The sequence below is a fragment of the Neodiprion pinetum genome, chromosome 3 (genome assembly GCF_021155775.2).
Source record: "Neodiprion pinetum isolate iyNeoPine1 chromosome 3, iyNeoPine1.2, whole genome shotgun sequence".
Classification (NCBI taxonomy): Eukaryota; Metazoa; Arthropoda; class Insecta; order Hymenoptera; family Diprionidae; genus Neodiprion; species Neodiprion pinetum.
The window spans coordinates 508,414-789,326 of NC_060234.1; the positions used below are offsets into that span (position 1 = coordinate 508,414).

Sequence of the window (280,913 nt, forward strand, 5' to 3'; positions counted from 1 at the left end):
TGAACCATTCCCTTCAAAGTTTTCATTCATTTTATAAAGGCAAATAATGGCTATTGCGATTTACTGCACTCAAGTGCTATTCTTTAGTTTTTGCCGAATAGAAATACCGGTAAATTGTACCAACCTGCACTCTGAGTGGGCTAAAGCAGCAACTAAAACTCATGAGTATGATCACATTATAATTGTATTATACCAGCATTTTTATTTTCAATGCCCAGGTCTGATTGTTCGGAAATAATACGCTAAAATCATTAATGTTAAGTATATCATACGATATTATTTTTAATAAAAATTGCAGTTTGCAAGGCGAGATTTAAAGTGAAACGAGTTTCAAAATGTTATTTTTAACGTTTGAATATAGGTGCAACACATTTTCCCACTTTAATGAGTCAGGGATCTACCATCCAAATAGAAAGTTTTAAGTATTCGCTCGAGCATATTGAACCATCCGATTTTCAATGAACTTTTGTAAATCTGAATCAATCAATTGTGAAAATTAAAATTGGTCAATTACTTTCGAATGTTCGCTGAAACTCGTGTTTTAGGAAACATTACAAATTTAAAAAAAAAAAATTTCTAAGCAATAAGACGACGTTCCTAATAAAAATTATATACATAGGTACACACACACACACACACACACACACACACACACACACGTTTCCAAACTGTGCCATGAATGGGAAAGTAAGAAAACGTATAAGAGAAATGAATTCCAATCATATTTCTTGACATAGATTCTTGTCTAGATGGAAGTCACTTACTCTTGTCTGTCAGTGTGTATAGAATTAATTGACAACGCGACAAGATAAATTATTTATTACATAATTCATAACTAATGAAATTCAAGATTGCTACCAAGCTGTACATATTGAAAAATAGTTGAGCCATGCTTTTGACTAATCAGAGAATTGGTTTGTGAGCCAGCCTTTGAAATTTTACGTTCACGAAGAATCCAGATATTCATGAATGTCAAGCCCTGGATAAGCAGGCAAAGACGATAGGAAATCTGAAGTTGCAAGATGCGTCGTTACTATTGTGTCGAAATGTAATTTAGAAAACATACAGCTGTCTCAAAAAGGAAACGAAACGTATAATTATTCCAATCGTGATTACATATATGCATACACATACGCACGTGTATATAGTATTAATGCGTGTGTTTATGTTACATGTAATTATTCAAACATTGTACAAAATGTAACAAACAATTACCCTTGGTGACTTCGCAATTACGAGCCTAGGGTTTTGTACTATTCATATGAAATAAATAAATCGTTAAAATCTAGAGTTTGCTATTCGTAGTCATTGCAATTTATATTTATTGTAAATGTATTTATTGGCTCGTCGGCACTTCTATGTACAGCATTGCAGTCAGCTAGTTTTTATTATTACACTTTATTTGCTTCCACTTTGTTTAGGCTAAATCTACTACTGCATAAAATGGTTGATATTAAATAGTACAAAAAAAATTCTGTACCTAATCCTAAATAAAATTATTTGTATTCATGGGCGTGCAAAAATACAAAGACAGTATTGAAAGTGAATGCTGATTGACAAACCGAGTAAATAATGTGGGAGGAATAAGTTATTTTATTTTTTAAAATAACAGTTGCAAGATAGAGATCCCCTTTGGCGTATCGGTCATGAAAAAAAAAATGACCGACATCAGTTTCGGAATTTGAATAAACAAATTAGCCCAATTTTCTCCACAGCATACTTCAAATGAAAATTGCCCTAACGCTGTTTACGATTGTCAAATTAAAATGTTATTTATGTTGTCCAATACTGTAGTTTGTATTCTATTTCTGTTTTATACTATTTTATATCCTAATTTATACTGTGAATATTTCATGTAACGCACGACTCGCACGCGCGGTAAAAGCCAAGTTACAGTGATTATTAACACAACCTGTGAAGTCGCCTGAAACGGAGCAACTGACCCGGCTTCAAGTGGTATACACAGGGTGTATGTAACTAAAGTGAAATAAATAAAGGAGAGGAAAAACGGATACATTACTTCATTTATTATTTTCGTCTACAATATAAATGTAGTCTTCAGCTCTGAGAATATTGTAATATAAGGAATAAGATGAGCATTTGCATGTAAGTTCAAATATAATCTGTGTCTCTTTTAACAGATCATAAGATTAAGATTAGCTAGACTCTTGAGTTTGTACGTAGCAGTGAATCAGACTGTGAGTACTTCTTAATTACTTGATTTTATTTTATTTTTTTCTGTGTATTTTTCAACAAGAAATCAGTTAAATACGATTCTACGACATACGATAAAACTTTAAACCTGTGATAATAGATATCAATTGTACCACTGAAAGGTTCACGATTCGGAGCAATTAATAGGATATCTTTTTGTTTCTATTAACTTACATTTTTTTATTTTTTTTTTTATCAAGTAATCGTCAACGATGAGATATCGCGATGAATGAGTCATGGCAAAATTTATCCTCATCGTTTATTATCACTCTAAATTCTAGTTATTTGCCTAAATTTCATCTTACACTTCAACCAGTTCATGGTTACAACTATAATCTTCTGACGTTACTTCTGAGGGTTTGACGATCGATGGTTCAATTATAACTACGCAATAAATACGTTCAATCGCCAATACGATATCAGTTAATCCATATCTACCTAACGATAATAACATACAAGAACAGTTGCATGGCATGTATACATACGTTTTATTGGTGAAATGCCACGTGTTCACATATACATATGATTATTCTTTGTAATACATCGACAGCAGGACATATTTCCGGTAAGGTGCTCAAAAAAATAATAATGTTGGCGATATTGATAAATAAATAGTGGCAAAAATATCGTAAACATAATACGTGAACAGAGCATTTTGTACTCATGCCATTTACGGGCTCTTAGTAATAAAAAATTTCCAATCTAGGTAAGACTAACATCATTCACGCTTGTAAATAAATTTTCAATAATGCAAAATATGCAAAATAACTGTTAGAGCGTAATAATTTTTGTAGTTAATTTGAATCTCTAAAGTAGACCATAAAATACATTCATTCTAACTAGAGGTTCGCGGACTGTTGCGGGGATTGATTGCTCAAGTTGAGATAACAGGAAATATGTAGAAATTTTGAAATTTTAAAGAAGTTGTCAACGTGCTTCCAGATGAAATAGAATTAAAGTTGCAACCCATCTGACATCTTGTGACAGAGACATCGCGAAGAAACGTATTGACAAGATGTAAACAGATATGCAAAAAGTTATGTAATGCGGATAACTAGGAAGTCAACATCACACGAGAGCGAACCACTCCTTTTCCCGTAACTGCAGAGGCTTTCAAACTCCTTAATCATACGTGTACACGTGTATTAAATTTAGCAGATGAATCTGGTCAGAAAGTCAATTCAAGATAATATTGCAGTATTGCAATGAAATGGCCGATACATAGTCCTGTGGTAAAAACGTCTAAGTCAACCAAAGATATAGAGTAGTAGTATAACAAATTGTGTAGTCTGATGGAGAACCGATGAGTACACATTAGTATCGGTAATAATTGATTACTTGTGTACCTAAAAATTCTACCTAAAACACATTTAAACCTTTACTATTAAAATGGTTTCCGTTCATAGCAATAAATGTAAAGGGCGTGCTTAATGATTAAATATACAGTATATCAGAAACGCGAGTTTGGCGATATTACATGCGCATCTGTGCGCACGTTTTTTTCATTTAAATACTACAATCACCTACATTTCTATCATATATGAATTATGTTCATAATTTTCTTGCTTTCCCGATTTTTTTTGTTTTTTCAATATTTTTGTTTTTTTCTTTTTTCTTGGAACCTTTTGTTCCTCTATTCTTTTTATACAATCATAATAGTTGTTGCGGTATATGTTTATCATCGTGTACTAAGTTAGAACTTACTATGAATAAATGATACGTGTGTCAAACCTTTCTTTTGCGTAGCTTAGCCTGAGCTTCTTTCAATAAAAGATCAAACGAGTTATCCTGATCTAACTTAGAGCCACTCCTTCCTCCGCCAAACGAATTGCTCGCAATCCCATCTGTACTCAGCATTAAACAAGAGTTATTAATGATATTTTCTTAAGTTGATTTTCACCAACTGCAACATTTAGTCGAAAATTTTCTTACCAAGGTCTGCATATTTAACTTTACAAAAAGCTCTACGGCCACCAAAGCAGAGGTCATAACTAGGTTGCATCGGGTCATCATTCCCATGTTCAACAGCTTCATACGCGTCGGTTTTGTATGCAAATGTGACGAATCCATAATTATCTCTGTGAGGTGAAAAAAAAAAAATCATATTTGCATCACGTAAGTGATTGTGAAACATGACCAGCATATGTGCCATAGATAAGTCAATATTTCAAATTAATAAAATGCCTGATCAAATAGTTCATTAGAGAGGCTTACCCATGTTCCCGAAAGTGTACGCTGATATCAACAACTGGACCAAATTGTTCAAATCTTCTGCGTAGATCAGCCTTCAAAACACCCTCTTCCAATCTGCCGACATAAATGACTCGGCGTTCTTCTACTTGCCTCTGTTTCTCTCTGTCAGTCCATGTGTCATATGGTTTTCTTCGAAGAGTAGAAGACGACCTGGATGGTTGAAGAGTTTGGCGTTATAAATGGATGTGTAATGACTAGGCAATGCTTAGAAGCTGAAATTTTAAACAATTGTTCAATATACAAAATTCAAAGCAACAGCAGTAGCGGGAATATTATTGACAAGGAAATTCTTCCAACGTTACGTGCTCACTCAATTGTGAGAAAATCGAAAGCATGAATAATATAATGGTCAAACCTTCCACTACCAATTTGATGGCTTTTACGTCACATCAATTTTCCCAAGTATACTACCACACCAGTTTCGTACCTCTGAATCAGATGTACAAGATATTCATGTATGATGCAAACTTTGTGTTTCTATGAAAAATTTTGTTATGTTTTTTATGATTCTTGTTCGAAAAAGTGTGTCCACTTTCTAACCACACGTACATGTTTCAATGATATGACCTAGCTTATATGAAAAAAACCATGAAAACGTCAGTAAAGCAATAATGCATTCAGTTGTAGTGACGTTGATTGTCGTTACTCCTTTTTCCGTAACTATATTGGCATCCAACTTTTTAAACTCGATGACTATAAACATACACGTGTGCTATGCCGGTGACAATTATTTAATTCTAAGCGCATTAGACCAAGATTATATTATAAATAGGATAAAAGAACGAACAGACATGGGTATTAGAAAAACAGGTAGGAGATTTTGATTCACCACTTTGGTATTCGGAACTCTTCACAACAGAATTGAAACAATGTGTTTACCTCCTCCAGCTTCGGTAGCTGTGACTGCTATCAGAGGAGTTCCGCCTGTGTCTATAATAACTTGGACCATGATTGCGCATTGGCTGTCTTCGTTGACCTGACCTTTTACCTTTTCCAGAATTCGACGGAGTCGAAGACCTACAATCGCCATTTTACGTTCACAAGTCAGAATCCTGTTTTTCCGTGGTAAAATTATGGTACATAAAAATTTTCTTTCAGATTTGAAAACCAATACCGCAGATCCCAGTTATATTCCGTGGAATTAAAGCTAAACTGCCATGCTGGCTACTTTCTTTAGGTTCCTTTAAAAATACCTTGAGCAACTCGAATATCTTGAAGACCTTGACCTGGACCTAGATCTGGACCTAGACCTAGACCTGGATCTGGATCTGGATCTGGATGACCTGGAGCGTGACCTAGACGTGGAGAGAGATCGCGATGTTGATCTAGACCTAGATCGAGAACGAGAGGACCAGCTGCTAGTGGAGCTGACCGAGCTACGCCTGTGACTGAATCTTCTTCTTCGTGTGGCGCCTCGTCTATGCGACGTGCTTCTACTTCTGCTTTTACTTCTACTCCGCGATCTAGAACGACTTGAGCTAGAACTATTCCTTCGCCGCCTGTATTGTCGATTCTTTCTGTCTCTTACTTGACTTGTCCTGAAAATATTTGATACCACACCAGTTATAAGAGTACGGCAATGTGGATGATATCAAAATTAAATAGTATCAAAAGAATTGTCATGAATTTTCTTGACCATACCACTTACTCCTTGCAACGTGTGAGATACCGGATCTATATTAAATTTAATTAGAATTTTTTTTTAGGAGGCATATAAATTTCCAAATTCCCAAAATTAATAATTTAAAATAGACTAGGGAAGTGATTCAAATTTTTTCCGACCAACAGATAGAATAGGTACAAAGATTATTTGTCATTTGGAATGCAATCTTAATCTCAAAACTTTGGAAATACCTATCTCTTAAAAAACATTTTCATTATTTCATTTTAAACAAGTGTCTCAGACATTGAAGAGACTCAGGGTTATCATAATACTTTGAAATTACATGATAAACGTTTAAGTTCAAGCAAAATGTACCTGTTCTCGTTAATAATATTATTGGTTTTAGCTGGATTTTCAAAGACTGTCTCGTTGGTCTGTATTCCAGCATCTTCAGTAGGCATTTTAGGCCTATTTTTCGCCTCTTCAATTTCAGCTTTAGGTTTCAATATAGAGACTATCTCTCTTTCTGACCACACAGGATTTTCCGGATCGTCTTTTATTGGTTCTGTAGTCGTAGATACATGATGAATATAAATCAGAGTCATAGGTTGAATAGGTGAATTGGTCCTGCTATTGTCGCTGCGATTTTTGTCTCGCCTACTGCGATACTCGGCAAGATTAAGTTTTCTTCGCGCTGGTTTCTTCATCTCTTCCTCTCCACTTCCTTGTTGTTCCAAATCCTGAACGATAATGTTCTGCACTTCGTTGTTAGAACTGTTCGTAGTAGTGACTATACTTTCGTTCACATTACTAATCAGAGTCGAGGTTGAAACGGGTGGCTTCTTCAACACCGATACCATCTGCTTCACCTTAGGATTACCACTTTCAATTCCGAACATGTATGCACCAGCTCTCCTCCCATTTCCGATATCTAGGACAGGCTTTGTCTTTGTCAGGACACCTTTTCGCAGTTGCAGAATACTCGTCGCTAATGCGGAACGTATTTTCATCTCATGTACAGGAGATGGTTTAATCACAGACTTACTTGTACTTAGTTTATTCACAACAACATTATTGCTCTGCTTCAGGACGCTGTCTTGTGATTGCTCCTTCTGTCGTTCTACAGTTCCTTCGTTGCTCTTAGCCTTATTCGAGAGATTTGTCGTAGGTGGTGATTCTTCACTAGCATCACTCACGTCCCCTGACTCTAAGCCGCTGTCCTTTTTAGAGTTCTGATCAATCCAGCTGTCTCCACTGTGATATTTAGGTGATATTTTCTTACCCGCCACAATTCGACAAGTTTCTAAATTGTTACCGCAAACGCTTGCTTGGTTATTCGACGTTTGTTTCAGGCTTTCGTCTTTGGTTGGTAACGCACATTTATCACTTTCGCTGTTGCATTGTCCATTATACTCGGCATTACTCTCTAAACTCCTCAATGCTGAGCCCACGCTGCTACAGTAATCGTGATCCAATTGAACCGAACCATCGACTCTACCATTTCCATTTGTATTATAAGTTACCTGTGGGAGATCGAAATTTTTTCTCAGAAATATCTTTTGTACTACGCTGGCTGGGGCTGGATTTTGGAGCACTTACGATTTTCAGTAGTTTGTTACGAGAAAGCGTAGCTGCTGCATCTTGCATACGAGTGCCGCTACTTCGAGTACATTTTTTTGTTGGTATTGCAGGAATCAAAGGTATAACTCTTTTGCGTCCAGATGCCTATTGTTGAATATATTCATCTGTTAATTGACCTCTTGACCACGAAAGATAAGTCAGCAGCAGATATGCACCATTTCGTACATCTGCCAATTACGAGAGTTAGACTAATTTACCTTTATCCTATCGATCACTTCCTTAGGTAAGGAATCCATTATATTTTGATGTAGCGTCGAGTCTACGACTTCTGCCGGTTTCTTTAACGGTGACAAGAGAGACCTGCCAGCAGGTGTGATAGATTTACTTTTGGAGGGGGCCAAAGTCTCGCCTGGCAAGATCCCTCCTTTTCCATACCCGCTTACCGATGACTTCGGAGTGACAGCCTCTGATGCCTCGAATTGTTCCAGAAGACTCTTTACATCTCCAGCTTCTAGTACTGGTTAACCAAAGGACGATTATTGACCAGACTACGCGAAGCATCGAAGTGCTAAAATCTCCAAATATTCGGTACAGAGAAATTATTTTGACATGTGCAATAATTACCGGGTACTTGTTCAGACACAGTTTCCACGTCTATACAGTCTTCCATCTCAGTCTCTCCAATGTGGTTTGTTTCCTCTTTTTCGACTTTTAAGTATTTCAACACAACATCTGTCCTATCCACATTTGTTTTGAGTTTGACAGGACGACTATATTCCATAGTTGTGTTTCCCTCTATTTTCGGCTGTTTCAAGTCCGGACAGACCCAATTCTCGACCTTCGTATTCTCTGCGATATTGAATAGAAATTATTTTCATCTATCACCAAGATTCACACGGAGACCAAGTGAATTGTTATCATGGGTGGCACTTTACAGTACACTCTATACTGTAATGATAACGACCGTGGAAATACGAACCTGTTGCGTAAGAGTCTACGTTTTGCGGAGAGTCTGGTCTTTCGATTTTTACTTTAACAAAAGAGCTGGGGTTTTTTTTTCCCTTGCTTATCTTCAACACTGATGGTTCAGTTTCGAAAATGTTATCCTGAACATCAACAGCCACTATTTTAGGCACGTCTATGTCGAGCCCCACCATATCTTTCACATCCATATCTTCCTCCAGATCTGAGGCCTGAGAAAATCAAACGTATACATTTTTACTACTGAAATTTGAGATTTTGATTCAATTAATTTGAACAATAAATTCACCTGTAGTGAACCTATATGTTCCTGCCAGTCGGTTAGCATTTTGGCAAAGTCTTCCTTGATGTGTTCCATTTTTGGGTAAACTGTTGCCACCCCAGAGTCGGGCAATACAGCCATGTCGCCGTTCAATCTGAATGTGAATAGTGATACATCAGCAAATAAAGCATGACAATACAACGATTTTACAAGTATTTGAAATGGCTTGAAATTGATTCAAATGAGTATTAATCGATTAATAAGTCTTTCCGTTTAAACAATATGGCTTCAGAAATAAATGAAAAAAGTAATGACAATAAGAAAAAAAATGTTTCAGTCCTAACGGTAAGCCCCATAGGTGGAAAAGCAGAACAATGTATGATCTACTTACTCTTGCTCGGTGCCCCAAAGAACTGCGGAAGGATCGATGCGCGAGTCTAAGTTACAGTGGAAGTCATCTTGCATTAACTCCATGAGTGAGCTGTGTGATTCTTCCAGCATATCATGCTGCAAAATTATTTATATAAGTATTATTACCATCATTATAATCATCATCATGGTGATTCAGTTACTGTTCGCTAAACATATTCGGGGATGGATTAATACTGTCGATAACTATGCTAAAACGACAATCGGGTAAATACGTAAGACAAATGAGTTTGACTTGCGAAATCGTGCGACATGTTTATACAATGTCAACAAATAATGTACCAATAATGTACCATTAACGTACGAGAAATATTAATTCCCGCATGCGTTAATCTCACCTGATCAAGTGGCAAAGAGAAACCTGAGAAGTGTTCCTCGTCGCGAAAATTTAAAAATCCAGTTTCCATGACCCGTCCAGGTTTGTTGTTATAATGCAACTGCACTCTGTTTAGTAATCTACAAAAAAAAACGACCAAGGTTTTTATTGCGGTAAGAAAAAATATTTTAAAATCCTTGATCAGAATAAAATACGAGACATCTTTGCTTAAATTTAATGTTTAAGTAACCGCACCAACTGTGTAGCATTTATTTTTATCCATAAGCGTTGATTCGCATTACAAATTACAGGGTTTCTATACGATATCTCAGTTTGTATACCGCAAATAACGAGCATATGTATATCTGTAAACACGCATAGTCGTAACATAGATCGTTGTCCGCTTTGGAGAAAATATTTTCAGCGATAAGAAAATTCGGGTGAATTTCTTGCACGTGATGCGAAAGACAACACTACGAGGATAGAAAACGTGGCAACGTGGGTTAGGTTTAATTTCTTTGTTATATATTCTTTTTCATCGACTAATGACTAAACAGTCATCTTATTAATCCTAAACCTACAACAGTAAGTTAACAATTTTCCCAATGACTCGATAAGGAAAATAAAATGGTGTGTGTACGCATAGCACGCGTGGGTAAGTTAGAGGTTATGTTTAGCACCGCTTCGATTATTTATGGTATAATCCCGGTTCAGTTCCCAGGATACCTGTCCCACCTACGCGAATTTCGTCAAGAATTTGCAAACGGTTGCGGCCCTATAGATTGATTCGCAAGATCATTAATCCGTTGTAAAATCAAAGGTTCTTCGGTAAATTGGCTAGTTCAGAAATTCGCACACGTAACATGCTGACGGGCAAAGTGGTTGGTCGGTCGGTGCTAGCGCAAGTCTCCAGATGCAATACTTACGCTATAATACCGAGGCGTTTTCCGAGCATAGATAATAAAATACGTACGTTATATATCGTCGGGTAAAATCCTGCCGAATATCGAGGTGAATACTGTGTATTTTAACGGTGAATTAACAATCCTTGTGGGACGCGGCATGCCTCGGACACTGATTCACGCGGATGCCGATGCACTGGCGCAGAGCTGTTTTCTTCACACCGACGCGATGATTTATGCGTATTTACGACGCCTCTGCGTACACGTGTAAAAGAGAATCGCTCATTCACAGCTAGATTAGCGAATGTGGAATAAAGGAATCGCGTGCCGTACGAAGGTGTGTGAGTAATGACATATGTACAATATGTATGCACAATTTGTATCGTTCACCTCGCGCTAAGGCCACGAGCGAACCTTGGTACGGTGATCGGTCGAGTATTTCCACTTAACTGCAGGTACTTTACAATGGGAAGGGTGAACGACGCGAGGTATGTAGTTTAGTCAGGGCGTATTTCCCCCACAAAGTAACGCTGCCGTGATGCGAAACGTACGCGTATCAACGTATGTGTACAGTTCACACCGCGTGGAAACACACAAAAGCACGCACACACTTTGCGAAAGAGATCACCGCCCCAGCAGGCCGCAGCACCGTACTACCTCCTCCAGGCTTCACATATTTAGCCCCGCAATCTTTGGTATAAATAAACCGAGATCACGTAACACCGTTGAGCTTTGTTCACCGATCTTAGTCACGTTGAACGGTATCAATTTCGCACGTTATCAATCGTTACTTACTTGTTGATATATAATTCCCGACCGATATGCTATTTTACACCGTCACATGTGTCCGTACGTACGTATCTCCTTCTCTCTGTCTCTGTCTCTGTCTACTCTGCAAAACGGCAAGCGTCGAAGGCACGCATTTCGCACACTAAACTGAGCGAAGCATCCTTCTTGCTTATCCTAACACAGCTACACTTGCACACACACATCCGTCCGCTGATACAGTTTGGGGTTGGTTGAACTAGAGTGGCGGCCTCTGGTTACCGGAGAGACACGGCATGATCGGAATTTGGCAAGGTGTCACGTGACGCTAAAATGACACGAATGCGGTGGCGACGCTATTCTTTCATTCATCGTTTCATCCCATTTTACCAGAGACTGCGTTTGAGTGAAATGCACGCCAAGATTTCTTCTCTTTGTTAAATTTTTTTGCTGACTTGGCGCGCGGTCCAAAAAAAATTTATAGAGAAAGCAACTTAAATTTTACATCTATGTGTATATATATATATATGTATGTATGTATATATATATATAGGTATGTAACATAAGAGGAACAAGATGTATGAGATGAACCACAATAATTTTGAATATTATTGTTCCCTACTTTTTTTTACGAAAAATGAAAGCATTCTTTTAACTTGTATTTACAGATAATTTATTTTTACCCTTCGTTACACTGCGGCTCCTTAATTATTCAAATGAAAAAAGAAATAATATCGGAGCGAGTATAAAATATAATATTCAGAGGCGTACAATATTGTATCTATACCTGGGTTAGGTATGTTATTCGGCATCTAAAACAGGCAAATGTATCTATAATATCAGTCTCTGCTAATACCTGCTAATAATAATTCATAGAAAAATCTTAGACCACTAGTATTTGGCATACCCAAAGTGAAAATGCAGTTGAAGAAAGCAGAGAGTATAAAAACAGAAAATTTTGACACCGCCCATACTGTAGTATGGATATAAAATTTAACATGCAATTTAAATAGATGTCAAACTTTCAAAAGTTGACTTTTAGTTCGATAAAATTCTTACATATCTCCAATCACTCTGTGTAAAACAAACATTACTCTTGACTGTGTAATGTTTTTACACAAATGATATAAAATATAAACAAATTGAGTAATTGCTATTTTATGGAGCTAATGATTACTGTCAAAAATTGTTAACGTTAATTAGGGAATATTCTGATTAAGTAAGAACTTGGATATTAACCTAGCAATAAACAAATAAAAGGTGGCTAATTTAAAAAGAAAATACACGTAATACAATGTATCAACTAATCGATAATTATGTATTATTATTCTATATTTTGAAAATGAAATCCGCGTACATTTCACATTCTATTTTTAGTATTACACATACTAATAATAATACCATCGTGCCGATCCACATCACTCTTCCAGTTTTCCAACTTCTACAAGCACTGTAGGTAGTATAAAAAATATATATATATAAATATATATATACATATTTGTATGTATACTAGGGTGGTTAATTTTTAAACTTTTCTTTTCCAACGTTATACTCCAAAAATTTGTGACAAATACTGAAAAATAAATTATTGTACAGCCCGGAGGAGGCATGAAAATATTTAAAGCTTTAAAAAATATCAGTTAATTTTTTTCGTATCGTGGTCCAATTAATCATTGTTCACAAAAATCAGTACTGAAAACGAAATAGGGACATTAAGTTGATGTGATACTCCTCTTTCGGTAACAAAAACTGTTATCCAAATTTCTCAGAAACGCTCAATCTTTCGGGTAAAAGACGAGAACAGCCAACTGCGGAATTTTTAGGTCCAATTTGCTGTTGAATGGTGAACTATTAATTGAACCACGATACAAAAAAAATTAACTAATATATACATATATGTCCGCAAGGTACACACATAAGAGTAAATAAAAATATGTTATAATAATCGGTAACGACCTCTAAATATTTTCATACTTCTTCCAGGTTTTACGACTGTTTTTTTTTCAGTATTTGTCACAAATTTTTTGAAGGGACCTTAAAAAAAACAAAAAAAAATTTTTTTTTAAATGAACCACCCTAGTGTATACTATTAACTTACTATTACTTGATAGCAGTAATAATAACAGCATGTAAATTGCATTTTCTATACGCCCTGAATTTTCTTTAAATATCGCAGTAGTATTAAAAGGGTTCTTATAACACGCGTTGACACGCTTATGAGTTTCTTTTGGTAGGAAGACTTGACGAGCTGTGGTGCAATATGGTACTATTAATTTGTTATACCAAGGCGATGTTTAAAAAAATTTGTAACTACAAATTTCCGACTGTATAAGTGTATGATGAAGACTGTGCACGCATACAATATAGATTTGGACACATGAATGAAATAAAACAACAGCTTTCAATGAAATGAAATTATCGTCCTGCTCATTTACTGTCTTGTATTATGTCAAATTACGTGACAATGTTTTATCAAATGACATAGATTTGAAAAGAATTCCTACAGTTAGCCTCTCATTGTTTTAACTAAAATGATAATTTTTAATCAGTATCAATTGTAATAAATGTAATTATTATAATGTCATGGTGATAAAATAATAAAATGTATGTATATATGTAGATCCCAGTTATCAGATATGACTTTTAAAATAAGTAATTGCAGATGAAACGCGGGAGATGAAATATCTGTTTAGATTAATGATTATGGTTGACAAATCTTATTCCTTTAAAAAAAAAAAGAAAGTAATATTAATATTTAATATGTAAATTTCGAATTAAATCATAACTCCAAGATCATTGGCCAAATAGTATTATGTATTATACTTGCACCACATCCACATAGATGTAATTCATTTTTTATTTAGCCATCTCAAGGCATATGTAGGACTTTGGGCAGGTACGGATAAATCTCATTTTTGCATTCCAAGTACTCGAGCATGATTTTTACATTCTGTTTCGATTTTGGCAAAATAACGTGTGGTGATAAAAACTCAGTTTCCAAAAAGATATCACGGCACAAATGATTGTATGAATTGCGAAATTTGAAGTGGTTCCAAGGCCTCTCATTAAAATAAACTTGTTTTGAAACTCTGTGAAAATGATTGTATATATTTTGATTATCAGTGATACTTAAATTAAAGGTTGAAACTGACTTGTCTGAACTCTGTGTTAATTCTAAACGTACCTTAAAAAACTTCCACATTTACAGTCACGCCCAGAATTTTAGGTTTTGTTGCTTTAAATCAAAGGTGTGTATTTCACTGACAAACAAAATCCTTTTTAAATGCAAATAATGAAGTATGCAATATCAGATCTTCTTAATTCCTCGTATCATCAGTGTGTAGCAGTTTGATTTTATGTGAAAAATATTTCTACTGCATAAAGATAACAGATAATTTGACCAAGGTTCAAAAAATATCTTATCGGCTTCTTCGTGACCTTTATAAAAAAAAAAATCTCCGTTTCTACGAGATATGAAGCCCTCTACATTATACTGCACCACTGTTTCACGATTCCCGACCCTTCCTGGGTTTGGATCTTTTCATCGTTACTTCCAATTCCGCTCACATCGAGCTTATCTGATTTGAATTTGTAGCCCCCGACATTTGGCGTTGAGACCTGAATTGGCCTGCGCAATCCCTGAAGAATACCAATCGAAGTATTCAACAAGCTGCTTTCGCAATCAGTTTTAACTTTCTTAGGTTCACTGCAGACTTCCGGTTCGAGTTTACGCTTTCGATCTGAGGGCGTGCCGCCGTTGCAAGTCAAAGTGCTCTGCGTTAGTCCAGCTCGATGGCGAACTATCTTGTGATCGCGAATATCTTCATCGGGTAGGGAAACCGAAGACATGTTCACATAAAGAGAACTATTAGGCGATAGTCTGTTTCTTAGTGTGACGTGACGCATTCGATTGATTGAATGTCTTCCAGAAATATTTCTGAGAGTTCTCCCAAAAGATGAATCCTTGCACAGCGGCTCGGACATTGAACGTTCCTCATTTGTCAGTTCGTAGAGTTGGGAATTGTCCTTCAGACAATCGTTCAATCGAACTTGAACATCTTTCAGCATTATTGAGGCATCAAAGGATACAAAAGACACATCATCTTTCAGTAGCAACTGATTCTCCTTAGTCCTCGCATTCTCAGATTCCATTTGGGCTGGTTCCGATGCTTCAGACATTTCTGAAGTTGTGGACTCCACTACATCGACGGAATAATTTTCTGTCTCGGTAGGAGCTTCGCTCTGATCTTCTCTATCGTCGGCTGCAACGTGGCCATTCTCTTTCTCGGCATCTGTTGGTTCTTCATCAATCGCTGGAGGCTCTTCACATGAACTATTCAATTCCGTCTTCAAATTTGTTTTAAGAGGACTGCTATCTATCGACAAATTCATTTTTGCTTCATACTCCTCCATTTCCTCCTTAGAATCATCATTTTCTAATATCTGGCTGATTGCATCATCAGTGAGCTGCGCTTTGATCTCGCGTTCATTAATTCTGCAATTTTCTGAATAATGTTCTCCAATTTCCTCTTGAATATCATCTCCTTTTTCTTTTTCAGCTACTTTTTCAGTTTCACGTTCTCCTTCCTTCTCCATTTGGCTAATGTTCACACTTTCATTATCTTGTTTCTTTTCATTTTCTTTTTCCATTTGTTGCGCATGTGATTCGTCTATAGTGCTTTCTTCATTTGCGTCATCCTGTACTACTGAACCACTTCTTTTACCTTTTACAGTAAAACCAACTTCATCAACGATGTACTGCTCACTGACATTTTCACTCGTCTGTGACTCGCTTTCTTCCGACTTCGGCTGCATAACGATAGTTCGGCTTTTTAGGTTTTTCGATGAAATCACGGTTTTATTTGTTTCTTTTTCAATCGATATTGGCTTGTTCGTAGATTTTGGCAAACGAGACATCGAAAGTTTGACAGAAGGACTTCGAAGCTTGCTCTGTAACAAATGAAATTAAAATAGTTGCGACCGTGCGTAGAACAATCTCCTCTTATCCCTACGCCAGATCAATATCAACTTGCGGCTGGTAGGTTCAGTTAGACACTCAGCAACAAGAATATCTATTACTCAACGATATTAATCTACCTGACGGTTGTTTGCACAGCTGTACTTGTGTGGAGTTGGGAGAAACGTTTCGTATCCAAACAGAGATATCTTAATGTGTGAAGTTATTTATAAAAAGATAGATCGATAAACTATAGTAAAAAACGAGCAAGAAGAGGTCAAGTAATATCAAATTAATTAAATCATAACAATAAATGTAATGAGTCTTGCACAAGCTATACTTAGAGAAATGATCTTGTGAGATCGTTAACAGTGAATAATACATCAATCAGGAATGAAACGTTTTGGATATCACTTTAATAAAACTTGTACTACAACGTACTCCAAAGACCGGCCGAAGTGTACTGGCACATTCATACCACGTGTGGCAAGTGAAACGTATAAAAGAAATGGATATAGATAAGCATGCTCAGTTGTTAATCAGGCTTTAGATACAGTGTTCGGGTTGACCTCAAAGTGTAGGTCGTATATATTTGATAATTGCTATTGACATTGATCCATGATTAGTAGTGATCTTCTCTCCTAAAAAAATCCAAATTTTTCAATTTATCAAAAACAGCAATCACATACTCAATTAGTACCTTAAAAATCGTTACGTAGATCAGACGATTTTAAAAAAAATTAAATTCTATACACTCTGAGCTTTCCACGTTGGTAGTCAAACTGATGCTACTTGCTGTTTCACTAACATAAATTATTATCGAGGAAAGTTTGTTCACTTTGTATGTTTGGCATTCGTTGTAAGACAGAACTTTGCATTCCTTGAGCTGATTATATATTTCACTATTCGTTACAATAATAGCTTCGGTATTCCCAGCTAATTAAGAAACTTCCATCAACGCTTGGATATCGAAGAATGGGACTGTTAAATTTCAGACTAAAATTAGCATTTCTTAGGACAGTGAGAACAATGACGAAAGTAAAGACAAAATTGTCATTCACTGACATACCTTGAAAGTCTTGCTAGTGCCAGCTGCTTTGAAACTTTTCTGAACATTCGTCGATTGTTGCTTTCCTCTGAAACAGTAATTAATTCCTTTAGATGAATCTTGTCTGTAACGTATGTGGATTTCGATAAGTAATGAGGCAGAAAAAAAAAAACAGTTTTCAATAGAATGCGTGAACTACGTCATTCGATTTCAGGGGATGAGAGGTCATAGTTTAAAATTATATCTGAACCACCAAGGTTTTGTATTTCACATAGATCGAAATTGAATTTCTTTGCCTTTACCGATAATCATGGAAATCAATGTGTTGAAACATCATCAGACAGCCGCCATAAATATAAAGGCTTCCTTGTATCGACCAAACGTTCGACGCAATAATTCTATACGACGATAGATACAAGGATGGAAATGCAAAACAAACGATAGGTAATTTTACAAATAGTTAAATACGTATTCGTCTTTATCCTGGAATGAGTGCTATGGGTAACGACACTGTGGGAAAGCGATATTAAACGACGATGAGTTGTACGATGTCAGTTCAACTGGGGTGCGGAAAAGGTATATAACAAAAGTTTGGAAGTCTATTCTCATAAAAAATGGAGAAGATAAGCCTGGACAAGGTATAATCAGCAGAGAATTATGTGTACAGGTTGGGTTTTGTTGATGGCTTGGATTTTACAAACCTGTTCGTATTCTCGTATTCAGGCTGCACGGAACGCGCCGCGGGTAAATTCACAGCGATATCAACTTGTCTCGACGAAGCGGATGCCGTTTTTAATCTCCGAACGTACCTATTCCTCTCATCACCCTCGGGTACCGCCTTCTTTGGCGTTTTACCCATGGTTTATATCAATCACAAGGTGAGTTAAAACGAACGCCCTTGACCGACGCTGCCCGCAGTATAAACCGAATCTCTAACCTTTATATCTCTCTTTTCGCGTATTGCTCTCGTGTTCCCCTTTTTGAGACGATTGTTTTATTATTCAATTTTCATTCCTTTAACTATTCCCATTTGCTCGAACACGTTTGAATTCCAGACGACAGCGTTACAGTGACAGTTTATACTTGTTAGTTTTTCAAGGGGGAAGATGTACTTTCGTCGGAGGTGGCGTCTCCTTTTCTACGTTCACAAAACACACGTAAATAAACCGGCGAAGAGAGTATGGGTGGGTAGGCGACGCGTGTTGTTATTCAATTAATCGAGAGAGCGATAATATGATCAAGAACATGGAAAAACGAAAATGGAACAATCGCTTTGCGAGCAAAGTTTCACACTGTCGATATCAGAAACTAGCTCGAAGCGGACAAACCACAAAACGACGCGGACCCTTTATCAGTAAGGTTTGCTTCATACGGTAACATCGCACAAGTATTGCGTATATGTATGCATGCACGTATTATACTTCGTGGGTGTGAAAATACTTTAAAAAGTATATGTATGTACGTACGTACGTAGAGCTACGCGTGAGAGGATTTCTCCAGATATGCAATGTGGAATATGTTCTGCATCTATTTTGATGCGATTCGTATGTAAGCAATGTGTGAGCTCTCAATAATTCACATCGATTCACCCGTTTATGGAGAAATTTTTCTTACCCGCGCGTCGCCTGCTCAAGAGACAATCGAAGCTCTCCGTAACGTGGAGTGCAGCCAGTGAACAAGATGTGCGTGTAACGTATGTATGAATGAGTATTGGCAAGTGTAAATTATCTACTGATAATCAACGGAGAATGAAAACGCGATACTTCTGCGGTACCGGTCAACTGATTGTATTTTCGTTACGTAACCTTATGTTATGTAGCTAAAGGCTTGGCTTAGCTAAGTCTGTGAGGATGTAGGTATGGATGTAGGGTATATCGAGTGAAGGTGTCGACAACGAAACCCATACGACGCATGTGAGTCCGTATGTCGTTACGTACACAAACGCAAGTACGTCGTACGTATACCAAGCGTATACCTACACACTGCGAACGCCATGAAGCCGGCCGGCAAACGCCGCATTCTCCCTCAATTTTTCTTTTTGTTCGTAGTTTAAAAGTTCGTCAACATCGCGTCCCGGCATCAGACGCCGAGTAACCGGCAACGTTGCACAGAGCCGTGATTCGCTGGACGTTCGGCCACGCGCGGCGAATATTGCGGCAGCCAGTGTTGCCAGATTAGATAAATTCCTCCTAAATTTCGGAGCAATTTGAAGCTTATGGAGAAAAAATTGGCGGAAAAAGTATCCAGGAGTTTTTTCAGGAGAAATTTGAGAAATTGCCGGATTTACGCGTCGCTCGCCAACTCAAAAATTTTTGCTGCCTTTGTTTATTTTTTTGTACAAGTCTTAGGGCGTGTTCGGAAATCGACTGACCGTACCAGCCCCCTGACACACGCTGCTAAAAGTGGTTCGCAAAGTGTCCCTCGATTCTGCCACCAATTTGCACCACTCGTGGCGCTAGTAGTTACCTGACGAACTTGCGCGCGGTCAGCGAGGGCAGCGAGCGTGTCAGAAGTCTCCTGGCACCACGTAGAGGAACTAAAAAACGGGGACAAGACGCGTACAATTTTTTAGTATACGAGCAGTGGTGAGTGTCAGGGGGCTGGACCGTACTGTCAGTACTGAAAATCTATAGTATACATCACTTGGACTATACCATTTTCAGTACTGACAGTACTTTCAGTCAATTTCCGAACACGCCCTCAGAGTGTTACCGCTACAGGAGGTATGAGGCTCTGTCGGTAAAGCAAATGCCAGAATTGCTGGTAGGCTAAGGCATTTCTGATATAGGGAAAGGTTATTCTGAAAGGTGGATTTTACTTCTACATGCCAATTATATACGTCATATTGTACAAACTTGATTCAAGTTCGTTTTGACGGTTAATAATTTTAGGCGGATTTTCTTTGTGGGTTAGGAGGATCTCGAAGGATTTCAGTTACCCTAGGAGATTTGTGGGACAGTCGTCTGGCAACACTGTTCTACACACAAGGGTAGCATCCAATGCTCGCATGCGCGGCCGGGGTAAAGGCAATTCGGGTACTCTGTCTCTCTTGCTCTGGACCGTGATCGGCTGAGCGTGTTCTCCGTCCAATCACGGCGCAGACCGAGAATGACAGAAGTGTACTCCCGATTTATTATTCATTGTGCGCAGCACGAACCATCTGCCTTGTACAATATACGTATAGGATAATAATCAATCAATATTGAGATTGAAAAATTTCGATAGCCGCACTTTATTCGTTGCTTTATTATGCAAATTCGCAATTTTATTATTAATGTTGAATCTATTTCGATTGGCTATGCAACATATGATTTAAAATAAATATTTTACAGACAGAAGCATTTTACCCCGTGATTTTACCCACTCGTCCCACTCGTATAATACTCAGTTGATATAGAGTTTCTTTTTTTTATTCGTCGAACTTTTGTCTCTGCTGTAATCATCGTCAATTATATAACAAATAATATCCGGCCTCTCGTAGACTTGACTATGTTCTTGTTATTATTATCACGTCTCAATTTTTGTACTTATAACAATTAATAAGATTTGTTAAAGATTATTTCGGGAAACTTGTTTGAAAGATCGACCAATTTTCTTTTCAAATTTCACTGCAGGAAATAATCCTCGTTTCTAGTGGAAAATTTATTTTCAGTGTCGTTGACCGAAGAATAAATATACTTAACAATAAGTATAGTCAACGTTATTGTTAACATTTCCTCAGCCAGTTAACGGCATGGTAATAGTCATACAGAGAGTACAGAAAATTCTCTTAATCTTTTTTCCTTTAAATTATATTCAGCAAAAATAATTCATTCAAAAATGCATCTTGTTATAATCATAATATATGTGTAGTTGTTATGATACAAATGTCTTTTATACTTGCGTATTAAAATTAATCAATCGGCGTTATTATTATTACATGTATTACTACAGGTTCCCGTACTTTTAGCGATTTTTTTTTTTTTGGATTGTTTTCTTTTACCTTTTGCTAAATTCCATGTCTCTGTAGAAAGATTTCTTATAATTATCTTCAATTTTGACACTGCATTCATTAACTGCGTATGCCTAATATTTAATCTGCAATTATGCATACATGTATATGTTATAATCATTGTACAGGGTGTCCCAAAAATCTCGCTACCTGGAGCTCTATTTTATTTTTCAAATTTTAATTATACAGTTTTCTTTACTTTCATCTGCCTTAAATGTTTGATCGAGTAAACTGTGGCAACAACATTTTTCATCTTTCTTTTTCATCGATACATGTAACAAAATATTTGGAGCACCTAGTATAATGTTATTCAACTATTTGACTATAATCGACAATAATAATAATAATGCTAAAATTATGTATGAATATTATGATAATATGTAATTGTGTGATAGCCATGTGTAATAGTCTTTCCTTGAAATTTCCCATCGTCGAACCTTATTTCCAAGCCTATTACTACTTACATAATTTAGAAGATTAATTGAATTTAATTTATTATTATTACAATTTCTTTTTATCTTTATTGTTACGTTATTCTATTTATTTAATTATTTTTCTCCAAAAATACACTTTTTAAGCCACCTTGCCATTTGAAATAATCTAATACTGATAAATTAAGCTTTTGAAATACAAATTATTGTACAATTTACTTGAGAATGGATAACGCAAACCAAAACCGCAGACAACAAAAACGATCGACTTACAATTTTTCACTTAATTTTCTTTGCATTCGGAGTTTATCATCACGTGTGGTAATCTGGAGTATTTTACAAAAATGATGGAAACTTTATGATAAGAATATATCACTCGTTAGACATATTGTTTGTATGGCACAAGTTTATTTGTCATTTTCGCGATATGCGCCTTTCATCAATTTTCTACTTTTATCAATCACCTATACAAATCCACGTTTTACACAATATATGCGTGCATATGTAAACTTGTATCAGTGTCGTAAGAAGTCGGTGTTCAGAGTTTTCTTGTCGCAGTGTTAATCATTTCGATCAACTAAAGTAAAAGATGATACGAGAATGCACGTACACATGTGTATACGTGCACCAAAAAATAACACTAATCTTTGTGAAAAGATCGTCAAGTATTTCTAAGCAGCATGTACACAGTACTATGTTTCAATAAGCGACTGCCGACGACTGCCTTGCCGATGGCAGGAAGGGTATCAATTGTTGTTGTTGTTGTTGTTGTTACTATTATTATTATTATTATTAATATTATTCATCTTTAGTCTCCCTATATATCATTATTCACGTATAATTAAAATATGACAACACATTACCCCCGAATTAAATTTGTCGCAAAGCATATCAGAACTGAAAAGTTCGACAAAGAAACAATAATAAGAGTGAAATGAAACGTAGATGTATAAAAAAAAGTTATTTTCATTATTTTTACGAAGATTTATTGTTTTTTCTTTGTAACACCTTAGATTACATTAACATGACTGACATCTTCCAAATGATTCCAACAGCTGATTTGGGGTATCTGTTTGTCCAATTCTTTATTTACTTATTCTTTATGATTATTTCCTTTTTGTACCCATGCGTCGGTGTTGTATTAATTTTCAATTTCACGCAAAATTATAATTCATTATCGTTATCGTTTCATTTTCATTCATACATGGGTTGACTGCTGCGACTTTTTCCATGTGTTTTTATTTTCGCCTTTGTATTGAAGTCCTTGTGAAGCTAACTACAGAGCATTATTGTGACTTACAATCGATATTTGTTTCATGAAACTGTCATCGTTCCCATATTTATTAATTTTCTTACACATTTCTGGATTTTGATTTGATTAATAAAGTACACAATTATTTTGCTAAAAATATTGACCAATATTGCAACTATTGATAGTAGTAGTTACCAATAATTTATTTGCATTACTTTTGCGACCATTTATTCAATGTTTCTTTTATTACGTAAATTATCATAAGGCAAAACGATAATCGTTCTACTTGAGTCTCATTTAGCTGCATTTTCAACACTATATTTTCTCTCAATCAATCCTTATAAACTCTTGTGTATACATGTGTTATTTATTTATTTATTCGAAACTGATTTGGGGGTGGGGCCCGGAAAAAATGTGCCAATCAATATTTTCAAGACCAACCTGGCATGAGGTTACAGAATTTTTTTTTCCCCACCACCTTGATAGTAACAGTTTATATACATGAGTATGTGTGTGTGTGTGTGTGTGTGTAAAATGTTAAAACAGGCACAAGGTGCAGAAGCAAGACTTTAATTTTACACACAGTCGATATGGATGAAGTTCATCACATTACTTTCATTACTTAATAAAACTGCGACTGAGGGAAAAAGGAATAGTATCAATTTTGTACCTCATTCGTTCCATACTATATTTACACTGAAAATGAAATTGTTGCTATGGAAAAAATTCTTACAGTCAATTAAATTCAATATCTATCATCAGCGTTACCTTTTTACTTGGTTTAGTTTTTAAAAAATTTTTTTTAATCCTTTACTGCAAACGTAAATATGTTCAGAATTGATTTTCTTTAAAAAAAAAAAATAATTTTTCACAATTCTGACCTACACTGCGAATAAAAGTTTTTCCTTCTTTCACGTTAGCCCAATTTATTTAATCTACATACCTAATGAATTAATTAATTAGTTAATCAGTTACTTACATATTTTGGCTACAGACGACCAGTCAGATCATTATTACTGTAAGTAGGCCTGCTGAACAGCAGTTAACAAAATTAATAAGAGAAAAAAAGAAAAGCAAAATATAATAATAATACCTGATACAAAAATATCGCCGCACTCCACCTTCTAACAATTTCGCGAAGTAGGTGAGAGTCTTGCGATCTTGTCTTGGACATCTTAATCAATGATTATTGTTAGAAAGTAATTACCGATTTTTCACCAGTTGCTTCATTTTTTTTTCTATTTTTTTTTTTCATTTCTTTTTTTCTTCCCTACAATATTCGATTACTTATATTTTAGTACGCGACTGCCTTTTCATTGTAATCTACGTTCATCACCATTTAAGGATTTTGTTTCCTTCCACTTTCGTCGCTAAATATCACTGGGTACACCTGATTATTGTTAGTCCATATCGAGCTAATTTCATTAACCACGAGGATGTATGCGTTTGTGTTGAAACAAAAAATTCATTCAAACGCTTTACAACAAATAACAGACAGACAAATAGATCTATTGAAAAGCTGGCAGCGGTGAGCAATCTAAAAAATTTAAGTCCAAACAAGGATTTCCAAAGCAACGAATACATCTTAACAACAAGTGATTACAATAATGTAAAGCTATGTGAAATCACTGGAATACTTAAATGAATGTGAATCAATGGAGCAAAGGTTTCAAGAATGCCAGTCACATTGGTTGGTCTAAAATGAACGGTTTATTTAATTCAATAAAAAAAAAAAAATAAGAAAAAAAAGATCGCATATCAACCACTGTATGATTGAAAAAAGTTATTAATGGTGAAATTGGAAACATCTTGTAAATAATCTACAAGTGAAAATTATTCAAAAAAAAAAAAAAAAACACGTCGAATAAATTTCAATTGGTATGCTAATTCAAATTATGTCTTCTTTTCTCAGTTTGAGACATTAATTTTGATGTTATACAATTGAAACACATAGTTAATTTCAAACGCATTTTAACGTACAGGTACATCACAGTACCATTTCAAATCCTCGTACTGTATTTAATAGTTTGATGAAATCGACTTGTTCGATAAAATTTAGGACGTGATTCGCATTATCTGCACTTTTTTTTTTTTAAACTCAAGCTGCCGATCATTTCCCATTCGCCAATTTTGATGAAAAAATTGCATTGGTGTTAATTCGTTTGAAAGTATGTACTTGAATATGAATCACAATTGTGGAAACTAACAAAATTTTTGTAAAAAACTAATAAACCGCTATGAGGGTGATTGATCAAAGAAAAAGTTTCGTATTCCAGAAATTTTTGACACCCGAAATTTGACGTTCAGCGTTTTGTTTCCTTCTAAGTTGCCAAAACTCGTTTGGAGAATTTAAGTGAAGAATATTACTAGCTATCGTTCTTTCCGGTTTGCTTTTCTCAATTCTTTCTTTCTTATTCCCATCCACAGGTACTAACATTGTTTAAACTGGTGCCCCACTGATAACGCAATGAAACGCAGGACATTATGAACAACAACTAGGAACCATTCTATCATACACAATGCTCTTTTCATCATTTGCAAGTCCAGCTTACACAAGTCAAATGCATAAATTCTAGTGTCTTTACGTATTATTTATTCATTAATTTATTATTTTTCATTTGAAAGTGCGTTTCGTTTGTTTCTTTCTAGTCATCTCAATTTTTCATCTCATTTGCCTTCAATATTGGTACACATATTATATTACGAATTCGAGAATTAACCCGTTTACTTTCGCAATATATGTAATAACTAGTTACCGATCCGGAATGATGCAGGATTAGTTTTGTCTGGTTTTCATTCTCACAATCGCGTTTGGGGTAAAATATCTTTGCGGTGTATTTATAGACGAAATGGATTTTCTTTTTTTTTTTCTTTCTTTTAATAACGAATCATTCACTGTGAAATCCATCCATAGTTTGAAACTCAGCATCGTTTCAAGATCACTCACTGTTCTACTTTGTCTTTTTTCAGATTTTTCTCTCTCCCGAAAAATCATCCTAACAAAAAATATCTGCAAACGTAAAGCGTTTCTCAATATTTATGGATTTCTTTCAATTTCGCTTAGTCATATTATCTCGAGTGTCCAATCAGTTTCTTGTTCCTTTTTGTCCGAAAAAAAAGACAACACATATAATTATATATATATACATATATATATAATATATATATATACATATACATATATATAACCGACATTTGCGAGATGACGCGCAAGTTGACTGATGTCGAATGGTTAACCAATTACAACCATATATACAAGGAAAATGTTCAGTGTACACGGTATGAATTCACGACATGTTCCGGGTTGATTTACGTACGTATAAAAAAAAAAAGATGAAATGAATCGAATTTGATTGACTTGATGCAGTAGTAGTTGAAATAAAATGTTATCCTCGTTATATGTCTATATTTATAGGTACGAACGATGTAACGGGGAAAAACTGGATAACCGTATTATTTCGCCATCTCACGCTAGTAAATTATGCTTTACAATACGAAAAATTAGACTATACATATAATAGTATTTCTATTACGACGCATTAACAAATTATACATAATGTTTTTGTACCCTATATAAATCAATCTATTTAAACCTCAAGTTGATTGTTTGCATTTGTGTTGATTGATTCTTTTACGCTTTTATTTTGTGGATGTGTATGTTGTGTGTAAAGTAAACTAGACAAAGCAATACTGCAGATTCGTACCTCGTAATCATTGCCTGGGTTATTCCGACGATGAAAGAATCGAAATTAATAAAAAAATAAAAACAACAATATTAATAATAATAATGATAGTAATAATAATAATAATAATAATAATGTGCAGCTGTACGTCGAATACAGAGAGACAGTTGGTTGACAGATGAATTATATGGGGTATGTGAAAAAGTTCACGTTTTTTTTTCTCTAAATTTTATTCCTTCGTGTAAAATTTGTAATTTGAGCTGGCAGACTTGGCTGACCTGCAGGGAACTGAGCGCGCAGTACTACGTCGTTTACTGCGAATATGATAAGTGCGAGCCGCTACGAGAGGCAGGGATGGATGGATGGATGGATAGATGCTGGCTATTTACATCCGATATTTCAGTCTCGGTCAACCATCGGCAAGGCGATTCAACTTTTGTCCGCGCAAATTCGTGCTATTAAACACAAAGCACACAACACCGCGTTTTGCACGCCAAGAGAGGCACGCGCCGGGCGCACGCACACACTGCTCCTCCGTGCCACAAAATTCGACTCCGCGTGACACTTTCTCACGTCAGTATGTAGCGCTGTATTATCTAGAAAATAAGAGAGAGCAAAAAAGGAATAGTACGAAAACGAAAATTCAAAATTGTGAAAAACAATAAAATTCGAATCTAATTGGTAAATACTCCATGACAGTATCGAAAATCTAAGTACACATTCGAAGAGATCCTGGCAAATTGTTGACGATTAATGAATTCTGTCGAATAATTTTTCAATCATATTTGAAACCCGACAAATGAAAAGCTGGCACAAGAATACGAGTGCCGTTTTATAAAGAATCAGTGAACGCTACCTGTATAATGCAATATTTGTTACTCAACACTCGTTCTCAGCGGTCTTTTATACCATTTCCGTTAAAAGAAAAAAGCGATCACATTATAAACAAGGAATATTCAAGGGGGGTCTGATAAATGTATACAGTTTTGATATATACCTGCATGCAGATGTGCTAAAGCTTGTCTTGAAATAGAAAGAGATTGTTGGTGGCTGCTACTGCGACAACATTTTCAGACGGATGCCACGCCGTATGAAGAATCTTTTTATTAAAGTCCAGACAATCTACACTAATCTCATCCTTCTTACGTTTACCACCGGTGCATACCTGTAACAGATATTCCCACGTTATTAACATAATTTTCTATTGGACGATGACAAAGAACTTACCACCGTGTGACTAAACATTGAATTACAAAACGAACCTTGCGTGGCTTGAGCAGTGTCTTAGGCTTGGCTATATCTCGTGCTGCTTCCAATGTTAGGTCTCGCTTCGTAGAGCGGTCAAATACTCTGAAAAAATTATTGTAGGAGCCCGTCATGATGGCTGAGTCGTTGCCGCTCCAACAACACTCAAATTTGTCAAATATGCAGTCATTCTCGTACAACGAACACAGCTTAGACCTGAGATAGTCGTGGACCTAAACAAAAGAAGAAAAATTACGAATAAGCATAGAACTAAGCACGCAATGAATAAAGATTCAAAACGACAGAGGGTTATATTGAGATTGTTGAAGTATACAATGATAAATTAGAAAAAAGAAAATAGATAAATAAATAACCGACAATAAACGTACATAGTAACACTCTATTGGCTTCGTTTCCATGTGCAGGTCCCAGACCTTGACACTAAGGTAGTCCCTGGAGATCATATATCTACCAGAATTGCTAAGCTTGACGTCGCTGATGCTGGATATTATCTCAGAGAAAAAACTCCTGTTTGTCGGATCCTCGGGCTCTTCAAAAAGTTTGCTGTGCCGATCGCATAGCGCAGCTGCTCTCATGTCGCATAGCCTAATGGTACCTTTGCTACTGCTGTAAACTAAGAGGTTGCACTCGGCTGGATGAAATTCAGCGGCAGTTATAACTTCTGTCAGCTCTTCCATGTTGGTCGGTTTAATATCTACGATGTCTGTTTATTGTGTGGTTAGGAAAAAATACTAGAGATTGATATTGATTTGTTGCTCCTACGGTTTAAAATTTACACCTGCTGTTACGGTTATTTTTTTTTTTTTTTTCGCTTTTCTTGTGGGAAAAAAGAAAGGATACTGAAGCTCTGATCGGTGATTTCAAGATGCCAGAGATTTATTCTAAGATCATCGGCGCTGAGATATGTCTCCTGGTCACTATTAACACTGATACTGTTTATATGGTAGGTGTGCGCATTAGCAAATATCCGTCTAGGTGATGCTTCGACCATTAGCTCCATTGGTTTTATGGTAGGTACCTGGGGAAAAAAATTTATTAAATCACATGTCTCAATTATGTGCTTATGTTCTTGCATAAAATTCATCACTTCATTGATGGTTTGTAATAGAAATCTGACCTCAGGAAAAGTGTGAAATTCCTTTGTTCTATACTTATTGTCAATTACTATTTTGATAAAATAGACATGTTTATACACCAGCTTATCGTTGGACAATATCTACCTTTCTATAATTTACGATCAATTATTCTGTTAATGCGAGGATTTCGCATTATCAAACGAGCATTCCCTTCTCAATCGACATTCTGCCGATGCAGTATTTTGTCGCGTGATGATGAGTTGAGAAAGGCGAATTACATGCTAATCCGATATTACAATGTTTGAAAAGTACTATGCACGTTCTAAAAATAGGTAAAATAAAAAATAGGAGATAATTCTGCATGAAAAGAATTATTTTTAATTGGAATAAGATGATGGTGTAACGTATTTATATTATACTAATGTGATGCGCATACTTGACCTCTGCGCACGTGCCAGGCAAACGCGCTTTCCTACATCCTGATGTCTCATAATTTGTCATGCTGAGAATTTAGATGCAGGAAGACTTTGTGACAGTTATTGTTTTGTTTTTCGTACTTTGGCTTTAACATGTAAATTTCGTTACAGAAAATTAATTTAAATGCACATGACTAATAAGATTGAAATAAAATCGCATAACGTGCAAGTACTTTTTTACCAAGCTACCAGAATGTCGCTACGGAAGAGAACAGTTTTTAAAGTTTTTCAATTTTCGTCTCTGTATCAATGCTTGTGATAACGAGAAGAAAAAAACAAAACTTGCTTCAATTAACGTTCAGTCGACAAATTAAGACTATTCACTCAATTGTTCGCTGGCATGTGTATACTTTAGTTTTTTTTGGCAAGTTTACATTTCTGGCCCACGAACGGAATGCCGATTTATTTTTACAACCCCAACTGAAATTATGCGATGTGTCTGAAAGCAATTTTCGGTTGGACCGTAGAAAGTAATGAAAAGAAAATAATAGCTTGTAGAAAGAGACTAGGTTGAATTCTTACCCTGAGAGCCGTAATACAAGCTGGATCCTTAATAGCCCCATTTTCCTCCTTAGTATTATACCCTTCGACCCTCTTGTCTCTCTCGCTGACCTTCCATAATTTGATTGTTTTGTCGTTTGTTGATAGTAGAAAGTGTGCAGGATTCTTCCTCTTTAACCATCTGATTTTATTTATTTTTTCTTCTATCTCTAATGATTTTAAGTAATCGAACTCAGGTTCGTGACTTTGGAAGGTACTGTATACGTTGTACTCGCCTCTTCGAGGTATACTGTTTTTACTCTGCACATCGGAGAATGAACAAAAATAGAACAAAGACCATATTAATAAAAAAAAAAAAAAAAAAAAAAAAAAGAAAATAGTAGACAACTTTCAACGATTGATCATTTTAATTATAAAATCGTATTTATAACGAGGCTGAAGCTAGCAGCCAAACGTCTGATTTTCATTCGAATAAGCAGGTGATGTTAGAAAAACAAAATTTTTTTGCAATACCCTGAACCAATAATACTTTTATAGAATTACGGAGATAAAACCAAATTGCATTTTTCCAATTCCAATAAGTTTAACACGTTTGGCTGTTAACTCTGGCTGTTAGCTTCAGGTTCGCGCGCCTATAGTTGGATGGTAATATTAAAAAGAAGGTCACGGCTTGCCAAGGAGAAAAGGAAATATATGCAAAATGAGGGAACCTTTGTAGCAAAACTAATGTCTATATTCCGATGTCAGCTTCCTTATTATATCGATGTAGCGCAGTTCTTTGATCGTAAAAATCTATAAGTGATGATTGAACAGGTTAGTGCCACGGTAAGGATAACGGTATCTTTTACGGTCCTACTATTTCAAGAGTGTAATGAGACAATGAAGAATCGGTAATAAGGTGTTGGTATATTTTCAAACAGTTCTCTGAATGGCTTTGCTACATTAAAAGTATGTGTATAAACTTTTTAAGGAGTAGATGTTGAATGGAATTCAAGATTTCAGGTGGGCGGAATTTTGATTACTTTTATACCAAGTAAAAGATAAATTGGGGAGTTTTTTTTTTTTTCCCAGGAAAATACAATAGTGGTATTATTGCTCTGATCGTTTGGTACATTATCCTGCACACGGGACAATGAAAATATGTTAAGCCATTATTTTGTACAAATTTGAAATTAGTGGAACAGCATGTATTTACATAAGAATATGAAGAAAAAGCTTGAATACCTCATAGATTTATTTTGGATTTACATATCGATATTCTGGTTATGATGAAACACTCTGATTTTAGTACACTTTCGCGGATCACTGTTCAATTTTTTCACCTGACATCGGTCATATAAATTACGCAGTCCAATAATCGGTACAATTTACTATAGTTTTCTAAGTTGAGCTAGGTAAGTCTGATCGTTTTTTTTTATTTCGAGCTGAGAAGTGCGGATGTTAGCATGGTCAAATTTACATACAATAATAGAATCGAAATATCTTACACGGATATGAACATTTAATATTCAACTCACAATCGGATCCCTCTGAAAAATGACGACTCGTCCTCCTTTGTCACCGGTCGCAAGAAGGTCCCCATCGTGATTAAACTCGACACATGAGATTATGTCAGCTGGAAAACAACAATATCATAATGAAGGTTTTTGTGCTCTCATGGTCGTTTGCAGCAGAATTTTTTTCAGAACAAGTGAACAAGTGAAATATTATAAACCGAATCGTTGCACAAAGGACATTGCTCATCATTTTGTTTGAATTTCAAGTAATGTGCACACGTTTTAATTCTATTTTTGTATTACTCCTGATGAAGTATTGTGCAAGTTAGATAAGAGTCGCTTCGCATACCAAATTTGATAAGATAAAAGCGATAGACTGAAAAATAAAAAAAAGTAACTGCGCGATTGAAAAACATAGATACAAAATAAGAAAGCGAAGAAAACGTAATCACGATAACCTTGCACTACGTACGTGTGGACAACGTGGCACGAGAGTTAAGCAGGGAGATAAAACAATTTGTATCATAGATAGAAATACAAATTTTAGAAAACAACCGACAATGAACGTTAGTACCTACCGCGCGTAGGTACAAGCGACATCCTAACATCGGATTATTTGTATCTCTCAAATCTAACGCTCGTTACATGCAGATGTGACATTTCGTTAGATGCCAACGGAACGAACTTGCGTTCAATAGTCATTGAGTGAGTGCGACGACGAGATGCAACAAACGAGAAATGAAAAGAGAAGGAGGGATAATAATATAAGTGTGTATAAATAAACTCTAGCGACGGTATCACTCACCTTCCGTAACGTCGTCTTCGAGAGTTCCCTTGACTTGCGAGAAGCACCACTGTATATCACCGTTGCCTGTAATGGAGCATGCGCATGTATGTATCAAAGAAAACCACCTTGCATGAGTATTGAACAACTTCTGTTTACATAGCACTGTACGTGTATCTATATGCATCATTATCATTATCTCTCTGTATAGGCATTGTAATAATGATCCGGAGAATGAGTTTCTTGTATTAGCAATAAATTGTAATAGAGAATAAAATATGAAAAAAAATATATGAAAATTGCCTTCTTCAAATGTAACAATGGAATATTTACAATGCAATGGTAAGTTAGCATCAAGAGAAATTGGAACGAAAAAAAAAATCTATACATATACACACATATATATAATACGTATGAAAATGACTATAATCAAAGAAAAGAGCAACAACAATCATCCTACTTGACGGTTCTCCGCTATCCATTTTTTTTTTGTTTGTTTATTTTTGTTTGTTTCTCTACCACGTTTTCGTCTGTTTCGTAGTTTATTTTTTTGTTTTTTATTTGTTTCGTGGCGTAGCCGACGAAAACATTTAGTTTCGCGGAAGATCTGGATCGGATGCAAGCGGAGAATTATGTAGTAGTAGTAGTAGTAGCGTAGTAGAAGAAGAAGAACAAGAGGAAGGAGAAGCAGCGGCAACAGCAGCAGCAGCAACAGCAGTAGAAGCGGCACACCAGCGTCAACACACGCGAGCACAGGTGCCCGTCAAATGGTAAATTTTTTTTATTTTTCTCGGGTTACAATCAAATACCGAGTAGGGCAGGCCCGTTATGCAAAAAACGCGGTTTTTCTCGTGAGTTGCGACGGGACGATTGCATCAAGGATTTCGGCCAGTGGTTTATTACTATTTAAACAAACGCGACAGAGCAACGCACCACCTGAAAATATTTCCTGTATTATAGTTTACTATTTAAAAACAGCGTATTAAACGCGCAGCCGAGCGTTCTCTCTCGCTCTCTTTCTCTCTCTCTCTCTCTCCAACATTCGGCGATAAGGTGACGGAGGGAAAAAAACCCTGCGTGAAAGCTCCGAGAGACGGAGTGAGTCCTATCTACTTACCGGCCATTTCGGCAACCGGATTTTTTTTCACACACGCGTATTCTATTTGTTACAATTGTTGGGACAGAAGGGCGGCCTGTATACCCGATAATCACTCGATAATAACCCGATGCTCGCGGATCCCTGTCACATATTAATACGGTGCCGAATATTCAACGACGTTCAATGGCGGAACTCACGAGTGTGCATAACAACTATCGGTACGTACGATGACGTCACGCCACCTTTGATTCGTTCCTCCGTTCTATTCGTTCCTCGGCCGCCGCCGCTGCTGCTGCTGTTGCTGTTGCTGCCACGGGCCAAACCACGGTGTTCTTCGACCACTCGCGCCATCTTCTCATCCTCACTTTTTTCACACGAACTTTCACGAACTTTCACGAGGTTCCGTCAGCCCGCGCTTTTCGAACCGAATGCGCGTTATCGCCACCGTTTACCGAAGACTGTTAACCCTTTCATGCCTACATTTTTCCTTACATTCGATTCACTTGAAATTTTGCACACATGTGCTTTTGGGGTCGCTGATTACGAATATGAACTTGAAATTCGAAAATTCAATATGCCAGATCTAAGGTGGCGGGCAAACATACGACATTTTTTTCTTTACGTATATTAAGTTTGGTCTAAAATTGGCAATCGAATTCTCATGATGGATTAGCAGAAAATGCTGTTTTTCGTGAAAAAAATACAAATTTCATTCGCTTCCTTACACCTCCGATTTCTCCAATGCATAAATAAATGAATTTTATATCTTTATTTGACCTAAAAATATTTCAGGGACGATGTGGATCCAAAAAACTCTGTAGTTTTTACCAAGAAAGTAGTTTAATAGATAAAAAGATGCTTCCAGGGGTAAAAGTTTTGAAATTCTTCCGTCAACTTCGCCATGAATGCAACCTGTCCGACCTGACGAAACTAACAATATTATCAAACGAATGGTTCGAAAGCTATAATTTAAGGTTGTTGGGACAGTATCTCGTAAGTCATAATAAAATGTAGATTTTTTTTCTATTAAATAAAAAATTGGAACATGTAAGTTAATAACTTAAATATACATGTTAAATAAATGTCTTTTGACTCGATATTTTTCCGTATAAAATAAATCCGGCAACAGTGCATCTAACTGCTATACATTATTGTTGCTAGTGTGAATGAATAATGAAACAACTTAATTTCGACGCAACGGACGATTTGTAATGGTAAAAATTTATAAAATGGTACAAAACACATGATTGAATGATTGAATTTAAAAATTGGCACGTTTTTTTATCCAACGTTACCACAGTTTTACGATTCAGATATGTCATTCAAGTATGACTGATATTGTCGTGAATTTTCGATTATTTAGATTAAAATATTTACCAAAATCCACGCCAGTATACGTTTTGTATATTTTTTGCGTAATCAACGAGAGGAGATTAATATAAATTACAATTTATTGTATTGTTATATTTAGCAGTTGTGGTCAAATTGTATCAATAATGTGCATTTTAAACAAGATTCCATATTAACTTCATGGTAAATATCTAATTTTTAATAATTAATTACACAAAAACTACACGTCAGATCTTTTTCAGAAAATTATTTTATAAGTATTTACTACCAATTAATAACATATTAATTCAGTTTTTTATCGTTACATTGCTCTAATGTCCGAACAACCTTAAATTATGATAACATGTTGTTCAGTAAAATGGAACTCGATTCGTTATGGACGAACCTTATAAACCATTAATTACAGGTCATAATTTCCTTGTTTCGACTGCACTGCTCACAGCTAACTGTACAATGCTAATATTTACCAGAAATAAAATAATTCTTAGACCTGACATCTTTGATTTATATTCCTGTATTCTCACCGATCGTTTTGTCACGCAACATTTCTGAATACGCAATAATAATAACTATAGTAATGATGCAAAAGAAGCAGTTGATGAATCAGTTATACCAAGAAAACTGTAGGTATATAAGTGACAAACCTAATAACTGTGTCAATTTTTCGTGTAACTCCTCCAGGGATGAAAATAACGGACCATTTCTTGTTAGCGGAGCTTTCAGACCGTGCGGAAAACTTTCCATGACTTTTATATGTGAATAACAGTATGATACGTTTATTATCGCTGAATTATTCCAAGAAAACCAATTTTCTCTTTTCTAATTTGTTTACAAGTTTTTCACGCGTCAGCAGAACTTTTTTGAATGTGGAAAACTTTCACTTTACATTGTGATAATTTAGCACTTTTATGAAAAATTGTCTTTTAACACGTGCTACGAACATTGGCAGATGCATCATATACAACCATAAATATCTTATTTATCGTGTATTGTCCTGCGTGTATAAATATAACCAATTTTCAAGGGGATGACAATTCCATTCGTCGAATCTGTTCGAGTACAATAAAAATACGAATGCGTTTCGAACACTTTTACCTCCTACATTTGTCTATGTACTACATATAAATATCACTAGTTGAGATCGTTACCACCCACGTCAAATAACAATTATTAATATCATTATTAAATTTCTTCTATATTCATTCGACAAGTTTCTAGTTTATAATTTACGGTATATGATTTTTCTTTTACGGGCAGTTTTCGACTGATGTTCGTGAAATTATGGATCTGGTCCAGGGACCGACTGGCAACCCAGGCACGATCTGTCTCGAGTTGCGGATCGGTAGAGGCGCTTACGTTACCGAAGAAATTAGCAAATATCAGCTAATTATCAAAGCTCTAACAACAAGACTTGGCGCGACTTAGCGTCGAACCATGTTCCATGTTATTTATTTACCTTATATGTATACCTACCTACCTATGCCTCGAACCAAGCTATTCCCAGTTGGCGTATAGACGAGTAGTTAGAAAACGAAATACGAAATCACATAGGAGATCATTTATGTTATACCGATAAGGTGTCGTCGAACACGATAATTTATAAACTTTCGAACAAATTTAATGAGAAAAATTTGAAACCCTTCCAAATCGAACGCCTTCGTGTTAAGAATGTAAAAGTAGTAGGGAGGGAGAGAAAAAAAAGACAAGCATCCTGATTCGTACACTGTTATAATAGTTACAACTACTCACGAAAATTTCTCTCGGTGTCATGTGAAATCTTTGGATTTTTAATTGGTGGTCCACGGTTGAACGAAGCTCCCGCACTTACGTTGTCACAACAATTAGAATGATCTACTGAAACGGATCTTAAACGGCCTCTAGTGTTCATCTTTACCACCGAGAACACGTTCTGAAACCGCGATCAGAGTCAGCGCACGCGATTCGACCTTACGAGAGTCTCAAAGGCTATGGTTTCCGACATATTATACACATACATATACATGATAATAGCAGTAATACACGCCGCCAGGACAGACAACGTATGTGTATACATAAGTCCTGAACTTTCAGGCAAATTGAACATGACAATATCAACACAATAGTGACGATAACAACAATTTTTCGCTTTCAAGAGGGCGACTCAATCTTCATTCTTATACCAACTGAGAAATATGTACTATACGTGTGATTGCATGATGTAAGTGACACTAAGAATTTACTCCGACGAGTGGAGAAATTGCGGACCGAGTAACGTTTGCTACGCGATATTCCAAAGTATTTCCGCCTCTTCGCGGTCTACTTGAAAATTATCTTTAATTTTTTTTTATACCTACGATTGAATTATAGTATCTATACAGATGCGTGCGTACATACACACATATGCACGCGCTCGTGCACGCAATACGTTATATACGTTCGATATTTCATTTGAAACGTGTTAAAACCGGGACAAAATGTAAACACACAGTGGTCACTAGGTGCAATCGTGCTAACAGGATATCCATACAAGGTCTCCGACGTATTCGTATATCGTGCGTTTTCGTGAATGCGCACCATGAGATCGACTCTGAGCAACTCTGCTGTTCAGTTTTTAGCACGTGGCTGATGCGAAACTCGGATCTGCTCACAGAGTGGACTTGTATCCTGAATTGCCCATAATTAGGGGACCCCTGTTGCGCATCCACAAAAACTCGACTCGAAAAGTCTTAAGCTTTTGATCCGCACAAACGTAAGTTCATAAAAAAAAAAAAAAAAAACACACGCACGCACGCGTGCGTTATATGACAAACGAAACGAGCATGTAATTATAAGTATTATGTATTCGCGGTTACGTTTCATAGGTATAATTGATGCGTGACGCAGTGCCTCGCCTGCTCGTAGGCAACTTACGTTACATGATGCCGATCTGGCATCCCATATTTTAACTAACAATAATTCGACTACGCACGCCGAATTGACGATACTTATCCAAGCATTATCTGCCGGTAAATTTAATCTATGTATACGTATTAATTATCACGGATCGTACTCGCCTCACGTAATAAAACGCGTAACCGAGAGCGTAAGTGATAATAATAAATGATCTCGTGACAACGCCTAAGCAGTAGACAACCGAAGTTGACGTTGCGTACCGCGGTATAATCGTTATCGACGGAGGAAGAGAAAAAAAGAGCGAATAGAAGGTACCGAAAAAATTACGCACGATGGCTTACTTACCACTCCTTTTATTCACAGCCGTGTTAATCATCGAGCCAAGCTTCGTGAGGCTCGACTGTCTCATAATTCCCGAAGGGTTCTTCATGTTGTGTTTGGACGAAGGCGGTATCGCTGTTACCGGTGCGGTCTTCGATCTACCGATCAAGGCTCCGCTCCGACAATTCGTATTCGGCCCTGTGCTGGGGGGCCGCTGCGGCGGGGCCCCCCAAAGGCCGACAACGCCCGCGTGACGCGTCTTGAAACAATCGGATCTCTCCGTCCCTCCGTGGGAGGAATTTTCCCCTTCCGGTCGGCACTATTCTCCGCTTATATCGTGCCTGTGACAAAAATCAACGACAACGTGTATAAATTTTGTCAATATTGTACAATAATTTACCACATTACCGACAGTTTTTCGCCCACGCTTACATACACCATAGAATGGGAAGGCGAAAGCCGCCTGTGCGCAGGCAACTGCGATCGCGTGAATCGTACAAATTGCCTACGTATAGGCTAATTTGTCCATGATTCGCCTGTGCATAGGCAATCGCAATCTCAAAGATTGTATAAATAACCTACGTGTATACGTATTTGCCGATAATAATTTTCCCGTAGTACACAAAAACGTTAAAAGGGCATAAGCGCAACGTACGTGGTGCAAATATCGGGAAATGAAAATAAACGAATAAATAAAAAGAACGTAGGTCTTGTAAATGAATTTCAAAAAAAAAAAAAAATGTTCGCTGCGTAAGCGAATAAGTATAACGATATTGAGTTCAGGACAAACTGTGCGCACAGAACCTGGGCATTTTATTGCGGTTGTGGTCGATTCAGAGAGCAACGACGTAGTTGTACAGCAACAGGTTGAGGAAGAGCCAGCGGAAGTAAGCACGGAAAGAGAAGTAGGGGAAAGAAAGAGGGGAAGACTGAAAAGGTCTTGGCAAGAACTTATTGCATACATTTATACAAGTGCCGTTCGTTCGTGCTTCCGTGCAGTAGCGAAGAGGCTCGATAGACTCTCTAAAGTCTTCAAAGGATCGGGTAATGGGGCCTGCGGTGTAAGCGAAATAAAGACAAAGAAAGAAAGAGATGAAAAAAGGAGGGGGAAACGAGCTGAGTAAGAGGTTCTTTGCACGGTTTACAACGCGCGTAGGTACTTCTGGTCATTATAGTACAGGATCACGACGTACGCGGGTAAAAGGTGTATCCTTTGATTATATCTTACTTATTTCTCTGGCGTTTTACGTTTTTACTTAAATATACGGACGTTTGGAAGAAACAAATTTCCACCTGCTCACCTTGCAGTCTCTGTGTATTATCCAGGCGTCATATTTTGTACGTAACCCTTTCGAAACGGCTGTGTGATCCTCAGGGTGGCCGCGGTAGAGCCGGTAATTCCTACGAGGAACGGTAATTCCTTCAAGCTCGAAGCCTGGCTGCTCTTCAAGCTGGAAAATCTGTAACGCGATAATTAGACAACCGGTAAAAATGAATCATACACAGTAAACGGTTGTATACAACACTACATGCACGTGGATAAAAATAAAGCTTGGAAAATTATTTTTACGCTAGACGCCTATATTGTACGGACATTGTCGTGACACAATACATGTACCGGTTACAGCTGGTTTTAGGTTGGTTTAGACAATTTGACGGGAAGCATTAAGAGTAGAATTGGCCGCATCTCGTCTCTATTTTTTCATTTTCTTTACACGATGTATTTTACAATTCTTTTCTTCTCCCTCGCTTGTTTTTCTTTAATTCAGATACTAGGAGAACCCCCCCCCCCCCCCCCCCCACTTTGCACGGGCTATATGGAAGCTATTTATACTCGAATATTTCTATTGCACCACATTATATATATGTATACACATGTAATATATATACACATAAACACACACCCACACACGCTATGCTATGAAATGAAGATGCGCGTTGGAAAGAAGAGGAAAACAAACAAAATTGTATTTTTGTCGCGGTGATCACGCGAATACGAGTGGACTAAAAATATCCAGCATGTCAAGAAATGATGGCAAATTAGATTCGACATGTGAGTTAATTTTTGATAGATCGTGTGAATCGACAGAGTTGTATTACGGCACTGGTTTCGGATATACGTAATTGACGCTCGATATGGGTAAAAGAGGTCTCAAAGTTCATACAAGTCTTGACTTGCAGGAACTTTCATTTAAAAGGTTTTCCAGGAAAAGGAGATAGACAGATAGATAGATAGATAAGACAGAGAGAGAGAGAGAGAGAGAGAGAGAAAGAGAGTTATGAGTACGTAGCGATACAGGGCTGGAGGAAATACTCTGGCTGCCCTATAACATGCCTATATACAGCTGCTCGATTGATCTAAAATGCCAAAGGCTTGTGAGAGCGGAATTTAGTCTTGGAAATTGGATGAATAATTCATCCTGCATCCCTTTATACATCGGAAGAAGCGAACAGCGTGAGCTTGATTGCTGCCGCCATCGCGCCAGCGCCTTCCAATATACGTACGTACTTGCTTACACTTTTGCCCCTAGATTTGCCGATTACCACGCCGAGGTGTAAGTAAAGTTGTTTTCAACGGAGTATAACAAAGTGTTGTAAATAATGTGTAAAACGTTATTAGGCGCCATCAACCGTCCGTCCGACATATAAAATACTGATCTCGAGGAAAGATTGACTGCGTTAAATAACGAATTTACATTCTCATCGACTGGGAATTGTTCTTTCCAATTCCGTGCATAACGTCGTAACGTATTGAAAGTTAGTATATGTATAAGAACGAATTCTTGCGTGCAAGACGAAAAAAAAAAAAAAAGAAGAGGAAAGAGTGAGTGTGCAAAGCGGAAGATTTTTTCTCTCTTGTTATTGTGTCGCCAGCGGTGCGATGAAATAATGCGGAGCTAAATCCGGTTGAATTCGGATTCAATATAGTCAATTGAACGCGGCCGTACAGTTTGCGTGGCTATGGCTGTAACGACGAAGAGTGACCAACGCGTAAGAATAACGCAGCCGGTATCCGAAATCTGAATGAAATCTTACATGCGTCGACCGAAGGAGATGCTTCGATTTGGAAAGAAGCTAGCCGTATATACGGAAATATCGCCGAGCTGTATCGAGAAGATTTCAGATCCCGGATCTCGCGTCAATTACATGTAAAATTCCCTGACATTTCCCGATTTTCCAAACGAAAATAGACATATTTCCAGAACCGGTTTCAACCTAACTTCACTCACAAATTCACCTCCCTTCATGCAAATTGGTTAAAAGTTGGACGTCAGATGTTTACGTCGCAAGTTAAAATAGCCCAATTTTTCCCAGATTTACGCGACAGCGAGACACCCCGACTTACGTGACAATATCTAAATCGCGCACGGTACAATGTCGGATAGCGGATATAAGAAGAGGAACGAACGACTGTTCCTGAAACGACTTTTGACCTCTTAGCGGGTTATAAAACTGTAATAACGATTTTCTTCGGCTCTATACGCACGGTTTTCTAGTCTACGGTGTCGTGATCCGCGTTTGTCTAGACGCTTTTAAATCGATATCATTCACGGTATAAGGCTGATATTATGTACCAACTTGTACATGATCTTGTACATCCGAGTATGAGGACGCCAAGTTCTCGCTACAATCGTCGTCTTTCTATACCTGCCTGTGATCCTCGTGCATGCGCGGAGTTTAATGCACTTTCAATCACCATGGCGTGACGTAACGAACGATGGGAATACCGAATGTCACGTAATACACGTCACATATATGTATCTCTTACGCGCAGAGTTTCTTGCCGCAAAACTGCGAATAAATGCGAAAAAGAAAACACGCGCGAAGACTTACGATCATAGATATAATTTACACTTGTTCGGATTCTAAGCGTATTCTGTTATACATTTGTATACCTATATATATGTGTATATATATGTATATACACATGTAGTATTAACGCGATACGATACGCTACGCAGGACTACGCTAATCAATTTTGCATCAACGACGTGATTCAATGATTGAATTCGTTGGGAGTTAAGTTATAATTACATAAATCATGAAATCTAATTGAACAATTACGACACCCAAACAAAGGAAAAGAGATATCGAAAAATGTTACACGTTATTGTGCTCAGTCAACTTTTATAACAAGAGAGTATAAAAATTTGTGGAGTTTGGAATCAAGATTTCAATATTCAAAATGGTAGATCCAATATGATGCACTCAAATTTGAAAATTTGATCGAACCCGATCGAAGAACTCTATTCAGGGTCGCCGATTAGATTCGTCATACTGATTTTTCAAAATCCGATTTCAGATTCGTAATCAGCGAGTCCAAAAACTGGTAATTTATGTAAAACGTGCGTATGCGTAGAGATGTAACTGTCTCAGAGATGAATTATTCCTTCAATTTTCAAATTTTTTTCCATTCACTTTCTTTCCAACAGTAACAACTTACAATACTTCGAGTATTGAAAACCTGTCAGCGTACCGTCAGAAATACCAAAAAAACCGCAAAAATAAATGTTGAAATTCTCTGTAATATTCAAAAAATGAATGTAAAATAGGTGGCAAGAATACTTACCACCACGACTCAAAGGGTTAAGGTGAACGTGCCCAAACAATATGCGAAATAAAAAGGTGCGAAGGAAATTATTCGACCTAGTTTGAGCCGTTTCGAACAATACATACCATGAGGTATGTGTCTCGGGCAACTTACGAGGGTCAGTGTAAGTGCCTGGCGCACACGTCTTGGAACGCGCGGCAATTGGCAATAGGCGAAGTGTATAATTAAGGGTCCGGAGGGAGCGGGAGGAGAGGGCAGAGAGGGGGGGGGGGGGCAGCACTTTCGGCAGGTACAAGGTATATATACAAAAGTTATTATCATTTTTAACATGCGCTCTAGGCTCACGGCAGGCTGGCGTTTTACTTATGTTCTTGACTCGGTCAAGGCGATCCCCGTATATGTAACATGTATCCCCGATGCTCAAACTGTGCCACCACTGGTCGCTAATTCTTTCTTTCTCTTGTCAGTTGCAACACGTGGACATCCACGTCAAGGTTCACGCTCACGATCAGACATCTTTTGCGCGTACTTGTTGTGCGAGTATGTACTCGTGTAATGCAACATAATCGAAATCTGCACGCTAAACAGGTTTCGAAAAAAAAAAAGAAAAAAAGGTCATGCTTTCGAGGAGAAGTCCAAACACCTGATTGAGAAATATCCTAATCGTACGAATAGACACGAGGCGGAACAATTAATAAAAAGGGTCGTCAGGGTGTTTGTAATGCGAGGCTGAGAACAGGGCGAAAAAGAAAAAAAATAAATAAATAATCCCGTGCAGTATACGGTAAATAGAGGGAGGCGGATAGATAAATCCTTGAAGCAATATGATGATGATAATTAAATATACCGCAAACATTTGCACATTAGAATCCCACGGCACTGTTGGTGTAATTATAATCAAATTGATAAGCTTTTGGTTCTCTCTCTTTCTCTCTTTTACATCAAATGTCTTGTGAATAGCAATTTCGCTTACATAATTTTTCCAATTTCCCATATAAATCGAGTCTTTTAACCCTTTGAGTCATAGTGGTAAGTATTCCTACCGTCTGTTTTAAATCCATTTTTTATATATTTATAAAACTTTTCAACATATTTCTATGCGGTTTTTTTTGCTATTTCTCATCGTATACTACAATAGGTTTTCAATACTCTAGAGTAATTGCTGCGGTATAACGTAAGTTATTATTGTTAGAAAAAAATTCATTGGAAAAAATCGTAAAAAACGAAGGAGTAAATCATTTTCGGTAACGTTGCTCCTCTACACATACACGTATTTTACATAAGTTACAAGTTTTTGGAGTCGCTAATTGCGAATCGGAAATCGGGTTTAAAAAATTCAAGATAGCGGATCCGATATGGCGGACCAAAATTTCAAATTCTATCAAATCCGGAAAAGAAACTCTGTCCAAGGATAGTTGGGGTCGCTGATTGCGAATTTGAAATCAGATTTTGAAAATTCAGCATGACGAATCGAATCAGCGACCCCAAAAACTCCTGCACAGCGTTTTTTCACCGGATTCGATGAAATTTGAAATTTTCGCGCACCATATCGGCTCCAGGACCTGAAATTTTTCAAGTCTGTTTTCAGATTCGCAATCAGCGACCCCAAAAACCACAGAATACTATCTTTTAATAAAAGTTAACTCAGCACAATAATGTGTGACTGATCGCAGGTTTAAATTGCCAAACACGTATACATCTACGTATATGCAAGAACTTGAAGCACAACACGTGCAAGTTTTGACACAGGTATGTGTATATATATGCCGCAGGTACGTATAACAAGAAACGAGCACGACCCTTCCTTCATATTGATTATACCGCTCTCCCGCGAATAAAGACATCGGTTTTGCGCACAGCCGTAACGCTGCAGGTTACCCTGGACTGTATTTACGTGTGTATGCACAACCTGTACGTACAGGTCTGGCTAATAGAGAGGATACGTGCAATCTGGATCTACCCCGGTATTTCGAGTCAAGAAGCTGGAGCTGTTGGAGCAGATACGAAGGGACGAGAAACGAGAGCCTGAAATCAGGCCGAACAATATTTTTTACGGGGAGACTCCCTTTTCTATGCAGTCAATGCATATGCGGTACATGCATTGAATAACCGTGTCATTTATGTATGTGTGTGTGTGCGTGCACATTTTTTTTCGTCATCTCATACAAATGATACGGTTATTCAGTCCCCGGATATATTCATTGCTAATATGTAGTTCGGAATTTGCGCGAATCTGTAAGTACGCGTATACCTACGCGACTCGACGCTGGATTCAGCGTGCTGAAAAGATTAATTATTACGAACGACAAGCGTCAATTGTAGTTTATACCATTGTATCGCGAAAATGCCACGCGCGGCCAACTCGCTACAGTTTCGGTGTCCGGCTTAATATAGTTACTATCGACTAACCGTCAACCACGCGTTAATTGGACGGTGCTTCTTCCGAAACGAATAAGCTATAGACGTCATCGATACGTGAATCACGGTATATACGTGTCACAGAGAGCTAACAATAAGCCTTGAACGCTAAAAAATTATCCATGTCTTTTACGATTTTCTATGCTTTGATCATAATATAAGGTAACGGTTCTAAATTCTCTATATTTCTATATCGTGTGCAGATTATAACGTGCGGTTCAACACCCACAGTTACGTAAAACTTTCATTCGCAAGAAATTTATTTGTATAATCAATAAAAAAACATTAAATTTTTTTACACCTGTGTCTACATATTGTGTGTACCATGGTTCGTTTACAGTCGTAGGAAATTTCGTCTGTTTTACAAATGACGCGATATACGATGCTGTAAAACATAATATTATTACATCAAAGTACTAAAGAATAATAATTACGTTCGGAACATTTTTCAAAACGCCGATAATAATCAATTATACATATAAATATAACGTTTCATTGATTATTTTTCTATCTTCTGCACACGTTCCTTCTTTCCGTTAAATCTTTTCTCATTCGATTACGTGAGATGATTATTTGTTTTTTTTCTCCAAATCTTTTTTCCTCGCTATTTCATGTAAGTACCTGCAAGCCGTCACCTCGGCACTGAAGTGAAAACGAACTTGAGGAGAGGAACGAGCAACGGAGTAGCTAATTGCAGCAGGTAGGTACGTACTTACGTATATATACATACACTTTGCCTCGCACCCACCCGCCTAAATATACTTGCTAAAAAAACAACCGAGGGAAAAGTTGGTGGAGTTAGGGTGTTGAAAGAGAAAGAGAGCGCGAACGTGCTGCGGTATAAATTGTTTTAGTTTCAGGGTCGTGTAATTTGACATTCAGCAAACGTTTACTCAACGAACTACATAGGTATGCGTATACAGTTCAGTACTGTATAGGCAGCAGCGGTAAGTACCGTTAAAATAATAGACGGAGCAAGAATTATGTAAAATAAAAAAAAAAAGGAAAAACAAAACTGTAATACAGGTATAACAGTCAGCTGTAATTTGAAAATACTCGTGGATGTGATTAACTTGTACAATACGTACGTATGGATAAAAAGTTCCTAGACTTTGTTTTAACATGTAACCTACTGTCTCATCGTCGTACTTATATCCAGCGACGCTAATTATCTGGAAGTATAGACGGCTGTAAAAGTCGTCTCTTTTAGTCTACAAGCAGAAATGAGAGGTAAAAAAAAAAAGGATAGAAAAACAACAAGGAGTCCAAGATTCATGATTTTTTTTTTCTTTTCTTACTTTATCGTTTCGATATTTGCATGTTTGAATAGTGAGAAGAAAAAAAAATTTAAGTAATTCAACTCGATCGCGTGCAGCGTATAGCGGAGGAGGAACAATTACGGATTGGTATTCCAACGAGGAAGGCGAATGATAATGGTCGAAAAACAATTTTTTCATACGTCTCGCCGATAGCACAAATCGCAATGTGGTAGCCAATAATAACATTGTCTTATTTATTACGTAGAGCGTTAGCCTCGTTTTAAAAATTTCATTATCAAACCGCACGAACAACGCCAACGAAAATACAGCGCGTGTGCGGAGGAAACTCGCGAGATCAGTTGAACAGGAAGATCACCTTTAAGGAAAATACGTTCACATATAAGGAATTTCCGAGGCCTGCGCGTCGAGTCGCTTTCTTGGCTTCGCTGATTGGGAGTATAGTGAGGTAAATTGACAGCCGGCGTAAATAAGCAAACGCGATGATGGACACGAGGATGCGCGGTATAACTACTACCCTGGTGCAAATTTCTATCACTAGGAATTTTTTGAAAAATTAAAAAATCTTGCATAATTTCGTAAAAAGTTATTGATTTTCGCTAAAAATTGTAGTATCTTGTGATACAAATTTTCATGAAAGTTTTTATACGAAACTATGGATATTTACAATTTCGTGAGAGAACAATTTTTACTATACAAAATTATACGAAATGTCTCCATTTCCCGAAAAATTCGTAGAAATCATTTTATCAGATGCGTAACGTACGCGCGAGCCTGATTTGCAGATTGCCAGAGCCACGATGATTTACTTGAGTCAAACCTCTCGTTCGAACGGAACTTACCTAGAGGTATAGAAAAAAATGAAATATTATAAGCGATTATTGATCGCGATAATCACTCGCGTCTTAATCCGGCGATTCGGGCTTTGAGGTGGCGACTTTTTTTCTCAAATTTGAACAGATTACGCGGTACGTACTTATTCTTTTCATTTGGCGACAATTTAATGCAATTGCGAAAATTAATCTAGTAACAGAACTTGACCGATCGATTTCGTGATAAGGGTTGCATCGAGACATTTACAACACGTGACATCACTAAGCATAACGAAAATCTGCGGAATTCGGAGTAAATGATGGCACAACAATGTATATAATTACGTCGGAGTGCAAAAAGGTCCTTTCAGAACTCGACGTTGCATCATCGATATAATTTATATAAAATATCGACAAGTTTAAACATAACATGGAGGAGATGATGGCGAGGGAGAAATCCGATAAATTTGTGCATAATGTACATACTATGGAGCTATCCTCCATAGTATATACCTAGTAGAGTAATAGATTCGTTTCGCTAGTCCCTGCAATGAAATTGTTGCCATCGAGGAGGAGCGCGGATCAGAGCGAGAGTGAGAGAGTAAGAAAGAGAGATGGAAGCGTAGGGCGAATCACAAAATATCGTACCTTTATAGTATGTGCCTCGGGGTGAATCCCTCGTTGCACAGAAACACAGCGGCGGAAGCAGAACTAAAAAAAACGCAGTCGTCCACAATCAGCGGCACTGTTTCACTCGCATTCGGAGCACGTTGCTAGATTTACGAATATTATACATACGTGGATATGGGTATTGTATACAGGTATATCGCGTTACTGACACGAATCGGAAAACTGCCAGAGATCGACGAACCGCCGTCTTACCGTAACTGTTTACTACTGACTGCTACCGAGTACTGACCGACACCAGGGACACACTTTCAACTGTTGCTCGACCTGCTTGCGGCGCCACCTGCCTTTCGTAAACTCAACTAATCAGGAGGGGGGATTTGGGGGATGCTCACCGGAGTAATTAGAGAACCTTGATTATCCGAATTAATTGGGACCAAGCCTAGTACGGATAACCAAAATGCAATTTTTATCCTAAGGTTGGGTGATATATACAAAACAAATTTAAGTCGACAAACAGTCTGTACTAAAAATCTAAATACGTATTAATCCTCCTTCAAACACCGAACGCTTATTTTATTACTTTCGTTTTATATAGTCGTCTATTGTCAATTGACAAACGGCTACGCCACATTTTTTAGCGACCAGCAATATATATTTAGCACAAAAAATGCACTTTTTGAGCCGACGTTCGGATAATTGAAGTTCTACTGTACACCGATCACTCATGCCGCTTGCTGGGAAAAAACTGGAATACATAATTCGGACTTGTGATAGAAAGAATAAACAAAGATATTGATTGAAAATGATTTCTCTTATTTTTAATCTACCTTCTTCGCTCCATCTCTCTCTTTCTCTTCTCCTCATGCCACGTTTTGTATTTACAAGTACAAAAATGTGTATTCTTTTTGAGAATGCTACATACCTATATTTACATAAGATCGTAATAAAATCTAACAATTGGTCATTATTGGCTAAGAGCGGAACATTTTTGAAATAATCAACTTTGTTTTACCCTATGTTCACCATTTCTTTCTACACTGACGGAGTTTTTCCCCTCTGCCTTTAGCACTGTGCAAATTTTTCTCAATGTTATCGGGTCTTAGGAGATGGGCAAAATATGTCTCTATCAAGCATACCTGCTCGTACAAGTCTTCCGTTGACATTTCAACAACATCCGAGCACTCGTTTAACAACCATTGAAAACTTACCGGCAATTCCGTTTCGAAATAATCAAAATTTTTAGGCTTCACTCGACTGAAGACACAGTGATACATCCAGTAATCTTTCGAGGGTATGAACAACTTTTCCGAGGAGTCCAAATCACTTTCTGAAACACCCGACGTTTCAAAGCTCTCAGATCCTCTTACTTTGGATGGAACATGACCAATCCCAACGCTTTTTGACTCGTGACTTTGCATTTTTGGTAATACACCTCTCGGTGATTTACAAATTGCTGATTTTTTTATAGCTCTGGGTGAATTCTCTTGAACGAATCTGCCCTTACAATCGCGTACGAGGTCTTTCGTTTTTTTAGACATTGATTCTAATTTTTCTACTCTAATACTCTCTTCGTCGGGACAATCATAACTACCGTTTGTGTTAATACAACCGTAAAGATTTAAATTATACTTCTCACTAAATGTTTTCTCGGTTTCTTGCTCACAATTATCTACAGATTCGTTATCGCTGTCTGAATACCGGTCAGAAGGGACGAGTAACTTTCCATCGTGTGTAACGTCTCGAAATCCAAAGTCCAGATCATACTCGTCAATTTGTTGAAGATCAGAACTTGTTACATACGTTCGCTCGTAGGAATGTCTTCTCTGACTGTCGGTTGCTACCATTGCTTGTACACTGTCGTAATAAGATTGATTTACTCTACTCAGTCGGAATGCTTGCGAATTTTGCTTCTCTAAATAAAAAGATAAATCTTCACTTTTCTCCACATGCTTCTCTTTCTCTACACTGCAACTCGTCACTGTAACAGACTTGTTCAACTCGGCCAAGCTTGGGAGTCTTTGTTTCTCGAACTGGGATACCAGTTTATGCACGAAATGGAGTCTGCAATTTACAATCCGCAGCCCGATTCCGAATTCAGCGGCAATTTTAACGATTCTGTAAAAAAAAGTAATCGACGTTGGCACAAGTTTTGTTTTAACCCTCCTTGCTCGCGTTTCATGCCTACTTACTTTTCCGGTTTAGTCATGTAGTAAACTTTAGTATTACTGAAATTGCATCTCAATATATCGGGAAAATCGTACATAGGATGTTGTAAAAGTTGCTCTAGGTACGAATGTTGTGGAGTAGAAGATGGTGCAAATATATCAGCGTCTTTGGAGTATTGACTGTTTTCTCCTAGTTTGGTAATGCATTGTTCCATAGCATTGGCTAGCTCTCTGGGAATAGCATTTTTATAGTCTGTAATCTCAGGTTTTTCCTCTCTCCTCGAGAGCGCAGATTTTATGAAGTTCACGTATACCCCAGTGTCTCTGAACGCATCTGAATCGTTCTTAAATTTAGTTGGAAAATGTTTGCTCATCAAAACATTGCGCCGGCATTCTATGTACCGCTGCCACTCCCCGAAGCTGAACAACTTTGAATTCAGCTCATCTTCAGCCATTGCTTTGCTGCAACCAAAATAGAATTGATGAAAACTTTAATGGATGTAATGTTAAGCGTTTCAGCAAGAATACACGAGAACATGACCAGATGCTAAATCTTTCAATAAACAATCACATGATTTAAAACGATTTATTTCCTTCATTTGCATCTACATGGCAACCTGCTGTCCGGATCAAAATACTTTACAGTTTTTCGTTCGCTTGGTTTAGCCCCGAATGTAACAACATTTTTTTTTGCTACAGCATAGGGCATTCTCGGCGTGGAGAAATGCACCCCCCAACAACCATTTTTTTTTAGAACAATTCCGCCGGATGAGCAATTAGTTTCGTGATACATTGCATCGATATTGAGCTTCAAAGTATCCTCAGGACAGGAACCTGCCGTTACTTCCTCTACGATTTTCCTGGACAGTCCGAGCTTAGCAATAGTTTCTCCATGACCAGTCATTGAGCAGCCAGCTAAATTGTTCGCAAATGTTCCACAGCCAAGAAACGGCGAATCACCTATCCTCCCAACCATTTTCCCATTCAATCCACCCGTTGTTGTGCCTGCTGCCATCGACTGTCCGTCCCATGCTACGCAGCCAGTGGTCCCCCAGCTTTCTAGCAGACATGACCATGTTTTATTTAACATGTAGAGCAAGCGAGTTGACCGTCCATGTTCAGTGATTACTTTTCAATAAATCGGCACTTTGAACATCTTCGACATCGTATTTCAGGTCCTGACTACAATTATTAGATAAATGCAGAGCCAAAATGGCCTTTGGCGAAACCATATTGCCTCCCGAAATCCAATGCATATCTGTACACCTCGACAACTTCTTAGCACCATCCCCGACCAAAATAGTGTTTGGGTAATTCTCAAGGACAAACTTAGCTAAACTGATTGGATGTTCGATATCTGATACTGCTGCGACGGAACCGATCTCAAATCTATTCCCATCCATGATACTTGCATCCATTTGAACATCGCCTTAGTCAAAGAAATGCAATTTATATTAAACTCGTGTAACCAGGCCAGAATGAAAGTTAGCTACAAACCTAGCTGGTTCAAGACCGAACCATATCCACAGTTAAAAAATTCGTCACACTCTAGCCACCACAAAGCAGCTTCGACCGCGTCAAGAGCATTTCCACCATCCATCATTTTTTTGTAACCACGACAGACTGCTTTTTTACAACCATCAAGCTTTTCGCACATCACCATATCGCTGCACTGTCCGCAACCGCCGTGTACAATTATACAACACTTTTTCTTTAAATCTGACATCTCAATTGCTGGTTCACAAATGGATGTGGCTAAACTTTCCACCAAAGGCTTGCAATGAGGATTGCATAGTTTACAGGTTGGCATATTGTTGCAAGATTTTTTTTTTAATTTCGATATTTTGTTAAAACAAATTATTTTGCAAAGCTTACAGAAATTTTGAGTTTAATTTATAGATTGTCTTAATATCTAATCAACAACATTTTTTAAACGAAAACAACATGATTTTGATGATCAGAATATAATAAAAATTGACTGATCATATTTCCATGGCTTATGTGATGATTTTAATCATGTTAGTACATCGGCGCTTCCATTACTATTGGTGTATTATACTTTTAATTTGAATTATACTCCTCTCTTTATCTTACCTGTTGATTTTTTCAGCTATCCTGCTTATCTCATACTCTGTAATTCCGTCCATTCCAAGAAGAATCTTTAGCACAACTATAATAAATGCCATTGCCCGTCCTTCATAGTTTGGGATCAAAGAATCAGAATGGGTAAAAACCATCGTTGGAGCAGAAAGGGCGACCAGCCTTTTAGTGTAAATGAGAATTCCCTCTGAAAGGAAGAGTAAAATATATATTTTAAACAGTGATGCATACCACTAGATTTACAAACAGACTGACACTGATCCTACAACTTGCTCGGTTGCTTACTTGGTAAATTCAGATCCGTGCAGTAACGCTGAATTAACGGTGGAAAGTCGGGACAACTTATTTCAGAGACAAATAAAAACTTGGCCATCTCTGCGCAAGTTCTCCGCATACCTTTATGCGTTATCTCATTGCTCTGAGTTAAAAACTTTACATCGCTTTCGATTAAAGCAATTTCTGCCGGTAACAAATGGTCAAGTCTGTAATAAGACAGGTGGCCTTCTCTACTGTACCTGAAGACATAAGTTTATATATCGTCCGTTGTTACAATGAACAATTCCAAACTCACCTTAACATGTCTGCTAAGTGTATACTCTGATCGTGAATTCTCAGAGCCAAATATAGGATGGCCCAAAGTTTCATTGGCGTTATAACGTACGGACCAGTCCGATACTTCGTTGTTACATGCGTTTGCTGATACTTCACTCTCTGTGCTCTAGGAAGCTTCTTGGACAATTGCTTAACCCTCTTAGCCTCGCTTTTTGCATGCTTGCTGTACTTTAGTCTGTGAAATGAATCGTTATTTAGCTATATTCCAGCGAATGCTGATAGAATCATGAATCGATAAACGGCTTTCTTGATGAAGAAAAAAGCATACTTCTCTACAGAGACGGACGACTGACTACCACCTGATCGGATGCTGGCTAAACTCTGGCTAACAAGGCTGAGAGCATCACTTTCCGAGCCAGTTTGTGAAGACACTAATCTTTCATATTCCGCCTTGTAAAGTAGCCTCTAGAATTTCAAAAAGAATTATGACAATCGACTTGAGAAATAAGTTTTTACTATACTGAGAAACTTTGAGTAATTACCTTGTGTTTGGAAAGCTCTCTATTGGAACTACCTTCACTCAGTTGACTTGAGATGATGGAAGATGCGCTACTTGCTCTGCTACGCTTGCGTTTGCGCGACTTCAACTTTCCATATATAATATCAGCATCCCTGAAAACACAGAAACAATGTGCATCATTTTGGGAAGTTTTTTAAGCTATTAAAATATTTACTTTCAAATGCAGTATAGATATTCTAGGATATTCACCAGCACCTTACACGCTTACCTTTTGTGATATCTTCGGGCAAGTTTGGGCACTTTTCGACAAGTTTTAGATGTAAAAGCCACTTCTACTTTCCCCAAGTAGAATGCCCACAATTGGAGGACTGTAAGTTTAATATCTGAGGATGCACCCAGCTCGATCAACTCGTCCGTTAAACCAATTAGCACAAAATTGTACAGTTCCCACGTCGACCACTGAGCGCTTTGGTCTGTGCAATAATAAAAGAAATGCATTACACGTATATGCGATTTAATTCTTTAATTCTAATGAATTTACAGCTGCTTATTTCAATTTTTTCATTTTCATTAATTGTTCACCTGTTTTCTCGGAATTGTCATTGGCTATTTTACGTTGCGTTACGCGTATTCCTTCGAAACGTTGCTCTAGGATTGCTTCTCTTCTTTCCTGAAATTCAATTGACGTATATTGAGTACAGATGTCATATTTCTATAATGGCAAATCAAGGGTTTCGTCATGTGGGTGCGAGTTAATCATGTACGCCGTTTTGTTTGATTCTATACAATGTCTAGGTTATGTGGCAAAAAATCAAACCTCGTTTTGTGTTTGGCATTCACTGCAGAAATAAAAACCCGCTTCTTTGTAAAATACCGTACCACGGCAAACCTTGCAATTGTCCATCGCGTTGATCACGTTTTACTTGCAATAATTACTAAAGTATTAGAAGTCAAGACCACGTGCGTAGCACCCGGCACGATTCATTCGCAGTTCCGTACACGTTGTACATAACACTGATCTGAATAGTGCATAAAGTATAAAGATCGGTATCTGAAATCCAAGGTGTGCTAAGCCCAGCTTTTCGTAGCCAACCAATAGAAAAGTTCCGCCAGTTAACGTCACAACAAGTGGTCAATTCAAAACTGTTGAAAGATTTAGAGGTAGGTTAGAATCGTTTGTCACGCATAAGACCATGGAGACTAGAGCATTAGACGTAACAAATGTGATCCGTGACCCGCCACATTTATTTATACGTTTATCTCAACGGTTCATCAATGTGTAGTTGGTGTTATGTTGTATTTAAGGTCAGGGATCAGTCATGTAATTTCACTTTTTACATTTCCGACTATCCAAGCATTCTGATTGGTTGGCTATGCTTTGCAATGTGTAAGGCGAGGTGTTTCGAAAGGTTTCTCTCTGTTTCGAATAGGGTTCTGCATCGTGGTTCTGCAAGCCAGCAGGTTAGCAATATTCTGCATATCGTCGATCGTTATTTTGGACATAAGGTTGGTAGTGGATGAGGACAGCTGATGCGGGAATGACACCTTGCCTGTGAAATGAAACACTGCTGTGAAATATTCGCTTGATAACCAATAAACCAGCGGATTGTAGGTCGACAAAACTTGATAACACCAAAATCGATTTTGACATCATATTTATAAACTATACTGCGTTATCGTTCCTCGGTTCTCTGGTTGTTTTCATTTCATCTAATTTATAATCAGTTACACAGGATGCAATATTCTTATATCTCTTCATTTTACAGATCAGAATAAACGAGAATGTCTATTCTCAGGCTGATGAATTTGTCGGTGGGACGTTGTGGCGTCCAAAAACTTTCACGTTATGCCTTTTCCTCATTTCATCAGCCAACGCAGACTCAAATATGCCAGAGTCAAATGCGCGACATCAACCTCACCCATCAAAGATGGTATAGAAATTTTGGCCACAAAAAGGATCCAATTCCATGGCTAAAGTCATTTTGGATGGCGTTTCTGACATTTGGATTCATAGGATTCGCAATTGATTGGGGGTAGTAAGGGAATGCGAATTTTTTTCCAATCTTTAACCATTGATAGGCAGGATTTTAACATCCTTGATTCTTACGTCTTCTTTGCGATATTACAGCTTCAGTACTCCCAAGATGCCGAAGGTGGATGCTGCCGAAGCTTTGACTGAGAATAATGAGAGCACAAGTATTGAACAGGGTGGACAAGAAGATCAGAAAAAGAAAAAACATAAGCGGGAAAAAGTTGGTTTCAGAGATCGTAAGGTATAGGATACAACTCTATTAGGGGGGGGGGATTACATATTGGACTCCACGACAAAGCTGGAATTATATGGACATTTTTGAAACAATATATTAATTCAAATTCTTAAGTAAAAGTGTATTTTATCAACTTTTTTTTCTTCACCAATTACCAATTAGGTTTAATTTTGTTGTTCAATCGTCTAATCCTTTTATAAATGGATATTAAGACCGACGCTGAAATGTATTGCAGATAATAGAATACGAGAATAGGATGCGTGCCTATTCAACTCCAGATAAGATATTTCGATACTTTGCAACAGTAAGAGTTACTAGTCAAGAAGGCACTGAAGTCTACATGACTCCGGACGATTTTCTCAGAGCCATTACACCCGGCATGAAACAACCGGATGGTAACATTGAAAAACAACAGTTTGAAAATCTTATTATTGACACAACTTCGAGCTGTGTTCGAGTGACGATTAGATATCTCTCTCTCTCTCTCTTTCTTCTTTTTCTCGAGCCATGGTTTTCAATTTCCCTCAACACGATGTTGCGTACTCAAAGATAACAAGAAAAGTGTTCTGCAATGATACACAATAACCCTGTAAAGTGATATATGATTGTCATTTGGAACAACAAAACGGTGCATTCAATGATCAATGCTCATCTATGTCTTGCATTGGGATATTGAACCACTTTTTAAGCTCATTCTTGCTCTATAATATACTAACAGTACCAAGAAATGCATTAACCACACTATTGCAACACTTATACTTGATATACTACGCTCTTTTCAATGATCGGTATCACATACCTACCACTTCCTTTCAGCAGCTAGATAACTTGCAGATAATGCTTCAGGTGAATTGAGTCATTTCACTTCAATGCCTTTGTGGAAAGTAGAATAATAATGCATCTGCGAATAAAAAAAAATATGTAACTACTATTTGACGATAGCTTCTTTGTATTAAAATTTTTATTTTTACTTTTGAAATGACACTGTAATCATCCTTTGTCTAACGCAAATTTTTGTACTCAAAGGTATACGTTATCTGTAAATGATAATCACGTTTAAAAAATATGTCCTATTCATTAAAATCAAGTCGTATTGTTAATGAACAGATTATTGAATATGAAAACCGCATGAGGCATTTTTCTACACCTGATAAGGTCTTTCGGTATTTTGCTACCCTCCAAGTAACAAATCCAGCCAACGATGCTCACGAGGTGTTTATGACCCCTGACGATTTCCTAAGGTCAATGACACCCGGCCTTAAGCAACCCGATGGTAATTAACAAGTTATTGTTCATTACCGTTTCCACAATTTATACTTCTTTTTATTTTTGCGTATTCTAAGGTTGCGGGAAAAAACGATCTGTACCATTTGTTCGATCGAACATAATGTTTTTCACCTCACCGTTATATACGCTGTAGACTGACCTGAATTTTATTTTACCTCCTTGAATATAATTCTTTTTCCTTGCACGTTACTTAGAAAAAGAATGTTAAAAATGCTATTACAATTCTTTTTATCAATTTGTCAAGAGAATTTCTTTGATGCTTATGTTACCCTAGATTATGGGGATCTTCGATTTGTATAAAATTTCAATGTCTGCATGAACACCGCTTATCAGCATTAACATCTCTAGTAATAAGCTTTAATATATGTAATTATTCAATCTACACTCTGGTCTTGTATCCTCAAAAGCATTATGGCATCATGTTTCAGGCCTGGGGTTAGATCAGTATAAACGTTACGACCCTAAGGTACGTTATGAAGTTTTGAACTGATGATAGAGAATATTTATTAACAAAGTAAAATCCCTTCAAATTTTCCTCTGAATAATAAACTGAGATATCGATTACTGTTCTCAGAATATTCATACGAAATTAGAACTGGAATTGGATGAGGACAGTATTTTTTATAAACTGGGAAGTGCTGGGCTCATTACATTTTCCGATTACATATTTCTCCTAACAGTGCTATCAAGTGAGTACTATCGGCATTACTTGTAACGATGATTTGATCACCTCACGATTATTCAGACGCGTATCTAGGAAAATGTAAAGTTGTAAACTTCTATCATATTTTACTCGCAGCTTCGAGACGTCATTTTGAAATAGCCTTCCGGATGTTTGATCTTAACGGAGATGGTGATGTTGATTCAGAGGAGTTTGGAAAAGTTGCGACATTAATTCGCCAGCAGACCAGCATTGGCAATCGTCACAGAGACCACGCAAATACCGGCAATACATTCAAGGTAACGAATGGAACATGAATGTTCAGCAGTAATTGTTATTCTCATATCGTTCTGGTTCTTGACACAGGGTGTAAACTCTGCATTGACGACGTACTTCTTTGGTCCTAACATGAAGCAAAAGTTGACAATAGAAAAGTTTTTGGATTTTCAGCAACAGCTGCAAAAAGAAATTCTCAGTCTCGAGGTATTTGGAACAATTTCTTCTTCGCTAAACGGTCGCGCAAATTCATCAATGAAAGCAGCTGCTCGTTGACTTTATCCTTTCTTTACTTACAGTTTGAGCGTAGAAATCCTGATGAGAATGGTAATATTTCCGAGGTAGATTTTACCGAATTACTTTTGGCGTACGCAGGCTACCCAGAAAAGAAAAAATCACGGATGCTGAAACGAGTTAAAAAAACGTATGTATCAATTATACTAATTTCATAATGATTTTGCTGTTGAAAATCAATTAAACCTTGATGTATCTTAGTTTCAGAGAGAATCCCAAGGGCGTAAGTAAGGAAGACTATCTGAGCTTTTTCCATTTTTTGAACAACATTAACGACGTTGATACCGCTTTGACATTTTATCACATAGCTGGAGCATCGATAGATCAAGGTATGAAAATTTGATTATCACATCAAATTTTGTGAATTGATTGTAAATAGATCACATCCCGGAGTGACTAATCTCCTAAATTTTAGCAACGTTGAAACACGTCGCAAAGACGGTTGCCCACGTCGACTTGAGTGATCATGTTATACAGGTTGTCTACACGATATTCGATGAAAACAGTGAGTAACAGAGTCGCAAAATTAAAGATAAAACCTTGCATAAGTTTAATTGTTTTCTTTTCCCCCCTATTCAGTGGATGGTCAACTTAGCAATCGAGAGTTTGTGGCAGTGATGAAAAATAGGCTTCTACGTGGCTTGGAAAAGCCAAAAGATACCGGCTTTGTTAAGTTGATTCAATCAATGGTTAAATGCGCCAAGAACACCCATCCAGTATTGTTTGAAAAATAGTTTGAAATCCTTGCAATTAGATATTTCAAAAGTTTAAAAATGAATTTGCTTTATTAGCCCACCGTAAAGAGTCGCAAAGTGAGTGCGAAAAGATTGTTGAAATATTATGTGTAATGTTAATAACGACTTTGTATATGATGACTAACCGGGTCTGACAATGAAAACTATCACAAATATGATATTTTGAAACTATTTGTAGGTAAATTTTCACTTAGAGTTTGTGAATTTAATTTTAATTTGCTTAAAAATATATTTATAAAGTTCTTTTGTATGATTGTATTTATTCACTGAATTTTCTGTGTACTTTATATAATAAGTTCATACGTATATATAATTAAGAGTCAAGTTCGGGAGTTATTGTTCTTTTTATAATGCAACACACAAATGATCAAATCACACATTATTATGTACTCCATGAATGCAAAACGTGATATTATAAAATATATTGTCAGGACTCTCTAAGACCCAGTTTCAGAAGATCAATTTCTTGTTGAATTACTTTCCTTCCTTTCATAAGCACACATATACAAAGTGGCATAGCCTTTCACAATAATGGGCCTAGTAGAGCATGTTATACAAAAACTTAGTGCTATGAGTCAAGAAAAATACCTCAGATTTATTCCGACTTTGGTCCGGAACAGATCTCTGTCTATTTATCCCAGTAAATTTTACTTACAAAATGCAAATCGTCGAAAAATCTGTGTGTATTTACTTGATAATTTTCATTTTCAACACCAAAATTCGAATTAGTGGCAAACCTATTGCCGAAGATGATCCGGATGAAGTTGATCCATCAGGTAGCGTGATAACTATGTGACGTATTTGGTGATCAGTAATAACAATACCTTTCCACAACTGTAAAAGTCAATTGAGAAAAACTTATTCAGAATACTAGCAAGTTATATACATTAGAAACGAGCATGTATAGTAAAGATAAAAAAATGCAAAACAGATATGGATGCGGTGCAGAAAGGAGCAGCTGTTGAGATGCCAAGAAACGCAATTGCTTATCTTCTACAAAAAGGCCAATTCTTTCAGTAAGTTTTTTTCACCTATTTCACAATAAATATGTTTCTTGGATTGTCAGACTAATCGTAAGGGATTGAACAATTCGATCCGTGTAGAGACATTTTTTCCGAACAACCAACTCCAAATAAAATAGAATTTGGACATGTTTGTGAGAATCCGCGTGAATGGGAACAGCGATTTGAGCAGAAGGACTTGAAGAATAATCGTCATCAGGGAAAAGTGAGAGTTAATTGATGAGTATTAAAAAAGCGTACTTGATTAGTCACCGAAAATCGTGTTGTATCATATATTTTTTTTTTTCATAACTGCAGGTGAGATGGGGAAACACGAATGGCGGTTACGGAGAACACTATTGGGATTTAAACCATGCCGGAGGAACCAGTGAGGAGGACAAGTAATGGCACAATTATTAGATTAATCGATTCGTAAATTATAACTCCAATGCTATACTGAATATAATTCCTTTTCGTGTTACTATTGACTTGAAGTAATTATACGTACATACATATAATAGTAGTAGTATACTACTTTTCTCAAAGATGCGACGTTGAAGCAAATGCAAATAATGAAAACTGATGCAGGAAGATGTGCGTATTTTGAAAAACTAATTATTTCTCCCTTCTATTGCGATAATTGCTTGTTTTGAGATCAATTGAAGCTGGTAATGGCGTTTTGCAAAGAAAGTCAATCTTATAAGAACGGTGCTCCATGCCATCGGGAGAAGACAGTCTTATCGATGTCTCGTAGAACTGAGGCGTAGTTTCCGAAATATGAACTGACATATTAATTTCTGTTCCACGAGGTCGTACATCTGCAAAAATACACGAATAGCCGAGATTTAAAGGACATATTTTCAACGAGAAACTGGGAATGTCTAAATAAAATGAAATCGACCAGAAACCTTGTACAGCAAGTTTTTTGGGGACAATGAGGTTTCCATCATCCGTGGTCGTAACATCGTAAACCACAGATGTATTGAATATGTGCATGAACTCTTTTGCTGCTGAATCATTGTAATCGCCCATAAGCCAGTGAATTAGTCGTAAACCGATATCGGTATCTGATTTTTCAGGAAATAATTTCAAATGAAATAGCTTGAACGATTGTCTTTTCTTTACGGCAAATTACCTAAATGATGAGACCAGAATAAACATTCTTTTGAATCTAAAGTTTTTTGGAACATTTCGATTATGCATTTCCATAGCTGAACGTTTCTAACGGGTATTGCTACTTCGATATTCAATGGGCAGCTGCTGGATGATTCCTGAGGTAAATTGGTGCACACACATATTTCACGTTCCCATTCAACAGCAACGTAATCTGTTGTTGATTTCTTCGAAGTTGAATTTATCTGTGGCAAAATTAAATATTATCCAGTATTCAAACATTGTTTTTCTATCGTAGCGATTTTTAAAAACTGATATTCAAATCATTAATCGATATAATTTACGAGAACCAACTTGAATAATAAAGTCACCGATTCCAGATTCGAAAACAATCCAGAAAGATCGTTTAGTCGGGGCGATACACGCGACAGTCATTGACAAATGAGCTTGGTATGCATTCTCCTTGGCAATAATAGTTTTCTGATTGAGAAATAAGCGACGAGGTACTTTTCTGTTCCTCAAATCCGCCCACCCACTCAATTTCAGAGATGCTAAATATATTGTTCGTTGTTAAAATGACTTATTAGCAGGCGATTGGAAAATTAATATAACGCAGTATTTAACCGGGGACTGTAGGCTGTTCCTCGGAAAATGAAATATTGTATTCAGCTGCCTCTTTAAAAGGGACGGAAATGTTTAAAGTCTCCTCGCAGACTTTGTAAAGTATTCCTTCGATATCGTAGTTATTTGTGATGCCCAGATAGCTCGTGCATCCCTCTAATTCGAAAACATGATTCTGTGCAAAGTGCGGCACGACGGAAGAACCGCACAGAATAAGAAAAGCTAGGGAAATAGAATTCCACCGTTATCGAAATATAAAAATTTGCAGTTTTGCTATGAGCAAGAACAATGTACCCCTGGTTTCAATAATTTTCCTAGCATGATATCGAATTCTCAATTTTCCAGAGGCATGGTTGTTAATGCTGACTATTGATTTTTGGACTAAGGCGGTAAAGAAATTCATCTCGTTGCCAATGAACTCAACGATGTAACTAACAGGAAAATCCGATGCATTTCGAATCGTTATCTGACGGGTGATGGTTTCCGTTAACGGACAGCAAAACTGTAGCTGTAAAATATATAGACTAAAGTATACAAATTATTCCATATCGGTGTGATACAGAAATTCTTTGTTCAGTACCTGCTTACTGGGCCGAAGAGTTGGAAGAATGGAATAAAGATGGGTGACGAGCATCACCATTTGTACACAGTTTGGGTTGACAATTTGAGCAGCGGTAATCATAAATCCGATACGAACTCTTCGCCAGGCAGCAGTGAGACAGATGCCATTATGAAATATCTGTATTGGGAAGGTGACAGAATTTTAATGTCAGCTGCGAGGAGCAAATTTTTTAAAAGTCATCTCGTCTATGATGCGCGTGAAACGAAAAAAGTAATGCCTTGCAAGAAAAACCTCTTCTGTCTATGTACACTTTTGCAAAGTGAAAAAGAATTACATACTTCTTCCATATTTTGTGGAGCGATGTAGATATTTTTAAAATGGTCTCGAATAAGGTATGGACAGTGTGCTGCGGTAACAGCAATGAGCACCAGGCTATCGGAAAGATCGCTCTCAAAGTTTGATATTGTTCGCGGTTGGAGAACATCCATTCTTTGACGAGGGTTCATGTTGGCTTTGTCATCTTTCATCCATTCCTCGGATCTTTGCTGATTGAAATGATGCTGCAGCCAGTTCAATAGAATGATTTCTTCGACCGTGTATCGAGAGGTGTCCTTCGACTCCCCTGTAAAACTCGTTTTGTTTATGGGGTATTCGAGTACGCTGGAACACGTTAAGATATGACAGGCCTTCGGCATATTCGATATTCGATTAAAATGACATCAAGTGCATCATGTACCTCACAGTGTTCGCTTCTAAGGTTACGGTACCTGAATTACTTCGATTCTGAGGACTGACGGTTTTGCCCTCAGAATCCCTCACACTTATTCGCTTTAAGACCAGGATCTTGAAAGTTTGCAAGGCTACGTCAAGCCAGCATTGCATGCTACGAGATTGGAATAATTCTCTCGGAATTTTTTCACGTTGTAATGTATTTGCCATTTCCGACGGTGGTTCAGCTCCAGCCTGAGTGATGTTAAAATTGAAATTTTCAAAGAACCCATAACAATTGGGCAAAATACAAGACAGCGTGTTATGAGTCACTTGAATATTGAAGCTTACCGAATTTCGTTCACTCCAGTTATCGTATAGTAAATAATCATTGAAACTGAGTAGGAACTTGGGATTTACATGGGCTAAAAGCGCACCTTGAACAGCCAAGAAGTCTAAAACGTTCGTGTACAGCTTAAGAACGTAGTTAACTCTTTTCACGGGGTCTTCAGGTATATTAGAACTAACAAGAAAATAAGAATGTATTATCAAAGTGAAAGTGCGGTTTGCCTCCCTCAAAACTAAGCATTATAAATAGTATGAATGCATTATAGATCATATCTTACACGTCCCCAATGTATTTCAGAACGCATGGTCCGGCGAGTGATATTAACAAATCTATGAATGACTGATTGACCGCATGGGTTGATCGTTTATCCTTAAATCTAGATGTCGTTGTACATACACCGGACAATACCGCAGTAGTACCATCGACGATGCTTGCATAAAAATTGAATTTAAACGGACCAGAATACATCCATTGTTCCGTTGCAGTGAGGGTTCGCTGCATGTGACTGTCGTTATCACTACAACATATGGAATGCATGAAACCGTAGTAATAATCTTAAAAACTTGGCAAAGGTAATTCCAATTTTTGACAAAATCCATAATTGGGCTGACTTTGCTTTCTTCGGCATCGGAAAGTAAGGGTACAGATCTTTGGACAATTTGACGTGCCGATCCGAAAGTGGAAGCAGGGGTGCTAAGAGTTTTGAGCTGAGTGAAGCCAGATCGCTGCTGTCGTCATTCATCAATGCAGGTTTCTCATCCTCGCTTTGGACAGCATTTAATTTTGGTCCATAAACTCGCCACGATTTTTCACTCACTGCATTCATGCTGGGGTGAAGATTGGGATTAAGTTTTGTCGACGGTGTTTCCATCTGAAATTATGTAAGCAGTATACGTCAGTCGCAGTACTAGTTCAATTACCAAAAAAGTAGAACCGCATTTGAACTTTTCGTTTTCAATTTACAAGATACACGCACGTATTTTCGAGGCAACGTTGACTCTTGTTTCGTTAACGACGAGCTTCCATCGCCACGCGACGTTATAGAAGGGACCGAGGTCCTTTCTTGGAGACTGGTTAATCCATCGTGCTTAAGCGTGCCTCGCAAAAAGCCATAAGTTGTTAGAATACAGTTATCAGCGGTGGCGCAGACATTAACCGAACAAACAACTCTTTCCTCTACAAGAAATTCTATTCTTGTGGTAAAAGCCACTGGAAATTCACTACGGAACTGTACAGAAACGCTCAGATCTTCATTGCTAATGATATAATGAGACAATCATATTTCATATTGGGTAAGATTGAACTATGACGGACAAGGGGACAGTAATGATGTACCTGTTTTTACCATCCACAATCTTTCCACCGATAAACTTGACCTGAATACAGTCGACAGCATAAGTTCCAACTACATTTAGGGGTTTCATCACAGCGGATACAATCTCAAAGCAGTTTTGACACTTTCTGACTTTTAATGTCAACTTTTGCTCGGCTTGAGTACACAGCGGCAAGGGGGCAAAGTACAAATCGGGTTTGTCAGGAAACATGCAGTTCGCTATGTTGCTTCCGTCGATGAGGAGGCTATTGAACATATTGCCTTCTAGCTCGCCCCTGATGAATATAGGAGCTTCAATTTCGAAATTTCCCTGTATCACAGCTTTGAACTCAATTCGGAATATAATCTCCTTATTGGGCGGCAAAGTAGAGACAATTGATAGAGGCGTGATTGTTGGTTCGATACCAGACAGCCATGCGATGGAAAAGGGAGAGTTAGGCTGAGAGAATTCGTCGATGCGAATAAGGAAGGAAACATCGTCATGAGTCTGGTTGAAAACTCGTAATTGTTCCATTACCTGTAACAAAAATTTCAGTCGGCTCGATCCCCAGAATATTGCGACAATTAATGATAATTGGCAATGCTACCTTATTTGAGGTGGTATCGAAATGGAATACATGTTGACTGAATGATAAAACATGTTCCGAAACAGTACAGTCAATGAAAATTGTTGGGATGAGTTGTGGTAGTTCGGTAATCTGTATTCCAGGGTAATGAACATAATACATCTCACGTGTCTTCAGGAACTCAGAGGGTGCGATAGACTTGGGGTTCTCAATCAAGACGGGGCCTAACACTTCGTTCACTACAATCGGTAGGTAAAAAGCATATCTGGCCAGATCAATCGGTGCAAAGTGCAGGTAAAATGACACAGAATCACCAGGTAATAAAGTCAATCCTTCGCCATCTAAAGAATATCACATTCTTTCTCATCTTTTCTATATTTTGAGTATGTAGGTATTAGTGTGCTTCGTAAAAATGTCTTTTTTTAATTTCGACCAGTTCACCCCCAAAATGTTTTCAAATTTTCATCTCAACTCTAACACGTGTCCGCAAAAGGGTGGATTTTCCCATTTAATCCCTTCAGAAGCACATTGAATCTACCGAACAGATTTTTACAAAATTTGATACAGGGGGGTTTGTTGAGTCGGTGATTACGAATGCAAACTCGAAACTAGAAAATTCAAAATAGCGGATCGAACATGGCAGACCAAAATCCCAGAAATCAGTTGATGTTGCTATATTGGATATACCATTTTGAATTTTCAAATTTACGTTCAGATTCGTAATCAACGACTCAAGAACCTCCCCGCATACCAAATCTTATCGAAATCCGTTCGCTAGATTTAATGTGCCCTTGAAAGAGTTGAATGAGAAAATTCACTCCCTTTGGGGCACGCGTTGGAATTGAGATAAAAGAAACTGAAAAAATGAGGGAATTATGTTTCAATTATTTTGAACTGATTTGGGGGGGGGTGAGAAATTCAAAAATGACCTTTTTAAGGACCACCGTAGTAGGTGGGTGTGCTTCTTGTTTAATACCTATACAAGGATCTCTTCTACGCGGAGAAAGCGAAACAGAATATTCAGGGTATTCGTCCAAGAGGAACTGTACTTTGGCGAGAGTTTTTCCGCAGTTACGAGCGGTGAGTAAGTGACTAGCAAACGCGTCTGCGCTAATTCGATTCATGTAAATTTTCTCTGGGGAAAGTTTCAGCATCGGATATGAGACTTCACCGAGTAATTTTAGCTCCAGTTTCATGTACGTTTGTACGAGAACGTCAATCGTAATTGAGAATTTAAAGCATGCGTCGAATCTCAATCTGATCTTCACGAAGAAACGGTGAGATCAACGGATTAATTCGAATCTCTAATGTCTATAATATACGCGAGTACTTTTTTGTATTGATAATTATATCTATTCACTAACTTCCAGGACAACAATGCCGCGTGGCGAAATAACCCCGTGTTGTGGGTAAACTTCGCAGCCATAAATTAATGCCGACGGGTTGATTTGAAATACGACCTGGCTGAACTCAGCATTATGGAGAACTGCAACGGCAGTAGTGGTTACATTTAACGGTATTGGGTCCAAGTTGAGGCTATCATTTATGAATGCAACATCTGGTTTCTTCAGTATGGCATTCAATTTGAGATTGATCCAGGTACCAGACTCGCTGGTCAACACAGCTTCCGTATTATTGGATTTCGAAGAGATCAACTCGTAAGACACTTCGGCAAGCAATGTATGATTCCCTCGCACTTCTCCAGTCAATGGATATATCCTAAATCCAGTGTTCGAATGTATGTCCCAGCTGTAAGCAATACATTCCAGAATTCAACCAGCATGGTATTTCAGATCTCGGTTGAGTTAGAAAATTTGAACGGCAAGTCTACCTGAAACTTGTTGTTGCATCCAAATTGTTTCTTATTTCAACATATGAAACGATCGGTTGGTAGGCCTCTTGTGGCAAATATTGGTGGCCGAAAGTTATATCGCGTAAATTAAGGCTCAAAAACTTGACGATAACATTGGCGGTAACAGTCATTGCGAACGAATGATTATCGTTGATGATGTAATTAATATACGTGTTGAACTTTCCGATGCTTTGCGCTCGGTATTCAACTATCTTAGTAACCTGCCCACCAGCATGAAGAATTATCAATGAACCGTTTGGAAAACTAATCGCCTTTGATACCAAGCTGACTAGGCGTAGCATTACTGGAAAGTCGTTCAAGTTCTCTATGCGTAAGGTTCGATAGTTTGTACTTTTAGGAGCTACCTGCGTTATCAAGGTTGCATTGATTGGATGAATCCGGAATCCGTTACTTCAAGTGTTAAAAGTAAAATCCAGACTAACCAATCCATAACCGAGGACAGTCGGAGTAATCTTAACATTGTAAATCTGCAACGGCGAGAGTGGGACAAGCATTTCGTCTCTAGCCTTATTAACCTTGTGCAGCTTTGCCTGGTTCAACATTTTCAGAGCTACAGACTGCTCACTTATTTTCGGTAATTTAGCCGTGAGCAAATTTTTACAATCTTTTAGGCCATTCGAGCCTGCCGTCGAACGTTTCGAATCTGTTTTCTCTTTTCCGATTCTCTTCGACTGTATATAATTAGACCAATAACGCCGGTGATAGGACTTAAATGCAGCCTCTGCTGGAGTTAACGCGTACTTATTGTCCAACTCAGGAGGAAGATCATTCTTCATATACAATTCAAGTTGGCGGTGATATTCCACTTTGTATTCAAACGGACCTTGATTCAAAAATGCTCCGTCGCCAATAATTTCACATGACGTGGGACCTGCATTGAAATTGAACGAAATTGCATGATTTTCTGGAATATGCTCTGTACATAAAATAGACTTGTTCATGAAAAAATCAGATCATTGTAGAGTTTTACAATAAACACAGAGAAATGTCCCCGGTATAACTGACAACATCATGTTCGGACGAACCTTGACAAAGTTTTTTCTTTACATCTTTCGTTGGCGGAATAATTGAATTATACCAAGCTAGTATCGAGCAGGATTTTCCGGCGATATAGGAATACTTTAACTTGGTCAGATCGCAGGATTCTACAGCTATTTCAAAGATGAGCCTGAACGGAACTTTGGCTGCAATGTGAAATCGAAAAATTGGGCGAAACGATGATGCGTTGCTCTTAGTTAGAAAGATATTGTCAGAATAGAAATAAGACTACCACCATAATTTCCAGTAAAAGTGATCAAAACTTGCAAGCTTTTTTGCGGCCCTATGCGCTCTGTCCGAGGTTGACAGCGAACAGCAGAGTTTGTCGCAAACTTATACACTACAGGTTTCCAACTAGATGGATTTATTATCGTAAGCTCTCGATGTACAACTGCTCCTGATGTTACATCTCCAAAGTGCAATTCGTTAGGTACAAAATCCAAGCGAGCTTCTTCCGCTGCTCCATAGAGACACAGGCGGACGGTTTCGTATCCGGATGGCTCTAGAGGTTCGTTATCCGATACTGCCAAAGATTCCGCGGACCTCGGTTCCACTAGACAGAAAATAAATTTATCCCGCATGAAGCAGGTTTTATGCCGTATTCGATTAATCGTAATATCAGGTCGCTTACGTAACTGCACCTTCTCAAGAGGTTCCTCCACTCGGTCGTCCAAGCTAATTTCTTCTCCTGTATGAATTTCACGGGAGACACTTTGTAAGTTTTTTTCTTCAAATTTTACACGATGTAACTATAGAATAAGCATACTTATAATGTCTTTTACTTCGGTACAGTGAATTCTGAATATTCGTACAAAGATCATGAAGTCTCGGCTCTCGTCTTTTCGAAATTCGCCTACATTTTTCAGAACCTTGTTTGTCGGCGAGAATCTATACGGATGGTCAGGGAATAAAATTCATCAATCGTATGTAACTGAATAAAGATTGGAGGTACCCTTACGTGATGTTGAAAATACGCCCTTCAAATGGATCCATTCTACCCTCAAGTGGATGTATCTTGAAAACTTCGAACTCTGGATGTTTCTTCAAATTGATATTCTGCAAAATGGATTTATAGTAGTTACATTCTACTAACTATGATACGATTGAGCAGCAAAAGTTATTCAGGTGTATACCCACGTTAATAGGTATCAAATCATTTTCTATTTCTCCAAGGACAACGAAATTCGATACTTGGGCCGAATGGTTCCTCAAGATCAGCGTATCGTGTCGCACGGTATTGGTAAATGTTGGTGAAAAGTCTATCAGAGTAAAGTCGCCGGTTGTGTTTGGATGGTAAACTACCAAACGTGGAATAATTATATTCACCCGTACCGGCACCTGTATATTCGGTGTCGACTTGATCCTGCAAAGGAAAACAGTTGACTCAAAGCCGTTATAGCTTCAATTTCATAATATATAATCACCAGAACTCTCCGTAAAAAGATCCTTCCTCTACACCGATTAGCTCGACGCGAAGAGCCATTTTTGACCGTGTTCGCACTACACCTTTCAACGGTCTAACCGAGAGCTCCATTTCATTGGGTCCCAAATCAACTGCAAACCTGTCAAGACAGACAAATTGATTTTCGTGAACTACAACCGACGGAGAGTTTAGCACGAGACGATGAAACGTTTTCCTCGAACACACCGTCAACTTATAATACCTCGTACTTTTTCCACCGTCATTTTTTAGAGTCAATATCTTGATGCCCGATGTGGAGCCGATGTCCACGATACCAAAGTCCAAGGAATTTGGCTCGATGGACAAGTTTTCTTTCGCCAAGGTGCAGATAACGTGGTAATCGATATAAGTCCAATTGATGTAAATGGGAATCATGGCGTGCAAGACTGAGTTCCTTTTGTATGAATAATGAACCCACCGCAATATTCTTAATCCAGGGCTCAGAAAGACACCGCCTTGGAGCGTCTTGATTTGGAATGCCTATGCAAGTGGGAAAAGGTAATTGCAGTTTAACCAGACTTGCGCTCTTCTGTGTAATGTCACTTACTATTGAATTCGGCGAACAGATGCGAACATGGGCGGAATGTTTGCCTGTGTTTTGTATGACTATCAGTTGGCGAAAGGTCATCCCCTCGCAGGCATCTTTGAATTCTATATAACTCGGCGATATCCGCACGAAGTCGTGTTCTATTGAGTTGGAATGTACATCTGTAGACCTATCCGCACTTCCGATAACGCTCCTAGTCAATGCTCTGCTCCTCGAGCTTTTCACGGTGCTCGAAACTTTTTCGGCAACTGTGATCTATGGAAGAAAAGGAAATCATCGCGTCTGTTTGTCATACATTTGCATTCGAGACTGACGTTAATATCGTCGCCTTCATCGTTTGTCTGCATGTCGGATGGGAGGTTGTGCTGAAATAACTGAAAAGGATCGGTTGACACTTCTGGTAATGAAGTTCACAGAAAAGTGAAATGAATCTATGAAATTGAGCGAAAAGACTATCAGAAAATAAATGAAAGTTTGAATTTTTTCTTCGATCATCGTAATCTCCGACACATGCCAATGTTAAATACGTGAAGTATACAAGACGATCAGGCTGGAACGGAAAAGGAGTGACAAATTACAAGTTATTCTTTTAGAAGTAGAATAAAACTCAACGCAATGGCAACTGTTAAGGAAGAACCAAAAAAGGAACAGGAAACGGTGATGTACACGGTACATAAAACTATGCTTCTATTCGAATTGAAATTAGTTTATAACCGGAGAATAGCAACCAACGTATTTTTCACCTTCTTCCGAACAGCAACTCCAACCATGGAGTTCAGTCAGAGCACTGCCCTGTATGGAGCAAATATCTGGGCCTCCGATTCCTGTTCGAACCGGAGAATATTACAGAACCCCAAGGCCACATCCGTGGCGACCAACTTTAGGCTACGAAAATATCGAAGTGATGCCTTTGTTAGTAAAATCTCTGAGGCCCGCAGCATAGGCATCAACATAATTTCCGTAGGTGATCCAAATTGCGCACTGAATAATTCCAAGTTGTTGCGATCAGACCTAGTCAACCACTGACGAATCAAATGGTCGACCCGTGTTACACCCCGAATGGAATGGCAACCGAACCTCTTCGCTTTCCAAACTTGGTCACAGGGTTTGAAAGGAACCCTGCGCATGCTGCACGTGCGGCGCTTTACACTAGATACACACCTTACGAATGGGTTCAAAATCAAATCAGGTTTTACAACGAGGCTGATTCCAATAAGAATTTCTCCGAAAAACTTCGAGCCGACACTGTCCAGCTCATGAGGTAAGTATAGATCAAGTACGGTCATGGAAATATGAAAGGTAATCCGTTCATGGGATTATGCGATTTTGCGTCAGGCTGGCTGATGAGAAGGTCCAAGGTGGACAAAGAGACGCGGGTCGGAAGATTGGGGAAAGGATAACTGACGTAACATTCTGGAGGAACGAACTTGCTTCGGAGATTCAGCGATTGATTATGGAAAACGATGGGATGCAAGAGTGTCGCAGGGTATTGCAGAAGGCTATTCAAGACTTGGACGGTCAGCTACACATCGCCCAAGAGTGCCTCTATCACAGAGAGTCGAGAAAAGGTGAGCACTAAGTATGGGTAATTCTGTTCTAAAAAGAAGAAATATATGGCGTAGCCTCGCGATCAATACGTCCTATTCTGTGTTCGCAGGGACAGAGTTGGTTCACGATGAAACTGAGCAAGCGTTATTGAAGGAGATCGAGACGGTGAGAAATGGTCAAAAGAAGCTCGAACAATTCACGGACAAATGCATTGACCAGGTATGGCCTTGACAAGAATTTGAAACAAGGATAAGAGAATTCAAAAACTTGAATCTCCGATCCGATTTTTTCTTCACGCAGTTAAGAAACGGCCGAGCGTCGCAGAATCAGCTAGAAGTGGACATAAAGAACAAGGAAGGGGCTCTTGGAATAGACACCATGTGTCATCAGCTGAATAACTTCAGCCGAGGCCTGCAGTATTATGGTGGGATTGAAAAATATGACCCATGGTAAGGACTCGAAAATGCCACGCACCTTCTTTGGAAAAAGCAGCGCACAACCGCAATTACGATTTTGCAGTATCACCGAGGCTGAGTCTTGGGCCGAGGCTTCGAACAGTACGGTGAAAAGATCACAGGCTGAACGGTCCAGGTCGTGTAAACTCCGAAGTGAAATTGAAATCACCATAAACGCGGTGGCGCAGGAAATGTGGGATGCGTGGAGCAACACGAATAACGCGTTGGCGCGTAGATCGGCCGAAATGCTGGAGGCGAAGAGCAAGCTGCAAATACATTTGCACAAGGTATCAAACACGTTCGTAGATATCAATTAAGTGTCAAGATAAGGATGCTTACGTTTTCTCGCTTTATACGTTGTAGATTCAGAGGGAGATATTTGAAATAGAAAAAAACCTCGAGCTCATGGGTAAAGCGATAGCCGACAAAAGTTCGGCTCTAAAGGTGGCCCACACTCGCCTCGAGGCAAGAACACATCGGCCCGAGCTTGAACTTTGCCGTGATTACGCCCAGCTCTGGTTGGTGAACGATCGATAAATGATCACTACCTTTATTCAATTACAGTGGTTGTTGATTTTCATAATTCACGATCATCCGATAAACACGTTCCAGTATGATCAGCGAGGTGGAGGCGATTAATGGAATGATTGGCGGTATGCACATGAAGATGCAGCAAAGCGAAGCCCAGCACCAACAACTCCTGAGGACGAGGGCCAATTTGGAGTCTGACCTGAAGGCTAAAGTGGATGCCTTGTTCGTGGACAGAGAAAAATGCATGGGAATGCGACGGAGCTATCCGATATCTGCGACGGTCAACTACTAGGCCACTTTGCACTTATTCGGTGATTATTCTTTTCCCACTTATTGCCACCACTTGAAAGTTTCTGCGTTTCCCCGATTTTAGTCGGCACTCAAGTTATGTGAATTAAATATTAGTATACGTGGTACGTTAATGCGTTCGAGCTCAACTTTTCATTTCATTATTCGAATTTGCTAACAAAACCCAAGTAAAATTTCTGATTTACTTTTTCGTAATCGGGGACGGGGCTTTCTATTTTTACTATTTTGATCGCACTCAAGAACGAAACGTGAACAACAAACGCAAATTACACTTTTCAGATGTTTAAATTATCATCTCGAACACCATGTGTTTTGTTATAATTTTTTCACCTTATGCAATGAAAAAAAAGATAACAAACCTCTTTTGCTCTGAGTCAATTACGCCCGCATGATCAAGGCCCAAAGATCTGCTGCTGCGATTGGCATTTGAAATGACCACAGATCAAAGAGTGCCAATATGTACACCGAAGAGTCCGAAGTGGATGTAATAGCGTGTTTACGCCTTCGTTTTATAGATATTTTACATTGTACACGTGTTTTGTAGTTGTGTTTCATTGTACGGGAGTTTATAACGGGTGGAAGAAAAATACATTTTTACATGGGAATTGCTGCGGATGCTGAATCTTAAATTTCCATTATCATTCGTTTGTGTAGTATTTTACAATCAGTAATCACGGTGTAAGGACCGAGTGCGAATCAAAGTTTGCCCATGGCTGGTGGCTTTTACCATCCATTACTATACTCACACGCGCTGTCTTATCCCTGAAAACAAATAGTTTCGTAGCCGATGTTGACACTAAGTTCCTTGAATAATTGATCCACGCATAATGATGAAAGTTTCGAGGATTTGTTGGTATATATAAAAATTCGGAGGATGGATTATTGTTCGTACAGTTTACTTGGCAAAATTGAATTCCCGAGTCTAAGAAACGACACGGAGTTCTTTTCGCGATGAAATTAAAAGGAGGATCAGTCTGTCTCTGTACAATAATGTTGGAGATTTTTAGTTTCCTTCGTGTTGTCGTAGCTATCGACGTAAATGGTAGCGTAAAAAAAATTTCGACGGACAGTGATGAGAGAGCAGCTTCAAAATGGATCGGGAAACGTGAATCGCAATGTGGCCTGGACATGGCGACAATGTTAAACCGAATAGTGGAGGTTTACACGCAAAGCGGAGATGTTTTGTCTATTGTTGCCAAAAATGAAACGGGCAATAACTGTTCCGACGGTATCATTAAATACTTCATGAAGTCGGGGACCAGAAATGTGATCACCATAATCCCTGGTGCACGTCATCTCGATATGCAACACGCAATCTTTCAAAAACCAAACGGTTATATTTTGCTGGGCGTCGACTTACCCGAGGTTTTAGAGACTTTAATCGGATTCGGAGAGGTAGGAAGTACTTGGAACCCTCGAGGATTGTGGATCGGTATTGCTGAAAGTAAAGAGGACGCTGCGCGGTTAATGAAACGTTGGTGGGAGAACTTTGTCTACAAGGTGATCGTCTTGGTTATTCGTGGCAATGCCTCGGGTATGAAATTTCACCAAACTGTTCATAGCCAAATACATAGATACATAGTAATTGACTAAGTGGAAAAAAAAATCATTCCGTTCCAGACGCGACCGAAGCTTACACTTGGCGACCTTATCATCCATACACTTATTGCGGACCTCCAATATCAAGAAATCTTGTACGGCTCGGATCCTTCACGAAAGCATTAAAGTTTGAAAAAGAAACCGATCTGCAGCCTGGAATGATCCCTGAAAAGTTAGCCAACTGTTCGATAAACGTAACCTTTATTCCATGGGAACCCTACGTTTACCCACAAGAGGAATACGAGAAAGATAAAAATGCGGGCATCGAAACGAGATTGATTCGAATGGTTTACGATAAAATTGGTTTGAAAATAAAGAGCTATTATCTTGCCGTGGCATTGGATACAATGGACAGCGAGGCCTTCGTTGGTTGCCAGATACCTTCGAGTTCGCGTCTCAGAAGGTGGGACATCTCACAACCATACTTCGAGGTACTGTAATAATGTCATTCTAGCAGACTTAATCCTAGCTGAGGCTCGTCAAATTCTCTAATGTCGAGCCGATTGATGCAGGATTCATCAACGTGGATTCTCCCTCGCCGGGGCAAGAGTTACGGATTGGAAGGCATGATCAGTAGATTCTCGCCTGCTCTGTGGGGAAGCACAGGAGTAGCCATGCTCGTAGTTGCGGTCACGTTGATGGCAGCCGGAAACCGACACTGGGCTCTGAATGTCTGGGGCAGCGTTTGGGAGCAGTCGGCTGACCGCTTGCCGCGGAATACCCGTGTGATCTGGATCTTGTGGTTACTTCTGTGTCTTCATTTGGCCGCCGCTTACAGAACTGCACTCGTCAGTCTTTTGACACATCCCCTGATACACCAGATAAACAGTGTAGAGGAACTCGTTGATGATGCAGGCCTGAAACTCGGTAAATCGAAAAATAGGGAATAACTTTTATAGCAGAGAAACTGTTGAACATATTCTTGAGACACGTACAAATATTAGTCCCGCATTATTCAAAATATGTATTGCAGGCATGCGGATTGAGGTGGAAAAATACTTGGACAAAAATGATGAAACACAAAGGAAGATCTTGGCACGGTACATCCCTTGCAAAAGTATCAAAAAATGCTTTATGGAAGTCCCGGAAGGCAGAGCAGTATGGATCAACACAATGTACGCAAATTATTTGAACACAATGGAAAATGTGACGGTATCAATGCTCGAGAATATTCGTCACCTAACAACTCATGACACATACAAAGTTGCGATGATTTATGCAAAGGGTCACGCGGTCTCACCAATCTTTGACAAATACGTGCTGATGTTATTACAAGCTGGTTTTGCTGAACATTTGGTCAGAGAAACGGAATTCTTGCAGAAGATCACTAATGCACGCAAACGTAATTTCGTGGACAAGAAACCATTATCATTTGCCAATGTCAGAGAAGGGTTTTATCTGCTTGCCGTGGGTTTAACGGTGGCCGGATTGTCATTCTTCTACGAGACGTTCCAATATTTTTCAAAGAAAATAATTCCGAATCAGATTGGTAAATAAACGATAAGAATCTCCTGAGAATGACTTGGAAACTTTTTCTTCGAGGCAAACAGTGTGGCACTTTTCAATTTCCCTTCATTGCATACTTCGTAAATACATGTGAATTCGAATAATAAGACTAGAGTACTGTCAATCAGAATTCAATCAGAACCCAATTCTCCACATTTTTTTAAATTTAAGGCTGACTTTTTTAATATTGGTGAATTTCTCTCTCTCACTCTCTCTCTCTCTCTCTCTCTCTCTCTGCGATAGGATTGATTCATAAAGTAGTAATAAATATGTTGTAAATTTCTTTTTTGCGAGATTATTATGAAACTCATCCAGATTTTGTGCACACGCATATCATGACAGTGTGTGTGGCTGTGCAACAATATATCACTAATAAATGTTCTATCTGAAACACTTTAATTCTGCGAAAACTTGCTTATATCTAACGAAAAAACCAAATTGAACTCAATCGTAGATCTATCAAGTCGACTCACGATATTCTAATGAAACAGTCCGTTAACTGATATGAAAGGTTATGATGCTTTGAATAAATCATTGACATGTTTTATGCGAAACTTATAAGAATCGCCCACTTAAATAACGAAAGCTTCGAGAATAAAAACTGTTCGAACAGTTTACCGTAAGTGATTGTACCGGCAGTGATCTTGAACACCGTTGGTTTCACAATCGACGAATATACATCATGGTTTCACCGAGATTAAGATTACTCTCTTTAGTGACGGTTGTTAATACGCTTATTTCTTTCTCTAATATCGTGTCAACCATTGAGGGAAACACCGTCACTGAATATGGAAAATTTTCGACGAATTATGCCGGAAATTTGACACCTGTAGATGTAATAAAATATGTACCCCATTTTGGTCCAGACTTTGCGACAATCGTGCACGAAATAGCAGAGATTTACATGACAGAGAAAATTTTATGTATTATCGCCGGAAATTCGACGGAGAATTACAATCTCGACTATTCTCTGAAAGAAATTTCCACGCTGGAAACGACGAACGTGATCGTCATGATCGCAGGTGGGCGAAAGTTCGACAAGCGGGATATTTTCCAAAAACCAAACGGTTACATTATACTCGGCGTAGACTTGTCCGAAGTTTTAGGGACTTTAATCGAATTCGGAGAGGTAGGAAGTACTTGGAACCCTCGAGGATTGTGGATCGGTGTTGCCGAAAGTAAAGAGGACGCTGCGCGGTTAATGAAAAATTTGTGGGAGAAATTTGTCTACAAGGTGATCGTCTTGGTTATTAGTGGCAATACCTCGGGTATGAAATTTCACAAAATTGTTCACAGCCAAATACATAGATGTATGCTAATTGACAAAGTGAAAAAAATACGTTCCGTTCCAGACGCGATCGAAGCTTACACTTGGCGACCTTATTATCCATACACTTATTGCGGACCTCCGATATCGAGAAATCTTGTACGGCTTGGAACGTTCACGGAAACTTTAAAGTTTGAAAAAGAAACCGCTCTGCAGCCTGGAATGATCCCTGAAAAGTTTGGTGACTGCGTGATCAACGTTAGCTTTATTCCATGGGAACCCTACGTTTACCCGCAAGAGAAATACGAGAAAAATCAGCGTGTGGGGATAGAAACGAAATTGATTCAAATGGTTTATGATAAAATTGGTTTGAATTTAACAAGCCATTATCGCCCCGCGCGATTAAATTCAATGGATGGCGAGGCCAGCGCTGGTAGCCACATGCCTAGGAGCGCGATTCTCGGAAGATGGGACATCTCGCAACCATACTTTGAGGTACTGTAATAATATCATTCCCGTAGACTTACCCTTAGCAAAGGCTCGACAGGTTCCGTAATGTCCAGCCGATTGGTGCAGGGTATATCAACGTGGATTGTCCCTCGCCGGGGCAAGAGTCACGGATTGGAAGGCATGATCAGTAAATTCTCGCCTGCTCTGTGGGGAAGCACAGGAGTAGCCATGCTCGTAGTTGCGGTCACGTTGATGGCAGCCGGAAACCGACACTGGGCTTTGATCGTTTGGGGCAGCTTTTGGGAACAGTCGGCTGACCGTTTGCCTCGAAATACCCGGACGATCTGGATCTGGTGGTTACTTCTCTGTCTTCATTTGGCCGCCGCTTACAGAACTGCGCTCGTCAGTCTTTTGACTCATCCCCTGATACACCAGATAAGCAGTGTAGAGGAACTCGTTGATGATGCAGACCTGAAACTCGGTAAATCGAAAAACAGGGAATAACTTTCGTAGCGGAAAAACTGTTGACAATATTTTCCAGTCATGTGCGATTATTACAATAGTATTCCGTATTATTTTCAATATATATTTCAGGCTTCCTAATTGATACGGAAGAATACTTGGACAAAAAGGATGAAATAGTAAAGAAGATCTTGGCACGGTACATCCCTTGCGAAACGATCGAAAAATGCTTTATGGAAGTCCCGGAAGGCAGAGCAGTATTGACCGATAAAATGCACGCAAATTATTTGAACACAATGGAAAATGTTACACTATCAATGATCGAGAATATTCATTACATACCAGGTCGTTTCACGTACAAAGTCTCGATGATTTATGCAAAGGGTCACGCGGTCTCACCAATCTTTGACAAATACGTGCTGATGTTATTACAAGCTGGTTTTGCTGAACATTTGGTTAGAGAAACGGAATTCTTGCAGAAGATAATAATTAATGCGCGCAAACGTGATTTCACGGAAAAGAAACCGTTATCATTTTCCGATGTCAGAGAAGGGTTTTATCTGCTTGCCGTGGGTTTAACGATAGCCGGATTATCGTTTTTGTACGAGATGTTCGACTATTTTTCAAAGAAAATAATTCCGAATAAGATTGATAAATAAGCGATCAGAATCTCCCGAGAGTGTCCTGAAAACTTTTTCTTCGTGGCAAACAATGTAGCACACTTCAATTTCCCTTATTTGCACATACTTAGCAGATACGTGTGTATTCGAATAATAAATCTTCAGCATGATAATACGTGTGTAAATGGTTGCAACAGATTCGATCTTCACACAGCGACAAAGATAAAAAAAAAAAAAAACGGAAGCTTGTAACGAAAATATAACCGCAATACTATATGAAATCGTCGGATAAAACTGCTTAGATCATTCCCGATAGCATGTATAGATTTTACGATGCCATATGTCCAAGCTATTATTTCAATATCTGAATACATACATTTTCGATTATGCGCAGCTGTAACGTCCATTAGCGACTACATGCCATATCAAACACGTAACTGTCGCACAATAAAATGCATCAAATTATAGGTATAGAGCGCGATGATCCATGTATTTTAGCTTGTTGCTCACAATGGATCGATTTAGGGGATTAATAGTCAGTCACCTGACACCAAAACGATAGTTATTTGGGGAACTGATAGGTATGTAAATGACGGATGGGGTTGTGAAAAGCTTTCAGGACGAAACATTCCTCGCTCAGTTTACACTGCAAATTGTATTTGGAATCCAGAGCGAGTAACGAGATGTCGCAATGACTACAGTACTGAGAACGGAAACGCTTCGTATGGCAACAATTATCAAGATTATTGCCATTGCTCAAGTATTCTTTAGTACTGGGAAAAGTAATGATACCAGATATGCGGAGTTTGTAATAAACCGTGGGATAGATTCCGAGTTTGGGGAGACTATTCAAGTATTATCTAGACTTGGTTCAGATTTGGCAATAATAGTGGATCAACTGGTAGAGATTTACATCCCAGAGGAGAAAATGCTGTGCATTATCACCGACGATTCGGTGAATAATTATCACCTTAAACAAATTGTAAAGGAAGTCTTTAACTTGGAAACGAGGAACATCGTCACGCTGATTCTAGGCGCGCGAAATTTTGATAGGCTGCACGTGTTTCAAAAACCAATGGTCTACGTTTTACTGGATATCGATTTGTCCAAATTTATCGAACCTTTGGTCAGTTTTGGGGAAGCGGGAGGCATGTGGAACCCCAGAGGATTGTACATCAGTATTGCTGGAACCAAAGCGGAGGCTGTCAGTGTGATGAAGAAATTGTGGGAGAAGTTTGTGTACAAAGTCGTCATATTGGTCGTTTCTAACGACCCAACAGGTACGAAATGTCTTAGAAAATATCTATCACCAATTGTAAATCTAAATAAAGTTTTTGCCCTACCTCCGGCAACAACTCGACTACTTTGTAGTTTTTGACAGGAGGTAGCACAGAGAAGAAAACTTGTGGCATTTGTGCATAAAATAATTGTTGTATAACACTGGCAAAACAAAATTTTAGCCACAACTGAAGTTTACACTTGGCGGCCCTACCATCCGCGCAATTATTGCGGACCTCCAACAACAAAGAATACTATAAGACTTGGTGTGTTCACGAGGACATTACAGTTTGAAAAAGAAACTAACCTTCGACCCGGAATGATGCCAGAAAAATTTGAAAATTGCTGGATCAATGTCAGCTTCAACATTTGGGAACCTTTCATCTATCCACCAGAGGTGCATGAAAAAGGCCAGCAGTTTGGCATTGAGCTTATCTTGATCCGAATGATTTACGATAAAATTGGATTGAAAATTAATGGTAATTATCACCCCCTGAACACGACAAAAGAGCTGAGTGAAGCCTGGGCGGGCAGCTGGAGCCCCTTACGTTCGGATATCGAAAAATACGATATTACGCCACCATACTTTGAGGTACTTTTCATTTCCCTCCCATCGAATCCCTTATTTCTCATCCAATTCGGGTAGGTATGTACATAAATTCGGGTGGTCTTTAAAAAGGTAATTTTTGATTTACGACCGGCTCACCCCCCAGATCGGTTTCGACTACGTCAAAAATAATTCCCTAATTTTTTCATTAATTTTTTCCCCAACACCAACCCGTGCCTGTAAGAAGGTGGATTTCCCCATTCAACACTTTCAGGGGAACATTAAATCCACCGAACGAATTTTCATAAAATTTGGTAGTTTCTTGGGTTGCTGATTACGAATCTGAACTCGAAATCAGAAAATTGAAAATAGCGAATCCAATATTGTGCACCAAAATCCAAAACTCACTCGATTTTAGGTGAGCTTCAGTACTCCAGGACTTTTGAGCTCGCTGATTATGAATCTGAACTTGAGATTACAAAATTCAAAATGGTGGACCAAAATCCCAAATATCAGTTGATGTTGCCATATTGGATCCATCATTTCAAATTTTGTAATTTCAAATATAGATTCGTAATCAGCGACTTCAAGAGTCCTTGAGTACTGAATGTCACCCAAAATCGAGTGAGTTTTTGAATTACGGTTCTCCGTGTTGTATCTGCCGTTTTGAATTATCAAATTTTGGGTTCAGATGCGTAGTTATTCAAAAAAGACGTTTTTAAGGGCCCACCCTACATAGTAGTAAATATTTCGAAGAATTACAGTCAACCGACTCACCGCGAGAAGAGATAATTCTCCCTTAAACTTTTCACTTTTGTCTGGGACAGGATGATTTGGTCTGGAACGTTCCTCGAGAGGGTGAAAAGTCCAGCTTTACCGTTTTGGCAGATGGATTTTCTCTGGCACTTTGGGTATTGTCGTTCGCAGGAATGTGCACAGTGGCAATTACAATGAAGTTAGCTGGACACCGTCATTGGACTCTTCATGTGTGGGGAAGTTTTCTGGAGCAGGCTGATTACAAGGTGCCGAAAAAGATTCGCGGAATCTGGAGCTGCTGGCTACTTCTGTGCCTACATTTGTCCACTGCTTACAAAACTGCTCTATTCGGGCGTCTGGCTAATCCTGTGATGAAAGCAGAGATAAACAGCCAGGAAGAACTCGTTGATACAGATTTGAAACTTGGTAATGAAACGATATTGTCAAGCACTCAGGTCGCGTGACATTTCGTTTGTGTGAAGTCGAAGCAAAGCAACCGCGATGAATAACGTGTGTCAAAGCAAGTCAAAAGTTCTGTTCCAAATGGAAAAACGCTCGTCTTCCGTAGTTGAGTTTAATATGACTGAGCGACAACACAAAGTAATATTTTCTCCATTGTCAGGAATAAATTTAAACGAGTCATAATTATAGTCTTGGACCTTCTTGTCAATCCCAAATCAACATTGATGTATGTTCAAGGAATGCTGGCTGCCGCTGAGCCATACTTTGACGAAGAAGACAAGATCCAAAAGAAAATACTGGAGCGATACATCCCTTGCAAGTCCATAACGGAGTGCTACAAGGAAATTCCCACAGGCATGGCGGTCGCAACTAACAAAATGCGTGTCCACTATTTGAACGGGTTGAAGGATGTGGCGACTTCGGTGGTGGAGAATGTGCGTCAGCTGCCACCCACTTTGACATATCAAGTGTCAATGCAGTATGTCAAAGGTCACGCAGCAGTGCCAGTCTTCAACAAATTCGTGCAGTTCGTAATGCAGTCAGGCTTTGCTGAACTATTGACGAGAAATGCTGAAACTACACAGGCAAAAATTAATATGCGTAGATTCAATTTCGACAGGGACCCAAGTGTATCGTTAAATAATGTCAAAGGGGGATTTTACCTGTTGCTCATTGGCTCAACTCTGGCCGGATTATTGTTCATCTGTGAGATGTTCCAACAATCGATACGGGAAAAAACTTCAAGAAACCTTTTGAAAAAGAAAGTAAACGATAAAAGCAAAAAAAAAAAAAACAAGTAGGTATGCTAACATCGCGAACATGCAATAGTTCGATAATGTATAAATTTATTTTAACCTTTTCAACGTTGTGAAATATATATGTATAACAAAACTTAATTAGTTATTAACATTACGATAATATGTATAAACTTTTGTTTCGCAATAGTAATATTGTATTCAACAATTAACAATATGCGTGGTTTTTACGGTTAATTATAATATCGTGCTGACTATATTACAACTATATTAGATACCTCAGATCTTATCACAATATTGTTTTATTTTTTCAACCGCATTTTTGAATATGCTTCGAGAATATTTCATCCTTCTTGACACAGGAAATTATTCATCCCACTTATAAAGTTAAAAGAAATCGATAGATACAGTATACATGGCATACCTATACGTACATACGTGAGTCACAAAAGAAGGAAGACTGAAAGAATCGTCACCATTACGATTCACTGTTCACAAGTCATTAATCACTTTTTTGCACATTCTGTTAGTTTCGCGCAGAGTAATAATTTAGGAAAAATTCAACGGTATTTAAAGCTGCATTAATCTTTTTGTTAAATGAACATAAAGCAGTTCAATATGTCCGCAACGGTGTCATAACTAATATTTATAAAATATCGTGTGACTAACTGCAAATGATTTATCCAAGTGTACTCGTTCCGTTGATTAATGGACCCGAGATAAAGTATTGTGTGCGTGCGTTACAGTTTACACTTTATTGTAAAAGGTACTTATAAGTTAAGCAGGCCTATGGACAGCCTTCCTGCTTGTTATAAGATTTGCACGTGTTGTGTATCAAAATTCGATGTCCAACTCCTGCGTGAGCGATGAAGAAAGTGAAAAATGACAAATCAATGTTTTTCCATTTTCTTCAAGACACAAAAAAGAAAAGTAACATCATATCCAGTTTAATGTCGAACATTATTTTTTGACGCTGCCAATACCGACTTGTCTGATTGTAAGGTACATTAACCTTGCATCTTGTACAGTCAATAAATGTTTGACGATTGCAGCATAGTCGAAAACAAAATTTAAAGACCCCATATGACGTAACTATGAAATAAATAGTAGTCTAACATTCCTTACGATTATAGAGTGACCCCGTCTCTGGATTCAAGTACACAGCGGAGTGTAAAAAACTGATCACTCAGTCAGTTCAATTGAAATCTTACAATTAGGCAAGATTTTATATCATCCTGATGTAAGTCTTTCAATACGGAAATTTGCGTTACGCAGAAAGGTGATCAAATCTTTATAATCCACTGTACATAACTTAGCAGGGACAGAGTGAAACTGTGAGGTCGTATTTGCTATATTAGAGAGAATAATAAAATTACAACGCTTATCGTATCGTATTATCACCAAATGTTCAATTATTAACTAATCAATGTTTCTAGTCCACTTGAAAGTTGCGATACTCTCGTATATTTGGTTAGCTGCCTTGTCGTTGTCGTATTCTTCCTTAAGATAATAAATTTTAACATTCTCTTGAGGATGGCATTCCAGTACCTCCCACTTTTCAAACAGTTTAAATGAATTCTTTATCGGATCAACGCACAGACTTTCACCTGAAAAATTCAAGCAATTCAATTCATTTATTATTCTTATCAGTCATTTCCATCATCTCATTCTAAGGATCAATAACATTATACCGTTCATTACCGTAATTGACTATACCACGATCCAGGCCTGTCTTAATTTCAGCCAATACTTCGTACAGAAGGTCTCTTTCAGTTAAAGACCTTCCAACCAATTTTCGTAATGCAAAAGCACTCATGGTGTACGTATCAACAAAGGGACGTAATAACGTGTGGAGAAACTCCATTCGCCTCGAGCATTCAGTGTCTAAATTTAGCTGAAAATAATTCAACAGTTGCATATAAGATAATTGTTTTTCACTCGTTCCTATTGCTCAACAAAACAACAGACTCACCTTATATTCAATTTTTTTGGTTCTATTAGTCACAGCATATTCTTCATCAGAGCTATCATCTAGATTCCGGGCGTATCTTCTGCTCCATAGTTCCTCCTCTGTGTAAGCTTCCTGAATTGATGAATAGGTACTTGAAAAAAATTGATATCACAGCGATATAACTATTTAGGATCAAATTAGTAGGCTCACCTCTTTCAATGTAATTATACTCGTTGTGGTTAGGTTGTTGATCGTTTCTATGAGGAGAGTTTCTAAATCTTGACAAGGTCGACAGAATATAAATTCATACTTTAGTATGTCGCAAACTTTCAAAGCCTTTTCCAATAAAGTATCTTGAAATACCGTTATATTGTTATTAGCTATTGCCTGAGGGTCGTTGATCTGGGAATGTAAGCTCCCATACAGCGCGGTAACTGAAAATAATAAGCAGGAGTTTGAAACTTTCATTTCAATTGATTCTATTCTTTGTACAATCCATTATAACAATACATCTTAAACACTTCGATATCACTTGTTATCTCACTCACCGACTACGCTGTCAAGGACGTAATGCACAAGCATGCTGTTACTGTAATATGACAATTCGATGACGTTCGGTAGAATGGAGACAGGCCTGATTGCAACGATAACTTCATTTCTGATGGCCTGACCTTCTACCGTGTCCGTTACCTCTTGTCTCTGTTGTTTGACAAGGCCAGGTCCAAGTATATCGAGCTGCGAGATAAAAATTTCCAATTGATCAATAACTGTAGCATACCGATCAATTTCCACGGAATTATTTACGAGTTTCTATACTTATTTCACTGGTAGTTCAAGAACTCACCGCGTGATTAATGATGTCGATGCTTTCTCCGCAAAATGCAATATTTCTCTGACTCCATTCCAGCTCCTGCCTAATAGAGTCAAAAGATTCTACTAGCCTGTCCAAAGTACATCCATCTCTAAATTTGTTCAATAGCAAAAACGCGACGACGTTAGTGGACATTATAGGTGTCGACTTGGCACAATCTGTCAACACCAATGGGACTTGTTAGAATCAGATACTTTGCTTATGACAATTCGTATATCAAAGTTTAGACTGTCACCCACCGTGAATAACATGTTTCGCGATACAGTCGACAAGCTGACGATATTCTTCAGAAACAACGTCGGTACCATAGAGAGATGAACTGGATACGGTAGACTTTAACGGCCTTGATGCTGCGGACTGCACCGTCAATTTATTTTGCTGTGCTTGCAAAGACTTGAGCATTTCCTGATTACAAACAATAAATACACGTTAATACTGCGAACCTATAGGCTAAAGTGTTCCGAGTTTTGGCAGCTCACGTTCTTACCCTCAATGAAAACGGCTGGCTGAAGTCTACTTTGACTATTCCATAGTTTCCCATCAGAGTTGACCACAAAGCGCTAATAGCTGTGCCAAAGGTTTCCATTTTCTTTGGTTGACCTAGCTGCTCCCTGACAAAGTTCCCGTCCACCAGTCGCTCATAGTTCATAGATACCGGCACAATTAACGCATCGTCGATAGTTCCATCCATATAAGCATCGAGTATAACACTCAGAATTCCAACCTTTGGCATGCAAGGTTTACCCGTTCGCGTACGACCTCCTTCGATAAAGAATTCAATGTTGTGACCGGCTCTGAGACTCTCGACAAGGTATGTGTGAAGTACCGCACGATACAGCATGTCTTTACGTCCGAGGACCGGATCGATCCTCCTCTTTATGTAAAAGGCTCCCAGGCCGCTCAGAAGCCATCTATTTTAGAGCAAGAAAAATGTGCATCCATAAAAAAAAAAAAAGGGAAACATTGGACCAATGTTGAATTACACAAATATCGCCGAATTTACCTTTAAAACTTTCTGCGACAAAGAAGCGTGCAAGGGAAACAAAACAAAGAGGATCGTTATGATTGACAATGAGAAGGAACGTTCTAATTTAGGTAGGTGGAGGATATTCTCACACATTTCGACGACGAATGAAAGGGCAATAGTAAATAATACTTATTTGATCTGAGACTACAATGCATCTCGATATCTCACCCAAAGAACGGTATCTTCAAATTATCCCCAGCAGCGATGAGCGGATTTCTGATGTCATTGCTGAGTAGAATGAAACTAATCATAACATAATCGAGGTGACTTCTATGAAGAGGTAAAAATATCAGTGGTAAGCCGCAGTCGTTTGCTTTCTTCAGCATATCTATTTGGATCGGTTGTACGACGGCAGACTGAATGAAGCACGGCAAGACTTTGTAAAGGGTCCATGCGGTTAACCTGAGTAACGCGTCGCTCAAACTACTCTGCATTTGCGCAAGTATCGTCCTAGCTCTCTCCTCCGCTTTGGCCAAGGCCTCCAGTACGGTAACTCCATCATCCTTGACCGATTCATCAGCTGCCTGCTTTATCGCTTCTTTTAATCTTTCATCGGTAAGTACCTGATGACAATTCAAATTTTGTATTCCTATTCCTGTGCGTTTAATTTGCAATCATTTCATCATGAATGCTGAGAAAAATTAGAAAAAATCAAAGAACAAATTAAACTTACGGTCTGCGTTACTCTGGGATAATCGTATTTCTTGAAGGCATAAACATTCGCTATGTGACAGAAGATTTTCGAGACTAGACTGGGCCCAGGATCGACTAGCAATATGTTTGTGCCGGTAGTTTGATAGTGTTTCTGTGCACTGCTGACCAACGTATTCTGAAACACAGTTGACGATCATTACTGTTGGTGTGACGGCACAGGTTGCAGGACCCCCTATAATTCAATACTCGTCAATTAGAGAAGAATACGAGGCAGCTGTGAAATGTATTCGTTCATTCGCTCATTCAGTGAGTAAGTCAGTCAGTCAGTCATTCATTTACTCATTCATTCATTTATTCACTTACTTGCACGAATGCAAACACACACACACACACAACTTGTATCACTCTACTAGTGATTTGAGGGGTTGGTAATTGAATTAGGTCCTCGTCCTCGCGCGTCCCGTTTACTTCGGCTATACAAGGTGTTAATGTTAACTCTGGACAGAATTCTAGGACGTATAGGGGCTGCCAAGACGAGTATTTTGAGGTAACACACCCATGGTCGGAGACTCATCCCAAGGCCTGTAGAAGGCTTTGAAGAATTTGGTACCACGCAGTTGTTCGTAGTGTAATGAATCGTACGTGATCACATTGGACCCAACGTTTTATTCACAATCGTTCGTAGACAAGGGTACAAAGTTCTTGGAAACCACGATAAGCTTTGAAACCAAACATTTTCTTATAGTTCGGAATGTGTAGTTTCACATCTTCAGCCGTATCTTTCCCAGTCGGTGTTCAAAGTGTTCACCACCTTCAACTTTTTCAAATTCTACTTACAAGCAGCACCGGAAATTTTTTCGTCAGTTTTTTTATCGTCAAGTTTACACACCCTAGAAGTTTGTTCAGAGTTAACGTTAACTTGACTCCCTGTAGTTTAAATTACGCGGGCACTGGTTACGATGATACGTGATCATCATCACACCGAACCACATTATTTCTACTCACTCTTTCCGGATAGCCGTGTACGACGACAATACGGAGCCAGCGTGAACAGCGTGACATAAAATTCTTCGATTCATCGTGCATAATTTGTGCGGATAATTTGCCAATTTCATAACGATAATTAATGCCGGTAGAAAACCCGAGTATTCAGAGACATGCTCTCGATGCTTCGACGTCTCATCGGCAGCAGCACTTTTGGGAACCGATTCACACCACACGAAGGAGTTACTGTTTATTTTTAAACGCGTCCCATCCTCCTATCCCAAATAAAACCAGTTCGGATTGGTCAAGTTAAAGCGAGAGTAAGTGACGCGAGTTTAACGCGACGGTGCGGTGAAAACTTTTCACCGCATTTATCGTCTTTATTCCCCCGTATTTCGTTTTACGAGTTTCACGTTCGCGTTGTATACATTATACGCGTACCTATTCGGCACATACGACATATGGCCTTAAGGTGTCTCGACGTTTCGTAATAACAATCGTACGAAACTTACGTAACGCGTGTCCCGCTGCAAAATGTCATGAAATTCGTGAATGCGAGAAATTTGTGTGTTAAGGTACAATCAAGGGGGTCACATTTCATGAAATTCGCAGAATCTTTGAATTAATATTTTCAAATTTCACAGCTGTATTACACGCATTGACTCTGATTCAAATATTACAGATATATACAGTTTAATTTTAGAGAATCGATCAGAGAAGCGGCGGGGAATCTGCAGAGCTAATCTCACCGCGAAAGGTGCGCCTCGACTCCGAGCCTCGTGACTTGAGAGCCAATAATAACAATAGCGAGAGCCAAATTGCATAACAAATACGCATTAGGTATATAATGCGAAGCTCTACGGTATAATGTCTGCAGGTATGATATACATATACTACGGAGAAAGTTACAGAGCTCGGATACTCACGAGCAAAGTGTCTCGTCAAGATTTCACGCGTGGGAAGCAAAATTATCTATACCGTATACATGTATCTGTATAAACAACGGTTGGCTCGATAGAAATCATCAAGTTGACACACGGTTTCACGATTATTCTCAGAGATGTCGACAGTCGTTTCGTTTCGTATCACGGTATATTTGTATTATTTATCTTTCTATAAGTGTGCATGTGTGTATAAAATACATGTGTTAATACACGCTCATGCATTGCGTGCGACGGGTAATTTGAACCGATTATTATCAGCGACAACGCAGGAGAGGCCGCTAATCCTAATTGTCAATTACGCAGACTTCAATTACGCCTTTTTTTCCTTCAATTTATTCTAGGTACGCTGTAGTTGACAACAACTCGTCGAATCAACGGCTACTTTAGACCTTTGTTCTACGTTGAAACGTTCGTTGGCGATGTAATTTCGGTTTCTTCGTAAGCTCTGCTGAATTTTACGTACAGTAGAACGTCGATCATCCGAACCATGGTTTGATTTATCCGATCGTCGGTTCAAAAAGTAAATTTTTAGTGCGAAATATAGGTTGTTGCTGGCTGAAAAATGTGGAGCAGCCATTAGTTAATTGACAATAGACGATCATATAAAACGAAAGTAATAAAGTAAGCGTTCGGTGTTTGAAAGAGGATTAATATGTATTTAGATGTATAATACGGCCTGTTTGTAGATTTAAATTTGTGCTGTACATATCGTTATACCTTAAGATAAAAATTGCATTTCGGTTATCCGAACCAGGCTCGGTCCCAATTAATTCGGATAATCGAGGTTCTGGCTACAGTGATTCTAAGACGGATGATTTTTCGACTAATGTTTGTAACTCCGTGGTGTCTGGTAAAAAATCCGTAACAAATTCAAGGAGATTTCCAGAACATTTCAGCAAAAACGCGATTCGAGGCGGGAATGTACTTTATAAAAACAGTTCATCGGTGAACATGAATAAATATACATTATTCGCAGTAAACCTTAAAAGTAGAATATTTCCAGGACTTTTTAAGGACGAGAAAAAGTTCAAGGACATTTCTAGGACCACTGGACGCCGTTAACTAAAACCGAGGGACATATGGACGAGTGCTACTGACCGTTGAAGAAGGGTTGCACTGTCCGCAGCAGCGATTCAGAAACGGTACAATTTTGGGCGGAGGTGTAGGCGCTACGGGTTCAGACTCCTTGATCCTGTAGAGATTATTGTCCCGGACTTTCCTCGCCTGTTCTCTACTCTGAGTTTTTCTCTTCTGATATTGTTGACCGGCTCTTCGCAGTCCTGGAAGAAAAATTATTTTAAGGAACGTTGTTGCGTGTTACGATTATAGGAAACATTTCATCTAGAGTCGTGTGAGAAATAATACGCATAGTATCTGTTCCTGATTTTATAAATGTTTTTTTTTGTAAGGTGTTGCTAGAACAATTTGTGACAAAAATATTGAAGAAAAGAATTTTCGTAAAACCTGGAGGAAGTAGGAAAATACTCAAAGGTCGCTATCAATTAATCTAATATTTTCTGGTTACTTTTGTGTGTGCGCCTTACGGATTTATATACATTTATATATTAGTTTATATCGTGCTCCACTTAATCATCGTTCTTAAATATCAGTACTACAAACGAAAAGGGGACATTAAGGTGATGTGATACTACTCTTTCGGTAGCAAAAACTGTTATCCAAACTCCGAGACGGTCAATCTTTCAGATGAAAGACGAGAATAGCCAACAGCGGAATTTTTAGACGCAGTTTGCTGTTGATTGGTAAACGATTAATTGGACTACGAAACGATAAAAAAAAAAAAAAAACTAAATGTAAAAACAAATTAAAAATGTTTCAATAATTGATAGCGACCTCTAAATATTTTCCTAGCTCTGCGGGTTTTTGATTTTTTTTTCAAGATTTCTCACTAACTTTCGAGTAGCACAGTAAAAAAAAAAAAAATTTAAGTAATGAGCTACCCAACAGCTTATTATTAATCATAGATTACAGTTTGGCTTTTCGATTTTAAGATAATCATTGGAGAGTTTTTCATTTGAAAAACCAAGAGAACGTGTACTATACAAATTAACGTTAGTGACATCGACGATATTTACTAATAGCTCGTAGGAATTGTGATAAACGTCGCAGCTTTAACTCCTCCCCGACGACTATTAAGAGACGAACTTGAACCACTGCACCCGCCTGACCCAATATCAACACGAGGTTGATGTTAGTAACGTTATCGTAACGAAACATTGGTGAAAAACTCAATAGTTTTTGTTATTTTTTCAATGATTTTGAAGGAAATAAGATTGTAAAATTTCAGTATGTATTGTTTTATTACGATTTACCGAATTTCAAACATTTCCAAAATCGCGAAAAAACGATTTTTTTCCTCAGCATGAATCGTTACGAAAACGTTACTAATTCCAAGATGATCAACTCAAAACGTTACACGTTATACGCAAACGTAGTGTGGACGAGGGAATGATTTTTTTTTTCTCTACTATTACAGCATCAATTTGAAACTGCTGAGAGGCGAGATATATATATATATATATATATATAATACAGCCTCGCCAATGAAGAAACCGAAATTGTTGAACTCTGATCGAAGATTATAATTTAACGTTTCATGTTTTCAACTTTTTTACCTTCAAATTATATCGCATCATTGATAACGATCGTCCGACTCTCGGTACTATGACCTACATAATATCGATCGCATGGATTAGATCTATAAATCCAATATATACATCGACTAAGTTTTTGATTTCATATTTTATACGTATGCATTTCTATAGGAACACGCGTTTGCCTCGTGATGGATAAATGCTGCCGTGTAGGAGATCAAATTTGTATATCTCATGTGCAATTCCAGCGGCTCGCAATTAGAGTGTAAATTATCTTTTTCAGTTTTTATCAAGTGCAGAATGCAGCTACCGTAAATACCTTTTGACCTTAAATAACTCTTCAAAGAGTAGATTTGTCATAAAATGATAACAGACCTTTTTTGAAGAGCGTTCGATTCCTTACAAATTACTTTCCGGTCTTATCAGTACACCAATGAGTTAACGAGTTATACAATTCCAAAGTTAAGGACAAAAATTTCTCATCTTATTTAAATGGGAAATAGAAAATCGCAGTGAGACACCTACATATTAATATTGAGAGATGAAACTTGGACAGCATCTTTTTTCGTCATTTGAAACAAAAAATAAATAGTCGAATCTTTTGATACGGTCTAACGTACGTGATTGTGAAAACTTACCATCGTAGGAGAGTCGCGAGCCGGAATCCAACGTTTCGGTCGTTGCCATTTCAGTCCGTGCTTCCCATTGCGCGTAAACCTCCTGGAGTCGCGTAGACAGTACGTCGACCATATTGTTAGCTCTGGAACAAATAAGGAGAAACATTTAAACGCGATCAACGATTGTACCGGGAGTAAATCAAATCATTTTTTTTTTTTTTTTTTTTTTTCGTAGAGGGTGTAAGAGAGAAATTTCATCAGGCTGAAGTTTGTAACGATATTGTAACGATCGATCTTTGGAAAAAGTCGTTGTTTTGCAACTTTAGGATTACTTGAAATTTAGTAAACTGTTGTTAATACATAAATTTAACTTATATCAACCAACATACGCGCCATGCCACCATTTTGATATTAATTTCAATGAAATCATTCCAACATGTTCTTGAACATATAAATAATAAAGCCCTGAAACTCAAATTGCTCCAAGTGTTTCCATTTTCTTGGAAAAAGAAAAGAAAAAAATAATCCTTACAATACCTATGATTTCAGACCGTCCAAACTGTACCCCCTCCCCCAACGCTATACTAACTTCTGTTTTCTACTTACATAAATTCAATAAACCTTAGCGAAGGTCCGTGACTGTAATACGTATGACAAATATACCTGAATGATGTGGGTGCGATAATGTTCGACAAGGTTTACTGACCCCTACGTATATACTATACGGCCGTCCAGCTGATGGGTGGGAACGAACACGATAATAAACCAACGCAAGACACTTTTCGCAGTGCAGATAATATATGTCCGGGATGAAAGTAGTGCGACAAATAGCACAGACTAAATTTTAAAAGATATAAGACCAGAACGCTAGTCTACAACGAAGAACCAGGAAGAGAGAGAAAGAAAGGCGAAATGGACAGGAGATAAAGGAAGTCAGGGGAAAATATTTTATGCAGATTTTACATCCGTGTGGTGAATGTATGCCGTACATATTTTACATATACATATATTTTACATATATATATTCTCTTTTTGGGAGTCAAATCTACATCAATTACGCTAGATCTATCCAAGCATATTGTAACTCTTACTACATTGGTTTTGTAACTCTTATTATCGGATTTGTAAGTCTTGCCACATTAGCTGTAGATTTAACTCGAAAAACGTGCTGTCCATATATTCACCACAGAAGATGTGTAATCTGTAATATCGTTCTTTCCGTGTAAGAGACGAGCGAACTGCTCAAGAAGGCTGTTGCAGGAAGGAAACAACATGGACTGGGAGGTGCATCACCGCGATTTCGAAGAGAGTAGACTCCGGTGGTATACCTACAAGCTGTGGGTTATATGTACCGTTTGTTCAGAGTGGCGTGATCCACTCACTTCTCCTCGTCGATCGACCAGCGCATTCAGTCATTCGCGTATCTAGCAAGGAACGTATATATCTCCGATTTGATTTCATTTGTAATAAATTATAGTAGACTAAAAATCAAGCCAAATGTATTTTTTTTTATCTGCCCTTAAACATTTTAATGGGGTGAAACCGTCCTCCAAAGTTAGGCATGTCAAGGGGCGATTTCGCAGTTTCACCCACAAGAACATAATATTTTTTGACCAATCCGACTGGAAATGTTTTCTCACAACGCGAAATGAAAAATGTCATTTTCTCAATTAAAAGAAAAACTGCTAAATCGCCCCTTGACACGCCTTACTTCGAACGGTGGTTTCACCCCCTTCGAGTATTTAACGGCAGATAAAAAAAGATACGTGTCGTTTAGCTTTTAGTCTACTACAGAACATTACAAACGAAATAAAATCGAAGAGATCGACCTGGGATACCTTCCTTGTAAGAATCCAAGCGCATGTACGCAAATCGACGGCGTTTTTTCGTCATTTTGTATAATTCAGTGCAACGCAGCCGGTTCGGCAACAATTGAAGAGAAATACAAAGGGATATGTTCCGACTTAGAAAAGAATTTATAAGCGTGTACAATGATCGAAGCGATATTATTTGATATACTACGCCTGTTTAGATTCTCAAAAATAATGAGAGATCCGTGATTTCTTCTCCTTTCTTATACGACGAAACGCGTTGATCGTACAAAATTAATTGCTGTCATTAATTTATTTGTTATCACTCTTTGCGGAACATAGTCCTCAAGTGGGGGAATAAAAAATATATTAAATATAAACGATCGAACGCTCGTTAGCTTGGAGCGATAAGTAAGAAAGAGAGAAGCAACACGTGTCTTGCACGAGACGAACGAGCAAAGTGCACCACCACTAATGATAATGCACATATTATAAATATACGCGACTGCGTAAACGTGTTGGAATTGTCACGTGATTTATGGAAAATTTGTCGACGACAGGAGGGGGGAGGAGAGCAGAACAAAACGCACTGACATCTGACTTAACTTTTTACTATCGCTGCTACTCGTAATGATGATGACGATAATGATGATGGTGTGATCCTATAAAGGTTGCTTGGCTTTTACTGGATTGTTATACATCGTCTTTTTTTTCATGTCCCTTTTTTCCGATCGTGGAAGAACATGATGGTTCGTGAAGCTCGATATGAGTTTAACCCTTTATTCAGGGGTTTTTGGGGTCACTGATTACGAATCTGAAATCAACGAACTAAAATTTTAAATTAGATTAATTGCTAATTTGATTTATTTTCGGGGTCGCTGATTGGATTCGCCATATTGTATTTTCAAAATCCGACTTCAGATTCGTAATCAGCGACCCGAAAAACCTTTGAACAGAGTTTTTTCACCGGATTCGATCGAATTTGAAATTTCCGTCGCCCATACTGGATGTGTCAACTTGAATTTTTAAAATCCGATTTCAGACTCGTAATCAACGAACCGAAAAACTTATAATTTATGTAAAACATGTATGCGTTTAGAGGGATAACTTTTTCGGATATGAATTATTCCTTCAATTTTCACCATTTTTTTCACTCAATTTGTCTCGAACAATAATAATTAACATTAAATCGCAACAATTATTCTCGAGCATTGAAAACCTATTAGTATATTATCAGAAATAGCAAAAAATGACAAAGGAATATGTTGAAAGGTTCTCTAAACATATACTAAAAAAAAAAAAAAAAAAAAAAATGCATACAAAATAGATAGTAAAAATACTTACAACTGTGAGTCAAAAGGTTAATGCCAAACAAATGATCTCTCAAATTATCAATTGCATGTTATACACCTGAATACCATTATGTTTACAAAAATTTCAATAGGTAGGAAGCAATAATCGGTATACAAATAGGTATGCGCATGTATGTGTACATACGTAGATGGGTAAAGATAAATTTCACCAGGTAATCATTTTTGTTGCGAGAGATTATGAGGTATGCATTAAGCATAAGGTGCGGAGCTTACGCAGTCGGCATTCGTGAAATGCATTACAAAGATAAATGAAAATATCGATAACAATAATATCGAAGATAATGTTCATCGGATTTATAAACTCCGCGATGTGAGTTACAGGCTCGGTTCATAATATCATATAGACACGGCAATTAGGGAAATTAAACGTGCACGCGGTTAATAAGATAATACGGAGCCCCGAAATGTCCGCGTTCATGCCTTTGGTATAATTCAACACTCATCGAAGGTGTTTATTGTACACAGTTCGAAGTTTCGAGAAGCAGGAAATCGATGGCTTTGCGAAACACTTTCGTTTACATAAATAATACGTGTACATGCAGTGGTGTGTGCGTGCGTCTATGCATGTATACACTATAGTCTTGCAATAGTTTCGCGAAGAAAATGAAAGTTCCATTTCTTATGTACGGTTTACTATATTTATGTCAGCACATTTCTTCGCTTGTGAACGACGCACCGTACAATACACATTTGTTGCATACATGACACGGAGTAAATATACGTTTGGAATGATCGAAGGATGGTTAAAATTGAAATTTCGGCCAGGAGGAAATACATATAATTACTTTTAACCAAATGCGGTGAAACCGATATGGAAACTATTTTTTACCCGTACATGTATATATTATATACATATACATGTTGTATAATTTAATATTTCCTGCAATGCAATGCAAACTAATATTGGCGACCGCAAGAAGTGATATGCGATCGCTTAGCTCAAGTCGTTCGTTGTACATCGAAGCTGTTTACATCTATATCCGAAGGCTTCTCGACCAATTTATTGTGTAATTTATTGTTTGTTTACGCAATCATCCCCCCCCCCCGATCCGATAACACCCGAGTCCTCAAGCACCGATTACTTTTTCGTTAAGGTCATGAAGAAAAAAAAAAAACAGTCAAAAACCAAAAACATGTAACAAATCTAAGCAACCTCGTACATATTGTTTAATTAAAAATCAATTGTGCGTCGCACGCATGCAAGTTCGTATTGTACGGATTATCGTGTTTCAACAATGCGCGACATGTCCTGTCGATATAACTTTGCGATACAACAACAACAATAATAATAATAATAATAATAATAATACGGATCTTCAAACCATAAATAAATTGCATCAAAGAAATCGGATGCGCTTCGTCTCTCTGCAGTAATGCGGTGGATACAATTTAGACATCACGCGTTATTATACCTAATTGCGTACAAGAACGATGCGATAAAGGGGAATGATAGCCGCATGTATTTGGAGCGACCCGATGCTGCGCTATCTCGTCAAATTTTCACCGAATGCCAGTTTTTGTTAATCGAAAAAAAGAAATGTAACACTCCAGTAAGACGCAATGATCGAAAGGTCAGAAAGGTTTCGTGCAGTATAATATATGGGTATAATAAAATACGCGCTGCTCCTAATTATTGAATTATGTCATTTTTAAACCGATACTTAATTGGTTTTTTACTTTCCAAGATAAATTCCAAAGACGATTGACGTATATTCAAGGCGAGGAATAAAAGGAGAAAAGTTACAACTATGTGTGAACCTTTACCTCAGAACGACGAAGGAAAAGATTAGTAAAATAAAGGAAAGCAGTTTCGAGTAGGTGGAGATAAATAAACGTTGTAAATCTAATTCGAGTGGCTGGCACACCGCATCGATGTGATTGGCTTAATGGGAAAAGAGCAGGGAACGACGATTGCAGTCAGTTTATACAATAGATTATGCAGCGTATCTACAGAGGAGTAGACACCGCGGCGATATAGGAACAACAACGATGAAAAATTCTAATTAGATCTAGGTCTTCTTCCGCTGTCAGCAATTTGCCTATTTCATTATGTCATCATCACCCGCCACTGCAGTGTTAATAAGATTATACAACAGCAAGATGTCGCAAACGATGTTCGACGATTTAATTGTCCGTGAAAAATACTACATCATAATAAAGCTGTCCATCAAGCACGTTATTTCTTCGTCGTTGGCTTTGTCTTAAATTATGTATATATATATTATAAATTATTCTCATGGACGACGAAAAATTTATCTCACATAAAGCGAGTATGTTTTATGCGTTTTTCCATGCGTGTTTTCCGTACAAAAAGTACCAGTTTTCTACGGCGGTAAAGTGAGTCTGCTAGTGCGCATACGTTGAAGAGTTAAAATTGGTATTTTCTGTACTGCGTGCATGCGCAGTCGTGAACAAATCTGACATTACGCGATTCTCACCTAAATTTCGTGCGTCGTGAAAAAACTCGCATAATTCTCTTGCGATATAAAGAATCGTGTGCAACAAGGAGGCAACGGTTTTTTTGACTCGCGTATTTGCAATATTCGTCCTGGGCTCACCTACGACTCGTATTGCAAATTTACGCTCGACCCGAAAAGATCGAATTTACCTCCTTGTTGCACAATATACTATTCCTGTGGTGAATTTTTAATTTCCGTTTCAAACGAAAGGCCAATCGATCAATTAATCGAATGGCCCAAACTCACCTCCAGTTGAATATATAGTAGAGAGCTCCACAGAACAAAAAGAGCTCGACTAAACCGTCCATGGTAACCTGATGTTTTCAATGCTGCAGTTCCTCACACATTACAAATGAAAATGAGATTTTGGTGGTCTTTATACTTCTGCAGAACTGATAAGGACTCGTAATCGGACTCGCAATAAGAGCCCGGCGACAATCTTTCGACCTTACGCGCAGATACACAGATATTGGTGACGATGATTGACTGGCTGCGAGAGATCGAATTGATTTGAGAGAGCGGTTAGCGACGTACCCCGAATTCAAAGGTTAAACAAAAGAAAGTGGAAAAGGGACACTGGCTTCAAATATCGACGAATCTTTGAAAATAATCAGTTGAGAATTATTATTGATCCTGCTGATCTCGGTGCAGGTGAACGATTCGTCTTATCACTCTTATTATTCTCTCATCAATAATAATATCCATACTTCTCTGCGGCCGCGATATCTAGATCACGTTTCGTCTCGCTATCAATAGATTGTACGAATATCACCAAGAGAATGTATCGGAAAAACGTAAGGAAGGTGAGGTGGATGGACGTTTTTCACGTGTTCGAAAGGCAAGCTCGCGCTAATAACACGTCGGCAAACTTTCGGGAGTTCAACGATCCGCGAAGCGTTCGTTCCGACGGTCCGATCACGACTAAGAGCAAGGGATCGAGGAACTCTCCGCACTCAACTCTGCACGGCGAGGAATCGCGAAGAACAACGCTGGCAGGTGGCCCAGAGCGATCAAGACGACTGGTCGATACGACGCGTCCAAGATCGAGAACGCGTGCGAAACGGTGGGGATGGTATGCACGTAAATAAAACGTGTAAGTGCAAGTATTTTGTATTTACACAAAAAGGGGAACTCGCGGCTTCGTGCTGTAGAGAGACGCACGTTTTGCGGCGAGATGGTCACTCCGTGAATCTCTCCATCAAAATTGAGCGTCTCTCTGTGCCTCTCGTCTCAAATTTCAAACGCCCGAAACGACCGCGATCGAGGCACAAGGCCATTGTCGAATAATAACGAAATGAGAACAGCCGTGATGTGTTTAGCATCTAGGTATAGGCTATGTACTCATCGGTCCTCGAGAGATTGGCGAAATGAAATGGTGATGATGCAACGCGCTCCGACAACCCTCGACTCAACGTCGTCGGGACGACAGCTTGAATCTATCTGTCGTTTTTCTCAGTTGACTTTGGTCTTAGTTATAATTAATTTTCAAGCCAACTCTAGTCGGCGGTTGGAGATATTTGATACAGATGCTCTCCTTTGTCTTCTCTTTAATCTTTCTCGCGCTCGATTGATGGAAAGCGTGATAAGTATAACCATAACCTCGACGAGATTTTGCTACAAACGTACAGACGCTAGGTGTGATTTCTGTATACTTACGCTTCCAGAGTCCGTTTGTCTGACTTTCGCACGAATGCAACAGGCAACTTATCCCCACCACTTCAGTTTTCACGTCTTCCGATGACTTATTAACCGCGGCCTGGTTCGTAATCACGCGATTGTACTAACGCATGTTCTCGCCGCTGCTACGTACTCATGCGTGACACGACTGATTAAATTCGTTGATCGTCAGAAAAGGCGGCAGATGAATTTAATAGTTCCCCGAAACTGCCAGCAGAGTGCAGCACTCTTCAGGTTAATTGGTCAATTTAACTTCAATTTTGCGCGGTAAAAGAATTGAACAGCGAATTACCGACACACATAAAACGGCCGGTCACATGCATCCTCTGCCGCTAGCATATGTACTCAACTCCAAATGACATATTAACAACGTAAATTTTTTGTCTTCATTTATCTCGCAAGTTGGAAAAACATGAAGAATCTGACGTGCTGACCAAATACTAAATGATATCCTTATTAACCGGCATGCACTCTGCTTACCTTGTCATCAAACTGGCACAAACTATTGTCTATTATAGAATTGGCTTTCTTTAATAGGATATGGTTTCTCAACGCTTCCGTTTTACATTAATCCCGGTTAGATGTACGAAATTTCTTCGCGATAAAATTCATGACCAAGAATTCATCATAGGTAAGAGATGCGTGTCGCGACTGGATTCTTTCGATACTTGTGCACGGAATTAAATTTTTTTCTGTAACGGAAAATAATCTGTGCAGTTGGTATGCTGCGAACAGTGACCAGAAGTTGTCTGTTCTTGCAGTTTCGAATCTAACGCCGGGGGTGCGAACGTTCCGCAGTTTCGGTTACACCAAATTTACCATAAAAATCATGCCATATTTCATCTTCACGGTTTTATATTGAGTACATGCTGTCCTAAGTGATTCACATGGCGATTTTAGGTGACTGGAAAGATAATTGTGAGTAATATTCGTTATTTTAATGTACAAGTCGGTCGAAAAAAATTACGTCACGATGGCCGTTGCCCGTATGCATATTTCATTCGATATTTACTCATGTTGTAAATATGTTGTACAGAACTGAGATCAGAATATTTTACCACAATTTAGAGGAAAATTTGTCGGTAGTAGCTAAAGTGCATTCAATTGGCATTCATCATCACTGCTTTGTGTAAACGACCAACGTCTTACTTCGCGGTCAACAGATTTTAGCGGGATTCGTAACGTATAAGATGGGGTTCGGGTAAAAACAACTGACAATCGGTAGAAGTTTTTCCTTCTTGCCGCTAATTTAACAGTCGAGTCTTGCCGTGCCGTTATCGTATGGTTGTTATTTGCCATTATTGAAGTGAAAGAAATGTGAAAAGTAGCCGCGAATAATCTGTTTTTTACATTTGCAATTTGTCGCGTGCAGGGATACAGGCCGCAGAGGTATGAATATAGCAATCAACCGGCACGGCGAAGTCGTTTAGACAATGAAAAATTCACCGCGTCAATGTCCATTCGCTGCGAGTTAAACTCAGGTAACATTCGAAATCATTTACACAAGTCCCAATCCTCTGTACTCGATCGTTTAATCAAAATGTAGTCTCGATAAATCTTAACAAGTGCTTCGCGTATTTTAGAAAGCAGATTTATTCAATTTGCGGGGTGAAAAATTATCGTGACTTTTCCATTGGTGATATTCTTTGCCATTTATTCAGTGCTCTCCACAGGAATATAAAATTTGTTGAGTGTTTTCCACAGGAATATAAAATTTGTTCAGTGTTCTCCACAGGAATATAAAATTTATTCAGTGTCTTTCACAGGAATATAAAATTTGTTGAGTGTTTTCCACAGGAATATAAAATTTATTCAGTGTTCTCCACAGGAATATAAAATTTATTCAGTGTCTTTCACAGGAATATAAAATTTGTTGAGTGTTTTCCACAGGAATATAAAATTTATTCAGTGTTCTCCACAGGAATATAAAATTCGCTGAGTGTTTTCCACAGGAATATAAAATTTATTCAGTGTTCTCCACAGGAATATAAAATTTGTTGAGTGTTTTCCACAGGAATATAAAATTTGTTGAGTGTTTTCCACAGGAATATAAAATTTGTTGAGTGTTTTCCACAGAAATATAAAATTTATTCAGTGTTCTCCATAGGAATATAAAATTTGTTCAGTGTTCTCCACACGAATATAAAATTTATTAAGTGTCTTCCATGGAAATATAAAATGTGTTCAGTGTTCTCCAGAGGAATATCTAATTCACGACAGAAAGGATGCACTTCGGATGGTGAGGCTGGACCGATTGTCAAGTTGCAGCATGGGTGAGTCGCATGAATTTAAAATCACTCATTATTTCTGGCTGTTAGCTATTTGAAAATGTTCAGTTGTACCACGATGAAAGTATTCCAAACTCACACTTGTAACGTAGTCACTCATGTTACCTACAGGTTAGCATGAGATAGCAAACATTTTTAAGCGTTTCAAATGTCGGCCAAATTCGATTGGGCCACTTTTTAACTTGGATTGGTAATTAATTTTATTGAAAAATTAATGACCTGTTGATTTGAAACAATTTTACAATCAACTATTCAGCCGAGAAGCAAAAGTCTTAGTATGCGCGTACTAAGATGATTAAAACATAAACACTGTTTCTGTTGCATTTTATCCGAATTAACCAACATTTTATATTCTATTCCGTTGACACAAATTCTAACACTCAACTTTACATCAAATAGGATTGATTACTGAACTCATATTTTGTGTAATTGATGGCAAACTATGTAATTAGTTTCGAACTAGCATCCGAATATGCTTACAATGTAGTAGTTGTAAAAGAATCCCGTTACGTGACATACCAAATACGTGGGTTAGGGCAATAAATGACTTCCTTTAAATTCGTCATTAACACAATGGTTTTTTTTTATTGTTTAATTATAATCTCCGTGATACAGATATTCACAACATAGTTAAATTTTTCTCTCAAAGAAAATGTGTTTCCATTTAGCGCAAGTTTAGTAACCAAGTTTTAAAATATAAACCAGCAGTCAGGGTTATCGGAGAATCGAACTTCTATGATGCAGCTTCACATATCATTTGTAAAGAATAGTTTCTTTTGTTCATCGTTTTTACGGTCTTATTGGAATGTAGGGACAATTTTATGCCATTTATAAGACATCGATTCAAAGTGGACTGGATTAGTTAACAATTTTTTACAATACTGAATACACAATATATTACAATTTACACGACCCTTTAATAGACTGTATACTTTATCCCATCGCGTAAAGATAATTGTGAGTTTGTAAAGTTCACTAGCTCTGCATGGAGGAATACGTCGAAACCACGATTTTGTGCGTAGCTTTATACTTTATCGGACGATAATACACGTTTGGCCTTGGTGTAAGCTGCTTTGATTTCTCAGTAATCCCCAAATTCAAGCGTCGTCTTGGTACTTTTCCTTCCTGAATTAATAACTTCGAACATGGGACGCTTTCGTTGAAAGTATTCAATGGATGATTTTCACTTTCAGTTTAACGTGCTAATATAGCTCTAATACCTATGCCTAGAATGAAATATGTACGATTTATCTACGGCCCTAAATTTAATAGTAAAACATATATGTATATTTTAATATTATGACAGAAGAAAACATTTACAATATTGTCTTATCTCGCGTGGCTAGATTTATTTTATTTTTTTAATTCATCAAATCGGCCATCAGTTTATTCATTTCATTATTTCAAATTTCTTTAATTTTCAAATTATCTCCTCATCTCTCTGTTAATGTTCAAGGTACCGGACTAGGTATATACCTTTTGAATTGCTTAGGATCTCGAAACAAAGTTGATGGTATTAGATTATTGAATACGAATTGAAACCGCAAACCGTAATCGTTTTACCACTGTGACGGACGTGTTTGATACACGAAAAAAAATCGTAAGGATCTTAGTAATACTTTCGATAATCAATAGGTAGCGCTTTAGTGTAGCAGCTGTTTTAGTATATTACATGATATATAACACAGACCTTTTGGTACGTTACAACCGATTTCGCTATTTGTCGATCTTTGTATGTATATGTGATATTTAATTGGCCCGTAAAAGATGTTGTCGGCCAATTAAACAACAGTTACTTTATACGCTTAATGGCGAGAGTCTCTGGGGTAGAATTCTGCCAGTGTGGAAGCTGGGATACGCTTCAGCATCTCCTTGGGGAATATACGAAGCAACTGCCAGCCAATGTCAAGCGATTCGAATACCGTACGATTTTCGTAGCTGCCCTGAGAGATGAAGTTCTTCTCAAACTTGCCAAGGAACTCAAGGTACAGGAGATCATCAGGGGTCAAAGCCTCCTCACCGACGACAGCCTTCATGGCCTGGACATCCTTACCGATGGCATAGCAAGCGTACTGTAATAAAAACAAACGATGAATTGAGCTCAATCCTCACTGAGAAGCTACCGATTAAACCTGTGAAAAACTTACCAGCTGGTTGGAAACGTCGGAGTGATCCTTTCGGGTCATGCCTTCGCCAATGGCGGACTTCATGAGACGGGAAAGTGACGGGAGTACGTTGATGGGTGGGTAGATCTGCCTGTTGTGAAGCTGACGATCTACGTAAATCTGTCCCTCGGTGATGTAACCGGTCAAGTCAGGAATAGGGTGAGTAATGTCGTCGTTGGGCATAGTAAGAATAGGAATCTGGGTAATGGATCCGTTGCGTCCCTCTACACGTCCGGCACGTTCGTATATGGTGGCCAAATCGGTGTACATGTAACCAGGGAAACCACGTCGTCCGGGTACCTCTTCACGGGCAGCTGAAACCTCTCGCAAAGCTTCGGCGTAGGAAGACATGTCAGTTAGAATAACCAGGACGTGTTTTTCGCATTGGTAAGCAAGGAATTCGGCGGCGGTAAGAGCCAGACGAGGAGTGATGATACGCTCGATGGTCGGGTCGTTGGCTAAATTCAAGAACAAGCACACGTTTTCCATGGAACCGTTTTCCTCGAAATCTTGCTTGAAGAAACGTGCCGTCTCCATGTTGACACCCATAGCGGCGAAGACAATGGCAAAGTTATCCTCGTGAGAGTCGAGCACAGATTTTCCAGGCAATTTCACAAGACCAGCTTGACGACAAATTTGAGCGGCGATCTGTTCGAGGGAAAATATGAATTCGGTTGTTTAGTATTTTGGTAAAATAAATACAGCTGCGAATGGAATACTCGGAAGAAAAAAACACTCAGCCTTACTTCGTTGTGCGGCAGACCTGCTGCGGAGAAAATTGGAATCTTTTGACCACGAGCGATAGAATTCATTACATCGATGGCGGATAAACCAGTTTGGATCATCTCCTCTGGATAGATACGGGACCAGGGGTTGATGGGCTGTCCCTGAATGTCAAGGAAGTCCTCGGCGAGAATCGGGGGTCCCTTGTCGATGGGCTTTCCTGAGCCGTTGAATACACGACCCAACATGTCCTCAGAGACGGGGGTACGGAGAATATCACCGGTGAATTCACAGAGCGTGTTCTTGGCGTCGATTCCGGAGGTACCCTCGAACACCTGTACGACAGCTTTCGATCCCGAGACCTCAAGGACCTGTCCAGATCGCAGGGATCCATCGGCAAGCCTCAGCTGCACAATTTCAGCAAACTTGGGGAACTTCACCTCGTCCAAGATTACCAGTGGACCGTTCACACCTGATACGGTTTTGTACGCTGAAAATTAATGGAACGGATCGTTTAACGTCGGTATTAATATCATGACGTATATTCTTGTCTGTAATTTCTCATTGAGTTAGTACAGTTTATTTCCGAGAAGTCGGCGAAATATGTACCCACGATTTGGAAAATATTACGGGATACGCGGTAAACTTTACCATTCGTGAAAATATATTACCTAAACAAATCGCGTCACGTGAGAGCGTGCTACCAGAGCCATACGCCACTAGAGGGTTACGCCCACTTATCTCGCCACTTTTTCGTTACACAAATGAAACGATTATTCCAAGTTGAAGCGAGACATTCAGGGATCGCGGAAAAAAATAATGCCTAGGATACCCCACCTCGGGATCGCGAATATCAGTCATTCTCGAATCGTTTGACGCGTAAACGCGTGAACGCAACTTTCGAATGATTTTGCAACGCATGCGGCTATAACGTCCCCTGAAGAGTTGACGATTTTTTCTTTCTTTCACGATGAATGGGACGCAGAATTTCGAACGACCGAGTAGCTTGATCGATCAACGAGTTACGAACGAAGATATAACTGCGTTTAATAACTTGGGGAGAAGGCGAAGAGTTACGATTACTACAGTTGAGAGAATCGTCGTCTGCAATCGAGTCACATGACGTTCGCGTAATAGCGAGAACGACTACAGAGTAAGAGAGTGAGCGAATTGTCCGTGGAGTATTTTTGTTTCCGTAAATTATTTTCTTCCAGCTCGTACGACGAGTCGAGTCGGTCGTTTAGTCGAATAAGCAAACTTCGACTAGATCAGCTGACCCCTGTAACAGGCATTGATTCGGGCCCGAGGTACTACGCCCACTTCGGAGAGCCGTCTTGTCCGTCTGATTATCGGCTATTCAGAGTATATATTTTGGATAAAAATTATTCTCGATGTACTTACTGAGCCGCGGCTGAGAGATAAAGTCCCTCGAAACAGCGAGAACGTGTTCCTGGAGGGCTTGGCGAGCCCCAAGAGTGTTGGAGTACGACATCGTCACGATTTGTCAGGCTCAATGCTCACTCTGCAAGTCGGCTGAACAGCAGAAATCACCTACCCGACTAGCACCGCGGCTAACTCGGGCACGTGCGATCACGTGACCCGAGTATCGCTTCGTGCTGATCAACATAACTACTTTTTACCAACAATATTGGAGCTAATAGCATTTAACGACGGAGTTTTGGTAGCCGAAAATTTGAGCTTTCATTAAATAGAAGCATTCAAAGAGTGGGACATGACGGAACTGTTTCTTCATCGATTCACCTTGATCTCTTAGCAGCTCTCTATACTACTCTGCCGATTTCGATTACGTGATTCAAATTGTCGTTTGATCGTCGCGTGGATTAATTGCGATAATTTCGAGAGAGTAATATAATTTTTGTGGTTTTTTCTATTCAAACGGGAGTAAACACCAAATGATACTTTGGCAGTTACGTGCATCGCATAAATCTATGAAATTCGAAGATCAGTAGCAAAGCCGTTGTTAGGACGAACAAAAAAAATTTCCCATACCGGGAATCGAACCCGAGCCTCCTGGGTGAAAGCCAGGTATCCTAGCCACTAGACCATATGGGAGAGATGGTTACAAGTTGGGTTTTGGCACAGTTCAAATTGTATTATATATTTATTGCGTAACAATCCGATTTAAGGCTGATTTAGGGCTAATTGAAGTTGGACTGCATATCTTCTGCGCATCTTATTGCAGCCCACTAATGGACTATTTTCACATTTGAAAGCGAGGCTGACATCAGATGCTTGAGTGCAGAATACTTTGAGATACTTTACGGTAGAATTTTGCGTGGTAAAAATAATGTCAGGTAAACAAATATACGGCCTTATTGCAATACTGCCTGTGTTGACTCGTTCGGTAATTATTGTTATCATATTTCTAGAAAAATTATCCACGTTATAAAGCGAAAAAATTAAATACATTATGTATAATTTTTTGTACTTATCGAGTTTCGATACCGTCAAACACCGCTCCTGAACGTAAGAAATATGAATTATTGTGCTGCCGTCTATATAAGAAATCTGCAGAATGGTTTTGGCGCCATTCGAAGTGATATCGGTCCGCTAGGTTGGCAACGCTGGTCGCGGGTCGGAATGAGTTTGAGGCAGGGGATCCGACACTTGGCATCGGCACTGACCATTCGGCAGTCAGAAGCTTGCCGTCGGCCGGTTTGGTCGCGCGAGCAGTTACGAGGTCGGTGCAACGCGTCGATATTGTTTCCGTCATTTGGGTGTGCGTTGGTTAAATTAGATGCCCGATTATGGCCGCTGCACTGAAACGGGTCGCTTGCCTTACGAGGACGCTCACCGCCTCTTGGCCAGCGCGATGCCAAGCCTCGAAAAGCTACTTCACTTATTCCATGGAACCGGGAATGCCCATTCCCGACAAGCAGCCCGTATGGACTTCGACCGCAGACGAAGCCATGGAAAAGGCCTGCATTAAATCAGGTATTGCAATTCCAGACGTGCGATCATACCTGCAATAATTCGTTTCATGCATTTCTGCGTAGTTTCCATACCCACGGTCCTAACCACTCACGATCAGTTTTCGCTCCTCTCCATTTGTACACCAAGCTCCGCAAAAGCTTCGGGAATTTTGCCTACGCAGAACTTCGTACCTACCAGTAACGTTATAGCACGGCGATTTCGATTCCGATATTTTCCGAGACTCCCCTCATTGCAGGCGTCGCTGTCGTTCGAATCTTGGACGCGGATAGCGAAGCGATCGATAGAGAGGGAAAAATATCTGGGATTATTTTTAACCCTTCCGAATTCAACGTAGATAATACACCCCGGTTATTTCATTTGCCGTTCTTATTCAGATCGATGTATATGCATCATTGCAACTAGGTCGGCTGCTCTGAAACTCTCTTGTAACAGCCAAGCCTTGATCGCAAGGCTCATTGTAATCAAGCGCAACAATTTAGCCCGATAATAATCTTGATACGTGTACGTATGTGTTCTTCGTACGTGTTGCGATAGGTTCTTATATTGTAGTTGTATGCGGTGATCGTGCGTAAACCGTTCCACGTCGCCACTTTATCCCGTGACAACTTGAAACGCATTCGTACCTGGTTGCGTGTAATGTAATGCTGGGTTTGCGACACCGGTCATAAAAGTATGCGAAAGTTTATGGTGTTCACTATCTTTGCGGCACCGACCTAGACTAGCGCCTTTATTCCACGTTTATCCAGTCTTGCAATTAATTTTCAGCCATCTAATGGCTCGCTTCCAACTACAGAAATGAAAACAAGTTGACCACTACACAGGCAGATTTCAGCGTTGAAATAACTCGGTCGACTACACAGCTTCGCGGATATATGGGTCAGGAGCTCATTTTCCAAATGCAATGACAAGTTATTACCGTTCTAATCTGGAGCTTTGCTTCTATGTTATTGGACGCTGACTTGTTAATGAAACTCTCCAACGTGAAGTTGAAACTGCTTCTTTCGCCGACGACGGTTTACGCGATCAAGAAATTATTCGACCCCCGTTACATCGATTGGAATTTCTATTGATTCGACTTGCGTATACCGAGTTGTCGTCAGTTTTTCTCTGCGATTGCCGATGTGACTGTTTTTCATTGTGAAAAAAACAAAAACAATCGTACGATTTCAATTGTTCTTCGGACAATGTGCTGAGTATATTCTAGCTGATAACGAATTAAGTATGTATATTACGGATAATTGATTCAATTCTGCCCGGACGTAGCGGGAATATTGCTGACGACAAGGTCGAAAACACAACCGCTACGTTGGGTGATGATCTGGTAGAGTCTGGAACGGCTAATCTGCGGCACAATTTGCATCGTATGTCAATAGTGCATTCGATTCGGGTTTTTTCATACGTCTGCGGTTTTATCTACGAGCAATTAAATCCACTACACTTTTTCTGCATATGTACTATAATACGCGCTGATTTCCCAACAATGCTCATTCTGTAAACACTAAAACATGTCAAAATGTGTAATATATGACGTATAACCGTAGATTTTAATGACGTCTCGGTTGTTGTTTGTATTTGGTTCAAAGAGGACTTTGGAACTCGTAGTTACTTATCCTCTGCTTTAATAATAACGCTGCCGATAAATCGCTCGATCGCTGCGTACGAATACGCGTATCGTAACGTTCCGACTGTACGTATTTCTATTGGAGATTGAAAAATGTATTTGCTATTTGCATTTTCGTTTTCGTATAACGTACAAACGATACGACGATTAACGCCTACTTTCAGGAAGACAAAACGCGCGTGTAGTCACAAAGTCCATTCGAAAATGCCTGCCTAACCGAAGACGTAAATTCTTCACCGATCAGGTCAAATTTATCTTATATATATACACGTATTAAAGATACGTGCAACTGCAGGATGTTACACTTTTTTTTTTTTTTTTTGTACAGCATTCGTTGCAAGCCACGCGATACATGGCTATTTAGTATTCGTTCCGCTTTTTGTTTACTATACGCAATGTCACCGAACTATGACCCGAGTGACCCGCGATACATTATAAATATTTCTGTACATTTTTGTTTTCTTTTCGTCTCGTGAAAAATACGTGTATACAGATATCGGTATTAATTCCTTATGCTAGATACGAGCTTTGTTCTATAGTATGAAACTTTATCTCCATTTCTACTGATAACTGATGAGTATTATATATGTGCGGAAGAATAACAGCCGGTTCTATAGAATGTCACAACAATTCCAAATTCGTGCAGATCAGAGATTGGATGGTATGATATTCTTTTCGTCTTAATCGCGTCGCTTTTTTTTTCGAAATGTTCTCTCGTTTAAAATTTTTTTAACGCACGCCCGTGTATCCGGTTTTTGGAAATTAACTGATACTACCGCATGGTCTATAAAATGAGGCCAAATTTTACAGTTTAGTGGGTAAGTATAAGTATGCACGTTAAAATATGATTTATCCAAATGCGTTTTCCGCTTCTTTTTTTTCATCATTTCTTGTCAAGCCAACAATTTACGAAAACTGCAAGATGCTCTTTTGTGCTAAAGTATTCGGCATCGAATAAAAACGGAAATAAACATGTGGACGATTCTGTTAATCGTTTTTTTTTACCACACTCGCGTTTGAAAACACCTGTGAGAGGTAAAAGATTTTTGCACAATTCCACCAATTAGCATCGAAATAGCGAACACCAATTGATTGGATTGAAGATGTGAATAACTGTCTAACTCCTTTCAGACGATCTGGTGTTTGCCCAGGGCGCAGCAGCCACTCCGCTAGAATTGCTTAGAGCATTGACGAATTACGGAGTATGCCAAAACTTGGAAAATGTCAAGATTGTCCACATGCACCTCGAAGGGGAGGCTCCGTTCGCACAACCGGAAGTCGCGAGTACGTGAAACATCTTCGACGGAATATTGATTACCGAAAAACTTGTGTAGTCGTTTGTAATCGATATTATTGTTTTTTACGTTTAAACTTATTTTCAATTTTCAGAACACTTCAGATCTATGAGCGTTTTCATGGGGGGAAACGTCAGGGCAGCGGTAAACGAGGGCAGAGCCGATAGCATCCCCATCTTCCTTCACGAAATTCCAAAGCTCTTTATGCAAAAAATATTGCGACCAAGAGCGGCCCTCATTCACGTCAGTGCCCCGGACTCGAGGGGCTACTGCTCGTTGGGAACAAGTGTCGATTCCGTAAGATCAGCCTTGGTTAACTCCGAGATAATAATAGGTGTGTGAAACATCAGGGTAATAATCTGTAAAGCCTTTCTTCTGCTTTACGGTAATCGATTCTTGCAGAGAGAATTTTTAGTTTTGTCAGAAAGTATCGTGTAGTTCTTGCGTACGACGAATAGACGGAGATTTTATATACTTTACATGATTCACTTCGACAGCACAAGTCAACAAGCACATGCCTAGAACATTTGGCGATGCTCTTATTCACCAAAGTCATTTTGACTACGCCGTCGAGCATCACACTCCCCTGCCGACTCACGGAGGTAAACCACCGAGCAAAGTTGAGTCTCAAATAGGCCAGCTCATAGCGGACAATCTTGTCGAGAACGGAGCAACGTTGCAGATGGGCATAGGGAGCATTCCTGATGCGGTTCTATCCGCTTTAAAGGGTCACAAAGACCTGGGAGTTCACAGTGAGATGTTCAGCGACGGGGTCGTCGATCTTGTCAATACGGGCTGCATCACAAATAATAAAAAAGTCAGGCACCAGGGACGCATTGTCGGGTCCTTTTGCGTTGGCACCCAAAAGCTGTACGATTTTATGCACAACAATCCGTTTATCGGTTAGTTGCCACTCGGTCTATTTAATTTGTCTTAGAGGCAAAATATAAAATAGTAGTAAGTAATTGTACAATTTTCCGTTCTCGGCAGAGATGTTGGTGGTCAATTATGTCAACGACCCTCATATAGTGTCCCTGCAGCCAAAAATGACTGCCATAAATTCGTGCATCGAGGTCGACATCACTGGGCAGGTATGTTCTGACAGTATAGGCACCAGAATGTATTCTGGATTTGGTGGACAAGTTGACTTCATACGCGGAGCTGCTATGGGTAAGGATGGCATGGGAAAAGCCATCATAGCATTACCGTCTGTAACGAACAAAGGAGTGAGCAAAATACAACCCGTACTGAAACTAGGTGAGAAATTCTTGTCGAAATTTTTCAACTCGTGATGACGAATTCAAAAAAAAAATTACGCGACTCTGCGACGACTATTTAATGTTTATTTGTTGGTTTTAGGAGCTGGCGTGGTTACTACAAGAGCTCATGTTCGTTACGTTGTCACTGAACATGGAATAGCAAGCTTGTTTGGTAAAACGCTGCGACAGAGAGCGCATGCGCTGATAAATATTGCACATCCCGATCATCGGGAATCTTTGGAAAAGTCGGCGTTTGAACGTTTGAAGTGCATGCCTTGTCCCTAAGTCCAGACGCACCGATACACTCTGACAGCCTAAAATAATACCTAAAAATTATGATGCTTGTTCCTTTGAAAGATAGTAAGGTTTATACGCCAGACGTGATGCAAATACGAAGGAACAGTGATTATATTTTTTTAAAACAAATCACGTTATCCCTAGCTGAATTCTTGCTGGTATAACTCTGCTATAATGCGCCAAAATATATTTCCTTAACGATTTTAATCGTCGTGAATAAGAGAACAGCCGATCCAGACATTGAATGTTACAATCAAAAACAAAACTCCAGGTATTCCGATCTTTACATGGAAGAAACTTGGAGATATTGGATCGTCGACTAAACCAGAAACGTACTGCGTGTCAGTCGCGATGAGATTCTAGACCTCGTTTACCATTTTATTTTTAACGCCGTACGTGGGTGCAGTTATCTATGGATTGATAATGACGATAGAAGAAAAAAAACTATTTAAATGTCACTGTGTATAGTAATCGTATACACGGATAATAAACTAATACCAACAGGAACTTAGCCTTTTAGTCTCACGGTTGTCGCAAACTCGATCCTGAAATCATCTTGATCCTACAGTGAGGGAGAAAACAAACCAGCAAACTACTCTTTAACTGTCCGATTGGGCGATGGTTGTATTAAAAAAATGTACATAATAAAATAAAATTTTGCCTTGCGACAAACAGTTCAGCTCAATTAGAACATTAATAAAGCGATTTCGAAAATTGTGACGAATGATTGGGATGGGAAAATAACTGTTCAAATCTAAATTTTCCGAATAGTATAGCAATCGTTTATAAATAATTTATAAAGAAATATATATATATATATATTTTTTTTTATCATATCGTTTCCATCATTTTTAATAACGAGATGACATTTTACCGATATGTGATTAATGAATGCTATGTGATCAAGACTGCATTGTCCGTTTGTTGCAGCAAATTGATCAACGATATTAAGGGATAATAATGGCCCAGTTATCACGAAAAACTTAATTTACTAACACAAAGTCATAATATTACAAATATCTTACAGTGCATCCCTACAAAGAATCAATAATAATAATCGTAACGATAGGCGAGTTGAGATCTAGGTAATGACTAATGAAAAAAAAATCAAATAGACGACACACTCGTAGTCGTGCTTAAAAATTGATACCCTCTGGCAAGGTTCCCTCCTCGCGTCTCTTCTCAACAGTTTTGAAATACTCTGAAAAGTCGACGTACGGTTTGATTTTAGTATCTCTGTTCACAGGCTTTCCACCCGGTGGGTACATGTCTGAAGTGGTCGAAGTTTCAGTCGTTGATGTATCACAGTTTTGTTGATCGGACGTATTTGTTCCGCTGCTCGAATAGTAGTCATTGTCCATTCGCGATGGTACGGGCACAGTTTGCACGTCGGGATTAAACCTCACCGACTGAATAGTAGGGCTTTTTAGGACGTTGGGCAAAGGAAAGTTAAAGTTTCTCACTAACAATGTTATGTCGTCTCTTTTTCCAGTAGTCAACGTATTCTGGGAATTGCTCATGTTGACGTCATGATGTATCCTCACTATTTTATCCACTACTGCCTGCGCCACTCCCGTCAATGTCGACTGTACCCTAAACTGGAGACAAAAAGTACTCGTGAATCCCTTTCGCTTGACCAGACTCGAACAAACATCTTCCCATTGTTCATAAACGTACCTGTTCGACGGCCATTTGGGCCAACTCTTTGTTGACCTGATCAGTTCCGGTCGCTTCCTCCAGCGATTTGTAGAGACCTCTCGACATGAGTAGCAAAAATCTACACGAATCGTCGAGTTCTATACCACCGTGTATCTCCGGCTCTGCTATTATTGGCTCTGTGCTCGCCGATGCCAATTCCTCAAATTCCCTGTATCCCCCTTTGACTAGGTAATTGCCAAGGCATCTCGTGTTTTCCTGGTTTCCAAGGTGTGAACCTAGAGAAGCAAAGTTACGGTTACAGCGCAAGCTGATGTGTCAAAGAAAAATATTTGGGGGGTGGGGATTCTCTAAATTGTCTTATTTTGTACTCATTTCACCCTATTACGGTAACTTATTGTTATAGAGACCTTGTTTAACAGAGTCAATGTCCAATCCAAGCTGAGACAGCCTCAACAGCTCATCCTCGTTCCTCAGATCGTGATCTACACTTAATTGCACGACTCTCAAGACCTGATTGCTGTCAGTTCTGCAGAGTAATGCTCTACTGTCTCCGACGTTTGCTACGTATAAGCGTCCGCCGTAAACTAAGGCTACCACCGCGCTTGTTCCAGCCGACAATTCGCTGTTCAAAGAACTCAACTTGTCCACCTAAAAAGAAAGAAAAATAACAATTGTTAGACACGATCACAGTAGATTTATTACAACGTTTGTTTCATATGTCGTAGAACACAAAAACAAGTACCAAGTATGGAAATTTTTGGTAAGTTTCATACGAATTCAGCCCATCCGGTATGTCGAATTGCAGACTAGCCCGTTCTGCCAGAATATCTCCAATAGAGTCTAGATATCCACGTTCCACGGTAATGAAAGCTTGCCTGAGAAAAGAAGCGACGACAATATTAGTCCTAGGTTTGATTCACCTTTCCAAGAATATAGGAAATTACTTACCTTAATACTTCTTTAACTTCCTCGTCGGTCGATTTGCCACTGAGCTGTCCTAAGAGAATTTCAGCTGCCATACGCTGAAGCGCGAAAGTAGCCGCCTTCGTTCCCTCGTGTCCATCGAAAACTCCGTATAAAAAAGTCGAGTCGTCGTACCGACAGTGAAAACTACGGTCTTCGAACGGATGATCCTCCTGCCGGCCACCATCCTCCCTATATATTTGATTCGTTGAAAACCCCACACCTATGGAATCGCCATAAAAATTTTCACCCATTTTCAATTAGAAATTGATTCGAGCGTTTTTCATCAAACATTTTGGACTTCTGTTATTTTTGAGTAGTCTTCAGTTAGGCTAGACTAGGTTAGGACTTGTTGGAATTGTCAATCGTCTACCTGACTGTTTGCAAACCGGCAAGTCGTCGGTCCAACTATGCTGGGCGTCTTGATACGTTAGCAAATTAGGCCTCTCTGCTCTGGTCGGCATCTCGACAATTTTATTCTACAATCACTACGCGTTTCCTACCCACGGAGATTGACGCGTACCTCCATTTCCCATTACGATAGCATTATGAACTATGCATGCCTTTCGAGATGAGTCAGGTGGGCGAATTCTGCCAGCGAATGAAAATCACTCGATCAAACACAGATTGCGCACGCAGCTTATCGAGCGATCGGATCAAATGGATCAAATGAAAGAAAAAAGTAACGATAATGAACGTGATCGTGGGTCGAGAGAATCGGTACGTTTCAAATGATGTACAGCTATATTGTTTTATACGTTACAATTTATCAGTAGTATTGAATGTACGATAATTCTGTCTTTTACTTCGCAACTCGCAGCTAAAACGGCATATCTGTGATACCGGACCTAAACCTGGAAAAATCAGCTCGGTGAGATGGCAAATTGCAACTCCGGTTGTCTATCTGTAGGTGCAGAGATGACTTTTTATGTCGAAGCCCGCGGTACGTAGTTATTTCCATCTCAACGATTCTGAAGTTTCGCTTACAATTCGAAGGAAATACATTGATCAGAAATTTTCCACGGACTGCATGCGCGTTGACTAGACATTTACTGACAGTTTCATCGAAGCCAGTTGTAACTGTCACGCTACGGGTAATTCGATTCTAGTCATTTGAGCATGGTTTCAACTTCCCCGATGACGTCAACGCCGTCCAACTTGTCCAGGCGACGCGCGAGGTCGCCTTTGATCAATCCTTTGAACCCCTGTTTGTCAACCCCTTCCAGGAACCTGGAACCCGACGTCGGTATCATTACTCTTGTATACCGATGCTGCATCCGGTGTATCCGATTCATCCACATTTACCACCGTGTAATCAAAATTTCTCACTTTTCCAAATCGTGTAACCGTTCTATATCTTTCTTGATCCTCTGGACCTGCTCCATGCGAGAGACGTTCAAAAAATTGACCAATTCCTCGGTACCCATGTCGGTTAAAGGTACGTCTGAAAATGTTCGATAAGGAGGCAGCTGAGTTTATCATCTTTTTGAAAATAAAGATAAATTCGGGTCTACCTCCGAAGACCGATCTTCTCATTCTCTTATCGTGAGTATGATCTAGACGGATTTAGAGCATCTGCCGTATATTTTTCAACTCACCTTATCTCAATAGGTGAGTCTTACGGAAAAACTAGCTTATTTGTTATTCTGTTAAACCAGGAACCCTGGTGAAAAAACCCCTGGTACAAATAATTGTACGAATTTCTATGGAAATATCTACGAAGTTTTACGGCAATTTCTATGCAAAGGTACAGGATTTGGGTGAATTCGTAGTTTTTCTTAATAATAATAATCTACGAAAAACTGTACGAATCGTTACGATATCTCGAGTTCAAAAACTATGGATCGACCCAAATCCTGTACTTTTGCATAGAAATTTGCGTAAAACTTAGTAGATATTTTCACGGAAATTAATAGAATTATTTTCACCAGGATATAAGTATATCCATGCTAGAACACACGCCTGGTTCATTCCCTTGAAACAATACCCGGTGGTGAGTTGTCCGGGGTCAGGAGTGTCGTGATATCGGGCGTCGAGGCGACCGCGTCGTCGGGGATCGTCACCGGCACTCCGGCTCTGTATATCTGCTCTAACGGGGTTTGCTCCGTGTACGGAGTCGGCCCTCGGGACATCATCTCGTTGTAGGTCAGACTGACATTACCGCCCTTCTCGACCGATGGAGAACTACCGCCGGACTCGACGTTCCTATTATTATCTTCTCGCGGTCGAACGGAGGGCGATGACGATTCCTGTAGCGAATGACGACAGAATATTGTACAGTTTTTAATTTCTTATCACGCACTCTCTTTCCCCCCCACTGTGGATAATTTCCCACGTTTCCGTGCTCCTTTTCCGGTCCCTCGTCGTCTTCGCCGTCCTTCGAAATCCTCGAAGTTTCCCTCGCGCCGCTCTTCGACGCCTCTTCATTTTCCAACGCTTCGCCGAGTTTCGCGTACTGCTCGATAAGGTCGTCCTGGACCGCCTGGATGCAGACGTTCACGTCGCCCGTGTACTCGCCCTCGGTGTTCTTCAAGTCCAGTAAAAACCTCAGACACCAATGGAGCTGAGCTATGCCTGGGACCGAGCGGCAATTCGGTTAATAACATCGTACTATGCACCGCAGGATCTTCTCCGTCATAATTCCACCGAAGATTCTTATTTACCGATGTATTTTTTGTCCGGGTGAAAAAGCATCCAGATAACGCCAAACGCGTGGTCGTGGTAAAGCCAGTAAGGTGGCAGATGGCCGTTCATCACGGATCCGGGGGACGGTTTGCTCGGAACTCTGAAGGAGTAGATGAGCGGCTGGATGTCGACGATGTCCTTGTTTTTTTCTCTACCCGGTTTCTTCGCGGCGCTGCGTAGAGTCGAAATTAGCAGAGATATTACGCACGGTTTGCACGCGGCACGCGCATGCCTTAATCCGAAGAAAAATATCAACTCACTCCGTTTTTTCAAGGGCCGAATTCGACCCGGTTCCGCTCCTCGTCCGATTTGATCGACCATTTTTAGAACCGTCCGATGCGGAATTCCCAGTCGCCGAGGATTGCGATGTTCTTGATCCTCTGCCCGAACGCATCGTTCGGACGATAACGGGGACGCGTGACGATGCAGGCAAGTACGATTTACGGTGTCGTTGAATGGATCTTCACATTTTCGTAGAAAAATATTTACGCGCAGTGCTTATTCCACCCGTAATTTATTAATTTTTAATTCAAAATTTTTTTGGTTAAAAAAACACGACTGTCGCAAAACAAAAGCGTGACTAAGAAGTGTAATCACACGCACGATCGCACGTGCGCGCGGTGAAATTCGTGCGAAATTAACGAATCAATTGATTATGTCGGAGATCTGAATGTCGTCGGGGTCATCCTCGAGGTCGTCGGAGTCTTCCTGATCCGGCGGTGGCGTCACGATTTTACCCGATCGTTTTAGGTTCGCGATTACCTGCATCAGTTGGCCAATGTTCTGCGGATATCCGTCGGCCTGTTTCAACCCCCGGAAGTAAGCCTCGGTGTGTTTCACGTGCTCTATCGTGATGTCTTTGTACGCGTGCTGCGCCAGCATCATCACCGTGCTGAATGCGATGCTGCACATTCGAACCTGCAGCGAATAATAAGATCAAATCTTTTCCAACGGAAGTAGGAGAAAGGCGGTCAAAGTGGACCCGTGTGAAATTTTCTTGAATATTTTCAAAATTGAAAAAAAGTCTCAAATTTATTTATTCACTTGCATCGGGAGACTTTTAGCGTCAAACTTTTCCTATAGGACTTTTTCCGAATCCTAGTAAAATATAGTTAATTTGATGTTAACAATCTTCCGATGCAATTGAATAAATAAATTCCCAATCTTTGGTAATTTGGAAAAAAATTCGAGAAATTTCAGGTAGGACTCACTTTGTCCACAATTTCTCAACTATGCGGTCGACGCTCGTCTTTTGTCAGGATTTCCTTTGTTGGTTGAAACCAGATGACTCATCGATTAAAATCTCGACTTGTAACGTTAATTCCTTAATTAGCGCACCTCGTCTGTCCCTACCCTACGTACCTACTCTTGGCAAACGAAAGGAACTCTCGTAATAATATTTGATACTTGGGGAGTGGCGGGGGGAGGAGGGCCTATCCTGCCAAGCTAGACCCATTGATTGCTTCCTTTCGCCTTCGTCTGAACGTTTTGGGTGTTGCAGCGTACGTACGGCAGCCGAAAGTTTTTCTTGGGGCAGCTCAATGGCAAAACGACCGACGATCAAGTTAAAGAAGTATTAAGGAGTGGAATTCCCGATATTCTTGGAACGGCGAATCAAACGTAGGGCTAATATTGTCGTCACCTCTCTTCTCGGGCAAGCTTTCATTACCGTGATACGTGGATATCTAGACTCTGTTGGGGATATTCCGGCAAAACGGGCTAGTTCGCAATTTGACATACCCGAAGGGCTGAATTCGTACGAAATTTGCAAAACATTTCCTTACTCGGTAGTTATTTATTTATTTATTTATTTTTTTTATCCCAATTAATATACCCTGATAATACCGTAACGGTAGCATTTTTCATTATTTTTTCTACGTGGAAAAGTTGAATTCTTTAAACAGCAAATCGTCGGCTGGAACAAGCGCGGTCATAGCCTCAGTTTATGACGAAGACTCGTACGTAGCTGGAGGAAGCGACTGAAACTGATTAGGTCGACAAAGAGTTGCCCAAATGGCTGTGGAACAGGTACGTTTAGGGAGGACGAAAAGTTGTTTGTGCGAGTAGGGAACCTTGCCAGGGGGTATCAATGTTTGAGCGCGACCACGAGTGCGTCATCGATTTATTTGACTTTTCTTTTTCATTAGTCATTCATTACCCAGGTCTCGACTGATCTGTCTCTTCGGTACGCGGCGGTCGTCATATCGTCAAATCCTTACGACGGGGATAGATTCCGGCGCCCAATCGTCGGGGTGACGACGAAACGTAGCAATGGGCCTAGCTTGTCACTGGTGGGACTAAGGGGCGGAGCGAGTAGGACGGGCCCATCTTCCCCCACCACTCCCCAACACCCGCTTAATAAATAACGACTGGGGATAAATACCGACCAAATTGTTTCTTTCCTCATCCTTGGAAGGTTTGTGAAAATTCGAACACTTCATTTGCGTATCTAGTACTTCGCTGATCGATACTGTCTTCGCGTCCGCACTTGCGGCTAATATTGTCGATTTGTTGTTCTGAAAACGTGATTTTAATTTGTGGTCTCAGTTGGCGACTTAAACCTGCACTTTCATCGAGAGAAAGACAACTTTACGGTGCTAAACTCACTTTGTACTCGAAATCTTTAGCGATCTCGGTTCGAGACGGATCCTTGTGAGGTGAAGTGACGTGTTTCAAATATCCTCCGGGACGTGGAGCGACGAAGAATAGTTCCGGGTGTTTGTCCTTGAGAAAAGCTCCGGCTGGAGTCATTTTTTTTCCACTACCGCTCGAGTTTTTATCTTTGTTAGATAGTTTGCTTGATGTGTGCGGAGTGACATCGTTTAAACTTGAATTGGACGGCTTCATATCAAGCGTGCTGAACTGGAGATTTTGACTGAAAAAATAAGCCAAGCAATTGGTATACGGAACAGGCAGAGGAGGCGTGTTTTCGGTTACGAATGACCTGAACTGCACGGCGGAGTCGATTTGTCGAGAAATTTTCCACGTTTTCAAATGTTATGGACAAAGTTATGAAGTGTGTGAAAAAAAAAAAAAAAAAAAAAACTGACACAAATGTCAAATGGATAAACTTCTGTGAAAAATCCGAAACATAAAATCAATTTTTCGGCAAATAAATTTAACCAAAATTCAAGTAAGTATACATACTGTTGTAGCATTTATATCGTACTCGATCAAATTCCGTGCATGCCATACTATATTCCCTTCTAAAATTGACAATGAAAATAAATTGGAACAAAATTATCACATACACCGCATACCTACATCATCTCACCTTGTAATTCGCTTTCAGAGTAATACGCACTACGGACAGAAACGAAAGGCTCCTCTTCAAACGATCCACCATCGTCACATCTGTATGACAATTCCTCGATACATCCGAAAGAAAACAATCCGCTACCGCATCCCAGCAGTAACGGAAAAAACAGTTTCGCTGAAAGTTGCGTGAAAGTAACAGCTAAGAGAAGCAAAATCATCTCCGGAAGTCGATAATATGGCGAGTAGACCCGGTCTTGCCGGTCGCGGCGGCCAGTGCGGAGCGGGTCCGTCGGGGGCGGCTCGGGGGTCGAGGAATCCTCCGAATTTGACGCGGTCGGCGCAACTAAGGGCGGCAAAATCGGCGGCCTTCGTCAAGGAGCAAACGGCAAAGGATCTGGCGGAGGCTACTCGAATCGGTGCGAGTTGCGGGGCGCAGCGGAAGCCGCGGGTTCCTCGTTACACGAAGGGCCCGCCGCCGGCGGAGCCGCGCAGAATCGACATGACCAAGCCGACGATGACGAAGACGATGTTGGCGCGGATGAAGCACGCCGAGGAGTTGACCAAGAACCTCGCCGCCCAGAGGAACGAGGCGACCTTCCAAAAGCGGGCCGTACGCCCGCCGCCTCCCGGGGGTCGCGTGCCCAAACGTAAGGCCCCATCGCCGCCTAGGCGGCCGCCCCCGCCCTGCGCCGAGCCACGGGAGGACTGGAGGCCCCAGGGCGCCCTGCAGGAGGCCGCGGTCTCGCATCCGGCCTTCCAGAAGCTGATGAAGATGCGGGAGACCAGGGCGAAGAAAGGCGCGGAGGGTGCGCAACCCGGATCCTGTCCAAGGAGCCCGAACCGGAGAGAGGGGGGGCTGTCACCGCCCCAGGCCCACTCCTCGATGATGCCGAGGCCGAGGCGGGGGAGCCCGGGACCCAGCGCCGAACTCTCGGCGATAAGCGAGAAGACTTGCGAGCTCGCGCAGTCGATGAACGCTGAGGTCGTCCAGGCGGAACCCGTCGGCGAGGGACCCGTCCAGAATATCGTAATTCCACCCGGCGCTGTCAGCCAGTGCAGAACGACGATCGTCGCGCTACCCGACACCTCGGGGGGGTCGGCGAATCGCTCGATGCAGCTGATAAACGAGACTCTGGACGAGCAGGACGCCATTGAATCAGCCTCGGTGAACAACAGGCTGTGCGAGCTGCAGCACGCCCGCCGAGACTTCGTCCTCGCCGTTGCGAATGTCGGTAACAACGCGATAAACCTCTCGGAACGAGGGCCGCCACCCTGTCCGACCCCGCAGCGCGGTCTCTATCAGCTGCCGGACGTGGAGGAGGATCAGTTCAGGGTGGAGTACGGCAGAGATCATCCCTCGGTGATGGCCGCGAGGGAGTTCGAGAGGAAGATGAAAAGCTCGCTGCACCAGAGGGAGCAGGAAGCGAGGATGGAACGGGAGTTTGCGAGGGTCGCGAGGGAGGAGGGAGGACTGCGCCTCGACGTCCCTCTCGAGCAGGAGATCATGGAGGGTGATATATCCTTCGAGGAGGACGAGGGCGGGTTCATTATACCTTGCGCGTCGAGGATCAGGGCCTCGATGCCGCCCATTCCGAGGAAGAACATCGCCGCCGTTCCCGACGCCATCGGTCCCGACGAACTCGAGAGGTTCTTCAACCCCGCCGCGTATCCGTCGCCCTGTCCTCAGACCGACGATTTCGAGGCTGCGCCCCCCGGCAGAGAGGGGCTCAATCGCGATCTCTGGGAAATCGACGATCCGTGGTACAAGGAGTGCCCTCAGCCCGACATGCCCGACTTGATGGACTTCAACGACTGCTACTGATTCACACGTCCCCGACAAACACATCGTACATGCATAGACGTCGGGATGTCCCTTGTACGCAATATCCTGAACAAGGACCACCCTGATACACCTGTTATTACATACATTATACGTATACCTATAATAGAATATGAATTACTGCGTGAAAATCCTGTTCCACATATATTATATCGTCACACACTTTTGTTAAATAATATATTTATTTATATAATAGTACAGAAGCTCATTTTTTTCAATATAGATCGAAGCAAGGGTAAACCGCTGCATGTAGATGACGCCGTGCGGTGTATAGTATGAGGGCTACAATAAGTCGCTGAGTTTTCGGGCGCAAACCGGGATCGATGTGACCTCGTCGGTACCGCAAGCCGCGCGACTGTTACCCGAGAATTTACCAACCGCGATGTAATCCCGCGATTTCGATCCACGTCGACTCTGCAGACTCCTTGCGACCTGCTCTTTCAGCGCGGCTCGAATCGTCGGAAGACCCTTTATTGTTGACGAGAGTCGCTCTTTGACCACCTTGGCAAGGGATAAATCAAAGACGAGGAGCTTGAATTGGAACTTATTAGTGTAGGTCTTTCGCGATATTGCCATTCGTTTGATATACCTGTATTCTTCTTGCCGAAACCACCGGCGTTTGCCGCGGAACGTAAGGCGGCCTTGCGAGCCACCAGACCTACGGGAAATTCAAATATATAATATATAAAAGAGGGAAAAACAGTTTTGATAAGGGAAAAGTTCCTACGAGGCTGAAGCTGGCAGCCAGAATTAGCAGCCTAACGTTCTAATGTTCGTTGGCATAAGGTAGTGAAGTCCGAAAGTCAGTATTTTGTGAAATACCTTGAAGATCCGATACTTTTGTAGAATTATGAGGCCGAAGTCTATTTTTTTAATTCGAAAAAGTTCAAAAGGTTCGATTGTCAACTTTGGCTGCAAGCTTCAACTACGTGGGACGAGTCTGTCGGTCTGACCGACAAATTTTCGCGATGATATCGAAAATGTTAGAAAACGAAAAAAAAATTGGAATAAAATGTATACGTTAAAAAAAAAACATATATATTTAAACTGGGGAAAAAATGCATAATCGGTTATTTAGAATAAAGTGTTAAAGAAGATTTGAAATAATTACATTTTTCTATGCATTATCCCGACATTTATGAAAAAGAATTAGTATAGTAGGTTTAGAAATAGTAATTATATCTACTGTTAGAAATTTACAAAAGAAGGTGTATGAAAAATCTTTCCAGTAATTTTCACTATCACGAACACACTAAGTCGTATAAAATATACGAAAATAAACTGAGTGATGCAAAGTACTATGTGAATAAAAATTGGCTGTGATTTTTTAATTTCATAATTATACATATAATTAGTGCAATTTTGGATAAAATAAAAGTTGTGAATTGATTTGAAAGCTGTTTGTTTTTTTTCATCCACTCGGTGTCCGTACGCAGTTTATTTGGATGTGTGTGTGTGTGAGCGCATATATTGTTACTATTAATTTCTGTTATTCGAGTCCGTTACAGATTTTAATATTAAGACTTACATACACTGTAATTCTTTTAATGTAAGATTCTAATATTCTAATGAGTTATTCTGAAAAGATATATCAAGTCGGCGTTTTCATAGTAACTATGTGATTTTTTGTAACAGTACCTCGATTACCCCTGAATTCTTATACGTTATGTCAATTTTGCACATGCAATAAAACAAATATTTGTACTAAAAGTTTCTCCGTGCAGGTTGATCGGTTAGACATTAAGAACCGATTTGTTTCCGGTAGAACCGGAATTGCGAATTAAACGGGACATGGCAATGTTTCATGCCCATCACTTGATTGTAAAATCCTGTAAGTTTCAAATTTTTTCATCCGGTCGTTTCCGAGATCATCGCATCACCAAGTTTATCGGACGAACCGACAGACCGACATGGTTCGAAAATGTCAAAACTCGTTGAAATTAGAAAAAGCGATTATCGACCGAAATCAGTACTCTTCCGATATCACCAAAGGTGATGAAAAGTAACAACGGGGAAAAAAGTGAAGAATCAAGTTCCGAACATTTCGAATCCAATTTTTTTCCGTCTTTCATAAATTCTACGTATACTGACGCGTTCCATCAGCGTATCCTCGTCGTCGCATTCCTCCAGGTCGGCCTCGTTCCCATCGACGAATACCATGTCCCCTATTTCCTCGTCGGAATCGTGCTGATCGTCGAAATCGCTCAGTATTGACGAATCGCTTCGCACCTTCCTGCATGCGGATTCTGTACGATTGATTACAGTGAGTGTCGGGCTCTTGCAGTGCAAGTTGAATAATTAACCGAGCATTTGAAAAATCGGCGTACTTTCCCCATCGACCTCGTCGGCATAGTGAATTGTTTTTCTTTCCTTCTCAAAACCGCTGCTATGAACTTTGGCGAACTCGAGTTTTCCTCGGTTTGTCGACGTCTTTTTCACCTCGGGGGCACAACAGCAAGACATTTCAATGGATCGTTGTTGTACCAACGAATGTCCTTCACCGTGTACGAATATTTTTCGTAATGTTTCAAAATTTGGTCCAACCTCACTCTATCATTTTAATACAGATAACATCAAGTTTCGATACGGGTCACGGTTCATTTCTCGTAGCTGCAATGAACTCAAATCTTAAAACCACCCAAGGGACTTGTGAAAATATTTCTGTTTTTCATATTTACTATTAACTTTTTATGGTTCCCCGATTTCTGAATTAGCTGATGTAAAAAGCCTGAACGATGTGGCGGTTAGTTTTGAAATGAGGAGCGTCAGCATTAGTCCGGCACGATATCTATCGATCTTTACTGATATCGATAACTACAGGTTAAAATTTGATAGTTTTTATCGATGAATACTAATATTAAATTCAAATTTCTACCCTACATGTATCATTGTAAGGTAAATTTAATTATCGAGTTATTATATATTATACCTAGGTAATTATAATAAATTTGCTGTATGGTGAAATGCTGTATAGAATAAGTAATTCTATTATTAAAGTAAATCTAAATAAACAATGTATTGATATTTCGTTAAGTATCGTGCAACATTAGTCAGCATGTTGCGTGTAAATTTTGCTGGTCTTTATATTTAAAATTTTGACTGGTATGAAAATGGAATATTAAATATTGCCGTAATCACTAATTATTTGATTTTTGAAAATGTAAACTGTTGCCATGGGATTTAAAATCTCGATTTCGTTTCCAATTCGCATTTTAAATTCCACCGTTTGAATTCCTGCTTACTGGGATATTTTCTAGGTCTGTAGATGTCGGTAAGCCGCTTGCAAACCGCTGTTCAATGTTACTGTGACGCCAACTCTACGTTGTTAGCTCTCTCTAGTAAGATATGGTCAGTGTTAGTCAATTTTAGTTTTCCGAGGATCCGTGCGGAGCGCCACAGGCGGTAAATTTGTAGCGTCGCAAGTTTGAGGTTACTCAATAAGTAAACAACCAGCGTTCTGAACAGTCAATTCGCACAACTGTCAGAAGACCGAGAGCGTTATCAGCGCCGAGTTTCTTTCCTGTGTTCGAGGTACGCAACGCGTTCCATCGTCTATGCATCGGTACGGTTACATCGGTGGTCAATGAAGAATATCCACGTGAAATGTGAACCAGTGTTTACGGTGAACGGCGGAGGGGGAGGCCGCCGCCAGGCGTAAGAAAAACCCGCGTATTGGATGTAAACGAAGGTACAGAATTGAAAATGGAATATGACTCCGCCTCAAGCTGCGACGAACGTTTGCGCGAATCGGAACCCCGCGGGTTGGAAAATCCGAGAGAACAGCGACCCTTCCTTAACCCGACAAGCCTAAATAACACCGTCCACGACTCCCAACCGAAGGTAGCGTTTAACGTAAACAAATCATTGTCGAAGCAGGTGATGGAGTACTATAAGAAGTATTCGCAAAATTCGAACCTGGATCAGTACTTTTCACTACCCGAAACAACCGCCGGCGATAATCTGGGGGTAAAATATTATTACAGCATCTACGAACTGAATCATAAATCAGGCGGACACGGCGGCGAGACCAGCAGGCAGGACTGCGTCGGCCAGGATTATAGTTTGGTTAATTACGTGCCTCGGGAACGACGGCGCTGGGCCAGACCTCCGCTGATTGGTCAGTCTTCGAGCTGCAACGATAATTCCTCCATCTATAGACGTCCGTTGACCGAGCCTCGCTCACCGTCTCCAGAGCCGAGACGAAATACCCCGGAAACAATTCCTGAGGAGAAGAATGAGAGCCGAGAAAATTTAGGAGACAGTCAAGAAAGAAAATCCAACGTCTCTCCCACGTCGAGCGTTACTTCGCACAAACCACTGGAGTGGGACAGCGGCGCTGACGTTGGTTACTTCAATACGCTGCCTCTCAACAGACAGAGTAGCAAAAAATTGAGTACTATCGAGCGCATGGCCTTGGCCAGAGGCTGTTCAGCTGCCCTCAGACAGGATCCGGAGGGAACGACAGAGTCCAGCTTGTCCGGCCCTGCTTCGCAGGGCCAACCTGGACCCAAGTCAAAACAAAGGCCGGACGCCAACTCTACACCTCTTCCTGGAGCATTGTCCGAGACAGAAAGTGAAGCTGAAATTACTCCAATCGTCAAGAATCATGTACCCGGTATAATAACTGGCGATGACATCAAATCAGATACGAGAAAACAGGTCGAGTCTGAGGATGTGAGTAGCTCCGAGACGCCAAAAACATCGCATCCGTTTAAGGTACCGGCAGTGAAATATGCCACAGAAGGCAAGAAGTCGGGGGGAAATGCTGGCACACGTTCTTGTGTCCTGAAGAAAAGCTCGTCTATGAATATCTTGGCCCCCGTTCCGTCCTCCAAGCTTTTGCTGAAACGGAGTCAAAGTGATTTGAATTTGCTGGCCATGGATAAAGGCAAGTCTGCTCCGCCGCTCATATTTGATTCCACCTCATCCCTCGCTACTATTGTCAACAAACCAGCTACCTGTGACAAAGTCATTCAAACCACTATCAGTGAACGTTTCCAAGAGTCTATTGGGGTACAAGTTTCTGTTTTGGAAGAGGAAAAGCCACCGGTACCTAAGCGGGGTACCAGCTTGGTACAGAAATCCATACTGAAAGGTTCTAAAAATACGTACAAAGTCCCAGACTCCGAAAAGCGTAGCGCGTGTGGAACAACTGAAAACGACCGTTGGACCAGTGAAATTACGAACGGCATTTTGAATCGACCCAGTAGTACCGATGCTTCTCGCAACGATTCTCGAGCTGCAACGCCCCAACCAGATGACACGGAGAACGTTACTGGACGAGCAAACAGTTTTGAATATTTCCCAGGTCATGTATACGAGAACGTGCCAAATGGGAGCGAAAGTCAGGTCTCCACCGTTGACACGAGACGATCCAACTCCACTATGCCGAACACTAGCTCAAGTATCGATGAAAAACTGTGGGGAGATTCCGATAGCTTGGTAAGAGACTTGGAAAGGAGCGTCAACATACTCAAGAGTTTAGTGGATGCTAACAAGTGCGATAAACAAGTTAAAAAGAGGCTGATACACCATGTTGTCAAGAGACTGGTCACGGCAAAATATACCGACGATAAAATCGAGCACAACTTGGAAGAAAACGTTCCGTGGAATCCAGACGATGCTAGAAAAAAAGTCTACAGAACCGATATAATCCAGGCTTTAACGAAGAAACAAAATACGACTGATTCTTCTGATGAATGGAAACCATCGAAGAAAAAGAAAAGCCCAAAGAAGCAGCTCAACGAAGAGGTCAGGGTTGTCGATGAGATGATCACCTTGGAGAGCAGTAATAGCGACAAATTCGATGTACAAACGGATAGGACAGAAATGGATGGGAGAAAGGCAAGAATGGGGCTTAGGGCGGACGATTGTCAGCGAAGCAGCAATTCACCTACAGATGCTAACAAGAGTGAGAGCTCGGAGTGCTTTCTACCCCAACGAAGAGACAAGGCCAAAGCTCATGATAATATCTTCTACTTCAAACAAAATTCCAAAATTCCAAACGGAGACACGTCAACATCCGATAATCCGTTGGATCAGAAGAGAATATATTTGGATGCATCTGTCGGAGCCAGGCAAAGTGTAATGGGATCCAGTAACAGTAGTAAAAACAGTGCTGATTGGAGGATGCCGACAACATTGTCCGAGAGACAGTTTGAATTACGCAGACCCAATACTTCGGAATCTGGAGATTCAAAGTTGGTTAGCTATGCGGAAACTGAAAAGAAAAATCAACTTCTTTGGATCACTAATGAAATCAGTCACTTATCTAATTTGAAGAAGTAAGCTTTCCGTCGATTCCGTTGTTACGTTACTTTGTTCAGCTTGAATGTACAGAAGTTTGACTGATTTTGTTTAACAAAGAATAGAGGGCTGGCAATTTTTTTACAGTTTTATCAGAGGTCCAGAAAAATACTCTGAAGTTTGCCCGAAAAATTAGCTCCACATTTTCGCGCGAATTTTTGTTTGGACGTGATGTTTGCAAAGAACTAATTTTATACAGGGCAATACGATGGAAAACTTTCATAGGAACGATTTTTGTCAAAAAGTGACATCAAATTGCAGCTTTTTCGATATTCAAAAAAATTTAGTGCGAAAATTCGCAGCTACATTTCCGATGAACTTCAGGATATGTTCCTAGGTATTTAATGAACTCTTAAAAAAATTTTCGGCCCTTTATTCTTTGTCAATAGCAGTGATGTACATTCCGACTGAACTAACTACCATTTCACGGAATTTAGAGAAATTAATTATTACTTTCCCAGATTATTGGAACAACCAAAGAAATCAGATCGCCCGAGGATGTCACCAAAAAAAATTAAACATGCCATTGTTACACAGAAACCGTTGGCGTTACTAAAATGTGCATGTGGTGGCAATAATCATGACAATACTCAAAGGTAAGATAAGCGGTGTGATAGAATTACTGTTCGTACCTGTTCCTTGAACATAAAAAATAAAACTGTTTTCAGGACTGCTTCGGATATCTGCGACGAATCGATCAAACCGCAGTGGTCATCTCACTGCAACCTGGCGACTTGCCAATCCACTGTCAGTTCCAGTGCAAAAAATTTCAACTATCAATTGAAGAAACGAAACAGTTGCACGCAAACAGGAACAGAGCCTGCGAGGGCGCATTCCCAAACCGGAAGCGAAATCACGTCTCCACCTTTGAAGCATCACAATTCAGAAGTAACGTCAGTGAATATTCACGTACAAACTTCACCCTCTTCGTTGACTTCGCCGCCTCCGTTAAGACCCCGGCTAACCTTGCCTGAAAACACTTTACCGAAAGCTGGTTGTCCTGTTCATAAACATTCGGGCCTCGTTTGTCAGTGCGGTAGAAGGCAAGAGCACCAGGAGGCAGGACAGAATTTATTAAAAAATAATCGTCTGTATCATTTTTCTAACCAAAAATTATCCGAACAAAGTCTTTCAAACGCTCATCATCATCAGCCTTCACCTCTTCATTTCAATCACCAAAGAGTCCCTATTTCTAACTCTGATCAGTCTAATCGGCCAAATCAAACCGGTACTGATATTATGCAGCCAATTAGCCACGGGGTTGGCAGCAAAAATCGAAAATCTGAGCCAAAGGAAGCAAAAAATAAAGTAAACGCTTCAAAGTCTATGTGCACGTGCGACTGCGGTATTTCTACGACAATCTGCAAATGCGTTGGTAAATGTTTGTGCGAAATTAAGCGTGCTGAGAATGGATCCTCGAAATGCGATAATTTATCGGGAGAAATTTGCAATTTATGCCGAAAGAAGGTTGGTCAAATTGAGGTGAACGGGCCGGAATGCGCTTGCGGTAAATCTGAGAATAACGAGGTAGCCGCTTACCAAAATTACTGCACCTGTGAGCATGTGAAAAGAAAAGAACAACCGAAGTTATGCGGATGTTCCGCCACTTGCAAATGTGAGAACAGAAAAGTTGACGGATTGGCGGTAACTAATGGAATTGCCTGCGAAGTTTGCTATAAAACGTGGGGTGAAAAGATATGCCAATGTTTCGACAACTGCAAATGTGAGAACAGAAACTTGGATCAAGCAGAAAATGGTAAGAAAATTTGCAACTGCTATAGAGAGCGAAAATGTAAATGTAACGAATGTGCTCATTGTTTGAGTAACGGGGTACAAAAGTCGCAGGCGAAGCATTATTATTCATACAATTCGCACGAATCTCAGCCGTTGTCGGGACACTCAGGGAGATTGAAAAACGACGGATTGTGTAAGTGCGGGAAAGAATGTTGCTGCGAGAACAAACTGAAGGATATCGAAAGGAGATTGTACAGTCCGAAGCGTAGCGCAAGAACAAACTGTTCCTGCGAATCGAGGCTCGGCGAAAGCGACGGAAATAACCAGCAACACTGTCGAAGTTGCGGAAGCATGTATAAAAACGGGAGGAAATGCAACTGCCACATAAGTTACCCGAAGCCGATCGCGTACGAATTATCGTTCACGGATGGCAAAGTAAATAAAAATTCGGACTTTGTCGCTAAGAAAAATGATAAAATCGACACGAGAAGATTGCCCGAGGTAGCTGTGCCTGATTCGCCAACTAATACCGCTAGATCAGGGGGCGGCTGCTTGTGCGACGAAGCAAGGTCTTACACTTCGGGTAAGAATAGCGGACGGACAAAGACTCTCCAGGTATTCTATAATTCTATTCTATACTTTATCGCTAGAAAAAAATCTTGTATAGTTTACATGTCAATTAACTAAAAGTTCACTCTATAAACTTGTAGGACTACTTGGCTCAAAATAAGCCTGATTTTGTTAATAATGTTGAAACTCGTCAGCAGTGTATGTTTGAAATTTCTCACTTGCGAGAATTGAGGAGAGAGAAACGTGTTCAACTGCTTGCGCTGGCCAGCGGTTCAAATTTATCTAAAACTTCGAGAACAACTAAACCGAAAGGTAACTTGTTCCTCTTTGCCAAGCTTGCTTAGGTGGATAGTTACGAAATTCAAGCCACATAAATATTCGCCATGTGCAAGAGTTTATCAATTTATTTTTATTACAGTCTTATCAGCGCAGAGGAAAATAAGTGACGAAGAAATGAAAGAGCGACTGCGTAAACGTTACTACAGACTGCACGAGGTGCGCAGCAAACGGCAACAAAGGGAGAAACAGGAGCAAGCCAGGCGAAACAAATTGATGGCTAATATATTCGGCAAAAAGCTACAGCAGAAAGTTCTCAAGGGTCAAGTAGATCTTTCAAACAGCGTTAGCGTTATATCGAACTTGTAACATTGAATTATCTGCGTTTGTCACCACAGCTGGCTATGAGTACTAATATTAACAGTAATCGAAATGTGACACGGTTTGGTTTCAAAAATCTCTATACTCTGAGATTAATATCGTACATTCCGCTAAAGAATTTTGTACATTCTAGTATGGTTTATACAAAACTAAAAAATTGAGCATTTGACGTACAACGTAAAGTAGTTTGAAAAGTGAGGTCGAGTTGACATCAACACTTTTACAATATCCATATGATGTGTAACTGATAATAAAAAGAATTAGATTGCTGAGCACTGACAAGTATATTACAAGTATTATTTTTTATTCGAGAAAATAGAATGTGTGTATTTATGCTTATTATACATGAATCCACCATTTTTCATCCGAAATTTAGTGTTTAATTTACTTATTATATTTTTTTTCTCACGTGTTCATTTTAATACAAAAATACGAGTGGTACAACTAGAATAACATAACACGTGTCTGCCTATAGTAGAAAATTATATAATAGTAATAACAATAATTTATTGCACTTGACCTAAAATCAAAAGAATCTACCAAGGGTATCAAACTAATTATTTTATACAATATCTATGTATGGATATGTAAAAAAGAGAATGAACATAGCAACATGAATAATGGAACGTACAAACATCTGTAAAGATTTTTCGCACCGAAATGCCATGACAGTAATTTTAGTTAATTTGATTAGTTGAAAATTCTTATACCATCATTACTATTTGTTAGTAAAGTGGGTAATTTTATTATTACATACTTATAAAATGTACCATGTTATTTTTATATTTTGTCCATATAGTCTTCTATTACCTCAGAAATTATGATATAATTTGTATTTATACAACTTGTGCCGTTAAGTACACTTAGCTATGCTAGAGCATTACGTATGATCAGTTTACCTTATTCTTCCGTTATAAACAACATACGGTTGAAAAATCCAGCTTAAAACAAAGAAAAATACAAACCACCGTCGCACTCGATCTTTCGAATGAATTAAACTGACCAATAGTTGCATGCGTGGCGATCTCAATCAAGTCTGTTTACACTTTAGGAGAGAACAGTTCATAATATAGTACCTGATATTCACATTTCGAACATGACATAATGATATAGTAATTTTTCATTTTCAATATACTCGTATTATCTAGGTAGTAGTAATAATAATAACAACAACAGCAACAACAATAATAATAGTATAATAATACCGAATAAAATTTATCGGACACTCCGCGAAAACAATAATTTTACGTACTGAACGTGCACATAAATATATAGATGTTAAAATTTTTATAAAATAAAATTAGTTTATCATGAAAAATTAAATAAACATGTGAAAAAACAAAGAAACAAAAACGTCTGCATTATACCTTCGAAATCGTATAATTACCATATATTTCTCGTTCAATTTATTTACCAAAAATCTTTGCGAACCAGAGATTAGAAACTGTATCAGCGCTGATGGCGCAGGTTTGTGATAAACAAATAATTCTAACTCCGTATGTACCGGGGGTGTAACTCAGTGGTAGAGTGTCTGCTTCGCATGCTGAAAGTCCTGGGTTCAAATCCCAGCTCCTCCAAACGAGTGTTATTTTTTTTTTATTTCCACTTTCTTCGTCGTTACATCAACGATTCGATCGAAGGAAGAACCCAATTTATTACAACGACCAATCGTCACTCAGTCAGTTTACACAAATTCCAACCTTTCAGCGACGCGATTATTCGCGACTTCGGCTCGCGTGAAAAAGCACGTGGTTCAGCGCGCTGTGCGTCCCGACCCATTGATAAGCACTTGAGCAGCAGGAGACATGGTAATACTTAGCCCAAGCTATTCACTCCTGCGGCACTAGTACTTAGGAACAGGACAGGATTCGATGTATGTTTGCAGTGCGTGGTAATATGCCGCCTGGTTAATCAGATCTCGCCTCACAGCTTATCTCGTCTCTGAAAAAAGTAAATATCACAAAATTTGGTACGATGGCCGATTATACTGAAGAGTATAGAATCGATTTGCCAAGTGACTTCCGCGAAAAGTTGTGAGATTACTTACTAGAGTACATGCAAAACTGATATTATCGTGCAAAAATTCAAAAAAAAAACGTGTCTGATAATCTCTGACTGCAGTTTGTACTTGACTTGAAAATACTGTTGGTATTTTTATTCATACAACGGGTGCGTGTTTACGCGTTTTTTTTTTTTTTCTTTTCCGTACATGAAGCGCCTCTTTCTATGGCGGTCAGGCGAGTCTGCGAATGCGCATGCGCGCAGTACAGAAAAGATCACTTTCAACTCCAAGGAGATAAGTGTAGTCTCGTCCGTACCGCGCGCATGCGCTGTCGCGAACACATCTGACATTACGTGATCCTAACCTCAATTTCGTGCTGCGTGAAAAAACGCGTAACGTACTTTTGTTATATGAAGAATCGTGTGCAACAAGGCGGCAATGATCTTTTCTACTCCTGTATTCGTAATATTCATGAGGCTGAAGTTAGCAACGTTAACTTAACGAAACATCAGGGAACAAATCCCAATTACGCAATTTTAGAATGACTTTCAAGGATTTGGTTTTGCAAAATGTGAGTACATTTTATTTATCATGGTTTACGCAATTTTAGACATTCCTAAAGGACGAGGTTGAAGTTAGTAACGTTATCGTAATGAAACATTGGGGGAAAAATCACCGTTTTCGTAATTTTACAATGATTTTGAAGGAACTGAGATTTCGAAATACGAGTGTACTTTGGTTACGGTTTACTGAATTTCAGACAATTCCAAAACCGCGAAATAACGATTTTTCCTCAGCAGGAATCTTTACGATAACGTTATTAACTTCAATATGATTCTAAACGTGCGAAGTTACGATTTTTCCTAAACACGCATCCTTACAGTAACGTTACTAACTTCATCCTCATCGATGTTTCTCTTCGATTCACCTACGACTCATATTGCAACCTTACGCTCGGCCCTAAAAGACCGAGTTTGCCTCCTTGTTACGCAATATGTATACTATTTCTGAGCAGGTGTTTCTTGTTTTGTTACCGTATAGTAAATAAAAGCTTTGTTATACCGCGAAACGTACCTATACATATAATAGGACCGATTTGAAAAGCGGAATAAAAATTACGTTAAACATATTTTTTATTAACTGCAGGAGGAATGAAAAGCGTGCAGAGACGTAATGTCACTGTGGTAAAAATCTATGCTGACATGTACCGCGCTTACGGTATGCAGAGAAGGAATTAATTCAATAGGTTGACCCGGGAGAATCGGGCTATTATTCAATTGGCAAAAATACCGCCGCATATTATGTGCTTGCTCACTTGTTACCAACGCACTTGACGATTGTATCGAAACGCACGTGTATCTACGTCGGAAGAATAATCTGAGAACGAATTAGACTAAAGAAAAAAAGAATGTAGCACAGATCGATCGACCCATAACGAAATATGTATGTGAACGTTTCAGCGCATATTGCCTATAATTATAGTTTCGACTGTAATACGATTATTCTTCATAAGCTCGAAGAATGACGACGTATACATGTGTGAAAAATTTAACCGTTGATTAACGAAGAGACAATAACTCCTTTTCTAAAGTAGGCATTAAACTTCGTCGCGAGTATTCATAGACGTGCCTAATCGACAAAATTCAGGAAATCCCTAATAGAGTGCAAGCGCAGAGTACGTGATGTCGTTGTTCGCGTACCTGATTATAAACGGTCTTCATACATTGGATAATTGCCCATAGTTTGCTGTTACAAATTGACTGCGTTCAAAGATTCGCATGTGTGTTTTTCATGGTATACGTATTCTTCACGGCCTTTAGCTCGTCGAAATTCAACATTTTTCTATCCGAAAGAATCTTCCTTTCTCGCTTTTCCGATGCTGCACGTACAGTTGGTCTCGCAGGGTCCGTTCTATCGTGTCAGTGCTTCAAACCTAGGTACAACAGCAAACGTTGTACACGACACAGCGATATGAGATCACGCAACAATTTGTGTTCGGTGTGCGTGTATACAAAGACAGCCGGTAGATGTGTGTAACGCGAATGGATGGGACGGTACCGAGAGCATCATTGAACCGGCCTTGGTAGCCCATTAAAGCCGCCCACTGTGCTTTGGGCCCAGCTCCGTTCGCGTAATTCTTCGTACCGTTCCTCCGTGCCTCCTCGCCTGGATATTACATGCTTACACGCAGCGTTTGACATCCAATGAAGAAACGCAGTGCCGGAAGTAGGCGCGAAAGAGCCTGTAACGCGGTGAATTGGAAGAAAATTTGCCGATCAGCTTGAAACGTAAATACGAATCATCCACTATTATACCCAATTGTATACCCTGCGCGTCGCGAAACGCGAACGATTCATCAGCCAGCTCCGATCTTTTTATCAATGAAAAGTGAAAGATGGGAACAATTTAAATCTCCCCAATTAGCCATGATTCCATCACGTACCACGATCCCCCGTTCTCGCGGTGTATGTGTAGAAGCGGCGTAAGTTGGAAGTAAGATGTATAGAGTATAGAGGCGTTCAATCCTTAACCCGTGACTTACGAAGAAGCTGGCTGGAGGCCGTGCAGGCACAGGCGGATTGTATGGGCTTGGCGTTCACAGAGGGTTTCATTCAATACGTGAAACTCCCTTAGAGCCGTGCTACGATGAATCACTCACTCCGGGAAGAAGCGAACTCGACCCGCCGACTCGGCGACCGTCTCGGCGTTTTTTTAACCCACGTGTGTTTGCACGATGCGTATTACGAAGCTGCGTGTTCGAGCGTCCATCGTGGGCCAAAAAATGTCCAAATACTGTACTCGTCGAGCTTTCACGGCTATGCAAGAATTTTATCGATATTCATTACCGCGGTCACGTTAAAACGCCGGCTTTGCTATCTTGGAAGGTAATTGGAGACGGAGATATCCGAGATGCGATGCACCGATGACGCGTACCGTATTTTATCCTTACACTTACGTACCGTCTGCTCATGCTTTAGTCTTCGGCGTCGAGTTTCACTTCGGCACGCTTCTCTACCTCCCCCTCCGGTGCAGTGTATTAATTACACGTAAAACAAGCTGCATTATACACACGTACGTGTATTTCATCACGCAATCCGGGATACGATTTTTCGAACATCGTTGTAATCCGGAGCTCGACCCCATGCTTTGATCTTACAGCCGAAAGGAGATGTTAATTAATACGCGAGTCTGAGCCTAGCCGCCAACAGTTGAATCTTTGACTTTTTACGGTTCCCCGCACGGTTCTGTTTAGTGTTTCACCGCACTTGATCATCGCGCGATAGCATCGAACAGTATTCGTGGAATAATTATGTTTAACGACGCTCGAAAATAATTCGTCAAATAATTCATTTTCAACTTAAGAATCGGGGAATACAAGGGTGATGGAATCGTTGAGTTGTTAACCCCCCCCCCCCCCCGTTACATACGATTCGTAAATTATTATCATGTGTACACGTATGCAGGCGTGGGCGCGGCGTCGTCGCAGACTTTTCTAAGAAGCGTGAATTTAAACGGTCAATTAGGGTATAACGCAAGCCGAAACTCGAGCGAGGCTCTGCTTGTCGAAAAAGTTGTTCCTCTTCTCGGGTCGTCCGGTTAAATCGGCCCTCATGCGTCGCGACACGTTTCACTTTTCACCCTTAAACGTTGAGACCGCGCATCGGGAACGGCACCGGGAACGAAAGCGTAAGAGAAACGGCTCTGCAAAGTGCTAATGGCAAAAGCTACCGCGCGTATATTAATGGGAATTAACGTTAATTCCCGTTCCCTCTGCACACGCGCCATATGCCAACTTATTACAGTCTCGACGTCTGCTGCAGTCTTCTCGTCTTCTTCTCTTGTAATATGCTATAAACCGATGATAAACAACGTCGAGCGTTACTCTCTCTCTCTCTCTCTCTCTCTTTCTCTCTCCCGGTACAAAGTACGGGTCTTATTAGTCTTATTATACGTATACGGAACGTTAACTCGCGTCGGAATATACGTGGATTTTCCCGCGATATGTGATACTAATCCGCTTTGGCTGCATATAAGGTACGTACTGCCTATTATCGTTACAAATAGCACAATGCTGCATCGTTTAGATCGCCTCATTACGTTACGGAACGTTGACTCTGCAATCGTTTGAATCATGTAGCCACCCGATGCGACGATTCCTCTGTGTAGGTTCAACCCTTTGAGTCATAGTGGTAAGTATCCTTACCACCTATTTTATATGCATTTTTATTGTTTTTTTTTTGTTTTTTTTTTCATATTTAGAGAACTTTTCAGCATATTTCTCAGCGGTTTTTCCTATTTCTGATAGTGTACCAGGTTTTCAATACTCGAGAATAATTATTGCGATATAATGTAAATTATTATTGTTTGAATCAAATTGATTTAAAAAAATCGTGGAAATTGAAGGAATAATTCATTTTTGAGAAAGTTGACCCTCTACGCATACACATGTTTTACATAAGTTTTAAGTTTTGGGGCTCACTGATTACGAATCTGAAATCGGATTTCGAACCCGAAACTTCCTGCATAGAGTTTTTTGACCGTATTCGATCAAATTTGAAATTTCCTTCCACCGTAATGCATCCACTGCCTCGAATTGTCAAAATATGATTTCAGATTCGTAATCAGCGAGCCGAAATACCGTGGAATACCATCTTGTTATAAACGTTGACTCCGCACAATAATGTGTGACTCAAAGGGTTAAATTTGAAAGAAGAGAAAAGGGGCAACGCGCCTATTTCAATACGTCTTATAGGTAGCAGCTAGCTGGCTAGTCTCTTTTGTCCACCCCGTGCAATGCGTCGGCATGCCTATGTAATACGCATAATAGCGCACAATGCACGTATGTCATAAATTTACATTATCCCTGTGGTATTATTATTCTTGTTGTTATCATTATTATTATTATTATTATTACACGCGTGGACGTATCGGCGAAATTGTCGAAGTACGGCAACGAAGAGAAGAAGCTGACGGTATATTATAATCACGGTTCGCTGCTTCTCTGTTGGTGGCGTTATTTCCATATTATCACAGGCGAGAGGTTAAGAAGTCAGTACAAGATAAGGAAGCTCCTCTCCTTCTTCGGAACTCCTCTCCGCCAAGAGAAAACCGCTATTTTCAGAGCTGAGGCATGACAATTATTTTTCAGTATATTTTTCCTGCCTTCTTCTCATCTCCCTCTCTCTCTCTCTTTTTCTCTGTACAGTATACAATAAACGAAATAGAGTTTCAACTGTTTATCTGGTTAGTATATTGAAAAAGTGTAATAAATGCACAATAAATCAGAATTGTCCAGCAGTATTAGAGGTGGGGTAAAATGAATATTATTGTCTCTAAAGAAAAATGAAAACACGCCTTATCTGGAAATAAATAATTCTCCACATGACGTTTCAGTCGCGTTAAATTAAATTGGCTACAGTTTAGTATGCATATGTGTAACATCGTCGCCTTCGACATCGTCGTCGTCTTCGTCGTTGTATACATATACGTATAAATATATGTGTATGCGCTGAAACAAAGCTGGTTATGTATATCTTACCGTGCACCTTCCATCCGCAACGTCATGCAATGATTTACAGTGATATTATTTCTTTGCTTTCCTTTTCTTTTCTTTCACCTTCCAATATGTATAACATGCGATCGGAATTGTGCTTCGCACGTACGCTGTGTGGATTTTAAATTACGTAACATGTGCAGTATTCTACATAATGCTAAAACGATTTATAGGTTTATGATGATAATTAATTATACGGACACGCTGATCATTCCGTACACAAAATATACCGTCTTACAGGTAAAGATATACGTATGTACAAAAAAAAAAAAAAATAATAACTCGATAATTTGTCATGGCGTTAATCGAAGTCCAATATTCAAACGCGTTTGGATGAAAAAAGAAAATGTAGTAAAATATGGGCACAACTTTACCCAGCGACGAATATCGCCGATGATAAAATTTTCATTGATGATAACGAAGGAAACACTTGTTGGATCCGATTATTATACAGTTGTTCAAATTGTAGAGCTTATGTAGTGCGTAACGTTTGAATTGAAACTAATAAACGATTGGTTGTCTTACCTCGATCCACGACACTGTTATACACTATACTCACTGCGGCAATAAAAGTTATACTGAAATCTGAACGTGAACTTTTGATCCTGCCGGGCTCACGGGTGACGTGGAGGGCGGGGGGGCGGGAGGGAGGGAGGGAGCGGTTGATTTTGAATGAATCGACGGCTGGTCGATCGGCCAATTATCATTTCTACCTGTAGGGCGATTGGTCGAAACCACGTTGCGGAACCGATTCTCGAACATCGAGCAATACAACGCCGCGTAAAATCCGTAGTTATGTTGTACGCGAATTTTTTCCCCAATATTTTCTCTACTTTCAAAAACTCGTTCCACCGTCCTAGGAACAATATGATTACGAAAAATTTAACGTCACGTAGGTAGGTATATATTTCATCGAGAATCCCGGACTTTCTCGCGCGTTCTCGGCTTACTAAAGACTGCGGCGAATCGCGTTCCTCGCAAGCTGCCTCTGTCCGGGTGGGTGTTTTCTGTATGAGTAATGAACCGTAGGTGTACGCGTGTCTGTGTATGCGAGGGTAAAAGGAGGGGGGAGAGAGATGCGCGTAACGCGAGAGAAGATGCTCGACTGAGTGATAAACGAGCCTTGATTGGCTTAATATAGTACGGCGGTCAGAGTAATTGGTCGCTCCCTTACCGTGCGGGAAATGATTGGTCAATTTAATCCTAGGACGACCGTGCATTAGGCATTCAGCCGACGTACAACTCCCTAATAATCACCAAGTTTGTTCTTCTTCTTTTCCCTGTTCTTCCTCCTATTCTTCTCCTCGTGCTTCGTCGCCTCTTAGTTCTTAACCCATCCCCCCCTTCCTCGTCCCAACCCTCGCAGTTTTCGCTAAATTTTTTTTCATTCCCCCTCATTTTACAAATTTCTTTTATACTTCGCGAATCGCACTCCTCTTCGTCTCTCCTTCCTCCTTCCTCTCTCACCAAATCAATTTATCAATTGAAATCACTGCATGTCGGTGACCCGTGCTGAATGAACCTCACTTGTATTGTGGCTATAACTTGTACCTCGTATGCTTGTACGTGTTCGTATAACGAAGAACATGTAACGGGGTGGTCGGTTGAGCTGCGGCACATTTTTCCAATCCTTCGTACTTGTAACAATAGTCGGAGAAATTTCCTTTTGTTCTTTTGTTTCCTTTTTTTTTTTCTCGGTGAGACGGAGAGAGAGAATATTGGAAGACAAGTTACCTGCTTATTGCATGTTCATACTTGAGAAGGAATTGGACCAAAGTAACGTCACTTACCACAATCTTTCAAATTGCGTGACGCGATTCATTCAAAGTTTATGTACCTACATGTAACACCGATCAAGCTAAAAATCTTTCGATTATAATACCGCGGAAAAAGACTTGAGAATATTTTTTTAGATCGTAAAATCGAGAGAAGGCATAATATGCTTGAACATTAACTAAGATTTATGAGGCGTGCTGAACTAGCTTTAAAGAACGAAGAACTTTCTCGCAGTTGAAGATCCCTGGACCAATCGAATATCTCGGCTATGAGTCGAACTCTTCTAAATGCGGATAAAGTACAAACCGAGGATCGCACTATAACATCTAACCATCGTTATCCGTAGATTTTCACTATATACGGGTGTTAAAAAAAAAAAAAATGCTCTTCGCACTTTTCTTCCACTTTTTCCCCCTCGATTATAAAAACCACATTATACCTACTGTACTTGTATTATTATACGCTGTATTCCAAATCCGTTGCAGTTCGGGCGCAACAGCGTGGAAAGTAATCGTACCCAGGTGAAATTCAAGCTCAAGTCACCTACGGCACTACTACTTAGCACGCGGATGCACTCGGAGGAGTTGACGAATATTTGAAGGTTCCGATCTTCCGCAGGAGTTTAAGCCTCGGTCCCTCCTTGACTACTTGTGAGCGGGCTCGATGGAAATACGTCCGAATTTATATAGCATGCATCCAGTGTGAACGGCACAGATACATACGTACACTCTGTGTAAAGTTTGGAAAAGTTTGGAGCATTTGGAGTATTGCAAGCATAAGTAGATTACGCCCGCTTGCACAGCGTACGTGCGTATATATGCTTAAGGAAAACTAATCGCCCAACTACGCTTGCCCCGTGTCTGCTGTGTATCTTCTATGTCAGTCCAGCAGACGTTAGTCATCGAAACTGACCACTGACCACTGACCGTTGACCCTCTGACCGCGGGGGTTGCATAGTTCGCCACCTAACGCGGTACTGGCAACTGTTTATTACAATGCGCTAAATGAACGACGATGGTTTCGGTAGGTACCTATTCTCCGAAATCTGATGTATAAAACGCGGTGTGGTATGTGTTTGGAATTCGTATCTCTAGCGTCGATATAGTGGTTAAGACGGTCCGAGCTGCGAACACAACAACGAGCACGGATTCAAAACTGCCCATTATTGCGGTCACAAAGCGAAACGCCTCCAATTACATGATTTTCTTCCATTCGATTATGCTGGACATAGGGAATCCCATGTATAATAGTATATTGTGTAACAAGGAGACAAACTCGGTATTTTAGGGCCGAGCGTAAGTTTGCAATACGAGTCGTATGCTCGTGTTCTATAAAATCAATTTCACCACGTACGACGAATACAACAATTGTAGATCTTGTAATAGTTCGTACGTATTAACGTTTAGAAAAAGAATGTCGCAGCAGGTCGACTTAAATTCTCGGGTTAAATTAACCATTTTAAAAGTACAATTTGCAAATTAAATATTTACTCGATGATTCAAGTATTAATATTACAAAAATTAATCTCATAATATTCGCTTACAGAACTAGACCTGCTGGGACATTGTGTTTAGTTAAATTTTTCCAACGGCACACGTTAATTATCGAGAAAAATAATACGATCAGTGTGTACAGAAGATACCGCGGGCTGAATGCGACAACGATGAATCATGCAGGCTGTATCCAGGGACAAATAAATTGGCAAACAACGGATACTCTGTGTTCGCTGGAAGGGCCATTGTCGGCTTCTTGGTTCAAGCAAGGACCCCTGAACATAGGATATAAAACTGGGAACGAAATGTTTAACACACGAGTCGTGGGTCGGGTGATTAATCCTCCCGTAATGCAGATTCCTTCGTCACGTATACCGACGATACGCGCCCCTATGCTTCCTTTTCATCGCGAGGCGTCGGTCGGTGCAGTGCCACTTACACTGTTGCATGATGGAAATGGCCTGGAAGTAGCGCCGAGGGCTTTTTTACCGCCGCACGACAGGGTCGCCCAACAACTCCGGCGCAACGGTGTAACCCCCGTGACTTTCTTCTCTTCCCATGCGGGTTGACTGTAAGCTGATTTAAACTTACCCGTGTACTTACGACCCTCTGGCAGCACGGGGCCGTTCCAACGACGCCACTAACGCTTCGGATGACGACGATCGTTAATATGAATATCCTTTTTAAAAGCGGCGTTGTCGAGTTACGATATTATACCCTCTCTGTTGTTTCTATTCGTTTGGATATATCGCTTTTCGAATCGTGACGATGAATAGCGGTTTCCGCTGCAGATCATCCTCACCGCTCTTACCCGTTTATCTATTTTTCACTTCAAATTTATACCAACTTTGCGCGTAACAAATAGTTATTTCCATTCAGATTTGTTGAACAAATCTTTAATTCTCACGGATCTAGACATATCTATACTATACCTGCGAGTAGGTACATGTATATATATATATACATATATATACATATATACATATATATACAGGTATATGTATAACTATATATATATATATTGCTTGTATAATAACACACGAACAGACATGGTTAATAATATATAACGTGTAGGCCCGCTGATTGTATCATGTATACGACACACGGTTGTTAGTGGGCGTTTATTTGCTGTAGAAATTCTTCTCACCATATTCGCCACGTTATCAAATTCGTACAGATATTATATCCTTGGTGCATGACGATCCCCTACGGCAAAAGGGGATTTAACATTCTTCGACGTATTTCCATATCAAACATTTCCAATGTCAAACAATTTAACTCGGTTAGATCCGTACGAGCTTTCGCAAATGATGGTTACCAAGAACAAAAGAGAGAGAGAAAAAAAAAAACAACAACCCATAAAGTGTATAAAAATATTTCACAAACCTGGTTTATTGTAACAGAACTCAGCGGCAAGACTCACCTGCGTATCGTAACTCTGTCGAAGAGAACAAATCAGTATAAAGTGTCGAATAGAATGCGGATGTTGTACAGTAATTATGATATTGAAATCAAATAACAATTTCTGCGACTTCTTCTCAAATACACTTGGATTGTCTTTTTAACGTGGCAGTAGTCTAAGGTCGAGTGGACGTTTGCTTGCCATCGGGGAATTCATTCTCCCTAATGTACACACGAGACCCAGATGCACAGGTGTTTTCTGAGGTCACGTGTGCCGTTCGTGTGCTCTCAATGATGCGCTATGCGACGTAATACCCAATGATGAAATATCGCGTACATCTCCGACACTCCCGTTTATGCCTGAAATTTTTCACCAACTTCTCGCGCATTTTTTTGCCATCTTATGCAGGATTTCAGGATATTGGATCGTCGTAATTTCTTCGCGTGACCAATTATTGTTGGCTAGCTCATCACCCTTCTATGCAGTTATACGTTACAGGCACGAGAAGGCGATCGACGTACGCGAGAAAAGCCGACTTTTTCTTTACACCCTGTATGCAAGTCGGGCGTGTGTCAATGCGTATACGTATACGCGTGTTAGGTCGCATGTGTGCGTTGCAGTGCGACGAGCTGAGTGGCGTTAATTTGGACTTCCTCCCCGTGGATGAGATTCATTCCCCGGGTATCCGGCGCAGACCCACACACCGCATTTTGACCAATTTAACGTCTACCTACCCAACCTGAATTTATATGAACACAACGGCGTATGTTCAATACGTGTTCGAGTACGTACATACAAACACGATCATCGTATGCAACTTACCGTCCGCATCGTGATTGCGATCATACGTCTGGGGGTAGAAAATTTATGTGCTACTCGAAGAGAGTATTATATATATAATGTAGGTGTATAAATATTCATTGATAACGAATTTCTTTTTGTACTTATTTGCATCGTACCTATTTAAACGATATGGCAAAATCAGAACTGACGAACTTGCGTCGAGTTTTTTTATCGTCTGATATCGATGGTTGCCTATAAGTTACACATACACCGAAAATGGTCCAATGTCAGTTTATCAAGGGATTAAGAGAGTTGCTTTCTTTATATCTACCGCCTGCAACTATAACATACGCCTACGTGTACGGGTATATATGTGTACGTATGCACGAAATGGATGACCGAGGGAGATCGGGAGCATTCAGCGAGTATAAGTACCCATTCAGCAATTCCTGGCCACCCACCTACACGCGTGCATAACGTACGTACTTGTATGGTGGTGTCAAACGTGAACAAATGTAATTCAGATGTCATGGTGTCACTGGATGCGGTCGAGCAGCGCTCTTTTTCCTCTTGCTGCCTCTTACAAACCCGCGGCTATAATGTAAACCCATTACCAAAGAGTTGCTGTCCAGGGGTTAAATGATCTTAATCGGTCTTAACTTCTTCTTGCCGCATACCTCCGTCGTTATTTCGAACTCGTGCCCCCCGCCCTTCTCCTTTCTATTCGGCACCTTTTTTTTTTCTTTCTTCCAATAATATCAAGCGCCAAATAACCTCAGTACTTGTATTACAAGAAGAGGCATATTTTTTGTATTTCAAATGATTTTTTTTATTATATGTACATATCTGTAATATAATTTCACCGACTTTACAAACATTAGTGTAATCAGTGTCCACGATAATGTATACACTGTAGTTATTTGCATATGTAATGTTATAATTGCTCTGTATAAATTAATAATTGTATAACTTCTCACTTTGTATGCGCTACATATAAATAACAGTATAACTACACGTAGGTATATTGTTATCGGAATTAGGAAGTCCTTCAACCCCGTTCGCAAATAATGTCTACGACACTGGGCTCCATTAACACAGGCTCCAAACATCTGTGAACCGCGCTTCCCAATATTTCATCAAGAAGAAAATGTACAAGGCTGTGAAAAAAGAATAAAATTTCGTCAGAGAATTATCTGATGAAAAACCGGGTGGAGATCATTGAACAAATTTATAGTTGGATTAAGAATTCCGGGCTTTCAACGTGCTCCTTACATCGGTATTTACTTTTTTCCTCTTTTAATTCCACACAAATTGGAAATCAGAAAACTGTTGTACTTTAGCCAGACTTATTGCGGTTATCAAATAATAAATATTTGAACTCACTTTTCGTCGGAAACGAACCGCCACAAGTAAAGCTGGAGATAGTGGGTATCTACTTGTATTTGTTGTAGGCCGTACTTGCTGAACGTGCGCAATCTGACGCATTCCAAAAATGTCTGAAATCAATACGAAACGATCAATAAACTATTTGGTTTTTCTGACAATCAGACCGACGAAAATGTGGAGAGGTACAATAAAGAGATGCACTCCTCAAAGCGTAGAATACATGAATTTGATCACTGCGGTTTTGTTATTAGAGTAATGCTTATTACACCATGGATTGCGTAGTTTTTTTTTTTTTATATGCACAGAGAAGCTACCGTAATACCTCGACAACGCAAAGTGGATAATAGCTAAGTTATTTTGTCATTGTGCTCATTCTGCACAAGCTGCAACCATTAATGTATGTACCATATCTACTAGAAGTTATATCATACTCCGGTATATCTTCGCGCATTACGTCACAATGTAAGATTGGAGCTGTGATTATTTTTAGGAAAATTTTTTCTCTCAATCAGCGAGACAGATTGGATAGAGATTGAGAGGGATTGAAAAGTGGTTTATCGTGGTTGAAAAGACTCAGTGTCTTACTGAGAATGCTTAAATACCTTTAAGCTGATCTTTATAATTCCAGTCAGAATCGAAGCTTTGTTGAACTGAACCGAAGAGAATATCTCTATACGTTCTGAAAACAATTTGTGAATATTTGTCACCAGAGATGAATCTAGATGACTTGGCGTGTAGGAGGACCAATTTGATCGATATTGATGCCTTGATACACTGACGCTGAAATAAGCATTAATAGTTAATGATTTCGTAACAATTGCACCTACTAATTTTATTATGAATTCTCTAACCTCTTGTGTTTACTTTTCTAGACTCAGTACCGTACCTATGCGTCCTTCTGCTACTATCGCTGCTCCTATCAATTTGGCCGTCTGAATCATCATACAAGGCGGAAACTTGCAGCTCGATTGCCGTCACGTCCTCGACTACTCTCTTCATCACAGCCCTGACAGTTCTGGGTTCAATGGTATGTAGCCAATCTCGTGTCTCCACTGACTTTCTCAACATTTGTGAAACAGATAATCCCTGAAGTCGCACGTAATGATTTAGTAAATTTTGAGCTGCTGTTTGAAAGTTGTTACAGATTTCACTTTCTGACGTTACAAAATTTGCCAAAGATGCATGCCTTTGAATGTTGAAGAGATCGTCTGTTGTGGTTAACTGTAATTGAAAAATACATTATAATAGATCCTGAACTTATTATCTTTTTTTTACAATCAGTATTCTTTACTTATTCGAAATATTTGGTTCCAAAACTTGCCAGATAATGTACGCTAGATTCTTTAAATTCGATGCACATTTTGCTCAGCAATAATAGTAATGTGGGGGGAAATTTAGGCACATCAGATCCGGAACAGAATCCGCTAGCTGTGGCAGTTAGATGATGTAAAAATCCAATCACTAATCCCTCTCTAACTTCGTCAACGCAAAAGCATTGGAGGAAATGAGATTTTCCACTGAACATTAATTCAGGCTGCAGGAATACCTGCAAGTAACATTAATTCGGTCATGAAAATTTTTGTCGAATAGGCGAAAGAGTACAAATACGTTTTATTGTGAACAAAACATACATACCAATAAATCCTGCAGGACTCCTTTCACTTTTTCTATCGTAGGCATGACCAGAGAGGCCTGTAACTCTGCAAGACCTGTGTCACCATCTTGACTAACTTTAGCAGCCAGCGTTTGCCTTACTTTAGCCAAAGCCTCAGTCAGATGCTGCTTCAAAGAGTGTAAATGGCTTCTGCACTGCTTTCTTCCAGCATTTATGACAATTTCTGTTGCAGTCCTACACATCAGGCGTCAATATAAATCGGAAATCGATTTTTAATCAATGTCTATAGAAAATCTAATAACTTTTTTAACATACGTGGAAAAATCGGTCTCATTGCAGAGAGTATTGACTGCGTGTAAGCGTCTGTAAAACCTGTCTAGCGCGCGAACTAAGATTGCAGTATCCCCAACATCCTCAACTCTTTTACCAATGAGATCAAAGTAGTTCTTCATGTTATTCAGAACAAAAGTGTCTAATTTCGCAATGGTTTTAGAGTCAAAGTCGTCACTGAACTCTGTGTCGTCCAGGGGTATTCTGTTGACAAACATGTCTTTATAGGAAGCGACAATGAGGCAAAGGTCGCTCATAAAACCCGAACTTCCCATATCCACGAATTCTATAACGTCATTTTCGCACATGTCCTTGAGTTGTTTCAACTGTTCGGTCAGCCTATTTTCGGCATTACTTAAGAATTCCGCGCACAATGATTCGGGTGGCTCTTTGAGCTGGAGCAAAAGATCGACACTCTCAGCCAGAGACTTTGTGGTCGCATCTCTGCTCTGGAACTGAGTTCTCAGTTTAACTTTGAGCTCCTCGACTATTTCTTCACAGTCCTTCTGTATACCTTGAAAAGAAGGCATGTTTCCATACTGGTTCAGGACACGTTGAGCATGAATGTAGTCTTGGACAGCCTGAAAAATTATACAAACTTGGTTGAATTTCACTGCACAAAGAGTAAATCGTGTATCCGTTTTCCTTATTCCTCCTTTTCTTCCTTACTCACCTGGGAGTAGTTTCCATTGTTCATCTTATCTTTCAATTTAGCTGGCAGCTTAAATAGAAATTGTAGCTTCTTGAGAAGAGTGTGCACGGACGATAGTCTCGTTATCTGTTGCCTTGTGCCTTGCAAAGTTGAAGATATCTGTTCCGAAAATGACGTGATGCTGTCCATGTTGCTGGACAGCGATTCCATGCTATCCTCCATTTTCTTGAAATCATTCTTCATCTGAAATCAATATGTCGATAAGAATTTTGCCAGTTCTCACATGTTTTGAAAACACTCACCTTTCTTATGGTATCGGTAGCAGAAATGAATTTGTTGTAATTTTCATATACCAAAGTCTGCATGTCAGAATGAAGCGTCTGGGTATCGCGAATTATTTCAGCTTCATTGTCCATGATCTGTTTCAGTGTGCATTCCTGCATTTGGTATAAAAGACAAAATTTGTTAGATTGCGAAACCTCGAAGTAGGTAGAATAATCGTGGCTAATAAAACCGATATTTTTCACTACGATTTTGATTGAATTTTAGGTTATGAGAATAAGTTAGAGCCGCCTAACCTTGAGCATTTTTTCCAGATACATGTCGGGGTTGAAATGCTGCCCGTTTATGTTGTACGGATTGCTCGTATTTTCTGTCATTTTTCTAAACGTGAAAGAACATTCACTTTGATACACCGAAGTGTCAAAATCTCCACAGATATTTCGTGTTGTGACAGCTGCGTCCCCGCGTTTCCATTACACGTTTCCGTTGCTCCGATGTCTCGATTCGTCGGACTCAAATCCGAGCCTCTGTTCCATTTGCGCATGCGTGACTAGCCAAAGATAACAGCGGTTCTCTTTTGCACCTAGTCGTGATTGGCTGAAGCAGCGCTCTCGGCCAATCACGGCGCAGAGCGAGAGTGACAGAGTGTATCAGAATAGCCCTTATCAAGTCGCGCATGCGCGTACTCGAATGTTATCTCCATGTGTATAAAGCCACTCGATGTTGCGTGATTATATCGAGTTCGCTAATTTCTCGCTGGGCGTCGTACGACGCTTTATTATTATGACGACTTTATAACCTCCTCGATGCGATTACGCTGTCGAAAAGCGGTACGATTCAGTATTAATAATGACAGTTTCATAGCGTTTCAATCAATCCGAGTGAGTGTCGAATGATACAGTGCGCGAGCTGATCCTCCGGGAGTGAAGTAAACGGACGTTGGAAGTTTAAAATTTCCCCTACGATGCCGCACCCGTGTGTAGTTTGCGGCAGATCGCGGATGAATCCGAACAACAGGCAGGAGGAGTACATGTTCTTCGGTTTCCCGGTAAACGACGAGACCAGGTGCAAAAAGTGGTTGGAATTCTGCTGTCGCGAGGACCTCTACAAGCTGACGAAAAAACAGCTGCTCCAACGAATGGTATGCTCGAAACACTTCGAACAGAGAGACTTCCTCAACTCGTATTTCGACCGTCTCAACTGCACCGCCATACCATCGATATACGACCCGAAACAGTCCCTCTACAATATCACCTGTGTTCTGTGCGGTAGATCCCGTCGAGACCCCCCCAGTTCTACTTATGACGGGGTCACTTTCCACCACTTTCCCGGCGAGGAATTCAGGTGTCTAAAATGGCTAGATTTTGTTGGGGTTGATTCTTATTACAGGCTCACCCGCAAGGAGATATTGTTCTGCTACATTTGCTCCAAGCACTTTGACCGCTCCCAGTTCCTCAAGGGATACCGTAATCGGTTGGTCGACCATGCCGTTCCCAACATCAGATATCCCGACGAAGCCGAGGACTCTGAGCCGTTCCTGATAGACCTCGCTCCTGAGTCAAAGCTTTTCCATCATCCGGACAGGACTCGGAAGCTGGAAGCCCTTCCACAAGCCGTGTTGGAGAGTCAGGCTTGCGCCGCCTGTGGAAGATCAAGGTCTGATCCGAGAAATAAAATCGATAGGTATAAGTTTCACCCGTTTCCAGCTTATGAGATCGGGCGATGTTTGAGGTGGTGCCAATTCCTGGGTAGAGAGGATTTACTCAAAATGTCTCCAAACCAAATCAGGAAGCTAGTCTTATGCTCAAAGCACTTTCAGAGTGGGCAGAGCTTCCATCGCGTCGGACCTTGCGATGCGGTGCCGACGATCCGAGATATCCATGAACCAAATACAGCTGTTAATGTTGAAGATGACTTTGAAGAAGCGGAAGAGGAAGAATGTGCTGGCTCTGCCAAGGGCACCAAGAAGCAGTCTAAAATCAGGCCCATGGTATCCAGCAAGAAGCCTAAAATAGACAACAAACCTGCTCCGCTTGCCAAGAAACGTGGTAAATCGAAGAGGCCCACTCAGATAAACATCCCCAGACCAGATCCTAATAATATAGAAAACAGGATGATTAGAAAACTACCGCTGCCGCCGAACAATAATTGGAAACTCATTCAGGCCGGAACTATGCAACCGATTACGATAGCTAACAACATAGCAACGTCTGTAAACGAATGCAAAAAAATGATTCTTCCATTTACAGGCGACATAACTAATCTGGGTACTCCCATTCCCGTTCATAGCTTGTCGAGCATGCCTCCCGGCTTATTGATCAAGATAAACCTACCGGATCAAAACAAAAAGCCAAGCCCATCTGGGCGTCGCAAGGGGGTTCGCAAGGGGAATAGCAAGAAACAGAAATCGTCAACCATTACTACACTGAACAATATCCAATTAGTTCAGTGCACTCCGTTGAGCGTTAAGAATGATCAAAATCAGTCTGGTAAGGAAGCGGATGAATCGGTTGAGCATACCCTGGCGGATTTATTGACCTTCTCACCGGAGCGCGAGGAAACGGTCGACTATGAAGAACTCGGAGTACAGGAGGAAATTGTCCTTTCACCCGGTGCAGAAACCACCGAAGAACAGACGTTTAAATTCGAACAAACCGACCTTAAGGATGATTACTACTATGAGGTTGAGGAGACTACAGACACCGGGTGCGTTCAGAAACCAAGAGTCAGGCAACGTAGAAAGTTATCTTCGCTCGCTAGGAAAACTATTCTTCCTATAAAGAGCGAGATTGGATTTTTCCTCCGCAAATTTGCACCTAAAATGCAAAGGCTACCAAAAAAGGCTAGGGCTCAGTTGAAATTATCTATCGTTAATATGGTCATTGATAATCTATAAGATTTATCTGATTGTTGAAAAACGGACACTTGTGCTACAGAAAGTGATAAAATTTTGCTAGCAAAAACTTTCTTGAGTTATAAATTATCTAGTTGTAAGTTGTATAATTGTCTGATAATATCAAACCGTTTGTATAATGAACGATGCGATACTAATTAAATACAAAATTTCAATTATTGCTCGATTGTAAATAATTAGTTTTAGTAAGTTTAATGTTGATGGAATTATGCAATTGCGAAATACGCAAAAAAAAAATACGAACCGGTGGCAAACGGTTTGTTGCACTGTCGTTTAATATCAAAAACTAAATCAACTTTACTTTTGTAATATTGATAGATCATGTTAATATTTGTGCAAAGCTGATTGGTAGCTTAAAGTATTTTTGTAAGTAGAAAAGGAAAGTGAAGAATTTGAACCACGTGATTTTTAGGTTTGACGTTTTATCCTTCAACTTCTCTGCATCCTCTGAATATTATTTAGATAAAGGATATATTTCCTTTCTTTTTTTTATAATATATGCTTACTGATTATACGAGCTCTTCGAAGGACTATTCGGATTACAGGTAAATTCGCTACATCCAAATGTAAATATTTCTATCTTATTCATAGCCTCGATCATTCGATCGTGTCAGTTGACACATTTTTTTTATCTTACTACTTCGGTACTTTTGGACACGCTTTTCAAAGATCTTTAGACATATGAAAAATACCCGGAGTAAATGTATAAAGATATCTATACCAGTTTTGGAGCAAAAACGGGTATACTATGTAATTTGTAAAAAGTATAGTAATAAATATTGTTCTATACGTCACTTTAATTATAGCTCACGATTTATAAAATACACAACGGGCTGAATGTTACAATCAAATAGGATTCCTGGTGCTCAGGGAAAATGAAAAATTTTCTAGGAAACAATTTCAAAACCTTGCCTTCATTTAATATAATTACTTGCTTGCCCCTTGACAATATCGGGAGGATAATATGTGTCAGTAGTGTATCATACAAGTTCAACTCGTATATCTACATTATATAATCTATTTGTACAAGCAGTTAAAGAGATACTTTCATTCCCGGAAAAACTAATGGGTAAGTGAAAAGTCTGGCATTTTCAGGAAGTCTTTTATTTCCCTGCCGCTAGACATCCTGCCAAAATTTTACCAAAAGCAATCTAAGGCTACCACTATTCAGCTTGAAAATTATTCTTAGTCCAAAGATTTAGTTTCTCATTTTTGATTTTTGCAAGTACGATAAATGAGTCATAAAAGTTTATAATGTACCCATCCTGGCAATAAATCAGAAATATTTTTACAATAATATTTTGATGTGTATAAATTACCGCACAATTTGAACATTTACTTTTGAAAGTATTATTCGAAGACTAGAATTGTGTGTGTAATGAATAATGTAGAAACTACATGCCTATATATTGATTGGTTACCCTGCTTTCTGTAAGATCAATATCTCTTCCATGAGACTTTTCAGCCAAAACTTCAATCTACTCCTTCTTGTAGTTTTATTATTTCCATTATCAGTTCCATGTAAGTATGTATCTTTTCGAGGAATATAGGAATAACTATGCAGGAGCAGTTCATGTATTTGATAAAAACAGAGATCCTTGCTACGAAGCAGATGCTGAGTGAGTTGTCAAGTACTTGAGTGAGAATTTTATTCACCAAGGCACAAAACCATTAATTTTTTTTTTGATATGTTGACAGTGCAACCCTCAATACAACAGAAACCAATTGGGATAGTTTGGAAACAATTCCACATACAAGTACAGATAAGGAAGAAATAATTTCCTACAATCAGGCCCTTGAATATTTCAAAGAGACTGACTTATCGGAGTACAATGTAGTATATTTACGCACAGTTGATTATCACGATTCACGCTCAACTTCCTGCAACTAGATGTACCAGAGTATGAAGAAAGTATCTTTTTTTAGGAAAATGTGACGAGCGCTAAGAAATCAGGGATATTTTCGTGTTTTTCAAACCGTGGAAAATCCAAACTGAAACAAGATCACATCAGTGATTTTAACTTGATATTTCTCATTGCAAAGTGTAAGTACTCGATCGAAAAAAACTTATCGTAAGATTTTCAAATATAATAACAATCACACATCATAATTTTGGCTACAAAAATATACCGGTTCCGAGTTAATACGGTGGGCATCCCGTCGAGGCTGTAAATGCCTCAGCCCACTGCGTAGAACAGCAGGCTGGTCTGCCCCAGTGTGTTTCCAACTCGTCAGTCATTTCCACAGAGGTTTTGTGCGACCCAACATCCCATCGAATGTCTTTGCGTTTCACAACTCTGCCTCGGTGAGGAAGCATACATGTTAGTGTAGTTGTAACGGCGCTTTGGGAGTTCAGGTGTGATTGATGAAGATGACATTCGTTAGGCCTGATGTATCTGTGATATTAGAGTTACGGTACTTTGAATATTCCAATTAAATTGCATAGCGATTTTATATCGATACTCTCTACGTCATGACTCTTGAATCATTTTTTCACTGACTTGGGTGAAACGACGTCAGGTCTGACTGGAATCCATCGCTTTTCAACATCCCTTTTGTCGGTTGTTTCTGGTCCAACTGCTCTGCAGTAATATACTACAGGTTCGTTGTTTTCACGAAACTTTTCAGTCTTTCTTGGAATCCATATAACGCTTCCTGAAGCTACGGGTTCTAAGCACGATCGCACTTTGTGAAAATTTTGATACCAGCTGTGTAATATAAAATTATGACGACCCGAGAATAGTTTATTCGTAGTTCGGCTCACCGATATCGAATTTAGGTAATACCGGCAACAGCGTGCCTACCGTGTAGCTTTGAAATTTATCTACTATACTCCCATATTCTCCGCATCTACACAGAATACCCAAAGGATGCTCCGTACAGACGCTACTTGCAGGATGCTTATAGTCCATGTCCTTTGCAGTGAATTTTCCATAAAATGGTTCTTCATACCAGCTGTCTAATTTCTCTAAGGGGAATCAAGTCATTGCCAAGTAGAACAATAGTCGAAACAGCAGAATTTCTAATTCCTAATATCAATTCTGTCTACAAGGTCGTTGATAATTGTAAAATCGAAATTTTACTAATTTTTCAGGTCCTTACCAGAAGGAAAACAAAATTCATATTGCAATGCTGAGAACAGTGTACAATTCTTTAGTATCAAGCAGAGACTCGGAATTCATTTGGGAAAATATTGGTTTCCAGGTAAACTACGTCGATCGTCGGACTTCTGACGCGATTTGTTCATTCTGGAATATTACAGGCGTCGCAAGACTAGCATATTAATTAAACTAATTTGTCATAGAGTGATTTGCCATGGACTGATTTACGTGGCGTAGGAATGCTAGGAGTATTGCAATTACTGTACATGTGCACAACATATCCAATTATCAGGGATACGCTCTATGAATTATCGAGAACCAAATCAAATACATTTCCATTCGCTGTTCTTAGTCTAAATGTTACAAGCATTGTGTTGAATGTGTTGAGACGGGAAAAGTTAAATCGGTAAGTTAATTCAGAGATTAGAATCATTTAGAATTTACTAGAGTTCGAAAATTAGGAACCACTATACATTGCACATTTGATATTTTAATATTCATATCAATTTCTCTATTCCTCTCTGTAATTTACATATTTTTAGGGAGATAAATAAGGAGGGTGTCTTTGTTTGCATCAACAAACTTTACACATCAATGTTTCATTACTTTGGACAAGTCTGGATCGATGAGAGAAAAACTATATCCGATGTTGGGAGTTTGTTGAAAGGTGGTGGAAATATTATCAGCTTAATTTGCGGCGTTACGTTTCGGTAATTGATGAATTTAACTTCAGATGTGGAGCAGTTGTGCCTTTTTAAACGGGGAAGAAAAAAAATCTTCAAAAACTTCAACGTATCAGTTGAACGGAAATAAATGATCAAGGACTTATAGAACAGCTTACACAATAAATGATGGCCCAGTGAAGTTTGTTAACAGCAAATTTATTCGTAATTAATTTTCACTATACATATATAAGGCCAGGTTACATACGCGTATATTTGTATTATACACATATACAAATGTGCTCAATAGATTTGTGTTCGAAAACGTTATAAATGTAACATAATATTACGTGTGAGTAATCGAAGCATCGTATTTTGATGTTAAAACATAAAAATTCAGTTGACAGTGAGAATGAGTTGACAGTAAAATGAGGTGAATGTGATTCAAAAAGCATATGTAACTTCGATCTTAGAGATCAACACGAATGAAATTTAATACAGCGTAAAATGTCCCAACAACATTCATATTCATAATCATAGATTTGGTAAGGACTAAGTATCAAGTACTTCGAAAAATGATTTATTTTGCTAGATTAATGCAATTACTCTACACTACGTATATTGTTTAGTTTTTCTTCTTTTGCATGAATGTATGCTTAATTATCATGCTAAGAACACTTTTACCCGAATTAGTACGCAACTGTGCACGTTATGTACTATCTCACCCGTTATTCGTAATTTCCGACACGATCAAATAATTGCAAATCGTGATGCAGCTTAATATAGAAAAGTAGAATAAATATTTGGTCTGAATATGAATTTATTCATGAAATTTACTATGCAGATATACTTGTAGTATTACCGGCTGTACTTTGAGTTAGGTGCCTTACATAAGCGCTGCAAGTGTAATTCATTTTATCATCCAATTCTCGATGAAAATTTCTCATTAGCCTAATAGCTGCTTCAAAATTTCATTCCTGTTCCAAATTAGTCACTACGATCAGAGAACTAATACTAAAGAGGTTCCTTTTTGAGAATTTGATCTGGATACTAGTGAAATTAATGCAAATATCAAATTCATAGAATTCGTATATTCCGTTACAAAATTATATGCTATGTGACAGAATATGTAGCACGTGTACTCTGTAACTAGTGATAAATAATGATTTTCTACTGAATCTACACTACTGTGGACTATTAACCAGATATCTAACTGTGACGCAAGTACCCATACGCCTGTAATTATTAGTGACAATTGCAACAACGAAGCCAGCTTCTGCAATGGATTATTAGTTTCGTAATATTGTGCGAGTTTTTCAATCGAGTTCGACTTTGACTATGCTTTTACATGAACAAGTGTTTCTCCAGGTGCGTGAATTTGAAAGGTGACATTTTGACCCACCTTCTACTTTTTATTTCTATGTGCCATTAAAATGTTCAAATCTCTCTCCGTTCGTTTCGATGAAAAACTTTCGCACAACTTGTGTATGCATTATAAAAAAAAAAATATATATATATATATATTTATAAATTCTTTCATCCTTATCAATAAGGTTTTTCGCATAATGGTTTACATGTCTAACTACGCAGACTTTGCAATCTGTTTTTCATCTCTTCCAACTCAGTATCGTCGACGTCTTCCACTTCTTCTTCCTTGGACGACGACGCCGCAACCGGTTGTACACCGGGCGTTTCGGTAACAACGGCAGGAGCTGTCCCCAATTGGCCTGCCGTTAGTTCCCACAGAACCTAATCAATCAATGGCACATTTTTGGAAACATCTAAATCTGTACAAGACTTTTCTGAAATTTGTTATTTAAAATGCTGCTATAATTAAACGATACCTTGTCAACTTCTTCCTGTGCTTCATCTTCCATCTCTTCAGAATCTTCCACCGAATCCATGGTTTCGTCTAGCATTTCTTCAATTATTCCTGCTTTCATCATTTCCTTTGACATTTCTCTCATTGTTGCAGCTACTTCTGGGACCTTGATCAGAGATTGCATGGCCTGCATTACTTCGGTGGACTTGGAGAGCGAACCGGCGACTCGTATCGTCGCCAGTTGATTTTTCATCTGGAGAGAAACTGAATTCAAGTGCGCTTTGGATGTGTAAATTTTGTTGCACGCTTTCCTCGCCCTGATTACTTCCTTCGCCAGAATTGTACAGACATCCTTGTCACCTTTCTTTGCTGCCTCCTTTAGCGATCGCTTAACCTTTTCCTCTTCTCGTTGAATGGCTAACACACGGAAAGTTTACGATGTATTCTTATTTAAGCAATTCGTGTAAGACATGACTAAATGAAATATTTGATAAGAAAACAGAATGGACGGTAATTTCGGTACTGAGAGTGAATGGTTAGACAGATGTTTGGATATATGTTTTCGGGCGTCTCGTGACTCACCGCGAACCTGCCTATCCAATTGATAACCTTCTTTCCTCAACTTGTGCGTCCATTCTTGGACCTGTAATTCATTACGGGATATTATTATGTGCTCTCGAATGTTATTGAAACTTCCATTTCGAGGCTTACCATTTCTTTCGGGTTTTGCTCGTGAGATTTACCGAAGAGGCCCATTTTCTGTGATCCGCTGACAGCTCGACGTCAGAGTTAAGCTATGTTTGTGTGAACGTTTAGCGTCGTATGCCGTCGCTCAGTTATGCCAGTAAGGGCGGTCTTTGTACAATGTTGAAGATTGCGTTTTTCGGGAGCAGATGGCGCTTCGGTCGCCAGCCTTTTACAAATGGCGGCTCACGGTTGAACACGCTGACTTCAGACTTGTGTAACCGCAATCACGGTGGAAACAGGGTCGGGCAAAGTTTCGCCACGTTCATTCCTGTGTGAATAGTGCGATTCGTTACGGGTTCGGTTGATTTCCAGCTTCAGGCCGAGTGATCGAGGGACATTGTCAGCGTGCGTCAGCCGGCCTAACTCTCGAGGACTACGGTGGAAATTTGAGCAACGAGGTGAAGATGGGTAACGTTCTCGCAGCATCAGCGCCGCCCCCGCCCCCGTCACCGCTCTCGAGTCCGCTGCCGGGTTTTGCAAAGCAGGACCCGGTGACCGGGACTTACTCCGCGGTTTCCCCGGCCTCCGAGTCCGAGGAAAAATTGGAGAACCCCGGAACCATCGAAGACCTCCACAAGACGTGCAAAGGTGCGAAATCACGTTTCACCCCGCTCGCTACTTCGATCGCGTGTCATGCGCGTGTTTTCCTGATATAGATTTTTGCCAGTTTTCATTTACGCTTGTCATGAATGACAAGACCTTCAGTTGAATTCGCTGATGCAGAGCACGCGACCTTGGACGGTTGACAGCGCGAAATCGATCCGGCATCCGTCGGTCTATGGACTAGGTTAGGTTAGGTTAGGTTTCTGGGTCCCGTGCTTATCTTGCTGACTTTTCAGATATCTTCCCGGTAAACTTTGAGGGCGCCAAGCTGATGGTCAACAAAGGCCTGAGCAATCATTTCCATGTCTCACACACAATCAATATGAGCTCGGGTCCACAGTCCGGATACAGGTGATAAATCGACTGTTATCTTTTTACTGGAACTCTGTCCTCCGTTAGCCTCTGCTAATCATTGTTGTAAAACGATTCTGATTTACAGATTTGGGGCAACATATGTCGGGACTAAACAGATTTCTCCCACAGAGGCGTACCCCGTTCTGCTGGGGGACATTGACCCAAGTGGCAATCTAAACTCAAACGTAATTCACCAGTTTAGTCAGAGAATAAGAGGCAAACTGGCAACGCAGGTACAGCAGAACAAATTCACAGCAGCACAGATGACATCTGATTACCGAGGCGATACATATACTGTTTCGTTAACCCTTGGTAACCCGGACATTATCTCTGGATCTGGTAAAGACTTGATTATATAACTATTGATTGATGCTGAGGTTCGAATGTTTTCCTTTCGAAAATAAAACGATTTTTTTTGGTGAATCCAGGTGTCCTGGTAACGCATTACCTGCAAAGCATCACGCCGTCGTTAGCCTTGGGTGGTGAACTTGCTTACCAGCGAGGTCCTGGAATCCCTGGCGGACACATAGCGGTTCTTTCTGCTGCTGGAAGGTACACAAATGGCGAATCCACGATCAGCGGTAGTCTTGGTAAGTAAGATGTCTGTTTTTAAGTCAACTTAATATGTCGGGGCTATCATCTTATGATAATGATAATTATGTAATTAGTGTGTAGATTGAGCGTGTGTTGTGGAAGGTTGCGAGTGAATTGTAGTACAGCAAAATTAGCAGATTATGAACAAAATATTCGATAATTATTTCAGGTTTAGCAGGGTGTCACCTATGTTTCCATCAAAAAGCTAGTCAACAGCTGCAAGTTGGGGTTGAACTGGAGGTAAATTCGAGAATGCAGGAGTCCATAGCCACTATTGCTTACCAAATTGACCTGCCCAAAGCAGATCTAGTCTTCAGAGGTAAGTTTTTCGGTTGCGCAGGTTAAGCCACGTGAGTTTCAAACATTGAAGCTTTCATCATTAGAAATTCAAGGACATAGAAGTGATGAAATGCAATGTTTACATTGTCTCCAGGAAGCGTCGATTCGAATTGGACGGTGGGTGCGGTACTGGAGAAGAAATTGCAGCCATTGCCATTCTCGTTTGCGTTGAGCGGGATGCTCAATCACAATAAGCACCAATTCAGACTGGGATGTGGTCTGATTATTGGTTAAGAGTAATTATTGGCCAATAACTTGTTTACCTTGATGATTAGCCCAATTTAAGCATATACACAAACACACAGACACAGGCGCGCAGTCAACGATGAATTGTGCAGAAAGGAATTTGACCGACGAACCAGTTAACTCTGCTCCCCATCCGACATGACACCCGAAACACATACACGACACACCCATGTAACTAACAGTGGCCATATCATTTTTATTTTCGCCAGCTGCATTCGTCATCTTACAATTATTACCTGTTGTGAATACATCCATGTGACTCGACCGTGTTGATACTTATTAAAGAATTATACGAGGACGTGAACAAGTTTTCAACCAGATCTCTTCAGTCGTACAATTCCACCATTCGAATCACGTTTCTGCATCTACGTATGTAATTATTGCGTGAATTCTAGCTGCCAATAAGGGAGAAAGAGGGTGGAATGTACAGGTATTGCATTCTCCGGGAAAACCTAATTACCAATAGCGTTTTGTGAACATTTATGTTTCGTCCGAATTTTATCAGTTTTGAAAGTTAACATTTAGCGAATGCGCTTGCGCAACGAGCGACGATTCAACGAAACAGCAGATCGAGCTGCCCGTTACATAGGCGACGTTCTGATTTTGTAGGCCAAGTTGCCGACAACCAGGCGCCGAACCCAGAGTGCCACGAGAATTTTTTGTTTAAAATTGAGGCGAGTGAGGCAAAACTTTATCAAAATCCTAGGTTTGCCTACGTTTTAACCTTAGCAAATGAAAATCAAATCACACAAAAGCGTACGTGAGTTAAGGAGATGTCTGCTAATAGGGCAGGTACAAAAAATCGCGAAGCTACAGAATGCGAAAAAAGTTTGGGAAAACCGCCGCCCGTGCCTCCGCCGTCAAACGTAATGACAATTAGCGAAAGTATAGCAAAGCGCATCAGCACCGGTGAGAAATAATGTCAATTATACAATGAAAAATCCAAACGTAAAATCACACGATAGTTGAAAACCGGCCGGTTCGGTTTCACAGGCACGATCGACGAGGAACGCCGTGATGCCTACGATAGTTATTGGATCGAGAAACTAGCCTGCATGGACAAGGCGCATAGCGTCAATGCGCAACTTCAACTTGACCAGATTGCGAAGATCGAAAAAAGGCTGCGGCAGTACGTCACAGGCGGAAAAAAATGCCCGCTTGATAGGACGAGGGTATTTCGCACAGAATTAAATTTAGAAATGCAAGGCACCGAATCAGCGATATTGGGGATGTACATTGTCTTCGTATTTTCCACACAGATAACCAATTGCTACATCCACAACAAATCGCAAACGCTGAAGTGCACGCGGGACGTCGAGGCGTTTTTGAAATGCGTTGATACCCACCTATATCGCGCTGTTCGCGGATCAAACGACGAATGGTCGAAACCCTCGAAGCGTCCGTCGTACGCAGAAAAATTCAAACGCGGCTTCTAGCCGCCTCAGAAAACACGTTATTGCGTTATACAGAATATATAATACAGTACCTACTAGTTACCCAATAGCGCGGATGTACTGAAATATTTTTCCTCTTGCCGCATGAAAAAAAAAAAATAGTCTTTCGCCGCGAGGTTTATATGGTCCCTGTAATTACAAGAAGCGATCTAAGAAAGAAGAAGGTTGTGCAGGAAGTGTTTGCAGGACCAACATGAACGATAAGATAACTCGTTGTTGGAACTTGGAAATTAGAAAACACCGTTTCGGTCTGCAGGAGTCGACGCTGATCAAACACGGCGGTTTAAATTTTGATTTGAGAGGATTATTTATTGGAGAGAGTGCTGCCGCCGCAGCCGCTTTTAATCTTAAAATTTCGACTTACGTCTTGTTTGCAATAACAAAGCAGTCTTGTTCTACTCTTAACTTTGTTTTTTTTTTATTCCATCTTTTTTATCGTCATACTTGTACGACTTTACTAATCGGACGGTGTATGAGTACTTATATGTAATTCGCGAGAAGCGCCCCGGGCAGTACGGCCCTGCCGTACGCTGCAGGTTACAGGTATAACGAGGGAAGTAAAATTGATTTCCCTTGCAATTTGGTTGACGTGGTGAATAAGGTGGAAATTAGAGACGCGATGGGAGAATATCTCGTGCATACATCAGCAGCTCTGCAGCAGCGCGGCGAAGAGAGGAGAGGAGGATAAAAGCTGCACGCGCGGACGTGCACGGTATTATAGTACACGCGAGAGCGTGTAATCGGTTGTCTTGTTTTTGAAGAGGCGAGATCTCGTTTTGCTCCTCTCGTTGCAGCGGCGAAGGCAGGCGGGCGGCTATCCCCCGAGAGAGAGTCGAAGAGGCCGAAGGTGCAGCAGGTTCTCATTATCATATCCTACCATCCCAGTGTTTGGCGGTGGTTAAGACCGGCTTTATGGGCTGTATTTTCTTCGTATAATTGGCCCTCCACGTCCCCCTTCTGCGCTATCTACCTACCTACCTACCTACCTTCCTTCCTACCGCGCGGCCCTACTACTCGCAGGGCATTTATTATCGCCGCCGTAGAAGACCGTTCCTTTTTTGGTCACATAAATTAGTGTCCACGCTACGCAAACAATACCTACATACCTCCCAAAAACCCGCAACGCGTAACCCTTAATCTTTTTCGTCTCAGGGATTATTATTCACCCTATATATCCTGCCTCTATATCCGGGCGATGAAATGGTACAATTAATTTTTTGATTTCCAAACAAAATACAAACACGTATATACGTGATAGAAAACCAGATCAACAAACGAGTATCACGTCGAGGTATACTCGATCTGCAATCTCAGCTTTTTAATAATCTGCGGTTAAATTTAACGAGCGCAATATATAAATTCCCCCACCCCCCGCGATGTCTCAAATTAATTTATGTAATCGCGGACTGTCTCATCTCCTTTATTTACACAGATTGGAAAGGTGTGAATACGCCTCGTTTGATGCCTCCCCCCTCCCTGACACACCTTCGGTGGAATGCGCGTGTGTCTCGGTCCAAGCGTATAGACCCCTGTCTGGGGGATTTAATTAACGAGGTATCTTCTCTCCTCCACTCTCGCGTGGGGTTGGACGCGACGCAGCGTTCGTCGGTTGGCGGCGTGGTGGGGATAAACGGAGCCCGAGTAGAGGCAGAAGAGCGGCCGAGGCTCCCCCGACTTTTTCACAGGCCAAGCCAACGCTCTCGTGGTGTACCGATTCAGTCGCGCCAAGACCGCAGAGAGGTTCGCACAGCGGCGTTTCGTTTCGAGGGATTATCGTTTTATCATCCTAACCGCCCGCGCCGTGGCAACAGGTTGACTGAAGCTCGTGATAAGTAGTTCGTTAGTTGTTTTATTTTGTCGATCGAGTGACGACGACGCGAGGCTAGCGATGTGAACATTGCGTCTATTCGTCGTCCCACGTCGTTCGACGCGCGATAAACTGCAACGACGTCATTTTCCTGACGGAATAAAGAAAAGACGAAAGGTCGATGGAGACTTTGTGTTAGTTCTCCAGTCGCCTGTGTGTTGTTGTTACAATAACCCTGTGTGAAGTAGTAGCGGCGGCTGTGTGACAAAAACAAACGAGAACAACAACAACACAACGACGACGACGTGAAATTTGCCTCAAAGTCGACGATCGAGATCGTCAGTTGTCATTTGGTTCGCGATATGAAAAGAAGATGTGACCCCAACAACGAATTGTCGCCGCGTTGTTTCGATTAACGGCCTCGGGTTTTTAGTTATTAGGTAAACAATGACGAATCAATGAACCTGGTTTTCCCGGGTGAGAGTTAAATGAGTTGAAAGAAGAAGTGCGTTCGTCCAGAGATAAGGTGACAAAGTTTCTCGTCTTCTCACCCTTATTGACTGAGTGAAAAAACATAAGAGTATTGATTTTTCTTGTGACAGTTGAACACGCGTTAAATTCGTCAAGATGTCGCGGCTAATTCTTCACCTTTTCTTGATCGTGAATATGTTCGGTAAAATATTTACAACCCACGGCGTCTGCGAACCGATAAGAATCGAGATGTGTCGCGGTGTCGGTTACAACGTCACCGCAATGCCGAATCTCGTTGGTAACGAAATTCAGGGGGAGGCGGATTTCACCCTTCAAACTTTCAACCCCCTGATACAGTACGGTTGCAGGTAAGAGCACAGCAGTCTTTTTTTTATCACCATTTTGAAGTTGGTAACGTAACGAAAAATCATGGAATATATCGGTGCACAATTTTAAAACGACTTTCAAGTATTTGGCTTTTCAAAATATAAACATGTTTTCTTTGTTATTACGTACTTTAGCTGAGTTTCATACGATCCTAAGGTTGCGAAGTAACGATTTTTCTAAACATGCATCGTTAAATTAACGTTATTAAATCTAACCTCGTCTTCTTTTACTCCTCATCCGGAATTGTTGCGAATGTGTACGAAAAAAGTTGTAAAATTGATGTAACGCGCGTGGCGTTGAGAAGCATGCGGGAGGGTTTTCACTTATATAAAGTGTGTACAATTAATTACCTAAATACGGTTTGACTACGAACTCAAAACACTGACTAGTAGCAAAGAAGTCGTCGCGTGCTTTCCGCCCAGCCGGCTTGTCGTACCACACGCGTGCGTGACTGCGTGTGTATACATAATACGCGTCACGCTTGTACGAAGACACGTGTATCGCTTGTAGGTACGTGTGTTTAGTAGTAAAAGGCAAATACCTTGTATGTACGAGTCGTGCATATGACCGAATGAAACCGAACCGACTGCCGTAGCCGTGCGGGCAACAGAAGTTGTTTGACAGTTTGTCGTAACACGCGAGCTCTTGAAAAAGAAGTCGAGGAAGAGGAAGAAGAAGAAGAAGGAGAGAAACCACGAGACGACCGGTCGTCATCTCCACAGGCAATCACGGGTCGTCTTCTTATTCTTATCCTTCTTATTCGTTTTCTTCTTCTCGCCACTTCACTGCAGATGATGATAAAAAATTTCACTAAACAAACGTACATAAACAACTGAGAAGGAAAATAATATCCCGTCGCCGCGTTAATTGATGTTATTTTCGCAGAATATCCTGATCCTCTTTCTCCCTCCCGAGTCATAAATCAACAACGCCTTAAATTCTCTTTGGTTTCTCGGTAAATCCACAATGGAAAGGTCTTTGCTAGATTCAAATCGTCTCGTCGCCGCCACTTATTCAACGACGTGGTGTGGGGCTAGCTATAGATATACATATAAATTGGTTTCTAGAGGTGTGGGGAAAAAAAATGTATAGTCAGTCGAATCTCACGTGTGTATTATCTTCTTTTGCAATACCCCGTAAAAGGAACGACAGGCTCATCTGTTTTTCGAAGGTTCACATCATGGAATATCTTTGAATTACAATTCATTTCACCTCTATGCAGAAAAAATTATATATTAACCCTTTGAGTCATAGCGGAAAGTATTCTTACCACCTATGTTATATCCATTTTATTTATATTTAGAGAACTTTGCAACATATTTCTTTCCGGTTTTTTTTGTTAAAATTTCTGATAGTCTACTAATAGGTTTTCAATGCTCGTGAGTAATTGTTGCTATATAATGTAAGTTATTATTGTTAGAAGCAAATTGATTGAAACAAATCGTAAAAGTTGAAGGAATAATTCATTTCCGAGGCAGTTACCCTCATACACATGCACATGTTTTACATAAATTATAAGTTTTTCAGGTCGTTGACTACGAATCCGGAAACCATTGCATAGTTTTTTGACCGGATTAGATTAAATTTGAAATTTTTTTCCGGCATATTGAATTTTTTAAATCTGACTTCAAACTCGTAATCAGCGACCTCAAAAAATATCGAATGTTATAAAACTTGCCTCGGCACAATAATGTGTGACTGAAAGGGTTAAATCACTTAATCTCAAAACGTCAACTGCAATCGATGATCATATTTAACTGCAATTCTTACGGTAATCCAACCAATCACTACTTTACATAACAATTGATGATAACAATTTAATTTTCGCCCGTACAGCGCGCAACTTCATTTGTTCCTGTGTTCGGTTTACGCCCCGATGTGCACGGAGAAGGTGCCGTCGCCAATCGGGCCATGCAGGGGTCTCTGCGAGCAAGTAAGAGCCAGATGTTACCCGGTACTGCTTGGCTTTGGTTTCCCATGGCCGGCGGCCCTGAACTGTTCCAAATTTCCGCCGGAGAACAACCATCAGCACATGTGCATGGAAGGACCGGGGGAACCGGGTCCGGCAAACCCCTTCCAGGTATGGCTAGACGTGTCGAAGTCTGCGAAAAATAAACTGTCATGGAAATAAAACGGAAAAAGAAAAAAAAAAAAAAAAAGAATGAAAAACAGCATAAGAAATATACATTATACATTCGTACGTACAGACTGCGGCTAACTCGTCTTTGGTGCTTTTTTCCAGGCCGTCGGTGACGGAAACGGACCCCTGGGTTGTTCCTGGTACGCAAAGGCCGGACTCTACGTATTCCTGAATCGTTCGGGTAGGTGCGCCGCGACTTGCGACGCCGACGTTCTATGGTCCCAGAAAGACAAGAGACTGACCGAGGCCTGGATCGCGGCTTCGGCTACGGTCTGTCTGATCTCGGTTGCGGCCGCGATTCTCGCCCTTATCAAGCCCCGGAAACACCGGGCCACGACCTCCGTCGGTAAGTCTCGAGTGGTATTTTCAAAAATTTCTGCCAAGCTGCGTGGGTGTGTCTGTCTGTGTTTAATTTGCTTCTTCTTCTTCTTTTTTAGAACGCGCAATCGCCTGTCTTGCCGTTTGTCACGCGGTGGTCGCCGTCGGTCACGTGGTGCGTCTTGCGGCCGGTAGATTTGCGGTAGCTTGTACACCGGCACTGCCTCTCCACCCCCAGGAACCGGTGGTTATAGCCCAGCAGCATCATCAGTACCTCACTCAGGATGGCCTCTCTAATCCTTACTGCGCACTTGTCTTCCTGCTGCGGTATTACTTCGGAAACGCTGCGATTGTTTGGTGAGTCTTGTTTTAAATTTTACTCCGAATTTTTTATTGCCTTCTTTCGTTTTCTGCTCTGATATTTTTTTGCATACATTATAGTATTATAAGATACAGCATATTCACGTGCACTTTATTTATTTCCGTATTCTTGTATTATATACACGTGTGTGTGTGTCGTTGGCTGAAATAATTACCGAGGAATATTTGTACACATCGTCGAACGATTTGGAGCACGTCCTTGTCTCTCTCTCTCTCTCTCTCTCTCTCGTTTTTCTTTTTCCCGCATCGAACGATAGAACAAGGAGCCGACTATCGGGTCGGTCGGTCTGCAGCCCTCGCGAGAGCGAGAGAGGAAGGAGAGAAGGTTGAGAAAATAAGAGAGGGGGATATAATATAATCTGGCAACAGTGTAATGGTTCCCCGCGTGCCGCTAACGAGCCACCCGACTCCCATCTCATCCCGTTTACTTGAAGACAGAGAAAGATAGAGGAGACGAATGAGCGAGAGAAAGAGACACCGGCACACCAAGCCTTGAAACGTAACGGGTGGCGTTCAGTCCTTTTTTTTAACAAATTTTTTAATTCTCTGTTGGAAAAAAAATGGTCATCTTTTTTTTATATTCATCCTAAATCTGATGAATCGACGACGACGAACATAATCCCAATTGTCGCGACAAAGCGTCAATAATTACCCTCTTTATATATTCGTCGTGTACGTATTTTTTTTTTTTTTTTCACCGTATAATTAGTCAGGGGCTTTTGATGCTACATGGTATGATAAAAATTGATACAATAAAATATAATAAGATTGGTACGGCAAACGGTGTAAAATTTCGCCTCGCTGAACGAAGAGGAACACGGGGTATATGGGTATAATAATACGAGCGAGCTAGCGAGCGTACATTTGAACTGGATATACCATACCCACCGGGGAGAGGAGCAAGCAGATGGGGTCTCGACTGGAGCAGAGGAGAGAACCTTGTTGCCAGATACGCATAGAGTCAATGGCATTCCACTGTGCTGCACCGCCCGGTCGGGAGGAAGAGAAAACCTTGGAGTAGGAGGAGGTGGGATAAGCAAGAGGAGAATATGAAGAAAAAAAAAAAAAAGGAAAAACGGAGCTGACGACGGATACCGCGGTACTGGAACGGCCGAGGGATAATTAGTACGAATGACGGTACAATGATTTAAAGGAAAGAAAATAAAAAAAAAGAAAACGAAACAGAAAAACAATTAAAATGGATCGATTGACGGAAAATTGAACATGTATTTCGATATCGGGATTTGTACGATTGCGCGGCGTGATTGGAAAATTCGAATCAAAAAACAATGAATAAAAAACTCGTAGAGTTGTTACAACTTATAGATGGATAGATTACAGACGAATATAGACATGAATTATTAAAGTTTTACAGTATATTAACCGTTCGATTATTCTGAAATATAGTATACAGGTATGTATACATAATATCTATCCTATATACGCGGTATACTGCACTTTGTGACGATCACGATCACGATCGGATCACTCGCGTCACCTCTAACAATAAGATCGTGTCACGTATGCGTATGCAATGTAATACGTTGCGTGCGCGACGGAGAAAGTTGCGTGTACGCGGGATGCTGTAGATACATACGTGTAATAGTTGCATACGTTTATTTATAGATACATACTATACGGTGTATATATATATACATATATGTATATATACGAACACTATATACGATTTATAAGTAGCGTGCCAACGCTCGATTATTAATTCAAACAAGGTGCTGCCTGCAACACGTTCAACAGTTCCTTCCGTCTAATTGGACCTGCTAGATGCCCTGCATAACTGGTTATAATCTCGCTCGCGACCGCGGGAGAACACCTTCACGTATTTATACATCATGCATTATACCCTCCTCACACAAGCGTTTGTATCATGCGTGCAGTTGCAATGATATTTTCACGTTACAGGTACGCGAGTATGAATTTGAAAGCACATTTCAAAAAAAAATTTGACTATTATCGCGTATAGTCAAAAATATTACAATTATAGTTTAAAATTACTATCATTATTGTTGTTATTATTATTATCATCATTATTATTATTCAGGCGAATCGTATGAAAACAGATTAGAAAAAACACTTACACATATCAATTTATACGCACATTTGGTTATCTTGATCCATTTCCCGTGTTACGAGCAGCGTGACTTTTTCTTGAAATTCATTAATTAAGAATTTAATTATCGTAATGCAAATTATACGGTAAATCTCTCGTATAATGTATAATTTCATGTAACCTCGCAAGCCTTGAAGATGATGAGACGGAGGAGAGAGGTCAACGCGTTACACAGTTGACCTCTTGACCCGTCTCGATTTCATAGACGACGCTATTATACGCTAACCGCTAATCAACCCGGCGCGGCGAGCCACAAGTGGTTCCGCTGTACGTATATATACATATATACATACGCACACCTATGTATACAGAACACAGAATGTAATTCAGCATACATGCATAATATATATGTATATATATATATATCGCTGTGATTGCTCCCGTACATATATATTGGGTACATGTATAATATGATCAATTAGGATGAGCGTTTCAACGACAAACGCGGCACACGAGTAATATCAACAGTAGACGTATTATCATTGTCATTATTTCATCTGATTCGGATCATTTGGTTATTATTGCATCGTACGTAAGTTGCACGTATACTGAATATGAAAAAAAATTCCGATCGTGAATTACGGATGGGATAAATGTCGTCGACACTCTGAAATACACAAATTATACTCAATATTCCGAATTTAGATGCGAGAAAAAATTTAACTACCAATCGCATTCCAATACGTTGTAACGCTGAACGAAAAGAAAGTAAAAAAGAATGAAAAGAAAGTATGGAAGAAAGAGGAATTCTTGTGCCAGCAATACGGTGCAGTTTTCAACGAATCTAAACGAAACGAAAGGAACGAAGGAACGAGATGAGAAGGAAGCTTTCTTAGGGTTGTAGAGACGTCGAAGTAGGAACGGGGACAGGGGGAGGAGGGGGTTAAAGACAGGACAATGCATCGGCGGAAGGAGTCGCGCCGCGGTCGTTCAGTTTCTATAGGTATATATGTAAGGTACCTTTACCTTTACCTTTACCCTACTCTTGCCGACTCGAGTCTCGCTGCATATACATATGTGGCAAGGAAAGAGAGAGGGAGAGAGAGAGAAACTCTCGTGGCTTTTCTGGACTCTAGTCTAGACTCCATGCCCACATAATGTTGTATATAATATACTTTTGCTGCATCAGAGATTCTCTCTCTCTCGCTCTCTCCGTATTTTTCTCTCTGCCATGCATAACACTGTGTATACTCGGGCAGGCGCTGGGTATGTAGGTACCTCGTTTGGGTTTGGTTTGGGTCGGGTCTAGAGCGAAGGGACCCGGGTGCGATGTTTATCGGTATCCTCGATGTAAATTACGCCAGTCGGTGTGCCGCTCTCTCTTTCTCTTGCTCTTTCTTTCTCTCTCTCTCGCCGCTTCGACGCTCACCGCATACCTCGACTCACCTTACCCAGCCACTGTACCACCCCAATGCATTGTTGCTCTCCAAGCACCCCGATGGAGTAAAATAAGACGAAGAAAAACCTGCGTATACGCATACCTATACTACGCACTGCACGATACATTATAGTATGTAGGTATACGGGGCGGGGTTGAACTTATGAAACTTGAAGTGAAGAAGTCAAACTTTTACGAAATAACAAAGTTTCGAATGGTCAGAAATTCAAGTTACGATAAAGCAAAGTTGCGGAAAATATAGTTTCGAACTTCGACAGAGGTCTTCATAGTATAGTTGGAATATCGTGTAAACTTATACAGTGACAATAATTCCTCTCGCGAACAGGAATATAATGGACAATTGCAATACTCTGTGTCTTGAGGCTTGAAATCGCGAAAGACTGAAGAAATTATTTAAAAAACAACGGGAGCGGAAACAACAGTAGTGAGTATTGAAGAAAAATAAGATCGTAAGTGTACCTACACGAATTGTGTGACAATGACTGGCGATGCAGCCGACGTGAGAGATTGGGACTTATTGTCACATAACTCGTATATAATCGTACTCACATTTTGTTTCGGACCGAAAACAAATCAGCCGTACATACATAAGTCCAAGGTATTAACGAACATTACCGTACATAGTCTACCATAAAACAAAGGAAGAACGACAATTACGACGATGAAACAGCCGAACTGTGCATATGTGAAACGAAAGCAGGGACTCGGAGGGAAGTTAAGTCGACGACGACGCATGCATGCGGGGAGAGAGAAATTCAACGGCAGCAACAGCAGCTCGCTAACGCAGCACGCAACAGGGAATAAGGATGAAGGGTCTGCCTGCCTGCCTGCCCGCCTGCCTGCCTCCGCGAAGAGCTGATCCATCATCTCCTTGGGAGAAAATGGGGGCCCCCCGATGCAGCCGGAGCATGCTGCAGAGCAACACCGCAGGCTTTCATGCCGGACGCGAGGTCCTTACGAGCGCAGCTTATTCCTCCGGAGCTGCCTCCGCAGCTTTCGAGAAGAGCTCTGCCTGCCTGCCTGCATGGTGTCCAAGAATCACGCGCGCGCGGCGAACCAGGGGATAAATTCCTTGCTCTAACCGATAACTCGTTACGATAACGGTTATGACTGTATATGCTGTATATATTGTATCCTGGTATACGTATAATAACAATAATAATAATAATAATAATGATGATCGTGATGACGATGACGATAATAATAATAATAATAACAACAACAACGGTTATCATTATATATGCAGGATATTAACCAGAATTCTTATGAAACAATAGTATATAACGCGTTTTTGACGAGGCGCGAAATTGAGGTCAGGGTTGCGTAATGTCAGATTAGTTCGCGACTGCGCATGCGCAGAGTACAGAAAACCGCTTTTAATTCGTACGACTTGAAATCGGTCTTTTCAGTACTTCGTGTATGCGCATTGCAGACTCGCTCAACCGTCATAAAATCGGGTACTTGGTGCACGTAAAACAAGCGTGGAAAAACGCGTAGAATATGCTCGCGTTGCATAAAATAATCTGCTGGACGGTGCAGCGGTGGTGCAAATTGATGGATATACAGTGCCGTTTCATTTCTTTTCACATACCAAGGAAGCTTGCGTTCCTTTTGCGAACGAAATTTTTTGATCGTTTACACACTGTATCGTTTTGTTGTACGATTATGGTGATGATGATCTTGTGTCTGGCGAATTCTAATAAGAAAATCTGTAGGTACAAGGGTGGGGGAGTAATTATATAAGACACGAAGAAGAGATTGACTGTAATATACGAGGGGATCGCGGAAATTATTATTTCAAACCGTGTTTCTGAATATAATGTATGTTGTCTCCTATCGGGATATAGCGATGCATAAACTTCAGCGCAGATCGGGGAAAAGGGAAAAGATGATGAAGAGGACAGGACAGGGGCGATGAGAGAGGGAAGTAGGGAGGGGCGGAACGTGCATAACGACTCGCTAACTAACAAAACAAACACAAAGTCGCCAGCGAAGCCGACTAGCCTCGGTCCATCCGCCCGTCTCATCTCCTCTCGATGATTATATACCCCGAGGCCCGTCGTGCACGTACACACACATACGCACACACGGTGCAACCGCCCACCACCTACCTACCTACCTACCTACCTATCTTCGTCGGCACGAACGAGAGGAACATGATGAGAAGGGACGAGAGATGAGAAAATGGAGAGAAATGGAGGGGCAGGGAAGGGAAGACGATGCGAAAGAGAGGAAGGAAGGAAGGAAGGCATGCCTGCAGGGTTGCGGCATAGTCGGCACATGGTACTGCTCCTACGTGCTCCACCACGGTACCCAAACCCCATTATAGATGCCGATGAAAGATTAACTTCGAACCGAACCGAACCGAACCGAACGAAACAACGAACGAGCAATGACCGAGAAAGAAGGAGGGACGCGGATGAGAGCTCGCCGCGTTATTCTTTCACAATTCTATACATACACTCCTGTATACCTGCAAGTAGTGTATATGGTTTACTGCGCGTTGGTGTTGGCTCATTATCGTTAAACAGCCCGCCTTGTTCTTCTTCGTTTTCGTTTTCGCCTTTTTTTCTACCTCTGCTTTGAGTTACGATTATCCTCGAAGTCTTACGCAAACGAGAATCGAGAAAAAACGTATCAACAATAAGCAAAATGATACGAAGAAAGAGAATGAAATTGTTAGATTCGGAATTATCTTATGTAGGTTATATTCGCGATAGTTACTTTTTGTTGTCATATTAATTTTCAATTTTTATACAATTACGTGTACATGATCGTTACCTAACTGTATATGTATATACCTGTTATCCGAGTCGCTGCGGGAGATTCGACATTGGAATGTGTAACGTACGTGTATTATACATACGGGATAATTGATCATACAACGCAGTAAGTGTTGTTGCCTACGTTTGGGCCTGTTCGAAGACGAAAACAAAGAAATGACCAGGAGTCAAACTTACTCACTTTTCAATGAGAAATAAGAAAATGCAATAAAAAGTAGGAAGTTCCGTTTAAAAAACAAAAGTTGGGCCTCAATGGGTCCAGCAGAGTCCCCGGACCCAAAAACTGGTATGCTCATCCGATGAGCCCCCCTTCATATACCGCAACTTTTGTCCGAGACATTTTTCAATTCAATGCTTAGCTTCCGAAATATTTGAGCATATTTTTCAAAACAAGACACACCGTATTCCCTATTCTCGCTGTACCGCGCACAGTGGCACGCGATACTTCCGGTGGGCGCGGCTGAAGTCTTGTCTATTTTCACGTTAAACGGCGGGTGGTGTGAATGCATACCCCCCTACGTATGCGTAGACCTACACAGGAATCATTGTACGAGAATGGGCGAGGAACCTGCAGCTTACGCGAAACCCGGTGTTGATAGTTGGAACAACAAAAATGGTGAAATAACAAGGAAATGAGAAATAAGAGATGGAAAAGAAAATAGTACCTAATGGTAGTGACGGAACGTCGTGGACGGTGATCGGCTAATGGAGGGCGGCAGGATATGATTCAATTGCGCGCAGGCTCAGGATTAGGATGACGCTGGTTGCGTTGTCTTTTGTGCATTGCGCCAACGCGTCAGAGAGAGAAGAAGAGACCACCCACCAACCTGCGTTAGACGTCCACCCGTGATTTGAGAGTCGACGAGAAGGCGATAATCTAAAAATATCCGGATATATACGAAACTCTCGCGTGGCCGACATATATAATTCTCTAACTGTACCGAAACGTTGTATGCATGTGTATACCTATACCTGTATAAAAGAGGATGTTAACAAGAACAAGACTGTTCTCAGCTATGCGTTGTCGGTGTGGTAATAATACATTTTTCCGTTTTTTTTTTTTCATGTACATTCACACATCGTTTGGTATTTATTATTCTTGATCATATAATTTTTTTTCTTACTCGAGTATCTATAAATCTGTTCGGGAATATATTGATGGTAAATATGTATAGAAGAGTGCCGTGTGGTAAAAAAGGTTTTTTTTTTTTGGTTTTGTTTTTTTGTATTTCTTCTTTCGACAACGGCTATTTTCATGATACTGCAGTTAGAAGAAGAGACTTGAGCTCGTCCGTTGGCGCAGGCCTTCGCGTATCGCGCTGAAACCTATATAGCCATACGTATGTACTGTATGTATGTATATATACTTACTACACTGCACTACTAATTCTATTCTTGGCATCGTAATATTTTTATAGTTTCGTGTTAACGGGTGTTTATTATCCTCGCGTCACCTTGTCACGGTACCATTTTAAACCATTGGTTAAATAATCAAAGATTTAGACCCCCCGCTCCTTCCTTCCTTCCTTCCTTCCTTTCTTTCTTTCTTTCTTTCTTTCTTTTCTTCCTTATTTCTTCCCCTCTACCATCCGCTCAGCTTTTCTAAATCGCATTAGAGATACCGAACTGTTATATATATATATATAATAACTGTTATATATCTATAATAACAAACATACATTACACGTCATATACGTATATTATACGCATACACACAAATAATACTACGTTAAACCATTTTGTCTCACGCCGTGTAACTTGTAGTTTGTTGGGCATAGGAACCTGATGCCGCGATATTATATTTATACTTAAAAATTAAACTGTGAGAAAGAATGGCGTAAAAGGAGGATGAGGAGAAACTGCTGTAGGTCAATTATAAACACGTGTCCCCTCTAATTTCTTGCTCCGGTTTCCGGAGGAGGGGAGGGCTTCGATGCATCCTCCATCGCGCCCGGCAGACACGTGTTTCTGCATTCTGCATATAATGCTGCAGTCCGTAGTATTTCCTTTGCGTCATTAAAATCGGGGTTCGGGAGATAAAAGAAATGGTATATTTTACAGTAAGAGCAATTAATGACGAAAACTAATGAAAAATTAATAACCAAGTATGTAACGAATTAGTCCATGTCTGTGATAGAGTATACATGATATAAGAGACTTGGACCGTTGTTCCTACTACAACATTAAAGTAAAACTCGGTATAATGGGAGTGAGATGCGAAGCAACCAAACTCGGAAGCTGCGGGATGGGAAGAACCCAAAGCACCACTAGGCAGATCAGTAGTTGCCGCCTAAGAACAAGCAAATGAGTGTTTGCTTGGTCGTCTGACTGCGTGGAGCGAGTATATAGCAACCCAATGCAGCAGCAGCAGCACTACGTCTAGTTTGAGAGGATGCACCAATGGATGGATGGATGGATGGACGGACGAGTTGTACGTGCGTGTCGCGTGTAGGTACCCACCTACATACCTACCTACCTACCTACTTACCTTATACCTACTCACTTCTTCTCCACCTTCATCTCCTCCTCCTCCTCCTCCTCCTCCTGCACAGCGCACATATTTGACGAAGGGACACAACCGGTAGCCATGTTTTTTTACCACTTGAAACGCGAGCTGTGGAGGAGAGGCCGGAGTCATCTGACAACCCGAAGTCGTCCACTACTATCTGCTACCGCTTGCAGAGACCAACGAGGACGATGGCGACGTTCCACGAAGCGATGATGCCGCGGGGAGTGATTAATGTTTGTTTAACGCGTTTAACCGTCACACGTTTAGAATCCCAGGAAAAAAGGAGAAGATGAAGGGAACGGAACCAAGGGTGATGAGGATGGGTATGAAGAGAGTTGGGCATTTCTTCAAACGGCGATGTACGGACAAGAAGAACTCGGGTCCTCAGGAGCACCCTTAACTCTCTCTATACCTTCTTTTCCCCGACTACAGCTACCGCACATATTTGTTCACCCCCCATCATCGCCTTTTGTGGGAAAAACCATTCCGATGACATGATGTAGTACAAGGATATTGTTTGAGTTGAAAAACGTGATACCTTTTCGTCGTCGTCGTCGTCGAATATCAATTACCTCGTGGATATGGAAACCATCGTTGTACGGGAGACGAAAGAACCTGAAGTAACGGGTTCTGAATAATAATATGAAATAACAAATTGAAATCATGTTTTCCAGATCTCGGGTACATATAACACAGATTTTTGACCATCACTTTTTTCGAACAAACACTTATTTCTGGAATGTGAAAGTGGCGTACTATCTTACACGCGTATTATCGCTACGTAGACAGCTGAAGAACAAGATTAAAATGCTGTGACGGAATGCCGAGATCAGTGTACGAAGTTTCGTGGCCCGCGGGAGGATGACACCAACATCTCCATTAGCTCATTTTATACCTGTAACTCGCGTTGAAGAAAACCAACGACAGCGACAACACGATCTCAGAGTATATCCCTTCTCTGGTTATTTCATTCCGACTGATTGTCTTTTTCATATTCTTATTTTCTTCATCTCGCGTTGTGGCGCTTGAAAGAGCAGCAGCCACCGGGTGTAAAAACTTGCCGGTTGCCACCGCGTTGATCTCGCTGTATATCCTACACTCTGACAAATGGTCGAGATACGGTTTGGCGTGACTACCATGCGTGTATTACGGGTACCAATATACCTGCGTATAATGTGAGAGAAAAATCTTTTAACGAGCAATCAACGCCTCGCTGGAATTCTTCTGACCACTTGTGCACAGATACAACATCCATACATCTCACTATCGTTTTGTCTCTGAGATGACGCGCTTGTACATCATCGTCCTTTCGGTTTATTATAATACTATACACATTATATTGCTAAATATCGTTACATACTTGTCAGATATGCAAAAGATTTTTCTGTGTTTGTATATACGCGACAAGCTCAGATCTTATCAATATTCTTTAAAGACAAATCGACATCGACGTACTGCAAGGTAGTCGCCGTCAGAAGGTTGCACGGTGGTGCAGACGCGCGGGTAAAATGCGTCGTTAGTTTGTTTTATGGTAGTGTTAACAAGCTGTCCTCTCTCGCCTCCCTCTCCGTCGCCTCGCCTCACCTCATCGCCCCTCACGCACTCTCTCTCTCTCTCTCTCTCTCTCTCTCTCTCTCTCTCTCTCTCTCTCTCTCTCTCTCTCTCTCTCTCTCTCTCTCTCTATTCTCACGGTGAGGTATGGAGGTACGGGGTTCATTAGGTATAGGTATAACTCGTTGACGAGATCGAAAGAAGTCAAGTGTGCCGAGTGCAGTGTCGAGTGTATACGTGTATACGTTATACCTATAGGGCCACTGCTTGGTGCTGCGTGGCTGCCTTCACGCCGGTTTTCCAGACCATGGCAGCGAGAAAACCAGCGCCGAGATCAAAGCTGTATCTTATACGAGAAACTTGGAATGGCGGTTGGTAGCTTTACTCATTCATTATATCGTTCGAGAATTATACGATTCGATGCACCAAGATGTGTGTCCCTTCGTTCGTGACAAATTATCATCATCATCGTCATCATCGCCACCGTCACCGAGAGAGGGAGAGAGAGACAGAGAAAGAAAGGAGGGGGTTTTCCCCATTTCGCCGGCAGTGTATCGATCCATGACGTGCATTACTGTTTTTCCATAAACTGAGCGGATCAGTGACGTTAAAACATTTTCCCGATATTGCATACCTCGATTCAACAGACGTTGTTCGATGTTGTGATACCTATATTTCACCTGCTGCACGTCGAGCTACGGCGCAACGACTACAATCTGCCAAGTTGATATATGTTATAGGTTTGAGAAAAGCCTGAAATTATTTCGGTTTTACGGTAATTTCTATACATTCATCATCTCCTCTTCCTCAGCCTTTCCGAGGACCGCAGGTTGGAGTGAAAGACGAGTCTAAGAGAGCGAGCGTGCATGGTGAACGTAGCGTAGGGACGGCCGGAGTCAAGACCCCCTGAAAGAAGTCTGGCCCGAATAATGGCTTCCTAGACACAGGTAGCCGATCTTTCTTCTCTCCCTCCCTCCCTCTTTCTCTCTTTACGAAAACCTGTTTTCGACACGCAACGTTTCACAAGGCGTTGTTGAAAAGATAGTATACCCTCCTGCCGTACCGCCACGGCGTATCCAGAGCCTCGTGCTACGACGGTAACAAGCCTTTCCGATTATGTTTTCGTCGGACTTCGCGTCCAGCAGTACCACCTGGTATACGCCGACTGCAACCTGCACTCTGCAGGTTCGTTTGAAAAGGGTTAAACTCCGCGCGCCTCGTTATCCCCTGCTCATCGCATGATGCTGGATACGTACGCATGTGTACGTAGAACACTCGGACTCGGTTTATCCTCTATACATACACACACTCGTAACTCTAATTCGATCCTCCATTATATTCGTCTCGATGAAACAGCCCGATTTCTCCTCATCGTCTTGTAATCACGAAATTGACGTACGCCTATCATAACTGGAGCGATCGACCGACGTAAAGGAGCCAACTCACTGCCGTACCGTATTAACTTTAAGTAATCGTGGTCTTTCTTCGCAGAACGATCGATTTTGAAAATTAGAAGCCTCTGTAAACAACAAAACGACCGTGATTGGTATTGGAACAAGTATAGATGTGTAAGGTATAAAAGACACTCTGAGGTATTTTAAGAAATCCCTCTCGCCACACCATCCAACATACCCATCGTGCCTCGAAGAGGAATCTATGTATCCGATCGTTTGGTTAGGTCGAGTCCGGGGCTCCGGGGTGATTTACGATTTTCGAAACGCACACGTGCATACATACGTGCACACTTGCATACACGCCCACACACGGAAAGCAGGGAGACTCGGAGTGGGTAAGGCACAGGTACGTGTCCGCATTAATCACACGCACCTACCTGACCGCCTGGTGCACGTACTGACTGACCGGCGATCTATCATATTTAATTAACGCTTTACTAGGCGCACTACATGCTTGCACGGTACACACAGGCAGGCAGGATCTCTCGGGGTATAACCTTGTACACAATTGCCCAGCGCGGCGAAATCTTTCATCTCCATACCCTGCGCGTCGTGCCCGTGAATGCAGGTATAATGTACAAGGCATAGGAACGTATTTTATGGATAACCTAGTAGTTGCGCTAGCTGTGGCTAACCTCCGGGATTTTGTTTCACGTTTAACAAACTTGTTGGGAGTTTCTTTTTCTCGTACATTTTGGTGCACTTACACCATAGCCTTATCGTACCTTCGACGGACATTCGAACGTCTGGCTGCTAGTTTCAGCCTCGCCTAGAACTAGCTGCTCTGCTCTGAAGCGATTGAAAAACGAAGAGAATTTGATCTCTCAGTTTTTGCAGCTTCGTTTCGTGAAATGTCCGTGTATATACATACCTGTATATGGATATGTACAACACAGTGTGTGTGCACTTGAATTTCCGATGTATTTACAACTATATATTGTATCCTAATAATATTCTTCGGGCAATAAAAATCCTCCAGACGATTATTTGTACTATAGTACAGTACCATGGATGCAGATGATCCGCATCGTCGAAGATACAGTGTGTAGGTGAAAAACGTTCCAAAGGCCGCGGTTCTCTTTGATCTCTCATATACATAACCGCTCGAGTCAAGAGAGAAGTGCCGTACTTTGTGGAGTTTCGCAACATAACTAGATCATTTATATACAGATCTTGACTTCCTTTACAGTTTCCTGTCGCTGTTACAGCGTTTTTATACCTATAGAACGCAAAGCAAAAATTGCACGGATTTTCATCGTTCCATTAATCCTTATTCAAGGTGGGTCGTCGTCTGCGGATGGTGGTGCATCGCTGCTAGAAAATGGTCCAGGTCCGACGCATCGGGAAGCAGCGGCGTCGGCGTCGGCGTCGGTCGCGATCAGGACGGTTTTGGACTTCAGCAGGGGTGCTCAACCGTCGGGACAGTGGCCTCATGGGGATTGCCGGCCGTTCACACCATCGCCGTTCTCATTACGAGGGACGTTGACGCCGACGAGTTGACGGGTGAGTTTGTTACACACGATTCTTGTTCATTTTTCATCTATATCCATTCAGCGATGTTGTCCACTTGTCTTTAACTTACGAATATAAAAACAGAAGACACATCTCAACGCTTGCGAAGAGCTTTGCGTACCTACTACATAGTTGTATAAAATGGAACCGCTACGCGACTGTCTTTACCTTCATAATACGCCCCGTAACTGTAATACGACGCACAATGCTTTACACTATTTGAACCCACCGGTGCACGTGGCCAACAACGAACAAGTTATGTAATGGATGCATACATGTTTGTACGTAATGTATACCGTACATAAATCCGACGTTGCTGCTACTGCTGCTGCTGCCGAATACAGGCATTACGTGTGTATCGGTATGTAAGAGGAATTCCTTTGAACTTTTATTCATTCAAGTTGATTTTATTGGTGGTCGTCTGCCTCTCTTGTGTCTCACCTACCACTTTTGCATAGTCCTTGGTGTATAGGAGGTGTTTGCTAATATCGTACGAAATTGCAACGACTAGATCACGTGGCACTTTATTCTTCACATGTAATTGATCGGTTACGTGAACAATAACGCTGTGCAATGTCTGCATCCTACGTGAGTAAAATCTGTTAACCCTTTGAGTCACACATTGTTGTGCTGAGTAAACTTTTATAACAAGACGTTATTCAATGGTTTTTGGTAATTACTCTCGAGTATTGAAATCCTATTAGTATAAAATAAAAAATAGCTAAAAATCGTAAAAAAAAAATGTTCCAGAGTTCTTTTCAATATACAAAAAAAAATGGATATAACATAGGTGATAAGAATACTTAGTACAATGACTCAAAGGGTTAACGAACCTTGAAATAAAACAATCCTAATTTGAAATTATTGTGCTCGAATTTATAGGTTTTCACAACGACCATATCTGATAGTCATAATTTATCATATACGGTCTATGTACACCTAGAACCAATCGTGCCTCACCCACGCGCTATGCCGACTGCTAGAGTCATCTTCTTATGCGTTTAGTTATTCGTACCTTATACCGCTGGCGGATATCGCATTGTCTGCCTATACCTGAGTTACACCTACGACGTCGAGTTTGCGATAAGATAAGCTTAGCTTGGTGTTGGGATGGATATAGCCCCGGTATATGTATACATATGTATGTATACATGCATAGTATATACATTCTGTATATAACCGGTGGTGGTTCGGGTAAAACGCGTGATCCGACCCATGCAAGCATACCCAAGCCTCACTGGGTGTACTTTATCATGTGTATACCTACCCGAGTGATTCGGGATTTTTTAAGGGTGTTGTTACGTGCCGGTCTGTAATTCGAAGATAAAAATGAACGCATACAACTTGGATTCCATGATGTTATTTGTACACGATATGTGCGACATTATTTTGTAGCCTCTCGAATAGGTATTCAGTTTGTTGATGTTCTCTTCGCTCTCTGTAGATCTAAGTAATACATCGTTCGTTGATTTTGAATCGCTCTATAGACAAATCGTTTTCCGTGGGATCACTTCCATGCGTCGATCGCCATCGCATGTAGCTTATAACGCGGAGACGAATATACGTCATGTACACGGAAATAATATACATATATACTGCACGATAAAGGTTTATAGAATGTATTATTATACCCCCATCAACCGTCGTCGACGCGACGGATTAACATGACTATGTACGATAGATGCAGTATACGTGTATATATGGGTCTGTACGATAATGTGACGTGCATGATGTATGTGTATATGTATGTATGTATGCACGTGACGACGCCATCAATATACTCTACCCGAGCATCACGGTTTGACGTTTTTATCTCGCTTATACTGTATAAATAGTCATCGTACACACACACGACACATACACAAGATATGGAATGGATATCTATGTGAAAAGAAAGCGTCCAGGTGTAGTGGGGCCAAAAAAACTGTTGTACAATACCTAGATACTTGAAAAAAAAAGAACCAACTCGCCAAAGAACCTGATGAAAATTATTTCTTTACGATGTATAAAACTTTTTCAAAATTCTTTATCCTAATTTTCGGGGGATGTAGGACGGGAGAAAAACTACACAGTTTTCTTTACGAAAATTCAATATTCTTTAATTTTTTTTTACAATACAATATATCGGAGCCAGAATATACGCAACACAGTCACTATTATGGTATTTTCTCTTCCTTCTCGAATTGTGTATGGAGAATTCCACGCGAACCCAACCAACGTTTGCCTCTCACCACATTTTATTTTGTTCAAAATGTTTTCTGCAATTGTCCCAATTCTGATACAGTATCCTAAATTTTTTCAGATATTTTATTCAACTGGTTAATTATTTATAAATATGGAGAATGATTTTGAAAAGTATCTTCTTGATAATTTTCGAAAAGTTCACAAAAACTGTATTTTTTTTTTTTTTTTAAACATTTTGAGACCAGGCCCATGATGGAACGATGTTTTTTTTTTTTTTGATAATTCTAAAAATATTCTTCTCAAAACCACTCTCAATATTTATAAATAGTTAACCAATCGAATAAAACATGTGAAGAAATTGAGGGTAGCGTTTCAGAATTGGGAGAATCGCAGAAACATTTTGATAATAATAAAAAATTGTGAGGGTCAGACGTTGGTCGGGTTCGCATGGAATTCCCCATATATAGTTTCATTCGTTGGTCAACGCTGCAGCAGAAGCAGCAGCAGCAGGAACGGCAGAATCAGGATCCAGAGAGCGATAACTCGCGAGCGAATTCTCTCCTTCTCTCCTCCATGATCGAGCAGCGCGGTTTTTTTAACAAAGTCGCGCACGACCTGCGGAGAAAACGGTTGGTTACATTACGTTGGTTGAGGTGTGTAGGTTGGTAGGTAGGGTACGAGAGGGACTCGCCGGTATCCCAAAGGGAATTTGCATAGTCCGACTGCGGCATGCATGCACGATACTTCGGCCCCTGTGCTGCAGAAAATCCTTTTCTTCTCCAGCCTCCCTCGATCTCCCCGCGTAGTACGGTGTCCCCGAACAATGCAAATGCCGATATTGAAAACTCGGGCATCCAGCGATTTTATATTATTCTTACGCTCTGTCATATCCGGTTCGCATCATGTTTGAAACTACGTATTCAAATTGTGAAGTGCAAAAAGACTGAGCTAATTGAGCTAATCGATAACAAGCTAATTCAAGGTCCTCTTCATTATATATATATATGCACATAAGTATATCTATTGTATACCATGATATGTGCATCTTCCGAATTTCCCGATAATTTTTCTCTTCTCGTACATAGAAATTTTTTTTTTCAACCGCGTACAGTTGTTGCATGCAAATTTAGTTTCCGGTAGTCTAGGACCACCCGGTAGAGGTCCTTATACCGAGTCCAGTGTGTTAGGCTCCAGAATTCTTGGACTCCTGCATCATGCGGTTGGTTCCCGCTTTGCCGCCTGTTGCTGCTGCTCCTGCCGCTGTTGCAAAGGACAGTGAAAAGTTGTAGAGCGGGTCTTTGGCTGAATTTATTTGCATTGAATGTATGCGTGTAAGGTTCCTTGAGCCTTTGTCGTTGCCGTGCATTTCTGTATAGCAGATAAGTATTGGTTATTTGCATATCATATACGTGAAGCTGAGTCAGTCCTCTGGTAGGTCGCAGGCTCCACTACTATTTACATCTATAAACTATGGAAAAAATCAAATCAACGTAAAAGGCGGGGGTTGGTTGTAATTTGTGAAAACGGTTTGTAAAAATAAAATAAATGAATATACGAATAAATACAACCGTAGCAAGTTTCTCTCGCTAGTATATATGCATAATGTGTAATATCAGTACACGTAGGTGTAACGACGTAAAGTGGAAACGTGAAGGAGATGTTCTCTTTGAGATAAAAGGTGTGTGCGCGTCAGGATTTATTGGACGGCGTGTACTCGGTGGATATAACCGAGTACTACTCCAGGTCTTCCAGTATCTGAGAGATGATGTCCTCCTCTCGTCGCTTCCTTTTATCGCGAGGACACTTAGCAGCGGTTCAAGTTGACGTCCGTTGTCCGTACAACGAGTGAATAAATCTAAATTGGAAACTATAAGTGGGCAATGAAACTCGGTAAAAGATCACGCGATTCATTCGGGGTATTGGTCAGGTGCAGGGAATCATGGAACTTGAATAAGAACTTTATTATAATTGCAGGGTTGAAGAAACACAGAGAATTTCTCAAATTTTAGTACCTATTATCTTTTCAACTGGCACGCGGAAATCTCATCCAAAGAGAATGACAAAAAAAAAAAAAAAACTAGGAAATACTTTGTAACGTACAGTCAGGAGTTTACGAGAAGATGAGGGACGCGTGCCGCGCGTGTCCAGTTTAAAGATCCTTGCGGAAGACTAGTTTTTGCGATTGATGCGCCTGCAAGTTAGGAAGGCGAACGAAGCTGGATGGAATAGGATTCGATAAAGCGGGTTGTGAAAAAGTGAAGGTAAAAAGAAAGGAACCGTCGTGTCGCGTCGCCTCGTAAAAGCAGCCCGGATCGCAAGCTATTTCACTTTTTTCCTCACATACCGTTGACTGTTGTTGTGTTATTATTATTATTATTATTGTTGTTGTTGTTGTTGTTGTTGTCGTTGGTGCTGTTGGCCGTTGTCCTGCTGCTGCACGACGAAAAACCCCATCTTTCTCTTTTGTGCGAAATGTGGATGCACGGATGAGTGACATGAGCGACACAGAAATGAGGCAGAAAGGAGTGCAGGGAAAGAAATACTACGGATCGCATTGTATATACTTTTTATCGCGAACCGTAGCAGCAACCGCGACTTGAATGACACCAGCTTCTTCCTCTTCCTCTTCCTCTTCCTCGTCCCTCTGCATCTTACACGCACCTTATATACTCATTCCGACAATCCTCCACACCTTGGACCGCGACTCATGGTAACCAAAATATATTTTCCTTTCCAGGGAGCTGCTTCGTCGGCCAACAGAGCACGAGGTCCTTACTGGTCCTGGTGTTGGGTCCTCAGCTTGCGTACCTCTTCTTCGGTCTCTCCTTCCTGATCGTGGGATCGGCGACGCTGCTCCTTCCCCGTCCGTCGGTGAGGCTATCGCCGCTTTTGAGTCCGTTGAACCCATCGCCGACGACCGCTAGCTCGACGCATTCTAACACGAGGTCTCAGCTTCACCAGCAGCATCACACCCTGCACGGTCAGCAATCACGGGGCGTTCAGAACAGCGTGCAGAACGTCTTCCAGGGGAAGACCGGGCAGCCGTCCTGCGCGACGATTCTCCAGGCCGACCCAAGGGCACATCAGAGGGCCCTCCTGACCAGGGTCGGCGTCTTCGCTTGCGGCTATGCCGCCATTGTTCTCGCAGTAGCCGGAATCAACTTCTACGAATGGTGGAGCCGCGACTCCTGGCTCAGGGCCCCGGAGCCATCTACGGCACCAAAGGAGGCCCCGAGACCGATGATACAGATGTTCGTGATGCGCTCGGTCGCCTCTCTCCTCGCTGGCATAATCGCTGCGGCCTGGATATGGTGGCCGAACCTCCTTGGCGTATGGCGAAGGCTTCCGCCGTGCAAACAACCACCCCACAAGTGCCATCCCGCTCCGGTTGTCAGGTGCTATAGCACCGGATCCACCAGCCCGACCCCCCATCAGATTCACCACCTCAGTCATCTCGCGCCCCAGCATCCATTGCTAATGCGTAACGCTCCCGTTGTCAATAACGGGCAGGTACCGGCGCCCTACAGGGGACACAAAAAACATCGGAAACACAGGAAACACCACAGCGGTAGCGAGACTCAGGTTTAAAGAGGAGAAGAGACTCGTTGAAGTCGGAGCGAATTCGAGACTGGATTCGAGTCCGGCGGTAACTTTCATTTTATCACTCCTTAAGTATGTTGGACTTATTTTTTTCTCAATTTCGTTGTATTTAACAACGGGATGTATACTGCGATCTGGTGACACGGGCAGAACGATCTTCGAACAATCTTGGCCGACTTCGTCACCGACGACGACGGAGGTTTGACCGATGACTCGCGAACACCTTCCTGTATCCTCTTTTCGTCGTCCAACGAATTCTCCTCTTCCTCATTTTTCTTTAGCTTTTTCTTCTTGATCTTTTTTATTCTGTAAAATTCCTCACGGTCCATCTCGTCGATCTCCGATACAATGTACTTGAGAGTCGATTCGATCTTCGGTATTACGACGTGCTTCATTCCCGCTATCCTGACGTTCGCCGTCTTCAGTGTCTTTTCCAGCGTCAGAAACGCCGTCTGGAGGGAGGCGAGCTCGACGCCGAGTTTTATCACTTGTAGAAACATTTGCTTCGCGGTAGCTAGCTGCTGACCACCTCGGGAAAGACCGGCGTACTCGTAGACGTCGATACCGTCCTGGTAGCATTCAAATACGGTTATGATTGTACCGGCTACGTTCACCTTGGACGTCAGTATTCTCGTTCTGGCCTTTTCACCGACTGCCTCGAGTATCACGGCGGCTATGCTCATCGTTTCACCCGTCACGAAACGTACCTCGGCCAATGAAAACGCTGCCTCCCTTATCGCCTCCGATATCTCACTTTTCACTTGTATCAATTTTTGCAACGTGACACGCAGTCGCGACTGCAACGCATCGGCCTTACGTTTCATCAGGAGGTGGCCTTTTGTCGCCACGGCGACGCGTCCTTTCAACATCACGACGTTGCCTCGTGTCGGAAATATCATCAATCTGTTAGTCTGAGACATTTTCAGTTTACTTTGTTTTGTATTTTTCTTCCTTCTTGCTGTTTAATATCGTTTCATTTTGTATTTCAATATTATTCGCGCAAAAATTTCATACAGAGAATAATTTAAGATTTTACTTAATACGTTTGCTATCGGGGGTGTAAATTATGACTGGTTGAAAGAGAGGAAAAAAAAAAAAAAAACAGCCAACCGAACAATAAGTATACAATATTGACGCATTGATTTAATACGTGTGTATATTATACGTGAGAGATAAAACTTTTGGGACAGCCGTGCCGGCTGACGAAATGTAACAATAAAACTAGGGGAAAAAGAGGGATCCCTCTCCCCTTCGACGTAAAGAGTAGAGTGATGTCTGTGGAAATTCCGACCTGTCGCTCAGAACTCCTGACATGTGTGTAAACATGGAATGTGAACCCTGTGGCAGTTGACGGGCGGTTATCATCATCATTTGCGTATACCGTAGTATGTAAGGTTTGGACGAGAGAAAAAGAGGCGCGTATCTATCTATACGTACATACAAGAAGCATTTTTCCGTAGTAGTGACACACTATTTTATATTTAAATAAACATCGATTAGATATTAGCTAGATAATATTATGGGTATAAATACTGGAAAAGAAAAATTTTTCTTTTATTTTCGTTTTTGTTTCGTGTTCACTTGAAGACTGTAAATAATTGAGTTTTATTTTATTTTATTTTTATTTTTATTTGTTTTATAACTTTCATTGCTCGACAGCAATTTCAAGTAGACATATACGTATGTATGATATACATATCTATAACTGGCTATAACGGCAGCTGAATATTAAAACTATTAATATCTGTATAAATATTATTAATAACTATAATAATAATTATTAGAATTATAATAATACATTGAATAATTAGTTTTATACTCTCCATTATTTTGTATAATGCTTAATGAATCGCGAGAAAAGTGCGTTGAGTTTAATTTTTTTTATTTTGCTTTCAAATTAAAACACAGACGCGCGTGTATAATACGTAGCACGGAATATTACCTACGTTGAAACATCAAAGTGAAAAACAACACGTAACACCTACATAGTACAGAATCTATTGTGATATATTATTTCCGTTTAATAATTCGTTTAAATGTCATAAAACATTGTATAAGAACTTTTTTTATTTCTATTTTTATTTCATTTTTTATTTCTCAGCTGACGCGTATCAAGGGATAAACTCTGCGTGTAACTAGCTTGGCAATATAGGTATAATTCCGTATTGCAATAACTATATAATATATATTATTTCAATATCATTATCTTAAAACGTAGAACGACCAACGGAATAAAACTAAACAGAGAAAACTTTTGTACCATAATAAATTTATATATTAAACTTAATTTTCATATGGTATATATATATAATATATATATATTATATGTATATATACATATATCGGACCTGGTTGAAGTATTAATTAATTTTTATATAATTTCGATATTGCAGATATGAGGAGGAATTGCGACTTGAAAAAAAGGTCCGAATACATTGTCATCCTTATGTTTAATTCGTCAAAACCTGCGACGACATTTTTCCCAAGTGTAACATCAAGGCGACTGCACGTGTGTATGTACATAAAGCCGAGATGTAATCTGAATCGTAGCGTGAGATGATGAGGATTACGAAGATGAAAAGAACGAGGTGACGATATCGAGAATCTAGTCTTAATTGGTTCGTATTTTTCCTTCCCTTTCTCTCTCATTCTTCTATTCATCAATGGGGTCGACCCATAGAACATTTAGACGCGTCGAACGCAGGCGACAAAACCGCCGGCGTGATGCAGAGCTTGCGCCAGTTTAGAACGACGCAACGGCGTTGAATCGAGGTGTGATTGTCCAGCGTTTGGAGCACAATAAAGAGGCCTTTCAGCTCTTCTGGTGCGCCAAGGTGTGGCATTCACCAAGTGCAATGGTACGAAGAGAGGTAAAAAAAAAAAAAAAAATAGGAAAAAATCCTTACCATTATTTCCTTTGTCTCCGATTCTTTCACCCCTCACTGCAGGACTCTCACGTGTCTGACAAATATATAAAGGTATACGTATAGGTATTATACCTATACACCAGCCACGATCCTTTTGCCTCAGCATCAGTCATCCGAGGGAACAAATATACGTCTACACGCGCGTCAAACTTTTTCATCTAATATACTTGTACGCAGTGCATTCAAGTGCACGCACTACGTGTCAAGATCAAAGTGGGTGTGTATAATGCATCAGCGCGCATTCGAGAACCGAAAGGGTTCGACCGGTGCGAAACCCACCGTATCAAATATCTAACCGAGCCGAAGCGGGGCGGAGCTAGGATTTAGTTCTTATTTTTCAATTTTCTTAAACGTGTAAACTGGATATTTCTTTACACGCGCAGGTGTAGGTAACAATACCGTATCGTGTTCAAGGTGCAGGACTTATTCTTTGTAAAGGCGGGTATATATTGATAGATCGACTACGGATGTGGACAAAAATGGACGTCTTGTCAAATTTTTACAGTCCGTTTTGATGCCAGTTGTAATTTTGAATGAAATTATATTGGAAAAACCATCCATTCATTGGAGAAAGATTAACTTTATTTCTTTTATTAAGTTTGAAACGATAGCAGTCGCAGTTCTAAAAACACGCACGCCGCGTCTTAGGCAACCCGAATTACTGCCCCACATACCTACCGTAAAAGAGTCCTCTATTAGGCGCAAGTGGTATGTAAAAACTGAGGTAAAGAGTCAGGTGTTTAATCCAGTGACAACAGCAAAAGTAAAAGCGTTTAGATCGTACGGTTATTTTATCGTTTTATTACTTACTTAAAATTAGACAAACTCGATAATAGTAATATCACAACAGTATGGAACGAAAATATTCAAAAACATTACAATGAAGGGTATAGGATACTGATCTCTTACGTTATAAATATTATTACAGAATTGTATATTATGATTGAGCCCTAGCGTGGTCAACGGTCATCATTTGTACTCTTTTTTCGATAAGTCGTTTTTTTCATCGGTCATCTCTTGCGTACTGATGACCTCGAGACGTTTGTTGTTATTAGAGAATCCCAGTTTCATTTCAGATTTACATATTATAATTGAGTCCTAGTGTGTTAAACGGTCATCATTTGTACTCTTTTTTCCATAAGCCGTTTTTTTTCATCGGTAAGCTCTTGCGTACTAACGACCCTGGGATGTTTGTTATTATTGGAGAATTCCAGCTCCATTAGAGCGTCCATTAGTTGCACTTTCTTCTCCGCTGTGCGAAAGCACTGCGTAAGTGTTTGAAAAAAAATATATGACCATGGATATTTTTTGCGATAGATGAAAAGAAAATTTTATGTACTAGTATTTTAGGTAAATACCTTCCTCAAATATTCATCCACTTCGGGATTGGTCTTCCGAAGTTTTCTCTTCTCCAAAAATTCGGGTACCGTAAATCCTATCAAATCCTCAAGAACCTGTAGCAAATTCTGAATGTCTTTAAACCCATAAATCAGTCATAAAAAATCGTATCGTCACGATTGCTTACCTGAGACGCGAAAATTATCTCGAGGCTTGCGGTATTGTCAGTTATCGTTGCTTTCAGGTTCCAATTGTTATCTTTTTTCGACAAATTTCCGAGCTGCATTACTTTTCCCCTGACTGTCTTGAAAATGGGGATATCTTTTACGGGCTCTCTCATTACGTCGCAAATAAAGTCGCATATTTTATCTGGCAGATTTTCTTTAGGTGCTATTTTCTTCGTGTATTCTGTTATCTTTCGATTCGTTTTACTCACATTCGGCGTCGTTTGCCGGCACGCTATTTTTGGGGAAGATCGCACCGGCGACAAGCTGTCCTAAAAAGATTTTAAACAACTAGTCAAATGAATTCTCTGCAACGGTTCTAAAGAGTATCAATTATCTTTCATAATTGATGTGCACCTTCAAAAAACCGCCTTTATTCGCTTGTAAAAGTCCATCAGACTCAATAAAATAATAAAAACTACTCAGTATTACCGCAGATCGTTTACCCGTGGATAGTGTCGGACTTTTCATCGTAATAGCGGCCATACTTGTGCCCGACGGTAGCTTTGGCAAGTCAATGTTCTTCAGAGAATCATTTCCGACCCCGTTGTCTACCTGTTTGTTACCTTTTAGGACATCTTCGTCCAGCTCATCTTCGAAGTCAGCTAAGTCGAAGGGTTCGTCCAGGGGAAAATCGTTGTCTGACAATTGAAAATTGTTAGGATCGGCAATTAACGGTTTCAGCTGTGACCTGGACGCGATTTTGAAATCATCCTGATTGTTCTTGTGACGCTCAGAAGCGGGACTCGGCTGATTATCGACGATCGAGCGCAACATTTCGGTATTCCCCGAGTTTGTATTAGGGTTTTCCACCCTTCTGGGCATGTTGTTGCCGATTATTTTTCCCCGATTAGACACGGTCTCCGAATTTACCGGCGATTCGCGGCTTTCCATGCTGAGCTGTTCGATCTGGCTTATTTCATCAAAGTTTACGTCAAACTCATCCTCTGGAAATTCGATCTCAGTTTCCCCTGAGTTAGGTTGTCGGTGCTCATCGTCATATGGATTTTCATTCTCCTCCATGCCCCTAAATGTATACATATTATTATATAAAACTTAATTACCAACCAGCTATGTATGTACAGTCAAAAAAGTATTTCTAATCAAACATTCAGGTAAAAACTCTTACACAGCTCTGGCTAAAACGTTTTCCAAAGCGTTCATTTTTAGGATGGAATCAACCTCGCCCCCTAATTCCTTGAAATTTTTTTCTTCGAGTAGCATCACTCCCTTCCTACATGTGACAGGACCTATTATCATGACCTTAAACCCCGGGAGCAGTGTATCCTGCGAATAGGGAAAACACGAATAAAGGTATGTTCTTCAAGTTTTGAAATTCAGCCAAGTCTAAGGTGGGTGCAAAGAAATTTTTTTTGCCTTCAATGTCTTGATAAGCTTGTACTCAATCGCAATGAGATCTTGAACTCCATCATTGAGGAACATTTGCATCATCCTCTTGCCCTTTGGCTCCCAAGCCGGTGTTTCGACCGCGGTTGCCTTGATGTTGACTTCAGAGACGTTCCTAATTTTTTGTAGCTGGCTGTATTTAGACTGCGATATGTCATACATCTTGTCAACCTAATGAAAAAAATAATCGCGACTCAATTTTCATAATTCCATCGTTCCTCATCGTTTGTTGATATTTTTTTTTTCTCGAGTATTGATGAATAAACCTGGAGTATGTATCTTCCAGGAAGCACAGTGACGGCTTGCTGTGTAATTCCACAGGGAAGACATCCTTTCTCGTTATTTATCTCGCGCAAGTCACTGAGCAGCCACTGCGAGATGACAAAAGCTTCAACGGCACTTAGGCTTGCCTGAAACACGAATCAAACCCGTGTCATCGACGAAGTCATTAAGCAGAGATGCATCGATTTTCATTCACAAAATTCTAACCGTCCGAGGCGTTGTTGAAACGATGTTGAAGAAAAGAACGTTGAGAAAAATCACTATTTTCTTATTTTTACAATGATTTTGAAGGAACTAAGATTGTGAAACTTGAGTATGTTTTGTTTTATTACGGTTTACTGAAGTTCGGACAGTTCAAAATCGCGAAATAACGGTTTTTCCTGAGCATCATTTGTTACCATAACGTTACTAACTTCAACGCGGTTTGATAAACATAACCTACGTCTCTGTTCTCCGACGTATAATACTCGATGCACTCCCTCAGCCACGAATCGTTAGTGAAGTAAAACTTCGATCCCAGGTTTGATCCCACACGGTTCACCAAACTTTCACCCATTATTCGCACTTTTTATCACCTCATATAAAAATTTCCCGTAAAATATCGTACAATTTTGAACGAGTGCGACGCTTCTGTTCGTTTTCAAGTTTTCTCTCTTTGGTATAGAATATCGGTAAGGTCGCGCCCGGCTTTAGCCCTTCTAACAATCAGGCACGTCGTTAATGTGATTTCGCTTTTTGCAATTTCCACCATCCAAGCATGCCGATGCGTTTGGAAAGTGTAGTCGACCAATCAGAATGATTGGATGGTGAGAGTGTGAAAAATGAGATTTCATAATCGACCCCCATGTATCGAAAGTAGGGAAGAAGTTGACGAATACAGTGTTACACAATGTCGTTGTCGTGTCTTTTCTTTGTCATCGTATTTGAAAAACGACCCTATTTACTTAGCTACTACTTAATTGATATCTAGCCATGAGAGATGGGTTCAAGAACCGAAATATCGTCACATATGAGAAAAAGAATTACAAACTTTATTATTATATCTGAATATACATTCGATGATTGTTCAATATTTGAAAGTAATGGTAATTATCATATATCATGTGCTGTCATCATTCAGCTAAGTTAATGACGACAAGCAATAGAGTACATCGACGTCAATTGCCATGGATGAACAATTATTAGAATCATGACAAATGCGAATCCTGTCTCATAATGAACATGAATCTATGAAGCACCTTCGATGTCAATATCCATGGTAGTTTCGACATATATGGGTCCCTGATTGACAAACGCCTTGAGCCGCTGCATTGTTCGAAAGTCGAAAATATCAGACGACGCGACGCTCAAGGCCTTGACGACTTCATGCTTGACTTCTTTGCACTCTTTGAAGGTCTCAACATTACGGTCGAGTAGGAATTCAACTAGACGAGGGGCGTTTGCTATGTACTCCTGTCCCCAGGTTTGGGAGGCAACTGCACCCAATACCTCGAATCCCGCTTTTCTTATATCAGGAAAAGGCTGCTTGCAGAATTTGACTATTAAATCTAGCGGATTGTCGTCGAGTAAATCGAACCAAGATTTTGTCAATGAGAGGATCCTGTTGTCTTGTTCCTCCTCCTGGACCCTAATGATTTGCCCAAGGCAATTCAGAGCTCGTACTTTTATGTTCGAAGGTAGCTCCGCCACCGTTTTACCGATATTTCTCAGTGCAGTTAGCATCGGTTCACCCAAACTTTCTAAGGAATACTTTCCCTCTGCTCCTTTAGCTATGTATCCCAAGGTATCAAGGGCAATGGGTAAAATGGTTAAATTGTGGGTGTTGATCACCTCGAAGAGTGTGTTGATTACAACTGGGTATTTCGAAAATATATCGTTGGGGTTTCTTTGTGCGACATTTCCAAAGAACTTTATGAGCCCAGGGACCAGCAGTGACGTCAGAGGGTCCTGCTCAGCGCGAGCAACTTTAAATGCAAGATGCTTTAGCACGTGACGTCTTTCTAAGTACGCTAAGCCTTCTGCGCTCAGCGCAAGTTTTGTCAGTAACTCGAGAGCGTTTAACTGAGATAGAGTTTCATTGTCAGAAATTAAGGCGACCAATCTGTTGAGGAATCCGGCATCTTCGCAAGCCTTGAATCCCTCCGTAGAAGCGGATGAAAGATCGACCATTAAGTCCAGGACCCTGTAGGTCACTGTCGAGCTTTTGGACATGAGCTGAATCAGGTCGTTATGAAATTGAGTGAGGAGGATCTTGAGGCCAGTGGCGTTGTGTGCGATTCTCTTGAGAATCGTCGCGGCCATTTGGGAAATTTTCAAATCCTTGTTACCCAGACTCTTCAGAATCGCACCGATTACGCAGAAGTCTTTTTGCATTTCTGTTACTTTGTTAGGGTCGTTGGTAGTGCGTAAAAACTCCCTCATCGTCAGGCTCTTTATCGACGGATCCTTAAGCTGCACCGCCTTTGATATTGCCTCGTGATATTTTTCGTACACTTCACCAATTTCCAGGGTGTTGAATAGGATGTGAAGCACATCGCAGAATAGCTCGTTCGTCTTGCTGAAATTTAATCGAGATTATTTGGAAATTATTTGATGCTTTTCGCGTATACTAAGTACCCCGAAATCTGCAAGGTCACGTCACCCGGCTTACCTGTCATTTGAAAATGAATCGGCAAGTAGAAGGTTGTAGCTCACGCCGTGACCGACCAATTTCAAATCGTCATCGTTCAGGCTGTCCAATTTGTTCTTTATCTCTTTTAGTATGGACCTTTTCTTATCGCCGTCACTCATTCCCGGCAATTGGCATATCAATTCGATCACCTGCGTCATGGCGCTCTTCTATTTACGCTTTGCGGTTTCATACGATTTAACAGAAATGAAAATCCAACGAATTTCGAACCGCCTAACGTCGCATTTATCCCGCGTATTACAAACCCATCTAGAGATTCGACATTCGTTTCCACCTGACATTCCGGCCGTGTTCGCACTCATTGGCCAGACTAGCTAGACAAACCGGAACAAGCAGGTTAATCGAGACGGCAAGAGTCCGTGTTTTGTACCATCAGTCGGTATCGTTTTTCTTACCCTCGCAGTTATAGATCAATTTATCCGCAGCAGTCGAAATATTGTACGTAGACATTGTCTCGTACGGTAAGAAATTCGTGTTTAAATAAAATGGTATCTTCTTTTCTTTGCCTCCTCTTGTTCATAATTTGCCTCAAATTTATATCGATTAATTAAATTATAATACTGTTCAGCCTGGCATTTAAAACGTAAGTCTAAGAACTGGGTTATTCGTTCACCGATAAGGTCACGACAAAGAAAGTTTGTTCAAAAAACAGCAAAAATCGATGTACGATTGGAACATCTATCGAAACCAGATATTTGTCAATTTTTATCAATTTTTGAACAAACCACGTGCCTCTAGATAGAATCAGCTCTGTATACACATCCAAAGAACTCCATCACACGTTTGTTCGCGTATGTTAGTTACATAGACCGTTGAACTGAAAAGCTTATTATACGCTCCTGCAGGCGTGAGATATGTATAAGGTATAACAAACGAAAGATGTATAATCGCAACTGAGGAGATTGAGTTTAGTAAAGGCAGAAAAATAGTCGGAAAGGAGTGAAAAAAGCAACAGTATCTTCTCTTCCTTTTTTTAAATATGTTTTTTTGTTTCAATTTCAGTCACTCGCCGAGCGGCAATATCACGACACCAGACTCGGACTCGAGTGTTTGCCGCTGTCGCAATCCGGCACTCGAAAAAGAGTAGGTATTACACACTTTCCGAGGCTATTTATTTTCACGGTTGATTTTTTTCCGAGGCATTAACACCTCCGTCTGTCCAGCGCATTGCCGCAGTGCCTGTATATTAACAAATGGTACAACAGTGCGGTGCGCGGTGATATAACAAACGGTTATACCTATACACGTGCGTAACGCACATACACCAACATATTACAGGGTTTACGCGCATGTATAACTGACGCGCATATGCATGCGTGGAGGAAAAAAAAGCCGCCAAAAGCCGTGTATTTACCGCATGCACCCCCTTTTCGATGTGCACACATACTCCCAACGTTTAAACATTCGACAGGTGCGAGTATAAAACGTGATGCTAGACCGCCTGCTCGGCGGAGATTAAAGAGAGGAGCGCAGCTCCGTGATAATAAAACGGCCACTCGAACCCGTACTACTCTAGCTCTTCTATATAATCTCTCTGCATGTCGGTGACCGACGACGTGGTTAAAAGGTGCGTATCTACGTACACCCATAATATCAGTACGCTACACGTGCGGTGTATCGCACAAAATATGTCCTATTACACCGGAAGATGTAATATGAAAAAGTTTAACGATAATGATAATAGTAATAATGATGTGCCTTTTACCCGTATAATGGGTCTCTTTTTATCCCAGCGCGCTTTGTGTGCTTTGCAGATTGTACCCCCGTGCGGTAATTACGGAAAATTGAGTTTTGTTAAACAATTTAAAGGACATAGTGTACACACGGCAAAAGCGTAATAACGATAATATCGCCTCGGCGATACCCACACGCAGCTCTCGAACACAATGGACACGTTAGAGCGGTGTGTTCGGCAGTAGTGCGGGGGACCACTTTACGCCAATTAGCCCTACGCATCGAGGGCGTCAAAGAGAGCCGCCGATGCGGGGAGGACGATGAATCGCTGCAGGAGAATCGCGATCGGTGTAAAAAACGATTTTTTTTTAAATAACATGTCAAGGGCAGAGACGGGGAGAGAGAAACTGGCGGTAAAAGTCGCTGTTCCGTCATCGTAGTTCGACCCTGAACGGGGGTTGTAATACAGCTAATATTCTACGTGGGATTTTCTTTTTTTTTTTACTTGCTGCTGCGACAATTTCGTCCGTGGCCAACCAACACCTTGAAGCGAATATAAAGCGAGAATAGAGGGTTGAGAACCTCTCATCTCCTCTCCGTCATTACGCTATGGGTCTGGACCCCGTAACGTGGGCCCGACTCAAGCGGACCGAATCTCTCCTTCACGGCTTAAAAAGGTCAACCGATGCCGCGCTGCGTCTTTCCCTCTCACTCTTGGATTATTTGTCGATTTTTCTTTTCTTTTCTTTCTTTACGCGCAATTTGAGATGAGGAAAAAAAAAGAAACAAAGACAACGCGTTTACGCACCCTAACAAATTCCTCGTGTAATAACAACCATCGAATTGCTGTATAATATAAACATTCGAAAGATAACTCGAGGAGAAACGATTCGGCCACATGCGATTTTGTTTTTTTGTTCCTTTGTGAATTTATTTCCTCCGTGTTATTTATCAGGGAAAACATTTCGAAACGGTGAAACTCACCTGAAGTAATTACGAACAGAATATGTATAGAAATCTTACAACTATACCCTCGTTTGTATTGGTGTTACACGTGTAGGCATACTTGAGTTGGTTCGTTTGTTCGCACACCTATACCTTGTACATCTTATACTCGTCCGGTGATGAGGCAACGATGATCATCAGCTTCATTAATCTTGTGGCAGGCGTAATGAACCCTAATGACCAGTGCTATTAATTAATACAACCCCGCGCCACTTTAAACTCCTGACGTTTGACGATGACCCAGTATATACGTTGTGATGTGTACACGCGGTTCGCTGTAACGCGGACAATCCGATCTTTGGGATCTGTGAAACAACCTATTGACACGAACTTGTGTACCTAAATTAATAACATTTGTAATCTATTATTCTTTATATGTACGTAAAACAAAAAATTTAATCAACTTTTAAGCTCGTCGGAATATTTCAACCCTTTTATACACACTGCGGTACGATTGCTAAGACGCAGCTACCGCATCGCTGTATAGGAATGATTTGATAAAACATCAATTTGACGTCGCAAAACGTCGCCAACTTTTCATGTTTTAGCATCACATTTTTTATTTATTTTAATGTCATTAACCGTATTATAACGGTATTTTGATCTGCGTGTATATGACGATAAAGTTTACGCGACAAACAACATTTACGGCGAGAAGCTTGAACTGGGCAATGTTTGATACGATATTACGTATTCAAATCCCGCGTTTAATGTCATCTTCCACCCGCCTACCTACCTATTGGAATATTTAACTCAGCTTGAAGCTGAAGATTGAGAAAGGAAAAAGAAAAACGGAATCAGTGGAAGAAGAGAAAAGAACGCCATCATCTCGAGACCGAAGTTAGGACTGGCGATTAGACACACATGCCCGTTCCTATTTTATTATGGATTTAAATTACACTCCAGAATCCCGTGTGCCCACCATGGCTCTCTCGCACCGTGAGTGAGGCGAATTAGTTAATAGCCCGTATACGCGTACCTGTCTGTATGTTACATTGATATACGAAAATTATCTGTCCATGTATTCATTTCACGAACGTAAACGTTGAAATTCGAACTTTTGATACTCAGACAGTATTATACTTTGATTCCATACAAATTTCGCGTATAATAAATTCGCAAATCTCCACCCAAGTAGTCAATTTCAGCGCAGCGGCAACTGGCAATGTACGCGAAAAGATGATTTTTATCATTTGAAGAAAAAAAAAAAATCATCTCCCCGTCCACACCAACGAACACTGATTTACGTTAATCCGTTTGACACAGAGATAATTCTCCTGTGTATTACATGGAACCGTCGGTATTCCTTGTACAAGAGTTCGAGGATAAAACGTTCCACCGTAAGGGCTTTCATGATGGAGGCGAAGGGCTCTCCGTCGGGCATAAGGGTCACACCTTTGAGGTATACGTGCAGATCAGCGGTGGAAGACCCGTGATTACGGGATGCAAGAGAGGTGCTTGCGCCAAGCCCAACAGACCCGGCAATCAAGCCCGTCTGATTTCTGCTGTTACATCCTGCGAGAATCTCCTTCTTTTGGTTTTTATACTTTATGGTGTACAAATCAATCCCTGAGTAGGTACCCCGGTGAAAATGATTTCGACGATTTTCTACGAATTTTTAGGGAAATTGAAACATTTCGTACAATTTTTTATAAAAAATTGTTTAAAAATCTACAACATACTACAATTTTTAACGAAAATTAACAATACCTTACGAAAAACTGTGGATATTTACAATTTTGTAAGAAATAAAACGAAGTGTTCCAATTTCTGTAAAGATTCCTAGCAGTGGAAATTTTCACCAGGATGTACGTATATCACATGTGTCCAAATTTAATCCCCTGTGTTGGATTTTTGTAATAATACGTACGTATGTCGGAAGAAACGTACGGCAAGCAAAGACCAGCTGCGAGCCTGATCGTGAGAGTTACGCCACTGATTGCGAGGAGCAGGAACACGGGCATGAGCATGAGCAGCGAACGAGCTATTACCAATGCGGCACGCTGCATATGCACGCACACAGTCGCAGCTGCGGTAAAGTGTAGGTATAACGCTTCGCTTCTCTCGGCGAAGAGGAAGAGGAAGAGGAGAAGAGGAAAGAGAAAGAGAAAGAAGGTTGAAAGGCGGCTCATCAAAGAAGAGTGTAATTAGTCGCGCATGCGCTGCTCCTGCAGGACTGCATGTTGCTTGTGACGGTGAGTTTCTTAGCCGGCTGGCAACTCTTTTGCGGCCACGGCAGCGGTTCGACCGCTTTACTTTTTCTTCTCTCTCTATCTCTCTTTTTCATTTATTCATTTATTTGTTTATTTTCACTTTTATTCTCTACATTTTCGTCTACATGCTCCTGCGATTTTCCAACCCACTCAATCTCACCTACGCTTCATCTCGTATGGTATGATAATACATGTCATACGTTTACAGCTGGACTAGTCATAAAAAAGAATAAACATTCGAGTTCGTGCTCCTTGTCAGTCTTCGTGTGCTAAGGACAGAATGGTCCGTTGTGCGCTAAAATTTAATGCGGATGCGCTACAATCCGAGAGCAGTTGTTTGCCAAGGTGACCAACCGTCACGAGCATGACATAAAAAAATTTTGACAGTCGTCGCTGGCAGTTGTATTGAATACCGACAGCTGTCAAAATTTTTGAGGTTACATACGTCGTGGCGAACTGTCATCTAAATTTATGACGGTTGGTTACCCTGAAGAACAACTGATATCGAATTGTAACGCATGCGCATGTTAAATTGTAGCAGATAACGGAGCATCCCTCAATTATCCTCTCATAGGTATATATTGTGCCTGCAGTGTACCTTAGCCGTGCAGGTAATTCGGTTCACCGATGATCAATAGAAATTCCTGTGGACCGGAGCCTGGAACTAATTGCGAAAGACCCGCGTATACGTGTCTATGTATACATATAGGTATATACCTATAGATATGTACCCATAATAAATACGCATACCGTGCAACCTTCCGCAGCTATATTCGCTCGGTCGTAACCGTCGTCCCATCTCGCTCGCCATGACGAATGGATCCATGTAACGACAAAGATGGGAAAAGAAGAAAACGAAACTCGGAAGCAAAAGTGTAAGAGAAAAAAAACAAATTAATACAAGCATACCTGTAGTATAATATAATAGAATGTATGTATAAAAATCTTCAACGGTCATCTTATTTGTATTTCTTCGGATACAAGCTTAGCGATTGGTGCAAAACAATCGGTATACTTGAGTCGAATGCCGTTCGTGAGCCCTCGAAGAGCGTCGACGCGTCCCGTTTCGTGCGTTGTGTTACAGAAGGCCGTAAATACGTGGAAACGGCATCTCGGGATCAGCTCGCCTTTGAGGTTTTTCATCGTCTGCATTGCTGCCGGGCTTCTCTCTTTCCCCTCCGCATCATCCGGACGAGAGAAAGAGAGAGTACAGGATCTCTTCTGAATGGTCCCCGAATCGATTTTCTCCGCGACGATCCTGCGGGGACCGCGGGCAAAAACCTGGGGACTACGGTCCTCGAAAGGGTCGCCGGGACAAGTTTTTGAGCCAAGCCGGAGGAGGATTGTCACCGGGTGAAACGCCTGCACTCCTTACCTTCGCCTCTTATTTATGGTCCGCGTCGCTGCACCGCTTCATCCTCATCCTCCTCTTCCTTCGGACCTCGGGAACAATGCCCGACACTCGTCACGTCCGAACTCCAGACGATCTGCCGCTGATCCGGATCATCCAGTTTTTAACGAAAATCTCATCCCCGCTTCTGTCCTCTCTGAGCGAGTATCATCTCCACTATAAGTACCTGTATACTTACGAAATACTAAATAATTTATACGTACACGTCGATATTGTGCGATAAATAGTTATTTCTGCCAGAACCGGCTCTGGGAGATCGCTGAGTGGAGTGCCCTGTGTGCTGCAAAACCGAACCACAAGTTCATTAGGCCGGCTAATATTGCATCAACGATCTCTCCTCGCTTCGCCGATGAGAGGAGGAGGACGATGGCGATAAATCAAAGTGCGTACCTGTGGCAGCCCGAGGCTGTATACACGTATCCATGGCGTACGAGAAGGCAGTGCAGAGCCCGAATCTCGATTCATAATTTAATCGAGGAAATTGAACATTGATTGAAATTTTCATCATTCGTTCGTACATTAATGTCTGTTAGTTACATTAGATTGGCAAATTTAGGTAATTTATTTTTACAATACAATACGTACAATGTTTGATACACATAGAAAAGAAATCTGTGCACCGGAGGATACACCTGTGGAACTTGACTTGTAAAAGCGACGGCAAAAGGACCGCGTCTCGCCCCCTTGGGTCTGGAGCTTTATAATACGCTAGCAAAGGTGAAAAATGGATATCGGAATAATTTATCGCGGCCGCGGGACGGTCCTGAAGACTACTTCACACTTCGTCGCTTTTAGTTAAGCCTGCTCGTCGCGCGTCGTTCGCCCTGCTTCAGTTTCATCCTACGTCCAGGCGGTCTGAAGTAGAAGTAGAAGTAGAAGTAGTAGTAGCAGTAGTAGTAGTAGTAGTAGTGGTAGTAGTAGAGGGAACAGTATAAGGATTGTGTAATATTCTTTTCCCCGTTGAGCGGAGCGCGCGCGACTCGCAAGAGCTCCTGCTAGGCCGCCTCTACGCGGCACGACATCCGATCTGTCCACAGATATATCTTACGGAGATCGGTATCTGTCCGGGGATTTCGCCGTTACGTCCTCACACTTATGCCCAATGCGTTTACGTGGACGATATACACATAATATATCTAATCGCGTATAGATTTACACGCCAAAAGATCCGAAAATACACATTTCCGCGTTATACCGTAAAACATGATCGTTATCGGAGTATCGGTAGATCCTTCTTATTCCTGTACAGGTGCGTGAGGTAAGCGTACCATTTATCGACACGTTAACATTCAATTATTGACCCTTTCATTCACCCTTTCATTTACTAAAATCATTTGCTAAAGCGTTAGACCCTACAAATTTATTTTTTTGTAATTTTAGAACTGAGAATCAAACAGATCGAAAGAAAAAAGGTGAATAATTGGGACAGGGTTAATAACTGGTACACTTACCTTACCAACAGAGATTCTTCGAACCACGCATTTACGATTGATTATTATTATCAATTTTCTCTCCCCCATGTTTCAAATAATTATATCTATCCGGCGGATTTTCACGCTACACGCTCTTTCCATTTTCTTGATTACAATAGCCGCCAGCGGGGTTGGGGGGAGGGTGAAGTTCACGGATGAGATGATTATTTTCGTTTTTCACGCTTCTCGCGTTATAGGGCAGGGTATAGATGTATATATACGTATACACCTATCTACAAGGTGGTATACCCTGTACCCACCTCGCAATTAACGGCGCCAGTCGAGCGGAGTAAATTGGCCTTATGAATCGCTTTTGAAAAGATATAAGGAGAGAGGTCTCGAGAGCTCGTAGCTGTCGGTGCGCCTCGACTGTTCTTCTCCCATTGTCCAAGCTCACAAGCGCTATTTCGGCCCCGTTCAGCGGCCTCATGGTCCAGGGAGAGAGTACCCCTCTCTCTCTCTCTCTCTCTCTCTCTCCCACCCTCCTTCGTTCCGTCTCTCTTTCGGGTATACCCGGATGGATTTCGATCCACGGTTGCGGTCTGCTACGCCCACGGACTAAAAAGAACGCGGCCCGAGTTGGAAAAGAAGGATCATAGACGAGGAACGTTCGGCAGTCGGATATGAGAAGAAACTCTTCGTGGGACAGGTTGACTTTTAGGAGGTTACATGCCTGCCCACGGGCCTCTTTGATGCGCCGACGCTTCGAGGGCCGACCGGGGCACCCTCCTCCCTATTTTCCCCACGGTATGAGAGTGCTAATTATACGAGTTTTTGTGTAACCTTTTATAAACGCATGCGCGGTGGGTATTGTACGTCCATGTCTACCTATAAAGTTAATGTTATTTGCATCTGAACCGGGATTATTCCTCATATCGTAATTTCCAGTCGTTGCGATCGATGATAATACGTATTTTCTGTATTTTCTTTTCCAAACATTTCAAGACCTGGCCCATGATGGGGCAATATTTGTAAATTTTCCTTTCTAGCACTTTTAATGTTTTCGATAAACTCATACGAAAATCACCCCGAAAATATCTCAAAACTTCTATATTCCACCTAGAACATTTCTAGACCGGCTCCAACGGGTACCGGGTACATGTGTATATTAATACACCTAATCTCGAGATATATTCGTGAAAAATATATCCCGTACCGAAAATCATCGAGCCGAGAGTATAACCGCCGGCACAATATTCGATCGCATGATCGTGCGTGCTGCATGCATCCGGTAATGAAGAGCATTGCAGGCAGGTATACGTTTACACACACGCACGCAAGTCCCAGCGAGGAGGATAAAGAAATAATATCTCATCCATCCAGCTCCCCGTTCACCGTGCAGGTAACCCGAGATCCCCCTGTTCACCAGATGGGCAATAATGCTCACCCCGGGCATCAAGGGGCTTGCATAATATCCTCGTACGTATATAGGTATACCTAATACACGTACGCATGTATATGCATATGTAACATGTGCGTATAAATACCGGGACACATTACGAAGCCAATGATCGCGGTTTCCGAAGCCATATACTGCGGTAATGTTCCCGATTAACGTAAGAATTTCATTAGGTACTATTATTTTATACCATACGATTACACGGTACACAGCGTAAATCGTTAAAATGATTCCTGTAAAAGACTTTGTTGTTTATACCGTTTGAATCGAAGAAGCGACGAGAAAATAAACTTGGCGGATCACCATATTTAATGTACTAACAATACGCACGCTGTACTAGGTTCTGCTAGATGTAATAATGAGTAGTTCTCACACACACCCAGACCGTATACGCTTTTTTACCATACCTGCAGGATACGGCGATTAGCGTTGTACGTACTCCCATTTCACTCTCTCGTATACCCGAATGTGTACATACGCATCTACCCATGCATAAACTGGCATCTGTACACGCATCGGTTGAATAATGATGATAATGATGGAAAAAAATTTGAGGAGTACGGGGCGGTTGGATTACTCCTTGCCTTCCCTTTGTCCCTAATTACGCCCTCGGGATTGGCTCCATCAGGCACGGCGGTGGGCTCAAAATAATAGGGCTCGAGAAAGTACGGGGGAAGGAGAAAGAGGGAAGAAAAACGAATACAACACCGAACCGAACCATGAAAATAAATGGAGGGGGGGGGGGGGTGGGGGCAGAAAAAAAAAGAAAAATAAAAATACCAACCACAGAAAGAAAGAAAGAAAATAAATCTCCTCCTCTATGCAACAGCGGAAAAAAGAGATCGGTTCTGGGAGCCGGCGGGACTCGCCACCGCTGAACCATAAGCCCATTGTTGAACCGTCGAACGCCGCCGCGATTCACGAGTAAATCCGAACTTAACCGAAGGCGAAGAGTTCTCCTCGTTTCTCGAGGGCCTCGCGTGTTGAGAGATGCATGAAAATTCTCTCTCTCAAGTATATTTCACGCCGCGCGCGCATCGCCGCCAGTCTGAAGTGAGCTTCGAAGCGCGACGGTTGCGTCCGTCGGTCGCTCCCTGCATCGCTCAAAACAAAACGCTTGCATTTTAAAACCCACCTTGACATTGTTCGCTAAAGAAAAAAAAAAATACAAAGGAAAATGTCTTTACCTTGTGAAGAAAAACAAATAACAACGATTCGCTTGTACGTTTGAATTTTAAGTATTGCCAATAACCGGCGGAAATATACGGACTATAATACTGCATAGTTGTAAGGTGTTCTCGGTACGTGAAAAAGGGACGACTAAGCCTTGTGTGCAGGGGTTTACATCTCGTCTTTTGCATATTTTTTATTTTTTTTTTGATATCTACCTCTTATCGATCAAGTGCTGTGCGGGACGTGTGTTGTGTGAAGTTTTTTTCCTTTCTCAATATAGAACAAAAACGATGAATCGAATGAAGGAAAGTCACAGACACAGATTTCTTTGAAAGTGGAATCGATAGGCAGAGAAATAAAAGAAAATCGGAACGAAGAAAACTCTGGGAATGTTTTGAGGAACGTTGAACAAAATAGCGTCGAATCGTCGTCGATCAACATCGATCTACCTACGTAATATATCTATTCGAATATCCAAGTTGGTGGGGAAAGTTTACCCCGCGTTTCATCGATCGATCCGCCGATTGGAATATATTTATACGTATATACATATACATTAAACCTAAGCGATGATCAGATCGTGGAGTAAGTTGATACTCACCTCGACGTTTCTCGGCTTGGTCACAGCCTGGGGTATCAACCATGCTGGACTTTCGGGAACGAATGCCAAGTGCGAAAAACTGGGCGTCTCGATGTGTCGTGGTCTCGGTTACAATCTGACCGCTATGCCGAACTTCATGGGTCACGAGGATCAGATTCTAGCCGAAAGAGGGGTAAGTGCAAGCCGATGCCATGTATATGTATACGGAATTCCACACGTGATCGTATAAGTGTCGGTTTAACCCTTGCAGTCCTTCATTTCTCGACTCAATATTTTGGGCCTGAATCTTGTTACTCGGTGGTTTCTGGGGTCGCTGATCGCAACGAGGATGAAGTTAGCCACGTTACTGTAACGACGCGTGTTTAGGAAAAATCGCCACTTTGCACATTTAGGAATATCCGAAATTTAGTAAATCGGTACGAAAAGAGTATAGTATTATTTTGAAAAGTCAACTTCGTGAAAGTCATTCTAATATCGCCCGATAATTACGGCTTTTTTTACCCTAAGTTGTCGTTACGTTAACGTTACCAACTTCAGCCTTATGCTGATCACGAATCTGAGGTGAGAATTTGATTATTTCTAAATCGAAGATTGCGGATTTAAAATCGAAATTCTATGATTCTGGCCGAAACTTGTTTGTTACTCGGGGATTTTTGGGGTTATGCGAACTAACCGAGATCGTTCGAAGATGTAAATAAACTGTGATGAGGCTAGTACATGGAAATTTTTGAGGTGAGACGCTGGGTATCCCAGGTTAATATCGTTGACAGAATGAGAGAAGGAGAGAGAGGGAGGGAGAATAATATAGAAAATCGTCCCTTAGCGCGAACATTAGAACGATCACGCGAGTGCAAATTGTATGCGCAACGTGAATTAATCGGAAGGAGGCCGAAGCTCGCAGCTAAACGTTCTAATGTTCGTTCGAACAAGGCAGTCAAGTCCTAAAATGAAAATTTTGTGAAACACCCCGAAGCCTCCAGCCAACACTTTTAGGAATTATGAGGATAAAACGGAACTGCATTTTTTTATTTTCAAAAAGTTTGACACGATTGGCCGCTAACTCTGGCTGCTAGGTTCAGCTTCATTTAGTCAAAACCGACGGCGGGAAACATGCACCGAGATATCTAAGCGGACGATCAATCAGCTGCTACTGTCATGACGTTAATCTCTGTAAACGCAGCCAGCCCAGCCGCACCACGCGTTTTGTCAACGGTTTACGCGTTATTATACGTACGATACCTGTTAATATGTGTTGTACATGTGCCTGGTTTCGTATATTTTACGTATGTACAATGTAGGTACAGACCCTATGCCTTACGCCTTATGCCTCAGTTTCTGACCGCATGTCCGGGTACAATAATTTCAGAACCTGCGTAGTATGAGTTTATACAGGGTGAGCCAAATTTAAACAAAAAATGGGACCGTTTCGAATCGTGAATAAAATCTAAACGTGTTGACCGATTTTCAAAAACTTTATTTTTCTCGAAAGTAGAAGAACGAATATTTTATTTAGCGTTTGAAAATATGGAATATCTTCATTCGTCGTTGAGATACACGCTCTTGAGAAACAGATTTTAAAAAAGTCTCTGGCAGACTGAAACATAACTTGAAATCGAAATTAAGTCGAACGTCCTTTAATATTAATTTTTTTCAGTCTCCCAGCGTTTTTTTCAAACCCCCATTTTCAAGAGCGTGAAACTCAGCAGCGAATAAAGATTTTTCAAATTTTCAAATGCTACACGAAAGACTCGACCTTCCAGTTTCAAGCAAAATGAAGTTTTCGAAAATTGGTCAACGCGTTCGGATTTGATTCACGTTTCAAGTCGGTCCAATTTTTTTTGCCCACCCTGTGTATATATATATGGAATATTGTATACGTACATATAAATGTACGTATATACTGGCACTGCTTGCACCCTGCATCATTCGTCTCTGTTACTCTCGTGTTAACTACGATGAAAAGTATGTACTCCTCGCACGATAAACCCGAAGCTGCAAGAAGCTATAACGATTCGACTGCATAGATGCTCAGCCTGTAGCGGCATGAACTAGGATCCTGTCTGCCTTATACATAAACATGGCTTAAATGATGTAAAAAGTCGTTTAAACGTGCGGTGTAATGGCATGGCGGGTATGGCTGTCTGGTAAAAAGTTGACCAAAGAAAGAGGAGGAGGTGAAGCCTCCGATCCCCGGGGCCGGTTTTCGCTTTTCTACGCTGGGGAAGTACCTTACAGGTATGTTCCCGTAAGATTTTCTCCGAGACGCGGGAGAGCGTGACATCTCCCAAGAATTCGGTCTTAATCTTTTTTTTTCTACTTATCCATCTCGCACAAAGGAGTGAAACGTAAAGATTACTTATTCTCGTTATCCGCGCATCATCGTTACGATGATCTCGTCTTTGACATGATTGAACTTCTCGCACTATGTAGAATTTATCCCCCCCTCTGCCGGGGCCTGAAAATACGTCCGCGCCTAATAAAAGCACGTATGTAACCCCGGTGTAATGTTTGTTTGCCGAAGTGGCGCTGAGAGAGCGAGGCGAGGCGACGGAACGCCGCAGTGTTTAACTCCAACTAAGCGTTCGCTTTTGACGAGCCGCTAGAGACGAGGAATTTGTTATCTCGGAACTGAAAAAGAGAGAAGGAGAAGAAAAATTCAGAGAGAGAGAGAGAGAGAGAGAATGAGAGTGACGCTGTAAGAGGAAAAGGAAGAGAGGGGGTGAAGTCGAAAGTTGAACTGTTTCAAAAGTACAGCATATATATATATCCTGACTACATATTTAACTCAGGACGGACGCGACGGTTGCACAAGTTGAAGCTTATGATTAACGATAAAACATTCCAAGTTCTCGTATTTTTTCCTCGTTTGTGTACGAAAATTCTTAATAAATTGTAAAATCATTTACTGCGGACATTACATATGTATCTGGAATATCGAATATTGAAATCAGGCACGTATGGCGGTGAGGATGCAGGGGGAAAAGTTGTAACTGTATTAATCCTTTGAGTCACAAATTATTGTGCCGAGTCAATTTTTATAACAAGATAGTATTTGAAGGTTATCGGGGTCGCTGATTACGAATCCGAAGTCAGATTTCAAAAATACAATACGGTGGATCCAATATCGAGGAGTAAAACTTCTTTGATCGAATACGGTGAAAAAACTTGGTGCAGGGGTTTTCGGGATCTGTGATAAAACCGCAAAGAAACATGTTTTCAAATTTCTTTAAATATACAAAAATTGGATGTACAATAGTTGGTAAGAATAGTTACCACTGTGACTGAAAGGGTTAATTATACACGCCGCTGTCCTCGTTCAAAAAATTGTACACATATCGTATCTGTATACCATTTGAAAAATGGACGAGGCAGAGAAAGAGAGATGTAAAGAAACTACGGAACAATAAATAATACAAAAACAAAAACGATCGACCTGAGATTTATACGAAGCGACTACAGGTATGGGCTTCTAATTATGTCCCCTGCGGAGATCCGATCTATTCATGCACACCTCGTATCTATGCACGTTCGTGCGTGTTGGTTCATATCTATACCTACGCATATTGTGCGCCGCACACATGCCTCTGAGCACGCGGAAGAAAGGCGATATTACGAGAGGCTGCACATGCGGGAAGAACGATAGCCGGCTTGTAGAAGCGTGTAGACGTTGTTAGATGCATACGTGTAACGCACACATCTATAAACTAGGTATACAGAATTAGCCCCCATAACGGCTAATGAACTTACATCGTCTCGCCGTTACTTGTTTTTTCTTTCTCTTCTCTGTTAATGTATCGAGTTCTTTTTTTTCTGTTTCTTTTTCTCCATCTTTTTGTTTTTTTCAAATCGCACGATCCCAAAGACGTTAAATTCTTGTACCGCATCTTGTACAACTTGCATGTGTATGTATATAGATGTATTGTAGGTAATGTAGGAAAGTCCATGCGAAATCAGCCAACGTTTGATCCTCACCAATTCTGATTAAGTTTACAAAAAATTTCCGCAATTGTCCGAACTCGGAACAATAGAAAAACAAACTTTGCCCAATATAGGCCCGGTCTTGAAATGTTTGGAAAAGAAAAGACTGTTTTGAGAATGTTGAAAAATGTCCATTTCAAAATTCACTCTCAACATTTATATAGGAATAATTAAACAGTTGCATAAAAAATGTGAAAAAATTGACGGTACTCTTTCAGAGTCGGGAGAATTGGAGAAAAATAAATTGGAAGGAAATTAAAAATGGCGAGGGTCAGACGTTGGTTGAGTTCGCGTGCATTTCCTGCGTATGCCGGAGTACAGATGTTGCGGGTTTTACACTCGCTTGGAAAAAGACAGAAAATTACGGATGTTAGAAATTATTTTCAAACGCCCGTCGAACGCGATGCCGGAGTAACCAGAGTGCGCCTGTGATATAAATATAGAATACGCGTACAGGTGTGTAGTGAATGTGGGTAGGTGCGTGTGCGCCATTATAGCTCGCTTAGCGTCGTGCATATAGTGTATGTAACGCGATAAGATGAAAGGCGCCGCGTGAGGTTTTATTCTGTAAATCATATATAGAAACCTATACCCGTATAGAGTATATTTTTCCTTTTTTATTATTATTCTCTCCTCTCTCTCTCACACTTTACGATAAAACCTCGCCTCCTGATAACGATTGGCCATTGACAGGAGTTTCGTTGTATTATGAGTGTACAGTTTTATAACACAGATATATAATATCTATATATTCGTGTATAGTATTATACAGTGTCATATTTTCAAAGGAATTTAACCGCGGCTTCAAACCGTTGTAATTTATCCTTTTTTCTTTTTTATTCTCGTTCAATCGTAACACGTTTTTCAATATCCACGTATTCTGTAAATTACGTAGACACAGTTATAATTATGTAATGTATTGTTTGTTTGGCGATTGTCAATTCGATAGAAAATAGACGAGGTTTAAACTTATTTATTATTTCTGCCATTTCGTTAAATCTTTTCTCAACTCTCTATCTTCCTTTTTTACGCTTATTTTTACTTTTATTTTGAGGGAAGAGACAAGGAGACAGTGAAGTAGTTTAATTTTCTCTCCTTTGAAGTCTGGCGCGAGCTGCGCGCGCGTCTCGGCTTAAGTTAGCGGGCGAGAGTGACTGCAGTTTCATTATGCTGGCGAGGAAAAGAGTCCGGAATGAGAATACGAGAGAAGCTAGAGAAGGAAGCGGCAAGAGGAGCACCCTTTCTCTCCTTATCCTCCTTCTCTCGTATCCGCATTCACTTTTGAACACGACATCAAAGACCGACACTGAATAAACAGCCGGGAAACGCGAAGAGGCTGATGGTGCTGCTGCTGCTGCTCTAAGCGTGCGTCGGATGATGAGGAGGAAGGGTTCAGGAGGGTTTGGCTTTTTGGTAAACCTTCAGCTTCTCCACCTTCGAATCATCGCCTCTCTTCCCGCAGCCTCTTGTCTTTTGGTAAAACAACTCTTAACTTCACCGGTAAGGCAGTGCAAGAAACAAGCTGCTGCTGCTGCTGCTGACGCTGATGGGAGAGAATCTCTCCGATCTCGTATACCAACACTGAAGCCACTATATCTACATTGGTCGCCTAGCATGGGCGGTGGATTTATGTACATTATGTACAACGAGTCTTTAAATAGCATCCCTCATCCTCGTATTAGGCGGTGCTTAGACATGTATCCATCCAAACTCTTTTGTGTGTACACTCTATGTTGGACTTTTTTCTTTCCATTTCGATGCTTAAATCGAATTGGGTAGAGATACCGTATATACTTACATATTATGAGGAATTCCACGCGAACACGACTTTACGTGACATGTCGAAGATGGCAACGTTATCGTAACGATTCATGCTCAGGAAAAAAACAGTTATTTCGCGACTTTTCAAATATTTATAAATAATTAACCGGTTGAAAAAATTGAAGGTACTGTGTTAGAGTTGGGACAGTTGCAGAAAATATTTTTATCAAAATCAAAATCAGCAGGTGACGGTCGGACATTGGTCAGGTTCGCATGGAATTCCCCATACACACACACTGTACACGTTGCGCACAAGTGCATCTGTAGTATTACCATAATAAAGTCGGCGTTATGCCTTTATAATACGCGTGTTCTTCTCGGAAGTTGCAAACTTTTTTTATTTATTTTTTTTTTATTTTGCTAATTTCCTTTTTTTCTTGCCCTTTAATATGCACGCACGCATATTCTTTTAACGCGAAGCGTGCTGCGCAGCCGGGATAAAGCCACCAAAATAGCGAGTGAAGATCTCAAGAGATGAGTTACGACCGGGAACCGGGAACCGTGCCATGCCGCAGCGTGCCTGCTTTTAACTCTTTATGTACACGTATATAACTCGACCTCCTGCCGCATGGACCGAGGGATTCTACTACGCTCGATGTATGTAGGTACCATTTGCTGTGCTGCAGGTTGTTACGCGTATACGCACTTGTTTTTCTCCACCGTAGAAGATACGATGATATCACTGCATACGTCATGGTTCAAAGACTTGTACCAACAATGTACTTCCACATCGTATTCCGTTGTTATTCTTACTTTTTTTTTTATAATGCAAAATTTGTTAATATTTTGAAGACTCGACTACTTCAATCTGCAAAATAGTAATCCCCCCTTCCCAATGTCTCTCTCGTTAAGCGAACGTTACTGAATTGAGCCTCACGTTACATTCTAGGGTATAAAATACAATCACACAATCGCACAATCTAAGTTGTCGAATAAGGGTAGTCGTAAAAAAGAGAGAAAAAATATCGTTGAATATTTACACGTTTTTTTTTTTTTTTTTACTTCCATTTGCAAACGTACGAATACAACAACGACGCGTAGTGAGGTTGATGACTCTAGTTAGGTTATTATACACAGATACAGTCTCGCGTATTTTATGTTAAACCACTAATCCCCAATGAATGCTGGATGGTGTTGAGCAAGCGCAGCCAGAGTTCGTCCCTCGTGCTGCATCTGTGTATTTCTGATCCACGTATTATACGGCTGTAATCTGTAGATGCATAGGTGTGCAGATGTGGAGGTTGCTGCCGGTGCCAAGGCATGTCTCTTTGAGAGAGATAGAGAGTGAGAGAGAGAGAGAGGTTGAACGGCTCAAAGGGGCCGCCGCTTTTAATGTTATTACGATAATAAAACTGAGGGAGTGAGAGTAACTCCCTCCCGCTCTTCGATCCCTTATCTACCCCTCACCTACTTCCCTTCCTCCTCCTTTGCTTTTCCTCCTCCACCTTCCCTTGTACTCAAGCGCCATAAATACCTCACTCGCGACTCAGCCTCGGTCCCTTATATATATCCTCGCTACTCGCTGCACTCACCTCAAGCGTTCTCAGATTATACATACCTATCCAGAGATGAGGTGAGTTTGTGTGCGTGTGCGTGTGTGTGTGTGTGTGTCGTACGCAGATTATTGTACGATATAAACCAGCATAGGTATCGGAATGTTGTACCGTGTCTGTAATATTAGGTATATGAGTGAGTCGAGATTCGTGACCCGTCGGGAAAGGTCGAAAGAAGGAAAAATTTTATTTATTTATAAAAATTGATGACACACCTTTTATTTTCTCTTCTGATCATCCCCGACTAATTTAATCCTCGGTAATATCACAGTATAAAATAATATGAAAAAAGGGAAAATGATTGAAGCTCAACGCACATGTTACACATTAGCGGAAACGTCACGTGGGTTAATTGATAAATATAAAAACATATATATATATATATATATATATATATACAGTAGAGGCTCTCCACACGTGCGACACGAATAGCTTGTTCACGCGTTACGTGCATACACGGTACAGGCCTGTAATTACCAATTCAGCCGACCGGCGCGAGCATGTTGTATTATTCAGTAATGAACCAAACGGATGGAAACCGAGCGCGGGCGTCGATTTATACAGATTACTTTACATGTCTGCGTAGTGCATGCGTGCGACGCATACCAGCTATACCAACGTTGATGGGAATTGAAGGCGCTTTAATGACCGCGCGGCTTCTGATGATATGCGCCGACGCCGCCAACCTCGTCAAGTCCACGATATCGCGGATTACGTCGAGGCGCATCCCGCGCGGCCTGCGGATCATGGATACACGCTGCAATGATCGAGGCCGCCGGCGAGCACCACGTACGTGACTGCACGTTCACCGACTGCAGATGTGTGTGTACCTGTGTAAATCTGTATCTATCTTATCTCGGGCGGTATAAAATCGTCAAACGATCGTGACCAATCTTCTAATGCCGTTCTCGTGTCGGAAAGATGAAATAGAAGAAAAGCAGGTTTGAATCGGTGTATGCTTTGTACGGTCTAAAGGGCAGAGGCGGTCGCAATATTAATTGAAATACTTGGAAGTGTGCGAAGCACGAAATTCAGGTTAGGCTTGCGTATGAGAGATAAAAAAAAAAAAACCACATTTCTTATTCTAGCGTGTATGCATTTACAAAGATTAGGAAGTTGAGGTAATTTGACAGCGCTATTATTCCTACATTCTTGCGATGCTTATGGGAAAAAGGACGAGGTGAGGTTTCGTATGTAAATGGATACTTATACACCGCAAATTTCACACTTAACTTAAAAAATGTCACTTCACCATGTGACAATATATAGTGTATAATTAAGCTAAAAACAGTAACTATTCTTACTAACATAGTCTCTGTTTCTAGTTAGAATGTCTTCTGAAACATTTTGTAATTATTATAGCCTGATGATGGTCGGCGGGGCCCGGCCGAAATGTCGCAAACGCGAACATGTTTGTTTGCCTAACAATTAAACAAATTTATATACCTGACCGGATTTCGACTAAAACCTTCTTCATTCTTCTATATGTATATGTATACATATATTTATATAGTTATATAGCTATAGGTATGCGTACGTATTACGCCGGGTGGCCGACGGCGGTCTCGCGCGCTATCGTCATGAAAGGATGCCGCTATCGATACGTGTTGTTTTTATTTTTCCTTTCTTCCTTTCCTTTTTCTCTTCCCTGCTTCATCTTTGTTGCGTTTCTTTCTTGTATTTTCTTTTTCAACGAATCGACGGCTCAGCGCGAAACGATTAACCCTTGCATATACCTTGTACAGTTGGATGTTCACGTATATCACACACGTACAGATGTATGTTAGGTATGTATCCATCTATCTACACCTATAGCTGCAATACGGTAGATTTACTTCTAGTACACCTCAACCACACACACCGTCGAGAAAGTCGCAATAGGTAAAAATCCTAGAGTACCTGCATGTATGCATGTCACGATGTACGTTATACAGACGCCTATGTAACCTACGTTATATGTATAACATTTTTGACTCCGAGTTCGGTAATTGAAATTTATAAGGCTCTTGTTGATTTTGTCAGTTTAATTATTGTTATTACACATTTATTATTATTAATAACGTATGTATGATATTATATTAAATAAAGCAATGACGATAATAATTATGTACTATATAACCGTAGAAAAGGGGACAAATGAATAAGTAAATGAATAACTTAGAACACTGTATAATGCATGTTGCGGATGGTTTTTAATCCGTCTCTCAAAGATTACAAATACCTCATAACTTGACCATGAAACACGCTCTCCGCGTCTTTTAATGCGACCAGGTAGAAGGGAGAGTTTACACCCTGTAATTTTTTTAACCTTCTCGGAATATATAGAGTATAATATCAAGTTTATGGCTATAGATGAGAACCTAAGTGTAAATGTTATATTACGCGTAGGTATAATATTCGTCCATATATAATTGTAACGAGACGGTAGGTTGTTATATGGCGCCGAGTCGATCTTCGAAAATCATCCATCTATACTAGATGTAACTTACACGTGCGAAGATTGCGCTTCTGACAATGATACGAAAAGTGTTTATAAAGTAGGTACTGATTTAGTGAGATATCGCAATGGGAACCAGTCCAATAGAAGAGGCGGTATTATTGATATTTCTTACATCAGGTCCAAGTATGAGAAAATACGATACGAAAGAAAACACTCTGTAAGGATTATAACACAGTGGTAATTCCGCGACTGAGTTTAAAACTTTGCAGAGCACGCAAGAACTACACATACGTACGTACGTTAAACATGTATTATACATGTACAATTTTACGTTCTTACAGGAGACAAGAAAAGAGAGAACGATGATGATGATGATAATAATAACAACAATAATGAGAATAAAAAGAGAAGACTCCGCGAGGCAGTGCAGCGGCACGGCAGAAAGACAGGCATCCCGTTGTCTCCGTGAGAGGAGAGAGAGGCTGCAGCGAAGCCGCGGCGGGCAGGTCGCTTGTCAGTCAGTCGGTTTTTAGAACGCGATAAAATGCTCCTTTCCTCCGGACGAACGCCGACGCCGATCGAGCAGCAGCAGCAGCAGCAACAGCAGCAGCGGCGGCGGTTCACTTCGGTCCGCGGTATCTCGCAGGCGATGCCCCATGCCCCAAAGAAACGAAACGGGGGAATAACGAACGAATGGGGAACGGCGGAACTCTGGGCTTCTAGTCCAGAAACCGGTTCCGTACCTGATCCTCGACGCGCTCTCTTGCAACGCAAGGATGCGCCTGCGCGTGTTAGTGCGCGCTTAGATTCAAGAGGCGTAGTCGCGCTGCAGACTTTGGACGAAGAGATGCTCTCCTCCTTCCTACGATGATTTCCTCGTGCCTGGAAACTGCTCTTCCCTGCTGCTGCTGCCGCCGCTGCTCCTTCCCTTCTTCCGTCTTCTCCACCCTACGCTATACCCTTGCGAGACATCACTCGGGTGCACCGCCGTCGTTTTCTGTCGCTTCTACTTCTTCTTCTTGTTCTTGTTGTTCTTCTTTTAGTTCCTCGTTCCATTACCCTCTCTCGGATCGTTTGTACAGGTTTCCCGCTTCTCCTGTTCCGTACCGAGATATCCATGGATCTTTAATAGCTATTTCGACGATCTCTCGCGAAGAGGGTAGAAAATGATCTTTGAACTTGTGATTTTTCATTAAACACTTTCGCGTTTGTATCTTATCGATGGAGGTAACAAAATAACGCAATTAGGATATCGTAAAAGATGAAAAACGGACGTGTATCGTTATACGGTTTGCATAATGAAGTAATTTAAGGAGAGAAGTCGTATGAGAATAAAAGGCTGGTGCGTGATTGCGCCACAAATGACATGGAAATTAAATAATTCTACCTTGCATGCAATAACTGTATAACGTCTGTTAATTCGTTCCTAGAAGATTCCGAAATAGGGAAATTGGATTATTACCATCGCAAACACACATGTAGTCGTGCACCAATTCCAGGCTGTAGAGGTGCAGGAAGAGGAACTCGCTGAGCGTAGTCTTTGCGTCTTCTATAGCATAACGGCGGAGAGAGGATTGAGGGGGAAGGAAAGGGAGGAAGTTAGGCCTTTCGGGCCTCGCGCGTACCACGTAATTTGGAGGGTATAATTTGGAAGCGGCCGCCGAGATCGTAATGGGCGAATCTGTAAGGCCCCTCGGAGGTTTCGGGCCCCGACGAGTTGTCGGGGCTCGCGCGAGGCGGGAAGAATGGGCGGGATAATTATAGGATGCCGGACTCATTATCTTAGCCATCTTTTTTAGCCTTCCTCCTCCTCCTCCGCCTCCTCCTTCTTCTTTTTCTTCTTCTTCTTCTTCATTCCAATGTCTCGAGATATATAAGCGTTGCGTTTCATTTGATTTCCTTTTATTTTTAGTTCATCCCGCGCTTGAAATTATACTTGCACTTTTACTTTGAGAATTTAGGCAACGGCGGCAAAATTCTTACAATACTGTCTCTAATTTCTCATTCCTATTCCCTGCAATGTAATTCATCCATGTCCACTTTGTGTTTCAGCTAACCGCGTTAATGCCCTTAGTTCACTACAACTGCTCTCGTCATCTCAAGTTCTTCCTGTGCTCGGTATTCGCTCCAGTTTGTTCGGAGCACATAGCGATGCAGATACCAGCCTGCAAGCCACTCTGTCTCTCCGTTCGTAGAGATTGCGAGCCCGCGTTGTCCAGCCTCAATCTTCCCTGGCCGCATATGCTCGATTGCGAAAGATTTCCCGACGGTATGGCTGCACTCTGTTAAATTTTCAATCTATAAAATATCGTCTCAGATATGGATGCGATGGGAAAATTTTACAACTTTCGTCAACCTTTACTGACATCGATTTTCTCCTACAGGGAAAACCGTCACGCTCTGCGTGCAGCCAGTTGCGGAGGAGATTTTACAGCCGGCTGATCAAGTGCCGGCATCGATACCGTCTCTCCAGCCATCGATCCAGCAGCAGATTCCGCAGCAGTGGCCCGTCGTGCAGTCGGTACAAACAGCTCAGCCCATAATACCGGTTCGAGGTAACAACCTGCACCATCATCGATGCCCGCCTCACTTCGTTCAAACGCCTGACGTAGAAACGGTAACTATTTTTTACTACCAGACCAAGTGAGGTCACGACGATGAATTATTTTTTCACAGATGACACTTGGAAACCACGCTACGACTGTAAAACGTGACGTAATTAATTCATTCATTAATTTCAGATAACCTGCGCGCCTAGATGCGGTTCCGACGTTTACTTCAGATCGGAGGACAAGAAGTTTGCCGAACGATGGATGATCGGATGGGCATGGCTCTGTTTTCTGTCGACCCTTTTCACCCTCCTAACGTTCTGGGTCGAACCGTCTAGATTCCGCTACCCGGAACGGCCAATAGTGTTTCTGGCTCTCTGTTACAACCTACTTTCGGTTGCTTACACGATTCGCGGCGCGGTTGGTCCGGAAAATTTGAGCTGCGCCACTCAGGAGAACGGACCCAGCTACGTTCCGGTATTTTACCCCATTTATTTATTTATGTGTGTTGTCTTCATGCTCTTGCAAACGAAAAAGAAATGAATCTCTCCATACTATAAAATTTACGAATGCTTTTGATATTTCTCTAGTAATTATCGTTTACGATTGGGTTGATCAAACAATGATTCTTGCCATTTAACAGGTTCACGACGGGCTGCGAAGCATTCCTTGCACGCTTTGGTGGCTCGCTAGGCATTACTTGGCCCTTGCGAGCAGTGCCTGGTGGGCTGTTTTGTGCGGATGCTGGTTACTCAGCGCGAGAAACGAGTGGAGCAGCGAGGCCCTTCACAACATCGCGCCGTACCTTCATGCAACGGCCTGGGGAATCCCCGCGCTCCTTACGGGAGGTGAGTGCAGCAATGAATCTGCTCTTGAGGTAGTTGGGCAGTAATTTGGGAAATTTTTACTTCGCATGAGTTTTAGTTATACAATTTTTTGAATAATTTTAAACAATCCTGTGAAGTTTGAAAATGATTTACCGTTTTAGATACTGATTTATTTTCTATTTTTTATTCCAAATCTGAGCTACTTGATACTATGTAGATAAGAACTGGGGAATAAACCTGATCATTTCGAGTTGGGTGGCTTAGAATAAAATATCGAAAGCATGGAAGAAAATATTGGGTAATTTCTGTTAAATTTATCCGTCATTTAATAGTTAAAAACATAATCAAACAAAAATACTATTGCGATTTTGGTTAAGTTGTATATTTGGCAATGCCGCAAGTATGCAAGTACACGCGGTATTCAAATTATTTCCTGCTGCTTACAAATGGTATGGCCAAAACAGTTTTTTGTTTTTATTCTTCTTCTACTTATTTTTTTTTCTTGCGAATTTCCCCTTGAATCGTAGCCGATCTGACATTTTGATTTGTTTGATTTGACCTGTTAACCAGGTTATAACACAGGAAAATCACACGACGTTCCCAAATGAACTTTTTTATTACTTGAGGAATACAGTATTCAAGATTGTCCGTCGGATGGCCTTACTGTCGGGACCCAACTACCTTAAGTTGGAGAACAAAAAACGCGATAAATAACTCTGGACGATTCTCCCGTGACATTCAATAATTATCTTATTACAGGTAGTTTGCTGTCGCGGAGCGTAGCTGCCGATGAGCTTACCGGGCTCTGTCAAATATCCGACGAATCCGCACTTTGGCTCGAGGTTTTACCCCACGCGACGCTCCTTCTCCTTGGTTGCATATTTGCAAGCATCGCCGGAGCGGCCCTTGTCCGAGTGAGACGCGCCGTTCGACTTGCCGGAAGAAGCGCGACAAAATTGGAGCGGCTTATGACCCGTCTGGGGATATTTGCGCTCCTCTACGCGCTTCCGGCGCTGGGAGGCCTCGCCTGCGTCCTTCACGAGTCGTCGGTCAGGCCGAGTTGGCGAACACTTGCTCTGCTGACCGCTCTTGACTGCAGAGTCACGCAAAACTGCTCTCCAGGTCCAAGTTACAGAGCTGCTGGTCTGGAGGTCGTCTTCTTGAGATTGTTTCTCTCTCTCGTAGTCGGCGTCACTTCCGGGATGTGGGTCTGGTCGGGAAAGACCTGCAGAGCTTGGAGCAGGCTGCTCGCCGCGCCCAGCAAACCGCTTAGGCCACCCGAAGTTATGCAACCCCTTGGTTACAACATGTTTCAAGGATACAAACCTGACAGTGGCAACACGGCGTAGATACGCAAGTGCGTTCGATGTTGGTCATATTGCGGTTGTTTTATTATTCGCGTCACGCGATGGTGAACCGTTTGTGAACATTCTTTGACATTCGATCAATTGATATAGTTCTGTGTATATTTATTTATATCTACTATGTGTTATGGATATTACAGTGGACACATTACTGTACCTTATTTATGACGAGCAAGATTGAGCCCTGCAAATGAACATTACGAATGGAAACAGAGAGCACGAATATGTCAAAATACCGTATTGCTCCGAATGTATGTCAAGGCTATTTGTCATTGACAGCAACTGTCAACATCGCATCCGTCTTATACGCGGACCCATATTATGTTCGGGCAACTTAGAAACACACCCTAAAATACTGTCTAAAAATTAGAGGTTGACTTACACTCGGAATAAGACGGTAGTTTTGTCTAGTTCTATCGCGTACATTTAATATTATTATTATTCTACAGCCAACGATATTTTTTGTATATACCTTGTATAAAGTGTAAATAAAAAATCTCATTTTTTTTTGTAAGCTATGATGCACGATTTATTCCATGGTGATCCGTAATACGTTTCCTTGGATATTAATGGGTATCACGGAACAATTCTGTGGTGGGTTTGACTTCTGGTAAAAACCAATGACAATAAGCCACTTTCGTAACTAGTGTTACAATTTGTAGACTGTCAGTACGCTTGATATACAAGACGTGAACATTAGAATAGTTTTATAGTCATTGTCACACATGAGTAGACTCAAAGCGCAGTCTGTAAAGCTCAGATATTTAACGGACCACGTATAACACTTCAACCTCATCTGGTTGAGATCTCCTCGGTTGACGTTTTCTGATAAGCTAAATACGACTGGATGCTTCAAATGCTTTAAAATGAATTACAGAGTTCATTCGCCGCGTGCATTTTTGGGGAAGATTTTCGCGATTCTGAAAAGTGCTGGAATAAATTCTTTCATGCACTATTCCGACTTAATTTTGCGAGAGAAATCGATTGGGCGCAGTCCCAATACGCTGCGATCGACGCATCAAAAGTTACAGCCAAAAAACGAGAACCTGAGTTTTCGACATTTTTCAGCAGGTGCTTTTTTCCTCGTATCTTCTCTCCCGTTGATCCCACGCTCCTTGTGCTGCGTTTTCTGAATTCCTTGGGGTCCAATTGGTCGGGAAAAAGTCATACGAATCAATTCTGAGACGAAAAATTTTTTGGTCAAAAAAAAAAGGAAGGTTAGCCCCTTTGTATTTTTGGCAAAAATTTTCGCGATTTTCTAAAGTGCTGGAATAAATTAATTGTGGCACTATTCCCACGTAATTTTGCGAGAGAAATCGATTGGGCGCAGTCCCAATACGCTGCGATCAACGCATCGAAAGTTACAGCCAATAAACGGAAACCTGAATTTTCGACATTTTTCAGCAGGTGCTTTTTTCCTCGTATCTTCTCTCACGTTGATCCCACGCTCCTTTTGCTGCGTTTTCTGAGTTCCTTGGGGTCCAATTGGTCGGGAAAGAGTCATACGAATCAATTCTGAGACGAAAAATTTTTTGGTCAAAAAAAAAGGAAGGTTAACCCCTTTGTATTTTCGGCGAAAATTTTCGCGATTTTCAAAAGTGCTGGAATAAATTGATTGTGGCACTATTCCGACGTAATTTTGCGAGAGAAATCGATTGGGCGCAGTCCCAATACGCTGCGATCAACGCATCGAAAGTTACAGCCAAAAAACGAAAACCCGAATTTTCGACATTTTTCAGCAGGTGCTTTTTTCCTCGTATCTTCTCTCCCGTTGATCCCACGCTCCTTTTGCTGCGTTTTCTGAGTTCCTTGGGGTCCAATTGGTCGTGAAAGAGTCATACCAATCAATTCTGAGACGAAAAATTTTTTGGTCAAAAAAAAAGGAAGGCTAACCCCTTTGTATTTTCGGCGAAAATTTTCGCGATTTTCAAAAGTGCTGGAATAAATAATTGTGGCACTATTCCGACGTAATTTTGCGAGAGAAATCGATTGGGCGCAGTCCCAATACGCTGCGATCAACGCATCGAAAGTTACAGCCAAAAAACGGAAACCTGAATTTTCGACATTTTTCAGCAGGTGCTTTTTTCCTCGTATCTTCTCTCCCGTTGATCCCACGCTCCTTTTGCTGCGTTTTCTGAGTTCCTTGGGGTCCAATTGGTCGGGAAAGAGTCATACGAATCAATTCTGAGACGAAAAATTTTTTGGTCAAAAAAAAAGGAAGGTTAACCCCTTTGTATTTTCGGCGAAAATTTTCGCGATTTTCAAAAGTGCTGGAATAAATTAATTGTGGCACCATTCCGACGTAATTTTGCGAGAGAAATCGATTGGGCGCAGTCCCAATACGCTGCGATCAACGCATCGAAAGTTACAGCCAAAAACGAAAACCCGAATTTTCGACATTTTTCAGCAGGTGCTTTTTTCCTCGTATCTTCTCTCCCGTTGATCCCACGCTCCTTTTGCTGCGTTTTCTGAGTTCCTTGGGGTCCAATTGGTCGTGAAAGAGTCATACCAATCAATTCTGAGACGAAAAATTTTTTGGTCAAAAAAAAAGGAAGGCTAACCCCTTTGTATTTTCGGCGAAAATTTTCGCGATTTTCAAAAGTGCTGGAATAAATAATTGTGGCACTATTCCGACGTAATTTTGCGAGAGAAATCGATTGGGCGCAGTCCCAATACGCTGCGATCAACGCATCGAAAGTTACAGCCAAAAAACGAAAACCTGAATTTTCGACATTTTTCAGCAGGTGCTTTTTTCCTCGTATCTTCTCTCCCGTTGATCCCACGCTCCTTTTGCTGCGTTTTCTGAGTTCCTTGGGGTCCAATTGGTCGGGAAAGAGTCATACGAATCAATTCTGAGACTAAAAATTTTTTGGTCAAAAAAAAAGGAAGGCTAACCCCTTTCTATTTTCGGCGAAAATTTTCGCGATTTTCAAAAGTGCTGGAATAAATTAATTGTGGCACCATTCCGACGTAATTTTGCGAGAGAAATCGATTGGGCGCAGTCCCAATACGCTGCGATCAACGCATCGAAAGTTACAGCCAAAAAACGAAAACCTGAATTTTCGACATTTTTCAGCAGGTGCTTTTTTCCTTGTATCTTCTCTCCCGTTGATCCCACGCTCGTTTTGCTGCGTTTTCTGAGTTCCTAAGGGTCCAATCGGTCGGGAAAGAGTCATACGAATCAATTCTGAGACGAAAAATTTTTTGGTCAAAAAAAAAGGAAGGCTAACCCCTTTGTATTTTCGGCGAAAATTTTCGCGATTTTCAAAAGTGCTGGAATAAATAATTGTGGCACTATTCCGACGTAATTTTGCGAGAGAAATCGATTGGGCGCAGTCCCAATACGCTGCGATCAACGCATCGAAAGTTACAGCCAAAAACGAAAACCCGAATTTTCGACATTTTTCAGCAGGTGCTTTTTTCCTCGTATCTTCTCTCCCGTTGATCCCACGCTCCTTTTGCTGCGTTTTCTGAGTTCCTTGGGGTCCAATTGGTCGTGAAAGAGTCATACCAATCAATTCTGAGACGAAAAATTTTTTGGTCAAAAAAAAAGGAAGGCTAACCCCTTTGTATTTTCGGCGAAAATTTTCGCGATTTTCAAAAGTGCTGGAATAAATAATTGTGGCACTATTCCGACGTAATTTTGCGAGAGAAATCGATTGGGCGCAGTCCCAATACGCTGCGATCAACGCATCGAAAGTTACAGCCAAAAAACGAAAACCTGAATTTTCGACATTTTTCAGCAGGTGCTTTTTTCCTCGTATCTTCTCTCCCGTTGATCCCACGCTCCTTTTGCTGCGTTTTCTGAGTTCCTTGGGGTCCAATTGGTCGGGAAAGAGTCATACGAATCAATTCTGAGACTAAAAATTTTTTGGTCAAAAAAAAAGGAAGGCTAACCCCTTTCTATTTTCGGCGAAAATTTTCGCGATTTTCAAAAGTGCTGGAATAAATTAATTGTGGCACCATTCCGACGTAATTTTGCGAGAGAAATCGATTGGGCGCAGTCCCAATACGCTGCGATCAACGCATCGAAAGTTACAGCCAAAAAACGAAAACCTGAATTTTCGACATTTTTCAGCAGGTGCTTTTTTCCTTGTATCTTCTCTCCCGTTGATCCCACGCTCGTTTTGCTGCGTTTTCTGAGTTCCTAAGGGTCCAATCGGTCGGGAAAGAGTCATACGAATCAATTCTGAGACGAAAAATTTTTTGGTCAAAAAAAAAGGAAGGCTAACCCCTTTGTATTTTCGGCGAAAATTTTCGCGATTTTCAAAAGTGCTGGAATAAATAATTGTGGCACTATTCCGACGTAATTTTGCGAGAGAAATCGATTGGGCGCAGTCCCAATACGCTGCGATCAACGCATCGAAAGTTACAGCCAAAAAACGAAAACCTGAATTTTCGACATTTTTCAGCAGGTGCTTTTTTCCTCGTATCTTCTCTCCCGTTGATCCCACGCTCCTTTTGCTGCGTTTTCTGAGTTCCTTGGGGTCCAATTGGTCGGGAAAGAGTCATACGAATCAATTCTGAGACTAAAAATTTTTTGGTCAAAAAAAAAGGAAGGTTAACCCCTTTGTATTTTCGGCGAAAATTTTCGCGATTTTCAAAAGTGCTGGAATAAATTGATTGTGGCACTATTCCGACGTAATTTTGCGAGAGAAATCGATTGGGCGCAGTCCCAATACGCTGCGATCAACGCATCGAAAGTTACAGCCAAAAAACGAAAACCCGAATTTTCGACATTTTTCAGCAGGTGCTTTTTTCCTCGTATCTTCTCTCCCGTTGATCCCACGCTCCTTTTGCTGCGTTTTCTGAGTTCCTTGGGGTCCAATTGGTCGTGAAAGAGTCATACCAATCAATTCTGAGACGAAAAATTTTTTGGTCAAAAAAAAAGGAAGGCTAACCCCTTTGTATTTTCGGCGAAAATTTTCGCGATTTTCAAAAGTGCTGGAATAAATAATTGTGGCACTATTCCGACGTAATTTTGCGAGAGAAATCGATTGGGCGCAGTCCCAATACGCTGCGATCAACGCATCGAAAGTTACAGCCAAAAAACGAAAACCTGAATTTTCGACATTTTTCAGCAGGTGCTTTTTTCCTCGTATCTTCTCTCCCGTTGATCCCACGCTCCTTTTGCTGCGTTTTCTGAGTTCCTTGGGGTCCAATTGGTCGGGAAAGAGTCATACGAATCAATTCTGAGACTAAAAATTTTTTGGTCAAAAAAAAAGGAAGGCTAACCCCTTTGTATTTTCGGCGAAAATTTTCGCGATTTTCAAAAGTGCTGGAATAAATTAATTGTGGCACTATTCCGACGTAATTTTGCGAGAGAAATCGATTGGGCGCAGTCCCAATACGCTGCGATCAACGCATCGAAAGTTACAGCCAAAAAACGAAAACCTGAATTTCCGACATTTTTCAGCAGGTGCTTTTTTCCTCGTATCTTCTCTCCCGTTGATCCCACGCTCGTTTTGCTGCGTTTTCTGAGTTCCTTGGGGTCCAATTGGTCGTGAAAGAGTCATACCAATCAATTCTGAGACGAAAAATTTTTTGGTCAAAAAAAAAGGAAGGTTAACCCCTTTGTATTTTCGGCGAAAATTTTCGCGATTTTCAAAAGTGCTGGAATAAATTGATTGTGGCACTATTCCGACGTAATTTTGCGAGAGAAATCGATTGGGCGCAGTCCCAATACGCTGCGATCAACGCATCGAAAGTTACAGCCAAAAAACGAAAACCCGAATTTTCGACATTTTTCAGCAGGTGCTTTTTTCCTCGTATCTTCTCTCCCGTTGATCCCACGCTCCTTTTGCTGCGTTTTCTGAGTTCCTTGGGGTCCAATTGGTCGGGAAAGAGTCATACGAATCAATTCTGAGACTAAAAATTTTTTGGTCAAAAAAAAAGGAAGGCTAACCCCTTTCTATTTTCGGCGAAAATTTTCGCGATTTTCAAAAGTGCTGGAATAAATTAATTGTGGCACCATTCCGACGTAATTTTGCGAGAGAAATCGATTGGGCGCAGTCCCAATACGCTGCGATCAACGCATCGAAAGTTACAGCCAAAAAACGAAAACCTGAATTTTCGACATTTTTCAGCAGGTGCTTTTTTCCTTGTATCTTCTCTCCCGTTGATCCCACGCTCGTTTTGCTGCGTTTTCTGAGTTCCTAAGGGTCCAATCGGTCGGGAAAGAGTCATACGAATCAATTCTGAGACGAAAAATTTTTTGGTCAAAAAAAAAGGAAGGCTAACCCCTTTGTATTTTCGGCGAAAATTTTCGCGATTTTCAAAAGTGCTGGAATAAATAATTGTGGCACTATTCCGACGTAATTTTGCGAGAGAAATCGATTGGGCGCAGTCCCAATACGCTGCGATCAACGCATCGAAAGTTACAGCCAAAAAACGAAAACCTGAATTTTCGACATTTTTCAGCAGGTGCTTTTTTCCTCGTATCTTCTCTCCCGTTGATCCCACGCTCCTTTTGCTGCGTTTTCTGAGTTCCTTGGGGTCCAATTGGTCGGGAAAGAGTCATACGAATCAATTCTGAGACTAAAAATTTTTTGGTCAAAAAAAAAGGAAGGCTAACCCCTTTGTATTTTCGGCGAAAATTTTCGCGATTTTCAAAAGTGCTGGAATAAATTAATTGTGGCACCAGTCCGAGGTAATTTTGCGAGAGAAATCGATTGGGCGCAGTCCCAATACGCTGCGATCAACGCATCGAAAGTTACAGCCAAAAAACGAAAACCTGAATTTTCGACATTTTTCAGCAGGTGCTTTTTTCCTCGTATCTTCTCTCCCGTTGATCCCACGCTCGTTTTGCTGCGTTTTCTGAGTTCCTAAGGGTCCAATTGGTCGGGAAAGAGTCATACGAATCAATTCTAAGACGAAAAATTTTTTGGTCAAAAAAAAAGGAAGGTTAACCCCTTTGTATTTTCGGCAAAAATTTTCGCGATTTTCAAAAGTGCTGGAATAAATTGATTGTGGCACTATTCCGACGTAATTTTGCGAGAGAAATCGATTGGGCGCAGTCCCAATACGCTGCGATCAACGCATCGAAAGTTACAGCCAAAAAACGAAAACCTGAATTTTCGACATTTTTCAGCAGGTGCTTTTTTCCTCGTATCTTCTCTCCCGTTGATCCCACGCTCCTTTTGCTGCGTTTTCTGAGTTCCTTGGGGTCCAATTGGTCGGGAAAGAGTCATACGAATCAATTCTGAGACGAAAAATTTTTTGGTCAAAAAAAAAGGAAGGTTAACCCCTTTGTATTTTCGGCGAAAATTTTCGCGATTTTCAAAAGTGCTGGAATAAATTGATTGTGGCACTATTCCGACGTAATTTTGCGAGAGAAATCGATTGGGCGCAGTCCCAATACGCTGCGATCAACGCATCGAAAGTTACAGCCAAAAAACGAAAACCTGAATTTTCGACATTTTTCAGCAGGTGCTTTTTTCCTCGTATCTTCTCTCCCGTTGATCCCACGCTCCTTTTGCTGCGTTTTCTGAGTTCCTTGGGGTCCAATTGGTCGGGAAAGAGTCATACGAATCAATTCTGAGACTAAAAATTTTTTGGTCAAAAAAAAAGGAAGGCTAACCCCTTTGTATTTTCGGCGAAAATTTTCGCGATTTTCAAAAGTGCTGGAATAAATAATTGTGGCACTATTCCGACGTAATTTTGCGAGAGAAATCGATTGGGCGCAGTCCCAATACGCTGCGATCAACGCATCGAAAGTTACAGCCAAAAAAGAAAACCTGAATTTCCGACATTTTTCAGCAGGTGCTTTTTTCCTCGTATCTTCTCTCCCGTTGATCCCACGCTCCTTTTGCTGCGTTTTCTGAGTTCCTTGGGGTCCAATTGGTCGGGAAAGAGTCATACGAATCAATTCTGAGACGAAAAATATTTTGGTCAAAAAAAAAGGAAGGTTAACCCCTTTGTATTTTCGGCGAAAATTTTCGCGATTTTCAAAAGTGCTGGAATAAATTAATTGTGGCACTATTCCGACGTAATTTTGCGAGAGAAATCGATTGGGCGCAGTCCCAATACGCTGCGATCAACGCATCGAAAGTTACAGCCAAAAAACGAAAACCTGAATTTTCGACATTTTTCAGCAGGTGCTTTTTTCCTCGTAACTTCTTTCCCGTTGATCCCACGCTCGTTTTGCTGCGTTTTCTGAGTTCCTTGGGGTCCAATTGGTCGGGAAAGAGTCATACGAATCAATTCTGAGACTAAAAATTTTTTGGTCAAAAAAAAAGGAAGGTTAACCCCTTTGTATTTTCGGCGAAAATTTTCGCGATTTTCAAAAGTGCTGGAATAAATTAATTGTGGCACTATTCCCACGTAATTTTGCGAGAGAAATCGATTGGGCGCAGTCCCAATACGCTGCGATCAACGCATCGAAAGTTACAGCCAAAAAACGAAAACCCGAATTTTCGACATTTTTCAGCAGGTGCTTTTTGCCTCGTATCTTCTCTTTCGTTGATCCCACGCTCCTTTTGCTGCGTTTTTCGAGTTCCTTGGGGTCCAATTTGTCGGGAAAGAGTCATACGAATCAATTCTGAGACGAAAAATTTTTTGCCAAAAAAAAAGGAAGGTTAACCCCTTTGTATTTTCGGCGAAAATTTTCGCGATTTTCAAAAGTGCTGGAATAAATTAATTGTGGCACTATTCCGACGTAATTTTGCGAGAGAAATCGATTGGGCGCAGGCCCAATACGCTGCGATCAACGCATCGAAAGTTACAACCAAAAAACGAAAACCTGAATTTCCGACATTTTTCAGCAGGTGCTTTTTTCCTCGTATCTTCTCTCCCGTTGATCCCACGCTCCTTCTGCTGCGTTTTTAGAGTTTTTAGGGGTCCAATTGGTCGGGAAAGAGTCATACGAATCAATTCTGAGACGAAAAATTTTTTGGTCAAAAAAAAAGGATGGTTAACCCCTTTGTATTTTCGACGAAAATTTTCGCGATTTTCAAAAGTGCTGGAATAAATTAATTGTGGCACTATTCCGACGTAATCTTGCGAGAGAAATCGATTGGGCGCAGTCCCAATACGCTGCGATCAACGCATCGAAAGTTACAGCCAAAAAACGGAAACCTGAATTTTCGACATTTTTCAGCAGGTGCTTTTTTCCTCGTATCTTCTCTCCCGTTGATCCCACGCTCCTTTTGCTGCGTTTTCTGAGTTCCTTGGGGTCCAATTGGTCGGGAAAGAGTCATACGAATCAATTCTGAGACGAAAAATTTTTTGGTCAAAAAAAAAGGAAGGTTAACCCCTTTGTATTTTCGGCGAAAATTTTCGCGATTTTCAAAAGTGCTGGAATAAATTGATTGTGGCACTATTCCGACGTAATTTTGCGAGAGAAATCGATTGGGCGCAGTCCCAATACGCTGCGATCAACGCATCGAAAGTTACAGCCAAAAAACGAAAACCTGAATTTTCGACATTTTTCAGCAGGTGCTTTTTTCCTCGTATCTTCTCTCCCGTTGATCCCACGCTCCTTTTGCTGCGTTTTCTGAGTTCCTTGGGGTCCAATTGGTCGGGAAAGAGTCATACGAATCAATTCTGAGACGAAAAATTTTTTGGTCAAAAAAAAAGGAAGGTTAACCCCTTTGTATTTTCGGCGAAAATTTTCGCGATTTTCAAAAGTGCTGGAATAAATTAATTGTGGCACCATTCCGACGTAATTTTGCGAGAGAAATCGATTGGGCGCAGTCCCAATACGCTGCGATCAACGCATCGAAAGTTACAGCCAAAAAACGAAAACCTGAATTTCCGACATTTTTCAGCAGGTGCTTTTTTCCTCGTATCTTCTCTCCCGTTGATCCCACGCTCGTTTTGCTGCGTTTTCTGAGTTCCTTGGGGTCCAATTGGTCGTGAAAGAGTCATACCAATCAATTCTGAGACGAAAAATTTTTTGGTCAAAAAAAAAGGAAGGTTAACCCCTTTGTATTTTCGGCGAAAATTTTCGCGATTTTCAAAAGTGCTGGAATAAATTGATTGTGGCACTATTCCGACGTAATTTTGCGAGAGAAATCGATTGGGCGCAGTCCCAATACGCTGCGATCAACGCATCGAAAGTTACAGCCAAAAAACGAAAACCCGAATTTTCGACATTTTTCAGCAGGTGCTTTTTTCCTCGTATCTTCTCTCCCGTTGATCCCACGCTCCTTTTGCTGCGTTTTCTGAGTTCCTTGGGGTCCAATTGGTCGTGAAAGAGTCATACCAATCAATTCTGAGACGAAAAATTTTTTGGTCAAAAAAAAAGGAAGGCTAACCCCTTTGTATTTTCGGCGAAAATTTTCGCGATTTTCAAAAGTGCTGGAATAAATAATTGTGGCACTATTCCGACGTAATTTTGCGAGAGAAATCGATTGGGCGCAGTCCCAATACGCTGCGATCAACGCATCGAAAGTTACAGCCAAAAAACGGAAACCTGAATTTTCGACATTTTTCAGCAGGTGCTTTTTTCCTCGTATCTTCTCTCCCGTTGATCCCACGCTCCTTTTGCTGCGTTTTCTGAGTTCCTTGGGGTCCAATTGGTCGGGAAAGAGTCATACGAATCAATTCTGAGACGAAAAATTTTTTGGTCAAAAAAAAAGGAAGGTTAACCCCTTTGTATTTTCGGCGAAAATTTTCGCGATTTTCAAAAGTGCTGGAATAAATTAATTGTGGCACCATTCCGACGTAATTTTGCGAGAGAAATCGATTGGGCGCAGTCCCAATACGCTGCGATCAACGCATCGAAAGTTACAGCCAAAAAACGAAAACCTGAATTTCCGACATTTTTCAGCAGGTGCTTTTTTCCTCGTATCTTCTCTCCCGTTGATCCCACGCTCGTTTTGCTGCGTTTTCTGAGTTCCTTGGGGTCCAATTGGTCGTGAAAGAGTCATACCAATCAATTCTGAGACGAAAAATTTTTTGGTCAAAAAAAAAGGAAGGTTAACCCCTTTGTATTTTCGGCGAAAATTTTCGCGATTTTCAAAAGTGCTGGAATAAATTGATTGTGGCACTATTCCGACGTAATTTTGCGAGAGAAATCGATTGGGCGCAGTCCCAATACGCTGCGATCAACGCATCGAAAGTTACAGCCAAAAAACGAAAACCCGAATTTTCGACATTTTTCAGCAGGTGCTTTTTTCCTCGTATCTTCTCTCCCGTTGATCCCACGCTCCTTTTGCTGCGTTTTCTGAGTTCCTTGGGGTCCAATTGGTCGTGAAAGAGTCATACCAATCAATTCTGAGACGAAAAATTTTTTGGTCAAAAAAAAAGGAAGGTTAACCCCTTTGTATTTTCGGCGAAAATTTTCGCGATTTTCAAAAGTGCTGAAATAAATTGATTGTGGCACTATTCCGACGTAATTTTGCGAGAGAAATCGATCGGGCGCAGTCCCAATACGCTGCGATCAACGCATCGAAAGTTACAGCCAAAAAACGAAAACCCGAATTTTCGACATTTTTCAGCAGGTGCTTTTTTCCTCGTATCTTCTCTCCCGTTGATCCCACGCTCCTTTTGCTGCGTTTTCTGAGTTCCTTGGGGTCCAATTGGTCGGGAAAGAGTCATACGAATCAATTCTGAGACTAAAAATTTTTTGGTCAAAAAAAAAGGAAGGCTAACCCCTTTCTATTTTCGGCGAAAATTTTCGCGATTTTCAAAAGTGCTGGAATAAATTAATTGTGGCACCATTCCGACGTAATTTTGCGAGAGAAATCGATTGGGCGCAGTCCCAATACGCTGCGATCAACGCATCGAAAGTTACAGCCAAAAAACGAAAACCTGAATTTTCGACATTTTTCAGCAGGTGCTTTTTTCCTTGTATCTTCTCTCCCGTTGATCCCACGCTCGTTTTGCTGCGTTTTCTGAGTTCCTAAGGGTCCAATCGGTCGGGAAAGAGTCATACGAATCAATTCTGAGACGAAAAATTTTTTGGTCAAAAAAAAAGGAAGGCTAACCCCTTTGTATTTTCGGCGAAAATTTTCGCGATTTTCAAAAGTGCTGGAATAAATAATTGTGGCACTATTCCGACGTAATTTTGCGAGAGAAATCGATTGGGCGCAGTCCCAATACGCTGCGATCAACGCATCGAAAGTTACAGCCAAAAAACGAAAACCTGAATTTTCGACATTTTTCAGCAGGTGCTTTTTTCCTCGTATCTTCTCTCCCGTTGATCCCACGCTCCTTTTGCTGCGTTTTCTGAGTTCCTTGGGGTCCAATTGGTCGGGAAAGAGTCATACGAATCAATTCTGAGACTAAAAATTTTTTGGTCAAAAAAAAAGGAAGGTTAACCCCTTTGTATTTTCGGCGAAAATTTTCGCGATTTTCAAAAGTGCTGGAATAAATTGATTGTGGCACTATTCCGACGTAATTTTGCGAGAGAAATCGATTGGGCGCAGTCCCAATACGCTGCGATCAACGCATCGAAAGTTACAGCCAAAAAACGAAAACCCGAATTTTCGACATTTTTCAGCAGGTGCTTTTTTCCTCGTATCTTCTCTCCCGTTGATCCCACGCTCCTTTTGCTGCGTTTTCTGAGTTCCTTGGGGTCCAATTGGTCGTGAAAGAGTCATACCAATCAATTCTGAGACGAAAAATTTTTTGGTCAAAAAAAAAGGAAGGCTAACCCCTTTGTATTTTCGGCGAAAATTTTCGCGATTTTCAAAAGTGCTGGAATAAATAATTGTGGCACTATTCCGACGTAATTTTGCGAGAGAAATCGATTGGGCGCAGTCCCAATACGCTGCGATCAACGCATCGAAAGTTACAGCCAAAAAACGAAAACCTGAATTTTCGACATTTTTCAGCAGGTGCTTTTTTCCTCGTATCTTCTCTCCCGTTGATCCCACGCTCCTTTTGCTGCGTTTTCTGAGTTCCTTGGGGTCCAATTGGTCGGGAAAGAGTCATACGAATCAATTCTGAGACTAAAAATTTTTTGGTCAAAAAAAAAGGAAGGCTAACCCCTTTGTATTTTCGGCGAAAATTTTCGCGATTTTCAAAAGTGCTGGAATAAATTAATTGTGGCACCATTCCGACGTAATTTTGCGAGAGAAATCGATTGGGCGCAGTCCCAATACGCTGCGATCAACGCATCGAAAGTTACAGCCAAAAAACGAAAACCTGAATTTCCGACATTTTTCAGCAGGTGCTTTTTTCCTCGTATCTTCTCTCCCGTTGATCCCACGCTCGTTTTGCTGCGTTTTCTGAGTTCCTTGGGGTCCAATTGGTCGTGAAAGAGTCATACCAATCAATTCTGAGACGAAAAATTTTTTGGTCAAAAAAAAAGGAAGGTTAACCCCTTTGTATTTTCGGCGAAAATTTTCGCGATTTTCAAAAGTGCTGGAATAAATTGATTGTGGCACTATTCCGACGTAATTTTGCGAGAGAAATCGATTGGGCGCAGTCCCAATACGCTGCGATCAACGCATCGAAAGTTACAGCCAAAAAACGAAAACCCGAATTTTCGACATTTTTCAGCAGGTGCTTTTTTCCTCGTATCTTCTCTCCCGTTGATCCCACGCTCCTTTTGCTGCGTTTTCTGAGTTCCTTGGGGTCCAATTGGTCGGGAAAGAGTCATACGAATCAATTCTGAGACTAAAAATTTTTTGGTCAAAAAAAAAGGAAGGCTAACCCCTTTCTATTTTCGGCGAAAATTTTCGCGATTTTCAAAAGTGCTGGAATAAATTAATTGTGGCACCATTCCGACGTAATTTTGCGAGAGAAATCGATTGGGCGCAGTCCCAATACGCTGCGATCAACGCATCGAAAGTTACAGCCAAAAAACGAAAACCTGAATTTTCGACATTTTTCAGCAGGTGCTTTTTTCCTTGTATCTTCTCTCCCGTTGATCCCACGCTCGTTTTGCTGCGTTTTCTGAGTTCCTAAGGGTCCAATCGGTCGGGAAAGAGTCATACGAATCAATTCTGAGACGAAAAATTTTTTGGTCAAAAAAAAAGGAAGGCTAACCCCTTTGTATTTTCGGCGAAAATTTTCGCGATTTTCAAAAGTGCTGGAATAAATAATTGTGGCACTATTCCGACGTAATTTTGCGAGAGAAATCGATTGGGCGCAGTCCCAATACGCTGCGATCAACGCATCGAAAGTTACAGCCAAAAAACGAAAACCTGAATTTTCGACATTTTTCAGCAGGTGCTTTTTTCCTCGTATCTTCTCTCCCGTTGATCCCACGCTCCTTTTGCTGCGTTTTCTGAGTTCCTTGGGGTCCAATTGGTCGGGAAAGAGTCATACGAATCAATTCTGAGACTAAAAATTTTTTGGTCAAAAAAAAAGGAAGGCTAACCCCTTTGTATTTTCGGCGAAAATTTTCGCGATTTTCAAAAGTGCTGGAATAAATTAATCGTGGCACCAGTCCGAGGTAATTTTGCGAGAGAAATCGATTGGGCGCAGTCCCAATACGCTGCGATCAACGCATCGAAAGTTACAGCCAAAAAACGAAAACCTGAATTTTCGACATTTTTCAGCAGGTGCTTTTTTCCTCGTATCTTCTCTCCCGTTGATCCCACGCTCCTTTTGCTGCGTTTTCTGAGTTCCTTGGGGTCCAATTGGTCGGGAAAGAGTCATACGAATCAATTCTGAGACTAAAAATTTTTTGGTCAAAAAAAAAGGAAGGCTAACCCCTTTGTATTTTCGGCGAAAATTTTCGCGATTTTCAAAAGTGCTGGAATAAATAATTGTGGCACTATTCCGACGTAATTTTGCGAGAGAAATCGATTGGGCGCAGTCCCAATACGCTGCGATCAACGCATCGAAAGTTACAGCCAAAAAACGAAAACCTGAATTTCCGACATTTTTCAGCAGGTGCTTTTTTCCTCGTATCTTCTCTCCCGTTGATCCCACGCTCCTTTTGCTGCGTTTTCTGAGTTCCTTGGGGTCCAATTGGTCGGGAAAGAGTCATACGAATCAATTCTGAGACGAAAAATTTTTTGGTCAAAAAAAAAGGAAGGTTAACCCCTTTGTATTTTCGGCGAAAATTTTCGCGATTTTCAAAAGTGCTGGAATAAATTGATTGTGGCACTATTCCGACGTAATTTTGCGAGAGAAATCGATTGGGCGCAGTCCCAATACGCTGCGATCAACGCATCGAAAGTTACAGCCAAAAAACGGAAACCTGAATTTTCGACATTTTTCAGCAGGTGCTTTTTTCCTCGTATCTTCTCTCCCGTTGATCCCACGCTCCTTTTGCTGCGTTTTCTGAGTTCCTTGGGGTCCAATTGGTCGGGAAAGAGTCATACGAATCAATTCTGAGACTAAAAATTTTTTGGTCAAAAAAAAAGGAAGGCTAACCCCTTTGTATTTTCGGCGAAAATTTTCGCGATTTTCAAAAGTGCTGGAATAAATAATTGTGGCACTATTCCGACGTAATTTTGCGAGAGAAATCGATTGGGCGCAGTCCCAATACGCTGCGATCAACGCATCGAAAGTTACAGCCAAAAAAGAAAACCTGAATTTTCGACATTTTTCAGCAGGTGCTTTTTTCCTCGTATCTTCTCTCCCGTTGATCCCACGCTCCTTTTGCTGCGTTTTCTGAGTTCCTTGGGGTCCAATTGGTCGGGAAAGAGTCATACGAATCAATTCTGAGACGAAAAATATTTTGGTCAAAAAAAAAGGAAGGTTAACCCCTTTGTATTTTCGGCGAAAATTTTCGCGATTTTCAAAAGTGCTGGAATAAATTAATTGTGGCACTATTCCGACGTAATTTTGCGAGAGAAATCGATTGGGCGCAGTCCCAATACGCTGCGATCAACGCATCGAAAGTTACAGCCAAAAAACGAAAACCTGAATTTTCGACATTTTTCAGCAGGTGCTTTTTTCCTCGTAACTTCTTTCCCGTTGATCCCACGCTCGTTTTGCTGCGTTTTCTGAGTTCCTTGGGGTCCAATTGGTCGGGAAAGAGTCATACGAATCAATTCTGAGACTAAAAATTTTTTGGTCAAAAAAAAAGGAAGGTTAACCCCTTTGTATTTTCGGCGAAAATTTTCGCGATTTTCAAAAGTGCTGGAATAAATTAATTGTGGCACTATTCCCACGTAATTTTGCGAGAGAAATCGATTGGGCGCAGTCCCAATACGCTGCGATCAACGCATCGAAAGTTACAGCCAAAAAACGAAAACCCGAATTTTCGACATTTTTCAGCAGGTGCTTTTTGCCTCGTATCTTCTCTTTCGTTGATCCCACGCTCCTTTTGCTGCGTTTTTCGAGTTCCTTGGGGTCCAATTTGTCGGGAAAGAGTCATACGAATCAATTCTGAGACGAAAAATTTTTTGCCAAAAAAAAAGGAAGGTTAACCCCTTTGTATTTTCGGCGAAAATTTTCGCGATTTTCAAAAGTGCTGGAATAAATTAATTGTGGCACTATTCCGACGTAATTTTGCGAGAGAAATCGATTGGGCGCAGGCCCAATACGCTGCGATCAACGCATCGAAAGTTACAACCAAAAAACGAAAACCTGAATTTCCGACATTTTTCAGCAGGTGCTTTTTTCCTCGTATCTTCTCTCCCGTTGATCCCACGCTCCTTCTGCTGCGTTTTTAGAGTTTTTAGGGGTCCAATTGGTCGGGAAAGAGTCATACGAATCAATTCTGAGACGAAAAATTTTTCGGTCAAAAAAAAAGGATGGTTAACCCCTTTGTATTTTCGACGAAAATTTTCGCGATTTTCAAAAGTGCTGGAATAAATTAATTGTGGCACTATTCCGACGTAATCTTGCGAGAGAAATCGATTGGGCGCAGTCCCAATACGCTGCGATCAACGCATCGAAAGTTACAGCCAATAAACGAAAACCTGAATTTTCGACATTTTTCAGCAGGTACTTTTTTCCTCGTATCTTCTCTCACGTTGATCCCACGCTCCTTTTGCTGCGTTTTCTGAGTTCCTTGGGGTCCAATTGGTCGGGAAAGAGTCATACCAATCAATTCTGAGACGAAAAATTTTTTGGTCAAAAAAAAAGGAAGGTTAACCCCTTTGTATTTTCGGCGAAAATTTTCGCGATTTTCAAAAGTGCTGGAATAAATTAATTGTGGCACCATTCCGACGTAATTTTGCGAGAGAAATCGATTGGGCGCAGTCCCAATACGCTGCGATCAACGCATCGAAAGTTACAGCCAAAAAACGAAAACCTGAATTTTCGACATTTTTCAGCAGGTGCTTTTTTCCTCGTGTCTTCTCTCCCGTTGATCCCACGCTCGTTTTGCTGCGTTTTCTGAGTTCCTTGGGGTCCAATTGGTCGGGAAAGAGTCATACGGATCAATTCTGAGACTAAAAATTTTTTGGTCAAAAAAAAAGGAAGGTTAACCCCTTTGTATTTTTGACGAAAATTTTCGCGATTTTCAAAAGTGCTGGAATAAATGAATTGTGGCACTATTCCGACGTAATTTTGCGAGAGAAATCGATTGGGCGCAGTCCCAATACGCTGCGATCAACGCATCGAAAGTTACAGCCAATAAACGAAAACTTGAATTTTCGTCATTTTTCAGCAGGTGCTTTTTTCCTCGTATCATCTCTCACGTTGATCCCACGCTCCTTTTGCTGCGTTTTCTGAGTTCCTTGGGGTCCAATTGGTCGGGAAAGAGTCATACCAATCAATTCTGAGACGAAAAATTTTTTGGTCAAAAAAAAAGGAAGGTTAACCCCTTTGTATTTTCGGCGAAAATTTTCGCGATTTTCAAAAGTGCTGGAATAAATTGATTGTGGCACTATTCCGACGTAATTTTGCGAGAGAAATCGATTGGGCGCAGTCCCAATACGCTGCGATCAACGCATCGAAAGTTACAGCCAAAAAACGAAAACCTGAATTTTCGACATTTTTCAGCAGGTGCTTTTTTCCTCGTATCTTCTCTCCCGTTGATCCCACGCTCCTTTTGCTGCGTTTTCTGAGTTTCTTGGGGTCCAATTGGTCGGGAAAGAGTCATACGAATCAATTCTGAGACGAAAAATTTTTTGGTCAAAAAAAAAGGAAGGTTAACCCCTTTGTATTTTCGGCGAAAATTTTCGCGATTTTCAAAAGTGCTGGAATAAATTAATTGTGGCACCATTCCGACGTAATTTTGCGAGAGAAATCGATTGGGCGCAGTCCCAATACGCTGCGATCAACGCATCGAAAGTTACAGCCAAAAAACGGAAACCTGAATTTTCGACATTTTTCAGCAGGTGCTTTTTTCCTCGTATCTTCTCTCCCGTTGATCCCACGCTCCTTTTGCTGCGTTTTCTGAGTTCCTTGGGGTCCAATTGGTCGGGAAAGAGTCATACGAATCAATTCTGAGACGAAAAATTTTTTGGTCAAAAAAAAAGGAAGGTTAACCCCTTTGTATTTTCGGCGAAAATTTTCGCGATTTTCAAAAGTGCTGGAATAAATTAATTGTGGCACCATTCCGACGTAATTTTGCGAGAGAAATCGATTGGGCGCAGTCCCAATACGCTGCGATCAACGCATCGAAAGTTACAGCCAAAAAACGAAAACCTGAATTTCCGACATTTTTCAGCAGGTGCTTTTTTCCTCGTATCTTCTCTCCCGTTGATCCCACGCTCGTTTTGCTGCGTTTTCTGAGTTCCTTGGGGTCCAATTGGTCGTGAAAGAGTCATACCAATCAATTCTGAGACGAAAAATTTTTTGGTCAAAAAAAAAGGAAGGTTAACCCCTTTGTATTTTCGGCGAAAATTTTCGCGATTTTTAAAAGTGCTGGAATAAATTGATTGTGGCACTATTCCGACGTAATTTTGCGAGAGAAATCGATTGGGCGCAGTCCCAATACGCTGCGATCAACGCATCGAAAGTTACAGCCAAAAAACGAAAACCCGAATTTTCGACATTTTTCAGCAGGTGCTTTTTTCCTCGTATCTTCTCTCCCGTTGATCCCACGCTCCTTTTGCTGCGTTTTCTGAGTTCCTTGGGGTCCAATTGGTCGGGAAAGAGTCATACGAATCAATTCTGAGACTAAAAATTTTTTGGTCAAAAAAAAAGGAAGGTTAACCCCTTTGTATTTTCGGCGAAAATTTTCGCGATTTTCAAAAGTGCTGGAATAAATTGATTGTGGCACTATTCCGACGTAATTTTGCGAGAGAAATCGATTGGGCGCAGTCCCAATACGCTGCGATCAACGCATCGAAAGTTACAGCCAAAAAACGAAAACCCGAATTTTCGACATTTTTCAGCAGGTGCTTTTTTCCTCGTATCTTCTCTCCCGTTGATCCCACGCTCCTTTTGCTGCGTTTTCTGAGTTCCTTGGGGTCCAATTGGTCGTGAAAGAGTCATACCAATCAATTCTGAGACGAAAAATTTTTTGGTCAAAAAAAAAGGAAGGCTAACCCCTTTGTATTTTCGGCGAAAATTTTCGCGATTTTCAAAAGTGCTGGAATAAATAATTGTGGCACTATTCCGACGTAATTTTGCGAGAGAAATCGATTGGGCGCAGTCCCAATACGCTGCGATCAACGCATCGAAAGTTACAGCCAAAAAACGAAAACCTGAATTTTCGACATTTTTCAGCAGGTGCTTTTTTCCTCGTATCTTCTCTCCCGTTGATCCCACGCTCCTTTTGCTGCGTTTTCTGAGTTCCTTGGGGTCCAATTGGTCGGGAAAGAGTCATACGAATCAATTCTGAGACTAAAAATTTTTTGGTCAAAAAAAAAGGAAGGCTAACCCCTTTGTATTTTCGGCGAAAATTTTCGCGATTTTCAAAAGTGCTGGAATAAATTGATTGTGGCACTATTCCGACGTAATTTTGCGAGAGAAATCGATTGGGCGCAGTCCCAATACGCTGCGATCAACGCATCGAAAGTTACAGCCAAAAAACGAAAACCCGAATTTTCGACATTTTTCAGCAGGTGCTTTTTTCCTCGTATCTTCTCTCCCGTTGATCCCACGCTCCTTTTGCTGCGTTTTCTGAGTTCCTTGGGGTCCAATTGGTCGGGAAAGAGTCATACGAATCAATTCTGAGACTAAAAATTTTTTGGTCAAAAAAAAAGGAAGGCTAACCCCTTTCTATTTTCGGCGAAAATTTTCGCGATTTTCAAAAGTGCTGGAATAAATTAATTGTGGCACCATTCCGACGTAATTTTGCGAGAGAAATCGATTGGGCGCAGTCCCAATACGCTGCGATCAACGCATCGAAAGTTACAGCCAAAAAACGAAAACCTGAATTTTCGACATTTTTCAGCAGGTGCTTTTTTCCTTGTATCTTCTCTCCCGTTGATCCCACGCTCGTTTTGCTGCGTTTTCTGAGTTCCTAAGGGTCCAATCGGTCGGGAAAGAGTCATACGAATCAATTCTGAGACGAAAAATTTTTTGGTCAAAAAAAAAGGAAGGCTAACCCCTTTGTATTTTCGGCGAAAATTTTCGCGATTTTCAAAAGTGCTGGAATAAATAATTGTGGCACTATTCCGACGTAATTTTGCGAGAGAAATCGATTGGGCGCAGTCCCAATACGCTGCGATCAACGCATCGAAAGTTACAGCCAAAAAACGAAAACCTGAATTTTCGACATTTTTCAGCAGGTGCTTTTTTCCTCGTATCTTCTCTCCCGTTGATCCCACGCTCCTTTTGCTGCGTTTTCTGAGTTCCTTGGGGTCCAATTGGTCGGGAAAGAGTCATACGAATCAATTCTGAGACTAAAAATTTTTTGGTCAAAAAAAAAGGAAGGCTAACCCCTTTGTATTTTCGGCGAAAATTTTCGCGATTTTCAAAAGTGCTGGAATAAATTAATTGTGGCACCAGTCCGAGGTAATTTTGCGAGAGAAATCGATTGGGCGCAGTCCCAATACGCTGCGATCAACGCATCGAAAGTTACAGCCAAAAAACGAAAACCTGAATTTTCGACATTTTTCAGCAGGTGCTTTTTTCCTCGTATCTTCTCTCCCGTTGATCCCACGCTCCTTTTGCTGCGTTTTCTGAGTTCCTTGGGGTCCAATTGGTCGGGAAAGAGTCATACGAATCAATTCTGAGACTAAAAATTTTTTGGTCAAAAAAAAAGGAAGGCTAACCCCTTTGTATTTTCGGCGAAAATTTTCGCGATTTTCAAAAGTGCTGGAATAAATTAATTGTGGCACCATTCCGACGTAATTTTGCGAGAGAAATCGATTGGGCGCAGTCCCAATACGCTGCGATCAACGCATCGAAAGTTACAGCCAAAAAACGAAAACCTGAATTTTCGACATTTTTCAGCAGGTGCTTTTTTCCTCGTATCTTCTCTCCCGTTGATCCCACGCTCCTTTTGCTGCGTTTTCTGAGTTCCTTGGGGTCCAATTGGTCGGGAAAGAGTCATACGAATCAATTCTGAGACTAAAAATTTTTTGGTCAAAAAAAAAGGAAGGCTAACCCCTTTGTATTTTCGGCGAAAATTTTCGCGATTTTCAAAAGTGCTGGAATAAATAATTGTGGCACTATTCCGACGTAATTTTGCGAGAGAAATCGATTGGGCGCAGTCCCAATACGCTGCGATCAACGCATCGAAAGTTACAGCCAAAAAAGAAAACCTGAATTTTCGACATTTTTCAGCAGGTGCTTTTTTCCTCGTATCTTCTCTCCCGTTGATCCCACGCTCCTTTTGCTGCGTTTTCTGAGTTCCTTGGGGTCCAATTGGTCGGGAAAGAGTCATACGAATCAATTCTGAGACGAAAAATATTTTGGTCAAAAAAAAAGGAAGGTTAACCCCTTTGTATTTTCGGCGAAAATTTTCGCGATTTTCAAAAGTGCTGGAATAAATTAATTGTGGCACTATTCCGACGTAATTTTGCGAGAGAAATCGATTGGGCGCAGTCCCAATACGCTGCGATCAACGCATCGAAAGTTACAGCCAAAAAACGAAAACCTGAATTTTCGACATTTTTCAGCAGGTGCTTTTTTCCTCGTAACTTCTTTCCCGTTGATCCCACGCTCGTTTTGCTGCGTTTTCTGAGTTCCTTGGGGTCCAATTGGTCGGGAAAGAGTCATACGAATCAATTCTGAGACTAAAAATTTTTTGGTCAAAGAAAAAGGAAGGTTAACCCCTTTGTATTTTCGGCGAAAATTTTCGCGATTTTCAAAAGTGCTGGAATAAATTAATTGTGGCACTATTCCCACGTAATTTTGCGAGAGAAATCGATTGGGCGCAGTCCCAATACGCTGCGATCAACGCATCGAAAGTTACAGCCAAAAAACGAAAACCCGAATTTTCGACATTTTTCAGCAGGTGCTTTTTGCCTCGTATCTTCTCTTTCGTTGATCCCACGCTCCTTTTGCTGCGTTTTTCGAGTTCCTTGGGGTCCAATTTGTCGGGAAAGAGTCATACGAATCAATTCTGAGACGAAAAATTTTTTGCCAAAAAAAAAGGAAGGTTAACCCCTTTGTATTTTCGGCGAAAATTTTCGCGATTTTCAAAAGTGCTGGAATAAATTAATTGTGGCACTATTCCGACGTAATTTTGCGAGAGAAATCGATTGGGCGCAGGCCCAATACGCTGCGATCAACGCATCGAAAGTTACAACCAAAAAACGAAAACCTGAATTTCCGACATTTTTCAGCAGGTGCTTTTTTCCTCGTATCTTCTCTCCCGTTGATCCCACGCTCCTTCTGCTGCGTTTTTAGAGTTTTTAGGGGTCCAATTGGTCGGGAAAGAGTCATACGAATCAATTCTGAGACGAAAAATTTTTCGGTCAAAAAAAAAGGATGGTTAACCCCTTTGTATTTTCGACGAAAATTTTCGCGATTTTCAAAAGTGCTGGAATAAATTAATTGTGGCACTATTCCGACGTAATCTTGCGAGAGAAATCGATTGGGCGCAGTCCCAATACGCTGCGATCAACGCATCGAAAGTTACAGCCAATAAACGAAAACCTGAATTTTCGACATTTTTCAGCAGGTACTTTTTTCCTCGTATCTTCTCTCACGTTGATCCCACGCTCCTTTTGCTGCGTTTTCTGAGTTCCTTGGGGTCCAATTGGTCGGGAAAGAGTCATACCAATCAATTCTGAGACGAAAAATTTTTTGGTCAAAAAAAAAGGAAGGTTAACCCCTTTGTATTTTCGGCGAAAATTTTCGCGATTTTCAAAAGTGCTGGAATAAATTAATTGTGGCACCATTCCGACGTAATTTTGCGAGAGAAATCGATTGGGCGCAGTCCCAATACGCTGCGATCAACGCATCGAAAGTTACAGCCAAAAAACGAAAACCTGAATTTTCGACATTTTTCAGCAGGTGCTTTTTTCCTCGTGTCTTCTCTCCCGTTGATCCCACGCTCGTTTTGCTGCGTTTTCTGAGTTCCTTGGGGTCCAATTGGTCGGGAAAGAGTCATACGGATCAATTCTGAGACTAAAAATTTTTTGGTCAAAAAAAAAGGAAGGTTAACCCCTTTGTATTTTTGACGAAAATTTTCGCGATTTTCAAAAGTGCTGGAATAAATGAATTGTGGCACTATTCCGACGTAATTTTGCGAGAGAAATCGATTGGGCGCAGGCCCAATACGCTGCGATCAACGCATCGAAAGTTACAGCCAAAAAACGAAAACCTGAATTTTCGACATTTTTCAGCAGGTGCTTTTTTTCTTGTAACTTCTCTCCCGTTGATCCCACGCTCGTTTTGCTGCGTTTTCTGAGTTCCTTGGGGTCCAATTGGTCGGGAAAGAGTCATACGAATCAATTCTGAGACGAAAAATTTTTTGGTCAAAAAAAAAGGAAGGTTAACCCCTTTGTATTTTCGGCGAAAATTTTCGCGATTTTCAAAAGTGCTGGAATAAATTAATTGTGGCACCATTCCGACGTAATTTTGCGAGAGAAATCGATTGGGCGCAGTCCCAATACGCTGCGATCAACGCATCGAAAGTTACAGCCAAAAAACGAAAACCTGAATTTTCGACATTTTTCAGCAGGTGCTTTTTTCCTCGTATCTTCTCTCCCGTTGATCCCACGCTCGTTTTGCTGCGTTTTCTGAGTTCCTTGGGGTCCAATAGGTCGGGAAAGAGTCATACGAATCAATTCCGAGACGAAAAATTTTTTGGTCAAAAAAAAAGGAAGGTTAACCCCTTTGTCTTTTCGGCGAAAATTTTCGCGATTTTCAAAAGTGCTGGAATAAATTAATTGTGGCACTATTCCGACGTAATTTTGCGAGAGAAATCGATTGGGCGCAGTCCCAATACGCTGCGATCAACGCATCGAAAGTTACAGCCAAAAAACGAGAACCTGAGTTTTCGACATTTTTCAGCAGGTGCATTTTTGCTCGCCATTTCTCTCCTCTTGGTCCCACGCTCTTTTAGCTGCGTTTTCTGAGTTTCCGAGGGTCCAATTGGTCAGGTAAGGGTCATTTAAATCGAATCTGAGACCAAAAATTTTCGGCTCGAAAAATGAAGAAAAAGTAAGGCTAACCTCTTCGCATTTTTGGCGAAAATTTTCGCGATTCTGAAAAGTGCTGGAATAAATTCTTTCATGCACTTCTCCGACGTAATTTTGCGAGAGAAATCGATTGGGCGCAGTCCCAATACGCTGCGATCGACGCATCAAAAGTCACAGCCAAAAAACGAGAACCTGAGTTTTCGACATTTTTCAGCAGGTGCATTTTTGCTCGCCATTTCTCTCCTCTTGGTCCCACGCTCTTTTTGCTGCGTTTTCTGAGTTCCTGAGGGTCCAATTGGTCAGGTCAGGGTCATTTAAATCGAATCTGAGACCAAAAATTTTCGGCTGGAAAAATGAAGAAAAAGTAAGGCTAACCCCTTTGCATTTTTGGCGAAAATTTTCGCGATTCTGAAAAGTGCTGGAATAAATTCTTGCATGCACTATTCCAACGTAACTTTGCGAGAGGAATCGATCGGGCGCAGTCCCAATCCGTCGAGATCAACTCAACAAAACTAACAGCTGAAAATTCTGAAAAAAGTCTACTCGTGAACAAATAGATCTGAGACGAAACAAAATGCAGAATATGACGGAAGTTTATTCAAGAAGTAGTTCTACAATACGAGGAAATAGGTGTACAGTATACATTATCTAGAGCAAAATATGATAACGTCTTCCCTACAAAAAAAATCCGATACAAATTGTCGGATCTCTGTCGGATCCGACAGTCTGTATCAGATTTTTATTATAGGGTTTTATTGTATAGACAAATTTCTTTCTTTCATCAACTAATGCTATAAGAATTAGTACATTAGGATTACATATTTACGGATATTCAAAAGTCGGATCTGTTTAACGTAAGGATTCTCGTTGATGTGTTATCAAAGTCGTTATAGCTATGCAGCGAAACGTGGTTGGCAATAGATTATTTCTGCGGGATCACATTCATACTCGCGTAATAAAGGTGTTCGGTGTTTTTAAATCAGAAACACTGCTCGTCCATACATAGGTATAGGTATTCCTACGCAGAAACGATTTACGTTCGCCTTCTTGGCCTTTTGCGTGCAACCAATTCTACGCTCCATTGCGACAAAGTCGTTGTTGCAAAAATAACGCGTTGAGATTATGTAAAACGAATGTAAAATAAATTCCAAGTATTGCATCTACAAGAACATAAATAAATATTCGTATAATCAACGCATAATCTAATTCGTTACTGCAGTTCCAACTCGATAACAGCAAAATCACGGTGTGACATGATTCAAGGTTGGTTCGGGTCTGCAGCATAACGACCTTTACACATTTGAACGTGCGCGGGGGAAAATTTGCAGTATTTCGCGTTGCCGACTTAATTTTACGTTAAGCCGAGCAGAGACAAGTCTGTAAAGTGTTGGGTAACAGAATTGTCTCTAGACCCGCCAGACGTTGACCGAAGAATATATTCTTTTGTTTGTTTGTTATTCAAGTTTTCTCTTCTTATTCGAAAAGAATATATTCTTCAGTCAACGCAGCAAACCATTATGGAAAATTACCCGGGGATAGCGTTCTTTGTACTTATATCTGCAGCCAATGCGTCAGAGAATCGATAAATCGATTCCGTAAATGGATAAACATACACCGCATGATATTCCAATAATATGTATATATACAAGAATTTTATTTTTTAATTAAATAACATACTCTACCACTATCGTAACCCTAGATTCAAACATATCTTGATGCTATAGCAAGCAGCTTTGTATAGTCAGCTCCCTTGGTTTGAGTTTTTTCTTGTAGTAGAGTTCTCAGGATATGGGGAATTGGAACGTGGATCCGAGTCCCAAGGGGTGTACCCTCGTCGTTTATTAAAACAACGTTGTTGCTGTCAAATTTAGGTATCCTAGGCGACTGGTTTTGCTTGAGTCCTACAAGGATGGCTTTCTTCTTTTCACCCTTTATGGCTAGCAGCACCTTGTCACCTGTATGCGTGGATGATAAAAGAAAATGAATAACAGAGGATAACGAAATAATTGTTCGCTCGTAATCTTGTACACATACCTAAGAAACCAACACCACGCTTGTTGTATACATGAATGCATCTAGGTGGTTTTCCTTCCAGCATAGCGCTCTTCCCAATCTCGCTGTTATCCACGACTCGCAATCGGGCCATTTTTCGAATTTCCTGGGCAACCGGGGTGGTGTGAAAACCCCTAGACATTACATTTATCTTCGATCCACAAAGAGCCATGTTTCTCTAATATTTTCTCCTTCCCTTCGGTATCAGATGTTCGTTTTTTTTTTCTTTTTGAGGTTAGAAATAGATTCGAAATACCGTGTCTTTTATTCCGGTGACAATACGGACGGAATTATCATCCCCATGCACAGAGTGTTTTTGCTCAATGAACTTGCTAGCATCCGAATTTAATTTTCGATAGCATAGGTACTGATGATATGACTTTGTTGTAATGTAAATCAAGTAAATAAGTAGAAATACGTCTCGGAACTTTTGAAATCCGTGGCCCGACGTAGTGTCGTCTGCAACAAATTGTTATTACGACCAGAAGCTACGAGATTCTCTTAACGCCTTAACGCTAACGATTCGACTGACTTGATGTAACTCGTTTGATCCTCGTGTTTCTTGGTTTAAAATTTTACCACCAGAGTTCGCGGAATACGGTCAGCGAATTCATGGAGGTCGTTTGACGTTCTGTAGAGGGGAAAGTTATTTGTTTCGCGGCGAAAGAGCTTTCATCAGGATCAAATTGCCGGAACCTATAGTACAGTTTCGTCGAAGGGAATTTATTGATTTTTGAGAGGTGTATTTATATTTGTGAAAGCTTATCGTAGAAGTTCAAAACGTATTTGATACCAGGTACCAACAATGTTGATCAAAGTGAAGGTTAGCAATTTCACCGTAAATTTGTCATCCTTACATTTCAATGATGTTTGTACTTCCCCATGTATCGTTATTTACAATTATCCTTATTGCATTGGTTTTTTTTTTTTTTTCCAGACACTTACCGGAAAAGAGGCAAGTACCAATAATAAAGTAAATCACTTACGGTGGTTAACTCTGCAGTAAGTTTGAATAAGGCAGAAGAAAAATCAATCTTCACCAACAGTGGTGTACTATATAATTAATCCGCAGGAATGACAGGATAAAAATGGAGCAATTCCAGGCAAAATTTCATTCTCATTTCCATCTAACGTTAAACAACGATTAAACCCTAACAATAGAGATTCTTCTATCGCTTGTACCATCGTCAATTTTACTTAGTCAACTGGCAATGGTGTCAGAATTTGAGGAAAAGATGATGTTTGACAATTTTATACTAAATCATTATCCGTTTCGCAGATTGAAATCGACATAGAGCCGACTGACAAGGTCGAGAGAATAAAAGAACGAGTTGAAGAAAAAGAGGGTATCCCACCGCAACAACAGAGATTAATATTTTCCGGTAAACAAATGTGCGTCATCATGTTTCGTATATTTGTATAAAATTTTATGAGTGTTATAGCTAGTTATGAACATAGTATTTATTTAGACTTACATCTAATAATACATTACATAATCTTTTTTATTTAATTTTATTTTAATATTTTTTTATTTTAACGAAATAATAAATCGAATCGTCTAAAACATTTTTAGCTTTACACGCTGTGTGATCATTGGACAAAATCATGACGTAGTTTCGAACGATACGATCGGTTTAGATAAATATTTTTCAAAAATTATTTGGGACCTTTACTTCTCTGTTTCAGGAACGATGAGAAAACAGCTCAGGACTACAAAGTACAAGGTGGATCCGTACTCCACTTGGTTCTCGCTTTGAGGGGCGGAAGCCTCCATTAAACCAAGCATTCTTGAATAACGGATAAATCTCTTCACTCCTTACCAGATACACAAGCGACGTGCTAAACATCGGCAGCAACAAACGCGAAATGTTCCCAACTGTTGTAGCATGTAAATAATACATCTAATACCGAAGCCATGTCATTAGCTTGAAAGATGCAATTTGAGATATACAATTTGTAATCGAACCGATCATACTTAATAAAATAATTTAATTCTAATTCAATTTTCTTATGTAGCACCAGTTTCTTTTCCTCTTGCATCAGCGGTGTTTCGATCATCCCTCGACATTGTACTTGTTTTCTCATCGTTCGAATAACGACGCGTAAACCGTGATTTTCTTTAATTTTAATCCGTTCATTCATCGTAATGTATATGTATATATAAATATGTATAAGCTACCTTACGTTCTGTGGTATCGACTGAAATGCGTAGCTCTGCTCCACTTTGTTTTGAAGTATCGATGACAGATATCGCAATAGGCTGCTGAGTCTGGCGATTGCTCATGCTTGGACGCTATGTGTCGTAGAAGTGCGTGTTGCGTTGTAAACGTAACACCGCATTTAGTGCAGTACAATACTGGCGCCGTGAAGTTACGCAGTCTAGGCTTCGTGAACTCAAACCGGCTCTCTATAAATTTACACGACGTTTTTTATGATTATTCACTAGTAGTAACAAATTACTCAACGCTCCTGCACTCCATTTATACCTATATATGCGTGCGTGCGTGTGCGTGTGTGTGTGTGACACGTGTGTACGTGTGTGTGTGTGACACGTGTGTACGTGTGTATGCATGTATAATTGCATGTAGCCCCTTTACAGGCGGATATTATAATCTCTTTCATTTCTTTCGGAAGTGGAGGAAACAGGTAGGAGTCTACGAAGCGAGTCTTTTTCCAGTTACACCATGCCATGCGATATACAATGTGACGTACCCTACGCCGTTAGTACAAGATTCACCCTTTACAAAAAATAGAAAAAAAGAAAAAAAAAAACCTTTTACAAAAACCCAAACCATTAATCTTGACCGCTACTTTAGTAAATGCAAAAAGCTTCCTATCCCATGACACTGTTCAGCAAAACGATCGACTGCGCAAGTACTATTTATTGTAAAATTCGACAAAAACAGTCAGTTGCTTATTCGGTTCACAAATGTGTTGTTCAACAAGTTGAAACAAGAGTGAAAACAGAATGGATAAACTATTTCAGTCCATGGATTACACTTTCTTTTATCACCAATTAAGCCGTACCGATTGAAGATAACATGTATTATACATATGTATTAATAATTATTCTAAAAAGCACAGAGTTTATATTATCAGAGTGTTGGTTATAAAATAATTTTTTTGCCCTTTCGATACACCACTCACAATATCATTCTTATGAAATAATCGTCGATGACATTAACTATAACAAGCTCCGTTGCGACTATTATGCATATTTTTTCTCATCTTATAATTCGGACGACCGTCGGACGTTTTCGTACCTGCAGTATGAACCGATGAATCGTCAGATTGGTGTAATCTTCAACGAATTCTAAATATGTCTTACCTTAAGGTAGGTTTTATTCGTGCTTGGACGAAGAAGAAATGTACTCCGCGCACTGACAATAGAGATATAGAAGAGCGTTAATCCGTATATCGGAGTCTTGGAGGTTTTACTTGTTTTTGGCTTGGTTGTTATCTTTGTTGCGCACATCTAGCGTTTTGTATCTTCCACGACGTGACCAGTCGATGGAATGCTTTTGCAGCAAGTGTCGTACCAAGTGTGGCTTCCGGCTGAATACTTTTCCGCAGAGATAGCAGATCGTCTGACCCCAGTGGAGCTTGAAATGGCCTGTCATTGTCTGCACGTGAGAATATTTAGCACCGCAAATCTTGCAGACGTACTTAACGCGCCCTGTAGATTCCGTTATCGGGTACCAGAGGTCAGTCCTTTTCGTAGCCCTACCTATTCCATCAAGAAAACCCATCAATAGAATGTCAGGTAGTGTGTAAGTTACTCTGTCAATTACAAAACTACTATTTAAATCTACGTCGCAGATGCTTTTAAGCGAATGTATGAATCATCTTTCCTTCTGCTCGTTACAGGACACAGTATTTTTTTTTCTTTCTTTTTTTCTTTTTAGTAGGTACAGCACGAGAAGTTATACTTCCACCATCAAGCATTAGGGTGAATTTTGGTGATACAGAATTAGCACTTGGTGTATGAATGTAACGTGTTGATATTCTGTCCGGTCATCAACGTCACGGAATTAATTTCATCGTGTTCAATGCTACTGAGTGTACTGCTTTAAACTACGCGTTAGATTAACGGACACTTTGTTCAAACCTGCACTATGCTCAACAATCATTGTTAACATACAAGTTACTTATGAGATACGACTTTCGACTATAATTTAACAAGTTGAAAATAATTCAAACGCACAATCTCATCGAATCAGGGCTGGCGGCAGCTAAGTCGTCTCAATAAAGTAGCAATGATTACACTTTTTCATTTTCGAGTCACGGTTTGATCAAAGCTACTATATTTTATCAGGAGAAAAAAATAAAATAAAATGACTAGCCTCCAACCCTGCTCCACGCTTAGATCTGACTTAACCCTAGATATAAGATATTAAAATGACGACAGCACTGCGGCCCAGAGAAAATTTGAGATCTATCCAGGATGATTTGTACTTATAATTATTCAATTACATTATTCATAGTTAAATAATATGAATGGGCCGCTTCTTCATCTTTTAGTACTGTATTTTAGTTTGTTACTTATATTTTGTTTTTGTTTTTTTTTTGTTGTTCTTTTTGGTTTACTCTAGAATATAACATTGATTTAAAATTAATTTACATCTGTGGCGTGTGTTGAAAATTGGTTGAAATTTCAGTAGGCATGAAACGCATCAGCCTTAACGTGCAATATTATTAATAGCTAATAAGAAGAATATTTCACAACGATTCGAATATACTAAAAGATGATAATTTTTAATTAGTTCATAGAAAAGGTAGAATTAAATGAAACGAAGAGAAGAGAATATCGAGCGAGAACGATTTGAGAAATATCGCTAATAATTACTACAAGTATGAGAAAATATTCGGACTAGTTTCAGTCGCAGATCCATTCTACGACACAAATAAATATCTTCCTGGTGATTAACATTAAACTATAAACTCACTTTCCAGTTGCGTAATTATAGAGCAACTTTTACAATTTTACCGATTTTTCAAATTGAGCAACAATGGAATAACACTAGACATTGTTCTTTACAGGAGAAACAACGACTGTGAATAATAAGCAAATGATAAAATATGACAGGAAATTTAATGTATGAATAATTTGAAAAAAAAAAAAAAAAAACCCAATTGGCCCGCCAATTATTATCGTAATAAAGTACAGAGTTACGTTTTTTTGTATTTTCAAGAATATTATTAACGTTTTTTCGAATCCCGACGCCTTTTCATTGTCTTTTGCCATTGCATGTTATGCTTAAGATGCATGTGCCGTCGCAAATCGGTTCTACGACTCAGAGTGGTGTCGCATAGGACGCAGGTTGTCTTGTTGCGATGCACTTCAAGGTGCTGGCTCAGTGAAGCAAGGTGCTTGTAAACACTTCCGCAGAGACTGCACGCAAAACGGCCTGGGCCCTGCATTACCATGTGAGCAGTTGCATCGCCAACATGCTTCTGTTTGCGACCCACCCCCCCTGCAACACATAACATCTTTGTGACCCCGATTACTTGTAATATACATTGTGCGCTTTATTCTAGTGTTATTACAGTATATTTTCAAACGTAAACTCTCGATATCTATCTGCTTCACGTTCATCTTTATCATTATGAAGTTAGCAGCGTTATCATAACGATTCATGTTGGGGGAAAACCGTTATTTCGCCATTTTATCGTAAGAAAACAAAACATACTCATATTTTGAAATCCTAGTACCTTCAAAGTCGTTGAAAAATTATTAATTAAAACAGTGATTTTTTTCCCCCGATGTTTCGTTCCGACAGCGTTACTAATTTCAATCTCGTCTTTATATGCGCTCTGTGCATCCTCCTCCGACTTGACGAGAAAAAAATCTGTCCAATCCGCTGGTTGTTGGACAGCAATAAAAAAATATCATGTTGAAGTTAGCAACGTTATCGTAACGATTTATGCTGAGGGAAAACCGTTATCTCGGCGATTTTGGAATTGTTTGAAATTCACGATCAGTAAACTGTAATAGAACAAGATATACGTTCATGTCCTGAAATCTTAATTACTTGAAGGTTATTGTAAAAATAAGAAAATAGTAATGTTCACTCAGATGTCTGGGTACGATAACGTTACTAACTTCAACCTCGTAAAAATGTGACATTTCGACAATGCTTCTTAAAAGTTCGTTTAAGCTACCTTAGTTGAGGATATTATAAAATAATTAATTAATGTAACGTACAATCGAGACAGTCAATTGGCTTTGCTATTGATAATGATATTCTTAGCTGCGGTTGATGGCGATAATGATGTTGCGTGTAAATGTTGTTGTTGTGGTTGTGGCATGCTGTGTGGCATTTCATACTTCCGTATTCCGGGGGAGTTTTGTAAATGAAGTGGATGTATTGAGATCAACAAAACTAAAACGGTGTGCATTTAAAAATGTTGATAATTGTTGCATCACAAAATACTAACAAACATTCCATAGTAGACACAAAGAGCTTTCAGTGTTAAACCGATTTCGAGATCAAGGGAAAAAACGTTTCAACTTCTCTACCACCAAATTCACACTCCTATTATAATAATACCGTTCAGAATTATCGTCGCTGGTGAAAAATTTTCATTGAAAAATTTCTCTGCTGTCGGATATTTCACACAGATTTCACAGAATAAATTGATATCCACACAAAAAAAAAAAAAAAACAAAAAAAATGCATAACGGTCAAATGATATATAAATTTCCCTAGAATTCAGCGGAAGAAAATTTTCAAACCCTTCCAATATCGACCTACCTGCAATCCTTTACTAGACGAAATTGTGAAGATAAAAATTTATTCAGTTATCAACAGAAGAAGAAATGAATCTTTTTCACCAGAGTTTTCAAGACAAGATTGTCACGGTTTCTAATTTGCAAAATAAGCATACACTAAATTTGCACACACACGACATGGAACGTCGAATGTAAAATAGTAGTATAATTAATGTGGTACCGTAAGTAGTACTGCTACTATGTCATTTTAACATAAATGTAATTGGTGTATAAATTTAAAGACATACAACATCCATGCGCACGCACACACGCATATATATATATATATATATATATATATACATATACTTATACATAGTTTATAATTTCATACATTAAGAACATCAACGGAGTACCGATTTTTGGTATAACAATACGGATCGATTCGAGTAATTGCGTATTCGACTGTATTTAAGAAAAACTCACGAGGTAAACTTTGTACGTAACATACACGCTGCACTAGGTTTGAAATTTTTATTATTCACACACATTGTTTTACAGTATTTCCCTATAATTATAATACGGGTAAAACGTAAAAATATCTAATAATAATAATCATAATATATTATTTAGTAAAAATTTTCTGCTATAAATAATAATAATAATTTGATTTACATACTAAAGTAGAAAGATTGGCAATATTGTACTTGGTTGTTACAGTAGTATTTTAATTCTGATATCATTGAGGAACGTGCGCTTCGCGTGTCTCTCTCCGTAATAATATTAATCCTTTCGTACGAAACATAAAATAAAGATAGAAATAAAAATATCTGGCCTTCAAGCGAAAACTTCATACTATATATAGTATATTTTTTCTATAAGTTTTTTTTTCTTAATCTTCTTCCAATAAAAATCAACTTTAATCTTTAAATCAAGTAAAACACAAAAACTAATTATCTTATAGATAAGACGAGTACTTCTTCTTTCGTACTCGTATGCGTTTAAACTTTGTTTGGTTTCTTTTTTTTTTTTTGGTTTTCGTTTTTCAATATTAAAACAAACAATATATTTTTATAATTATGTGAGAGTTCGTAAGAAATAAGAAATTATAAATTAACTACATAATATATATCATATATATATACCTACATGCTTTTTAAGACAAGACTTATCAATTATATTTATCATTTGCATACTTTCTTTGGCAAGATTTTAAAGTACAGCTGGTACAGGATTGTTCCATTTATTTTTTATTTGGTTTGCATTTTTGTCTCACTGGTAAGAATTCTTTGGTTTTTTTTTTTTTTGTGGCGCGCACACTAATTATGTTTTTTACATCGCGACTAATCATGTTTAGCCTCGAAACAAACAATATTCATTATTGAACGTTAATCCTATTCGTCTATAATTCTTTCAAGTCTATATCATTTCTGCATGGAAGCATATTATTCAAACAGAGTATTATCGTGAGAGCCTGTCGACGCTCTAGTTCTTTTTGTCACCTCGTACGCAACGAAACAACTTGCTACGATTTTTTGTCGTTTTCTCTATCGGTGTTAAATCAATCATAAACACATTGTACGTACAACAATGTATAATATTTTGGTTTATTTGCGCTTTCCTCTACGCAATGTGTATGCTTGATGTTTTCTATTATATAGTTTGTCTCGTTTCTCCGCATCGGCATATAATATTTAAACGAATACAGAAGTAAAAAAAAATAAAATAAAAAAATAAAAAAAAAGAAAGAAAGAAAGAAATAAATAAAGAAAAATTAATGCACATTCCTCTCTTTACCCTAATAAGTACCAAAATCAATTGACTAGATGAGACAAAATCTTGACGGTTTTCTCATAGAACTTCTTTGGTTGCTTACAAAAGTGGATGAAAAAAAAAACAAAAAAAAAGTAATTTATATACACACATACCCACACACGCAAACACACACACATACACGATATATATATCATGTATATATACATTAGTTAATGATTATTACATAGAAGTTCTATGAGAAATGAATGTGTGTGTGTGTGTGTGTGTGTGTGTATGTGTGTTTATGCGTGTTATTTATATATAATAATATAAATGACTAGGGCGATAGATGTGATAAATTTAAATCGTATAAGATAGATATTATCTTAATAATGGTATTTATAATATATATATATATATATATATATATATATTCATATATATATATATATACACGCATGTATGTAAATATACATATATATACACATGTGTGTGTAGTATTTGTTTACTTGTTTCATTTAGTTATTTTATCTTTGGTGATGTTGTGTGTGGGGTGGGGTGGGTTGGGTTGGGTTGGGTTGGGGTGGTAACGGTAAATATTACTCTTCGCACTAAGGGATGGGACTAGAAGTGATTCTCTCGACGCTGCTTTCCCTAATGCGTATCGTGGTGAATGTGGTATTAGCCTCGACGCTAGTAGCGTTCCGCGAAGCGATAGCCGAGGCAGGTAACGGAGTCGAGGTACGTATAGGCTCTGGCGGTGCTCCAGAACCTGGCCAACCGTGACGATTTTTAAGGTGACGTTTCATGTGCGTCGTACGGCTGAGTACTTTGTGGCAAACTGGGCACTGGGTTGTTCCTTTATGCATGTTCATATGCTTATACATGGAATCCCGATTCCAAAATGATTTACCGCAGAGTTTGCAAGAATGCGATGGCTGTTCGATGACCACAGTGCGTGAATCTAAATCAAATAAGACAATCATACTTGCAGGACAGCCGACAAAGACACATCTTTCTTCACCCTCCGTTGATAGGCATTGAAGAAGGAAAAGAAAACGAGAAAAAAAAAAAAAAACAAAAAAAAATCGTACACATCGTATCTGTAATATAGTTAGCATCGTACCGTAACACGCTACGGAAAAAATAACGAAGCAAAAAAAAAAAAAAAATTCATAAAATAATATTATAACTAAGTAAATAAAAACAATTAGAATTAATATTGTGCAAATGACATACTCACTCTTATATATTGGGGGGGAGGGGGGGAATCATGCTAAGCAGACTGGCTAAATCAGTACACTCGGTAGTAAGATATCATTTTTACTCTTTAAATGTTGAAAAAAAAAAGAAATAATAAAATATATCTCATGCATAACGTTGTAGGCTATAGTCGACGTATAATACGTGTGTAAAATATACGGATTGTCGCGCCACAGTCGACATAGTGCTTTGTCACGTTTCCAGAGGTGGTATTGAAAAAAAAAAAATAGAAAAAAAAAACTTGTTAACGTAACGACGGGAAATTGGAGGGAAAAAAGATCAACAAAGATAAAAAAAAAAAAAAAATAATCTACCAACATTACACACCTACCTAAAAAATCAAAAGATACGAGAAAAGACAGCAACTATCTATAGATATTTCAGCTTATTGACTTATGTTGATTATTATTATGTTTTTGTTGTTGTTATTATTATTATTGTTGTTTTTGTTATTATTGCTGATGTGCAGTGTACCGACAATCGTATAACAATTTTATACTTCTATCATATCGTATTTATATGCTTGTTACATATTTCGATAAGAGAAATTTTTTTTATTTTTTTACAAAAAAAGAATAAGCAAAGAACAACATATAACTAAGTAATATATCACAAAAATGAATCAACAATAATACGTTCAACTAATACTGGTGTTCGTATTCTTTATCGTTCTTTACATTCAAAAACTAGAACGCAATCGTAACTTTTTCATTGAAAATTCGTGCCAAGACGCAGGTGGATTATTCGGTTCGATTACGAAATATTAAAAACATCGGTTCGGCATGGGTAACAAGGATCTGGTAATCCTGCATCACAAAACACATACATACACGTATTAGTTATAGCCGAAACAAAATGAAAAATAAAAAAAAAAAAAAAATTCATATTGATAAATTTTTCTTTTATTCTCGATTACAAGCAAATTATATTTATAGTACATGTACAATAATTTTTTGATTCCTATTGTATAACATATTTTAAACTTTCGACAATAAAATCATCCGATTAAATAGTACATACGATATTATTATTCAAGTCATCAAGACTGTTGTTGCCGCGATGATGGGGAAAAAATAAAAAACAAACAAAAAAAGGAAAAAAAAAAAAACACAATTTCTAGCCCAATTTTAATCGATAATATCTGTAATATATCTATCCTTTAGCTTTAGCGATTTTAAATTGACATTGAAACAATTTTATCTCACGCCTGGTAGGTGGTATTGGGCTATTGGGATTATCACTTTGCAATGCGTCATCTGGTGGATATCCAATAAATATCCAAACTAATTCAAACGGTCTGACAGGCGACCGTCGACGGTATCTTTTTCGCGTACGGATGGTATAACAGGTATATTATTGATTATCTTTAACCAACTAACGTGACACGAGTAATTAGAAACCCCAAGAATTACGATTTTCCTCCATTAAAATTAAAAACTTAGGTTATGTGGTGATAAAATGGCGCCGGCAACCGGGCTCCGACGTCGCGAGGACATATATTCCGACACCTCGTGTACAATTTATGACTGTACGCCTGCCGTAATTACCGAAGAATTTTTTAAATAAAGTCCTTCGAAGCTGCGGGCCGGGGCAGGGCGGATGGGGGGCGGGGATGGGGAGGAATAATTACCGCGACGATATCTATTTGATCCCGTGCACGTTAACTAAATGGCAGCGCATTGTATACTTGCGAGTGAAGACCGCCTGACATATCGGGCATACTGTGTCGCCTCTGTGTATACTTCGATGGTGGGCGAGGGAGTCGCCACGATTGTAAGTCTTCCCGCAAACATCGCAAACCCAACGACCAATTTCGTCGTGCAGAGGCCTCGACCTTCGCCTCACTTCGTAACCAAAGCTGGTTTGAAGTTGATTCCCGACAGATGGCGGTGGCGGTGGTGGTATTACTGTCGTTTTTGTTGTTGTCGTTGTTGTTGTTGTTGTTGTCGGTGGCGGTAGCGGTGCTTTCGGTGTCATAGTCGACGTTGTTGTTTCGTACACTGATTCTGCGCATACAATCCAAAGTGTTTCCCATACACACACATAACTTGTTTGTTGTTTTTGTCTTTTCTATTCCTCAAATTTTTTTTTTTTATTTTTTTTTTATTTTTCATACCTAGTTTTTTTACTCTCCGACGAACAGTCGTGCTGTATTGTGTTTCTTTCCTTTTCGCGTTTTTTTTTTTTTTTTTCTTTGTTCAATACGAGTAAACTGTTTTCACAAGTTTAACCCCAATGAAGCGTTATACATTCAATTTTAATGTTACCCGACAACCAGAAAGAAAGATTTCTTGCAGAATACTAAGAGTTGTTTTCAAAGCTGGAGATGTGTGGTATTTTTATTCATTTTTTTAAATTAATGTGAACACGTTTCGAGATGGGTACGTTGGCTGATATGAAAATTCACAATGACTAGTCGTGACGGATCCATAGTGAAAGACCGTTGAATTAGAGAATTGAAACAGAAGAAGAACTACCCAATGTACACCAGATTAAATTTCAACAGCCTAGCCGGTTTAATTTAATTATACACATGCAACGATATAGTCTGCCAATATTTTTTGGTAATTTCACGATCAATCCCATTTCGAAGAACCGTTAAAGAGTGAAACAGGAAAAAAAAAAGAAATAAAACGATGATAATATTATATAGATGAAAATACTGCGTTTCAAGAGCCAATCATTTGTAACGCTTATTAGAATAATATTAGGTAGGTGCATAAACACTCGTCGTACTCAACGTACGATGTGTAATATTTAAATTATAAGTTTCGTTGTCAGTTTTGACAAAATAAATTAGTGGTAAGTAGTACTGTATTTCCACTGCTCTGCTTGGGAAAATGTATTGAGGGTAGAGACATATAGGACTATCTCCGTGTATAGAAAGAGTCTATAAGTTAGAGGGGAAATTTCCCGAAAGTGCCAATCAGGTTTTAACCCCTTATTGCTTATTAGCGCCATTTCTCTATTTTATATTTTTTGTTGGACACTTCTTCAGTTCTAAACCCATATGAGATACTTCTCCTTACGTCAACTACCCTCCATAGGAAAATGATTAGCTAAACGCCTGACGCCTGTGCGTTGAAAGGAAACAACTCGTGGAAAGATGACGACAACGACAACCATAACAATAGTAATTGTTACAACCGTAACACGTAATATTAATAATACTAGCTTAGTATTGAAATGTGTAGTAGAATTGTTAAATCAGTTCGAATGCGGTGGGGAAAAAGTAAAATAATCATACACACAGAATATTTTCTTAATTACAGTATATCCGATTCCCGACGAATCCGACGAATCGGATATGCTCTAAGTACACAGTAATAAATAACGTGTATTCAAATAAAAAAAAAAAAAGGAAAAACCACTAAAATGAATAAGTGAATAAGTTTAAACCTGTTGGATTTCTTTCTAGGATGAATCATTATGATTCCTCGGTGACTTTCGTTTTGCCGCATTGTTAAAGATTGAATTGGAAAAATTACCGTCGGAAATTTAACTTGGCATCGACACTGAAAGAACATTTATGAATGCGCAATAGGTGGGCTTTCATGTCGTAGCTTCTACTGAATATACGATGACAAATCGGGCACTTTGTTTGTCCAGTGTGAAGATCTTTGTGAAGCGTTAAGGACATCGGGTGCTTGAAACCCTTCCAACATATTCTACAACGAAACAATAACTCAGTGTCCGTAGATTGACCAAAATCATCGTCTATCGTTGAACCCAAGTCACCGTATGGACCAGTATTACCGCTTCCAGTATCCTGTGTCGTTTCTACAAATAAACACAAACATGATAATCACCTCTGTCTCTCACCCCACCTTCGCACAGTCTCAATCAATTATCGAATTCATTATACTTTCTACAACCATTATCTCTCGCTCGATGAACAACAAAGCGTAAGCTAGAGAGAAAGCCCCCCTCCCGCCCCTTTGCCGATCAGTTATCAGACAATGAGGGACACGTAGAACACCATTTGATTCAATAAGCACCCATCCTAGTTTGACCAACCAACTAAGTTTTTTGCACTATCCTTTTAAACATCAAGTATATCGTTGCCGCTTCCATTTTTTATCTTTTTCTTCGACTTAACATACACGAAAGAATTTTTATCTGTTACTTTCCGCATCGATCACAAGCCCGCACCCCCCCCCCCCCCCCCCCTCTCCCTCGATACAAAAAGCCTGACAACACACAATAAAATTAAAAACGTTTAATGGATGGAAATACAATATTATTGTCACTTGGTATACCGAACGTATTTTACATTTCATTGACAACGCAACTTCACACATTGCATTACTTTACAACGACACAATGATATTACGTCGAGATGCAAGCGTTGCGTGCGGGGAAAAAAATGTAATAATATATATATTATAAATATGTGATTACATTCGTAGCACGGTTCATAATTACCATTACTATTATTATTATTATTGTTGTTGTTATTATCATCATCATCATCATCATCATTATCATTATTATTAATATAAATATAAGACTCGAATTTTTTTTTTCGACCGCGGCTTTTGTACTTCAAAGTTTTGTTGACAATTCGACATTGTTTTTTCTCTCTCATCATTTCGTGTACAACAAATCTCTTAGCATAGGCAAGACGGCTGATATTCCTGTATTTAAAGTAGGCTTATTCAAATTCTTTTCATTTACACGATATTACATCTATATTACTAAGTTAGAGTTTACTTTTATCACAGAAGAGATTGAAATTCTGGCATTAACAATGTGGCTGCGTGTTTTTCATTATTTCTACACAGTGACATTGATACCATGAGTTAATTCCAGCAAAACAACGAAATAGAAATTAAAAAAAAAAAAAAATATTTAAGTATACACGCTAGATTCGTTGCCAGCTTTGTTGATATTTACTTTTCTAAATACATCCGAAGTTCCACTGACGTTGATTAAAATAAGTTAAGAAAATTCTAAATAACGTATCTAACACGGAAGATACTAAGGAATTTTCGTACCAATTAAAATTCACTTAAAATTAATTCATAACAATGTTTTTTTCCTCTCTATTAAAACAACGATCGGTTCATCGTCTCGCGAGTCAACGAGTTAGAGAGAACAGAATGAAAAAAAAAGAAAAAAAAATTCATTATAAACTCGGTGTAAGTTTCGTTTTATTCTTTTGAAAAATTACAAGGATCGATTAGAGACTTTGATAAAAAAAAATAAAACTGTAAAAAAAAACAAATAAATAAAAATCGTCACAGACGAAAAACAGAGAAAATTCACTTAAAACAGTTGATTCACAATAAGTAAAATTTCATGCTATCTATAAATGTAAAATTTTCATTCTATATACACACACGTACATATATATAAATATACATATATATACCTGTGTGTGTGAGTGTATAAACCTTAAATTTTTCATACTAGGTTTAAAACGTGTATATTACAAATCCATTTGCTTCTTACTAAACGGCGAAAGTTTAGTTAGGTATTGGAAAAAATAAACGAAAAATAGTCGTACATAGTAATAATATCAAAAAATGTCCTGCGCGGAATGTATTGTCGTTGAAACAATAAGATAGAAAAAAAAAAATAAAGAACAAACACATGGTGGGTATTAGTTAACTTGATAAGCATTCGCGGCGTTGGCAGAATAGAAAACGGGGCTTGGTTGGTGCTACGGAGGGGGAATGTGAGGAATGGCTCGCAGTTCATGAAACTCAGTGAAACATGGCCAGCGGCACAGACAGGCATTGCAGGGCCAACATTTGAAGCGTGTCTGCCTGAGTTTTCCCCTTGATGTGAGTACTCCGAGCCGCTTGCAGTGTACACATACTTTCCCATGACCATTTGCTTTGCTGAGGCTATGAGGTTGACCAGATACGTATGTAATCCCTCCTGGAGAAAATTGGCCAAATCTTCAGTTAATGAAAACCTTACAATATGTGCACATGCAGGCAACCATTAGTAACGTGTGTTGTGATCAATCCCAGCACCAACCCGTAGCCTTTAAAGCGTATCTATATAATTTATGAGCAACCAATACCCACAATGTAGTAAATTATTACGATTATAGATTATAGGTATATGTATGTATAGTTACCGTTATAACGTGAGTTTTCCTAACGGCGAAACGATTCGTGCGCCTGATTCAGGCAACCGGTATTACGGACCATGTTCAAGTTGCGCTACGATGCTCAACTTGAACAACGGCTGTAACTACGGTTGCCTGAATCAGGCGCACTGATCGTTTCGCTGTTAGAAAAACTCACGGTATAATATATGCAGCATTGCCAGGTGCTAGTTTCGGTATCGCACGCTCTATCTTTCTCTCCCTCTCTCTCTCTCTATCTATCTCGCTCTATCTCTCTTTTTCACTTTCTTCCTCGTTCTCTCAATTTTATTGTCACCATTGTTGTGATTATCATTATGGTCGTTGCAACTTTGCTCGAATTTACATCAATTCATGTGAATCCGGAATATTCAAATTTTGGCGACGAAACAAAGGTAGAAGAATAACGATTTACGTACGACTCGTTCAATGGGTTTGAAAAATATATAAAAAGTGATTATCTAACGGCCGAATGGCTTGTCGTCTGCTACAATGTAATGCGCATGCGCTGAAATCCGGGAGCAGTTTTTTGCTAGGGCGACCAACTGTCGTGAACGTAACCTCAAAATTTTTGAGGTTACATACGTCACATTTGCGACGGTTGGTTACCCTGACAAACAATTGATCTTGAATTTTAGCGCATGCGCGTTACATTGTAGCAGACGACGGACCATACGGCATTTATTTCAAGTTTTGCTGGGTATTATACAAAGCTAGGATATCAGAGTTGCATTATTCGTTGAGAGAGCAAAGTGTTAGATTATGAAGCTGAAAGATAATCGGAGGTGAAATGTTTTCGGTTTTGAGAATCGCTACGCGCCAACAGATATGAGATGACATAAAAATTCTCTTATCGGTAACACAGCGAAAATCTTGCCAATTCCGAATAAAAGGCAAGTACACATTTTCCCTCTAACGTTTACACGTCATTTTACAGCCTGCAAGTTCGGTGGATGAGATGCTCGTTTCTATAGCTCAATTAAATCAATGTTACGAATATAACATGCGTTAGGATATCGAAGAGTGTAGAAATACAGTACCACCAGTTATTGTTTACATAAAATATTTTCAAGTATATGTCGCAGGTTTGGAGAAATTATAATAACATTTGTTTTTCCTGTATTGTTATTCTAAGATACTAAAAAACGTTACAAGTGAATTGCCTCTTGATAATATCGATAACAACAGTATTGCGTGTTTACAACAATTCAGGGGATGATAAAACGAATCGTTTCGTTTGCAAACCCTATCGACGGGTAGCTTATTGTTATCAATTTGTGTACGAGTGTGTAGGATCGATTTTGTGGATATAGTATCGTTTGTCAAATATTATGACACTATGGAATTTGACAGTATTTAGTAATATTGACGAAAAACGGCAAAGACGTTTTTTTTTTTTTTTTTTTTTTTTTTTACTCCAATAAATCAAATATCGTATTAATTTCCTATTGCATTAGAAAGCCAATTGACGAATATACAATAATTAAACGGCAGCGCACACCACGTTGACAACTATTCCTATTTGTAGAAGATTAAAATCACAGATCCCGTTGTCACTTGTAAAATTGTCATTTCAATACTGTACATCTCTCGTAACAATAAACCGACTGAAAATTGTTATTACAAATTTTTAATAATATTCTTAAAACATTTGATTCGCTCTTACGATAAAATCACTAACTACCATTAGATTTTAACCTAGGTGATAGTCTAGTCTTTTTTCATTCTTCACGAGCTTTTAGTTACTTATTGTTATTACAATAATAACGGCCACCAGTTTATTCGAGACAATTGACGGTAACCAAAATTCACGGATTTAACGCTGAACATATGAACGAGAAATTATTCCAATACGCATCGTTGATTTGGACTGAAATAGTTTTTACAATTCACAATAAAAAGGAGTCGCATTTCAACAGTCAGAATTTCGTTCGCAAAGAAAATGACAATACGGATCTAGTGTCTGGAACAAGAATCGAATAGAGCGCATACTTAACAATTATTAGTGTACTACATACTTACAGAAGAAGAAACAATTATCTTATGCCGTAGCGTTATCAAAGACTATACAATTCAACTCGAAGATTCCTTATTTTCCGCAGTTATTCGTTTCAAAGTTTGCAAAAATTATTTACTTGTGAAATATTCAAATAATCTACGGTGCGCGTTGCCCTAACAAAATACAACCACCGACTTATATCGTATGTATTATGTATGGTACGTAACTTAAAAAATGCTTCACAAATACGTAACACGTGTGTATATAATATATACTTATACAGATGTTATGAAGTCAAGTTCTGATTTCAAGACAATATGTATCTCGGTATCGTCAAAATAAAAAAAGAGGTGTGTCTAAAGCTTTCGTACGAAACGATTACGAACGTGAAAATAACTTTCAAGAATGAAATTTAAAAAGAAAAAAAAAAAAATAATTACATAGTGCATGCTATATGCTCTTAACTTTTTAAAATCAATTTTTTACTTACCTATTTTTATTGTATATACGTATAAATATATGTATTTGTTTTGAAAATTTTTTTTTTTGTTTTGTTTTTAGTAAATTACATATGCATGTGTGTGTGTATACATATATATACACATATACATACATATTGAATATGTATACATAACTATAAGAGTCAAACAAACATATTGTTACGTGTATATTTATCAACGAGAAAAAAAAATAAATAAATAAAATAAAAATATACATATAAAAAAAAGAAAAGAAAAGTTGGTTGGTTGGAAAATATAGCAGATTGTTTTTTACATGCCCACCGTCACCACCATCACCACCACCGACGTAATTATGTATTTACATCATGGTATATTAAGTTAATGGGAATTTTTAGAAAGTGTTTAAAAACATCACACCTTGACAGCCGTGTTTACTCTCGATATTGTTGTGTTCCTTTGATTTTAATTGCTTCAGAAAATGAATGAATAAATGAATAAATAATGTTTTCAACACCGAAAGAGAGGGGGATGAAAAAAAAATAAAGAAAAAGGCGCTCGGACGTTACACGAATGCTAAAATTTATTTCAAAGAATAAAAGAAACAAATCTACCCAAGTATATCCGTTCCGTTCGCGAGACCGGTACCAAAGCCTACCAGAAATAATATACAATATTAATAGACGTCAAGTTTCACCATTTTTAGTTAAAACGTAGAACATGATGAATTGGTAACAAAGTATTTCGTCTTAAACTTGAACCGAAAAGTTTGACTTTACATGAAAGCAGTAAAAATTTGATCAAGTACTGTAATATGGTAATTGTCTCGAGAAAAAAATAAAAATAAATAAACAACGTTTCATCAACTTTCTACTATATTTACCATACATGATATATTTTATACCGTCTACTTCGACACCGCTGGTAAATATTGATATATATATATATATATATATACGACGACAGTATATCGATAATATATAGGTATAATCTAATAGTGCGCTTAAGAATTAGTGCAGGTGAAGAGCATAGTGGCGGTTTTGTTTTTTGGTTTCTTTTTTTTTTTTTCGTCTTTTTAATCATTTGTTCTTTATCTATGGAAAACGGGATGGGGGGAAACTTTAATACTTCTCAGTTGTAATTTGGTTGTTAAAGAGTTTGCTGATTGTCGGCACACATACAGCACTTGGCAATGCTCACTAGTATCTACAGCTCAACCTACACCCGAGTGCCTGTACCACACCTTCACATTCAAAAATCCATGCATTCTTTGTAATTACGCTAAAGGCATCGCTTAGTATAATAGTAAATGTGAAAGAAATCAATTTTGTTTGAAAATTATTGTCAGTAGGTATAAATCGTGCCAATGTGCCCATCGAATGTTCTTACGTTACGTTATGGTTTAACGTAATATGGCTTATCGTTTGCGAACCCAACTGAATTTTTGTTTATGCGGTGGATTAAAAATTCCGGGAATAAGTATAGTGCTACTAATTTTGTTGTTTCATTCGACAGGGAATTGCGTTACTTTCATCACTGTGTCCTGAATATTTTTACACCTGTGTCTTCTAACGCAACATTGTTCTTGTTCAATTTTTTTACAATTTTTACCGTAACAACACTGATTTAGTTCAATAACTGATCAGTCGGGTCCGCAAAGTCAAGACGGCCGTGTTAGGAGTGAACGTTTTTAAAGCCTGTTCAAAACTTGGGCAAACTGAGGCATTTCTACAAAACGATCATCCTGTTTTGTGATTTATGTAACTGATTGCCCGGTTAAGCTGTCCAAATATTGAAAAGACTTCGTATTGGTGTTTGCAAGAAATACTGCGGAGTTATGCAGTTGATAAAGTTCTGTATGATTATTATTTAAGATGGACCTGACCTATCAACTTATATTCAGTGACAAAAATATCCAGGAATCAGGATTGAATATCTCAGAAATTTTTACGTGCTTCAACGTCAGGCTTTAATTCTATAGAATGTTGACATTGTTGAATGATAACGAAAAAAAAAAATATATATATATAAAATTATTTAAAATGTGAAAGAAATATTTCAGAAACTGCGTCAAATTCTATGAATCAATTGCCGAATTGGTTTTTGATCAAAACTTGCAAATTCTGTTTTGTTTTGTTCTATTTTTACATTTTACCGCAGGGATAAATATTTGAAAAACTATTCCGCGCAACGTCACTAAAAGAAGTACATTCCAGGCAAAGTGTATGCATTTTATCGGTACACAATTTCCGCTGCCTGCTGCAGTGCCTTTCCTCTACCACTCGGTTGTGACAGATCAATCATTTGACGATGTAATGATAATAAAATTTGTGTTTGTTTCTTTTAGAGAGTATAATAATTGAAACCAAAGCTGCGAGAGCAGACACCCTAATTCTTGTTCTAAACTGTACTTAATTTTTTTCCAGTTACGGTTGAGCATCCTACTTATTAGAATTTACACATACATTGTGCTCCAAACATCCGACTACGGTATAAGTGTTATAAATGTTACACAACAAACAGGGAAGAAACAACGAATATGAGAAAACAATCAATCGTTGTTCACCCTTGGATGGATAGTTTTAATAACAGTATAAAGCGTGAAGCAAACAAAGTAAGAACTGTTTTGGTTTTCAAACTGCCACCTGTGTAACAGATATTATTTGTGTTGCATATAATGTGTGTTAAAAGCCGAAGGTACATGTGATAAGAAGGATTATAAGATTCTCCGCCAAAGAGGAGTAAGACAAAAAGATGTTCAGACAGGTAGAACGTAAGATAGTGATATGTATAAAGCAGTGGAGACATAATGTTTGTACAGTTCTAAAAGTAGATATTATTCATTAAGGTACCATTCGTACTCAGCACACAAAAGACTGGAACAAAAAGGAAGAATATGAAGAAACAAAAGATGAAAAAAAAAAAAAAAAAAAAGGAAAAGAAACCAACGGAACCGAATAAATATAAAACAATTTTTTCTACTGCTTTGCCAAAAGTGAAAACGATTTTTACTCTATCTTTCTTTCTTGTTGTTAACGTTCCGACTGCTGTCGTTACATGATCGAATCCATTGTCATTAAATCCGCGCATTTCAATGATAATTTTTTGATAGACAATGCAACATGGTTCTTCCTTGATGTCGATAATCAATATTATTAAGGATATGGCTACAGCAGCAGGCTTAATAATGAAGATATAGCGAATATTGGATTGGTAAAACACTCACCCTGTACTGCTTCCTGTGATAGCCTCTCTCCTGACGTACTCGGTTTTGATAGTAAATGACCTGAAACAAGACGGCGATTATAAAAACACTTCCAGGATTACAGAAAAGCTTGTGAAATTGGGAAAAAAAGACCTATTAGAAACGCGAAAGAGGAGACGAAAAATAGCTCACCCTGATCGGCCGATTGATGCGTTATATCTAAAGATGTGTCAGAGGTTGACTGATTAGCTGAATAAAACGAGTGACTAATATCTGGCTTTTGCTCGTGATCGAGAATGTCTGAGGGTGTTTCGTCGAGGACGATTCTGTTTGTCGAGCTCTCTCCGGCACTTTGATCCTCGTAACTACAACTGCTGCCGTCCTGTTCTAGGTACTCGGGCATTTCCAATTTGAGGTTTGGCATTAGTGGAATTATTTCAACCGAATCACCGGAGGGAGTATTGTTGCTGTCCAAAGTCTTCCGCTCTGATTCTTTTATCGCAGATACCGTGTTACCCGTTGACCCCTTTTCCGTATTAGCCCCGCTACTTTCCCGATATTTTCGTCGTTTATTAGGTGGCGTTTCCGACTGTATATCAAGAGTTGGGAAGTTTCGTGGCGATGCTGGCGACTTTGATCCGTGATTGCTGGTCGGCAATTTACTTGCTGGATTTTTTAACTGGACTTCAGGCTCGTTAGGGATATCCGCATCCTCCTGAAAGCGGGCAAAACAAGATTCGAGAATTTAATTTTTAAACCGCATCCTACAAATGTTATCACTTGATAAGAGCTTTGTGTCTCAAGGTGTCGTAAAAAAATAAACATCGACCGATATCTCTCATACCTCGTTAACGCTGTCGCTGTCCTTTCCCGTCCCGTCGGTAAGACCTTGAACAGCAAGGAGTTCTGCGGTGGTTAAGAAACTGGCAAGTTGCTCTTGAACGACGTTCACCTCGCCTTGATACATGAAGTCGACCAGCGCTGCCAAATCGTCGAATTTGACATTCCTAAATATAATGACCGGATGCTGGCATGGATTTTCCTGTAAGTGATTTAGAATTTGGTTTTAGCAACGAGACATTTGGCAAGGTGAAAAAAAAATCCCTCAAGCTGTTTTAGACCGCTGGCTCACCTTGAACAAGTCTCTGAAGTATGTGCTGCATGCCGAAAGCAGCATTTTGTGCGCTCTAATACGTTTTCCCTCGCAACTTAGAGTAACGTCAACCAAGTCCTCGTCGGTTCTGAGAGTGTCAAAAGCACATGTTATGTGTTTAAGATAGTTGTTCCACCTCAAGGAGAACTGTTGGCTCGAACCCATGCTGATTCACTAGAATAATAAAGAAAATAAAGTAAGGGTAACAAGAAATGAGTCGCCTGTAACGACAAATTATCTAGCAGATATGTAACCGCCTATACAGAGTTTTATCTTTTCTAGGTTATGCTGTCGCGGTATAATAGCTGAATCCTCTGCACCTAAAAGCAGACCTAGCAGCATCTGGGGGGCGGGGGGGTTGAAAAAAAATTTCTCATAACGACCAAGGTGTTGGAATCGCGATCGATTTGACGTGAACGAGGTATAAGCATGGGCAGCGAGCGAGCGCGCGTTAAAATTACATAATATTATACTTAACATAGGCAAGGCAAGACTCACCTTGTTCGTTATGAGGATGTTGAGGAAAATAATAATTATCCGCATTCGGTGCAGCACCACAAGTAGTAGACAGGCAGTGGTATATGCCTAGGGTTGACTTCGGGGTGGTTAGGTAGAAAAGTCAATAAAAATTATCGATTTTAAGCACATTGAGACGATGAGAGCGTCGTCGGGGAAGGTAAAGAACACACGATGATTCGCCGGGGTTTCTATTTCGGCTTCTTTGATTATAAACGCGCGGTATTGTTTACGGCGATAAACCGCACGGGATACTCTCGACTATCGCACGATACGACGGCGACACAAGCAGGGGACGAATTGTAAACAGTGAAGTACGACGGGGTTTTCATTGCACTACCTTAGGGTTTTTATACGCGTGTTTCCGAGCGCGGCCTCTTCGTATTAACTGACGATATATATTCCGCCGTGTTCAGCCTCACATCACCACGCGCTTTCTCCCGTTCTCTGATATTTACAACCGCACTCTCGAGCCTCTTTTCAGTCTTTTCATGTGTCGCTGAACATCTCATCACCCAAATGACAGCTGGCGACCATTTTCCTTTGGGGAAAACGCAGCGAAGGTCCCTGAAAGATGCCACTTCTCCCTAGCTACTATTCACACACCAATGACACACAACCACATAGAGATCAGTGCACACAACACAAGCCACGCGCAGCGCGCACAGTTTTACTCGGCCGATAACGTAAAGTTACGCTTTGCATGGGGTCGCTAACGCGGCAAACAAGTGCACGGTTTTAACCTTGAGTTCGTTCATTTTTCACCACATTTCTCAACTCACAAACACCCGTAAAATCTTCGGAATAGAACGGGAATGGTGTTTTCTCAACAAAAGTTCACGAATCTTCCCAAGTCTCGATCATACCTCGCGACGTGCTTTCAGTTGAATGAGTTGCGTGAAGTTCGTCGCAACTCACATGACCTACAGCGCCATCTGGATTGTTATTATTATTATTATTCAAACACAAATACCCGCATCTGCCGATAAGTCAGCGTTGATCATGCTGCTTATACGGATCGGATTCCGATCTGCAATTCTTGATATCACGCGGTAAAATTAAATTTCGAGATGGGAAGGGGTCCCCACACTTCTAAGGGTCAAAATGCTTTGGCATACAGTTCATCGACACGGCGGTCTTCACCACCGTACTACAACTCCGTCTCGATTATTCAGCTCTTCAAGATGGTTTCGTTCTCCGTTCGCCTCGTCAAAATCTTTCCTGCCTTAGATACATCCTCACTTTACGGCTAAAGTTAGCGGATGAAATTATTCCCTCATCACGCTCAATCGTCAGAAAAATTGGCGATGGTTGCTTCATATCCAACGAATTTTTCACCAGCCTCTCACTACCACTCCACTCGAAAATTAAGTAGATTGTTCGGACAATACCTGGTTTTTGTCCCTTGTGGGATTCCGAGCATTGATAGCAACTCTCAGCCTCTTCAGGGGCATGTCTATCACGCCGGACGATATTAGAGATGAAGTTGTATCTTCCGATGAGCAATTTGTGACAGCAGTACTTGGCTGCGGTATCTCAACTTAACGACTAACCAGTCGTCTCTCAGAGACGATGCCAATCGTATCTGTAATCTGGTAATTTTCGATGGATTAGTCTTTAGTGAAAAGAAGAAGAAGGGAAAGAAAGAAATAAATTGGTTGTTTCGTAAGTTATTCTCTTCCCTTTGGGTTTGTGTAATTTTGATCACATATTATCTTTTAATTGTATTATTTTTATTATATACAAGTGGGAAAACTAAAAATGCCGGCACCTCGGCAAAGTATTCAATTTATAAATTGTGCTTATCGCGTAAGATAACTTAACCTATCCTAACCTCTTTGCGGTAATACAGTTCCAAACAACAGTTCATAACCTATCGACGACCAGCAGATAGCTCAAATTTCAAGGCCCTCTGTCCTCTTCTGTTAGTTTTCTCATTTCTGTCGGCTGATCGTGCAGTTGGACGTGCGAATGAATGAATCAGTTGAGGTCTCCGCCGGTAGGCATTTTCATGGAATTCTTACTACTCGACAGGTGAACGTAGAGTCCCTCCGACAACTGGCCACGTTTCGACAACAAGTGTAACGCAAGTGCCAATCCAATTAGTTGACAAATTGGCGCACATGCACTGGTATATATACCTAATTGTGTGGGGGTACGTCTGAACTTTTGGAAAGCCGGCGCCTGAGGTTTAGATCACAGACCATCCGGCATGCTATCATGTATGTCGGGTTGACTTTCATAAGAGCGTTAGGCGCATCCGGCAACGCAGGTCTAATGAAAGAAGCGTCACAAAATTGAATAAGAAAAAACAAACCGAATAAAAACGGACCAAAATGTGAAAAAAGTGTATCAACATCTACAATAGAAAGAATTACATTTCAATTTCATGACCAACATTATCATATGAATTCGGAATATATAAAAAACGTACTGTTGTATATTCTTGATGAAAATCCGTTAACGCGTAACGCATCGCATCTGACCTTGTATACATTTTTAGTTGTGAATGTATCAGAAACGATACACGTAATTATAGATATGTCAACGTGTATAGCGAAAAGAGCACTAACAATTAATATTATGAGCCTAGTATCCATAATGCGACTAATATACCGCAGCGACTATATGGTTAGCTTATACATATCCTAAGACATACCTACGCGATAACGTATTTCACATTCATACGTTGTACACATGATACACGAATATTTACAAGAACACTACTGACACGAATCAGATATACTAAAACGAAGAATATAGTTTACTTTCTGTTTTTTAATTGCGGGTCACCAGCACCGAACGGCAATATTGTAGCATGAATACTGTTACTGCGAAAACTCCCCCCCCCCGTCCCGCTACTAGCTTTAATCAATATCCAGCCACAACTCCTTGTCGTCTATAATCGGAATTTGCTGTGACACTTCCGTCTTGCACAGATATTCCCGTTATCGCGCTACCCAGTCCGGAGTAGGTGCTCGTCGTATGTCCAATCTCTTCCAAGTAGGCCAACACATTTGACGAAAATCCGTTCTCATTTTGAATAGTCATTGGATAGAGCTGAAAATGAAATTGAGTTGCGTGTCTGAACCGCTCAGTAAGACTCTGCTGCAGATAGAATAAAATGAATAGATTGGCCACAGACCTGGTGATGAAGTCTCCGCGCATCGACGGCTTCCTTGATGTCGTATCCCAGCCACAAATTTAACAACATGGCAATACTGGTACCGCTAATAATTTTTGTGCCACCAGCACCTCCGATGACTAACCGGACTTTTTTGTTCTCGTCCACCTTGAATAAGTAAATTGAGTTGTGCGGCGAGGATTTTTGACCGTTTTGTTTCATCGACGTTCACGCGTTCACTTACCAGAATAGTCGGTATCATCGAACTCAGCGGGCGTTTCCCAGGCTCTATGTAATTCGCCGGCGATGCCGGTAGCCCGAAAGAGTTTGTGATATTGGGTGAGCTGAAGTCGTCCATCTCGTCGTTGAATATTATGCCGGTTGAATTTGAACGGATCATCGCTCCTAGCCTGGGGATTTTATAATGCAAGTCGATAAATTTGCGCTTAAAATTTCCGACTTTTTTGCCTTTCACCCGGGAAAATCCACAATTATTACGTACACCTGATTGATCGTCGACGTAACCGACACCGCCGAGCCGTCGGGTGCCAAAACGGAAATGTGCGCTGTCCCGGATTCCCTCGTCCCCGATGTAACAGCACCGTAGAAAAGAGGGTCCAAGCTCGTCCAGTCGTCTTTGATCATCTCTCTTATGCTATCGGCGTACTCGCTCGATGTGAAGTTTGCAACGAGATCAGCTGCGGGAATAAAGATAACATCACGAACGAGCTCTTTGGTCCATGCGTCTCGCAGCTGCGACCAGAGTACGATTTAACTTTTTGAAGCATACATTTTTTCTTGTAGTGGAATTCCCTAAGACTGGTTATTTCGAGGGTTCTCGGGATCACTGATTTGAAAAATGGGATCAGATCTCGGGAATTATCAAAATTTAAAATGGCGCACTGAAAATGTGAAAGTGATAGGAATGGCCGGAAAATGCACACTCGGAGGTTTTTTGGGTCACCAAATACGATTGGATTCACCATTTTGAATATCACAATTTATTATATTACGACCCCGAAAACCCCCGAGTACAAACTTCAAGCGAATATGGTCAATTTTTATATTTTCAATCGGCGACATTGTATCCGCCAACTTGAATTTTGAAATTCCGGCATCGGATTTGTTTTTGGCGATACATGAGACGCTGTGTCGCAAAGGGTTAACGGCATGAGGAGGTCGAATGAAATCTATAAAATCGATTCGGTGCCGCGTCATTTTTCCGCGTCTTACCGATATCGACGAAGTCGGGATCCCCAAGTTCCGTGCGCCTGGCGTATGCCCATTTATAAGTCTCGACTATCCGCTGCCACATGATCTCCTCCTCATCGACGGGAATCAGATTTTCCAGCACGTTCATTATGAAGGTTAAAATAACGCCTGAGCCCGGAGGTGGAGCCGAGTACATTGTGTAATTACCGATCATCGATTCGGTCGGCTCTTTCCATATCACACTGCAATCAAACTAAACGTTCCGTTTATTCGTTGCTTTGAGACCTGTGATATTTTTCGTGGATTACCGCGGATCACGATGAATTATATACGATGATTCACCGACATTTGGTAAATCTACACGAAATATGCAGAGTACCTGTAGTTACGGAGATCGTCCATCTGCAGAATACCACCAAAGGCCTGCACCTCCTCAGCCAACTGTTCGCCGATAGTCCCATTGTAGAAAACGTCCGCTCCCTGCTCCGATATGATTTTCAGAGTCTCCGCTAGTTTCGGTCTCTTGATTCTGTCGCCAGCCTAACAAGGTTTCAAAATTTTTATACATAGAGGATTTATTTGAAAAGAATCGTCGAGCTCGTCTCACCAGCCAAACACTGCCCGTGTCGGGATTTATCAGAATTTCTGCCATTGTGGGCTCGGCCAGGATTTGTTCCTTTTTAGTCTCAAGGTACGCTGCCAAGTAATCCGTGACGATGCTCCCTTCCTCGCAGAGCTCGATTGTCGCGTTGAAAAGCTCGACCCAAGGCAGCCGGCCGAATTTTTGATGGGCCTCCCAATAGCCGAGAAGTTCTCCGGGAACGGCGACGGCTAGACCCCCTGGAATTATCGTTCAAGAGCGCTGTGCGATTAATCGACGATTTTGATTAATCGAAACTGTCGCTTCGATTAATATACCGAATGACCTGCAGAATTATTACGAGGCAACATCGATCAATCGATTAATCGAAAAAAACGTATATGTATTCCGCCTCTTACCGTACATGGAGAGAGTCGAATTTCCTCCATACATGTTTTGCGTTGCCAATGACGGAGCTGTTTCTCTGGCGTCCAGATAGTAAGCAGACTCGGTAGCTGCATCCCATATCGTCATAAAGAAACCTCCGCCGAGTCCCATGCTGCATGGAGCCGGAAATACACGTGGATGTTTCGTTTAGTTTCATTGTAGTAAAAAGTGTGGACTATGAATTGGAGGGGAAAAAAGATTGCTCGTTTACCTGTGAAGACAAGCGACTCCCTCGCACAGCAAAGCGGCGATTGCGGCGTCGATAGCCGAGCCGTTTCTCGCCAATATATCCGATCCGATTTGCGCACATTCTTGTCCGTTGGTTGTGACGGCAGCCTGCGTTTCATTTTGTGACGAAAAAATAATAACGTTGAATCGAGCACAAGTTAGTGCTGTGCGATTAACGATTAATCCGAATTAATTTAGTTTTTGATTAATCGTTTTTCGAAGCTGTCGATTAGTCGATTAATTGGAGAAACTATTTACCGAAATCGTCGATTAATCGCATAGCACTAGTCAAGTGCGCGGACAGAAATTTTTGGTTGCGATTCACCACACATGTTACTGACTATTTTTATTTTTTACCAAAAAAAAAAAACATAGTACTGGTTACAAAATGGAAATGAGTTTTGTAGACGTAATCAGAATATCTATCATCTGCAATTATACTTGGTCACTGTTACTATAATTTCGCGTAACTGGTGCGAAAATATGATTTTGGTGCAGCAGTGAATTAATGTTGCTAACTCATTCAACTGAGAAAGAACAGAAAACTGAATACACTGATTTCGCGTTGAAATTACCAGAAAATATACTAATGACAAATATAATCGCACAAAATAGTCACTTGTGCCTATAGTTTTCTTGCGATTCCAACAATATTGAAACAGTTACTGTGACGATATCTATTTTATAATAATTTTCTACTACCTAACTTTTCGCAAAGGCCGATTTAACGTACCTGCGAATAACGACCGAGGACCGAATCGCTGACGTATTTTCCGTCCGAAGAATCGTCGTCGCCGCTACCGGCAGTGGCAACCAGGATGACGATAACAATTATTACGATAATTACGACAGCGCCGATCCCTGCGACGAGAAGCTTCTTCTTTGACCTGAATCGACGATTCGGTAATGTAGGATTGTACGGGCGTAATGTAGTTGAAAGGCAAAAATAAAGCGAAACAGGCAAAAAAAGGGAAAAAAAAAACACACACACACACACAAACAAGAAAGAAACAGCGTAACAGCCGAGATATGGTAATGGTAATAATTATTCAGGAAATAGCATGATATGTGTAATCGTCGAGTGTAATACTATACCGTTATATGTTTAAACACACCTACGTGTTTAGTCAAATTTTAATTGAAGGTGATCGAGGTGATAGCGAAATTTTCTGCGACTAACTTGTTGCTCGACACGAACAATTCAAGTAATACATTGATTGATATTCGAAGTGATAAGTCTTACGTACGTTGAAAAAGTTGTTCTGATCGTAGACTTGGGTTATAAAGATATCGTGATTAAGATAAAAAGTGCTGTGATAACTACGGGTATAATACAATCAAGTATGTAACGTTGTAGTTTGAGAAACAAAATATGTATTTCCTTCAGTTGTGCAACCAGCCGCGACTGATTGTCTGCGTGCCGTAAAAGAAGGACTTATATATTATTATTGTGTTATCGCGATGTGTACGCAAATGGCGAGAACACTGTGCAATGGAAACTCGGACGTTGCATTTTATCTGCTAAATACGCTGTACAAGAATTTTCAATTCCGATGTATTACACAAAAATTGGAACATACGACGTTTTGTGTATAAGGTGTACTATACAATGATCTTTTATTAATTTCAGTATCAATCAAGTTGCGTGCTACTATTTATAAAATCAGATAAATCATACATGTATCGTATAAACAAGGTTGAAGTTAGTAAAGTTATCGTAACAAAACTATTCTTAATTTGACAATGATTTTTAAGGGACCAAGATTTCGGAATATCAATGTGTCTTGTTTTATTACGGTTTACTGAACTTCAGACGATACCTAAAGTTGCGAAATAATGGTTATTTCTCAGCATGAATAGTTACTATATCGTTACTATCTTCAGTATGATTATTATCAACGATTCGAGTCTGCGCCTTGGGTGAGAATTGCGGAGTTGTATTAGAATGAAAACACACACACACATCTCGTACACACATTTACCATTTCAATTGACCAATTGTTTGTGATTCGCGCTAAATATTTTAGTGTCCTCGTCCTGACTTTCCAATGAAACAATTGATACTTTGTGTACCTATAGAACCGTTTACACTATGCAGCAGCCTCGAGTATATTGTATACGTATACATTTCAGGAATGATTGTCGGCAGCTGTGTCAAGTTTGCCCAGTATTCAATAATATATCCTTTTGTAAACGAATACACGAGACGTTGAAACACGTCTAAACAAGTATACAGTGTATACATTAGCAGAGGTGCGCCACACGTATAAATGGAAGCGAATAACGTGCAGAAAACTTTTCCATATAAAGGCTGACCGATCTGGACTCCCCGCAGATTCAAATCAAAATCGTGTGCACAATTCTCGTCGAGGAATTACGAATTATGTATTATTATATTATTATATTACGTATCACGAATTATAATATTTATAATTTTTCCGAACCACTTGAAGACGAGTTCGCTTGGTGAAAACTGGTTGTCTCCTAATATAAAGCGATCATATTCGGAAGGTAGGTGTAAATAATGGCGTTGCGTTACACCTCACATGTCAAGTTTCAAACAATATACGAGCCGGAGTGAACTGATATCGAGATCAGTTAAACACGGCTCTGCATGACGTGGAAATTTTATCCCTCCTCGGATAATGAATAAGAATTACTTGCTTCTAAATCTATCGACTGTAAACTGGCTCCAGTGTTTTGCTGATACGTAATACAATCATCGTCATTGGCGAGTCTAACGTACATAGATGAGTCGTATCTACACAAAGCATACAATTACACCGTACAAATAATTTCTGTATACACTGTATATATATATACAGAATATATATATATACTCGTGATATAATTGTATCGCGAAAGCTTGTAGACCACTGCTGACGAGAGTAAAAAAAAAAAAAAAACCCGTACACGAATCACAGGATAGATCCTCGATGATTTTACTGTAGTATCAGTGAATCGTACTAAAATTTCACCGTCTGCACTAATTCGCCTATATTTCATCCTGACACATATACTTTTTCGCTGCTCAAGTATCGTTAAACGAGTCGAATCAATCATTCCTTAAATTTCTTATAAATTTAAAATCTTAGAATGAGTCAGAGAGTAATTTGACAGAGCGGTTTATTTATTTTCAAGAGCACCATGCATGCACAGATGTTACGTGTGTACCAACCCAATCATTCTGGAAAGAGCGCGTGGCCAAAGACTTGTACTATCGTCGAGAAACCGGCACCAACTAACTCTCTAAACTGAACTCGTCACGTAGGTAATCGTTTCTTTTATACCAGCGTCGACTCACCGTCGATCCCCCCTTTCGACTTACTGCCTGCTCCGTTCGCGATTCGCGATTTGACTGATTGCATGGCGCTCTTCCGATGCAGCCGCAGTTGTTGGATCTTCCGGCAGACATGATCGGCCAGTTTCAGGTGCAGCTGCTTATGCTGGTGCAGAGGGTCCAGTGCATTCCGCATATTCGTATTATATTCGTTTTATTTTGTACTCCATCGCTGCGTTATCGGCGTGGATTAAACAGGCACGGAAAAATGTAACAAAATTGACTGTAACAAAGACTAGAACTAGGAAACCGACTGAAAGTGACCGCAAAGTACAATATAGATATGTATTTTGGTGCGTTGATGCTGTATCCGTGGCCAATGGTGCGCCATCATCCCATTTTTTAAATTTGCAAAAAAAAAAACGTCATATCACTGCGAAACTTCAAATTCATGTTTACACCTTTGCACGTCATGCTGGCCCTGCTTACAGTGCAATTTTCGGTATTTGAGGGTGTTTTTTTGGCAATTTAAAAATGGAGTTGTTGGAGCAATTTGCCGTTTTTAAAAAATGGTGTGTGTTCGATTATCTCTGTCCCCGAATTCGGATTCAGCACGTCAAAATACGTAAGAATTCATAGGACTACTTTTCGCTACAGACAACTTTATTTTTTTTGTGCCTTTGTGTTCGTTAAACCGATTGCAGGTATGTCAGACTTTAATTTATATCGTTGAATTATTTTAAAGTACTTTCTGTATCGTTCTCAACGCATATTTGTATGTACAGATTACGGACCGCGACGTTACTGAATACCTTATACTGGCAAAATTAGTTGATGACGTCAATGATCTACGACTGCAGAATTGGCGTTAGGTCGTTTCAGTTACTAATTACATCGTGGAATCAAAAAATTTAATTAGTCGAAAAATAATTTACACCTATGTTTTCTTCTTGCAATTCAACGTTTATTAACAAAGATATAGCAGTTTCAAACCGACGCGTGAAGTCACAATGTGCATAGATGTAGTTATACTAAAATGTGAACATTATAACGTCACGCAAATTCAACTGGCAATATCATTGTTAATAAACGTTGAATTGAAAAAAGAAGAAATACGTCTCGGTTATTTTTCGTCATTCTGTCTGAAGGACTTGCCGGATGGTATTTCTTCGGAAATTTTCATTCACCGACATAATTGTGTTACGCTTATGCTATGTTCGTGTATATCTGTTGAGTCGGAAAATTATACCATGTGGTTATACTGTCTGTATTTGTCAATAACCGTGTGTCTTGATCTGTGGGGAGAGATAACAGTATTATACAAACTGACGCATAATGGAAGAGGAGAATTAAAGAAAGCTGTTGGTACAATTTAAAAAAAATTAAAACAAATCCTTTATAAAGTACATTTCTGCCATCGTCAATATTTTCTAAATAAATTTTTTTTCTACATAGTTTCTTTTTCTGTATTATGATGTGGTTTGTAAGTTTGAACTAATTTTTAGCTGTATTTAGATCTTAACTACTGCATTTGATGTGTAACATGTTATCGGTCGGTGTGTGGCATTTGGTGGGACTAATTTCGTGAATGCGAGGAGAATGTGCAACCGGAAGTAGGGAGAAACGTGCGCTTTTCCATTTATTCAATTTACTATAATGCGATTTTTCATACACAAATGTGTTTAAAAATTGTTTTAAATTCTTAAATTTTTCCCCCTTATCGAGGATAGATGTTACGCACCATTGCTGACTACTCTAAGACTCGCAAAATATTTTTATTAGTCATTATTGTAATTTTGAACATCATAGCTACAAATTCGTTCATGTAACACGGCGATTAGAATTCGAATGAGCGTTAGATGATTAATTCGGAAGGATAGTGTGAAAGATAACCCCCAAGGTTCGTCTCGCAATTTTTATTATAAAAAGAGCGATAAGTTAAATTTAAGTCACTGTTGAGTGATGTGATGAATGTTGAATAAAAACGCAATAGTTTTGCGTAACATTGACGGT

The 280,913-nt window shown here is 40.1% G+C and overlaps 28 protein-coding genes, 4 long non-coding RNA genes and 2 other non-coding genes across 81 annotated transcripts; 12 read left to right on the forward strand and 22 right to left on the reverse strand.

The window, feature by feature from the left end:
- Positions 1-2,320: 2,320 nt before the first annotated feature.
- On the reverse strand, positions 2,321-11,519 carry LOC124213536 (uncharacterized). Of its 4 annotated transcripts, none has more exons than XM_046614914.2 (14): positions 11,337-11,519; positions 9,662-9,779; positions 9,286-9,401; positions 8,922-9,048; positions 8,631-8,844; positions 8,276-8,500; positions 7,909-8,168; positions 7,670-7,795; positions 6,446-7,593; positions 5,661-6,005; positions 5,347-5,484; positions 4,429-4,617; positions 4,147-4,292; positions 2,321-4,058 (listed from the first exon to the last, which is right to left on the reverse strand). In XM_046614914.2, the coding sequence occupies exons 2-14, from the start codon at positions 9,728-9,730 to the stop codon at positions 3,940-3,942; spliced, it is 3,222 nt and encodes a 1,073-aa protein (XP_046470870.1). In that variant the 5' UTR covers positions 9,731-9,779; positions 11,337-11,519; the 3' UTR covers positions 2,321-3,939. The 4 variants fall into 4 exon arrangements, with proteins under 4 accessions (XP_046470870.1, XP_046470869.1, XP_068990871.1 ...); XM_046614913.2 differs by having other exon boundaries at positions 10,613-11,519; XM_069134770.1 differs by lacking the exon at positions 11,337-11,519 and adding an exon at positions 9,895-9,913.
- A 1,091-nt stretch (positions 11,520-12,610) lies between these two features.
- Positions 12,611-19,421, reverse strand: LOC124213540 (uncharacterized). 7 transcript variants are annotated; one of them, XM_046614926.2, is made up of 4 exons: positions 18,926-19,197; positions 18,013-18,449; positions 17,333-17,399; positions 12,611-16,256 (listed from the first exon to the last, which is right to left on the reverse strand). In XM_046614926.2, exons 2-4 carry the CDS (start codon positions 18,168-18,170, stop codon positions 14,790-14,792), a joined length of 1,692 nt encoding a protein of 563 aa, XP_046470882.1. In that variant the 5' UTR covers positions 18,171-18,449; positions 18,926-19,197; the 3' UTR covers positions 12,611-14,789. The 7 variants fall into 7 exon arrangements, with proteins under 7 accessions (XP_046470882.1, XP_046470883.1, XP_068990875.1 ...); XM_046614927.2 differs by lacking the exons at positions 18,013-18,449; positions 18,926-19,197 and adding an exon at positions 19,291-19,421; XM_069134774.1 differs by lacking the exons at positions 18,013-18,449; positions 18,926-19,197 and adding an exon at positions 19,287-19,375.
- A 1,771-nt stretch (positions 19,422-21,192) lies between these two features.
- tws (protein phosphatase 2 regulatory subunit tws) lies at positions 21,193-47,871 on the reverse strand. Of its 6 annotated transcripts, XM_046614960.2 has the most exons (11): positions 47,616-47,871; positions 39,210-39,368; positions 37,933-38,249; positions 32,289-32,354; positions 31,505-31,602; positions 30,009-30,287; positions 28,775-28,952; positions 28,303-28,637; positions 27,931-28,146; positions 27,666-27,833; positions 21,193-27,264 (listed from the first exon to the last, which is right to left on the reverse strand). In XM_046614960.2, the coding sequence occupies exons 3-10, from the start codon at positions 38,015-38,017 to the stop codon at positions 27,681-27,683; spliced, it is 1,410 nt and encodes a 469-aa protein (XP_046470916.1). In that variant the 5' UTR covers positions 38,018-38,249; positions 39,210-39,368; positions 47,616-47,871; the 3' UTR covers positions 21,193-27,264; positions 27,666-27,680. The 6 variants fall into 6 exon arrangements, with proteins under 6 accessions (XP_046470916.1, XP_046470914.1, XP_046470915.1 ...); XM_046614958.2 differs by lacking the exons at positions 37,933-38,249; positions 39,210-39,368; positions 47,616-47,871 and adding an exon at positions 36,466-36,665; XM_046614959.2 differs by lacking the exons at positions 37,933-38,249; positions 39,210-39,368; positions 47,616-47,871 and adding an exon at positions 35,361-36,042.
- A 2,397-nt stretch (positions 47,872-50,268) lies between these two features.
- TAF1B (TATA box-binding protein-associated factor RNA polymerase I subunit B) lies at positions 50,269-54,148 on the reverse strand. The gene is made up of 9 exons (XM_046614949.2): positions 53,752-54,148; positions 53,517-53,604; positions 53,203-53,407; positions 52,957-53,086; positions 52,743-52,879; positions 52,434-52,649; positions 52,148-52,377; positions 51,857-52,049; positions 50,269-50,817 (listed from the first exon to the last, which is right to left on the reverse strand). Exons 1-9 carry the CDS (start codon positions 53,836-53,838, stop codon positions 50,358-50,360), a joined length of 1,746 nt encoding a protein of 581 aa, XP_046470905.1. The 5' UTR covers positions 53,839-54,148; the 3' UTR covers positions 50,269-50,357.
- A 137-nt stretch (positions 54,149-54,285) lies between these two features.
- On the forward strand, positions 54,286-58,936 carry MICU1 (Mitochondrial calcium uptake 1). 7 transcript variants are annotated; one of them, XM_046614953.1, is made up of 12 exons: positions 54,286-54,395; positions 54,701-54,970; positions 55,063-55,207; positions 56,309-56,474; positions 56,917-56,954; positions 57,063-57,177; positions 57,288-57,448; positions 57,516-57,632; positions 57,725-57,849; positions 57,921-58,048; positions 58,135-58,224; positions 58,299-58,936. In XM_046614953.1, exons 2-12 carry the CDS (start codon positions 54,717-54,719, stop codon positions 58,451-58,453), a joined length of 1,494 nt encoding a protein of 497 aa, XP_046470909.1. In that variant the 5' UTR covers positions 54,286-54,395; positions 54,701-54,716; the 3' UTR covers positions 58,454-58,936. The 7 variants fall into 7 exon arrangements, with proteins under 7 accessions (XP_046470909.1, XP_046470911.1, XP_046470910.1 ...); XM_046614955.2 differs by having other exon boundaries at positions 54,365-54,440; XM_046614954.1 differs by lacking the exon at positions 54,286-54,395 and adding an exon at positions 54,402-54,628.
- Positions 58,937-59,041: 105 nt separating this feature from the next.
- LOC124213561 (uncharacterized) lies at positions 59,042-60,044 on the forward strand. Its single transcript, XM_046614969.2, has 4 exons — positions 59,042-59,250; positions 59,406-59,490; positions 59,578-59,701; positions 59,794-60,044. Exons 1-4 carry the CDS (start codon positions 59,133-59,135, stop codon positions 59,878-59,880), a joined length of 414 nt encoding a protein of 137 aa, XP_046470925.1. The 5' UTR covers positions 59,042-59,132; the 3' UTR covers positions 59,881-60,044.
- A 12-nt stretch (positions 60,045-60,056) lies between these two features.
- LOC124213551 (cilia and flagella-associated protein 47-like) lies at positions 60,057-63,573 on the reverse strand. The gene is made up of 10 exons (XM_069134771.1): positions 63,106-63,573; positions 62,831-63,002; positions 62,508-62,734; positions 62,110-62,431; positions 61,790-61,948; positions 61,504-61,717; positions 61,213-61,431; positions 60,943-61,139; positions 60,611-60,833; positions 60,057-60,542 (listed from the first exon to the last, which is right to left on the reverse strand). The coding sequence occupies exons 1-10, from the start codon at positions 63,363-63,365 to the stop codon at positions 60,091-60,093; spliced, it is 2,445 nt and encodes an 814-aa protein (XP_068990872.1). The 5' UTR covers positions 63,366-63,573; the 3' UTR covers positions 60,057-60,090.
- LOC124213557 (tektin-3) lies at positions 62,149-72,473 on the forward strand. Its single transcript, XM_046614965.1, has 10 exons — positions 62,149-62,172; positions 70,293-70,316; positions 70,405-70,559; positions 70,657-70,908; positions 70,983-71,215; positions 71,305-71,414; positions 71,496-71,644; positions 71,715-71,937; positions 72,014-72,168; positions 72,263-72,473. Exons 1-10 carry the CDS (start codon positions 62,149-62,151, stop codon positions 72,471-72,473), a joined length of 1,536 nt encoding a protein of 511 aa, XP_046470921.1.
- LOC124213558 (cilia- and flagella-associated protein 47-like) lies at positions 63,384-77,778 on the reverse strand. The gene is made up of 18 exons (XM_069134814.1): positions 77,390-77,778; positions 69,648-69,902; positions 69,303-69,580; positions 69,063-69,200; positions 68,776-69,001; positions 68,597-68,694; positions 68,405-68,526; positions 68,270-68,326; positions 67,871-68,191; positions 67,626-67,784; positions 67,023-67,471; positions 66,559-66,944; positions 66,092-66,476; positions 65,657-65,989; positions 64,164-64,678; positions 63,805-64,084; positions 63,440-63,699; positions 63,384-63,390 (listed from the first exon to the last, which is right to left on the reverse strand). The coding sequence occupies exons 2-18, from the start codon at positions 69,726-69,728 to the stop codon at positions 63,384-63,386; spliced, it is 4,095 nt and encodes a 1,364-aa protein (XP_068990915.1). The 5' UTR covers positions 69,729-69,902; positions 77,390-77,778.
- A 4,460-nt stretch (positions 77,779-82,238) lies between these two features.
- Positions 82,239-99,317, reverse strand: mino (glycerol-3-phosphate acyltransferase mino). Of its 4 annotated transcripts, none has more exons than XM_046616088.2 (13): positions 99,152-99,317; positions 91,874-91,995; positions 89,722-89,903; positions 86,715-86,870; positions 86,210-86,604; positions 85,502-85,925; positions 85,254-85,419; positions 84,988-85,172; positions 84,692-84,878; positions 84,354-84,577; positions 84,165-84,275; positions 83,894-84,086; positions 82,239-83,799 (listed from the first exon to the last, which is right to left on the reverse strand). In XM_046616088.2, the coding sequence occupies exons 2-13, from the start codon at positions 91,983-91,985 to the stop codon at positions 83,612-83,614; spliced, it is 2,523 nt and encodes an 840-aa protein (XP_046472044.1). In that variant the 5' UTR covers positions 91,986-91,995; positions 99,152-99,317; the 3' UTR covers positions 82,239-83,611. The 4 variants fall into 4 exon arrangements, with proteins under 4 accessions (XP_046472044.1, XP_046472043.1, XP_046472045.1 ...); XM_046616087.2 differs by lacking the exon at positions 99,152-99,317 and adding an exon at positions 97,742-98,484; XM_046616089.2 differs by lacking the exons at positions 89,722-89,903; positions 91,874-91,995; positions 99,152-99,317 and adding an exon at positions 87,701-88,449.
- Positions 99,318-102,018: 2,701 nt separating this feature from the next.
- Vha55 (V-type proton ATPase subunit Vha55) lies at positions 102,019-105,909 on the reverse strand. The gene is made up of 4 exons (XM_046616102.1): positions 105,750-105,909; positions 104,372-104,838; positions 103,608-104,273; positions 102,019-103,532 (listed from the first exon to the last, which is right to left on the reverse strand). The coding sequence occupies exons 1-4, from the start codon at positions 105,838-105,840 to the stop codon at positions 103,266-103,268; spliced, it is 1,491 nt and encodes a 496-aa protein (XP_046472058.1). The 5' UTR covers positions 105,841-105,909; the 3' UTR covers positions 102,019-103,265.
- Positions 105,910-106,349: 440 nt separating this feature from the next.
- On the reverse strand, positions 106,350-106,421 carry TRNAE-UUC (transfer RNA glutamic acid (anticodon UUC)). Its single transcript has one exon. It is a non-coding gene; the product is annotated as a tRNA-Glu (tRNA).
- Positions 106,422-106,483: 62 nt separating this feature from the next.
- Positions 106,484-107,860, reverse strand: LOC138190568 (uncharacterized). Its single transcript, XR_011176617.1, has 3 exons — positions 107,395-107,860; positions 106,815-107,332; positions 106,484-106,734 (listed from the first exon to the last, which is right to left on the reverse strand). It is a non-coding gene; the product is annotated as an uncharacterized lncRNA (long non-coding RNA).
- On the forward strand, positions 107,117-112,447 carry LOC124214099 (4-hydroxybutyrate coenzyme A transferase). Its single transcript, XM_046616104.2, has 6 exons — positions 107,117-107,303; positions 110,056-110,208; positions 110,314-110,553; positions 110,717-111,121; positions 111,210-111,476; positions 111,579-112,447. Exons 1-6 carry the CDS (start codon positions 107,117-107,119, stop codon positions 111,761-111,763), a joined length of 1,437 nt encoding a protein of 478 aa, XP_046472060.1. The 3' UTR covers positions 111,764-112,447.
- LOC124214100 (TGF-beta-activated kinase 1 and MAP3K7-binding protein 1) lies at positions 111,905-114,973 on the reverse strand. The gene is made up of 6 exons (XM_046616105.2): positions 114,771-114,973; positions 114,383-114,620; positions 114,177-114,309; positions 113,842-114,082; positions 113,453-113,709; positions 111,905-113,373 (listed from the first exon to the last, which is right to left on the reverse strand). Exons 1-6 carry the CDS (start codon positions 114,859-114,861, stop codon positions 112,912-112,914), a joined length of 1,422 nt encoding a protein of 473 aa, XP_046472061.1. The 5' UTR covers positions 114,862-114,973; the 3' UTR covers positions 111,905-112,911.
- A 7,432-nt stretch (positions 114,974-122,405) lies between these two features.
- Positions 122,406-124,831, reverse strand: LOC124214103 (uncharacterized). Its single transcript, XM_046616109.2, has 4 exons — positions 124,508-124,831; positions 124,272-124,426; positions 122,770-122,838; positions 122,406-122,681 (listed from the first exon to the last, which is right to left on the reverse strand). Exons 1-4 carry the CDS (start codon positions 124,641-124,643, stop codon positions 122,463-122,465), a joined length of 579 nt encoding a protein of 192 aa, XP_046472065.1. The 5' UTR covers positions 124,644-124,831; the 3' UTR covers positions 122,406-122,462.
- Positions 124,832-125,603: 772 nt separating this feature from the next.
- LOC124214092 (serine-rich adhesin for platelets-like) lies at positions 125,604-132,368 on the forward strand. 3 transcript variants are annotated; one of them, XM_046616083.2, is made up of 5 exons: positions 125,604-128,464; positions 128,948-129,082; positions 129,155-130,835; positions 130,931-131,102; positions 131,209-132,368. In XM_046616083.2, exons 1-5 carry the CDS (start codon positions 125,883-125,885, stop codon positions 131,433-131,435), a joined length of 4,797 nt encoding a protein of 1,598 aa, XP_046472039.1. In that variant the 5' UTR covers positions 125,604-125,882; the 3' UTR covers positions 131,436-132,368. The 3 variants fall into 3 exon arrangements, with proteins under 3 accessions (XP_046472039.1, XP_046472040.1, XP_046472042.1); XM_046616084.2 differs by having other exon boundaries at positions 130,988-131,102; XM_046616086.2 differs by lacking the exon at positions 130,931-131,102 and having other exon boundaries at positions 131,209-131,377.
- LOC138190567 (uncharacterized) lies at positions 132,109-139,516 on the reverse strand. The gene is made up of 2 exons (XR_011176616.1): positions 138,989-139,516; positions 132,109-138,647 (listed from the first exon to the last, which is right to left on the reverse strand). It is a non-coding gene; the product is annotated as an uncharacterized lncRNA (long non-coding RNA).
- Positions 132,953-133,024, forward strand: TRNAA-CGC (transfer RNA alanine (anticodon CGC)). Its single transcript has one exon. It is a non-coding gene; the product is annotated as a tRNA-Ala (tRNA).
- Positions 139,517-143,275: 3,759 nt separating the features above from the next.
- LOC124214104 (uncharacterized) lies at positions 143,276-143,872 on the reverse strand. Its single transcript, XR_006882067.2, has 2 exons — positions 143,696-143,872; positions 143,276-143,570 (listed from the first exon to the last, which is right to left on the reverse strand). It is a non-coding gene; the product is annotated as an uncharacterized lncRNA (long non-coding RNA).
- Positions 143,873-145,286: 1,414 nt separating this feature from the next.
- Positions 145,287-149,222, reverse strand: Vps51 (vacuolar protein sorting 51). Its single transcript, XM_046616091.2, has 10 exons — positions 149,019-149,222; positions 148,743-148,877; positions 148,462-148,683; positions 147,774-148,369; positions 147,479-147,692; positions 147,165-147,389; positions 146,730-147,064; positions 146,446-146,623; positions 145,841-145,953; positions 145,287-145,614 (listed from the first exon to the last, which is right to left on the reverse strand). The coding sequence occupies exons 1-10, from the start codon at positions 149,097-149,099 to the stop codon at positions 145,506-145,508; spliced, it is 2,208 nt and encodes a 735-aa protein (XP_046472047.1). The 5' UTR covers positions 149,100-149,222; the 3' UTR covers positions 145,287-145,505.
- A 114-nt stretch (positions 149,223-149,336) lies between these two features.
- On the forward strand, positions 149,337-156,853 carry LOC124214095 (uncharacterized). Of its 5 annotated transcripts, XM_046616097.2 has the most exons (8): positions 149,337-153,157; positions 153,229-153,255; positions 153,335-153,470; positions 153,563-153,941; positions 154,731-154,840; positions 154,941-155,143; positions 155,280-155,404; positions 155,471-156,853. In XM_046616097.2, exon 1 carries the CDS (start codon positions 149,687-149,689, stop codon positions 151,616-151,618), a length of 1,932 nt encoding a protein of 643 aa, XP_046472053.1. In that variant the 5' UTR covers positions 149,337-149,686; the 3' UTR covers positions 151,619-153,157; positions 153,229-153,255; positions 153,335-153,470; positions 153,563-153,941; positions 154,731-154,840; positions 154,941-155,143; positions 155,280-155,404; positions 155,471-156,853. The 5 variants fall into 5 exon arrangements, with proteins under 5 accessions (XP_046472053.1, XP_046472049.1, XP_046472051.1 ...); XM_046616093.2 differs by having other exon boundaries at positions 149,337-153,255; positions 153,550-153,941; XM_046616095.2 differs by having other exon boundaries at positions 149,337-153,255; positions 153,563-153,957.
- On the reverse strand, positions 155,599-158,091 carry Vps24 (vacuolar protein sorting 24). Its single transcript, XM_046616108.2, has 4 exons — positions 157,933-158,091; positions 157,804-157,864; positions 157,244-157,638; positions 155,599-157,148 (listed from the first exon to the last, which is right to left on the reverse strand). Exons 1-4 carry the CDS (start codon positions 157,975-157,977, stop codon positions 156,978-156,980), a joined length of 672 nt encoding a protein of 223 aa, XP_046472064.1. The 5' UTR covers positions 157,978-158,091; the 3' UTR covers positions 155,599-156,977.
- Positions 158,092-158,132: 41 nt separating this feature from the next.
- LOC124214101 (Translocase of outer membrane 40) lies at positions 158,133-160,402 on the forward strand. Its single transcript, XM_046616107.2, has 7 exons — positions 158,133-158,208; positions 158,281-158,556; positions 158,808-158,922; positions 159,011-159,264; positions 159,354-159,515; positions 159,689-159,838; positions 159,953-160,402. The coding sequence occupies exons 2-7, from the start codon at positions 158,373-158,375 to the stop codon at positions 160,090-160,092; spliced, it is 1,005 nt and encodes a 334-aa protein (XP_046472063.1). The 5' UTR covers positions 158,133-158,208; positions 158,281-158,372; the 3' UTR covers positions 160,093-160,402.
- A 2,867-nt stretch (positions 160,403-163,269) lies between these two features.
- On the forward strand, positions 163,270-196,069 carry LOC124215569 (frizzled-4). Of its 4 annotated transcripts, none has more exons than XR_011176671.1 (8): positions 163,270-164,204; positions 166,060-166,303; positions 166,466-166,709; positions 166,801-167,038; positions 180,166-180,389; positions 185,320-186,228; positions 188,576-189,052; positions 196,052-196,069. XR_011176671.1 is itself a non-coding variant. In XM_069134497.1 (6 exons), exons 1-6 carry the CDS (start codon positions 163,993-163,995, stop codon positions 186,168-186,170), a joined length of 2,013 nt encoding a protein of 670 aa, XP_068990598.1. In that variant the 5' UTR covers positions 163,270-163,992; the 3' UTR covers positions 186,171-187,360. The 4 variants fall into 4 exon arrangements, 1 of the variants encoding a protein (XP_068990598.1); XR_011176672.1 differs by lacking the exon at positions 196,052-196,069 and having other exon boundaries at positions 188,576-188,800; positions 188,863-189,624; XR_011176670.1 differs by lacking the exon at positions 196,052-196,069 and having other exon boundaries at positions 188,576-189,624.
- LOC124215570 (V-type proton ATPase subunit D-like) lies at positions 186,266-187,102 on the reverse strand. Its single transcript, XM_046619116.1, has one exon. The coding sequence runs from the start codon at positions 187,100-187,102 to the stop codon at positions 186,266-186,268; it is 837 nt and encodes a 278-aa protein (XP_046475072.1).
- On the reverse strand, positions 189,882-193,128 carry LOC124214096 (recQ-mediated genome instability protein 1). Of its 2 annotated transcripts, none has more exons than XM_046616098.2 (8): positions 192,803-193,128; positions 192,345-192,488; positions 192,049-192,249; positions 191,801-191,958; positions 191,104-191,698; positions 190,635-190,943; positions 190,468-190,563; positions 189,882-190,374 (listed from the first exon to the last, which is right to left on the reverse strand). In XM_046616098.2, the coding sequence occupies exons 1-8, from the start codon at positions 192,914-192,916 to the stop codon at positions 190,216-190,218; spliced, it is 1,776 nt and encodes a 591-aa protein (XP_046472054.1). In that variant the 5' UTR covers positions 192,917-193,128; the 3' UTR covers positions 189,882-190,215. The 2 variants fall into 2 exon arrangements, with proteins under 2 accessions (XP_046472054.1, XP_046472056.1); XM_046616100.2 differs by lacking the exon at positions 192,803-193,128 and adding an exon at positions 192,568-192,790.
- On the reverse strand, positions 193,369-195,323 carry LOC124214097 (26S proteasome non-ATPase regulatory subunit 5). Its single transcript, XM_046616101.2, has 2 exons — positions 195,011-195,323; positions 193,369-194,917 (listed from the first exon to the last, which is right to left on the reverse strand). The coding sequence occupies exons 1-2, from the start codon at positions 195,187-195,189 to the stop codon at positions 193,588-193,590; spliced, it is 1,509 nt and encodes a 502-aa protein (XP_046472057.1). The 5' UTR covers positions 195,190-195,323; the 3' UTR covers positions 193,369-193,587.
- A 9,213-nt stretch (positions 196,070-205,282) lies between the features above and the next one.
- Positions 205,283-221,043, forward strand: LOC124214554 (frizzled-9-like). Of its 5 annotated transcripts, XM_069134511.1 has the most exons (8): positions 205,283-205,937; positions 206,024-206,169; positions 216,131-216,306; positions 217,842-218,058; positions 218,174-218,406; positions 218,531-218,815; positions 218,982-219,186; positions 219,925-221,043. In XM_069134511.1, exons 4-8 carry the CDS (start codon positions 217,854-217,856, stop codon positions 220,512-220,514), a joined length of 1,518 nt encoding a protein of 505 aa, XP_068990612.1. In that variant the 5' UTR covers positions 205,283-205,937; positions 206,024-206,169; positions 216,131-216,306; positions 217,842-217,853; the 3' UTR covers positions 220,515-221,043. The 5 variants fall into 5 exon arrangements, with proteins under 5 accessions (XP_068990612.1, XP_068990611.1, XP_046472898.1 ...); XM_069134510.1 differs by lacking the exon at positions 216,131-216,306; XM_046616942.1 differs by lacking the exon at positions 216,131-216,306 and having other exon boundaries at positions 205,283-205,849.
- Positions 212,854-214,481, forward strand: LOC138190667 (uncharacterized). The gene is made up of 2 exons (XR_011176689.1): positions 212,854-213,369; positions 213,936-214,481. It is a non-coding gene; the product is annotated as an uncharacterized lncRNA (long non-coding RNA).
- Positions 221,044-245,391: 24,348 nt separating the features above from the next.
- Positions 245,392-247,401, reverse strand: mRpL14 (mitochondrial ribosomal protein L14). The gene is made up of 2 exons (XM_046618448.2): positions 246,851-247,401; positions 245,392-246,771 (listed from the first exon to the last, which is right to left on the reverse strand). The coding sequence occupies exons 1-2, from the start codon at positions 247,038-247,040 to the stop codon at positions 246,518-246,520; spliced, it is 444 nt and encodes a 147-aa protein (XP_046474404.1). The 5' UTR covers positions 247,041-247,401; the 3' UTR covers positions 245,392-246,517.
- A 147-nt stretch (positions 247,402-247,548) lies between these two features.
- Positions 247,549-248,871, forward strand: Nedd8 (Nedd8 ubiquitin like modifier). The gene is made up of 4 exons (XM_046618449.2): positions 247,549-247,691; positions 247,806-247,823; positions 248,148-248,260; positions 248,555-248,871. The coding sequence occupies exons 1-4, from the start codon at positions 247,674-247,676 to the stop codon at positions 248,643-248,645; spliced, it is 240 nt and encodes a 79-aa protein (XP_046474405.1). The 5' UTR covers positions 247,549-247,673; the 3' UTR covers positions 248,646-248,871.
- Positions 247,614-271,988, reverse strand: LOC124215261 (protein bric-a-brac 1). Of its 11 annotated transcripts, none has more exons than XR_011176754.1 (8): positions 270,012-271,412; positions 269,493-269,687; positions 269,205-269,402; positions 268,553-269,075; positions 268,382-268,441; positions 252,073-252,342; positions 250,197-250,595; positions 249,150-249,275 (listed from the first exon to the last, which is right to left on the reverse strand). XR_011176754.1 is itself a non-coding variant. In XM_046618423.2 (8 exons), the coding sequence occupies exons 3-8, from the start codon at positions 269,676-269,678 to the stop codon at positions 250,303-250,305; spliced, it is 1,530 nt and encodes a 509-aa protein (XP_046474379.1). In that variant the 5' UTR covers positions 269,679-269,687; positions 271,421-271,621; positions 271,864-271,988; the 3' UTR covers positions 249,288-250,302. The 11 variants fall into 11 exon arrangements, 9 of the variants coding, with proteins under 9 accessions (XP_046474386.1, XP_046474379.1, XP_046474380.1 ...); XR_006882315.2 differs by lacking the exon at positions 249,150-249,275 and adding an exon at positions 249,288-250,131; XM_046618423.2 differs by lacking the exons at positions 249,150-249,275; positions 270,012-271,412 and adding exons at positions 271,421-271,621; positions 271,864-271,988 and having other exon boundaries at positions 249,288-250,595.
- Positions 271,741-278,895, reverse strand: LOC124215260 (glutathione hydrolase 1 proenzyme). Its single transcript, XM_046618421.2, has 11 exons — positions 278,799-278,895; positions 276,354-276,507; positions 275,604-275,728; positions 275,365-275,504; positions 274,973-275,205; positions 274,745-274,905; positions 274,387-274,607; positions 273,656-273,851; positions 273,398-273,563; positions 273,175-273,321; positions 271,741-273,089 (listed from the first exon to the last, which is right to left on the reverse strand). Exons 1-11 carry the CDS (start codon positions 278,804-278,806, stop codon positions 272,901-272,903), a joined length of 1,740 nt encoding a protein of 579 aa, XP_046474377.1. The 5' UTR covers positions 278,807-278,895; the 3' UTR covers positions 271,741-272,900.
- Positions 278,896-280,913: the final 2,018 nt, after the last annotated feature.

Excerpts from the sequence above, each read along its gene's own strand:
- LOC124213536 (XM_046614914.2), bottom strand. The coding sequence starts at position 9,730 with ATGGAAACTGGATTTTTAAATTTTCGCGACGAGGAACACTTCTCAGGT. Across the intron at positions 9,049-9,285 it reads CTTTGGGGCACCGAGCAAGA|ATTGAACGGCGACATGGCTG; the intron begins GTAAGTAGATCA and ends ATTCACATTCAG. Across the intron at positions 6,006-6,445 it reads AATATTATTAACGAGAACAG|GACAAGTCAAGTAAGAGACA; the intron begins GTACATTTTGCT and ends AAATATTTTCAG.
- LOC124213540 (XM_046614926.2), bottom strand. The coding sequence starts at position 18,170 with ATGGGTAAAACGCCAAAGAAGGCGGTACCCGAGGGTGATGAGAGGAAT. Across the intron at positions 17,400-18,012 it reads GAATACGAGAATACGAACAG|AGGAAAGCAACAATCGACGA; the intron begins GTTTGTAAAATC and ends TTACTGTTTCAG. Across the intron at positions 16,257-17,332 it reads GCACTAGCAAGACTTTCAAG|AGCAAGCTTCGAAGTCCTTC; the intron begins GTATGTCAGTGA and ends CATTTGTTACAG.
- tws (XM_046614958.2), bottom strand. The coding sequence starts at position 36,604 with ATGAACACTAGAGGCCGTTTAAGATCCGTTTCAGTAGATCATTCTAAT. Across the intron at positions 31,603-32,288 it reads CGAAGACGACGTTACGGAAG|CTGACATAATCTCATGTGTC; the intron begins GTGAGTGATACC and ends GTTGTTTTCCAG. Across the intron at positions 28,638-28,774 it reads AATCACCGATCAGAGCTTCA|ACATCGTAGATATTAAACCG; the intron begins GTATCCTTTCTT and ends CACAATAAACAG.
- TAF1B (XM_046614949.2), bottom strand. The coding sequence starts at position 53,838 with ATGGACAATTGCAAGGTTTGCCGTGGTACGGTATTTTACAAAGAAGCG. Across the intron at positions 52,880-52,956 it reads GAGAGCTTTCCAAACACAAG|AGGCTACTTTACAAGGCGGA; the intron begins GTAATTACTCAA and ends TTGAAATTCTAG. Across the intron at positions 52,050-52,147 it reads CACGGATCTGAATTTACCAA|AGGGAATTCTCATTTACACT; the intron begins GTAAGCAACCGA and ends TCTTCCTTTCAG.
- MICU1 (XM_046614953.1), top strand. The coding sequence starts at position 54,717 with ATGTCTATTCTCAGGCTGATGAATTTGTCGGTGGGACGTTGTGGCGTC. Across the intron at positions 57,178-57,287 it reads TCTCCTAACAGTGCTATCAA|CTTCGAGACGTCATTTTGAA; the intron begins GTGAGTACTATC and ends TTTTACTCGCAG. Across the intron at positions 57,850-57,920 it reads CTGAAACGAGTTAAAAAAAC|TTTCAGAGAGAATCCCAAGG; the intron begins GTATGTATCAAT and ends GATGTATCTTAG.
- LOC124213561 (XM_046614969.2), top strand. The coding sequence starts at position 59,133 with ATGCAAATCGTCGAAAAATCTGTGTGTATTTACTTGATAATTTTCATT. Across the intron at positions 59,491-59,577 it reads CAAAAAGGCCAATTCTTTCA|AGACATTTTTTCCGAACAAC; the intron begins GTAAGTTTTTTT and ends CGATCCGTGTAG. Across the intron at positions 59,702-59,793 it reads ATAATCGTCATCAGGGAAAA|GTGAGATGGGGAAACACGAA; the intron begins GTGAGAGTTAAT and ends TCATAACTGCAG.
- LOC124213557 (XM_046614965.1), top strand. The coding sequence starts at position 62,149 with ATGGTCTCGAATAAGGTATGGACA. Across the intron at positions 62,173-70,292 it reads TCTCGAATAAGGTATGGACA|GAACAGGAAACGGTGATGTA; the intron begins GTGTGCTGCGGT and ends GAACCAAAAAAG. Across the intron at positions 72,169-72,262 it reads CGTGATTACGCCCAGCTCTG|TATGATCAGCGAGGTGGAGG; the intron begins GTTGGTGAACGA and ends AACACGTTCCAG.
- LOC124213551 (XM_069134771.1), bottom strand. The coding sequence starts at position 63,365 with ATGCATTCCATATGTTGTAGTGATAACGACAGTCACATGCAGCGAACC. Across the intron at positions 61,718-61,789 it reads CTCTTCGGCCCAGTAAGCAG|CTACAGTTTTGCTGTCCGTT; the intron begins GTACTGAACAAA and ends TATATTTTACAG. Across the intron at positions 60,543-60,610 it reads ATTCTGGTCTCATCATTTAG|ATACCGATATCGGTTTACGA; the intron begins GTAATTTGCCGT and ends CTGAAAAATCAG.
- LOC124213558 (XM_069134814.1), bottom strand. The coding sequence starts at position 69,728 with ATGACCTTTCGCCAACTGATAGTCATACAAAACACAGGCAAACATTCC. Across the intron at positions 69,002-69,062 it reads TCTTTTTACGGAGAGTTCTG|GATCAAGTCGACACCGAATA; the intron begins GTGATTATATAT and ends TTTCCTTTGCAG. Across the intron at positions 67,472-67,625 it reads AAAGAAAAAACTTTGTCAAG|GTCCCACGTCATGTGAAATT; the intron begins GTTCGTCCGAAC and ends ATTTCAATGCAG.
- mino (XM_046616087.2), bottom strand. The coding sequence starts at position 97,803 with ATGGACGGTTTAGTCGAGCTCTTTTTGTTCTGTGGAGCTCTCTACTAT. Across the intron at positions 85,173-85,253 it reads CGCGAAACATGTTATTCACG|ATTGTGCCAAGTCGACACCT; the intron begins GTGGGTGACAGT and ends TGGTGTTGACAG. Across the intron at positions 84,087-84,164 it reads CCAAAAAAATTGAATATAAG|CTAAATTTAGACACTGAATG; the intron begins GTGAGTCTGTTG and ends AATTATTTTCAG.
- Vha55 (XM_046616102.1), bottom strand. The coding sequence starts at position 105,840 with ATGTCGTACTCCAACACTCTTGGGGCTCGCCAAGCCCTCCAGGAACAC. Across the intron at positions 104,839-105,749 it reads TATCTCTCAGCCGCGGCTCA|CGTACAAAACCGTATCAGGT; the intron begins GTAAGTACATCG and ends ATTAATTTTCAG. Across the intron at positions 103,533-103,607 it reads CCGACGTTTCCAACCAGCTG|TACGCTTGCTATGCCATCGG; the intron begins GTAAGTTTTTCA and ends TTTTTATTACAG.
- LOC124214099 (XM_046616104.2), top strand. The coding sequence starts at position 107,117 with ATGGCCGCTGCACTGAAACGGGTCGCTTGCCTTACGAGGACGCTCACC. Across the intron at positions 107,304-110,055 it reads AAAGGCCTGCATTAAATCAG|ACGATCTGGTGTTTGCCCAG; the intron begins GTATTGCAATTC and ends AACTCCTTTCAG. Across the intron at positions 110,554-110,716 it reads TAACTCCGAGATAATAATAG|CACAAGTCAACAAGCACATG; the intron begins GTGTGTGAAACA and ends TCACTTCGACAG.
- LOC124214100 (XM_046616105.2), bottom strand. The coding sequence starts at position 114,861 with ATGCCGACCAGAGCAGAGAGGCCTAATTTGCTAACGTATCAAGACGCC. Across the intron at positions 114,621-114,770 it reads GCCGGTTTGCAAACAGTCAG|GTGTGGGGTTTTCAACGAAT; the intron begins GTAGACGATTGA and ends GCGATTCCATAG. Across the intron at positions 114,083-114,176 it reads ACCAAAAATTTCCATACTTG|GTGGACAAGTTGAGTTCTTT; the intron begins GTACTTGTTTTT and ends CTTTCTTTTTAG.
- LOC124214103 (XM_046616109.2), bottom strand. The coding sequence starts at position 124,643 with ATGTCTTGCTGTTGTGCCCCCGAGGTGAAAAAGACGTCGACAAACCGA. Across the intron at positions 124,427-124,507 it reads CGACGAGGTCGATGGGGAAA|AATCCGCATGCAGGAAGGTG; the intron begins GTACGCCGATTT and ends TCAATCGTACAG. Across the intron at positions 122,839-124,271 it reads AGGATACGCTGATGGAACGC|GTCTGGTGGCTCGCAAGGCC; the intron begins GTCAGTATACGT and ends AATTTCCCGTAG.
- LOC124214092 (XM_046616083.2), top strand. The coding sequence starts at position 125,883 with ATGGAATATGACTCCGCCTCAAGCTGCGACGAACGTTTGCGCGAATCG. Across the intron at positions 128,465-128,947 it reads CACTTATCTAATTTGAAGAA|ATTATTGGAACAACCAAAGA; the intron begins GTAAGCTTTCCG and ends TTACTTTCCCAG. Across the intron at positions 131,103-131,208 it reads GAGAACAACTAAACCGAAAG|TCTTATCAGCGCAGAGGAAA; the intron begins GTAACTTGTTCC and ends TTTTTATTACAG.
- Vps51 (XM_046616091.2), bottom strand. The coding sequence starts at position 149,099 with ATGACAGAAAATACGAGCAATCCGTACAACATAAACGGGCAGCATTTC. Across the intron at positions 148,878-149,018 it reads ATCTGGAAAAAATGCTCAAG|GAATGCACACTGAAACAGAT; the intron begins GTTAGGCGGCTC and ends TACCAAATGCAG. Across the intron at positions 147,390-147,478 it reads GAGTCCTGCAGGATTTATTG|GTATTCCTGCAGCCTGAATT; the intron begins GTATGTATGTTT and ends TGTTACTTGCAG.
- LOC124214095 (XM_046616093.2), top strand. The coding sequence starts at position 149,687 with ATGCCGCACCCGTGTGTAGTTTGCGGCAGATCGCGGATGAATCCGAAC.
- Vps24 (XM_046616108.2), bottom strand. The coding sequence starts at position 157,977 with ATGGGCCTCTTCGGTAAATCTCACGAGCAAAACCCGAAAGAAATG. Across the intron at positions 157,865-157,932 it reads AGCAAAACCCGAAAGAAATG|GTCCAAGAATGGACGCACAA; the intron begins GTAAGCCTCGAA and ends AATGAATTACAG. Across the intron at positions 157,149-157,243 it reads CACAGGAAGAAGTTGACAAG|GTTCTGTGGGAACTAACGGC; the intron begins GTATCGTTTAAT and ends TTGATTGATTAG.
- LOC124214101 (XM_046616107.2), top strand. The coding sequence starts at position 158,373 with ATGGGTAACGTTCTCGCAGCATCAGCGCCGCCCCCGCCCCCGTCACCG. Across the intron at positions 159,265-159,353 it reads GGACATTATCTCTGGATCTG|GTGTCCTGGTAACGCATTAC; the intron begins GTAAAGACTTGA and ends TGGTGAATCCAG. Across the intron at positions 159,839-159,952 it reads AGCAGATCTAGTCTTCAGAG|GAAGCGTCGATTCGAATTGG; the intron begins GTAAGTTTTTCG and ends CATTGTCTCCAG.
- LOC124215569 (XM_069134497.1), top strand. The coding sequence starts at position 163,993 with ATGTCGCGGCTAATTCTTCACCTTTTCTTGATCGTGAATATGTTCGGT. Across the intron at positions 166,304-166,465 it reads GTCCGGCAAACCCCTTCCAG|GCCGTCGGTGACGGAAACGG; the intron begins GTATGGCTAGAC and ends GCTTTTTTCCAG. Across the intron at positions 166,710-166,800 it reads CCGGGCCACGACCTCCGTCG|AACGCGCAATCGCCTGTCTT; the intron begins GTAAGTCTCGAG and ends CTTCTTTTTTAG.
- LOC124215570 (XM_046619116.1), bottom strand. The coding sequence starts at position 187,102 with ATGTCTCAGACTAACAGATTGATGATATTTCCGACACGAGGCAACGTC.
- LOC124214096 (XM_046616098.2), bottom strand. The coding sequence starts at position 192,916 with ATGGGTGAAAGTTTGGTGAACCGTGTGGGATCAAACCTGGGATCGAAG. Across the intron at positions 191,959-192,048 it reads AGCTTATCAAGACATTGAAG|GATACACTGCTCCCGGGGTT; the intron begins GCAAAAAAAATT and ends CCCTATTCGCAG. Across the intron at positions 190,375-190,467 it reads TGGATGAATATTTGAGGAAG|TGCTTTCGCACAGCGGAGAA; the intron begins GTATTTACCTAA and ends ACACTTACGCAG.
- LOC124214097 (XM_046616101.2), bottom strand. The coding sequence starts at position 195,189 with ATGACGCAGGTGATCGAATTGATATGCCAATTGCCGGGAATGAGTGAC. Across the intron at positions 194,918-195,010 it reads GATTCATTTTCAAATGACAG|CAAGACGAACGAGCTATTCT; the intron begins GTAAGCCGGGTG and ends ATTAAATTTCAG.
- LOC124214554 (XM_046616940.1), top strand. The coding sequence starts at position 205,966 with ATGATCAGATCGTGGAGTAAGTTGATACTCACCTCGACGTTTCTCGGC. Across the intron at positions 218,816-218,981 it reads ACGGACCCAGCTACGTTCCG|GTTCACGACGGGCTGCGAAG; the intron begins GTATTTTACCCC and ends GCCATTTAACAG. Across the intron at positions 219,187-219,924 it reads CCCCGCGCTCCTTACGGGAG|GTAGTTTGCTGTCGCGGAGC; the intron begins GTGAGTGCAGCA and ends ATCTTATTACAG.
- mRpL14 (XM_046618448.2), bottom strand. The coding sequence starts at position 247,040 with ATGGCTCTTTGTGGATCGAAGATAAATGTAATGTCTAGGGGTTTTCAC. Across the intron at positions 246,772-246,850 it reads GCGTGGTGTTGGTTTCTTAG|GTGACAAGGTGCTGCTAGCC; the intron begins GTATGTGTACAA and ends CCACGCATACAG.
- Nedd8 (XM_046618449.2), top strand. Across the intron at positions 248,261-248,554 it reads ATATTTTCCGGTAAACAAAT|GAACGATGAGAAAACAGCTC; the intron begins GTGCGTCATCAT and ends TCTCTGTTTCAG.
- LOC124215261 (XM_046618423.2), bottom strand. The coding sequence starts at position 269,678 with ATGGGTTCGAGCCAACAGTTCTCCTTGAGGTGGAACAACTATCTTAAA. Across the intron at positions 268,442-268,552 it reads GCATCAATCGGCCGATCAGG|GTCATTTACTATCAAAACCG; the intron begins GTGAGCTATTTT and ends GTCTTGTTTCAG. Across the intron at positions 252,343-268,381 it reads ATCACAGGAAGCAGTACAGG|GGGGGGTGGGTCGCAAACAG; the intron begins GTGAGTGTTTTA and ends TATGTGTTGCAG.
- LOC124215260 (XM_046618421.2), bottom strand. Across the intron at positions 273,852-274,386 it reads TCCCGACTTCGTCGATATCG|CTGATCTCGTTGCAAACTTC; the intron begins GTAAGACGCGGA and ends TTATTCCCGCAG. Across the intron at positions 273,090-273,174 it reads CGCGGAGACTTCATCACCAG|CTCTATCCAATGACTATTCA; the intron begins GTCTGTGGCCAA and ends TTTCATTTTCAG.